Raw genomic sequence first — 218211 nt, forward strand, 5'->3', positions numbered from 1 at the left:
CAAGTCCCCAAAAGTCACTGTCCCTTGACCTGGCTTTCAGCTCAATGTCATTTTGCAAATCAAGCATCTCCATGTCCACTCCACTTGGCAAAGCAAATGCTTTCTCGAATTGGTCTGCAACCTCCTCTGTATTAATAGGCAGGAATGGGTTTGAAAGAAATGCAGCAATATCCTTCATGATTTCTAACTCACCAAAACGTCGACTGAACTCCGCTGCCAGTTTGTCCAGGTGCACACAGTACTGCTCAGGGTGAAAGTCAGAAGAGTCTTTGATGGACTGTGACATTTTTTCCAGGTTTGTAAAGTGTGTCAGCGTCCCTTTCCTCAGATTCGTGGTCCAGACACAGAGTTTGGCCTTGAACGCATTCACTGCGCTGATCATGTGGAGGAGGTGCCGGTCTTTTCCCTGGAGTTCGTGGTTGAGCGAGTTCAGTTTTCCGGTTAGGTCCGTCAGAAACCCCTGGTCCAGTAGCCACGCATCCGTTGAAAGTTCCTCGTGCTCCTCGTTCCTTTTCGACAGAAACGTCTTAATCTCAGGCAGCAAGTCAACAAATCGCTGCAGCACTTTTCCGCGACTCAACCACCTGACATCAGCATGCAGAAGCAGGTCTCCATACGCCGAATTGAGCTCATCCAATAACGCCTTGAATAAGCGATGCTGAAGCGCTTTTGCTCGAATCGAGTTTACCACTTTGACCACCAGTGACATGACATGAGAAAAGTCCACAACTTTCCCAGCCAAGGCTTGCTGATGAATCACACAGTGATACTTCATGAAGTCGGGGAAATCCGGATCATTACGGCACAGTGCTATAAAACCAGCGTGCACACCGCACATTGCCGGTGCCCCATCGGTAGTGATTGCCACCAGTTTCTGAATGGGGATGTTCTTTTCACGGACATAGCTTTTAAAAACGTTTTTATCCTCGTAAATATCCTCACCTCTCGTTCTCTCTTTTAATTGGAGAAGAGTGAGGAAGTCCTCCTTTGTTGTAAAGTCCTGGAAAGCCATTCTGACAAATACAACAAGCTGAGCCGTGTCCATTACATCCAGCGATTCATCAAACTGCAGTGAAAAATATTCACAGAGTGACAAGTCCTCCAACACCTGTTGACCAACGTTATCCGACAGTAACTCGATCCTTCGTGTCACTGTTGTAGGACCAAGAGGCACAGCACGGAATGCAGCTTTTATGTCCTCTTTGTTTTTGAAGGTGCTGCAAACAGTCTCTGCGGTGACGGTCAATAGTTCCTTAAACAAATCCCCATCTGTAAAAGGTCTCTTGTGTTTAGCCAAAATGTGGCTAATACGAAATGACGCCTCAGTTGCAGCCTTACTTTGAGACGTAGGTTGTGAGAATAGCGACTGTTGAGCCTTCAACTCCACTTTCAGCTCCTGAACTTTTTTGGCGCGGATTGCGCTCTTTGGTGGATAGCAGTCTTTGAATTTCGGATGGTTAGTGTTGTGGTGCCGCTCCAAATTCCCTCGCTTAGACAGTGCCTGTGGCTGGTGGCACAACATACACACACTCTTGTCTTTTACCAAGGTAAAGATGAATTCCTCCTCCCATTCATGATGGAAACTGTAGTTTTTCGCCCTCTTTCGTGGTGCCTCTGCCATGCTTGCTAACACTATGTGGACAACACGGCCGGGTAAATAAACAAACCAACGGCAACCACGCCCACAGGTATCCTGGGATAGCAGGTCTCTCAAAGGTCGTCTTCGGGAAAAAACGCCCATTTATTCTGTCGGTGAATTGCTTTGCAACACGCACAGGCCAATATGCAAATCCAGGTACAAGAGAACGCGCGTTCAGTTTAAGAATCCTCCGCGTTCATGAATTAGTCGGAGATCAGTATTTCTGAAATTATTTTGGAGATCGACAGGGAAAGTCTCCGAGATCGACACGTCGATCGCGATCGACAGGTTGGCGACCTCTGGGTTAGTGTGTAAATAAAATATGAGCCAAAATATGTATTGTACAAAGGGTTCATTAACTACCACTAAGTCTTACTGCCTGAAATAAGGGGAATAGAAACATGCAAATATATTGAAATGCCTTTTTTGGGTAGCAGATGTTATGGGATATCAGTGGTAGGCTACATGATCTGATGTAGAGCATGTTGTTGATAAAACAAGTACATAGACCTGAAGCAAGAAAAGTAAAATGTATTGATTTCCAGTCAAAAAATTGTTCTAGAAAAGCATTTATTAGTCTCACAATACCCAAATTCAAATGCATAACAGATATTCGGTTGATGCCTAGGTGTTGACATCGTCGTCATCATCTGAGCTGGTGTCAGAGCTTAAACATTCCTGGCCCTCTTCCAGGAGTTCTTCCAGGTCCAGGTCAGGTTCTGTAAGATCCAGGTGAAGGTGTTGGAGATATGTCTGTCTCACTACAGCCTGGTGAGACTTCATCTCTGTGAGTTTCCTCTGGCGCAAACTTTGGAGTCCCTTCCTCCCTTTTGGTGACAGGTTCCAACAGTCACCTAAATAAATAAATAAGCTTATTTAAACATTTGCACCCTCAACGGAAAACACCAGAGTAACCTAATTGAAACTGCTACTAAATTGCAACAATGTAAAATGAGTTAATGTGTACATGCACACTTTTTTGTTACCAGAGATTGACTGCTCCAAAACCTCGAGACGTCTCTTCAGGTATTCCCAGTGCTGCTTCATCTCTTTGACGAGGACCACTTCTTCCTCCTCCAGCCTCCGGATACCCATGACCTTCTCAAAGACCTTCTTTTTTGTGAGAATGTCAGTATCTGAAGCAAAAAGTTGTTTAACAAAAATAAGTACAAAAGACAATTATGTGGTTACGAACACAAAATAATAGGAATACATTAATACAATGATAACATTTTGTAAAACTATTTTATCTCATAAGTATTAAGTGTTATTTCCTAATTGCCTTTGCCTCTAAAGTATCGAAAGTAGCTATTACTACCCACAAACCTTTTTCGCCAATTTCTATTCATTTTATCTAAAAGCAGTTAGGAAATAACTTACTGCTCAGGTGGAGTCAGGTGACTGAGCGGTTAGGGAATCGGCTAGTAATCGGAAGGTTGCCAGTTTGATTTCCCGCCGTGCCAAAGGACGTTGTGTCCTTGGGCAAGGCACTTCACCCTACTTGCCTCGGGGGAATGTCCCTGTACTTACTGTAAGTCGCTCTGGATAAGAGCGTCTGCTAAATGACTAAATGTTATATAAATGCACTCAGGAAAATCACAATAAACAAACAAAAAAAATGTTACACAGTGTTTAACGGTCAGCACAGTTCATCGCAAAAACATCATGAAATATATTACAATTTGAAGGAAACTTTAATTCAAGTAACCATAAGGAGCATGAGCGAAAAGTGCTGGACAACATAAAAAGCACTACTTTAATTTGTTCACTTTTATGACAGTTATAGGCTACATACCAGATGTTGGAACGTGCCAGGGGAATATGTATTCCGGCTGGAAGATTAACTCCACTGCCTCCACTCTTTCGGATGGCTGGACAAGTGTATTATGTTCCAGGACCAGAGCAGCCAGCTTCCCTTTCTCTTCTCTTATTTTGTCTCTCATCCTGTGGCGACCCTTGTTTGTGTCTGAAAAACATTAACATAGACGTGTGTCCTAGATTGACATTATGGCCATGGCTGGTTTCTTGAGGCAATCTTTTTCTCTAACAAACCATTCTGCCTGTACAGCCGATGAGTCCTCTGCCTGATACTGGCAGACATTTCCTCCATCTTCTTCTGCAACTCCACTGCTACCGCAAGCATTTCGGGAGTGCATGGAGGGCAGACAAACAGCTGCTCCTGGCAAATCTTGTCAACCTCATATCTGCAGATGGCCCATTCCATGACACTTTGGTGGAAAGTGTCTCCAGATATTTTACCACTCTGTTTCAATAAAAAATATATATCAGTGAATAGTCTGATACTATGTAGGTTATTTCTTATCTCATTTGTCCAAACATATACAATGTGTATAGTTTACCAGGCAGTGATGAATATATCCACTATTAGTGCCACACACGGTACTCACTCTTCCAAAGCGGCTGTTTTTTTTGTCTAGCATTGTGGTAAATGCCAGACGGGACAGTCCAGGTGCTGACATTTTTAACTCAAGGTATGACTGGAAAACGTCAACATGAAACAAGGCTATTGAAGTTGACCGTCCCTGGTCAGTACCCACTTGGCACAACGTCTTCCAGCGCAGGTGTCCAGTGAGAGGCACAACATTGACAATGTGCTTCAGGGAGGACAAGATCATAGCGACCCAAAGTGGTAATAATGTCACAGGACATAATTTAATGGCAATATATATGTGTTTGTTGATATTCACTGCTACCTGCAAGAGTAGGCGTGTTCACATGTGAGATTAATAAAATGATTGTTATCCTTAAATGAAAATGTGTAAAACTCACCATTCATGGTCACTAAAACAATGGACCTCCCCACACTAACAGTCATGGGGAGCTGGCAGGTTTGGCAGGCTGATACCTCTAAAGGTAGAAGTTGAGCTACAAAGATATTTAAAAGACACAGCATGGGGATTGGGTATTAGTAATCTTGCGTCTAATGTCCTAATAGTCATTGCATAAGTGCCTCAAGCCATATCCAACATTTTACAGTATTGACGTTAGATTACATTAATTGACATTTAGGAGGTTTCATGACCAAACACCTTACCTTGGTGGGTTAGGGAATATTGCCCGTCAGCATCCTGGCTGACAAATGAGGTGGGAGGCACAGGGTGGAGGTAGCCTGAGATCAGGGATCTCTGGTTGTGCAGAACATGTCTGGTGTGTTGCTCTTTGTCACAGGCCATGCACAGATACTGCTGAGGTAAGCACTCACTACACCTCATCACAGCCACTCCTTGCATACACCACTGGCAGGTGGTGGGCAACACTGCCTCATCTGACAGCATGCTGTTGATGAGATGCGGGCGGGACACTTTCCACCTCTCTGCAGAACAGGCATTTCGAATTCCCCAATCTTCTGCCTCTGTGTGTTTCTCACACTCAGGGGCTGCTGGCTGACCATCGAGTAACATTTCTTTGACCGCTTGAAGAAGGAAATCTGTAGATGAAAGAAATTGGTAGAACAGAACATTAACTGGAGAGGTATTTTTGAGTTTGGCATTACCTGTTCAAACTAAAAAAAAACATTTGTTACTCACAAAGAACTGATTGATGATGATCCCTGTCCTCAACAAGGTCCTGTGTGTCACTGACAGTGTCCTTGCTTTTCTTCGTTCCAGCCCTGGGTGCTGAGAGAACAATTATTCAGAAGAAATGCATCCTATAATGCTGCATTACTCCAAAACCTTTAAATATTCAATTTACCAGTTGAAGATCGACATTTGGTTGTTTGTGGGACTAATACTCCCCGCACATCTCTCTTTCTCCAACTAATCCTGAACCTGTTTTTTGGGGTCCTTTTTTTGTTCTTAGCCTACAAAAAGATATATGTAATTAACTGGAATAATGACCAAGTTAAGGTACTAGTGTACCGTTCACACAGTTTTAGTTTCATCATCATTATTACCGGTTCAGGATTAAGGTCCTTGGCATAAGCTTGACCTTGTTTCAGAAGCTCCCTAAGATGAGCATCCTCAGCATTTTCCTTTGAAGCCATACTATGGAAAAGTAAATTACAGGCCAGCATATTACAATCTTAACTGATATCTTAGATAGTTGTAATATTTGTGTCAAAAAATAATTTCCAAAAATGTAGGTCACTACACATATCAGGGGACTTCTATTGTATATGTATTACATATTGGTAGCATAAAGGACGGTCATATTATGGTACCTACTATTGTTTAAACTTACTTGACAGCAGAACTTTGGTTCTTAAAAGAACCGTTGGGGCGGGCCAGAAATGGCGGGCACAGAGAAGGACAAAAGGACAAGGCAGACAGACAATAAATATACAGTACAGGAAGACAGACAGACAGATGGACAACAGGCAATGAGACGAGAGGCAGACAAGTAGACAAATAGACTATGGAGGTCAATGTTAGAGAGAGATGACAGAGGAATCTGAGGAGACAGGTGTGTGTGTGTTGGGGGGGGGGGGGGGGGCAAAGACAGGTGAGGATATTGGGAAGGAGCAAAACGTACAATTAAAGAAGGGGAAGGTGCACACACACAGGGGAAGGACAGGGGAGACATAAATAGATATTATTAGTACTTTAAATGAAATAACTGAATGCCTTCATGAATACTCTGACTGACCACGCTAGCGTACCGCTAATTAGCCTTTTTACTAACGTTGCATGGCTAACAAGCATTTATTACCATGCACTTTCACAAAATTAAGCTAGAACTCCACTTTGGAGCATCCCCATGGTTACCTTGAGTTTACTTGCTTAACTATTACATAAAATTACAAATTTTCGGCCTGAAAGGCTGCATTTACAATAAATAAAAAATAATCTGAACATCTTTTAGCTGGTTACTTACGGCCAACTTCTAAAACAATGGACGTCACTTGTCAGCGCCGTAACCAAGGATGTCACATTTTGATTGACAGGCGATTGATGAAGGTCAAGGCATAATTCCATACTGAAAATACTGACGATCCGTCCCGTTAAAATGCCATAAACGGGTGCTCGCAAAACACTTCAGAATTGATCTTTAAAGCAGAGAGCAATATGTAAATAGTGTACAGTAATATATATTTCATATTTGTATAATTTCTATTGTGGATATGAAGCCAGAATTTGAATTTGAATTTACTATAAGCTACACACATTTTAGGTGACATTTCGGGTGAAGCGCCACCTTGTGGTTCGGTTTTTCGTAACATAGTATACGAAATCGAGGGACACAAAAAGACGTACACTATGTTACGAATAGACTGTGAGGTCAGGTTGACTCATTAAGGACAGTCCGTTCTATACTTTCTCCAAGTTTCATGTCTCCCATTAGACCACTCTAGCGCCACCAACGGGTCAAAGTTGGACTTGTGTTTACACACGCAACTTTTGAACCGTATGAACAATTTTCACAAATGAGGTACTATTGGATTCCCTGGACTAGGCCGAGTTCAATGCACCCCATGGCGTCAATTTCCGGTTATATAGATTTTCCGCTATTTCCTTTGAAAGCCTACTCCTCCTACAATCTTTTACCAATCTTCACCAGAATTTGCACACATCATCATCAGAGCAACCCTCACTCAGGCATTACTTTTATATTTGATTTTCAAAACCGTTTGTCCGGTACAGCCAATCAAAATCGGCAACAAAGCAACCAAAAAGAAATTGAATCTCAGCAAATCTTTGAGATGTCAACACCAAACTTGGTATGATGACTCGGAACCCTCTTCTGAGGATGTCCACACAATTTGGTGTCATGTGATCACTGAGCATGGCCGCAGGAAGCAAAAATTAGTTTTAAAACAATAACTATAGATTTTTTTGCCTTTATTAAGTGATTCCTTTGTCTCATGATATCTTGGGACATCCCGTGTGTGACTCATAATTTCTGATAATAGCCGAATTGATGCGGCCGCCATTTTGAATTCATTGAAAAACGTTTTTTCTCTACTCCTCCTACACATGTTGTCCAATCTTCACCAAATTTGGCAGAGATTATCTTCAGACCAAGCCTCACGACAGCTATCACATGGTTTTTTGATTTTCAAAACCGTTTGCCCGATACAGGCAATCAAAATGCCAGTAAGCCAGCAAACAGGAAGTTGTGTCGTATTTCAGCAAATCTTTGATGGATTCACACCAAACTTGCTGCGTGTACTTGGTACCCTCTTCTGAGAATGTCTAAAATGTTTTCTGGGTCATTTGACTGCTTGGCCACCTCATTGCTGCTTGCAGCTATATTTGGATTTGGTCAGATTTGGTATCCCATTGGTAAGTCTGCAGCATGGATTTTTCTATACAGTTACAATTTGTCAAGAATATACATTTTTCAATGGTTCGCAATGTTTGGAGGAATCCGCCATTACTGCTTGCAGTTTTATTTATTATTATAACTTTCTTCTCCTTGCGAGACAATAAGTCAACATGCTATTGGTAACTAATTTTCTAATTTGGCACAGTGATACTACATCCGAGTGGGTACCCCCATACCAAATATGGGACATCTTCGACTGTAGGGGGCACCACAGGCCACACCCTAAAGTCCGATTTTCAAAGTGATGGCATTTCCACCTTATTGCTCCAATTCTTCTGAAACTTGGTGTACATGCCTCATTTCTCATGGGGAACAAAAAAGCCTCAAGGACCCGTAAGGTCCGCCATGATGGATTTTCCTGTACAGTGAAAACTTGGAAAATCTTCAAATTTCATCTACTCTTATAAAAAAGGTTAAATTGACTTGAAATGTTGTACAGATGTGTAAAATTGATGTTTGTATATAGGGTGACATGGAATACGAAATTCAATACAAAATGGCTGAAAGGAGTGTATTTATGTAAATGTCCACATGGCCTCATTATCCTTGTGTCAATAAATCAAATATAATTTTGACTGATGGTTTTTCAAACCTAATTGGGTTCAAGAAGACATCACTCTGACGTACTGTAAACAATTTCACCTTGGTATGTCAAAATATGATTGAATTAGAGCTGTTTAAATTTTGGCCGAATTAAACAATCTGTGCTACAGGAGAGTAGTAATTTCAAAAGTCAATGGCCGGGTTTCCCAGATTCGTTAAGAAGCTCTTAACGCTAAGTGCGTCTTAAGAACCTTCTAAGGGCGCTCTTGAACGCTCTTAGAACATTCTTAAGAAGATCTTAGCGTTAAGAGCTTCTTAACAAATCTATGTCTTATATATGTCTTTAGCAAAACAAGGCCAAATTGATATTGCATTGGCTAAAATGTTTGCCACCGATTTCCAGCCATTTTCGATGGTGGAGAACAGAGGTTTTAGAAATGAGTCTCAATCCACGCAATAGTACGCAATTCCAAGCAGTAAGGTCATTTCAAATTCACTTATTTCAGAACTGTATGAGAGCACAAGGGCTTCAGTGCAGGATAGAGTCAAAAAAACTACTGCAGTTTGCCTTACCACTGACTGCTGGACATCTAGGATAACAACTAATTATATGGCGGTTACATGTCACTTCATTGAAGATTTTTCAATGTCTAGCTGTCTTCTAGACTGCTTTGAGTTCAGCGACAGACACACCTCAGAGAACTTGGCAGAGGAACTGTTGCGAGTGGCAAAAGAATGGCAAGTAGATGGAAAAGTGGAATGCTGTGTTAGTGACAATGCAGCTAACATAACCAAAGCTGTGAACATTTTTTAAGTGGACCCATCATCCATGTCTTGCCCACACAATCAACCTGATTGTAAGAAATGCTCTGAAGGTGCTGAAGCCAACTGTGGACAAAGTGAAAGCAGCTGTGGAATATTTCCACAGGAGCACAGTAGCTGCTTAAAAAATAAAGTCTACACAACGCCAGATGGGAATACCTGAGCTAAGGCCTACACAAGACTGCATTACAAGGTGGTATTCAACATTTCATATGCTGAAAAGCGAGTTTCCCGGTCCCATCCAACGTCTATAAAGCCAAACAATGGATTTTGGTGTTTCAAAACCCATTGACACTGTATGACTATGTTTAGCTTGTGTTCTGCTCCTCTCTCTTACCAACCGTCTCTGGAGGAGGGGATCCCTCTCTGAATTGCTCCTCCCAAGGTTTCTTCCATTTTTTCTCCCGGTGGGAGTTTTTCTGGGAGTTTTTCCTTGTCTTCCTTGAGGGTTTAGGTTGGTTGAGGGGCAGTTCTATGGGCGCATGTGAAGCCCTCTGTGACATGCTTGCGTGTAAAAAGGGCTATACAAATAAATTTGATTTGATTTGATTTGATTTGAAAAGGTTTCTTGAATCGAAGAATGCCATCATGTCTACCCTTGCCATTGTCAATGCACCTGTTGACCCTCTGAGCCAAGAGGAATGGGAGGTAGTGGAGGAGGTGACCAGAGTCTTGAAACCCTTTGAGCAGGTTACTGTGAAGATCAGTGGAGAGAGGTACAGTGAGCAGTTATTTCAAAATGTTATCCTGTATTTTATATTATATTGTATATATATATATATATATATATATAATCTGTTCTCTCTTTTTAGCTATGTGACAGCCTCAAAAATGATACTCCTATGTAAGGGTCTGCAGCGAATCACAGCCAACCGCCAGAGAGAAGCATATGTAACCACAAGACAAGTGACAGAGTTGATGGCAGGGGCGGTTCTACACGGGGGCCTACAGGGGCCAAGGCCCCTGTAAAAAGTTCACTGGCCCCCCCTGTGGCCCCCCTGAGCTGACTGAAAAAATAAATAAATAAATCTTCTTCTAGTAGTCATCATGAAATGAGGAAGGGACATTGCAGCCTTTTTTTCCCCAGTAAATACAAAAGTTAGAGAAACATATCAAGGTATTGAGAGAGCTGAAAAGCTAGAAGAGGGAGAGCCAGAGCCGTTTGTAGGATTTTAATGTAAAGCTAAATTAAAGTATTTAATGTTTAAATATCATTTGTTTGTTTTTAACGTGCCCCCCTGATTAAACACTGGCCCCCCCTTGGCCCCCCCAGTTAAATTTGTCTAGAACTGCCACTGGTTGATGGACATCCTGTGTTCATCTATGGACAGAAAGTTCCATAGAATGGAATATAATCACGTGCTATAAGAAACCGCTGCACTTGACCCCAGGTTTAAGAAGTTAGCCTTCAGTGATGCCAGAGCGATTGATGAGGCCCTTCAAAGAATCACCTCAGCAGCAGGGAGGAACAGCCCCAGCAGTCAGCTGGCTCAGACACCAGAACAACAGGAAGCGGAGCGATAAGAAGGAGCAGAAGCACCACCAGTAGTGCCACAAACGTCTGCTGTTTGGATTCTGTTTGATGAGAGAGCAACTGGGGATGTAGCACAAAGGAATCCCTCAGCAGATGCCATAATGGAGGTCCGATCCTACTTGGAGCAGCCCCTCCTCCAAAGATCTGCAGATCCTCTGAGCTGGTGGAAGAACAAGGCCTCTATCTACCCACGGCTTACTGAAGTCACGACAGGGAGACTTCATAGTGGCCACATCCGTTCCCTCTGAGAGGATCTTCTCAAAAACAGGACAAATAATTACTGAGAGAAGAAACCGTATCAGCCCCTTGAAAGTGAGGCAGCGTGCATTTCTGAATGCAAATCTCTCCTAAAATAAAAAATATGGTCATCATTGTGTGTGTGTGCTGGTTATAGCATGGCAATAAAGAAAAGAAAAAAATAGGGACGGGTTTAATACTTTCAGTTATTTATAATATGGGTTCTATTATGTTGTTCAGTTTCAGATTGTATTTGTTTTGAATGTTGTTTCAATACATTAAAAAGTTATATTTTAAATGTTTAATAGTATTCTTTTTCATAACAAAAATCAATGCATTTTTAAAGACATTGGCCGGGTTTCACAGATTCTTAAGAACGTTCTAAGGGCGCTCTAGAATGCTCTCAGAACGTTCTTAAGAAGATCTTACATTTACATTTAGTAATTTAGCAGATGCTCTTATCCAGACTTACAGTAAGTACAGGGACATTCCCCCCGAGGCAACTCGGGTGAAGTGCCTTGCCCAAGGACACAACGTCATCGATGAATCGGGAATCATTCTGGCAACCTTTAGATTACTTGCCCGATTCCCTCACCGTTCAGCCACCTGAACTTAGCGTTAAGAGCTTTTTAACGAATCTGGGAAACCCGGCCATTGTGGTTAAGGTAGAGTATGATTTCATTTAGGGAGTCAGTAGGGAGTCAGGTGGCTGAGCGGTTAGGGAAGCGGGCTAGTAATCAGAAGGTTGCCAGCTCGATTCTCGGCCGTGCAAAAATTACGTTGTGTCTTTGGCAAGGCACTTCACCCTACTAGCCTCAGGGAGAATATTCCTGTACTTACTGTAAGTCGCTCTTGATAAGAGCGTTTGCTAAATGTAAATGTAATTTAATTATTGAATTCAAATTGTTTTCACACCTATCATAGTCAAATTCATAATTAAAACATTTACAGTTTTTCACAATTGTTAACACACGTTTCTCAAAACAATAACGTCTTTCTAAAAACTGCACACACAAAACTGAAAACCTCACACGCAAAATGCTAAACCTGACACTCCCTTTGCAAGATGACTCTTTGCCATCAAATCTCTCACCTGTTTACAAAATGGAACTTGTGTTCTCATTTGGTACACACAGCCATATTTTCAAATGACACACACATACCATTCATAACAGTACACACAATAAGCATTTGCTGCACATTACCAAGCATTCACAGCACACAGTAGTGTTTGAAAACACAATTCTCGAAATGGAGCACACCATATGAATTACAATGACTCTGGAGAATGAGCCATTTCAACTTTTGTAAAATGTCTCAGTGTAGGCCAAATTTTTTCATAGTCAAACATAAAACAGCACACATATGCAACAAAAAAAGTTATATTTTTTAAATAGTACAGTACTGTCAACTGCTCAACCCATTGCAGCACACAAAGTGATGTTACCACCACGCTTGGCGGGGACCTCAACAATAGTGCGCTGGCCACTGACATTTCTGCCCCGGCGCCTCCTCTTCACCGGGTTGAATCCAACCTCATCAATGAATGTGTATTCATATAGATCATTAGCTGTGTCATGCTCCTGGATCTGCTGGAACAGACAGCATGATAATGCAAGTTACTGTATAGTATGGACACAGATGGGTCAACACAGTGGGGTAGAGTGAGACACATTACAGGTGCAATACATGCATGTGTCAGTGCTGAATGTATGGGACTTACAAACTCTTGCCGTAAATCCTTGATGTAGTCTGTGTTCCGGTCGAATAGGACCCTGTACACGTGTTTCATCCGCATGGCATTCCTGCAGAGAACACGGTACAGTGTAGAGAGGCTGATGGTCTGGATCTTTCTGAATGTGGCATGGTCACCCAGGATCCTGGTTTGTATCTGTCGGAGTGTGATAGTGCTGTTTTCACGAACCATTTTCACAATGTCAGTCTCCTGTTCGGCTGTGAAAGTGCATGTTCTTCCTCCACGTCGTGGTTCTCTTTCGTCCTGCAAAATGCAAATACAGTGAGCACACTGTATTTTATTGATATGCAATATTTCAGTACACAAGGCAAATATAATTCATACCTGTTCTCCATTCTAAAGTTTCTAATGATGGCCGCAACTGTGAAGCGGCTGAGATTTGGTTGGACCAGCCTTCCTCATGCTCAAACCATGGTTGAGCACATGGGCTACCACGGTGGCCCGAATCTCATTAGAGATCCCCGTTCTCCTTCTTCTTTATCCTCCACCTCCTTCTTTTTCTCCTCTTCCTCCTTCTCCTCCTCCTTGTCATCCTCTTCCTTGTCCTTTTCCTTGTCCTCTTCCTTATCCTCTTCCTTGTCCTCCTCTCACTCTTAAGGCTGATATATGCTTCTGCGTTTATCAAAAAATGGACACATGGGAACGCCCTCATCTCCGTGAATCGCCCTCTACGAGCTCTCCGTCGTAATTTCGGAGAGCTACGGAGAGCTATGGAGAGCTACGGAGAGCTACGGAGACCCCCTTGGCTGTGATTGGTCAGTATTAAGAACCGCTTGCGTCAGGGGCGGGGTTGCCGTGAAAAACATAAACGCAGTCTATCCGTCCGTATACGTGCGTATCCGTGCTCCCGCCCATCCGTAAACGGAGACGCAGAAGCATATTTCGGCCTTTACCCCTCTCCTTCTCTGGTTGTTGATATGTTCTAAAAGTCATCCATTGTTCACCAAACAAAACAGAGGCTCAAGGCCCTTTTTATGCTGCAGTCCTGATCGCAAATTGCTCACCAGACCTGAGTGTTTCGAGATTTGAAAATAGTTGTGTGTTGTAGATTGATGTTTTGAGACTTTACTTGAGAAGTGTGTGCAACAACTGAACATTGTGTGTCGTGTTTTGACAACAAGGTGATGTGTAATTGACATCAGTGTGTAAACAAGGAAGGTTAGAGTCTAATGCAGATAAGGGAGTGTAAAGTAGTGATAAATTGGGTTGAGAAATTAGTACATGACGTTAAGGTTGTGAAAATTGTGCCAAAGTTTTGCTCTTTGTGTGTTAACAATTGTGAAAAACTGTATTTTTTTAAGAGCCGTTCGAGAGCCAAAAGAGCCGGCTCTTTTCAGTGAGCTGAGCCATATGAGCCGACTTACGAAAAAGAGCCGGAATGCCCATCTCTAACGTTAAGGAAGAGTGCCCGGCAGAACTAGCATTATCCTTGTGCCGTTGCGTAGCGCAGGCATGCCGCTCTAAAGGCCTTTTCCCCTACTACTCACGTCTATATCAATGCAGAGCTTACAGAAGGCAAGATATTGATCTTTGCTGCAATTATGGCAAAGTGGAGTTCTGAACTCCACGTAGGTTTGAAGCAGTGGCGGCTGGTGAAAATTATTCTGGGTGGGGCTGTGAAATATTCAGTTAATTCGGTAACTATCCTAATACAATTTAACAAAAACTGCATGATACGAGTTCTCTGTGAAATAGTAATTATGTAATTAATGCACAAAGCTATAGGCAAATGTGCACATTTGTGGACTATAAATATCATTACACTCAGCTCAGTTCAGAAATATTGAAAATCAAGGACATCTGGGCACTTGAGCCACTCTCCCTGGTATTATTAGGAAACACAACACAATTATTACTGTAAAACTAAATATTAAGGATTTATAAATGACTTTAACACGATCAATTATCTTTGATAGAACGTTCCTGTTCTTATCCACTTCTTCGTTGTTTCTCCTCACCTCAATCCGGTGACCTTCGTCCAATAGCAATTGTCTCTGCCTAGCATGGCTAGCTTGATTGTATTCTCCATGTGTGCGTTTGTGCACTTGTTTTGTTTTCTCAGATAAATGTTTAATGTCCTTAACTCCTGTAACAGTCCATGCTGTATCTGTTCCGAATGTTATAAAAAGCAAGCACGGGAAGCAAAATAAGGCATTGACATGACTGCATCCATCTAGCCAGGCCTTTCTGTTGTAGTTTACCAATCGTGGGAGAAACCTCTGTGTATGATTTACCTCTACCCTTTTCGCTCGCCTGTTGTGTAATTTTGATGTCAGGTTGGGCCAAACTCTTTTATTTTTATTTTCTCCACTAAAGTTCTCCTCTCAAAAGGTTTTTGGAGAGGATATCTGACAGAATTTGAGAAATGAGAACGTCTGAAGTCCGGTCCGGAGTCATTCATTTTTAATAACGTTAAGTAGGCCCTACATTTGCAAAATCACTTCTATACTCTAACTCTGCTTGGGGCACTAATTCCAGCGCCCTTTAGGCATAATTTTTGAGGACTCTGATTGGCTAAATATGTGTTTCTTGTTAGCAACGGTCAGCAATTCACCTATCGCCAGCAGGTTGGTATGCGTTTCGATGGGCGCTTTTTCTAGCGCACCAGATGTCCAGCATGAAATAAATGTATCCCAAAACTGAATTTTTGTATATATATACACAACACTTTATTGTGTATTTTTAACACAGTCGTGCTTAAAAGGAGTAGTTATTGTTTAGAAAATATATATGAAATGAAAAACAAAAATCTAAAACACTTTTAACCAGGGAGGGCGGCGCCCTAGCGCCCTCTTGACCAGCCGCCACTGGTTTGAAGGAGGTCTTTCTTTTTAGCATCTGAAAGCCTAAGCGAGTGGTAGCCTAAATTGCGACGGTGGGCAGGAAGGGTCTAAAAGGAGGACAAAAGGGCGAAAAGGAGGACACGCAACAGCGGTTCGCACAAAGGGCTGGAAAACCGGACTGTCCGGACGAAATCCGGACGTCTGGTCACCCTACTTGCAAATCATTTTGCAAATACGATTAACGTCATGTAATCATCTTGTATAAAAGAGCACCATTAGGCCTACTTTATAAAATAATACCACAGCGGCACAACCGGAAATTAAGGAGCAATTTTATGGAGAAAGCGGAAAAAGTTGTGCAGGGAGCCCATTGCCCTGAGCAGGCGAGCTTAACGAGTGGTTCCCATAGAGTTAATATAACTAGAGTAAGCTACTTTTGTCTTCCAAGATGGTGTCCCCATTCATTTCTATGAAAAGTGGTCAGTGGCGCAGTGAGGCAAGCGAGATTGCGAGACTGGACGCGGCCATCTTTCCACTTCCGTGTCTTCCTGTCTAACTTTAAACAGTGGCTCTTTTTTTCCCTAGCTCCGAGAGCTCATGTAAATCGGCTATCGGCCAACGTGAACTTTTGTGCTCGTGCCCTGTTAGTATCCGCCAGCACATTTGCTGACAACTTTCATTGACTAAGCAAATGAATGGGTTGCTAGTTTACCCATTTCGGATTGGTTTCAAACTTAGCAAAAATCGGGAAAAATTATTCTATGAAAAAGCTAGTAGTATGAGCCAGGTTCGAGAATCAAACAAAAATTATTGGGGGAGATAGTTTTGTAAATGTTGAATGGAGTTAATAGAATAAAAACGACCGGAAGAGTCGGAAACCGAACCGTACATGCAATACCACCTACATCCACCGGGGCCGTTGCTTCAAGCCGAGGGGCGAGGGGTGGGGGCTTGGTGGTTCCTTTAATTACGAAAATCCCTCCCTGTTTTGCCACGTCACGAAGAACAACAACAATGGTGGATGTAGATTCAGCCATGCCTTTACTAGCAGGTTCATTGATAGTTGCAGGATTGGTGACAGGATATTATTTTATTAGATCGAATGGAATATGGTTACTACTCTTGGTTAGTGTGACAGTGGTACTCATATTCTGGCTGATACAAACGTTACGGAAGGGCAATGGACTCTCGGAACGGCGCGTATGTGTTTTGGTATTGGGAGATATTGGACGCAGCCCTCGCATGCAATATCATGCTATTTCACTTAGTAAACACGGCTACAGTGTTACTTTTGTTGGATTCCTTGGTAAAACCATAATCTATATTTAATGCACTTGATTACAGTAAATTGTAATATAAATATTTACTAGCAGACGGTCTTGGTTTCACAATAAGATCCATCCATCCATTTCAGGCACCAAGCCACACCAGGACATTCTTAGAGATGACAACATTCAAATTATCGCCATTGACGAAGTGAAAGGTCTCCAAGGTATTTTCAATAAACACTAGAGCTACTATAGGTACATTGGGCTGTGCTTGTCAGTTTAATATTTATCTCTCTGGTCGTGTTTCCGTCTTTGGTCAGTCGGTCCAAGGATCCTGACATATGCTACCAAAGTGATTAGGCAGTCTCTGCAACTGCTGTTTGTTCTTATGAAGATGGATGTCCAGTCTTATGTTCTTATGCAGGTATGGATAAACACAAATATGTATCTGTATGAATATGTTTGTGTGTGTGTGTTAGAGAAAGAGAGAACATGCCTCTGACATTCAAGCATTGTTTTTCATTCCCTAATTTCCATGTGTGGAATCAGAACCCCCCCGGCCTACCCAGCATAGCGGTGACCAGTCTAGTGTGCAGTCTGCGAAGCACAAAGTTCATCATCGACTGGCACAACTATGGCTACACCATCATGGCCCTCACCCATGGCCAGGAGCACCCAATTGTCAGGGTGGCAAAGTGGTCAGTCAAATCAAATGTACCATGTCATAGCGAGACACAACTAATATTTCCTTTGTTTGATTTGAACCTCTGCTGCTCTCTTGACCTCAGGTATGAGCGGTTCTTTGGACGCTTCGCCTGTTACAACCTGTGTGTTACCAATGCTATGAAGAAGGACCTGGAGAAGAATTGGGGCATCAAGTAATGTCTCATTAAGTGCCCTCTATCTGTAGTAGAATCTGGAACTTTCAGTTGATAAGTAGCCCCATTGCATGTCAGTGCAATGGGGCTAAAACAAAAATAATAAAATGGGGGTAAAACATTTGGGGGTAAAACAAAAAGAATGCTACAGCACATCACTGCATTGTCATCATCCTCTCTAATATGCAGGGCAACTACGTTGTATGACAAGCCTCCTTTAATATTCAAAGAGACGCCAGTGAAGCTCCAGCATGAGCTGTTTATGAGACTGGCCAAGACGTACCCTCAGTTCCAGTCAGGGTGAGTGGGCTCTCCCATTCAAACTGTAGAAAAAAAGCATTATCTCTGTAGACAAAAAATGGGCCTTGTCACTTTGGCAACAACATGTCCTTAAGGAGGGAAGAAACTTTGTGAAGAAAATTTTTCTGGATTTTAATTAAATTGAACATCACCATTTATAGACTTGCTAGGTCGTTTATACTTTTCTAATGAACCTAACCCTTAATAACAGTTTTGTCTATCTCTTTAGGAACAGTGTGACTGTTCAGTTGAGTTCTGGGTTTATAAGTATTAAACAATCTGCAGATTGGAGAGAGAGTTTAACAAACACCTTGATGTAAAAATTACCAGTTTAGACACACAGCGATACTAGTCTCTCTGAGGCATGAAACTCTGAAGACGGTGTTTATAGTGAATAGAGAAAAACAAAGATGACACATTAGGTGCTCTTTATTATAGGCAGGCGGATACTACATCCTACACCTGTGACAGTCATCAGGACACTATAGGTTAATGTAGGAACATATATGCATGAATGGATAAGAAAATATGAAAGGATGATAAGGCAGCAGCTTATGTACTGATTGTGATGCACATAGGAAATCCCATTTATTCCACAAGGGTTTGGATGTGATGTCACTCACTGGATGTGTGTCTCCTGGAAGGGATGGGAACGTCTGGTGTGAGACGGAGAGAACAGCCTACACAGGTCACAACCCCACAGACGGCACCGTGACCCGGACCCCGGGGCGACCGGTGCTGCTACTTAGCAGTACCAGCTGGACTGGTCAGTACACCCATAGATAGGTAGAACCTACAAAGCCTGTCAAGAGACTGTGGTCTTATGACACGGACACTCAGTAGCCTTTGCTTTTTTCTTCTTTTTTTAACCACCTTTAGTTCTGAACCCACATGCATAATTTGATGGTTGTATTTCCTGTGTCCTTTATTTCTGGAGTGACCAATAGCTCTAAAGTTCTTACATTAGATGCAGTAAAGCTCTGAGGGTGTTTCAGCACTGCAGTACAAGGGATTTCATGTTATTTTAGGAGTAGCAATGTTTGGGGGACAGAACTGCTATCATTTTGGTGTGATACAACTGTTTTCATGACTCATGCATGGGTGATGGTCTGCACTCCGTGTTGGCTTAAGAGCTGTTCAAATATCTGAAATGTCCTATCTGTTTTTACAGAGGATGAAGATTTCTCCATTCTTTTGAAGGCACTTGAGGGTAAGGCACAGATATTTTGCTCTTTATTGTTGTACCTTTAATTTGATTCAATTAAGACCATTTTACCAACTCTCCATTGAGCTTGTACTTCCTGTTCACCTAAACAGTTGAAATATGGACAATGTCTGGATAATGCTGACGTTAAACTTCTATACCTTCTCTCGGCATTAAAGAATATGAAGGATTTATAAAAAGAGGAGAGACTCTGCCAACTTTGGTCTGTGTCATTACAGGTAACTGGATCCTAAATAATCTCACCACTTAGCAAAACAGCACTGCAATTGCTAGCGACCTAGCAGAAGTGTACAGACTGTTACATATATGAATGATATCTAAGTTACATCAGTTAATAAACCTCCTACTGTGAAACTCTAGTATACAACTCAACAGTTCATAGAGAACAAATTCAGTTTTAAACATCATAGTTCCTATAGAACAAATGTTACACAAGTCTTGAGTATATAACCTGACACTTACAGTATTAAATATGGTTCCAATCCTCTGATTCAAGGTAAGGGTCCCCAGAAGGACTACTACAGGAAGCTGATAGACGCTCTGGAGTTTGAACACGTGAAGATCTGCACCCCTTGGCTTGATGCAGAGGACTACCCTGTGTTGCTGGGTACGTATGTTGACCTTTTCCCGGAAAGTTTCTGTATTGAGTGCTATGTAATTTAGTAAATTGTGTTGTTCATCCATTTAAGTGCAGTTATGTGCGTCAATGCCAAGGTTCCCACTCTAATGACATCATGAAATCCCTTTCTTAAAATGATTCTAGAAAATTGGGCCCATGGGACCCATGGGAACCCTGCAGTGTGTATTACCTCCTTCCCATAGTTACGTAGCAGTGATGGGGTCTACCTCTCTCCTCAGGCTCTGCTGACCTAGGTGTGTGTCTCCACAAGTCCTCCAGCGGTCTGGATTTGCCCATGAAAGTAGTGGACATGTTTGGCTGCTGCCTGCCTGTCTGTGCCATCCACTTCAGCTGGTAAGTCGCTAATAGTAAGAGGCACTTGCTCAAACGTAAGCTTCATATTCCCACATTCCCACAACATAGTGTTGAATATTGTGATACCCTATTATCTTATTATTAGTTGGGTGTTCCCTGTGTATGCTTGCAGGCCCTTTGTGTAGTTTCCTGATAGTGAATGGAATTCACTGAATGAATGGAAATTGTCATTACAATTTAATTGTAAGATAATCCATGTGTGTAATTGCAGTGCCAATCTTTTCATCTCCAACCTTTAGTTTACACGAGCTGGTAAAGCATGAAGAGAACGGCCTGATCTTCAAAAACTCCTGGGAACTTGCCCAACAGCTCAAGGTAAGATATTCAAATAAGCTACATTGAATTCTGTCATAGTACCAACTGAGGATAGAACAGTGAACAGTTCTTACAGTTCACTGCTCCTAACCTCACTATAGGCACTAGAAAATCTCCTATAAAGTTCACTAACATAAATCTGTGTCCTTGACCTTTCCTGTAAATCTCATCAATATAATGTTTCCTTGTTTTTTCTTGTAAACCTCAACAACATAAACCTATGTGTCCTTGTTAGTCTCTGTTGTCAGACTTCCCCGGTACCAAGAGCAGGCTGGGCTTTTTCAGGAAGAACTTGCGGGCCAGCGGAGGGACTCGTTGGGATGAAAACTGGGACAAGAACGTCCTCCCCTTGCTCACAGCACCCTGGTAGCACTGTGGACTGTTTGATCAATGGTGGAGTGATTTTAGAAGGACCAAAAGTGGTTGAGCAAGCACATGTCTAGATGTTTTGGTTGTAGGTGTCAGATGGGTTAGAGGTTGGAAATATACAACCCATGACTTCCGAGTGACCATGACAAATGTTCAGGATCACTTAACAAGATGGAACTTTTGTAAACCTGGCATTTTGTTGGTATCAAATACATGTTATAAGATTACTTTTTGTCATGGTATCAGCTTTCAAATGAAACCACACAAGCATGTAGTTTGGGTTTTTGTATTGCTTGCTAACCACTCTCCAACAAATATCTCCTGAAAATGACACATAATAATTACTTTTCACAATGTACACTTTATGTAAATAAAACTTATCATACAGTTTTAAAAGGCAGTAGATTTGTCATGTGTACAGTTTAATCAACTCAATGGTGGAGAGTCGGTTGTATTGAAAAACAGGGGTCACAGGTCCTCTGATGACCTCATGTTGGATTCCAGCAGATTCTACATGGAGAAAAAAAAGGTTTGGCAGCTGGACCAGTGCATAGTGCCTGTAATGCAGTCGGTGATGTTGGTGAGACACACAGATTCCTGAGGACTGTTCCATGAAGCGAGCCAGATTTGTCAGTCTGACTAATTTCCAGTTGATTAGGTTCCAAAAAGCCAGTTCCAAAGCCAGTCCCATTAGTTCAAGCTCAGTTACTATGGCAACTTATGCTGCAAAACTAACCTAGTCCAGAGCAGGCTAACCCTCAGGATGACCTATAAAACATTCTTTAATATCTAAAAAATGATAGCAGCACAAACGAAAATGTTTACGGCACAAACGGAACACAAACAATTGAGACGTTTTGCGTTGGAAGAGGGGCCAACTTCACGCAGGTCCCTTTTTTGCATGGACGGACGGCCGACAGCAGGGATGTTGAGGGCCTCACTTTACGTAAATAAAACTGCCACTGTCACTTTGCATCGCCTTGTGTTTTGCATTTGTCTCCGCTCAAATTCGCCGTCTATGCTCCCCCTAGCGACGGACGTCCCTATGGACGTCCATGACGCTCTGAGGGATTTAGCTGCCTTTCTGATTTCGGGAGCATATGCAATCAAAATGGTGGCAATTTCAAGCCTGTTGTAGTTAATAACCTTCCAGCTATACTGAAATATATTAAATTTGAGCTATATTTAATAATATTTTAACATATTGTCTTTCGGTTACTTAGCTAGCCAGCATTTCATCCATAAAGAAAACGCTTTGAAAGAAGATGATTCAGTGTTATGCCAGCAGTCAGCACAGATAACCTGGTCGTGTCCGCACTCTCGCAGAGTCCACTTTCACAAACCACTCATCAGAGAAATACACAGCATTTCAACTTTACACAGTGTCGAGTGAGATTAGTGGCTCAAGCGCTTAGTGTAGCTCAGTTGCAAAATTACAACTTTGCACAGTTCTCGAGATAATCATCGGACACTCGCTGCCCTAAAACCCCTCTATAAAACCACAGACACACAGAGATTCCTTGCATTATTGTATTGATGCGCTATTGGGGACAGAACTATAATTTGTTTATTATCAATGTAATGTGTATGTTAATCTGATGTTTTTTTTCTAAAACCTATAAATTCAGATAGGTCAGCATAGGGTCAGTTGAAAAAACAAAATAAATGAGAACATATCAGCTTACCAAGTTTATCCATGAAGCACTTGTATGTGTCTGGGTTTCTGATGGTTGAGGAGATGATGACCTCTGGAGGGCTACCAGGGGACATGCACCTCAAGACCTTGGTAAGGAGCTTCACCAGGCAAGAAATGATATCAGGGTCGTAAACCACATCTGTTCCACAGTGTGTAGTAGATATAGAAAGAAACAGAATTGGGTTGTACATTTTTGGATTGTAAATTTAATATACATATAAATTAGTGCTGTCAAACGATTCAAATATTTAATCGCATTAATGTCATAGTTAACTCGCGATTAATCAATTAATCGCACATTTTTATCTATTCTAAATGTCCCTTGATTTCTTTTTGTCCCATTCTTTTTTCAATTTTAAAGCTCTTATCAACATGGAAAAGTGGTTTGGATTGCTTTGTGCAAATATTTTTTTATTGAAAACAACATTGCAATCGCCTGGCTTTGACGAGGGAGTGGAGAATTCGCATGAATCGCATCAGCTGTGTGCTTGGCCATCAAGTGGTATTTCAGACTGGACGTGCTGCGATGATCAGTTTACAACGACAAAACACACAGATCACTTTGGTCTTGTCAATGGAACCATTTGGCAACTTTTTAAAAGTAAACTTTCCATTCAGAATCTTATTGGCATACATTTCGGTGTCTCGCGCTCGACATCCGCTCAAAACGTAACGTTAGCCTACTACCAGAGAATGTCTAATAGTCGTAAACGGGCTCTGCTACTACTCTTTAGCCGGCTCGCAAGCCAAACAAGTGTGTGTGTGGCGTGCCTGTTGTTTTATTTCCGGTCTAGCTAGATCCGGTGTGGTGTTGTAGTCTTTCTAACGTCGGTAATTGTTGCAACAGCATGTGAAAAAAACTACAAAGTTTGCTAGGCCAAAAAGAGCGTTAATCACGCAATAAAAAAATTGACGCCGTTAATTTGGGTTTGCGTTAACGCCGTTAATAACGCGTTAAACTGACAGCACTAATATAAATATATATATATATAACATGAAACTGTACAGTAGGTATGGCCTATCACTAGGCAATTGTAATAATGTACTACTGAATAAACCTGTGATTTCCAGATTAGGCTTCAATCTTTAATTGTATGACGTATGCCATTTTGTTTACAGGATAATACTTTGAGTAAAATTGTCACAAGTTCTCAACCCACATTAAATCCTATTAGTTTGGATTAATTACCTGTAGCAATGACAGTGTTGGCACCTATCTCCCTCAGCTGCTCCGTTGTCACTGCCGCCCAGTCCAATTCTTCCACGGAAACTCTGGGAGGATTTTGCTTAGACAGTCCATTTAGCTGAACATTTTCCTGCAGTTTGTGCAGTACACTGCTGTGACAGTCACTGAACACATATCTGAAGGGCCTACAGGAGCGACACACTGCAATTCCTGTCAACCCCACTCCACTGCCAAGTTCAAGGATAGTCCTAGACAGAGGGAATTAATGGTTAACAAACCAACAAATGTATGGGCCATGAATACACATCTTTCTGCCTCCATGTGAACACATGGAAAATGTTCATTCACACAGAGGCACAAACACCATTACCTGCCCATAAAGATGTGGGGGTTGTCCAGTGCCCACTCTGCCAGGTAGAGGGCAGCCTCCCACGTGACCAGCCCAGTGGTGCCTTCTGAGATCACCGCCACACTCTCTAACAGGCTTAGAGCTTCACCACATGGCTGGTAAGATAAAGATAAGTGAGTCTGTCTGGCTTGTATTCCCATGATGGGGATTAATTTCTTTGAATGACCGGAAGGTTAATTGTACCAGTAAATAGCTTTTGAAGCACTCAGATCTCTCCTCAGCACCAAGGACTTCACCCAAGGCGTCGTAGAGCTCATCCAAACGTTCTGACTCAGTAGCTTCATGCTTTAGAACAGTGGAAGGTGGTTTAGTACGGTATACATCTACAGTAGAGCAATGCAGTTATTCACTAATGGGATTCCTTTCGAAAATGCAGATCAGATCCCATTTTTAAACTGATTACGTAAGCCATATAACTATGTCCAATAATGTACCAATAACACTGAACATGATGTAACACGACTTAAATATACTTGCCGGGTTTGAACATTTTGGATACCTACCCTTTTGATCAGTTCGGTAAGGAATAGTCTTCTGTATTTGACTGATGGTGGGTGTTTGATACACAGCGAATGAAGGCATGTCTATGAGACAGAGATTTATGACAGGTGTCCAGTGTTAGAAGTAGAATTCTTCAGAAATAATGAATAAATAGGCATTTAGGCATAGGCTACCTGCTTTAAAATATCTGAAATCAACTCGGATGATTTGTCCTTCTTAAGTTCGGTTTGAAGGAGCTGTTAATAAAAAAAAATATATATATATATATGACATGTAGACTAAATTGGAAGTGGAATTCCGCAACAGTGATTTCGTGTTACTCACGTTCCAAGGGAAAGTAGGAAAACGGCTCATGGCAAAAAACGACAATTTAAAGGCTTGTAATAGATCTGTCCTGTTCCTTGCAACAACTTTACAGTCATTTTCAAAGTAATCTTTTGAATGGTGCATATCATTCATTTCAAATAAAGTAAGATAAACAGCAATAGTAGGCCAAAAGCGTTTCACGTAAAAAGTGTCAGACCTTTTTGGACGGCTCTTCGTTTTTACTTCCGTTTTACCGATTTAGCGTGCGTAGGTAGGAATAACGTGGTAGGCCGAGGCTGATGGTCAATGTAGTTCCGAAAGAAAAATTCATATCGACAGGTATAAATATAAAAAATCATTAAGTTATAAGCAACCCCATTTATGTAATCTTATGTGTCGATCTCCCACAACTGTCAGCCAAAAATTATTTAACAATTAACCATTCAAAACCTTTGCTTTGAAATAGCCGACATGTGTTCAGTTTTTATTTGATATTATGTTATCATTATCAATATTCGTATAAGTAGCTTAGGCCTAGTCTCCCACATCAGGTGAATATAGCTATAACCTACAAATCCCGGGTAGGCCTATCAATTGGCCCGCTCATTTCTTGCTGTGTCATTGCGTGAAGAAGATAGGCCAAATGACCGTTAGTTTAAGTTCACTCAGTTGAAAAACTCCTACAGCAACAACACAGTGTTTAACGTTTTAGGTGAGTGTTTAATTGTATTCCATGTCTATTATTTAAAACCTGTATAGGCTACACATTTAGCATACGTTTAGCCATTTAGCATACTTTTAAACTGTTTTTCATTGACCTAGAGGTGAATTTAAGGAGAGTAGAGCATAACAAATAAACTTGATTTGGTAACAATTCTAACATATAGAGCTAATTAACTTAAATTGTACCTATAGATCATTCGCTACCCTCTACACCAGCTCGTGAAACACTGTGATTATAGTTCACAGTTTTTCTCCCTTTGGCTCATTTCACGAATCAGAAATGACATTATCAAAACAACATGGTTGCAAATGACAGGTACCATTGCCTACAGTTGTCACAAATTTCAAATGATTTTGCACAACTTTGCAAATGGTTAAGTACAATACCCTTCAGTTAGGCCAAATGCCAATTGAATATATCTTGCAGGTCTAAACTGACTGTTGCTTCTCAGTCAAGTGGTTATTCTCTGCAAAACATATTGGCATAATTTCCTTGTGTACATCATCACCTGGCCAATAGTTTACTCCACTGTCAAAATATTTCAGGGACATAATACCATGAAAAACATTATGGTATACTGTAATATACTGTCACCATGCGTGCCTCCACATACAGTGTATGTCATACAATGGGCCAAGACTGCACTCTTCTTATCCCTCTACATGAGAGGGGTTTGGTAGGGCCTCACTTGCTTACATTTGTCGGTGTGTGGGACAATGTAAGCTTCCACCGTGGCCCACTCATCAGGGTTCACTGCCCATCCAAGAATGCTGATGGTGCTCTTATCACCTTACTCCCCATTCCTCAATCCTATCGAGGAGTTTTTTTCTGCATGGAGGTGGAGGATCTATGAGCATCGGGCTCAAACCAGAGGTCCCTGCTCCAGGCAATGGATGCTGCTTGTGATGATGTCACAGCAGATCAGTGTAGGGGATGGTTGCGGCATGCACAACGATTCATCCCCTGTTGCATCGCAAGGGAGAACATCAGATGTGACGTCGATGAAATCTGTGGCCAGACCGACAGGAGCGCGAGGATGAGCAGGAGAGTGAGGACGACAACTAGTGAAACTCCAGCTTTGCTTTACTTTCTTACTGTATGTGTTGTTAGTGTAGGTTATACATAATGGCCGGGTTTCCCAGATTCGTTAAGAAACTCTTAACACTAAGAGCGTCTTAAGAAACGTTCTAAGGGCACTCTAGAATGCTCTTAGAACGTTCTTAAGAAGATCTTAACGTTAAGAGCTTCTTAACGAATCTGGGAAACCCGGCCAACGTTAGTTTTGATGTGCTTATTGTATAACAGTATATTGTGCTGTACACATTTCCTGTTACAGTAACCATGATGTGTGGCAATTACAGTAACAATTTCCATGGCAGTGTGAGTGCAATATGATGTGAAACCTTGTAGGCTACTCTTGAATTACGTCTTCTTTTTTCAGTTTGATACACATTTACATTTTTTTATTTAGCAGACGCTTTTATCCAAAGCGACTTCCAAGAGAGAGCTTTACAAAAGTCCATAGGTCACTGATTATAACAACAAGATAGCCCCGAAGCATTGCGGGTAGCCAAAACAAGATGCACACATTGTAAACAACCAAAAATAACCAAAGGGAAGAACCATAAGAGCATGTAGTTAAGCAAGTTACGATTAAACAACATGAATCGCTAAGTGCAAGTGTACCTCTAGAAAAGCAAGCAACAGTAAAAATTGAATAAAATAGAATATTTTGCAGCAAATACAAAAGTTTAAATCAGTTACCACTAACCAACAACAGCAACAAGTATCTAAGTAACAGTGTTTCCCACAGATTAGAAATCTAATTGTGGCGGGTAGGGGTGGGAGTTGTCAGACGGGGGGGGGACGGGTCGTAATAATTCCTTCGTTAATAATTCGTTACACAGTTAATTTGTTAATAATTTGTTACATTACATATTAATCCAAAATGATTCACACCTTCACAAAATTAACAACAACTAACATATCATTTCTGAATTATGCATGTAGCAACGCTAGTGCTAAACAACTATTTAACTGGTCGGCTCCATGACGCCGGGTAAGTAGCTAGCTCTTGAGACTTCTCACCAAAAGAACGAAGGGGAAACTTCGAAAAGTTTACTGACAAAACATCTTAACATTTTGACCTGCAGTGTTTACACAATGCCAAAGGGACTTTTCATTTTGGGGGCACTGACTATTGCTGAACCATCTAGGTTATTTTGTCAACTGTATTTAAAGCTTTGAGAATGTCCTTTTTTTCGAGAGAGATGAGCCACACCAATCGAGAAGGAACTTTTCATTTTGGGGGCACTGACTATTTATATGAGAAAATTATTTGGTTTTGAAGCATGAGTTAATTGTTTTGGATGAGATATGACCTTTTGAAGGAGATCTATGTAGTTGTGCGGAACCATATAGGCTATTCAGCCAAATGCACTTAGAGCTTTGAGAATGTAATTTCTGTTTCAAGAATTGAGCCAAAGCAATGGAGACAAACTGTAATAACAATAGGTACGTTCGACTTCATGCAGCGCCGGCGGCGCTGATAGCCGTCTGCCGCCGGCTGACCTGAAGCAGCCAATGGCATTCACTGCTTCAAGTCAGCCAGCTGCAAGCCGACTGTAGGCGGCGCCGTCGCAGCATTTAGTCGAATTCACCTAATGTCTGGGTATAGACCAATTTTCACCCTACGTCACACGACTGTCAAGCTGGCTCAACTGCGCATGTCGGTTGCAAAAGACGAACTTCTCCCGGGTGTAATACACTTGGTCTGTGTCTACTACCGCACACTTTACGAAGTACACTGCAATAAAGTGCACTGCAAAACAGTGCACTTACATATTCAGTGCACTCCGTCGCTGCTAAGTGCTGTCTGAAATGGAACACTTACGTTAAACACTTGGCGGAAGTGACGGACGCAAATTTGCTCGCGACACTCGCGAAACCTGCCAAAATGAACGTGCTTCTCCACCCCAAGTGAAAAAAGCTGCTGAAAGGGATCCTCCTCTTACGCTACATAGCCAAGATGGCGCCTGTTTAGGGCGAGTAGTGTCCATCGTTGTACACTGTTTTTTGGACCATTTGCAGTGCGCCATCCGGGTACTTTCAGTGCACTGAATTCTGCAGTTTTTGTGAGTGAAGCGCCCTAAGCACTGAAAGTCAGTGCTCGAAGTGCACAAGTGCGCGGTAGTAGACACAGCTTTGGAATGTCGATCAGGTCATCATATATCTTTGTCCACTGGATTACAGGGCTTGACATTAACAGGGCTCTAGAGTGCGACCAATTTGGTCACAAAAGCGACCAAAATTTGTACGGGTGCGACAAGGAACGAAGCGGTTGTTTCTTCTTTGACGGAACTCACATTCATGGTTGGATCATATTGTGGTCTAAACGAATCAGAGACAGAGATGAGGCGGGTCTTTGCCTCTGATTGGCTGTGGTCCAGATATTCCTGTAGGCCTACACTGCTCCGTGCTACGTGATTGAAATCACGACCTGAGCACCAGAAAATCAGTTATGGCAGACCTGGGCATTGTACGGCCCGCGGGCCACAACCGGCCCACCAGCTGTCCCAATCTGTGTGAGGTAAATCAAAAATCAGAAATAAATAAATGTGTTGAGCTGTAGTAAATATGTAGTCCTGAAAGACTAGTGATCAGGCGATTTACAAATATGCGCTTGCGCAACCTCAACGACAGGAGAGTTAGCCCTCGAAAATGAAAATCGAAAGGTTGATACAGAATGTAGAGTTTTTAACAAGACAGGGACTTCTAAGTATCTGTTTAGTCAGTGCCAGTCCTAGCACATTGGGCGTCCCGGGCGAATTTAAAACTGGCACCCCCCCAGACGAAAAAATTATGTGCTGTCCCCTACCCCGCCGGCCGCCCCCCGAGAGTGCACGGAACGAGGACCGCTACTACCTGGCGGTAGCCTGACGTTGTCGTACTCATAATTCTAGTCAGAATATGAGTCTGATAACTCTCCGTTGGGCTGTGACTATGGGGCGTGTTTCAATCAAACTCGTAAAACAAATGCCTCTTTGCTCAATTGGATAGACCTACAACCAATCAGAGCAACGTAATATGTTGTTTGTTGAAAGCAAATTCAACCCAAGCGCTCTTTGGTGACGTTGTTGATTACGTTACTGTTGATCATCTGACCATCATCATATAAAGCCTGCCCTGACAATTTGATTGGTCCGAACAGCTCCTGTACGGATGTCGTTTTTCCGCAAACAAGCTACTCCAGACCCAACTTCCCAACCACATTTGTTTGTGGGCAGGGATAAGGTGGGCTGGCAGCCAGGCTAACCTGGCGGCACAAACGACGGAAAATGCAGCACGACACCGTCACAGCAAGCAGGGGTGCCTGCAGCTGCCTGAAGGGGGCGCCAATATGCCAATTCCCCACAAAGTGAACTGATAGATAAGAGAAAACCGCTTCGCAGCGCAGAGATTTTTTCGTAAAACGCTTGTGCCCCCCCCACGTAACATGATAAAATGCCGCCCCGGGCAGCTGCCCGGTCCCCCCGTGCCTAAAACCGTCCCTGTGTTTAGTGAGGTCAAAGTCAAAGCTGTGTTTTTTGGAGAACAGGTCGCTGTGTTGAAGGATTACAATTTGAATCGGCACTAAGCGACTAAAGAAAAAAAATAACACGGACAGAATAAGAACTTGACTGATTCAGTGGGCGCGGGCTGATGGTTAGTGGTTTGCTAGTTAAACTGCAGGTCCCTGATCATCACCTGTCAGCTGTCCTTCGCATATCCACATCAGACATTTAGCCAGATTTCAAAGCACTTGCCCACTGGATTCCTCTCACAGAACAAAATTAACTGGAAAAAAAGTATTGTTTTTTGTATAAAGTTGATCAAATGCATATCTTTAACATACTGCAAAACAACTTTTCATGGTTTGTGAAGATTAACTAGTTACAAATCAATTGAAACACTGATGTCATGATTATTTTAGTTTTTACTGTTACTTCGATAGTCTTTTCCTAGTTGACCAACAGGTAAAATATTTATATATAAATGTACAGAATATCCTTATTCTTCTGATAACCAGTAGCAGCTAATCAAAATATATACTTCACTGCTTTTTACAATGGGGGGAAATGAATAGTGAGCAGAATTAAGTTCAAGTTATTGTTGATGCGGCCCTCCAACACATTTCAAGTTTCTTATGTGGCACCTTGTCAAAATTAATTGTCCACCCCTGAGTTACGGAGCTGGGCCATGGAGCTAAGCCATGGAGCTGGGTTTTGATGCTAGGGAGAGTGTGGCAAGCTGGTTTTGCCAAGGCCAAGGGGCAAGAAAGCCAAATTACAGGTTTTGGCCATCTGAAGGGCATGCGACAGCAAGAGGGGACCCGCTATAAGACTTTGAGCCATAGGCGTAACCATTGTTTAGACATTGGGGTGTTCCAAATGAATAGGCTACCCTTCCACATAAGTGCATTGCCTACAACCCTTCCCCATAAGTGCATTGCCTACAATTCTATGAACATTTGCTCATTTAGCACATAGTTTTGAGGATTACATTGACCATTTGAAGTCACATCTAAAGGAATAGTGTAATTTCTGAGAGACAGTGACTGCCTGCATTGTGACCACGTCATTTTATCCGAAAAACAGCGACTCATGTTTTTATGTGGCTACTAGTTTTATTTGCGCACATTTAGCTCGGTATCAAGTTAACCTACTTAGTATTGTCTGAAAAAAACACGTATGCTTGGCTGCTGGTGCAGTTTTCTCCGCTTTTTAGGTAACCTCAAATCCTCCATTAGCCTACTCTACCTCCTCTCCAACAAATTAAGCTAACTAGCTCTAACATTACTTTCTTTGCGCTGAAGTGACAGGTAACCAAGACAACGCAGAACGACTCAAGGTGGATTCAAACAAAATCAAACAAGTGTACAATTAAGAGGGGGGGTTTTAAACACTTGCGTTTTTCTTAACAAATGGAACTAAATTGAAAATAAATAAGAAATAACAAGAGACCGATCCATTGACAGGGTTCATAAAAGGAGAATGTTTATTTTACATATTTTCTCGTTATTTTACCGTTGATAGGTATTTTCTCAATATTGGGGGGGACACGACCCCCCCCCAAATAATGCGTGGTTACGCCCATGCTTTGAGCCATGAAATGTTAGGTCAGTAGTAGGGATGGGCATTCCATTAAATTGTCTTAATTGATCGTCGGGAGAATTAACGATCGATTTTCGATTAATCATTAACATTTTTATATTAAAATTCACTATTTATAGGCTATATTAAAATGCAGTGAAAATAGAAAAAACACAGCGTGTTTCCGCATTTTGATCTGTAGCTATTACAAGAAGAACAATATTTCTGTAACTCCTAGAAGCGGAGCCGACTGCTAGAAGCCTGTGCTCAAACACAACTGACCCTTGTTTTTTTTCCGGCTAATTAACAAAGCTTCATAAAAACCTTTGTCCTCAACAATACTTAAGGGTAGCATATCCATCTCGATGGACTTGCAGATCGGTTGGGTAATTTTCTCTGCTCGTTGTGCATCGCAACTCCGTGCTAACACTGAGAGCAGGATGCACCGCCACTAACCAGGGTTGGATGTACGTTCTTCAAGTGGTACATCATTTGAGTCGTGGAGGAGTTGTATTTATACTCAACTTTGCAGTGCAAAGTTAGGCGCACCAGTGCAACCAAGGGAAAAAGTTAGTCTGGAGCCCTCCAAGTACATTTACGTTTCACTTGTCAATGCACAAAAGTCACTGACCCCGAAACCTTTAATTAACCATGACCAAACGATCGGGCAAAACTAGGCTGGCTAACGGAGGTCGCTTTCTCAGGCAAATGATTAATGAAACAGGCTTTGTTAAAGAAATCCGAGAAGCTGGCTATCTTCAGCAGGTTCGTATCTGAAAGGCAGTGCTCCCTGACGTGTCTGGTGTAGAATGGAGTGAAGTACAACATTGTGCACACTGCCAGTGAGCGACGAGTCTGACAGAGGCTAACGTCAAAACCAGGCCCGGTGTTTTGTCCTTACTAGTGATGTGTCGTTCGTGAACGATTCATTCATTTTGAACAAATCCTTACAAGGACTCGGGAGTAACGAGTAGCACTGTTTGCTGGTGGGGGGGGGGGGGGGGGGGGGGCAGGTTAAACCGGATTTTGAACATTAAACAGCAGTTCTTGAATGTGATCATGCTGTCCCAACTTAAAAGTCTGTATTTATGGAGGACTGAACAGTGATGGTGTGATTTTGTTTTTTTGTCAAGTATCTTAAGAGCCCGTTTGTAAAGAGACATTACTGGTTTAAGGGTAGTGGAGTTGGCAGTAGACCAGGTGGGTAAGCAGTAGTTAATATGAGATAAAATCAACGAGAACATGTACATTTTAGCAGCCTTGGTGATGTGAATTCTGAGATGCCTAAAGTTGGCTAAAGTGTATTTTAAATTTTGGCATATTTTTTTAACATGTTTTTTAAAAGTAAGTTGATTATCAATCAAGATACCAAGATATTTGTATTCCTTCAAAATCTTGATTCTTTGATCAGAAATAAACACATTGGGTTCAGTGTGAAATTTGCTGGTTTTAGAAAAAAACATAGCAACTGTTTTGGAATTGTTTACCTGAAGACAAAATGTGTTTAACCAGTCAGACACATTAACCATGACCTTTGTAAGCCTAGCAGCAACCTTTACATTAATCTTACCCCACCCAAAGATCACAGTCTCGTCTGCGTGAATCAGAACCTCACAGTCTTGGCAAACTGATGGTAAATCGTTAATATAAATACTGAAAAGAAGTGGACCCAATATTGAACCTTGGGGAACACCTGTAGACGGATTTTTGAAGTTGGATAATACATTGTTTATTTTAACACACTGAGTTCGAGTTGATAAATATGATTTGAACCAGCTGGATGTAGAAGAAGAAAAGTTAAACTGATCAAACTTAGACTGAAGTATGTTGTGGTTGACCGTGTCAAACGCTTTCCGAAGATCCAGAAATACTACACCCACAACTCCTCCTCTATCCATAAGGGACTTGACCCTTTCAATAAAATAGACCGTTGCAGTCTCGGTGGAGTGATTCGATCTAAAATCATCCTGCATGGGTGTAAAAGCTGATTAGAGTTAAGATGATAAATGAGTTGCTCTACTGCTAATTTTTCAAAAACTTTGGACATTATGGGAAGTATGCCAATAGGTCTGTAATTGGCTGCTGAGTGAGGATCACCATTTTTAAAGATAGGAACTACAACTGCAGGTTTCCAGTGATCCGGAAAACACCCATGTTGAGAGAAAGACAGGTTAGCAATATGGGTAGTAGGCTTTTTTTAACAACACGCAAAGGTCTTTAACCATGGCAGAGTCCATTTCAAAGATGTCCTTTGACTCTTTGGGTTTAAATGATTCGATGATGTTCTCTACTTGTTTTTCAGATACCCTTTCAAGGTTAAAGGTTAAATGTATGCCTTAGTGTAAAGTTAGGCCTATTGTTTTTCAGAAAATGTTGTAAAACTATGTAATATGGCACTTAAATGCACTTAATATGTTTTGTTTTTGAAAAGGAAAGAACAAACACACACTTTCTTTGGAGGGTGTTTTATTTTCAAAGCTGCAAGCCACGGGACCTGTACTACAAATCAAGATTTGGCGTTAGCGAGGTAACTTCAGGTTCAACCCAGGGTTTTCTGTACGATGGTGGATCACTTGTTACCGGGGTAGATCGCCATGGTAACACATGCTGAACGGCTAACCTGGGGTCTCATTTATAAAGCTTGCGTACGCACAATACGGGGCTGAAAATGTGCGTACGCCACTTTCCACGCAAAGGTTGTGATTTATAAAAAACAAACTTGACGGTAGAATGTGCGGTCCTCCACGCAAACTCTGACCCTCCCGTAGGCCTACGCACATTTTCGAAACTGTTGGAATTGGCGATGCAGATGACCATACTGTTGTCAGACAGACTGCATAAAGTAAATGTGGGAAGAACGATTCTACTCGTAATATTTATATATTTTGTTTGCGTCAAACTAGTTTTTTTCACTCGATTTCATCATTATCATGAAGATTAAATCCAGCAGTGTTATTTGCGCTTGTAGTGAGTGATAATTGTTCCATAAAAACCTTGTACAATCCAACTAAAATTTGAAATCAAAATTCAGCGCTGTTTACCATCAGATTGTCCACTACGGGAGTGCAGGAGGGGGAGATTCCCCGACTGCATGGAATACAGGATAACATCACATATCCTACCTTTAGATAACTGCAGAACACAGTGTATAACTAAATACATTTTTTTAATATTGTGCATTTATCATCATATGTCAAAAACTGGAAATAAAGTCGTTAAGCTCCCTGCGCAATCGCTACTCTACGTCCTTGTTATCAGTCCATAATTACTGTTCATAACAAAACGCTTTTGTTTCCAATGTTTATCCCGACTCGCGGTATCACTGGCACAGTTGAAGCCACTCGCAGTCTTTTTTATTGGTGATCCACCGGCAACCAAATAATGTGGTTTTCGGGCCTCCGCCAATAGGTTTACAGTGTCTGAAGGTTGTCATGCGCCATGATTCACCATAAAAAACAATCGCATGCCAGGATCATTAACATACTGGATTAGCATTCAAGAGGTGCTTTGCACTGACCATTTTTGGTTGAAAATGGGCGTGTTCAGGGCGGGGTAAAATGCAGATTCACGTACGCACACTTGTGGGTAATCTGTGATTTATAAAGGTAACATTGCGTACAGGTGTGCGTACACACAGTTTAATAAATCTGAATTTTTTGGTGCGTACGCCATTTTAGGCTTTTGGGCGTACGTACACTTTTAGTAAGAATCCTACGCACAGTTTTATAAATGAGACCCCTGGTCGGGAGCAGGTTAAGTTGGAGATCAGAGATCAACCGGTATAAAAACCCCGCCCACTAACTAATTCTTGACGATCATGTCATCACCGTTCATAGAAGATCCTGACGCTGTTTTGCGTTCCTCATTTCTTGGCATTGAGTGTAGTGATGGGAAGTTCAGATAATTTTACTGATTCGTTTTTTTGAATCTCATTCAGTAAAATGAACAAATCTTTTTTCGAGTCATTCGTTCATTTCAACGGGGGGGGGGGGGGGGGGGGCTATACGTGGGCTATGATTTAAGGGTTGAATCTAACTTTACGCAACCTACCTTATCTCCCTTAAATACTAGTGCCTCCCACATAAAGTAGGCTAACACCTGTTTGATGTGCCAGTCCATCAGTGACATGCATCCCACAAAACAATTCATTAACTACAGCAAGTTTAGACTTTTTTAGTCAGGTAACTAATTGAGTATAACCATCGACTCTTTCTGGCATTATTTGCATACGGTACTGAGAGAGTGTTTCATTCAATTTATTCTCAGTAGGCTACTTGCTCTATCGCCTACCAAATTAATAATTTAAAAACAAATCTTGTCTGAGAGCCCTCCCCTATCGTCCTCTACACCGTGTTGACTAGGCACCATTTCAAAAATTGTGTCGAAAATGCAATGAGCAGAGCCGGATGCTTGCTCTCTGCTTGACCTAACTGTAGCCTAGTCCCATCAGAAAAACAAACCAATCAGCGGTTCCGAATTTGTAGCCTAGTTTACTAGCTAGTACCATAAGAGTGGTCTTCGTCTATAAACCTACTACTGCTGCAAGGATACATGTCTCGCCTCTAGTGTTACATTTTTACAGTGACACGCTAGGTAAACGCTCTGTTTCTAGTCCTGACATATTTTTTTAAACGCAATGTATTACTTCCGTTGCTTTGTTCATACTTACCCGTAATACCGAAGTCAGCTCGGCCTGCCTAGTTTTATCAATAAGTACACGTCCATCTAACGTTGAGACTAACGCGCTTCTGGTCTGATCTTCAGATTTAGGATCAATTTAGGATCCTGCCAGTAGGCAGGGCCGCCAATATATGGGAAAACTTTCTGGGGCCCAGCCGTGGTGGGGCCCAGCCGCGATGCCAGCAATAATCATGTTCGTCCTAAATATTTTAAGAAATTATAACTGTAACCCTAGTTTTCAGGCCGCTAAGCCCCAGCAAAGTTTCTGCGTTGTGTTGTGTGGTTTGTGCCAGGGTACGTGGAAAGAACAGGGAAATCGGAGTCCAGATGGCGGTTGAGGCAGAGCATACCTTTCCTCCTTTAATTCTCTTTTTGACATGAAAACAAAGTATCTGTCGTCAGTTTCACAAAATATCCCCCAAATCAAATATAGAGAAGATAAACAAACTTTATCTGCCTCTCTTGCCGGTAACCTCTAGCTACTTGCAGAGTTAAACTAGCTAGTCACACGTTCGGCTGCTAGCACTGACAGCACATTCATCAAACATCAAGTCGCGCTGCTACACATTCAGCTCAACCCTTTACACAACATTGTTAACAAGTGAACTAAACATATTCGTGGTACAAACCAACACATTTACAATCAAATAATAGTTCTAGTGTTACAGCGCTCTGAGATTCAGCCTACCTTTTTGACATGAAAACAAAGTATGATTTCCAATACGGCGGAGGGTCAAAAAGGCGGTTCACTACGGCAAGCCCAAAAGGCCAAAGAGAAAAGAGCACCCTCTGCGGGCCATTATACAACACTCCCTTACATAACCAATTTTATTTTGAACTGAAATACTCACAATTACTTAGAAAAAGCAAACATAAACATTGTATTGTTGGCTTAACCGGTGAAGACCTCACCCTTGGTAGCGAGTGGTGCGAACGCAGGGTTGGACCAAGTGTTGGTTATTAAACAGAGTTAGGGTACAGGACAGACTACACAACATATCAACAACGGTGACAATGCTAGACAATGGTTGTTGTTGCTTAGCCTGGCTGCCAGCCCAACTTCTCCCCATCCACAAAAGAATTTGGTCGGGAAGTTGGGTATGGAGGGTCTCGTATTGGGGACAACTACAGAAAACCAGAATCGGGACGGACCAATGAAATTGCCAGGGCGGGCTTTATACGATGATGGACAGATGATCAACAGTAACGTAATCAACAACGTCACGAAAGAGCGCTTGGGTTGAATTCGTTTTCAACAAACAACATATTACGTTGCTCTGATTGGTTGTAGGTCTATCCAATTGAGCAAAGAGGCATTTGTTTTACGAGTTCGGTTGAAATACGCCCCGTAGTCACAGCCCAACGGAAAGTTTTCAGACTCATATTCTGACTAGAATTATGAGTATGACAACGTCAGGCTCCAAAGAACTGCCCATAATTCGAAAACGAAAATGCATTCTGAGCGGCGCAGCAGAGTGACGTCAGTAGCCGCTCATCTTCAGCTCCCTGCTGACCGAGCTACCCATCTTGTTTGGTAGGGGGCGGTGTGCACATACGCATTGCATTACATGGCAAATGTGCCGGGAAATTGATTGAATTGCCGGGTCTTTAGAGGACGCATCACAGATCATGGCGCTCCCTCAAATTGTGCAGACACTGATAGAATTAGCTGAGCTGGTAGAAACTAATAATATATCTGAGTCTGATGCCCGTGACCGAGTAGAACAAGTCACAGAGAGCTTGGCTGCATACTCTGCCGTGACAGACGTACACATTAATGAGGTTGCCATAGTAAACCTCTCTTCAGTCCTGGAACAGCTGGATGCTGTGGAGCCTCAAATGGGAAGGGGATCGACCAACCATCCACATTCCTTTCGAGTCCATCGAAAACTATTTATTAAATGGTTTAAAAATAAAGGACATAGCGGAGCTGTTCGGCGTGAGCCACCAGACGATCCGTCGGAGGATGCAAAGCAACGGATTTATGGAGCTAGAAAGCTGACAAAAGTATCTAAATTTGACAATTAAATATCTGAAATATTTGTGTGTCGAATTTAATAAAACGGAATTATTTTGATCCAAAAATACACATTTCTAAAATTCAGATTGCAGGCATTCAGATTCTTAAAATTCAGATTGCAGGAATTCAGATTCTTGAAATTTAGATTTCTGAAATTCAGACTGCGGAAATTCAAATTTTGTCTGAACTCGGCCAAAGGTGAAACAGCTTGCTTTCACAGGGAAAAGTAGACGATTTCAGAACGACCAAACTTTACCTCAGAACAAAAGCTAAGTTGCTCGTTGGAGGAACAGTATGGAGCAAGTGCTTATGAAACTTGTAATAACATGAGTCTTCTCCTTTGCCAAGATCGGCAGTTACTGTTACCAAGTGAGTCGAGACAGACTCGGAGGGCGGCGGAGAACGATGGAAGACGTGGAACAACTGGCAAACCTATAGCCAATATATTTATGTTCCGTTGTTCTCTTTTCTTTGTTGGAGTTCCTTTAAGAGCTTGATGGCATCCACATAGCCTGATATAAAATCATGAACTTCAATTGTGTCTCTTAATTATAATACCCACACAGAAAATCCAGGTTGAATCAAGTCTCGCTATATTGCTAATAGCCAATTTTGGATGGTCAAGCATATTTTTCATTGTCTCCTTATTCCTATCAAAGTCAATGTTCAGCCTATAGGCTATGTTAATTTGCTAAGTGACATTTCATATCGGTTATGGATAGTGAAATATTTGCTTTCTGAGAGATCGGACATAGTATTTAACAGCATATAAGGAGTTATCTATCAGAATATATCTGTAGTGCCGCCGGGTGTGATTTGATTCATCGTAAACACATCGTCTGGAAGTCAGTTTCGATCAAATACGATCTCCATACTACATATTGCCGACGTATCTTCTACACATCGGGCCGACGTCGGCAAGACGTATGTGTGCTATCCCAGATGATCTGGGTCTTCCTCAAACTAGCAACTCAGTTTGTTCTAGGCTACTCAGTCACGGGCATCAGACTCAGATATTTACATTTACATTTATTCATTTAGCAGACGCTTTTATCCAAAGCGACTTCCAAGAGAGAGCTTCACAAAGTGCATAGGTCACTGATAATAACAACAAGATAGCCCCACAGCATTGCGGGTAGTCAAAAAAACAAGAAGTACATATTGTGAACAACCAAAAAATAGTGTTAAAGGGAAGAAACCATAAGAGCATGTAGTTAAACAAGTTAAAATTACACAACATTAATCTCTAAGTGCAGGTGTACCTGTAGGAAAGCAATAAAAATAGGATTAACTAAAAAAGAAGAATACAACAGTTTAAATCAGCTACCACTAACCAACAAGAGCAACAGTCTAGGCAAGAGTCATTGTGAACCTTGAGGGAACTAGCGTTGGATTCAGCAAACCATTCCTAAGTACCATTGTACTCCTGGAACAAGTGCGTCTTGAGCCTTCTCTTGAAGGTGGAGAGACAGTCCGTGTCTCTGATGGAGGTGGGGAGTTGATTCCACCACTGGGGTGCCAGGCAGGAGAAGAGCTTGTGCTGGGACCGGGCGGTCTTGAGAGGTGGGACCACCAGGCGGTTGTCTGAAGAAGACCGTAGGTGGCGGGTGGGGGTGTAAGGCTGCAGGAGAGACTTGATGTAGTCGGGCGCAGTCCCGTTCACTGCTCGGAAGGTCAGTACCAGGGTCTTGAATCTGATGCGGGCCGTTATGGGTAGCCAGTGGAGGGAGATGAGGAGCGGGATAACGTGGGAGCGTCTGGGTAGATTGTAGACCAGACGGGCCGCTGCATTCTGAATTCTCTGAAGAGGGCGGGTTGCGCATGATGGGAGACCGGCGAGCAGCGAGTTGCAGTAGTCCAACTTGGAGAGGACAAGTGCTTGGACAAGCAGCTGGGTGGAGTGCTCAGACAGGTATCTCCTGATCTTCCGGATGTTGTAGAGGGTGAATCTACACGACCGGGAGACCGCAGCAATGTGGGCCGTGAGGGAGAGCTCGTCATCCATGGTAACCCCAAGGTTCCTGGCAGAGGATGAGGGGGTCACCGTCGCAGATCCCAGGGTGATTGAGAAGTCATGGGTAATGGAGGGTTTGGCCGGGATGATGAGAAGTTCTGTTTTGGCAAGGTTCAGCTGGAGATGGTGCTCAGTCATCCAGGCGGAGATGTCTGCGAGGCAGGCCTCAATCCTGGCTGAGATCCCCGGATCGGTCGGAGGGAATGACAGGTACAGCTGCGTGTCGTCAGCGTAGCAGTGGTAGGAGAAGCCATGGGAGGTGATGATTGGTCCAAGTGAGGTGGTGTACAGAGAGAAGAGGAGGGGACCAAGGACGGAGCCCTGTGGGACACCAGTGGAGAGCTGGCGTGGGCCTGACAGTTTGCCTCCCCAGGAGACCTGGTAGGATCTTCCCGACAGGTAGGATGAGATCCACTGGAGTGCAGTGCCAGTGATGCCCATCTCAGAAAGTCTGGAGAGCAGGATCTGGTGGTTAACCGTATCAAACGCCGCAGAAAGGTCCAGCAGAATGATGACGGATGACCTGGAAGCCGCTCTGGCAGACTGGAGGGCAGTGGTGACTGAAAGGAGGGCAGTCTCTGTGGAGTGGCCGGTCTTGAAGCCCGATTGGTTGGGGTCGAGCAGTTTGTTCTGAGAAAGGAAGTTAGACAGTTGGTTAGATACAGCACGTTCAATTGTTTTAGAAAAGAAGGGCAACAATGATACCGGTCTGTAGTTCTGGAGGACGGCAGGGTTAAGGGAGGGTTTTTTGAGTAAAGGGGTAACTCTGGCCTGTTTGAAGGCAGAGGGGAAGGTGCCAGAGGTAAGAGAGGAGTTTAGAACATGGAGCAGAAAAGTTATGATAGAGGGGGAGATGGTTTGAAAGAGAGGGGAGGGGACAGGATCAAGGGGACAGGAGATATATTATTAGTTTCTACCAGCTCAGCTAATTCTATCAGTGTCTGCACAATTTGAGGGAGCGCCATGATCTGTGATGCGTCCTCTAAAGACCCGGCAATTCAGTCAATTTCCCGGCACATTTGCCATGTAATGCAATGCGTATGTGCACACCGCCCCCTACCGAACAAGATGGGTAGCTCGGTCAGCAGGGAGCTCAAGAAGAGCGGCTACTGACGTCACTCTGCTGCGCCGCTCAGAATGCATTTTTCGTTTTCGAATTATGGGCAGTTCTTTGCGGGCAGAACATGAAAATGAAAATGCAATGTCCGCTCTGTTTTCTTTTTGATTATGGCATAACATGTGCAGTCTTGAAGAAGAAAATGCAAATGCAAATAGGATGATTGATTACTAACTTCATTTATGAGTCAAATAATGCACCTACATTCTTAAAATGAAAATACATTTTCTGGAAATGCATTTGAATTTGAATTGTGGTCACGATTTTGCAGCCACGTTCCTTAAATGAAAATGCATTTCTGGAAATGCATTTGAATTTGAATTGTGGTCACGATTTTGCAGCCACGTTCTTGAAAATGAAGATGCATTTCTGGAAATTCATTTTTATTTTCAAATTTTACATTTCAAATTGAATTTTGGTATCTATCTGCTGGGGCATATTTTGAAAATTAAATTTCAAATGTCTTTTTTGTTTTCATTTTAATTAAGTGAAAGAATGAGCAGTCTTAAAGAAGAAAATTAAAATGCAAAAAGGATGATTGATTACTAATTTCATTTATGAGTCAAATAATGCAGCCACATTCTTAAGATGAAAATGCATTTCTGGAAATGCATTTTAATTTTGGTCACGATTTGCTTCCATAGTCTACATGTTAACTGGCATGTTTGTTTTTCAATATCTCGCTAGTAGTCGCTAGTTGTAGAGCTCATAAAAGGACGTGGACCTTAAAATTCCCGGCGTTCCACAGTATGTGACATTTGGTTAGCCTTGGCCAAAAATGCGTTCTATTGACCTCCCTAATGGAGTGCATAGCATAGGACACGGACAATTTCTTCGAAGTTGTCGATGTTCGAAGCAAAACGTTTCCGACAAAATCTTCAATTTTCATGAATTGTTATGGCAACCAACAACGGCACAAGTTGAACCTGAGCTCATGTTAACAACATTTATTAAACACAACTTATTATTATCAATGTAATGTTGCCTTCTCTGTCGATCTCATGGTACGCTAGTAGAGGTTAGCCGCTGAACAGGAAACACAATACCGGAAAGCGGAAGTAGGTCAGCACCCATTGGTTGCTGGAGAAACAGGCGGATAGCTCTAACAACTACGGTGGCAGCTTTCTTAAGCTTGCACTAACTGGAAAAGTGGAACGTATTACCATGTGGCCAGGATGATCCTTCACTGTTGAATTGTTTCGATGTGTAATCAATGCTGTGTGAAAGTACAAGTAACGGTAATATATTCAGGCTATTGTTTTGGTTTTTTTAATCGAATGATCATTTAATTCGCCGTGTTCTTCGTATTTGCCAGACTAGTACCCACCTACAGTACCTACTGTACTGTACAGTAGTCTTAGTTTGCGGTGAGCGGTGGACCTCTGACTAAACTATCGGCAAATTAGCTAGCTCTAGCTGTTCGTATGTATGTACTTTTGATCTTATGACATCAAAATTACAGATTGGTCTACGACAAGGCTGTTTTTAATACGTGTGAAAGTAGGTAATGTCGCTAGCGTGCTACAATGTATTGTGGTAACCCCCAGTCTAATCAATGACAGTTATGCCTCAGGCTTGTTTGCCTTAGAAACCTCTACAAGGCTCAATATTTGAAGGACAAAAGAGGGCAGTGTACTTTAGTAGTCGATACACATTTTAACGAGAAACCTTTCTGGACTAAAATGCATTTAAAAGTATCCACCATTTCATTTGTTTGGCCAACAACATCTCTTATGCAAGAAATAGTGTCTGATTCACACTTGTTTAACACAAATCTGTACCATTTATCTACATTCTCTATCCCTGCAGAAATCTGACCTCCAAGCCATTCCTCCGAGGAGAGTCCAGTCCCTCAGGGAGTATTGGTCTTTAACTGACTACTCTGAACTGTGGCCATGGTGCTCAAAATATTCTTCCCTCAATGCTGTAACCGGGCAGACAGTGGGCTGCTGGTGGGGCAATGGATCCCGGGTCACAATTCAGCTGTGGTCCTAGCAGTCATCCACTACCCCTTCATCCCCTGGCAGGTGAAGCAGTACATCAACGAGGTCAGTAGATCAAAGGGTGACCGAGTTGAATCATCTCTCTCCTCAGTATAGGGCAATTCCACGTTATGGATGTGACATTTGTACTCAAAATGACAAGAAAAATGTCTCAGTAAAACAAAAGTTCTTACAATATTTAAATTAGTCATGCATATTCTGAAAGCACTCAATGGGTAGGATAGAGGAGGAAAATATTTTTTTGCAAAAATATTTTACAGACACAAAATTTACAAAAACATTATTATGTGTAACATTATGCGTTATGGATGTGACGAGAAATTACAGTCATTTTCTGGAGACTATACTTTTTTCTGTAACTCTGAACCATTAAGTCTAATGTAGAAAGTTTGATATTGACATGATCATTAGGGCTGTCCCCGACTAAGATTTTCTTTGGTCGACCAAGACTCAACTAAAATGTCTGAAAATCGACGAATCGAACTTTGAAACGCGAAAAAAAAAACGTACAAACATTTTCGCGATCTGACTCAATGGCTGCTGGACATTGCAGATTCAGCCGCTAATAGCCTACTAATAATAAGACTCGTATCACCAGTCCTGTTGTAACCGAATGCCGATGGTATTTAGTATGTCTTACAATGTACTACAAATTAAAAAATATTGTTTGTTTAACATGCAAATCATCAGAGTGCTTATCAGTGCCTGAAAACTTGCTGCATGCGAACTTGCGTAGTAGCTGAGTGGGGAACGTTGCAACAGAGAAAGATTTTGTTGTCTTGGCCGGAGAAGATAATGTCATCCGATTTGGATGTGATTCTTCTAATAGGCATATTCATTCTTCAACCCAGCACGTTAGTATGAGCGAAGTAGGGCTAGACCAACTTATGTTTTTCAGGTGGTAGGCTACATCATATTCGACGTCGAACTATGAAAAATAAACCGTTGTTGGCAGAGTTTGCATTTAACGTTTTTCGAGTGACCCGGTACTTTGTAAATGTAAATGTACTTTAATGAAATGCTGCCATACCACAGATTTCTTTGCAATTTTTACTAATAACACCGACAAAGTAGGCTATGGCAGAGTTTATTGTTCTGCAGCCAATTGTGCTTGTGCCGTGTGCCAAATACCAAACCAAAACAAAGCGCAAGTTAACGAAAGGGAAAACAGAAACACCTTTTCTTTAAAATTATATATTTTTAGAGTTGGTTTATTTGTCTTAAATAATATAATCTACAATTTCTGTTGAACATTTCGTCCATTCAACAATGATGACACAAGCGGGAATCAGATCTCACACTGCCATATGGCAGCTCGACTAAAAAAATCTTAGTCGACCAAGAGCATATCGACCAGAAAATCGACTAGGCGATTAAGTGGGGACAGCCCTAATGATCATGGAGTCTTAGGTGAACATAAAAATTGCAATTTTTAAAACATTTAGTCTTTTATGTTGAATTTTATGAGGAAAAACCAGCGTTATGGATGTGACATTATTCTGTTATGGATGTGACGTGTCTGAAATACACACAGAATCTGTTTCGAAAATCAACAATAAAACCTACACAGCACTTTTGTCAACATCAAACATTACTCTGAATGGTAGTTTTGACATTAATAAAACCATGCAAAATGGCTCTGAAGATTTTCAAGATGGCCGCCAAAAATAGCATAGATTGTTTTAGTGTAACACATTATGTAATGTATGAAGAAAGTAGAAATTGAAGAAAGTAATTTATTATTAAACACTATTATACTTATCATTATACTGCATGTTGAACACATTGTTTTTAACTTTCAGGTACCTTTCGCTCTCCCTTATTCTGCCTGTACAGCGTCTTAGAAATGGTACCTTGCCCCTATTATCTACAAAAGGATTGAGACACTGGATAACTTGTCCTGTCACTACCCACGACTTGTCCTCCTTTGTTGGCAGGATATAGACCAAGCCCAGTTCATCATTTCTTCTCAGAAACTGGACCTCCAGTCCCTCTGAATCGGTATCGGTTACAAGCCCGACAAACTCCCTGCTGGACGTCTTACCCTTGTATGTAATGAGCAGGCAATCCCCAGTTTTGATCTCTTCTGATGGCTCACATTGGTGGGCTTGGAGCTCATGCTCATCACTTGAGTCTGAGGAATCAGGGCTCTGGACCAACTCCGTTGCAGAGGAGTATGCTCTGTATTGCACCTGGCCCCATGATAGTGGAGCAACATGGTGCAAGTTTAGTGTACCTGGGAGAGGTGCCACCATCTCCCAGTGCTTCTCAATGGCATGCTCTCTATAGAACTTTAAGATGTCTTCTTTGTTGATGAGACACACTTTCAGTTTTGGGCAGATCCCTTTGGCTGTCTCAGCAAATTCCTTTGCATTTACTTGCACCACTTGTCTGCTAAGCACGGCAGTGCTGACAGCTCTTTTCACCGTGCCCCCCGCTCCATCCACTGCACCTTTGCAATGGCTGGCGGCAAAAAATGCCATTGAACACTCACTTCTGGGATCATCTGTTTTAAAGGTAGTTGAGAGGAAGAACCAGATACATTTATTTTTGAATTGTGATGCTGCCCCATTACTGAAAATGTGAGCTAGTTTAGTGCTGGATGTTTCTTCTTCACTATTTTTTTGAGGAATTGACAGCCTTTTTTCCATGGTGCGGTCATCACTTATTCTGACGTAGGACTGTGCTTCTTCTTTGATCCAGATACAGCCGTGAAAATGGTAATCTGGTTCTGATTCCAGTGAGCAGCCTGGATTTAATCTTGGTAACCTGCTGTGTAATTTTCAGTGAAGTCCACCGGAAGGACAGCACACATTTCCCCCCCTCTTGTTCTCCTGAAAAAAGGCACTCTGCTGTTGTTTTATGAACTCATGTCGAGTGAACTTGGGGGCAGTTTCGAACAGATTGTTCAGGACATCTCTGAGCAGTCCAGTCTTCTGGCTCGTCACCTGCACTCCTCCTGCAGTCTCCCAGGTGTACCAACTGGTGGCAATCTCTTTCTCCTCCTTTGGGATGTTGGAAGTAAGCTGCAGGAACTTGCGTACATTTATACGTGCGGGGTGCAACATTTAATATTGTGTGTGATTGAAATTCATGTAGACTATGGCTACATTACAAAAGTGTAAGAACTGAGCGCGGTCCAGTGTGATCTCTCCATCTCTGGATAAACCACTATATTGCACTCGAGATCCGTTGTCCTGCGACCAAAGAGTGACTTAACGGCAACTTAACCCATGGTACCGAAATTTATGTTTTCAGCCGATTAAGGTACAACGTCACGGCAACGTTGTCCACAGGACCAAAAATAACGTATCCAACTGACCAAGGTACGACGTTGCGGTAACGTTGTCCACGGGACCAAAAATCGTGTAGCCAGCCGACCAAGGTACAACGTCGCGGCAACGTTGTCCACGGGACCAAAAATAACGTAACCAGCCGACCAAGGTACAACGTCGCGGCAATATTGTCCATGGGACCAAAAAATAACATAACCAGGCGACCAAGGGACGACGTCGCGGCAACATTGTCCACTGGTCTAAAAATAAGGTAACCAGCCGACCAAGGTACAACGTCGCGGCAACGTTGTCCATGGGACCAAAATATAACGTAACCAGCCGACCAAGGTACAACGTTGCGGCCCCGTTGCCCACGGGTCTATAAATAACGTAATTAGCCGGCCAAGGTACGACGTTGTGGCAATGTTGCCCACGGGTCTAAAAATAACGTAACCAGCCGACCAAGGTACGACGTCGTGGCAACGTTGTCCATGGGACCAACTAGCAACATTCCCTTTATAACGTTGCTACGTTGCACTGGGAAGAGGCCCCGGGGAAGACCCAGGACACGCTGGAGGGACTATGTCTCTCGGCTGGCCTGGGAACGCCTCGGGGTCCCCCAGGAAGAGCTGGCGGAAGTGGCCGGGGGGAGGGAAGTCTGGGCCTCCCTGCTTAGGTCGCTGCCCCCGCGACCCGATCCCCGGACAAGCGGCAGATGACGGACGGACGGACGTTGCTACGACGTTACTTACTGGCAACGTTGCCGCAATGTCATGTGTTAGCTGGGAAGCCGGTGTTGTTTTTCTGCCGCATAACGAGACTGTAGCCAGTAGCATGTTTCGTATGTAGGACACAGTCAGGCGATTGTAACCTGCGTGCTACTAGTTATGCTTGATGAATATTATCTACACTTCGGTCAGCTGGAGTTTCTCTGACGCATTTTTCCATTGGTATTCGTGGTTCTGTAGTTTTATAGTAACGTCCGTAACGCGGAAAAATGACACCAAAGAAATAGAACGACCATTCGATTATCACACACAACCTCAACAAGGTTTTAACAGCTGATAAAGTCGAATGACATAAATGATGTACATATTGCTACACCTGTCCCTCCTCCTCACAAGGTAGGCTGTGGGATCGCGTGAACGAAAAATTAAGCCCTCATGTGCCCCTTCAAAACATTATGTAATTAAAAGCTAGCTTTTCTCTGGCATAGCTGACTAAAGTGGTGTTAATGAAAGATGATTGTTGTGGACATGAGTCTGGAGTACCCCAAGTTCAAACTAGGGGTGCACCGATCCGATACTTAGATCGTATATCGGCCCCGATATTGGCAAAATAGCTGGATCGGAAGATTTCGCCGATCCAGTGGCCGATCCATGCAACCTTTAGATGCGTGAGTTCTAAATATTTCCGACGGTGCCCACAGCAAGCATAATACTCGAAGCAATGCTACTAGCATGCTAGTGTTGCCTGTTAGCCTTCTCATTAGTACATATTGAAGCCATACAGAGTTTGTCGCATAGTTTTTGTCTATCGGAAAATATTCAGTTGGAATTTTCAAAATCGCATATGCAACGTTATGCTGTGAGACCCGCATTCGAACAATCACATGTGCGACTACTCGTTTTACACTGTAGATTCTACAGTATAGGAGAGTCGTTGAGCTGCAGGAATTCGACGTGCTCCTAGCATTGTGCTTTTGGATGTGCTTGATTAAATTGGTACTATTGTACTTTGCAGTACTACCACCACCCCTCAAAACTTTTACTTTGCAGACATTGCAAACAGCCGACGAACTAGTTGGCGTTGCAAGCATGAAATATCTCCACACAGCCAACTCTTTGGCTCGCTCTATGTTGCTTTTGAATTTCTGTCCACTGGTTGGACACGAGTTGTACACCGCACGGTGCTATGCTTCAAGCTAAAAACGTCCATGGTTTACATACCAGCGACAGCAAATAAATAAGAATTCAAATATTTTTACAAGTTTACAATTTTTGGGTGCTGTTTGATGACTATTGTATGTTTGACCAATACACTATTTTGTTTCTACTGCTACATTTTATTTATTTCAATAGGCCCTACGTTTGATTACATTCTATTTTCGCATTTTGAATGCACAATAGTTTTTTAAAAACTGAAAAAACTGATCGGTGGATCCCTAGTTCAAACCCCGGTGTGCGTAAGTGATTAAGAAAGTGTTTTGTCCGTCTTTTCATTAACGGAGTGACTAAATTAATTTGAGTTCTGGATTATCAAGTATTATCAATCTGCAGTTTGGGAGAGAAAACCAGACCTCTGACAATAAATCACAACACCAGGCTTAGGTTTCAATCAGGGGCCCGTTCTCCGTACGTCGCTTATTACATCCGAGGTCAAATGACACATCCAAGACAACATCATCTTGATAATCATGATCTGGCTGATTTGGTTCTTCGAACACCCATGTTGTTTATAATTAGTATAGACCTTTTTTGATGAACATTCTAGAATTTTCATTTGTCAAGTTTGGCCCTTGAAAGCTTCCGGTTTCAGACACGTGAATGATTGTTTTTATCTAAGTCAGCTAGTTTAGAAGCATAAGTGAGCAAGTTACATTGGCAAAAACATTTCTTTAAACAATGTCAATTCTTACTGTGTTTGGCTGTTCGTCAAGATTGGGGAAGAACAAGTTGTCAACAAGTTAAAATTTAATATAAAAACAGGACAACGAGATGACTGGGTTGCTGCTGTAAATAATAGCTTGTTGATCTTTCAATGTTGTTTCAATAGTAATATTTGTGGAAATACCGTTAGAATCGCGTTGGTTTTCATCGTTGTTTCAATATTAAATAAGGGTGCCAAAGGATGATGGGTCAACATAGTCTGACGTTGGTTCAATGAAATTAGCGTTGAAAGCGGAATGTTGATTCACTATAGTTTCAATGAAGTTTGCTATCTGGGTTATTGCTTTAAAAAGGTGGTTTAGGGTGCCATAACTTGTCATGGAAGGGAATTTCCAATCATGCCTAGCATCAGTGGCGATGTGTCCTGGCTTAGGTTACTGAAATGAATTTGGGCAACAGGCAAGGGATCCACCTGAACAATAAATATACTTCAGTAGATATAACTCGGTTTTGAATCTGACACTGCTTGTGTAGTCCTAGGCTATGGCTAACTCTCATATCCACCTGTTTTTTAACCCTCGTACATACACTGGGTTCAGAAATGAAAGGTGGGTGATGTAAAAACAGCAGATCATATTGAACAATTATCGGTGCGTTTATTAATTACTACAATTTCACAGCAGTTATTCAACAAGTAACCAGCAGATATAGCCTACCCGCTGCACACCTCCCCGACCTTTTAAGCCGTCTCTTTCTTAAAATGTACATTGTTTGTTGACTCCCATAAAAAAAATAGTTGTAGAAATCAGCCTTTTATAGGCTCCAATAACCTCTTTACCGACAGTAAACACACTCTACCAAATACTAATTGGAAGGCTAATGTAGCTACTATTTGAAATAGTGGTAGACTTTGGGATAGATTAGCTTTAGCTCTACCTTAGGTAGGCTATCAATTTCAGATCAGCCTAAAATGAATTATAGCCTTGAAAATCGGTCATACGGTTCAAAAGTTACGTGTGTAAACATGTCTAAATTTGACCAGTTGGTGGCGCTAGAGTACTCAAATGGGAGACATGAAACTTGGTGATTATAAAGAGGGACTGTGCTTAATGAGTGTGCCAAATTTCACAACTTTTTACCATATGGTTCTACAGGCTGCCATAGACTCCAATGATAGAACAAGTGTAATAATAGCTAGAGAGGGTACAATTTCTGGGGAAATTGTAGGGTGTGCTTGCTTGCATCGGTTGCAGGTGGGTCCGTTTTCCCATCTAGTGATATTTTCAAGCATTTAGCCTACTCATATTGTATAATTCATTAAGAACACCCTTTGAAACAAGAAACCCCCTTGAAACAAGCTACTGTAACAACGTTGTCACTGGCAGTATTTTAGATGGAATTGCGATTCAAATAGTACCGTCTGCTAACTGAAAATAAGCCCCCCAAAACGTCAATAAGTTCGATATTAATTTAGGGGGACATGGCTAATTCAAAAGCAGTTTGCTAGAGGCAAGCCAGCTGCTGTTGCTATCCACACTTCACTGATTGTTTGAAAGCGCCGGAAATGAGAATGTTTCTTTTGCAAGGGATAATTACATGCAAACACGCTACAAATAGACAAAGTACAAGCAAATTAAGAAAACATGTATCTGACCACACATAAGCAGCATTCAGCAAACGCGCTGCAAATATAGAAACGCGCTGCAAATACACACAACACAACCAAATACATAAACACGCTGCAAATATAGAAACGCGCTGCAAAAAGGAAAACACGCAAACCCCGAAAACAAATGCAAACAGAAAAACGCTTTATCCAAATAACACAATGGAAGTGCTCCAGGCCAGTGGGAACGCTAAGTAGAAGAGCGTGATTTTAGAACCAGACAGGGCAGATGAGAAGTTTGTTTTTAATAGGACCAAAATCGAAGTAAAGAGGCGACATAAAAAGATTAGTATTCATTTTTACATGTGCCCCTCCTCTTTGACAGTTTTTCAAAAGACTTACTTCGTTGTTGGTCCAAACTTTTCATATGCTGTCTCTTTCTCTCTCGCTCCATGGGGCCGAAAATCAAGATGTTCCACTTGGCTCTCCCCCTAGAGGCCTGGAAAACTTCTGTTTTGAAAACTGGATGCAGCATTTTGCGTGCTTTCGTTTTTGCAACGCGTTTATGTACTGCAGCGTTTTTGGTTTGCGTGCTTTCGTTTTTGCAACGCGTATTTGCAGCGTGTTTATGTATTTGGTTGTGTTGTGTGTATTTGCAGCGTGTTTGCTGAATGCTGCACATGTGTTGTCAAATTTATGAAGATGTTTTCTTAATTTGCTTGTGTTTTGTCTATGCATATGTTTTCTTAGTTTGCAGCGCGTTTGCACATGCTAGCCACCGTAGATAATGTCTAGAATGCCGGGGCCTGTTCCATTAAGGCCGCTCAAAAAAGCTAGGCTTAAAGTCCTAAACCAGACTTGAATAAGTTTAATTAGTCAAGCGGGGCTAAAGCGGTTCCATAAAGGCCAATTTCAGCTCACGCAGTCCTACTAATTCAAGTCAGATTTAAGTAGTCAAGCTAATTGCGCGTGCACCCTATTCTTAAGCAGCCCGAGAGGTAAAACATGGATCATACAATCCACCACGGCAAAAGCAATGCACACAGCCACGTCCAGAAAGAACGTTCCCTTTAAATCGTGTACAATGACAGCTCCCTCATCCACCGCTTCAATAGAAAAAATGACACGCCATGATTGACGTTGTGAACGATAGGCTACGTAGGTCGTATAGTATCGTAGCCTATCGTTTTTAGACCTTTTAAACCTTTACTTTGTTGATTAAAAAATACCCTCTAAACTCATCTAAATTTGCTTTTTTGACATAGTTAAAAAAGAAATAGCCTACTATTAATCAATACATCCAGTAGCCTAACTTTTTAAAATGGTTTTTGTGTCGGGGAAATGGAGGGCGGATTTAGGTTCGTTTTGCAATTGTAGGCTACTGTAAACAATTATATTGCTATGATAATTATACTCAGATAATTTAGATTGAGATATAGGCCTATGCCTGATGCCTAAACATTTGAAATCACAAAGTAACATCCATACATTAACGGCTATGGTGTATAGCCTATCAAAGCATTGTTCATCATTGTTTAATGCATTAGGCTAAATGTTGTAGCCTATGTAGGCATGGACGGATTAAGAAACCATGGGCCCGGATGTGTCAAGGGCCCCCCCTTCACCGCAAAAAAAAACAAACATTTCTCTTGGCAAAACAATTTCATTTTTTTTATCCGGAATAATATTGATATTGTTGTTTAAAAACGCAAAAGTACTCGAGTAATCAACAAAATAAACAACGTTTATATTACAAAAATATTTGATAGTTGTAACTATAGACTAGTGTACATTTGTAGCCCACACAACCCTCTCTCTTTCTTGAAAAATTACCATCATAGGCTTAACAATAATATATCTTCAATAAATAGTGTGTTGGGGGTGCTTAGACACAGCTCTAATGCTATTGTTTTGCACTTGCTTTTTGGATTTCTCCCTACAAAGTTGAAGGGCCCATATTGCATGGAGTACTCAGCCCCTCTAAAGTCCTATAGATAAACTGAGGGGATAAACACTCACTTGAAAGGTATCATGAAGGTTTCTTTCTTGTGATATCTTCAAAGTGAATGTTTAGGCTATTTTTAATTTTAATCAGTAGGACTTTTGGGGCCCTGTTAAAGCCATTAATGACTTAAGCCTAGCACATACCGGCTATGGCGCATGTCATCATATCAATACCCTAGTACATCAAGTTAATAATAGCGACGATACGCCAAGGCTCTGGGTTATGGGCCCCCTGAGCTCATGGGCCCCTGGGCCTGGGCCCGGTAGGCCCGTTGGTTAATCCATCCCTGTATGTAGGCTATTTAAGTAGATTTTCTATCAATGTTGAACAGATTGAACTGATGAGAATAGGAAAATGAGAATATATAGAGCGAGCGGGGCGTCGACGCTCGCGTAGAGCATTGTGGGAAGGCGAGCGGGGCGGCGAAAGTTGGATTTTCTCAACTTTATGTAAATAAGGAGCGTGAAAACGCCAGCGATGGCCAATCGGGTGGGTTTCTTGTTTCTTGTAACGTAGCAACTGTTGGTCATGGTACACATTTCTAGGTTTGACATTTTCAAGATGGAAGAGCAACTCATCGTATGTGTCTTCATAGCCAGTATTGTATGATACGTCTGTGTTCGATTACAGAGACGTAAACAAAAAAAATTATGCCTGGCGCAGGGTTGCTGAGGTTGTCGGTGTCCCTGGTGTGTTGTATTTTGTACTTTAATTCAGTTTCTTCACATTACGTAACTTTTTTCTGTGCTAGCTGCATAGTCTAGCTAGCTCACCCGGCACACGATTGACATTCAACGCTGAAATGCTGGCTGGCAGCCACTCGCTATACATACAGTGAATGTGTAGTGGCAAGTCATAATCTACATTTACATTTAGTCATTTAGCAGACGCTCTTATCCAGAGCGACTTACAGTAAGTACAGGGACATTCCCCCCAAGGCAAGTAGGGTGAAGTGCCTTGCCCAAGGACACAATGTCATTTGGCACGGCGGGGAATCGATCCGGCAACCTTTTGATTACCAGCCCGACTCTCTCACCGCTCAGCCATCTGACTCCCTAATCTAGCGATTGATTTGCAGAGATTTCGAGTAATATAATAAAAGGTTACACATGTCAACGTTTATGTCTGATGCATCTTTTTTTCTAGCCGGAACAAGACCCGTTCCATAGAGTGCGGGTGGCATTTAATCTTTCACTCAGCCTAAAAAAGTGTGGAAAAAGAACCTATTGTGTGCTGTAGATAAGATCATGTCAGATCTAGAAAACGTGTCGGATTTTTGCTTAATGTGTGTAAAAGTTGTATTTTGTCTGAACATTTGCCATGACATTATACGAACTACAACAGTTTTTAAGAGAACTACAGCTCTGAATGAATCTGTCTGACACGCCCCCGAGCGTGGTGCATTGTGGAAAGGCCGGCGGTGCAGAGCGGTAAAAAAGGCTGCAGTGTGAATGCACCGTTAGTCTGACAGTTAGTAGTTTTGCAGCCTAAGTTGCCATAGTAACCAAGTTCGAACTACATTGAGCTGGCTTTATGTAACCGAATGAACTAGAAATGAGTCTGACTAACTGACATAAGTCTGGCTTATTCGGTAAACTCGCTTTATGGAACAGGCCTCCGGTCATTATCGGGAAAATAAGCCCCGACAGGGCGAACAGCACCCCGACGCGAAGGGGTGCTGTAGGAAACATTCTACAGCAAATCAGCTGACGTCGCTAAGCAACAGAGTACGCTGGGGTTGAAAAGTTTCCGGACTACTTGCGGAGTGCTACGAAAGACGTGAATCCGAGGCAAAAAGGCCACTTCCCTTGACAGCGGTCAAATATGCATAGCAACGGTCAAATATGAGAAAATTGTTCACCGCAGAACGTTGGGAAGCCCCATTCAAGTGAATGGAGCATTCTACAGCATTAAGAACAGCCGTGTAATAAGACATAATAAATTCTGCCACAGCTGTGGCATTGAAGACAGTACTGTAACCTACTACACACTGCCAGTGGGCGAGCAGAGTCTGTGACTCAGAGGCTAACGTCAAAACAAGATGCGGTCTCACTCAAATTCCAAGTTTTACACAAATCACAAAAATATCCTGACCCGCTGGCTGTCTTCACAATCGCCATATCTTTAAAACACTGCTCTCCATTTGGATGTAGAATTGACCCTGGTACGAAATTAAGAAAAAATACTCATCAGACGCAGATCGTCAACACTCGTTGACAACACGCGGCTTGGCCACCAACTAGAGAGCAAACTATTCTGGGGAAATTGTGAGGGTGTGCTTGCGGCTGCCCATAGTCTCCTGGTGTTTACATATTTCAAAAAGCATTTAAATGTATGACTGCAGTTTTGATCATTATGTTCCTGTAAAGGAAGAATTCGAGTGGCACTGTGTCGATCTGAATAGTCAAGGGATATGGTTTTAATACAATTTATTAGACTATACAATTACATATGATTTAAACAAAGTACTTTGTGATCCGTCTTGGCGAAGGGTGTGATAGCCACAAATCGTTCGCAAGAGTGATGATCAGCCAGCACACATGCACTGCCTTATATAAACTTCAGATCAAATGGCATTCTATATGGTCAATCAATCAATGAAACAAACTCTGTGATTGGCCAACTCAACTTGGTGACAGTTTGAAACAATACATCTCCCTAGCAATTGCTTCACTGTTCTTTGATGGGGCATATCTCCCCAAACCAATAGATAATAAAGCAGCAGGAGTTGACCAGCCAAATGGTCAACTGTCCTTTGTGTGACCATCTTCAAACAAGAATTTAATTAACATCACCTATGAAGCAGGAAGGGTCAGAGCAGCTTGATCCATTTATCTACCTTCCCCCAGGTCACAAGAACAATACTTTTAATTAACACAAACAATGAAACAGGACACAGTCCTTCTAGCCAAAGTTCAGAGCAACTGTCTCATTGACCCCTTACAGTAACCAGAGGACAGAAGGCCACATAAAATGCTTCACCCATCCCCCAGGGCAAGCTGCCCACAGAGCCATCAGCACCTCACATTCCTTTGAACTCAACTTAATTATTTTCCCTTCCTGTCTCTTACCAATGAACATAGAAGATTATAGATTTCATACACATACATCTATGCATATGACCAACATTTCCACTACATTCCCTTGATAATAATTTTGTAAAAATTACATGTATCACTAAGATGGAAGGGTGATGTTACTAGTTGGTTGAAAGAGGAGGCCAAATGTAGCTCATGAAGATGCAGCGCTCAGGAGGAAACTTAGAAAGTAAATTTTAATCAGATATAAACAACATGTTGGTTGCCCAACAAGAGGAAGACACAGCATCTGCTTCTTCTACTCCTTAATCCTCTCGGGGGCACCTGTTGCACTTGGTTATTGTTATAAGACTATGCCTGTAACGGAGGGAACCTGACCCCTGCCACCGCTCGGGGACTCTCAAAGGCCAGTGAAGGGTGTGCAGAGCAAGGAGTGCGAACGAGGACACAAACAAATGGTACCAATGGAATACTAAGGCTTTATTTTTGACACCACGGTATAGTAAATAAAAATGGTAATGGGGAAAATAATAAACAGGGACAAGGGGAGGGCTGGACTGGACCAAAGAAAAGAAATCAACATAAAGTTCCCAAAGCTAAACACAAAGCAACTGACACACAAATGAGGTGTCCTAACCAAAAATATAGCGGTGGTCTGCCCAGGTCTAGCTGGTGTATATAGACAGTAAGTAATTCCTACGGGTGATGTATACCCCGGGGCAGCTCTAAACTACTTCCCAGCCCCTGAAAAAAATAACAAGAAAGCGTTCTGGACAACACTTAACACTACAAACAAAGCAACTCAACACAACAGGACAAACAAAACAAGTCAAAAGGACAATGGTCAGCACAGAGAGGAATCCAAAAAACTAAACACAAAAGTAGGCCTTACCCACACACAATACGGCTACAGTAAGCCAGCGACTTATTCCCCCCCAAACAAACAGAGTGGCACAATATATACTGGTGGAGGGTTGGTTGATGACAGGAACCAGGTGAACCGGATTATGGAGCGGAGGAGTCATGCGTGGGTGTTGATGGTTTGATTCGCGCCACCTATGGGGAACAGACAGCACAGCAGGGAACACACACAAATACAACACAGAACACTACAGACTGGGGGTCGTAACAGTTATGAACACCCATCTTTGCTATATTTAAAGGGTCAATTGTAGGCTATGGGACGTCTAATATTGCATTTGTCTAATGATTTTGTGTAGGACCGTGTTTCTCAAGTGGTAGGACATATTGATTCATAAAACAGGGCTCCAGACTAACTTTTTCCCTTGGTTGCACTGGTGCGCCTAACTATTAGGTGCACCAGCACAAAATATTGGTGCACCCAAATTTTTCCTTGCGTCGCCACAATTTCAAGGTCGCCTTTTTATCAAGCTCCATATACATTTATATAAATATTATGTAAATGATCTTAAACAAGAATAAGGTGTAGGTAAATATTGGTTTTATTTGAAGCACAATTAAACTGTATATAAAAATACAAATCTTGTGATCAGTGTTTCACTGAGCTGCCAAACTAAAACATTGCAAGCAAAATAAAACATTTCAAAATAGAAAGTGCTACTGACCTAACATTTCATGGCTCAAAGTCTAATAGCGGGTTCCCCCTTGCTGTCGCATGCCCTTCAGATGGCCAACATCTGTAATTTGGCTTTGTTGCCCTTTGGCCTTGGCTAAACCAGCTTGCCACACTCTCCCTAGCATCAAAATCCCAGCTCCATGGGTTAGCTCCATGGCCCAGCTCCGTAACTCACGGGTAGACAATTAAGGTGCCACATGAGAAACTTGAAATGTGTTGGAGGGCCGCATCAACAATAACTTGAACTTATTTCGCTCACTATTCATTTCCCCCCACTGTAAAAAGCAGTAAAGTATATATTTTGATTAGCTGCTACTGGTTAATTTTTATATAAATATTTTACATGTTGGTTAACTAGGAAAAGACTATTGAAGTAACAGTAAAAACTATAATAATCATGACATCAGTGTTTCATTTTATTTGTATCTAGTAAATCTTCCAAACAATGAAAAGTTGTTTGGCAGTATGTTAAAGATATGCAATTGATCAACTTAATACAAAAAGCAATACTTTTTTCCCCAATTAATTTTGTTCTGTGAGAGGAATCCAGTGGGCAAGTGCATCGAAATCTGTCTGAATGTCTGACGTGGATATGTAAAGCACAGCTGACAGGTGATGATCAGGGACCTGCAATTTAACTAGGAAACCATTAACCATCAGCCCGCGCACACTGAATCAGTCAAGTTCTTATTATGTCCGCGTTAGTTTTTTTCTTTAGTCGCTTAGTGCTGATTCAAATTATAATCCTTCAACAAAGTGACCTGTTTTCCAAAACTAAGAACACAGCTTTCACTTTGACCTCAGTAAACAGATACTTAGAAGTCCATGTCTTGTTAAAAACTCTACATTCTGTATCAACTTTTCGTTTTTCATTTTCAAGGGCTAACTCTCCTGTCGGTGGGGTTGCGCCAGCGCACATTTGTAAATCGCCTGATCACTAGTCTTTCAGGACTACATATTTACTACAGCTCAACACATTTATTGATTTTTGATTTACCTCACGCGGGCCGGATTGGGACAGCCTGTGGGCCGGTTGTGGCCCACGGGCCGTACAATGCCCAGGTCTGCCATAACTGATTCTTTGGTGCTCAGGTCGTAATTTCAATCACGCAGCACAGAGCAGTGTAGGCCTAAAGGAATATCAGAGGCAAAAACCCGCCCCATCTCTGTCTCTGATTAGTTTAGACCACGATATGACCCAACCATGAGTGTGAGTTCTGTCAGAGAAGAAACAAACGCTTCGTTCCTGGAGAGGCGGCGGAGGTAAGGTGCACCGGTGCGACCTCAGATTTTTTTTTTATCGCACCGTACACATTTTGGTGGCTTATGGTCGCACTCTAGAGCCCTGTAAAAGCATGTAAATGTATCAACGTCAATATATTAATGTTTTCTGATATTTTAAAGCAAGCTCAGAGACGTATGAATGTAGAGTTGCTCGCTATATAGAGTAGCCTAACGGACACCGTGAGCTGAGCTCGCAATGTAGCCTACGTGACGCTGCTTTTTATGACACACTACAAAGATGTAAAGATGGTACCATTTAACCCTGTAACACCCCATGGTTGTAAAATTACAACGGCACTTTTAACGGTCTAATAGCTCTTTTTTTTAACATTTGCATTACTCTTAAAAGAGCCGTTGTTGTGTGTGCTGTGGCTAGCACAGGAGTTGTCGGAGACCGTCTTGGATATTTCCCAAGAACACATTGTTTCCAACGTGATTAAGGTGGACACCGTTGGGTCGGTACATCCACACGAAACGTGTCGTATATGGGGGTGTTAAATGCTCCCCATCCCATGGTCGGCCAGGAAGCTAGACACCGCTGCGTTGACTCGACGTCTTGCCCTGTCGATACCAGAAGCGCTGGTGGTCCTCTGATACCTCCAAACGCAGCGTTCCAGGATATCCGAAAACACCAGCTGTGTTTGGGAACATCTCCATGATGGCCCCCAGGTCTCGCTTCATCCGCCTCGTCAGGTCTAGCCCGGTCAGGTTGTTTCCCCCGACGTGGAGCAGCACCATTATGTTCGGGCTGGGAAGCATGCCACGCTTCTCACGGAGCTTAGGCACAAGGTCTGCCCACCTCATGCCCTTCACCGCTACCCATTCAATATGGCACTCCAGTGCAAGGTTGGGGTACAGGCCGACCTCCTCCGCGTGCCGCGCAAGCCAGTCGACCAACGAGCTGCCAACAATCCAGAAGTGGGGACAACTTTGGTTTTCCATGGTGTGATATGATCCAACATCCAACATCTGCCTCTTATATACAGTGCCCTCCAAAAGTATTGGAACAGTGAGGCCAATTCCTTTATTTTTGCTGTAGACTGAAAACATTTGGGCTTGACATCAAACGATGAATGTGAAACCAGAGATCAACGTTTCAGCTTTTATTTCCAGGTATTTACATCAGGATCTGATGCACAAATTAGAAAATATCACCTTTTTGTTCGAACCCACCCATTTGTCACGTGAGCAAAAGTATTGGAACATGTGACTGACAGGTGTGTTTTGTTGCCCAGGTGTGTCCTATTACATACATTATTCAATCAATAAATACCACTGAATGTCTACACTCAGGTTCAGATTGGGTAAGATAGGTTTTGTCTATGCAGACTGTATTCAGAGGTGAAAACAACATGAAAACCAGAGCGCTGTCTTAGGGTGAAAAACAAGCAATTGTGAGTCTTAGAGAAGATGGAAAATCAATCAGAGCCATTGCAGAAACATTGGCCATAGCCAGTACAACCATTTGGAATGTCCTGAAGAAGAAGAAAACTACTGGTGTACTAAGTAACAGACGTCGAACAGGTAGACCAAGGAAAACATCAGCAGTTGATGACAGAAACATTGTGAGAGCTGTAAAGAAAGACCCTAAAACAACTGTTAGTGAGATCAGCAACAACCTCCAGATGGCAGGAGTGAAGGTATCACTATCTACTGTTCGCAGAAGACTTCATGAACAAAAGTACAAGGGCTACACCAGAAGATGCAAACCACTCATTAGCAAGAAGAATAGGAAGGCCAGGCTGGAATTTGCCAAAAAGTACAGAGATGAACCTCAAAAATTCTGGGACAAAGTTTTATGGACTGATGAGACAAAGATTAACTTTTACCAAAGTGATGGAAAGGCTAAAGTTTGGAGAAAGAAAGGAACTGCTCATGATCCCAAACACACGAGCTCATCTGTGAAACACGGTGGAGGTAATGTCATGGCTTGGGCTTGCATGGCTTCTTCTGGGACGGGCTCATTAATCTTCATTGAGGATGTAACACATGATGGCAGCAGCAAAATGAACTCGGAAGTCTACAGAAACATTTTGTCTGCCAATTTAAGGAAAGATGCAACCAAACTGATTGGCAGAGCCTTCATCATGCAGCAAGATAACGACCCAAAACACACTGCCAAAACAACAAAGGAGTTCATCAGGGGCAAGAAATGGAAGGTATTAGACTGGCCAAGTCAATCTCCAGACTTAAACCCTATAGAGCATGCATTTTACCTGCTTAAGAGGAGACTGAAGGGAGGAACCCCACAAAACAAACAACAACTGAAAGAGGCTGCAGTGAAAGCCTGGGAAAGCATCAAAAAGGAAGAATGCAAAAGTTTGGTGACGTCAATGGGTCACAGACTTGCTGCAGTTATTGAAAGCAAAGGATTTGCAACTAAATATTAAGTCTTATTCACTTAAATATGTTTTAAGTATATCTGTTCCAATACTTTTGATCACATGACAAATGGGTGGATTCAAACAAAATGTGATATTTTCTTAGTTGTGCATCAGATCCTGATGTAAATACCTGGAAATAAAAGCTGAAACGTTGATCTCTGGTCTCACGTTCATTATTTGATGTCAAGCCCAAATGTTTTCAGTCTACAGCAAAAATAAAGGAATTCGCCTCACTGTTCCAATACTTTTGGAGGGCACTGTACTAGGGCTTCCCGCTTCTTTTTCAAACAATGCAAGGCTAACATCTGCCTGTTTATTTGCCGCTTGTTTCTGTGTTTTTATTCACACTATTCTCATTGGTTGGCCTTGAAGACAAATAGCTCTATAATATTTCTGAGACACTCGCGTCCTATTTTGTAATTTTACCGCCTGATTGGCATTATTTGAATGATGAGGGCAAGCGCAGGCTTATTGATTACTTAAAAAACGTTATGTTTAATTATGCAAGATAGAGGAGCCTAGTTAGAGAAGGATTTTGGAGTTTTATTATTACATTATCCTATTTAATTAATAATTTTCAGAGTAACTTCAAACCTTTCTTTTGTTTCTTTGACCTTACTTTTTATTTTATTTTAGGGCTTAGTGGTCTTGGTTTAACATCATGATTTATAGCGAAGACGCCTACTGGACACTGTTAGCTTGCAATGTACAAAGAATGTTCTTGCAAAAAAGTTGTTACTTAGTGACAATAAGCCAGCTAGACCAAATGCTAGACGCCCAGCAGAAGTTTGTAGACAACAAAGAATGCTCATGCAACAAAGTTGTTACATAGTAACAAGTAGCCAGCTAGATGCCGAGCAGAAGTTTGTAGCCATATATAAAGGCCTTTATATATAATTGATTTGGCTAAATATGATATGATGTATTCTGATCTGTATCAACAGTCTAGCCATGTACAGGGCTCGACACTAAGGTTTGTCCGGGACGAGTGGATTTTTTTAACATTAAGATAAAAAAACAAACACCAATCTTTGCTATAGGGTTAAAGGGTCAATTGTAGGCTATGGGACGTCTAATATTCCAGTTTGTCTAATAATGTGTAGGACCGTGTTTCTCAAGTGGTGGGTCGATGACTCCCGACCGAAAAGTGGATCGCAAGCTGGTGTAGCCTCGGACATATTGATTCATAAAAGCATCAAAAAAAGCGGTTTAAGACTTGGCTACAAGGTTGCAAGTTACCTCTAACTCTAAATATAGCTGCAAGCAGCAATGCCGGATTCCTCCAAAACATTGTGAACCATTGAAAAATGTATATTCTTCACAAATTGTCACTGTATAGAAAAATCCATGCTGCAGACTTACTAATGGGACACCAAATCTGAAATGCAATACCATCAAGATCCACAAGGGCCTTGGCTTCAAATCCAACTTTGGTGGGGAGGAGGGGAGGAGGGGGGGAGGAGGGGGGGCGGACAGACCTGCCCCCACTGCGAAAAAAAATCCTAGGGGAAACACTGGACTGTGCTTAATGTGTGCCAAATTTCACAACTTTTTACCATATGGTTCTAGGGGCTGCCATAGACTCCAATGGGAGGAAAAGAATAATAATAAGAAGAACATTTAAGTGGCTTGGCGGCTTGGCGTGACCACACCAAAAACACCCCTCCACCGCCGCGAACACAACCTGTAATCTGTCAAAGCATTAGGGCTATCCCCACTCAGTCGACTAGTTGATTTTCTGGTCTAAATGCCCCTGGTCTAAATGCCCCACCTGGCTTGAGAAACCCGTTCTCAAAGACTTACTTTTAGTCATTATTTGGGTAGCACACATTCTGAATTCCTTCGGCGGAATTCAAATGAGCCAATTTAATCTAGATTAATGCCAAGATTACAGAAAGATTAATCTAGATGTTTTTTTTTTAATCTATGCCCACCACTAGTTATTAAATAAAATGGCAAAGAAATCTGTGGAATGGCAGCATTTCATTTACAGTACATTTACAAAGTACCAGGTGACTAAAAAAAATGTTGAATGCAAACTCTGCCAACTCTGCTATTTTTCATAGTTCAACGTTTGAATATGATGTAGCCTACCACCTGAAAACCATAAATTGGCCTACTTCGCTCATGCTAACACGTGCTGGGTTGAAAAATGAATATGACTATTATAAGAATCACATCCAAATCGAATGACATTATCTTCTCTGGCCAAGACAACACAATCCTTCTCTGTTGCAACGTTCCCCACTTGGCTTCTACGTAAATTTGCATGCTGCACTTTTTCAGACAGTGAATAGTGCGCTGATTTGCATGTTAAACAAACAATATTTTTAATTTGTAGTACATTGGTGATTATTTATTTTCTATTACAATCAGACATTTTGTATTATATTGGCATTTGGTAACAGGACTGGTGACATGAGGTTTATTATTAGTAATAGTTTAATTCATAGCGACTGAATCTGGAATGTCCAGCAACTACATTGAGTCAGATCGGGAAAATGTTTGTACATATATGTTTGTCTAGTTGTCAATCTCCCTTCTTACGTATACATTTCTTTCATATTATCTCTTAAAACAGTGAGGTAAAACATCACACAAAATGGTTTGATGAAAAACATTGTGACATTTATGGAGAAAAAAAACGCTTCAAATTTTGAGTGACACTGACGCCGATAAAAGTTTGCCATTTTTGCCGACACAAGCCAAGCAGCCACGACTTGACTTTCAACAGCAGGTTACCAAAGCAGAGATAAACGGACTTGTAGCAGCATATATAAGAGGGAATGTTGCCATTTAAAGTTCTAAGCATTATTTTATTTTGAGACATTTTGCTTACTGCCAGTACTGTAGCCTTGTTAGGCTTGACAACTTTTATGTTGATTTAGTTTTTTTTTTATTTTTTAGGTTGATCTTCACAACTTTTTTTGTCAGCTTTGTGGTATTAAAAAGCATAACAGAGAGATCTGTCCTCATTGGGTGTGCTTTGCCTTCGGCAAGGGCATAACCATTGTTATCTCACATATATATATTTATTGTGAGAATGCTGTTAAACATTCTCACTATTGTTTTTCTGTTTCTCTTTATTATTATTATTCCAACTTCTTAGTTCTTCCGTAGGTTTTTTGGCCTTTAACTAGTCCTGCATACTTTCACCGATTCCTAAAATGTTTGTATCAAAACGTTCAGCTCCTTAAGGAGATGATGGCTATGACTTCTGGTATTTCTCACTTTTATGCTTTTTAAAGAATTAAGGTTTTTGTGCAAATTATTCTCCTATTAAAAGTAATGGTAAATCCTTTCAAATCATTAAAATGATTCCTCCTCTTTCAAACTTAACTGCTTCAGCATACTTTCAGCGAGAGACACCATTCAACCTCTAAAATGTTCACAAGACATTCAGCTATTCCCAAATTATTCAGCTTTTTCAAATATTCAGCCAATTTTGAATCTGACAGTTTGAAATACATGAAACATTTTGCTCCTTCTTGATTTTTATGATTGAGCAGCCAGCAGAGTAGCACATTTACAGATTGTCAGCTTTGAGCCTTGAACAAGAGCAGCCTTTCAAATTCTCTCACTAACTTCAATGGAGAGGTGGGTAAAATTCGTCAAGAGAATTTCGAAAATAGATGTGTTTTTAAACTGCCGGTAGAGTCGTATTTCTGACCGCACAGAAACATAAAGGATATCAATGGTTCCGGCAGAGTCTTGGGTCTTGGAAAATATCCTTATTTTTTGGATTGGACGTGCAGTTTTGCGTCTAGGTTAACTTGTTTGAGGTGTGTATTCTAGCTACATTTCTCATAATCGAGCTAGCGTGATGGCTCTCCATAACTAATAACGGTTCGACTTTTTTTCCACAATCGACCAAATTGGCCAAACAAGGTATGTAGCTACATTGAGCTTATTGAGTGTACATAATCTCGCTAGATCGTTTTTATTTTAGCAAGTTTTAGAGAAATTGGCAAAAATCGAGGCGCAACTGTCATAGCTGACTGTCACGACCAGCCAAACCAGGTCTGGGGGTAAGTGTTTGCTGCAGCTGGCGTAAATCCTACGAACAAACGCTTCTTAACTGGAAAGCTTTTACTTTTAATTGACGATATTGAACACAGATGTTAAGTAACTTGTCTTTACTGTAAATATCTTGTCCGTTTTCAATTTGAAGTAGTAGATCTACATACCACTTTGACACACTTGCAAGAAATGATCCGCTGGTTAGATGTAGCATGATCTTGTTATTTACTTATAAAAAGCTCACCAGGGACAACGACAACATCGGCAACCCTGCACTATGAATTATTATTTTGATGTCATCTTAAATTAAGTGTCTGAACAGGACTGGGTATGCAGGCACGCATGATTAGTTTCTCCGTCTTGAACCTGAAACCTAGATTGTAGGTTAGAAATGTTGCCAATGACCAACGGTTGCTACGTTTTTCCAGCAAGTCATTCCAGTGTTGTCCTTTTACCTTCAAATTCGTTCAACCCAGACTTCAGCAACTGGTTTTCTGCTCAATTTTCACATTTTCCTGCAGCTCATCTTTCTGAAATTTTCCCCTTTTTGTTTTGCATTGTTCTTCTTGTTTTCTTCTGTTTTCTGCCTTCATCTTGCAGATCTTCCAGGTCCTTTCAAAAATACCTTTCACAGCAGTACCTTCCAACTGCCAGTACTTTTGCATTTTTCTTCTCTTTTCTGTACTTTTCTGCCTGCATCTTGCTGCAGGTCCTTTATAACATACATTTCAGGCCTTTTGAAACTCCAGCAAATAATCTTCTGCTACATTTTCAAATTTTTATGCATTGTTCCTCTTCTTTCTGATTTCTTTCACTTTTTGTTTTGCATTTTTCTTCTCTTTTCTGTAGTTTTAAGCCTTCGTCTAGCTCCAGCGCCTATTTAAAATACCTTTCGGGCGCTTTGAAGCTTCAGCTTATAACTTTCTACAAAATGTTCAGCTTTTTTAGCATGGTCAGCTATCCCCATTCAGGTTTTCAGCATTCTCACTGCTGTTTCGCAGGAACAGCCTTTTCTAGTTATTATTTATTTTTGCCCCCCTAAGGCTCAGTCAATATTTGGACTACATACACAACGGTGAGGTCAAAAATTTGGTCTTGGTAGCGATTGAGTTGCTTGTATTGGGATTTACGTTCCGTTGCACAGTTTAGGAGGTTACAATGTTTTTGTGGCGACAAAGTGCCTTTAGTTGACGAAGGGTAATCTGTGCTAACTACGTCACCACGTCAACACACGTTAGCAACGACGCATGGATACAACGTGATAGAGACGTTCTAGCAGGCAAATTGTAGCTTGGATTACGAATGAAAAATACCACCCCAAAAAATCCCAACCATTTGGCTTTGTTGAGAAAGCGATTTTGAGTGGAACTGCAATCTCGGATGTTTGATTTAGGTCGTCAAAGTCTTTGTAATTTGAGCGAGTGCGGGTCGCCCCAGTGAGACTGCCTAGTCTTTTAGGCGGCAGCCATGCTAGAAAGCGTCATAGTAGTATTTTTTGTAGCTAATTTTATAGTTCAATTTTACACGAAAAAACAGAAAGAGGGACATTTTATGAGGATATGACTATTGTGAAGACAGCCAGGTGGTGAGATTTTTATGTAGGTTGCTGTAAAAACTTTGATTTGTTTGCTACGTGAGCCCCGTCAGCCTCCATTGACGATTGCGGCAGCAACAATGTTGTCGATCTGCGTCTGATGAGTATTTTCTTAATTTCGTACCAGGGTCAACAACTCATAGATACTACGCTCTGGATAAAAGCGTCTGCTAGACTAAATGCACGTTCTAGTAAGACAGCAATATCAGCGAGCCCTCAGTATTAGTACCGCAGCTAAAAGTCTAGGAAAGTTTAGGCTATTTTTCACTATACTTACACTACGAACATTCATATTTAGCACTAGCGTTGCATAGGCTACGTCTTTAGTGCTGCTGCTGCTAGCTATCTCTGACTCACTCAAGCACAGCTCGGCTACACAGGTGGCGGCGCCAATCAGTTTCAGAGCTAAGGCGTGGCTACAGATTGTCCCTAAAGAACACGAATATCTTACAGTAGTTCCGCATTACATTAATTAATTTGCACATGAGTTTTATTAATTTTTATACCGTGTATTCTCCGTGCAATTTCACGACCCGAACCGTGACGCCCGTACCGTACGGTTCGGTACGAATACATGTACCGTTCCACCCCTATTCCACACACATGTAGACCAAACAAGCAAAGATAGGTTGCTAGGTAACGGAAGCCAACTAAAGCTGGCTAGGTTCAGTTTCGGAAATTTTACTCTGTTGGGAGCGTCGGAAATATTTAGAACTCACGATCTATGCACCATGACCATGTAAATGCATAAATATCACAAATGAAATGACACAAATGACATAGCTAAATGATCATTTTTTTATACCTTAACAAAATAGCAAAATACTAATGTAGTATAATGTACTAATGCTTCTGTGGCTTTCATTTGTTGTTTATGTGGCTTGTCCATATATTAAAGCAATAAATATAACAAATAATACATTATTTATATAGCCACATATTAAAATAAGAAAATAAAGACACATTTACGTTTCAGCATGGCTTGTGCTGTTGTAAACAATGCAACTAGTGGAGGTGGTAAGGTGCTCAGTGTTGCCAGATTGGAAATGCCGAAGTATCGTAGCTACCAAAGGCTCAAAATGATTGTGTTTGTAGGGGTAATGATTGTGCATCTGGCAACACTTCTTGCTCGCGCAAGAAGGTGGAACGTAAGGGAGATACACTTGTCAAAACTTGTAAGGGTGACATTTATAAAACAATCTGGTTTTTTTCGACTTAAATAGCTGTTTCTGATTGGACGAGAGACGTTCCATGAGTTGAATTATCCCACAACAACCCACTCTGACTTTTCACTCCAATAATAAATCCCTCCGCGATGAAACATTCGCATTGATACAAATAAGTAACCATAACAACGGGGACGAGTCAAAGCCTCCATTTACAATTGTGCAAGACTTTAACAAGCTAACATGTATTTACAACAATGAGTGACTTCAATATTTATTATAATGTATTTGAAAAAAAAATATTTTCAGAATTTACTGTGTCAGTGTCACGGAACCGCTCATCTCACATCCCATTCTCTATTCACCTCGCTAGTCAATCTACTTCTATGGGCTGCGGCCGACACGACAGCAGTAGCAGGAACTCTACACATGGCCACATTCTTAAAAATCGTGATTTTATTTGGGGACAATGACATGGCTCGATAGCTGGCTAGTCTTGTCGTTAAACATACTGTCAAATTATAATTACAGTTTGGAGAAAATGTAAACTTTGATGCGGTCATCTCACATTCATTAGCTATTCAACTCGCTCCACAGGCTGCGGCCGTACTGTAGCTTAGTACTAGTATGGCCGATACTTTGTTCGTGAAAGTCTTGATATTGAGTTTGGGATAGTGACATGGCTGGTTAGCTTGCAAATCTTATTGTCAAACATACTGTAAAATTATATTTAATGTTTGTCAACCGTACACAATGTTATTGCCTTTGAATCTTGCTAGCATAACGTTAGCTTTCGGGCTAATAGCTCTGACGTTGACACCGGAACTATTTTTTCGTTGCGGAGGAACAATGGCAAAATATATATATTTTTTCAAATCAATAGCTGTATTTAAATGTTAATTGGTTGCCTATAAAATTGGCCTTCGGCCTCGTGGCTACGGCCGAACACCACCCGTGGTATATTCCTCAACAACCCCACTCGCACTCGTACTATATTGCTTTAGTATATATGTCTATGGTACGGTGCCCAAGACCCAGAGAAACACAAACATCTTTTGGAGTACCTACCCCAACACTGGCTGTGACAGACTTCCTGTATCACCTCTGCTCAAAGTCGCAATCAAATCTTGTTCACATAAAATAAGCCTGCTCCCGAGCAGGTTTAAGCTAAAGGACTTATTGCTATGACAGCAAGTCCAGAATGAGCTTCGAAGAACCGAACAATCCAAAATGTTGACAAATCATCAACAATCAAATCCAGCTATTTGAGTTAGCGACGTACGGAGAACGGGCCCCTGGTCTTCCTTCAAAGGAAGGCTGGAGGACAATATTTTATAGGGCACAAGAATGTAAACATAGATAGTGACAATCAGGCAGTAATGGTGTTACAAGAGTCACAGAGAAAGAGATTCACAGCTCCCAACCCATTACCACTCTCAGGGCATAGAGAGATCATAGGTGGAGCTCTCCTCTCTGCCTGCAAGCCCCTATTCATAGTTTTCACATGACGTCACGTTCCAAGGGGCACGCCCCCTTGGAGGGCAAAAAAGTCTTCCGCTGCCCTCCAACCAGGAAGCAAGTCATACATTTCAGTGTTTCCCACAGATTAGAAATCTAATTGTGGCGGGGAGGGGTGGGGGTTGTCAGACCGGGGGGGGGGGGGGTCGTAATAATTCCTTCGTTAATAATTCGTTACAGTTAATTTGTTAGTAATTTGTTACATTAAATATTAATCCAAAATGATTCACACCTTCACAAAATTAACAACAACTAACAAATCATTTCTGCATTATGCATGTAGCAACGCTAGTGCTAAACAACTATTTAACTGATCGGCTCCATGACGCCGGGTAAGCTAGCTCTTGAGACTTCTCACCAAAAGAACTTAGGGGAAACTTCGAGTACTGTAAGTCGCTCTGAATAAGAGCGTCTGCTAAATGACTAAATGTAAATGTGAGTAAAGTACCTAGCGAAAAGTAGCCTCAACTTTCCTTGACTTTTAGCTACGGCACTAATGCTGAAGGCTCGCTGATATAGCTGTCGGTCTTACTAGAACGGCATATGTATGCATTGTTGCTAACGTGTGCTGACGTTGTGACTGTGCATATGTGAGAAAGACGCATGAGTGACAGAGAGACGGAGGGAGAGCAGGGGAAAGGAAATGCAGCTGAACGATACGCTGCGTGTTTTAACCTAAATAGCGATAAAAACATTTTTTTTACGAAACGCAATGTGTGGCGGCCGGTGTTGATTCTGTGGCGCACCGCCAACTGCCTGTCTATGTGTGGGAAACACTGCATTTACTTTTAGTCTGTTGCTTTTGTGTTGCCAAAATGGCAGATAGTTGTTGGGCTATTGGATGCACTAATCGAAAAGGAGACAAGCCTGGGCTGTGTTACTATAGAATTCCGTCCGATAAAGAAAACCCAGAGAGGAGGAGATTGTGGATTTGTGCCATTAATTCTCTATTAATTATCGTATTTTTAGCCCTAAAACACATCTTTATGTAATCGGTTTTACATAGTTTGTTGTGTATTGAGGCGACCAACTGCAGTGGTCGTAGTGCGTTAAAGTTAGCTAGTTAGCTAAATAGTTGGGTTGTTGTGTTAGACGGAACTAAACTCAAAATACATTTGGAATGAAATTATTTGGAAATCCTTTTTCACCGATATTCAACGGAAAGTAAAAAAAGACAATATGTGAGGCTTGGGTTAAGACTGATAAACTTTGTTTTGTCATACAAATTTTGTCCTTTTGTTTTTATTTACGTTTTTCACAGCATCCTAAGTTTTTGGGAATTTAGGTTGTAATAAGTAAAAATTAAAGGAAAAGATGACTTTCCATTTGAATAGTTAGCAGTTGTTTAAGGGAGAGAGGGGTTAGCTAGTCTACAGTAATGATATCACATATTTAAGTGTAACATATTCCAGACAACGGCTTCATCTGTGCATGCATTGCCACTCAGTTTGTTCACAGCTTCTAGCAAAGTGTAAAGTATGGCAGTGGTTTTAAAACTTTTTTTTCGTTGACCCACATTTTCAAAATGACAAACCATTGCGACCCAAATGACATTAAAAGGGGTGTTTACAAATATACAATTTCCCTATCGTTATTATTTATTTGTTCAAGTTTTAACAGAATAAAAGTGTAGAAGTGCCGGTACTGCGTACCAGTGAGTACCGGCCCACTTTGAGCACTGCCAATGACAAAATTATTATGAAAACATATTTGCCGACCCAATTTTCATCGGTCGCGGAGTATGGCACCTACATGCAGGGCCGCCCATAGAAATGGCTGGGCCCCTGAAAAGGTCCAGTGAATGGGCCCCCCCTAATAGGTCTTCACTTAAGGTGCCAGTATGGTTCTCCGACTCCGTTACGGATGGGCGGGCCGCCGGGTAGGACGGATTAATGAGCATTTCTGTTGCCTTTATGGTTCTCCGAAGGCTGGGGGTGCTGAAAACAATTCACCGCCAGAACAGTAGGTGGAGAAGCGTTTTTTTGTCGAAAACACGTTGCTTTGTTGCGTCTTTGTAAGTTAGAAATCGTCGTTGTTTATCTTCCACTTCTCATCACACGTGTGAAACTCTTACCAGCTGTCACTAGTCAGACGATGAGTGCAGCAGGTGCAGTCACATAATATTATATTAAAGACAAACTCAAGGCCCGCTTAATGGGCTATTGAAATAAGTCTACGCTGCTTTACAGCATGCATTGACCATAAACGACATCTCTCACCATGCATTTCGATTGTGTTACGGCAAAGTGACGACATCCCGCCTCTAGAAAGCAGTGTATGCACATCAGTGTTAAACGCAAAGTTTAACTGGGTGAAGGCGAGCATGGTTTGAATGACAGCACTCCAATGCAGCCGGTTCTGCGAACGTACCCCATGTGCATTTTCAGCCAAGGTCCTCGGGCATTCAACCCAAGTTGGTATCACTCTCGAATTTGGTTAGAGTACTCAGCCAAGTTTCTGCTTCCCTTGTCGACAATTTGGAGCCAGAAATTATGAAGACATCACCTTCATTAGACAAGGTTTTACCAATTGGAAAACGGCAATGTTCATTTTACATAAAGCTCAAAAAGCTATTCTGCGTTCAGATGAAGGGCAAAAAAAGTTTGGCTCTTGCGCTATGCGTTTTGTCGTATTTTGTCCCCAAACACTGAGAAAAATTTGCAAATTTATCCTCCAAGAAAAACAGCAGATTGTCCAAGAATTAAAAGGCAGACTTAAATTGCAGCATAATAGGCCCTATATTCACAAAAGCTACACCAAAAACACCATGTTTTTACATCGTTACTGACGTTACATCGTAGTTACAACTGGCCCTTTGACGGCATCCATAATGCTGATGTGGCCCTCGGTGAAAAGGAGTTTGACACCCCTGCGATATAGACAAGGCTCTGGTTTTGTGAATTCATTTCTCCACCACCAAGTGTATAATCCAATGTGAAAAATTATAAACAAAAAGACTGATATAATTAGAAACAAAAAGATCCATACAAACTATATGTACAGTCAAAACTACAATGTACTACTCTAGGTCACTAAACTGTGGCAGTCAGTGCACAGACAACAAACTCACGTTTCTGATTTCGCTAGAGTAGAGCATAAACTAGCTCACAATAAACTTTCTCTCCAAGAAGTTCTCATCACAGACGTCTTTCAAGAAGACGACCTTATAGAAAACGCCTTTCTGTCGAAGTCGGAAATGATGTCGTTTGGAAATGATTTCGTAGCGGACCAATCACGGCCAAGGGGTATCCGTCGCTGTACAGCACGGCATGACGGATCGACAGGAATTTAAACGGTGCACGGGAGAGCTCTCCGACGGCCCCGCAGACGACGGAGAGGGCGTTCCGGGGCGTTCCATCTATGCGTAGGCCCTTCCCATGTGTCCGTAATCGTGAAGTATGGAGTACCATATAACGGCCTTTATATTAACACATGCACGTGTGTGCTCTCTCTCTCCTACATAAAACATATGTAAACTGAGATAGACTTACTCAGTGATGGGAGGTACATTATAGCAAAACAAATACATCTTTATACATAAAACTTAAACAAAGTTTAATAAATATAACTGAGGCCGGAACAACTTGTGTGGCGCCGGGCCAAATACACACACACACACAAACACACACATGAAAATAACAATTTGACACACTGAGATTTGCTACACTCACACCACATTTTCTAGTATAAAATGCAATTTACCTGCCTTCATTTTTGCCTATTATACAGCCATCTTCCTTGTCCTTCTGGATGCAAAGTCTTTTATAATGTATTTGAAGTCAATTTGTTTAGCCATTTCACACTCAATGGCAAGTATTGTGAGCATTGTGGAGCGCAAATCATTTTTATCTTTTAGAGTTCACTGAAGGACCTTTCTCCTCCTGCCACAGTTAAGTGGTAAGGTAAAATGCAGAATATCCCAAGAGCAATACAAGCAATGCAGAACATGCACTTTCTCAGTGTCACCTTTGCTCAAACTAGCTTTCTCTTGGCTAGCATCGTGGCTACTGCTGCTCGTCTCTGCAGCCTGGTTGGGAGCATTTTTCAAAGCTGATTGGAAAAAAATGTTTATTACTTTTATTTGGGGGCTAGCTCTCTCATTTATTTCTGTTTTCTTTTCTGATATCCCGATATCTAGTTTACTCTGACATTAGTATTAGCTTAACCTTAGATCAATAAATGACATCGCTAAACAAGAAACGACTCATACCATTTTTAGGAGAGACGGGGGGGGGGCTTCAAAACATTTGCACAAAGCAATCCGAACCACTTTTCCACGTTGATAAGAGCATTAAAATTTAAAAAAATGATGTATGAAAAAGAAATCAAGGGACATTTAGAATAGATAAAAATGTGCGATTAATTGCGATTAATCGCGAGTTAACCATGACATTAATGCCATTAATCGCGATTAAATATTTTAATCGTTTGACAGCTCTACTATTTAACTATTCTAGAGATGATAAAATATCATGAATTAACAACAACTTTATTTAGTGGCAGGAAACATGTTTAACATATTCCACTCTCTTTCTTAGAGACCCTTTTTAGAGACGCAACATAAATCATAGCAGCCTATGCTGGGTTATTGATAACCGCTTATGAATAAACAAATGTTACTATCCCGCCTAATAAAAAATTACAAAAACAGAAATAACTGAGTCTTTATACATCTTAACTTTAGACTATAACATCTGCAACATAAAAGGCCATTGTCAAAATATTGTTTCACATTTTTTTCTGCATTTAGGCTTTATAGTGAGTACCGATCTGAGTATCTAAAATGGTTATCGGCCGATATTGATCGGCAACCAATCGATCGGAGCACTCTTGCTGAAAACTATGAATTGTTTACCCTGGTCCACCTTCTCTCCCGGCTCCAGATACGGGGCCAGAGCCACGTGGAGCTGGCGGTGTTGGGTTCCTGGAGCATGCCCAAGGAGGGCCAGGAGGGCATGGAGAGCTTCCTCAGGGACCTGAGCACCATCTTCCCCCAGCAACACTGGCTCCAGCTCAGCCGGCAGATAGGCGAGATAGGTTTCAGGTGTCAGGTGCTCCACCGAGACCAGAGTAAGTCTGACGATCCTTTTCAAATGTGTGAACTTCAATGTGAGTGAATTGTAAAGCCCAGTTTAATCGTATACCCTCTCCAACAGCTTTATGGTGATAGTGAAGCCAAAGCCATTGTTGCAAAGTATTGTAGAGGATAGTAGACAGTCATTATTTTAAAGAATAGGGGCTGTATTCACAGAACATTGTATCTTACCAATAAGAGTTCTCTTAAATAGCAGTAACAGTTCTGAGCTAAAACTTTCCTTCTTAAACATATTCAAAAAAAGCTGCTGAGATCAACTTTTACTAAGGCTATGAGAGAAATCTTAAGCTAAGAGAAAGGGCAGGGTTGATCTTGTCAACAAGTTTACTAACTATGCCCACAGTGAATGGCTAAAAGGGGATGGGTGTCTGTGATTTTGTCCTAGAAATATTTTAGAACGAGGTATCACGTTGCCATATTCAAATACAGATTTTCAATTGTAGGTCAGTGTCCTACAGCAAGTGTTACCAATTAAACAAGTATATATACTTATATCATATAACGTACCGTGTTTTCCGGACTAAAGTCACACCTTTTTTTCATAGTTTGGATGGTCCTGCAATTTATAGTCAGGGCGGCTTATATATCAAAATATATATAACTTAACATGTATTTAAATGTTAATTCATACTGACTGATATGAACCAATGAGATCAACGGATTCAGTGATGTGGAATGAGAGCGGGAGCTTGGTGAACTAGCTTACCGGTAACTTGCTTGTTGGACTCGCTAGCTTGTTATGTTAATTTAGCCTATTCAGCCTCCCAGGTATGTTCTTTATGCTATTGTGTAGCTGAATAACTTGCCTTTCCAGATTAAATATCTGTTGTTGGTTGTGGATTTTGTGAAATACATTTCTAAATAAATGCACTTATATATGTTTTTTTTCCTCTTCATTACGTATTTTTTGACTGATGTGACTTATTGTCCGAAAAATACGGTACATGTTCAGCTAATTGTCAGCATCTTGTAAAAAAATATATGCATAAAGGCATCAGAGAGATCAACTCAAGAAGAGTTTCAATATCCGTGGTTGTCAAGCGTTTTTGGCACCTTTGAAAACAGTGTTGCGGTATAATGTATTGATTGCTGGTGTCATGTTTTTGGGCTACTTTGAAACCTTATGCAGCCGCCGCATTTCTGCCTTGGCATGACCTGTGCTGGGAGAGGAAAACAGCATGGATGGGGACAGTGTGTGGGCAGAGCAAGAAGTAGTAGTTCATAACCTACACACACTTTCTTTAGTAGTGTATCCTCACTTTCATAAAGTTATTGTTGCTCCGTGTCTCTGTTCGATGATAGGAAACCGCATGATTAAATAATTTGTTGTAATGAACCAATGAAACGTGAGGATAGCAGAAAATAAGGAAAATATTAATCCACCAGTAATTTTTACATTTTAACTATGGAGGCATCTACTGGATAAATGTGGTAACTCCTCTGTTGTACACCCAACAAATATTGGGCTACTTTTCAGGCATTTGGGGTTGGTTTTGAGCACTCGTTGGGCTGGACATTTTTGCCGCACCTGGCTACCCTGAATTCAGGTGCAATGTCATTCCCAGTCCTGAGTCGAAGCTTTTAACCTTAAGTTGCGTGAGTTCTAAATATTTCCAACAATTGAGTTATTTTTCCGAAACGAAAGCTAGCCAGCTTTAGTTAGCTTCCGTTACCTAGCAACCTAGCATAATACTCATAGCAATGCGACTACCTGCTAGGGCTACTTGTTAGCTTCCTCCTTGTACATTTTGAAGCCATGCCATAGCGTTTGTCATATAGTTTTTGTCTATCGGAAAATAGTCAGTTGGAATGTTCAAAATCACAAATGTGCAACGCTACGCTGTGGGGCCCAATCTCGAACAATCACATGTGCGATGCTACTCCTTAACGAGTTAAAGAATGGATCTCTGCATGATGGACCTGACCAGAGCACAGGTGGCCTTACAGAACACGCTTCAAAGTTGTCACTTTAAAAAGGGTGGCATTTTGACCCCGTCTGGCCAAGATGTCTGAAAGTTGGTACACATGACTTATTGTTCATGGGGAACAAAAAAGTCTTAAGAACTCATAATGTCAGCAGCATGGATTTGTCTGTACAGTGACAATTTGTGAAAAAAAAGCCTTAAAATCAGCCATTGATCCAATTGTCTTGAAATGTTGTGTACATGCAGGGCATGACATTAACACCCGCCCACCCACCAAATGCAGAATTGGACTGTGGCAGGTAAAGCCGTCACCTTTACTAGCCGCTTTGGCAGGTGGAATTCTACATATCTCTCACTATAAGATTTTTTATTGTAGTCTTCTCAAAACAAAGTAATAAACTAATTGCAGGGTTCTCAAGCCTCATGCATTGACCGTGTGACACGCATTTCAACCAGCACGTATCGTTTACCCCTGTGTTAAACAGTCTCGGCTACTGTACGTTCGTTGCTAAGCAACATAGACGCGCGAACACGCGAAAGCTTGTCTCGTGGGGCTTTTGATAAAACTTGAGGACCCTGCTCAGTGCAAGGCAAGGATGTGGCGGTAGGCTACATAACAGGTGTAGGAAAACCCGGAGGGCAGACAAAAAAGACAAAAACTGGTGATGAAAGTGAAACCGAAAATAAATTGACTAAAATAATCGTGTTTTTATAAATATTTAACTGGACAAAAAAAATTCTGGTTAGTTCATATATTTTCATCTTTACAACCCGTTATATGCAATGAGCTAACGCTACTCTTTTTGTCTTTGTCTTAATCGGTTGCATATTTTCATACAAAAGGAGCTTTGCACACTTATAAGAGCTGAAGATTTGGCGACACATAGCTTACATTTTATGTTCAATCAGGAGAGACCTGGGATGAGTGAAAGATGTTTATTTACAGAATGATAAATGTACTACAGTGTTTGGAGCTTAGACCCCAGGGAATTATAGATCAACGGGCGCCTGCCCAACACCCGAAGAAGAATCCCCCATGGAGTCCAGACACTGGTGGCGGTGGCGGCAGCCGACGACCAACAAGTCGAAGAGCAGACGAGGAACCAGGTGGCGATGGGGAGGTGGAGGGTCGCGCGCATGATAGCATGGACAAACTACACAGGAAGAGACTCGTATTTAAAAGGCACAGGATCATGTGACAGCGTTAATTGATAGACGGGAGGCAACTTGAAATTAACCCTAATGAAAGCCCGACATAGGAACAGAGGAAGTAGAGCGCTCTTAGCGGGAGGAGTGAGTAGTGGACATTATCAAGTATGCCCGAGTGCAGGGATCGGTCTTGCCTGACTGAACTTGCGCTTCATTTGTCTTGATTTTGGGTGTTTACAATGGTAATTTAAATTTGAAAGGAATCCGCCATTGCTGCCTGCAGCTATATTTATTACACTTAAGTGTTTCTACCTTTTCTTTACTATTATTATTATTGGTGGCCAAGCCGTGAAGTGGCAAAGCCACTTAAGTGTTTCTACCTTTTCTTATTATTGGTGGCCAATAGGGCTGCAACAAACGATTATTTTGATGATCGACTAATCCAACGATTATTAGATCGATTAATCGACTAATCATCTATTTTTTCTTTGAATAATCAGAATGCTGTTAACGATTATTCAGCTTTTGCAATTTGTCAAAACATTGAGTTATACTTATTCTAACTAATAAATAAAACCAAGAAATCACTTCAGCTGTTGAAAAAAATATTTGTATTGCACTTTGAGCCAACAGAACAGGCTATTACATCTCTTTTTGTCCAATTGTGTCCAACCTAAATCAAAAATGCTCTCTAAGCATTGTTTCAATCATGTTGCTTTAAAGTATTTAAAAGAGAAATAAACAAAAACAAGTCTGTTGTAGTACAGACAAAAAAAGGAGGAATGTAAACATATCTCTTGTAAGACAACAGTATTTTTTGTTGGATCTTTGGTGAAACTTTCCCACACAAGACTTTATCAGGCCCGTTTGCACCTATGGTTTGCACCCTAAAATGTTTCAGCATTCTCACAATTGTTTTTCAACTTCCGCCGAGTTCTTCCGCCGTTTTTTGGACTTTATTAGTCCTGCAAACTTTCACCGATTCCTACAATTTTGGTATCAAAATGTTCAGCTCCTTCATGAGATGTTGGCTGTGCCCAGGGTGGGAAATTAACTTTTTTGCCCACCTGCCACAGTGGCAGGTGGATGCCAAATTTTACCAGCCACTTTTATTTTTTACCTGCCACCTTTTTCCAGAAATCAAATTTATAAAAGAAAATGCACTAGCATATTTTGAATTGCTCTAATAGGCCTACATTCTTTTTCATTATTAAAATTGGAGATTGGCAAATGGAAATGTACTATATAAGTAAACGTACCTTGCCTTAATGGTGAACAAAACAGACTGCCTCTTGTGTGACCGACTATCTAAAACAAAAGACTGTCTCTAATCAAAATAGAAGTAAACTAGATAAAACATTTGATCAGACAGTTAAAGGTCTACATGTTTAATGTACAAAACAAAAAAAACTTTAAAAAACATCTGTAGTGTGAAATAGTTTCCATCTTTTGACATGTTACATTTCTTTAAATTTACATTTATTTATTTTAAGTGCAAACAGATCGTGTTCAGATATCAATTAATTCATAACTCATCTCTCAGTAAAATAATAAAGTGTCACTTTAGTCTTGTTCAGAGTCATCCTCCTCCTCAGACGTTTCACTGTCATCTTCAAGTTGGGTCTTCCTCTTCTTGGCTCCTCTTTCCATGAAGTCTGGCCTCCTGACGCTGGCCTGATGCCACAGCTGGATGGCTGAGTCTGGATCAAAGTCTTCAATGTTAGGGCTGGTTAGCTGCACTGTGAGCAGGTCAGATAGTGTGTCTGACCTTAAACCTGACCTCCAGTCACTCTTCACTTGTTTAATCAAATTGAAACCCCGCTCACAGTCTGCTGTGGATGATGGAATACAGAGTACTATGTCAACAAGCTGAAGGAAATCAGGGCACTGGCCTCCCAGTCTCTGGTTTATCTCTGGCCAGGTCATCTGCTCCATGTTCTCATGCTGCTGGTACAAACTGCTCTTGAGGAACGTCCACTGGTCTGGAATCAGATCCAAATCGGCCCCAGAGGAAGCCAATTGTGGACCAAAGTGCTTCATAAGACAATCCACATCTGCATCTCCAAAATCTGCAGACACACACAAGGAAAACTTAAGGTAGCACAAACAGTAAAAGGTTTCAACTTAACGATTTAGAATACGTATGTTGAATGTGCTTAAGAATAACCTTCACGTGTGTCTGCTTTCGGCCAGCTTGTGATATCCACCAGTTTGGAAGCATGTAGTACTCCAGAGCTGAAGTCACAAAATCGTGTCGCCATACTGCTGCAAAATGTGTCTATCAGCTTGTCTTTTTTGGAGTTCACACCAGCCAGGGAGAGGTCCTCTCTGGGTACTGCCAAGGTAACACCCTCAAATGTGGCTGGATCTTCTAAGAATGACCTAAGCCTGGGTCCGGGTCTTAGAACACAACAAAGCACAATGTTTTATTCATTATATAAAAAAATATTCTGCCTCACACACATGCACGCACACCTACCTGTTCTTGTGTTTAGTTAAGACAGCCTGTGTGGCGATCAGGCTGCTCTGAACCTCTGCCACTGTTATAGATGGCCGTTGCATGGATGCAGACAGGTTGCTGAGGTGGGTCAGGCTGTCGTGCAAAAAGCAGCTGAACATCACTACACCTGGATCCTTTGCCGTTTGGTAGAAGTTACGTGCCTTGCTTTTCTGCACAGGATTCACCCCCTCCGAATCTGGTGACTGGATCTTCAACACACAATTGCACATTTGAATCAATTTGTTCAACTTTTCAATTATTGATTATAGGCCTAAGTATTATTATGTAAATTATCATTAGCCTTGCCTTAGCCTATACTACTGTACCTGCTCAAAATGCTGGATTAGGCCCCTATAGCCTCTGAGGAAGTGGTCTAATGCCCTGAAGAGATGAGCAAGCCACCTGGTACCTCCTACTCTAGTTGGAATGAGTGGCTTCATTCCTAACACCTTGAAGCTGTTTTTCAGGTTTGCTCTGTTGAGTGGACTCTTGTGATAGAACACATAGAGGGAAGACAAGAGGTCATCCAACTTTTTGCACTGGGGGCTACTCTTCACTGCATCCTTAAATGCCAGCTCCAGCCTATGGGCTATGCAATGGACACCCAGGATGTAGGACTTGTCGCCACGTAGTCTGCTGACCACTCCACTTCTGGACCCTGTCATCACTGCTGCTCCATCTGTTGCACAAGCAACAAGTTTTTTCTGCCAACTCTCATCCTCACACACCTCTCTCATCATCCTTATGATGGCTGCTGTGATGTTCTCTGCATTTGGCTTTTCAACAGCCTGGATTCCGACAAAGTGCACCTCAACGTTCCCTGCTTGGCTCACTCTGGTGTACAGAAGCTCTTCCTCCATAACTGCACTGTCAGTTGATCCATCTGACATAATTGCCAGACACTTTAAATTCTCAATCTTATTTTTAAGATCCCTCCTTGCCACCTCAGCAATGTAGTGCATGAAAACTCTGGCCTGCTTCTTGTTCTGGTAAGTTTTCCCTATCACCAGTCCTTTCTGCTCATCCACTCTGAAAGGAGTTCACAGGACAATTGTGACTTTAATAACACTGACCTTCATTACAAATATGTAATTTGTTTTATCCATTTAACAATGTGCGTTATGCTGCATTATTTGCTCGCTGTTGCTAAAACTAGCTATCTATCTAGCCATCACAAAACACAATTTCAAGTTAGTAATTCACTTACTTGCACATCCAAACATAGTCCCGAAAAGGTCTTCCCTTCTTGCCGATCGCATGTACGTTTCTGAACAGAATTCTCATCCGGTCCAATTGTGCCGATTGCATGGAGCAGATAGTCTTTATTGCCACACTCTGCTCCTGGGGTTCTGTCTTCGCCAACTGTATGGCAGTGCATTTGATGTGAGACTTGGATGACTCGTGGTCTCTTATTGCCTCTAATTTAAGGTTAGTTGTTCCTCTGACGAACGAATTGTTAGCATTTTCTGGCGACGTGTAGGTTCGACAGTAAGTACAATGCATAGACTGCTCGCCGGGAAGGTAGGCTAAGCATTCCCTAGTTTTCCCATTGTCATCAATACGCCACTTATTCAAAAAATACCTTTTCTTTCTCGTTTTTTCTTTGCACTCCACAGCTACTGCTGATTCCGCGCTTCCGGGCTTTTTTACACCGGCGATATGGCGCCACATACTTTGAAAAGTTTTAACTCGATGCCTGGATCCGTTGTTATTGTTAGCTTCATGGATGTATTAAGACGGTTAGCTTCGATTCTCGCGGCAAATGATTTCCCATGATGCTCTGGGAGAGTCTTGGACCAATCAAAGGTTTGGTTGGTTACGTCATACACCTGTACACCAATGGGCGGCTGCCACGAAAACGAATGCTCCGAGGCAAACCCCAAAGCCCGGGAGAGCTTCTATGTTTCTGTACACAGCGCTTGAAACCGTAAACACGTTGTGGTATATTTTGAAAAAATCCACCCGCCAATCCACCCGCCAGACATGGCAAAGTCACCCGCCAATTTGAAAAAATACCCGCCATTGGCGGGTGGCGGGTGCTTATTTCCCACCCTGGCTGTGCCTTTTGGTATTTCTCACTTTTATACTTTTTAAAGAATTAAGGTTTTTGCAAATTATTCTCCCATTAAAAGTAATGGTAAATCCCTTCAAATCATTAAAAAGATTCCTCCTCTTTCAAACTTAACTGCTTCAGCATACTTTCAGCTAGAGACACCATTCAACCTTTAAAATGTTCACAAGACATTCAGCTATTCCCAAATGATTCAGCTTTTTCAAATATTCAGCCAATTTTGAATCGTGACAGTTTAAAATACATGAACAATTTAGCTCCTTCTTGATTTTTATGATTGAGCAGCCAGCAGAGTGGCACACAAACTCATATAGTTTAACTTACAGAAATAAGTTATACCTTAAAACGTGGGAAAATGTGTCCTCTTTCAGCCAATGTAACTACTAAAGAGCTCACATTTACAGATTTTCAGCTTTGAGCCTTGAAGCGAGAGCAGCCTTTCAAATTCTCTCACTAACTTCAATGGAGAGGTGGGTAAAATTCGTCAGAGAAGGCCGAAAGGAAGACGATTTTAAAACTGCCAGTAGAGTCGTATTTCTGACCACACAGACATATAAAGGGCATCTCTGTTTTCGGCAGAGTCTTGGGTCTTGGAAAATATTCTCATTTTTTGGATTGGACGTATAGTTTTGCTTCTAGGTTAACTTGTTTGAGGTGTAGATCACAGCTGCGCCATCACCGTGGCAACCAAACAGACACGCACCATGAAAGCAGAATTGGGTAACGTTTTGGAAACTGTCAAAGGAGTTGTATTTCTGACCGCACAGACACATAAAGGATATCAATGGTTTAGGCTGAGTCTTGGGTCTTGGAAAATATCCATATTTTTGGTATTGGACGTACAGTTTTGCGTCTAGGTTAACTTGTTTGAGGTGTGGATGCTAGGTAAATGTTTGTTATTGTCTTATAATCGAGCTAGCGCGATGGCTCTCCATAACTAAAAATGGTTCGACTTTTCTTCCACTATCGACCAAATTGGCCAAACAAGGTATGTACATTGAGCTTAAACTCTACATAATCTAGCTAGATCGTTTTTATTTTAGCAAGTTTTACAGAAATCTGCAAAGATCGAGGCTCGACTGTCATAGCTGACCGTCACAAACAGCCAAATCAGGGCTGGGGTAATGTTTGCTGCAGCTGGCGTTAATCCTACAAACTAACGCTTCGTAACTGGAAAGTTTTCACTTTTAATTGACGATATTGAACACAGATGTAAAGTAACTTGTCTTCACTCTAAATATCTTCTCCGTTTTCAATTTGAAGTAGTAGATCTACTTATGTAGGAAATCTTCCATTGCATCCTCTCTCTAGCTTCACGCCTTCGGTTATTATTCAAGCCTACGGTGTTAATACATACCACTTTGACACACTTGCAAGAAATGATCCGCTGGTTAGATGTAGCATGATCTTGTTATTTACTATGAAAACTCACCAGGGAAAACGACAACATCGGCAACCCTGCACTATGAATTATTATTTTGATGTAATCTTAAATTAAGTGTCTGAACAGGACTGGGTGTGCAGGCACGCATGATTAGTTTCTCTTCCGTCTTGAACCTGATACCTAGATTCTAGGTTAGAAATGTTGCCAATGACCAACGGTTGCTACGTTTTTCCAGCAAGTTCAAGTCATTCCAGTTTTGTCCCTTTACCTTAAAATTTGTTCAACCCAGACTTCAGCAACTGGTTTTCTGCTAAATGTTCACATTTTCGTGTAGCTCATCTTTCTGAAATGTTCCCCTTTTTGTTTTGCATTGCTCCAGGTCCTTTCAAAATACCTTTCACAGCAGTATCTTCCAACTACCAGTACTTTAGCATTTCCTTTCTTTTTTTTGTACTTTTCTGCCTTCATCTTGCTGCAGGTCCTTTCTAACATACATTGCAGGCCTTTTAAAACTTTTTTTTTTTTTTCTTCACTTTTTGTTTTGCATTTTTCCTCTCTTCTCTGTAGTTTTATGCCTTCGTCCAGCTCCAGCCTTTATTTAAAATACCTTTCCGGTGCTTTATAGCTTCAGCTCAAAATGTTCAGCTTTTTTAGCATGGTCAGCTATCCCCATTCAGGTTTTCAGCATTCTCACTGCTGTTTCGCAGGAACAGCCTTGTCTAGTTATTATTGTTTCTCTTCACACCCCTAAAACTCAGTCAATATTTGGACTACATAGACAACCTAGGTGTCAAAAGTTTTGTCTTGCTAGCGATTGAGTTGCTTGTATTGGGATTTACGTTCCGTTGCACAGTTTAGGAGGTTACAACGTTTTTGTGGCGTCAAAATGCCTTTAGTCGACAAAGGGTAATCTGTGCTAGCTACGTCACCACGTCAACACACGTTAGCAACGACGCATGGATACAACGTGATAGAGACGTTCTAGCACGCAAATTGGAGCTTGGATTACGAGTGAAAAATCCCACCCCCATAAAATCCCAACCATTTGGCTTTGTTGAGAAAGCGATTTCGAGTGGAACTGCAATCTCGGATGTTTGATTTAGGTTGTCAAAGTCTTTGTAAATGAGCGAGTGCGGGTCGCCCGTGAGACCGCCTAGTCTATTAGGCGGCAGCCATGCTAGAAAGCGTCATAGTAGTATTTTCATAGCTAATTTTATAGTAATTTTACACGATAAAACAGAAAGAGGGACATTTTATGACAATATGACTATTGTGAAGACAGCCAGGTGGTGAGATTTTTATGTAGGTTGCTGTAAAAACTTTGATTTGTTTGCAACGTGAGAGCCTCCAGTCAGCCTCCATTGACAATTTGCAGCAGCAACAACAGTGTTGTCAACGAGTGTTGACACTCGTCGACAAACAGTGTTGTCGACCTGCATCTGATGAGTATTTTCTTAATTTCGTACCAGGGTCAATTCTACACCCAAATGGAGAGCAGTGTTTTCAAGATATGGCTATTGTGAAGACAGCCAGCGGGTCAGCATATTTTTGCTATTTGTTTAAAACATGGAATTTGAGTGAGACCGCGTCTTGTTTTGACGTTAGCCTCTGAGTCACAGACTCGGCTAAAATAAGCCCTTTCAGGGCGAATCAAAACCCCTTCGCTTCGCGTCGGGGTGCTGTTCGCCCTGTCGGGGCTTATTTTCCCGATAATGACCGGCGTTCTCTACAGTATCTACGGTGGCCGACATGTGCAAACCTGCTGCAAACTAAGAAAACACATGCAAATTAAGAAAACATCTTCATTAATTTGACAACATTTACATTTAGTCATTTATCAGACACTCTTATCCAGAGCGACTTACAGTAAGTACATGGGACATTCCCCCCGAGGCAAGTAGGGTCAGTGTTTCCCACACATAGACTTATTTGTGGCGGTGCGCCACAGAATCAACACCGGCCGCCACATATTGCGTTTCGTAATTTTTTTTTTTTATCGCTATTTAGGTTAAAACACGCAGCGTATTCGTTCAGCTGCATTTTTCCCCTGCTCTCCCTCCGTCTCTGTCACTCATGCGTCTTTCTCACATATGCACACAGTCACAACGTCAGCACACGTTAGCAACAATCCATACATATGCCGTTCTAGTAAGACCGACAGCTATATCAGCGAGCCTTCAGCATTAGTGCCGTAGCTAAAAGTCGAGGAAAGTTGAGGCTACTTTTCGCTAGGTACCTTACTCACATTTACATTTAGTCATTTAGCAGACGCTCTTATCCAGAGCGACTTACAGTACTCGAAGTTTCCCCTTCGTTCTTTTGGTGAGAAGTCTCAAGAGCTAGCTGCTTACCCGGTGTTAGGGTTAGGGTTAGGGTTAGGGTTAGGGTTAGGGTTAGGGTTAGTTCTCCTCTTCAAGATGGTATAAACAGTTAAGGTGTATGATTTTATATGAAAATCCATAAAATATGAATATTAATATGCATATCATATTTCAACAGCATATGGAATGTTCGGAATTTTGTATTAGGCAGTAAAGGGTTAAAGTGTCCATCAACGCAGGAACAGATATGACTGGATCACTTATGTAAGTCAGGATATCATCTGCATAGAGAGATATCTTATGTTCTCTATTTCCCATGTCTTTTATACCTTTTATTTCCTTATTCTGTCTTATAGCTGCTGCCAAGGGTTCAATATTTATAGCAAAGAGCAAGGGACTGAGGCAGTCTCCCTGTCTCACCCCCCTCTGCAATTCGAAGAACTCAGAACAGCATCAATTAACTCTGACACGCGACTTTGGATTTTTGTATATGGCTCTGACCCAATTTACGAACTCTGGGTGAAATCCCATTACCGATAGTGTTTTGTACAAGAAGTCCCAGTTCACCGTATCGAATGCTTTCTGTGCGTCAAAACTTATGAGCATTGATGTCTGCTTATTTTTCTTAGAACAGGTAATAATGTTAAGGGTTCTTCTTATATTATTAGCACCCTGTCTGCTGGGAATGAATCCTGTTTGATCCGGGTTAATCAGCGTTGTAATATGTTTTTGGACTCTTCGTGCTAAAATACTTTCAATAATTGTCAACTGTCAATAATTTCTGGTCATTGCATATCAGGCTAATGGGTCTATATCCTTCGCAGAGTGTTGGGTCCTTTCCTTCTTTATGAATCACAGATATAATGGCCCGTGACCATGTCTCAGGGGGGTCATTTTTGGAGAGAGCGTATCTAAACACCCTGGTTAGGATCGGCACCAAATCATTTATAAAGCATTTATAGAATTCTCCAGAAAAGCCATCCTCCCCTGGCGAACTATTATTTTTCAATCTTTTTATTGCATCTCTTATTTCTATTTCTGAAATTGGTGTTACCATGCTTAGCGATACTTCTTCTGACAATTCAGGGAGGTTTAAATTAGCTAGGAAGGTGTTAGTATTGTCTGTTGTTGTTTGTAATTTGGGTTCTTTGTACAGATTTTGGTAAAATGATGCAAATGCATCTGCCACCTCCTTGGGATGAGATACTATTCTTGCCACTGTTGGATGAACAACCTTAGAGACAGTTCGGTTGGCCTGAGCCTTGCGAAGTTGGAAAGCTAGGAGGCGGCTGGCTCTGTTGCCCATCTCATAGTATCTCTGTCTAGAGAATCGTAGAGCTCCCTCTGCTTTATATGATAAAAGCTTATCCAAAGATTTTCTGGCCTCCTTAAGTTCAGTGGCAGTATTAGATGATCTATTATTTTTGTGTTGTATTTCTAGGAGCTTTATCTTGTTTTCTAGGCTCAACTGTTCCTCCAGTCTCCTCCTCTTCAGTTGTGATGATATCTGTATGATTTTCCCTCTTATAACTGCTTTTGCTCCCTCCCATAAAATTGACGGGTTAACTTCTCCATTATCATTTATCTCAAAGTATTCTTTTAATTGTTGTCTCGAATCCTCTACTATTTCTGTGTTGTTCAGTAGAGATACATTCAACCTCCAATATCTGAAAAAAGAGTACCTGCCCAGGTCTATTTTCAATATGATTGGGGCATGATCACTCAGAGTTATAGGTTCAATCTGACATTCTATTACTTTGTACATGTATTGTTGAGGAAGGCAGAAGAAATCAATCCTTGAATAACTGTTGTGAACATTAGAGAAAAAACTGAAGTCCTTCCCTTTAGGGTTTTTAGTTCTCCATGGGTCTACAAGTCCCAGTTCAGAGATGAAATTATTCAGTGTATGTGTTTTCGGACTTTGGGGGCCTTTTTCTATTGGGTTCCTGTCTTTTTTCCCATCTTGAACTGCATTGAAGTCCCCTCCAATTACTAGCATACCTTTAGAATTTTCTGCAATGATGTTCGCAATTTCTTTGAAAAAACCTGGATCGTATTCGTTTGGAGCATATAGATTCAAAATGGAAATCTCAGTTCCTCCAACACTTCCAACCACCATGACATATCTTCCTGATTTATCCTGCACCACCTTCTCTGCACTAGGCAAGGCCAGAGTTTTACTTATTAAAATCGCCACCCCTCTTTTTTTCCCATTTGAGGCACTATACACTAAATTTACCCATTCCCTCTTTAATTTTATGTGTTCTTTCTCAGATAAGTGAGTTTCTTGTAGCAATGCAATTGAGCATTGCATTTTCTTTAACTGATAGAATATTTTTTTCCTTTTTATAGGATGGTTTAGTCCATGGACATTGTAACTCACTACGGTCAGTTTATCCATGTGGATAACAGTACCCCTTCATTCTGTCTTTAAAAGTTAACATATATTTTCCAGAGATATACCCGTATTCAAAAAAAATCTTATGTGACTGCATAGTTATAAAATACACATGTAATATCCACCATTGTGGAAAACAAGAACACACAATCAGAACAAGGAAGAAGCAGACTTCCAAAAACCCGACTGATCTAACAAACAAAATCAGTCTCAACAAGGACGGAGAGTTGTGACAGGTCTCTCCGGGGGTGTGCACTCAGTGCGTCTAGGCTACACGCAAGTCCGAAGTCTTTGCTATGGCCTGTGGTGCTCGTGGAAGTGGAGCGTAAAGAAACAAAAAAAAAGAAAAGCTCCTCGGTTGAGGAGAACCTGTTTTTTTTTTTTTTTTACATAATATTAATAAATCAAATCAAATCAAATTTATTTGTATAGCCCTTTTTACACGCAAGCATGTCACAGAGGGCTTCACATGCGCCCATAGAACTGCCCCTCAACCAACCTAAACCCTCAAGGAAGACAAGGAAAAACTCCCAGAAAAACTCCCACCGGGAGAAAAAATGGAAGAAACCTTGGGAGGAGCAATTCAGAGAGGGATCCCCTCCTCCAGAGACGGTTGGTAAGAGAGAGGAGCAGAACACAAGCTAAACATAGTCATACAGTGTCAATGGGTTTTGAAACACCAAAATCCATTGTTCGGCTTTATAGACGTTGGATGGGACCGGGAAACTCGCTGTTGGCCGTCATGGAGACTGGATTCCGGGTGACGACCTGGTTCAGCGTTGGCAGACCGACGACCAAGCAGGTCCTGACAGCTCAAACCCCCCACACCACAGGGAATGTGTGGGGGGGGGACAGAGAGGAGAGCAGGGATTAGAGAATGCCAGGAGCAGCTAACAGTTACAGTCAAAATAGAATGAGATCCCCACCGGTCAAGTGTGGACTAGTGCAGCAATTTAACAGAGCAAAAAGGGTATTTGATGCAGCCCCACACACCAAAACAACGACAGCCCCCCTCAGTTGGAACATGAAATCTGTTCCAGGGGAAAGAACTCTAAAGTAGGTTATACTTATACGAATAAGGATGAAAACAGCCAGTCCCCCGTTGTCTCCAACTAGTAATAAAAACTATAACAGTAACAATATACAGCAACGGAACTATAATAATAATAATACTAACAATATACAGTAACAGGTTTACTTTATTTGTAACATCTAGCTGGGCAATGTGAACATAAGCTATAATTAAAATTTAAAAGTTACATGTGATACACACATAGGCAAGCACACATCCCAGGTTTACATAGAAAGTACACACATACTTCCCTTTAACAATCATAGAATTGACTAAACAAGAACGTTTTTAATCTAGTTTTAAATGTCGAGACAGTATCAGCTTCCTTAATTGAGATGGGTAATTTGTTCCAAAGAAGAGGTGGACTATATGAGAACGCCCTACCTCCAGCAGTTTTTTTCTTAACTTTGGGTATTACCAGATAGCCGGCATTTTGAGATCTTAGAGACCTTGCGGGGCAATAGGGTGCAAGGAGACCGGAGAGGTACAGTGGTGCCAATCCATGCAGAGATTTGTAAGTTAGTAGTAGAACTTTGAAATCAGCTCTGGCTTGGATAGGGAGCCAGTGTAAAGAGATAAGAGTCGATGTTATATGATCAAACTTTCTAGTTTTAGTCAATAGTCTAGCAGCAGCATTTTGCACCCGCTGTAAGTTTTTTAGGTAGGTAATTGGGAGGCCAGAGAACAACACATTGCAGTAGTCCAATCGGGACGTAACAAAAGCATGTATTAGTTTTTCAGCATCATCCTTTGAGAGGAATTTTCGTATTTTGGCAATATTACGTAGATGGAAAAATGCTGTTCTGGTGATTTGCTTAATATGGTACTCAAATGAAAGGTCTGGGTCCATTGTGACTCCCAGATTTTTTACCAGCTGGCTTTGAGATACTTTGACGCCGTCTAAGTCTAAGGTTAGATGGGATAAATTATTTCGGTGTTTTTTCGGACCAAAAATTTGAACCTCGGTTTTATCCGAATTAAGAAGAAGGAAATTTGCAGTCATCCAAGTTTTCAACCCGGAAACACAGGTTTCCATAGCATGTGGAAATTCTCCCGGCTTTATAGACATGTATAGCTGAGTATCATCTGCATAGCAGTGAAAATCTACCCCAAAACTTCTAATTATGTTTCCTAAAGGCAACATATAGAGTGAAAATAACAGAGGGCCTAAAACTGAACCCTGTGGTACTCCGTATTTTACAATGGAGCTCCTGGATGAGCAACCATCATAGTGGACATATTGTGATCTATCAGATAGATACGATCTGAACCACTGAAGTGAAGTACCAGAAATCCCAACATAGTTCTCCATACGTTCCAGGAGAATCTCATGATCTACAGTGTCAAAAGCTGCACTTAGGTCTAGAAGAACAAGGACAGAGCTAAAGCCCGCGTCAGAGGCTAATAATAGATCATTGACTACCTTGGCTAATGCAGTTTCAGTGCTGTGGTGAAGACGAAATCCAGACTGGAGAGGTTCATAGAGCTGATTTGAGGAGAGGTGCTCAGTGAGCTGTTTTGCCACAGCTTTTTCCAAAATTTTGGAGAGAGATGGCAAATTTGAAATGGGCCTGTAATTGCTAAGACAACCTGGATCCAGGTTTGGTTTTTTAAGAAGGGGCTTGATAATAGCTTGTTTGAAATCGTCAGGGACTTGTCCAGTTACAAGAGATTCATTAATAATACTAAGCATGGGCGGTCCAATAATATGGAGAAGTTCCCTACAAAGTTTGGCAGGGAGGGGATCGAGAAGGCAGCTAGTGGGTTTCGAGGAATCTATCAGCTTGATGAATGCTTCCATAGAAATAGGGTTAAAGTGAGTGAGAGTCTCAACATGCAGAATGCTGGGTACAGAGGGAAAATCAGTGTTGATGGCCACTCCTCCAGGACTAGTCTGTAGTTTGTCCCTTATTGCATAGATTTTTTGGTCAAAGAAATCTAAGAAATCATTGGGAGAGAGATCTGAACTAACACAGAGTGTACTTTTCTTAGTGAGTTTTGCAACAGTATCAAATAGGAACTTAGTGTTGTGTTTGTTCTTACTAATCAACTTAGAGAAATATTCTGATCTGGACCTGATGAGGACTTGCTTGTACTCTATTTGGCTGTCCTTCCAGGCCAGGCGGAAAACCTCCAATTTAGTGGTACGCCACTTACGCTCTAATTTTCTAGTGGACCTCTTGAGAGTGCGGGTTTCCTCTGAATACCATGGAGCCAGTTTCTTGTCTATTCTTTTCCTTGGTTTGAGTGGAGCAACAGAATCTAGGGATTGCTGAAGAACCAAATTCAGATCCCTTGTTTTAGCATTTAATGATTTATTCGGGACATCAAGTGCTTCTAGTGCAGCGGGTAGAATACTAGCCAGTTCCAGAGCTGTATTTGGGGTTAAGCAGCGGCTAATAGAAGCGGCTAATAGATAGATAAACTTTCTATGATCAAACTAGCCAGAAAATATTAATCTTACCAATAAACTGAATCCTCATTTCCCTCAAAGTCTACTCACAGCCCAGTGTTTTTACTTGTTCCTTCGTTATCGCCGTGAAGGAAGCTTTTCAGGTCTGCATTGGACATCACGTTCGCTCTGTTTGATGTTGAAGTCTCAGTCCAGCTATTCCGTAAAAGTTCCGCCCTGAGCGTCTCACATTCTTCCAGGTGTACATGGATACCGATCGCATGAAGTGTTGGTGCCGCATCCGACAGTGTCATGAAGGTCTCAGGTTAATTTTCAGCTTGGCAGGGAACGGCGATTGAGCTTTTATGTTCTTTTCTTTAAGTTGCTTTATCACCTCCCTAACTTGCTTGCGTTTCTTCTGGATGTCAGACGTGTAGTCTTGGTCAAAGAAGATCTCCTGCCCTTTATACATCACTCCTCCTCGGTGTTTCCATGCTTCTTGAATTACCAATTCCTTAGTTCTGAAGTCGAGGAATCTGACGATGATCGACCTCGGAGGGCTCCCTGGGTCTGTCGGTTTCATGGTCAGAGATCGGTGTGCTCTCACTATATTTAAATTCAGGTCTTCTGGTAATGTCAGTGATGTTCGGATGAGATTGCTTATGTAGCTCAGCATATCATTGTTTTCGTTATCTTCTGTTACTCCGTATACACGGAGATTGTTGCGTCTAGCTCTGGACTCTAGATCCACACATTTTGCCGTTAGGCTGGCATCTCGTTGTAGCAGATAGCGAAGGGCTCTTTCATGTCTTTGTGTCTTATCTTCGGCAGCCCCTAGCCTCTGCTCGTACTCTGTTACTCGTTGTTCAAGTTGTGTCGTCCTTTCAGCTACCTCACTGAGCGCAGTTTCTACTCTTGCTAACGAGTTTTTGGTGTCTGCAGAGGCTTCAGAATGTTCATTCCTGAATGTGCGCAACTCGGCTAGCACAGCCGCCATGTTCTCGTCCTTGCCTGAGTCACTTTGACTTTGTTGGTCTTTGTAGGGTTTTGGAGTTTTGTTGTTCTTCTTTTAGTTCTCTTTTCAAACACTAGTCATCACGGATAATTATTGTGAGTGGCTTAGATGGGAAACAAAAGTGTAATTAAATTTTGGCCAGTTTTTAAAAGTTCTCCTCCAGGAGCTTCTGAATCAGGCTGTTGCCTCGGTCATGACGTCACAGGAAGTGGGGACCTGGCAGTCTTGAGCGGTGGGACCACCAGGCGGTTGTCTGAAGAAGACCGTAGGTGACGGGTGGGGGTGTAAGGTTGCAGGAGAGACTTGATGTAGTCGGGTGCAGTCCCGTTCACCGCTCGGAAGGTCAGTACCAGGGTCTTGAATCTGATACGGGCGTTGATGGGTAGCCAGTGGACATAGATGAGGAGCGGGGTAACATGGGAGCGTCTGGGTAGATTGTAGACCAGGCGGGTCGCTGCGTTCTGAATCCTCTGAATAGGGCGTGTTGCACATGCTGGGAGACCAGCGAGCAGCGAGTCGCAGTAGTCCAACTTGGAGAGGACCATTGCTTGGACTAGCAGCTGGGTGGAGTGCTCAGACAGGTATCACCTGATCTTCCGGATGTTGTAGAGGGTGAATCTACAAGACCGGGAGCCTGCAGCAATGTGGGCTGTGAGGGAGAGCTCGTCATCCATGGTAACCCCAAGGTTCCTGGCAGAGGATGAAGGGGTCACCGTCGCAGATCCCAGGGTGATTGACATATCATGGGAGATGGAGGGTTTAGCCGGGATGATGAGAAGTTCTGTTTTGGCGAGGTTCAGCTGGAGGTGGTGCTCGGTCATCCAGACGGAGATGTCTGTGAGGCAGGCCTCAATCCTAGCTGAGATCCCCGGATCAGTCGGGGGGAACGACAGGTACAGCTGCGTGTCGTCAGCGTAGCAGTGGTAGGAGAAGCCATGGGAGGTGATGAGGTTGTGTATAGAGAAAAGAGGAGGGGGCCAAGGACGGAGCCCTGTGGGACACCAGTGGAGAGCTGGCCAGGGCCTGACAGTTTGCCTCCCCAGGAGACTTGGTAGGATCTTCCCGACAGGTAGGATGAGATCCACTGGAGTGCAGTGTCAGTGATGCCCATCTCAGAAAGTCTGGAGAGCAGGATCTGGTGGTTAACCGTGTCAAACGCTGCAGAAAGGTCCAGCAGAATGATGACGGATGACCTGGAAGCCGCTCTGGCAGACTGGAGGGCAGTGGTGACTGAAAGAAGGGCAGTCTCTGTGGAGTGGCCAGTCTTGAAGCCCGATTGGTTGGGGTTTAGCAGGTTGTTCTGAGAGAGAAAGTTAGACAGTTGGTTAGATACAGCATGTTCAATTGTTTTTGAGAAGAAGGGTAGCAGTGATACCGGTCTGTAGTTCTGGAGGACAGCAGGGTTAAGGGAGGGTTTTTTCAGTAGAGGGGTAACTCTGGCCTGTTTGAAGGCAGAGGGAAAGGTGCCGGAGGTAAGGGAGGAGTTTAGGACATGGAGAAGAAAAGTTATGATGGAGGGGGAGATGGTTTGAAAGAGAGGGGAGGGGATAGGATCAAGGGGACAGGAAGTGGGGCGATGAGAGAGAATGAGGTTAGAGATCTCTGCCTCGGACAGAGGAGAGAAAGAGTTTAGACATTTAGTTGGGTCAGTCGTGGAGGGTGAGAGGGTAGGAAAGGTGGGTTTAGGGAACTGACTGCTAATGTCGGCGACTTTTTTCTCAAAGAAGGAGGAGAAGTCGTCTGCTGTCAGGGTGGAGGGGGGGGGGGGGGGAGGTGGTTTAAGAAGCGTGGAGAAGGTAGAAAAAAGCTTGTGGGGGTTTGAAGCAGAGTTAATTTTATTCAGAAAGTAGATGGTTTTAGCACCAGTTATGTGAGAAGAGAAAGATTTAAGGAGGGAGTGATACTTATCAAGGTCCACACCGTCTTTGGACTTGCGCCATCTCCTCTCAGCTGTCCTAACGGTGGACCACTCTTCACGAATAACATCCGTAAGCCACGGGCAGGAGGGAGAAAATCGCGCAGGCCTGGTTGACAGGGGACAGAGAGAGTCAAGTGATGCAGTTAGAGTGGTTAACAAGGAGTCGGTGGCAGTGTTAGTGGGGTGGGACGAGAACTCGTCAATGGGAGGGAGGGAGGATGTTACAAAAGAGGAGAAATGTGAGGGGGATAGGGAGCGGAGGTTGCGGCACAAAGGGGAGGGGAGGAGGAGGGGTTGGAGAGAGAAAGACAGAGAATTGGATAAAGTAGTGATCAGAAGTGTGCAGTGGGGTTACAGAGGTTAAGTCAGTGATACAGTTACGTGTCAGGACGAGGTCTAGCTGTTTGCCTGCCTTGTGGGTCGCCGGTGTGCTAGCGTCAGGTCAAAGGAAGTCAGGAGAGACAAGAAGTCGACGGCCTGTGTTCCTTGGAGGTGGATGTTGAAGTCCCCAAGGACTATCAGGGGGGTTCCATCATCCGGGAAGACGCTGAGGAGCATGTCCAGCTCCTCCACAAAGTCGGCTAGCGGTCCTGGTGGGCGGTAAAGAACAATTAAGCATGCTTTGATAGGATCAGTTAGCATAAAATAATGAGGTTCAAATGATTTGGCAGTAACAGGGAGTGATGTGGATGTGCATTTTATATGTGGGGATAGAAGCAACCCTGTCCCACCACCCTGCCCGGTTGAGCGGGGTGAGTAAGTGAAGGAGGGGTTGACGGAGAGAGCAGCTGGAGTTGCAGTGTTCTCTGGGCGGATCCATGTCTCAGTCAGCGCAAGGGCATGAAGAGAAGCATGAGATGCAAACGCTGGGATGAAGTCTGCCTTGTTCACAGCAGACTGGCAGTTCCAGAGCCTTAAAGAAAGAGAGAGGGCAGGTGGAGAAGATCTGGATATGTAGTGAAGGTTAGAAGTAGGCCGTATATACTTTGTGACATATCTACGTCTACGGGTAGTGTAATGAACAGGAATGATAAAGAAACACATGCTAGCTATGAAAATGTTCTAGGTAAGATATAATATAAATATAAATACGAATAGGTTGATACTTATCAGAAGAGGTGATCCGGCCCCGTCGGCCTTCCTCGGTGGACTCCCGCCGGTAGACTCCCTGTCTTTGTTCGACTGAGTCTTCGTGCACCGAGGCTGCCAGGCGAGGCTGCCTCTAGATTGCCAGTAGGGGTGGGCGATATGGCCAAAATCTTCTATCACGGTATGAGTAATTTTATATCACGGTTACGGTATATATCACGGTATAGTAATTGTTCTCTAAATTCAATTAAGAAATGGTACAAAATAACCATACCGTACATCATCACACTCTATTATTTATTTATTACAAACAAAAACAACTGCCACACATGAGACAACACTTAAGTTAAAAACAAAAGACTCAAACTGCACTGTAGCTACAATATCCAACTTATCAATTAAAGATTTTCTGGACTGCGCAAGCTTTCTAGCTATCTGTCTACCTGAACACAATAATTTGCGTTCGGGGGTTAATAAAGTACCTATCTATCTTATCGACTGGAAACTTAATCATGTGGCTTCAAATTGTTCAATGAGGAAGCTAACAAGTAACACCAGCAGGAAGTAGCATTGCTACGAGTGTTATGCTAGGTTGTTAGGTAACGGAAGCTAGCTAGCTTTTTTAATGAATGCTCATTATATATTTGTAGCCTACTTATCATTTTGATAATAGGCTAATATAGCTAATATAGACACTTAGAGCATCTGTTGCCTTCATTATAAGGCTTATATTAGGCTTTTAATTTGTTTGCGGCTCCAGACAGAATAGTTTTTAGTTGTTTTGGTCCAATATGGCTCTTTCAACATTTTGGGTTGCCGTCCGACCCCTGTCCTAGATCAAGAATGCTAGCAACGCCACCAGTGTAATTTTACAACAATAATTTTACAACTCGAGACATAAAACTTGAACAACAAATCGAATTGGTTACCTGCAGAATGGGACATCAAATATATAAGTAATTAGCATCGGCATGAATGTGGTCCGCTTAGACAAAATACACTCCACATCGAAAATTCCGTCAGACCAACGCAAATGTGCTTCAGGTCAAACGAAAATAGCAAATCAAATAGAAGTGAAACAACAATTCTAAATATCACAAGAATGCGATTGATATGATGGCTTACATACAATACAACAACCATTTAATTGACACGTGTAATACAAAAATATAGTATAAAGTATACCGCGGTTGAAACGGTATAGCCAAATCTCTCCCGGTAGACACATTTCTACCGTCGCACGGTATATACCGTCATACTGCCCAGCCCTAATTGCCAGACGCCTTAAATATGCAAGGCGCAGCTGACAATGACCCTAATTATGTAAACAAAGGCCAGGGTCTCACGCAGCGGCAAGTACCCTGAAACTCGATTTCTAGCTCTCTGGATAACTGCTGTCTATCAGCCCTGCCCAGACAAAAGATTTAGCAAAAACACCACACTCCTTTTAGATCTCAGTGCAGCATTTGATACCATTGATCACAACATCCTAATCAATAGACTAGAAAAGCTTATTGGGTTCACGGATAGTGTATTGAACTGGATGAAATCATATATCACAGGAAGAAAGTTTTATGTTAGTTTAGGAGACCATAGGTCTAAGAAACATGAGAAATGCTACGGGGTTGCTCAAGGAAGCTGCCTAGGTCTATTACTTTTTTCTCTTTATATGTTACCACTCGGTGACATAATCAGAGAACATGCATGAATTTCCATAGCTATGCGGACGACACACAACTATATATATCCACTGAACCCAACAATGCAATGCCATCAATTCCATTACCAGCTGCCTGTTGGCAATAAACAAATGGATGAATGATAACTTTCTTAAATTAAATGAAGACAAAACTGAAGTCCTACTATGTGGCCCCAAATCCAAAAGAGAGATGCTTACTAAGAATCTAGGAAGTTTAACCCTCTGGCATAAACCAGAGGTGACAAGTCTCAGTGTAATCCTGGACTCAGATTTGAATTTCAACTCCCACATTAATAAAGTGACCAAAACTGCTTTCTTTCACCTGAGGAATATAGCAAAGGTACGACCATTCATAAACCAAAATGATGCAGAGAAGTTAATTCATGCTTGCATATCCAGCCGGCTGGACTACTGTAACGCACTTTTCGCTGGTCTTCCCAAAAAAAACACTGAAAGACTACAGCTCATTCAAAATTCTGCAGCTAGATTATTAACCAAAACTAAAAGGAGAGAACACATTAGTCCTGTCCTAGCTACTTTACACTGGCTCCGTTACCTTCAGAATAGACTTTAAGGTCCTATTCCTCACATACAAAGCTTTACACGGACAAGGACCTAGCTACATTGCTAACTCTCTTATAAACTACACACCAGCTAGAACACTGCGATCATCAAATGCAGGCCTATTAGAGGTCGCCGGAAGCAGCCATAAGAAGATTGGTGATGCTGCCTTTGCCAATTACGCCCCAAAACTATGGAACAAATTACCCATAAATATCAGAGAAGCAAATACGCTAGACATTTTTTAAAGAAAGCTTAAAACCTACCTTTTTACCAAAGCATTTAACTATTTTTTTTTTTATCTCAGAAGGGCCTTACAACTAGTAGTAGTTATATTATTGTTTTTATAGATTTGCTTTGTATTCCCGCAAAGATTGCGGCTTGTGTTTGACTTGCACTATTGCCTATGTGTTACATTTGATCAATTTTGTTGAGTTATTGTATTTTGTTTTTCTGTAGTTTTTATTATTATAATTTTACTTAATTTTACTTTTTTAATTTTATTTTAATTGAGAAACCACAAAGACTGTGCAAGAGTGCATGTGTTTTGTTATATGGTTGGAAACTGCAAGTGCAGTTCGGATCTAAGACGGATTCGAGAGACTGCAGATAGAGTGCGGCTTGTCTGGGTTGTTATATGTGTGGAAACTGCAAGTGGCAGCTCGGATCTAAGATGGATTCGAGAGACCGCAGATAGAGTGCGGCTTGTCTGGGTTGTTATATGTTTGGAAACTGCAAGTGGCAACTCGGATCCAAGACGGATTCGAGAGACCGCAGATAGAGTGCGGCTTGTCTGGTTTGTTATATGTTTGGAAACTGCATGAGGCAGCTCGGATCCAAGACGGATTCGAGAGACCGCAGATAGAGTGCGGCTTGTCTGGTTTGTTATGTGTTTGGAAACTGCATGAGGCAGCTCGGATCCAAGACGGATTTGAGAGACCGCAGAAAGAGTGCGGCTTGTCTGGGTTGTTATATGTTTGGAAACTGCACGAGGCAGCTCGGATCCAAGACCGATTCGAGAGACCGCAGATAGAGTGCGGCTAGTCTGGTTTGTTATAAGTTTTAGATCTATTACTTTTGTCATTTGTATTATTGTTTTTGTTGATTTTATGTAAAGCACCTTGAGCTGCAATTCCTGTATGAAATGTGCCATATAAATAAAGTCTTACATACTTACAATACTACAAGTTGAAGTCACTTACTTAGTCAGGAGACAGTCACGATGTACACTCAGTAAGACACTATTCGCTCTGAGTCTGGTTACAGAAGTCAGGGCTATTTAGCTACTTTCTACAATGACCCTTATTATGTAAACAAAGGCCAGGGTCTCACGCAGCGGCAAGTACCCTGAAACTCGATCTCTAGCCAGCTACTTTACTTAACGGCCTGGATAACTGCTGTCTATCAGCCCTGCCCAGACACAAGATTTAGCAAAAACACCACACAATACTACAAGTTGAAGTCACTTACTTAGTCAGGAGACAGTCACGATGTACATTCAGTAAGACACTATTCGCTCTGAATCTGGTTACAGAAGTCAGGGCTATTTAGCTACTTTCTACAATGACCCTAATTATGTAAACAAAGGCCAGGGTCTCACGCAGCGGCAAGTAACCTGAAACTCGATCTCTAGCTAGCTACTTTACTTAACGGCCTGGATAATTGCTGTCTGTCAGCCCTGCCCAGACACAAGATTACATAAACGCGTTGCAAAAACGAAAGCACGCAAACCAAAAATGCTGCATCCAGTTTTCACAACGGAAGTTTTCCAGGCCTTTAGGGGGAGAGCCAAGTGGAACATCTTGATTTTCGGCCCATGGAGCGAGAGAGAAAGAGAAAGCATATGAAAAGTTTGGACCAACATCGAAGTAAGTCTTTTGAAAAACTGTCAAAGAGGAGGGGCACATGTAAAAATTATCTTTTTATGTTGCCTCTTTACTTCGATTTTGGTCCTAATCAAAACAAACTTCTCATCTGCCCTCTCTGGTTCTAAAATCAGGCTCTTCTACTTTGCGCTCCCACTGGCCTGGAGCACTTCCGTTGTGTTATCTGGATGCAGCGTTTTTCTGTTTGCATTTGTTTTCGGGGTTTGCACGTTTTCCTTTTTGCAACGCGTTTCTATATTTGCAGCGTGTTTATGTATTTGGCTGTGTTGTGTGTATTTGCAGGGCGTTTCTATATTTGCAGCGCGTTTGCTGAATGCTGCGCATGTGTGGTCAAATACATGTTTTCTTAATTTGCTTGTGTATTGTCAATTTGCCTGTACTTTTTCTATTTGTAGCGTGTTTGCACATGTCGGCCACTGTAATTATCCCTTACAAAAGAAATTTCCAGCGCTTTCAAACAATCAGTAAAGTGTGGATAACAACAGCAGGTAGCTTGCCTCTAGCAAACTGCTTTTGAATTAGCCATGTCCCCCTAAATTAAAATCGAACTTATTGACGTTTTGGGGGGCTTATTTTCAGTTAGCAGACGGTACTATTTGAATCGCAATTCCATCTGAAATACTGCCAGTGACGACGTTGTTACAGTAGCTTGTTTCAAGGGGCTTTCTTGTTTCAAAGGGTGTTCTTAATGAATTATACAATATGAGTAGACTACATGCTTGAAAATATCACTAGATGGGAAAACGGACCCACCTGCAACCGACGCAAACAAGCACACCCTACAATTTCCCCAGAAATTGTACCCTCTCTAGTTGGGGTGTGCTTGCCTTCGGCGAGCACAAACCATTGTTATCTCACATATATATTTATTATTTATTATTTTTTATTTTCGCGCCCTTAAGGCTCAGTCAATATTTGGACTACATAGACAACGTCAATGTCAAAAGGTTTGTCTTGGTCGCGATTGCGTTGGTTCTATTGGGATTTATGTTCCGCTGCACTGTTTAGGTTTTAATTAAGTTTTTGTGGCAAAAGTGAAGCTAACGGTGGCTAACTTGCTAGCCACAGTCACTGACGCTACTGACGTCACTAACGTCACGAAATATCGCGTGACTACCTCTAGCAGAACATTAGTTTAGCAGCTCGTTAACTTCTGGGAGATAGCTAGGCTAACTGCTTTACTGCAAGGGAGCTGCAGAAACGCCACAAGCAAATAGGCCAGGGTGATAACCATTTACTCATTTTACTTTGGGATATGAAAAACAATATAAGCTGATATAAGGAAGTAGTTACATCTACTTTCGAAAAAATTAGTCTACTATTTCAATGAAGCATTAGCATCGTGACATTAGCCTCTGTTGCCCGGGCAACACATACTACAGCGGTCTATGATGCATCTGTTTTCAATCGTTAAACAATAAACATTCCTCACAAATAAATTTTTGTTGTAGGATTTATTATGACATTAGATTACAAGTAAACGATTTGTGGGTGAAATTATACCTGTGGTTTCAAACCAGTGTAGCTCACTGCATCGCTGTAGCCTAGTCTAGTAGCTAACACATTAGTTTAGCAGCTCGTTAACTTCTGGGAGATAGCTAGGCTAACAGCTTTACTGCAAGGGAGCTGCAGAAACGCCACAAGCAAATAGGCCAGGGTAATAACCATTTACTCATTTTACTTTGTGATATGAAAAACAATATAAGCTGATATAAGGAAGTAGTTACATCTACTTTCGAAAACATTAGTCTACTATTTCACTGAAGCATTAGCATCGTGACATTAGCCTCTTTTGCCCGGGCAACACATACTACAGCGGTCTATGATGCATCTGTTTTCAATCGTTAAATAATAAACATTCCTCACAAATAAATTTTCGTTGTAGGATTTATTATGACATTAGATTACAAGTAAACGATTTGTGGGTGAAATTATACCTGCGGTTTCAAACCAGTGTAGCTCACTGCATTGCTGTAGCCTAATCAAGTAGCTAACAAAAACATCTCCACAGCTGTTTACAGTACTAGGAAGTCAAACGGCGGCACATGTTCGGCACTACTGTACCCTTACTTAAATCAAAAGTCTTTCAATAGGTTAAACTATCTGACTAGTGACTATTAACCTGAACTCCATTGCCACAGCCTAAACTTGAATCTGTTCATGAAAATAATTCATTTCAGCCTAGACCGTACAACAGAAGTAACGTTAAATCGAATTCAACCAACGCAATCGCTACCAAGACAGTCTAGTAGTAGTTGAAGCCTACAATATACCGGGGCAGCTTCTCCACACAGCAGGGCTATATCGCATTTTGCCTTGTTACTGACAATGATCGTTACCACTGACATATTTATGAATGAGTGATTTTCCCCTAAATAAATGTCAATCTTATTTACGTTTTTGGGGGCATATTTTCAGTTAGCAGATGATACTATTTGAATCGCGATTCCATCTGAGATAGCTACTTGTTAAAATACATTTCAAAGGGGGTTCTTTATTAATGAATGAATGCAAAATGAGTAGGCTAAATGCCTGAAAATATCACAAGAAGGGAAAAACTTACAATGATGTTTAAATCATAGAGATTAGGTACATTTTTACACCGGTCTGCCAAATATATTCGTTTTGATTCAACTATGAAGTTGCTGATCACCATTCCCTCTTGCAGGGGAAATGACAAGACTATTTCATTCTACTCTTTACTCTTAGTATTTTGAGTTGTAAATGAGCAGAAAAAAATATGCTTTTAAATCTATGTAATCTTAATAAATAATAAGTAGGCTATGCATTTTAATATAAAATATACAGAAATATCAGTTGTAAAATGTCATTTAAATACGGACCCCTGCAAGTAAGCAAGCACACCCAACAATTTCCCCAGAAATTGTACCCCCTCTAGTTACAATTCTTCTGCCATTGGAGTCTATGGCAGCCCGTAGAACCGTATGGTAAAAAGTTGTGAAATTTGGCACACTCATTAAGCACAGTCCCCTCTTTATATCCACCAAGTTTCATGTCTCCCATTGGAGCACTCTAGCGCCACCAACGGGTCAAAGTTGGACTTGTGTTTACACACGTAACTTTTGAACCGTATTACCAATTTTCAAAAACGAGGTACCGTTGGATTCCCTGGGTCAGGTCGAGTTCAACACACCCTATGACGTCAATTTCCGGTTATATAGATTTTCTGCCATTTTTACTTTTGCTTCTCCTCCTTAAATTTTTGTCAAATTTTCCCCAGATTTGGCACACATCATCATCAGAGCAACCATCACAGAATTTTTCAAACGATTTTTGATTTTCAAAACCGTTTGTCTGGTACAGCCAATCAAAATCGGCAAACAAACAGGAAGTTGGATCACATTTTAGCTAATCTTTGAGAAATCAACACCAAACTTGGTGTGATTACTTGGAACCCTCTTCTGAGGCTGTCCAATTAATTTGGTGTCGTGATCACTGGACGTGGCCGCAAGAAGCAAAAATGTGTTTTGGCCAATAACTGTTGATTTGTTTGCCTTTATTAAGTGATTCCTTGTCTCATGATATCTTGGGAAATCCCGTGTGTGACTCATAATTTGTGATAATAGCCGAATTGATGCGGCCGCCATTTTGAATTCATTGAAAAACTTTTTCTCTACTCCTCCTACACATGTTGTCCAATCTTTAGCAAATTTGGTAGAGATTATCTTCAGACCAAGCCTCACAAACGCTATCACATGGTGTTTTGATTTTCACAACCGTTTGCCCGGTACAGGCAATCAAAATGTGCAATTAAGCCATCAAACAGGAAGTTGGGTCGTATCTCAGCAAATCTTTGATGAATTCACACCAAACTTGCTGCATGCACTCGGAACCCTGTTCTGAGGATTTCTAAAGAGTTTTATGGGTCATTTGACTGCTTGGCCAACACATTGCTGCTTGCAGCTATATTTGGTGGCCAAGCCGCGAAGCGGCGAAGCCACATAAGTGATTCTACCTTTTCTTATTATTATTATTATTGGTGGCCAAGCCGCGAAGCGGCGAAGCCACATAAGTGATTCTACCTTTTCTTATTATTATTGGTGGCCAAGCCGCGAAGCGGCGAAGCCACATAAGTGATTCTACCTTTTCTTATTATTATTATTATTACACTTCTTCTGTCATTGGAGTCTATGGCAGCCCCTAGAACCGTATGGTAAAAAGTTGTGAAATTTGGCACACTCATTAAGCACAGTCCCTTCTTTATATTCACCAAGTTTCATGTCTCCCATTGGAGCACTCTAGCGCCACCAACTGGTCAAAGTTGGACTTGTGTTTACACACGTAACTTTTGAACCGTATGACCGATTTTCAAAAATGAGGTACCGTTGGATTCCCTGGATCGAGACGAGTTCAACGCACACCATGGCGTCAATTTCCGGTTATATAGATTTTCTGCCATTTTGAATTTTGTGAAAAAACGTTTTTTTTGCTTCTCCTCCCTCAATTTTTGTCAAATCTTCCCCAGAATTGGCACACATCATCATCAGACCAACCCTCACAGAAGTTATCAAAGGATATTTGATTTTCAAAACCGTTTGTCCGGTACAGCCAATCAAAATTGGCAACAAAGCAGCCAAACAGGAAGTGGAATTATACCTCAGCTAATCTTTGAGAAATCAACACCAAACTTGGTATGATGACTTGGAACCCTCTTTTGATGCTCTCCAATGAATTTTGTGTCATTTCATTACTGGGCGTGGCCACAGGAAGCAGAAATGTGTTTAGGCCATAACTGTTGATTTGTTTGCCTTTATTAAGTGATTCCTTTGTCTCATGGTATCTTGGGACGTCCCGTGTGTGACCCATCATCATTTGTGATAATAGCCGAATTAATGCGGCCGCCATTTTGAATTAATTGAAAAACGTTTTTTCTTTACTCCTCCTACACATGTTGTCCAATCTTCACCAAATTTGACAGATATTATCTTCAGACCAAGCCTCACAAAGGCCTTCACATGATTGTTTGATTTTCACAACCGTTTGCCCGGTACAGGCAATCAAAATGTGCAATTAAGCCATCAAACAGGAAGTTGGGTCGTATCTCAGCAAATCTTTGATGGATTCACACCAAACTTGCTGCATGCACTCGGAACCCTGTTCTGAGGATTTCTAAAGTGTTTTATGGGTCATTTGACTGCTTGGCCACCTCATTGCTGCTTGCAGCTATATTTATTATTATTACGCTTCTTCTGTCATTGGAGTCTATGGCAGCCCCTAGAACCGTATGGTAAAAAGTTGTGAAATTTGGCACACTCATTAAACACAGTCCCTTCTTTATACTCACCAAGTTTCATGTCTCCCATTGGAGCACTCTAGCGCCACCAACTGGTCAAAGTTGGACTTGTGTTTACACACGTAACTTTTGAACCGTATGACCGATTTTCAAAAATGAGGTACCGTTGGATTCCCTGGATCGAGACGAGTTCAACGCACACCATGGCGTCAATTTCCGGTTATATAGATTTTCTGCCATTTTGAATTTTGTGAAAAAACGTTTTTTTTGCTTCTCCTCCCTCAATTGTTGTCAAATCTTCCCCAGAATTGGCACACATCATCATCAGACCAACCCTCACAGAAGTTATCAAAGGATATTTGATTTTCAAAACCGTTTGTCCGGTACAGCCAATCAAAATTGGCAACAAAGCAACCAAACAGGAAGTTGGATCATATCTCAGCTAATCTTTAAGAAATCGACCCCAAACCTGGTGTGATGACTCGGAACCCTCTTCTGAGGCTGTCCAATTAATTTGGTGTCCTGTCATTACTGGGCGTGGCCGCAGGAAGCAAAAATGTGTTTTGGCCAATAACTGTTGATTTGTTTGCCTTTATTAATTGATTCCTTTGTTTCATGATATCTTGGACGTCCCGTGTGTGACCCATCATCATTTGTGATAATAACCGAATTGATGCGGCAGCCATTTTGAATTCATTGAAAAATGTTTTTTCTCTACTCCTCCTTCACATGTTGTCCAATCTTCACCAAATGTCGCAGAGATTATCTTCAGACCAAGCCTCACAAAGGCCATCACATGATTGTTTGATTTTCACAACCGTTTGCCCGGTACAGGCAATCAAAATGTGCAATTAAGCCATCAAACAGGAAGTTGGGTCGTATCTCAGCAAATCTTTGATGGATTCACACCAAACTTGCTGCATGCACTCGGAACCCTGTTCTGAGGATTTCTAAAGTGTTTTATGGGTCATTTGACTGCTTGGCCACCACGTTGCTGCTTGCAGCTATATTTGGTGGCCAAGCCGCGAAGCGGCGAAGCCACATAAGTGATTCTACCTTTTCTTATTATTATTAGGGGCCAAGCAGCGAAGCTGCGAGGCACCTATTGTAATTGGTAGTATTATTATTATTATTATTATTATTCTTAAGACTGGGTGTCTATGGCAGCCCCTAGAAGCGCTTGGTCGAAAGTTGTGAAATTTGGTACACTCATTAGGGACAGTCCCCTGGTTCAAGTCACAAAGTTTCATGTCCCATACTTTGGCACTCTAGCGCCACCAACGGGTCAAAGTTGGAGTTGTGTTTACACACGCAACTTTTGAACCGTATGTCCCATTTTCAAAAGTGAGGTACCATTGGACTCCCTGGATCAAGCCGAGTGTAATGCACACCATGGCGTCAATTTCCGGTTATATAGATTTTCCGCTATTTCCGGTTTTATCAAAAACCTTTAAAAGCCTACTCCTCCTACAAATTTTGTCAAATGTTCTTCACAATTACCAGATATGATCTTCAGACCAAGCCTCACAAAAGTTATCGAAGGATATTTGATTTTCAAAACCGTTTGTCCGGTACAGCCAATCAAATTCTGCAGAAAAGCCGCCAAACAGGAAGTGAAGCCATATCTCAGCAGTTCTTTGAAGCAGTGACACCAAAGTTGGTACGCCTACTCGGAACCTTATTCTAAGGATGTCCTCCAAAAATGGTGTCATGTGACTAAAAGGGGGCGTGGCCGGAAGCATAAACGTGTTTTGGCTAATAACCGTTGAAGTGTTTAACTTAATAAAGTAATTTCTTTGTCTGTTGATGTCTTGTGAGATATCAAGCCTGGCCATTGATAACTTTTCATAATAACCGAATTGATGCGGCCGCCATTTTGGATTTCATGGAAAAGTGTAAAAACCTTTTACACGCCCCAAATGTTGTCCAATGTTTACAAAATTTGGCACAGATGATCTTCAGACCAAGCTTCACAAAGGTGTCGGGATGGATTTTACATTTTCAAAACCGTTTGTTCGGTAGAGACGATCAAAGGCGGCGGCGAAGCCGCAAAAGACACGTGAGAGCGTAACTCAGCAACCATTTGTGCGATTGTCACCAAACTTGGGTTCCATTGTTCCCACGAGGAGCAGAGGAGGCCTGCGGTGTTATACCAGAAAAAAACACTGTAAACAATCACTACTTTGGAACGCAAACAGATATTTCAACCAAACTTGGCGTGTTGCATGACTGCAACAGGTTGTTGTGACTTAATTGTTGCGCAAGTGCTATGGAGGCCTTGTCCTGCTCTGGACTGCTTGGCCCCTCCATTGCTGCTTGCAGCTATATTTATTATTATTATTCTTAAGACTGGGTGTCTATGGCAGCCCCTAGAAGCGCTTGGTCGAAAGTTGTGAAATTTGGTACACTCATTAGGGACAGTCCCCTGGTTCAAGTCACAAAGTTTCATGTCCCATACTTTGGCACTCTAGCGCCACCAACGGGTCAAAGTTGGAGTTGTGTTTACACACGCAACTTTTGAACCGTATGTCCCATTTTCAAAAGTGAGGTACCATTGGACTCCCTGGATCAAGCCGAGTGCAATGCACACCATGGCGTCAATTTCCGGTTATATAGATTTTCCGCTATTTCCGGTTTTATCAAAAACCTTTAAAAGCCTACTCCTCCTACAAATTTTGTCAAATGTTCTTCACAATTACCAGATATGATCTTCAGACCAAGCCTCACAAAAGTTATCGAAGGATATTTGATTTTCAAAACCGTTTGTCCGGTACAGCCAATCAAATTCTGCAGAAAAGCCGCCAAACAGGAAGTGAAGCCATATCTCAGCAGTTCTTTGAAGCAGTGACACCAAAGTTGGTACGCCTACTCGGAACCTTATTCTAAGGATGTCCTCCAAAAATGGTGTCATGTGACTAAAAGGGGGCGTGGCCGGAAGCATAAACGTGTTTTGGCTAATAACCGTTGAAGTGTTTAACTTAATAAAGTAATTTCTTTGTCTGTTGATGTCTTGTGAGATATCAAGCCTGGCCATTGATAACTTTTCATAATAACCGAATTGATGCGGCCGCCATTTTGGATTTCATGGAAAAGTGTAAAAACCTTTTACACGCCCCAAATGTTGTCCAATGTTTACAAAATTTGGCACAGATGATCTTCAGACCAAGCTTCACAAAGGTGTCAGGATGGATTTTACATTTTCAAAACCGTTTGTTCGGTAGAGACGATCAAAGGCGGCGGCGAAGCCGCAAAAGACACGTGAGAGCGTAACTCAGCAACCATTTGTGCGATTGTCACCAAACTTGGGTTCCATTGTTCCCACGAGGAGCAGAGGAGGCCTGCGGTGTTATACCAGAAAAAATCACTGTAAACAATCACTACTTTGGAACGCAAACAGATATTTCAACCAAACTTGGCGTGTTGCATGAGTGCAACAGGTTGTTGTGACTTAATTGTTGCGCAAGTGCTATGGAGGCCTTGTCCTGCTCTGGACTGCTTGGCCCCTCCATTGCTGCTTGCAGCTATATTTATTATTATTATTCTTAAGACTGGGTGTCTATGGCAGCCCCTAGAAGCGCTTGGTCGAAAGTTGTGAAATTTGGTACACTCATTAGGGACAGTCCCCTGGTTCAAGTCACAAAGTTTCATGTCCCATACTTTGGCACTCTAGCGCCACCAACGGGTCAAAGTTGGAGTTGTGTTTACACACGCAACTTTTGAACCGTATGTCCCATTTTCAAAAGTGAGGTACCATTGGACTCCCTGGATCAAGCCGAGTGCAATGCACACCATGGCGTCAATTTCCGGTTATATAGATTTTCCGCTATTTCCGGTTTTATCAAAAACCTTTAAAAGCCTACTCCTCCTACAAATTTTGTCAAATGTTCTTCACAATTACCAGATATGATCTTCAGACCAAGCCTCACAAAAGTTATCGAAGGATATTTGATTTTCAAAACCGTTTGTCCGGTACAGCCAATCAAATTCTGCAGAAAAGCCGCCAAACAGGAAGTGAAGCCATATCTCAGCAGTTCTTTGAAGCAGTGACACCAAAGTTGGTACGCCTACTCGGAACCTTATTCTAAGGATGTCCTCCAAAAATGGTGTCATGTGACTAAAAGGGGGCGTGGCCGGAAGCATAAACGTGTTTTGGCTAATAACCGTTGAAGTGTTTAACTTAATAAAGTAATTTCTTTGTCTGTTGATGTCTTGTGAGATATCAAGCCTGGCCATTGATAACTTTTCATAATAACCGAATTGATGCGGCCGCCATTTTGGATTTCATGGAAAAGTGTAAAAACCTTTTACACGCCCCAAATGTTGTCCAATGTTTACAAAATTTGGCACAGATGATCTTCAGACCAAGCTTCACAAAGGTGTCGGGATGGATTTTACATTTTCAAAACCGTTTGTTCGGTAGAGACGATCAAAGGCGGCGGCGAAGCCGCAAAAGACACGTGAGAGCGTAACTCAGCAACCATTTGTGCGATTGTCACCAAACTTGGGTTCCATTGTTCCCACGAGGAGCAGAGGAGGCCTGCGGTGTTATACCAGAAAAAAACACTGTAAACAATCACTACTTTGGAACGCAAACAGATATTTCAACCAAACTTGGCGTGTTGCATGAGTGCAACAGGTTGTTGTGACTTAATTGTTGCGCAAGTGCTATGGAGGCCTTGTCCTGCTCTGGACTGCTTGGCCCCTCCATTGCTGCTTGCAGCTATATTTATTATTATTACGTCTTCTTCTGTCATTGGAGTCTATGGCAGCCCCTAGAACCGTATGGTAAAAAGTTGTGAAATTTGGCACACTCATTAAGCACAGTCCCTTCTTTATATTCACCAAGTTTCATGTCTCCCATTGGAGTAATCTAGCGCCACCAACTGGTCAAAGTTGGACTTGTGTTTACACACGTAACTTTTGAACCGTATGACCGATTTTCAAAAATGAGGTACCGTTGGATTCCCTGGATCGAGACGAGTTCAACGCACACCATGGCGTCAATTTCCGGTTATATAGATTTTCTGCCGTTTTTTTGCTTCTCCTCCCTCAATTTTCGTCAAATCTTCCCCAGAATTGGCACACATCATCATCAGACCAACCCTCACAGAATTTATCAAAGGATATTTGATTTTCAAAACCGTTTGTCCGGTACAGCCAATCAAAATTGGCAACAAAGCAACCAAACAGGAAGTTGGATCATATCTCAGCAAATCTTTAAGAAATCAACCCCAAACCTGGTGTGATGACTCGGAACCCTCTTCTGAGGCTGTCCAATGAATTTGGTGTCATGTCATTACTGGGCGTGCTCGCGGGAAGCAAAAATGTGTTTTGGCCAATAACTGTTGATTTGTTTGCCTTTATTAAGTGATTCCTTTGTTTCATGATATCTTGGGACGTCCCGTGTGTGACCCATCATCATTTGTGATAATAGCCGAATTGATAAGGCCGCCATTTTTAATTCATTGAAAAACGTTTTATCTCTACTCCTCCTACACATGTTGTCCAATCTTCACCAAATTTCGCAAAGATTATCTTCAGACCAAGCCTCACAAAGGCCATCACATGATTGTTTGATTTTCACAACCGTTTGCCCGGTACAGGCAATCAAAATGTGCAATTAAGCCATCAAACAGGAAGTTGGGTCGTATCTCAGCAAATCTTTAATGGATTCACACCAAACTTGCTGCATGCACTCGGAACCCTGTTCTGAGGATTTCTAAAGTGTTTTATGGGTCATTTGACAGCTTGGCCACCACATTGCTGCTTGCAGCTATATTTATTATTACGTTTCTTCTGTCATTGGAGTCTATGGCAGCCCCTAGAACCGTATGGTAAAAAGTTGTGAAATTTGGCACACTCATTAAGCACAGTCCCCTCTTTATATTCACCAAGTTTCATGTCACCCATTGGAGCACTCTAGCGCCACCAACTGGTCAAAGTTGGACTTGTGTTTACACACGTAACTTTTGAACCGTATGACCGATATTCAAACATGAGGTACCGTTGGATTCCCTGGATCGAGACGAGTTCCACACACCCTATGACGTCAATTTCCGGTTATACAGATTTCCCGCCATTTTACATTTTGTGTAAAAAGGTTTTTTCTCTTCTCCTCCTTCAATTTTTGTCAAATCATCCCCAGAATTGGCGAACATCATCATCAGACCAACCCTCACAGAAGTTATCAAAGGATATTTGATTATCAAAACCGTTTGTCCGGTACAGCCAATCAAAATCGGCAACAAAGCAACCAAACAGGAAGTTGGGTCATATCTCAGCTAATCTAGAAATCAACACCAAACTTAATATGATGACTCAGAACCTTCTTCTGAGGCTGGCCAATTAATTTGGTGTCATGTGATCACTGGGCGTGGCCGCAAGAAGCAAAAATGTGTTTTGGCCAATAACTGTTGATTTGTTTGCCTTTATTAACTGATTCCTTTGTCTGATTCCTTTGTCTTTGTTTCATGATATCTTTGGTTGTTGGGTCGTATCTCAGCAAATGTTTGATGGATTAACACCAAACTTGCTGCATGCACTCGGAACCCTGTTCTGAGGATTTCTAAAGTGTTTTGAGGGTCATTTGACTGCTTGGCCACCACATTGCTGCTTGCAGCTATATTTATTAATCATCTTCCGCCATTGGAGTCTATGGCAGCACCTAGAACCGTATGGTAAAAAGTTGTGACATTTTGCACACTCATTAAGGACAGGCCCCTCTTTATTTACACCAAATTTCATGTGCCCCATTGGGGCGCTCTAGCAATCAATGGTCAAAGTTGGACATGTGTTTACACAAATGTAACTTTTTAACCGTATGACCAAATTTCAGAAGTACCGTTTGATTCCCTGGATCAAGACGAGTTTAACACACCCTTTTTAGTCAATTTCCGGTTATATAGATTTTCCGCCATTTTGAATTTTAAGAAAACACGTTTTATCGCTACTCCTCCTTAAATGTTTGTCCAATCTTCCCCAGATTTGGCACAAATCATCGTCAGAGCAACCCTCACTGAAGTTATCCAAAGATTTGATTTTCAAACCGTTTGTCCAGTATAGCCAATCAAAATCGGCAACAAAGTGTGTTGGAGCTAGCCTGGCTCTGCCGACCTTCGTACTTCCGCTCAATTCGGATTTTGCTTCTGTACTCGGTCTGGCCGTTCAGTAGGTAAGTCAGATTTTGCAGGTTACTTTTTAACCGGCCATTCAGCGAACAGAGGGAGTGGCTGAGAACGATGACGTTGATGTCGTGCGCTAGTTTTTGTTGTAGTTCCGTAATGGCGGCGGAGAAAGATCTGAGCCAAGCCATTCAGTCCGTTGTGGCAACGCTGCCGAATATCCAACAGCTTAAGCCGATGCAAGAACAAGTTTTGCTGAGTTATGTTGGTGGCCATGATGTTGTGGCCCTCCTCCCAACGGGGTTCGGGAAAAGTTTGATTTTCCAGCTACGGCAACTAGCTCTGTTACAGTAGTGGTGAAGGAATTGGCTAAGGCGAACGCTAGCGGTTGGTTATGGCAGATCAGAGTGGCTCTGGGCAGATCCAATAGTTTTAAACTTCAACAGAATACCCGCCTACAAGGAAGCCAACGCTTGTCAATGGAGCGAGGCCAGACTCTGTACAAAGGAAATGTACGAGAGTCTGTTTAAGACCAGGCTATGTTGGAGCAGTGAAGCATCTAAAACATGCAGGACAGGGGGTCTCTGAGGACCAGGGTTGGGAACCCCTGCTTTAATGCATTGACACCAAACCTGGTGTATGGACTCAATACCCTCTTATTAAGAGGTCTGTAACAGGTAGTGTCATTTGCCCTCTAGGGGGCATTGCCATAGGCAGAATTGTGTGTTGACACAAGCTGATTTGTTTGTCCTTTGTCTCTTATGTCTTAGTACAGTGGTGGCCAACCAGTCAAAGACTGAAGAGCCATTTTTTTTACTGTGTTACTGCAAAGAGCCACATCCTACACACGGGCACACGTGAATATCGGCCCACTTTTTTTTGTATACCAAACAAGGCTGGATGCAGCCTGCTTTGACTGGGGGTGCAGTGAATTTTTCTGAGGGGTATCATGGTTACAGAAAGGGATCGTATTATTTTTTATATTGATACAATTTTTAAGACTGCTTAACGATCCGAGATCAGACGTTGTAAACATTCTAGGCTTAGCCCCAACCTAGGACGTATGGGTTTGATGTGTTGCAAGATAGGGACTTCCACACTTAATGGGAGTGTGCGCAGCGCGCAAGCGATTTCTTTTGGCCATTATCAAAGTGATTACCATGTTCTTGCGAAATTTAGTCACTTTTGGAAATTCCTGTTCGATGTTAGCATGCACTGAGGTAAAGATTTGCCTTTAAATGCAATAATGACGCCTGGCATAAGGCACAAGGCAAAATGGCTTGCCATTACGTTCAACAAAAAAATATAAACTCACACTGTTTAAAAACGTCCTGTGTACATCTTTATATTTTCGTTTTGCTGAGCATTTTTTCCCTGCCATTTTTTCCCAGCGAACTTGACACCAATTGTTTACTCAACAATAAGGTTTTCCCTCCCTCCAAGCTGAGCGTGGAGTTTTATGTTGGTCCACACTTGTGAAAGAGTGATCCCGAGTGGTCGTTTCGGTCAGAGATGAAGAATGCACGCGAGCACCGCAGGACTTCCATAAACTAAATAGGCTTTTATTGTGCATAACAATTCCTCTCATAGAACGTGCTCCTGCCAACCAGCCTCCTAACTGAGCTGTGTGGCACACCCAGGGTAGGAAATTTACACATTTTTGGGGGGGCAATTTTTGCCCCAACTGACTGAAATCCAGGGGCATTTAAAAAAAATTGGGGGCACTTTTTGAAAATTGTCACAGGCAGCAGCACGGCTGGTCACAGTCCTTGGTGACAGGGCCTGACAGCCCTAGGCTATGACAGGGCCCGACAAATCAATGATGAAATGAATGAAGTTATCACTCACCAAAGGCGATTGCGTGTTGTTTGGTCGCCTGGTGACGAAAGGCCACGTATTTCTTGATATTTTCACTCCCCTTGATGAAATCAGCGGAAGAATTTGCCTGTGCTGGATTGACGACTTTGGCAGCATCTCGTTGAGCACAAGATCGACAGGCTTTACAAAAAATGTGTGTCTTTTTCTCGTCATTTACCTACACCCCAAGCCAGTCTAGCTTCCATTTTTCTATGGTCGCTGGGTGAGTTAATTTAGTCCTTAGAACCAGAGATGGTAACGGAGACTGTGTTTGATTAACCTCAGGTGTCCTCACACTCGCAGGTCTGATCAAGAAGCGCTCCATTTTTTCTTTCTTTTTTTAGAACGTTTGATAATATACGCGCATGCAACATAGGTCAAGGCGCGAATCCAAAACATTCTATGGCAGGGGTGTCAAACTCATTTTAGGTAAGGGGCCACATATGGCGCACTTTGATCTCAAGTGGGCCAGAGCAGTAATCATAGCATAATAACGCATACATAACGACAATATTTTACATTTAGTCATTTTTAGAAGACGCTCTTATCCAGAGCGTCTTGATGGTTTTTGATGATAAACCCTATTTTAAGGTATTTCTACAACTTTCCCCGTGAGCACGCTTCTATTTTGAGTAAACAACACTAGAAGTGTTCTAATTTCTCAATCAGAAATGTATTTTCTTTTTTTTAAACCATGGCTTGTTTTGAAGGGAGATAGGCAGTGCGCTTTGGATAGGCTCTTAAATGGGTTGCTTGGCAACGATAGACGCTTTCGCATTTTCAACAAGGACGTGCATCTTAAAACCAGGCGTAGCTACTACGACCGTGGTCTGTCAAGCTTGGTGCACTTGATGTAAATTCAAATCACAAAGTCGGACGTACCTAAGACCGACGTAGGAGTTAAAACCAACTTTTTTACGCCCAGCTGGTGCACTCGGCTTATCTGCCTGGGCTCTCCTCTGCTGAATCCCTTGCTTTGTGACGCGTTTGACGTCAAATGCGTCACAAAGCTAGCAGCGAGTGCTGCTGCCTGTGGCAATGAGCGCTTCTGCCTCCGGAGCAAAATCGCATTTAAGTTGGTTTTGAAGCAAATACTGGATCGATAAAAAAAAAATCAAAACGTTTGTTTTGGGGGCAATTTTTGCCCCTCTCCTAGTGATATCAGGGGCAAAATGATATTTCTTAGGGGCATTTTTGCCCTTTGCCCTCGTGTATTTCCGACGCTGGGCACACCTTTATTCACCTGGGCGATACCATCTTACGTGCGTCACAATCAATTAACACTCAGTCAATCAATTAACAATCAATCAACATGATTGGTTTTCCCCCTTTAACACCATATTGACATGACACATTTCACACATACATTATGTCTTATCCTGGACTGCCATAAAATCACTGCATACATTACTTTCTTTACAGTGCGCACCCCTGCCGAAACTGGTCAGTTTCATGGATTTGGCCGAGAGCCACCGCTTTACGTGGCAGACGCCTTGCGTTCTGTCACAACACTAAACATGATTCGCGTTTTTTTGCTACCTCTCCTATAAAGTTGTCCAATCTTCACCAAATTTGGCACAGATCATCTTCAGACCAAGCATCACAAAAGACATCAAATGTTTTTTTGATTTTCTAAACCTTTTGACTTGAACAGTCAATCAAAGTCGTCAACCAAGCCACCATAAAAGAAGTGAGGTCATAGCTCAGCACCTCTTTACTGCATTGAGTAAAGAGGTGCATTGGGTCGTATCTCGGCAAATATTTGATGGATTCACACCAAAATTGCTGCATTCACTCGGAATGCTGTTCTGAGTCTCTCATGTCTAAAATGTTTTTTGTTCATTTTACCTGCTTGGCCACCTCATTGCTGCTTGCAGCTATATTTTTTAAGAGTTTCTCCTTCAGATGTTTTGTGAATACGGCCCCAGGAAGACGAGCAGAAGTTTGATTGATTTGACCAGGCGTCCCTATGATGCATATCCTAGGATGGAATTAAATCTTACTCAATGTGAATGTTGCAGAGTTCTTTAGTCTCCAAATACAATATAAAAATCATCATAGCCCCTTTGTAAATAAATGCATAAATGTTATACATGCCGAATATCAGTTTCAATATATTCATTCTTGAGAAAGTGTTTCACAAAAATTACCTATGATCTATCTCCCTACAACAGACGGTGAGGAGCATATGGAACTGACAAAGGAGGGTGATGGTGAGGTAGGGGATGGAGACAAAGGCAGGGTTATCTTTGTCCACTATGAGCAGAGGAAGGTCATGCTGTCCCAGCTGCACCCTGTAGAGAATGGCCATTGTGACCCAAAGGCCAACCACACCTCAGAACTCCGCCTGGTAACAAACTAAAGAACGTCTTCAGGCCATTTTATCTGTTCCAGGTCCCCATTACTTAAAACTTACTATATTTAGTAGTTGGGTTAGCAACCTTTTTAGTTATTTGTGTAGTTTTTCTTAAATCTTTATTTTATTAATTATTATTGTATCTCTTTTGTTTCTGAATTACAGTATGCCATGTAGATTATACACATCTTGTCAAGTAAAATATATGACTGCTCCATATGGCTGTCTTTGGCTCTGCCTCAATATTAATGTAGAAGATTGTAAATTATTCTGGCTCTATTTTATTGCAAATAGATGTATGTGGTGCTGGCTTTAGATAAATAAGCACAATAAGGCTGTGTTCACACTTGACTTCTTTTTTTAGAAAAAAGCACTGCCTTCAGCGCCTTTTTACATGCAACCCTATGGGACAAGGAAAAGTTGTAAAAAAAACTTCATAAAAAGCGCAACACCTGACGCCTTTTTGAGTTAAATTTTCTCAACTTTTTAAAAAAGCGCTGGGGGACATCAAGCGCCTTCTGACAGCTGACCAATCAGGACGAGGAGAGTAGGTACGAATGTACCTTCCCTAGTAACCTTCTACCTTAGTTACCAGGCTATGTTTCCTCAAACGCCAAAGCTAAAGCAAGTAATTGCATTTTATTCACCATAGTAGCTAGCTGTCAATAAGTAACCAACCGAAAATAATGTAGCGCTAGAATGTATGATTCCCGTTCAGGTTACAGAATTCTCGTCAGACAGGCGCTTGACGTCACCCAGCACTTTTCTAAAAAGGCAAAAGGCACTCAAAAGGCGCTAAAGGCAGTGCTTAAAAAAAGAAAAAAGAATATCAGTGCAGTGCCTCGTCATGAGGATCATGCGAGTAAGGACCTGAAGCCTGGTTCAGTCCAACCCCCGCCCCCCTCCTGTGGCAGGTGTTCCAGACGGTGGCCCAGGGAAAGCTGCTGTTCTCCCAGGACAAATACGATGACGGGCCACTAAAGCTGACCCACTGGCAGTCGGAGGGCCGCGAAGCCAGCATCATTGTGGAGCTGATGAAACAAGCCTCGGTGCCCCTCTGTGTGCTTCTCACCAAGATGCTGGCCCTCTGGGCCTGGCTCTGCAGCCTGAGGTGAGGCACACACACACATACACAAATTTGAATACAGATACATGCCCACCAATGCGCACACACATACCCAGATCACAGACACATGCATGCCAACATACAGTACACACATACAACACTCCTGCACTATGATGCAAATTAACCTACAGTGGGCTCCATAATTACTGGTACCCCTTGGTAATTTGTATGTATGAATGTTATATAAAAAGTCACCTTTTTAGTAATTCAGCTTAATGTCACATTGGAAAGAATGAAAACAATCCAACCTTTAGTTGAAGTACCTTTATTTTGTGAAAAACAAAATCTGGCCTTAAGAAATAATAATTTTTTTATGAAACCATGTGTGCCACAATTATTGGCACCCCTATTATGGCCAATTATGTGGCCATATTCCCATATTCATACATCAACATGGGAAAGATAGTGGGGGAAATAAGTTGCGTAAATCTTCTGTATATGTATATATAATTTATAGATTTCCAATTAGGTTATTCACATGACATTTTCACCAGACTTTGGTATTAACTCAAGAAATCCACACATATAAAGAAATCTAAACATTAGTTTGTCCATAAAGTCCATAAATGAATCTGTAATTCTGTATTGAACAAGCTAACTGAATTGTATTTAATTCTTAGCGGAGAAGCCTTTGTTTGTAATGACAGCTTCGGGACACTTCCTGTATAAAGAATTTAAATCGGCCACAGTGTTCAGGTGTGATTTTGGCCTATTCTTCTTAACATATTGTCTTTAAATCTTGAATTTTCTGGGGGGCCCTCTTGTGAACCTTGATCATTAGCTCATTTCCATAAATGTTCAATTGGATTCAAGTCAGGTAATTGACTTGGATGTTCTTGCTGGATGCTTTGGATCGTTGTTCTGCTGGAAGGTCCACCCACGTCTCATCTTCATCATCCTGGTGGATGGCAGCAGATTCTTCTTGAGAAGCTCCCGTTAAAGAGTGCTGTTCATCGTTCCTTCAACTGTATGAAGTCTGCCAGTACCATGCAATTAAAAACAGCCCCACACCATGATGCTTCCGCCTCCAAACTTCACTGTTGGTATAGTGTTTTCAGGGTGATGTGCAGTGCCATATCTTATCCAAACATGGTGTGTAGTATGACATAAAAGTAAATTTTTTCTCTCGTCTGACCAGACTACACTCCCAGTATTTCATAGGCTTGTCCAAATGAGTTGTATCAAACTTTAAACAAGCTTCGATATGCCTCTTCCTTAGTAATGGAGTCTTGCGGGGTGAGCGTGCATAGAGACTAGGGATGGGCATAATTAATCGACGATCGATTATCGATCATTAAGAATTTAGTCGATGACATTATTTGTTCATCGATAAAACGAATGCGTGTTCTGTTGTGTAGTGTGAGTCTTGAAGGAATGCAATGGATTTCACTATGTGGCAGCAATTAAACATTTTACTAAATGAAGCCAATGTTTGGAAAAAAACGCCACAGAACTAGCGTTAATCAGTTACCGGCGAGTTTCCATGTATTTCAAAAGTAAACATGAAGAGGTCACAGCGAAGTGTAGCGTGAGACCATTTTGACTTAAAAATTACTTTGTTCACTGCCAACAATGCAAAGAGTATAAATACAACTCCTCCACGACTCAAATGATGTACCACTTGAAGAACGTACATCCGACCCTGGTTAGTGGCGGTGCATCCTGCTCTCGGTGTTAGCACGGAGGAGCTGCAATGCTGCAATGCACAACGAGCAGAGAAAATTACCCAACGGATCTGGAAGTCCATTGAGATGGATATGCTACCCTTAAGTATTGTTGAGGACGAAGGTTTTTATGAAGCTTTGTTAATTAACCGTAAAAAAACGAGGGTCAGTTGTGTTTGAGCACAGGCTTCTCAGTGTTTCCCACAGATTAGAAATCTAGTTGTGGCGGGGAGGGGTGGGGTTTGTCAGACGGGGGGGGCGGGGGGGGAGTCGTAATAGTTCCTTCGTTAATAATTCGTTACACAGTTAATTTGTTACATTAAATATTAATCCAAAATGATTCACACCTTCACAAATGAACAACAACCAACATATCATTTCTGCATTATGCATGTAGCCACGCTAGTGCTAAACAACTATTTAACTGGTCGGCTCCATGACGCCGAGTAAGTAGCTAGCTCTTGAGAACAAAGGGGAAACTTCGAGTACTGTAAGTCGCTCTGGATAAGAGCGTCTGCTAAATGACTAAATGTAAATGTGAGTAAGGTACCTAGTGAAAAGTAGCCTAAACTTTCCTCGACTTTTAGCTATGGCACTAATGCTGAAGGCTCGCTGATATAGCTGTCGGTCTTACTAGAACGGCATATGTATGCATTGTTGCTAACGTGTGCTGACGTTGTGACTGTGTGCATATGTGGGAAAGACGCATGAGTGAGAGAGACGGAGGGAAAGCAGGGGAAAGGAAATGCAGCTGAACGAATACACTGCGTGTTTTAACCTAAATAGCGATATAACATTTTTTTTTACGAAACGCAATGTGTGGCGGCCGGTGTTGATTCTGTGGTGCACCGCCACAAATTAGTCTATGTGTGGGAAACACTGGGCTTCTAGCTGTCGGCTCCGCTTCTAGGAGTTACAGAAATAACTGTTTTTCTTGTAATAGCTACAGATCTCAATGCGGAAACACGCTGTGTTTTTTCTATTTTCACTGCATTTTAATGTAGCCTATAAATAGTGAATTTTTATATAACTTTTTTAATGATTAATCGAAAATCGATCGTTAATTCTCCCGACGATCGATTAAGACAATTTAGTCGAATGCCCATCCCTAATAGAGACCATGGCGGTGGAGAGCCATGCCTATTGTTTTCTCTGTGACGATGGCACCTGCTGTCTCCAAGTGTTTCTGTAACTCTTTCCAAGTGGTCCTTGGCTCTTTGGCTAAGCTTCTGACTATTCTTCTGACACTCTGGTCAGAAATCTTGCGAGGAGCTCCTGTGCGTGGCCGGTTGATGACGGAGTGATGTCTCTTCCATTTGTGGATAACTGCCCCAATGGGGCTTACTGGAAGATTCAGAAGTACTGAAATATGTCTGCATCAGATTCCATCAATATGTTTCACGACAATAAGAGCTCTATGCTTTTACCCATCATGAGATGTTTCTTGTGTGGCACCACGGTAACAAAAAAACTTTTTACAGGCCATACATTTACTAACCTAATACTTTTTTGCATGATTTCTTGAGTTAATACCAAAGTCTGGTGAAAATGGGAAAAGTCAAATTTGTACATATTATTTTTTAAGCAGTCAATACGTATTTCCCCCATTGTAAGAGAACACACAAATCAAATGAGGAAAAAGTGTGTTGAACTTCATAAGTGAGCAAATGGCTATACAAATAAATAGCTACTTACCTGTAAATGTTTGTTTTTCTTCAATTGCAAACTTGCATTGTTCAAAACTGAAGTAATATTGTCAAAACTCTCCACACAGTCAGCAAAACAGTGTACGTGGACCAAAATCATTTTGAATCATTCAGACTCCACCACCTGTAAAACACAGTATATTTTCAACACATTTTTCAAATGCTAACACGCAGTTTCCAAAACTGTTAAAAACTTATTAAAAACCGATTGATGGTAAATTATGAGATATGGGCCCCAATTATGGCCAAATGCAGGAGAGGGGGAGAACTAGAATCCTCACAGTACCATACAGCATGAGTGATTACACTATACATTTCGTTTTTTGTAATTAACCTATTGCTTAGTTCCGCCCCTCTTAGTTACTGTTGCTATGTTGGACAAGTGTTCACTGACGTCATATTGAAAGTAATGGCAGAAATACACATCTGAATAGCCACAGCAGGTAATAGACCTGTTTATTTATTTTTTTATTTCCACAAGAAGCGGGCAGAAGGTTTTATTGTACGCCGATGAGTGGTATGTTCATGGGGTAAAATTATCCAAAAAGAAAAATATAAGAATTGAGGCCAATGTCTAGCTACCACTCGCAATGGAAAAATGAGAAACCTCACAAGCTCAGCATCGATGTTGCTGATGACAATATCATCAAAGACCACTGTTGTTTGTGCACCGCAGTGTAAAATATTCCGCTACATTACAACATTAAATCCCAAAAGAGAGTGATGCAACGTGATAAGCAGCTGTCCAGTTGCCAGCCTTGAACTAGCCTACGGAGTATCTAACTAGCTTGCTATAATTGACTTTGTTGAACTAGGATAGGATCACATCAGATATATGTGATTTATATATCATATATATAAATATAGACATCTTTTATAGAAAAAGGTCAAAACATCTACCAAGCTGGCATATACCGTTACAGTGGATGAAACTACGTCCATTGATAGACAAATAAAGTAACTACTGTAGCTAATAGTAGTAGGCTAACACGTATACACGTAAAAAAGTAATTTATTTACAAATCAGGAATTACCATATCTTTGAGCAAACATAAATGTCCTTGGTAATAGTCTGGGCGTTCAGTTGGACCACAGAATCTTGTCCATCGCTTACATTGGTCTAGTTTTATTTTCGGCTTTGGAAAAGGAACAAAAACGACTCCTCCCTCCAGTATTTTAGGGTACCTAGTTCCTGTATTACAGGTACCCCATGCACAGTGGTTCTCCATCCTGTATTACAATTTTTTTAACTTTTATTAAGATTTTAATTTAGATCTCCTGCAACTTTTACAAAGCGTTTCAATGCGCCTGACAAAATGGGTTGTCCGAGGTGCCTTCGGCAAGCACAAACCATTGTTATCTCACATATATATTATTATTAATATTATTCTTTTCCCACCACTAAGGATCTGTCAATTTTTGGACTACATAGACAACGTAGGTGTCAAAAGTTTCGTCTTGCTAGCGATTGAGTTGCTTGTATTGGGATTTACGTTCCGTTGCACACTTTAGAAGGTTACATCGTTTTTGTGGGGAAAAGTGCCTTTAGTCGACGAAGGGTACTCTGTGCTAGCTACGTCACCACGTCAACACACGTTAGCAACGACATATGGATACAACGTGATAGCACGCAAGTTGGAGCTTGGATTATGAGTGAAAAATACCACCCCCCAGAATTTCCAACCATTGGACTTTGTTGAGAAAGCGATTTCAAGTGAAACTGCCATCTCGGAATTTTGATTTAGGCCAATTTATTTGGGTCCCCAAACTACAGCCCGCAGGCCGGATACGGCCCACCAACACATTTGGACCGGCCCTCTGAACATAAAAATATATATATTTTTACGCACACCCATTTTAACGACGTAATTAGTTTTTCACGCGATTAACGTTCTTTTTGGCCCAGCAATTGTTGTAGTCTTTTTCACATGCTATTGCACCAACTACTGATGTTAGAAAAACCACAACACCACACCGGATCCAGCTACACCGGAAACAAAACAACAGGCACGCACTTGTTTGGGCTTGCGAGCCGGCTAAAGAGTATTGGCTAACTTTACCCTTTGAGTAGATGGCGAGCGCGAGACGCCAAAATGGATGCCAATAAGATTTTGAATGCAAAGTTTACTATTAAAAATTTGCCAAATGGTCCCATTGACAAGAGCAAAGTGATCTGTGTGTTTTGTCGTTGTGAACTGAGCTATCATCGCAGCACGTCCAGTCTGAAATACCACTTGATGGCAAAGCACACAGCTGATGCGAATTCTCCGCCCCCTTGTCAAAGCCAGGCGATTGCAAAGTTATTTTCAATTTAAAAAAAACATTTGCACCGAGCAATCCGATCCACTTTTCCATGTTGATAAAAGCATTAAAATGAGGAAAAATAATTGGACAAAAAGAAATCAAGAGACATTTAGAATAGACAAAAATGTGCGATTAATTGTGATTAATCGCGAGTTAACAATGACATTAATGTGATTAATCGTGAATAAATATTTGAATAGTTTGAAAGCACTAATAAATACATTTAAAATCATAATAAAATCTCCACAATAATACTGGTAGTTACTCCGGCCCAAGTAGTTTTCTGTTCCGACCCGGCCCCACATTAAAGAAAGGAAAATTATCTGGCCCTCGCAGACAAAAGTTTGGGGACCCCTGATTTAGGCCGTAAAAGTCTTTTTAGTTTGAGCGAGTGCGGGTCGCCCGTGAGACTGCCTAGTTTTTAAGGTGGAAGCCATGCTAGAAAGCGTCATAGTAGCATTTTCGTAATTTTAAAGTTTAATTTTACACAAAAAACCTGAAAGAGGGAAATGTTAGGGCGATATGACTATTGTGAAGACAGCCAGGTGGTGAGATTTTAATGTAGGTTGCTGTAAAAACTTTGATTTGTTTGCTACGTGAGAGCCCCGTCAGCCTCCATTGACGATTGCGGCTGCTGTTGTCGATCTGCGTCTGATGAGTATTTTCTTAATTTCGTAGTGCTACCAGGCTCAATTCTACATCAAAATGGAGAGCAGTGTTATGATATAAAGATATGGCGATTGCGAAGACAGCCAGCGGGTCAGCAATTTTTTTAGATTTGTGTAAAACTTGAAATTTGAGTGAGACCTCGTCTTGTTTTGACGTTAGCCTCAGTCAGACTCGGCTCGCCCACTGGCAGTGTGTAGTAGTAGGCTACTGCCTTCAATGCCACAGCTATGGCAAAACTTTATTATGTCAAAAGAAACATTCTCATTTCCAGCACTTTCAAACAATCAGTGAAGTGTGGCTAGCAACTGCAGCTAGCTTGCCTCTAGTCTCTTGCCTTTATTGAATTAGCCATGGCCCCTTAAATTAATTTCAAACGTATTTACGTTTTGGGGGCCATATTTTCAGTTAGCATACGGTACTGTTTGAATCGCCCTGCCCATCTGAAATACTGCCAGTGACAACATCAATGTTGTTACAGTAGCTTGTTCCAAACGGGGTTGGCTTGTTTCAAAGGGGGTTCACTTTTTTAAAAGGGTGTTCTTAATGAATTATGCAATATGAGTAGGCTAAATGCTTGAAAATATCACTAGAAGGGAAAACGGACCCACCTGCAACCGAAGAAAGCACACCCTATAATTTCCCCAGAAATGGTACCCTCTCTAGTTATGGTATGATTTGACAATATTTTTTAGGGAGTGGTCAATTGGGGGTCAAGCAGTGAAGCTACCTATTGTGTTTCTACCTTTTCTTAATTGGGGCTAAGCAGCAAAGCTGTAAAGGTTTTTGTTCCTGCATCTAGTTGTCCTGTTTTAATTTTAGTTTTTGTCTTCGTGTCAGGCTGTTATTTTAGTTTTTATTAGTTTTTGTCACGTTCATTCTCTTTTTTGTCTTGTCAAGTTTCAGTCGACTAAAAGTCTGAGCATTTTAGTCTTATTTTGGTCAGACTTATCCATGACTATTTTTGTCTAGTTTTAGTCTACAAAAACTGTTGACGTTTTAGTCTAGTTTTCGTCAATCTAGTCTAGTTTAAGTCAATACATTTTTTATTTTAGTCTCTTTTTAATAAAAACAGAAGTAGTCTAAGCAGTAGTCTCGGGAGGCATGTTAATGCCAAAACCATTTGTTTAAATGTATGTCTATAATAAGGTATTCAAAGTCATGTGTTTAAATTCAGTTCAGTGTGATTGCTATGTGAATGACAACTAGCTACAGTATTTGGCCAACAAGGGATGCTTAGGCCGAATCAAATCAAATCAAATCAAATTTATTTGTATAGCCCTTTTTACACGCAAGCATGTCACAGAGGGCTTCACATGCGCCCATAGAACTGCCCCTCAACCAACCTAAACCCTCAAGGAAGACAAGGAAAAACTCCCAGAAAAACTCCCACCGGGAGAAAAAATGGAAGAAACCTTGGGAGGAGCAATTCAGAGAGGGATCCCCTCCTCCAGAGACGGTTGGTAAGAGAGAGGAGCAGAACACAAGCTAAACATAGTCATACAGTGTCAATGGGTTTTGAAACACCAAAATCCATTGTTCGGCTTGTTCGGCCGAATCCCAATACTCCCCCTTAACCCTTCCCCTTACCCCTTCCCCATTAGTTTTGCGCGTTCCCGTGAGAGCTAGTGGTGTCCCAATACTCTTTTGGAGCTAGGGGTAGGGTTAAGACTAAGGGGTATACACCTTAAAACCAAGTAAGATCGGGAGCTTACTTGAAACCTAGGGCTATGTGAATCCTGCGCGACCGGCAACAATGGCGGCCAGATCATCCAGAGAGTCCGATAAATGTAATATTTTCGGCTTAATGAATTGATAAAAAAATTATGGCAGTCTTGTTTTGTGTTATACACAGTCCTGAACATATATATTTGCAACCATTTTCCAAATCGAAACATTTCTAAAAATCGCTAGTTTGGTACGCTAATGCGACAGTGTTGAATTGCACAACAGTCCCGCATTTCTCTGACAAGCATGTCTACCGTTTTAAGTAAACTCCATTAGCAGCAAATTTAGTTTAATATCAGTGCATAACACTACTTGCTTTGGAGATATCGATACGTGCTAGACGACGTACCTGTAACCAAGTGGCGTCCCATTTCCTAGGGCTATGTAGCCCTTACCCCTTACTTTCGAGGGCCAAGGGCTAGCGGTAAATTAAGGGGAAGGGGTAAGGGGGAGTATTGGGATTCGGCCTTAGTACACATGCAGTCAGTCAGGTAGGAACTAAGAACCCACTTTACACTCTCTCATAAATACACACACACACACAGTACACACACTAGTCACACATTTTAACCCACTTTACACTCTCACAAGCTCACACGCTAGTCACACACATTTGTCTCAGACTCTCAGTCGCTCCAGTGGCTAACGTTTAAAGCTAACATTTAAAGCTAACGTTAAAATGAGTCACATTAACCACAGCCTCAGGAGCTGGCTAATAATAATAACCCAACTAAACTAGACAAAATAATGTTATAACATTTTGTCTCTTTTTTATTTTGTGAACTACTTTTCGTCTAATTTTCATTCGTCAGCAATTGTTGTGGAGACTATGTTCTCTGGTCAGTAATACAACTAGGTAGTCCAACATTGCAAGCAGCCAAAACATGAAGCATACATTGTGAAAAACTAGACAAGTGCCAACGGGAAGACCCATAAGAGCAAGCAGTTATACAAGTTACAAATTAAAACAACATGAACCTCAAAAAGTGCAAGACTGTACCTGTAGAAGAACAATCAACAGTAAAATATTTCACTGCGAGTACAAGAGTTAACTTCATTATAACTAACCTACAAGAGCAACAAGTCTCTCAATAAGAGTCATTGTGATCCTGGAGGAAACTACAGGTCCAGCCAAGCATTCCTAAGTGCCGTTGTACTCCGAGAACAAGTGCGTCTTGAGCCTTTTCTTGAAGGTGGGGAGACAGTCAGTGTCCCTGATGGAGGTGGGGAGCTGGATGCACCATTGGGGGGCCAGGCAGGAGAAGAGCTTGTGTTGGGATCGGGCGGTCTTGAGTGGTGGGACCACCAGACGGTTGTCTGAAAAAGATAGATATAATAATTATAATAATTAACCTTGCTTAGTGTGCACACTGTTAGATCCAGTGGAGAACAATTCCACTGCTCATCTTACTGGTATGATGTTGCACCGATGCACCTGTGCACCGGTTGCTTTTTGCTTGGACATAACTTGCGTTCCTGTTACTTTCCTAATTGTGTAGATTCTGAGTGCACACGTCACTGCTGTTGCGTGCCTTTATAAGGAGCTGTCGGGGCGTGTATGTATGCAAATTCAGGAGCACGAGGACGCACTTTCAACTTAAGAAAACTCTTCCCGAGCAAAGCTCATGAATTTGGCCGATGTCTTTTTCTTATGTTGTTTTTCCGAAGCCAGTAAGAAAAATTTCAGAAGAAACTTCTGAAAATGTTCGAGAATGAGGCCCAATGTTCTTAGCTAGTTTGAACAGTATGGTCTTATTAACGCTGATTTGCAAGGAATGCAAGAACAGTTAGATAGCGAAAACATCTAGACAGTAGCCATGTAAACTAGTTTAGCTTGCTAATGCAAGAGCACCTGCCTCTCTCCAGTTCTTTCAATAGATAATCTAGACAGGCGTTAGCAATATGCTAGACTGCTATTCGTTTTATGGCAATTTTTTCGTAAGATTCCCTTCTAATGCCGACTAACAGCTAGTAACTAGTCATTTGCGAAGTAAGGTATGTTAATATGTATTTGAAACATATTTAGCATTCTACTCATGCTAGATACAGTAGACTTTAGCATTGCTATTAACTGTTAGCGACAAAATCATACTTAAAGCTTGCGTTTGTGATGAGCATACGGTCGGAACAGCACCTCTTTTCAGCAACAGCGGCTTAGCAAATCCTTCTTTAAATTGTCCATTGTGTTTAAATCCTTCTTTTAAACCTTCAAACTTTCTTTGAAGTTCTCGTGGAAGTACACAGAGCAGCGCGCAGCTAAACTAGTGTCTGAGATCTACATTTTGGGGCATGACAAAGGTACAGACCAGAGCCAAAAAAGGTGGAACCACCGACGTCAGTACAGTGGCTTTTTGGAAACCGACCGTTATACAGCTACATTTTTTCAATTGCGAGGTGTTTATAGGAAAGAGGTGTCAATGGGACTTGAGGATTACTGTATGTCCATTTTACCCACGAACTGTCGTTATTCAACTATGACAAGGTAAACTCGGTTTTGCAGTCAATGACTCCTTCAAGCCTTCAAGAACGATCGGTTACACTATTGGGAATCCAATTATCATAACAGCCCCTGCCCATGCCATTGTTTCCTTTTATTAGAACTACATTATTATATTCTTAAATAGTTAAGCCTACCATTTTCTAAATAGTTACAAACTATAAAAGTCATATAATATGATTTGTTTCGCTCATGTGTAAATATGCAAAATGCATTTATTAGTTATGTTAATCCGTATTTTACAATTAGACTCATTGTTCTCGCTATATCATAACATGAAACTGTACTTACCACACACAAGCGCCCATAAGAAGCACTTCATAGAATTCACTTACATTTTTGTCACCAATTTGCACATAATTATAGACTTTAAATAAACTTCAGATATTTTTCTCTCTTATTTAGGCTATATAGGCTAAACTTTGTCTGTATGAGACTTGTGCAAGGGAACTTTTGTAATATCTGCTGATTAAGGCAAATTGCAGCCTTGAAAGGCAGGGGAAAAATTGCCAAATGCGCAATTAAACCAAAACATGAGACAAATTGCCTTAAATTCCCCGGTGTGATTTTGAGGTATTTTGTGGGTATGTCCTTTATAGTTATTAAGAACATACACATAAATACGTTAAGGCAAGAACCTGCTATTGTTGCCTACTTTGTGAATTCTCTATTGTAAGTTTGTAAGTTTCCAACTTTTGTGACTGCCATTGTTACTACTAGAGCCCGACCAATAAAGGATTTTTAAGGCTAATAGCGATACGAATATTTGCTGATTTCAAAACCTGATATATCGGCCGATATCTATAAAAAATAAAAAATACAGAAACGCATACCAAAACATTACTCTTCCCAACTGGCTGGATCAGCTGGTTGTAGTTTTGTGGCATCATAAACATGAGTGTTGCCAACAGGGACTAAGTAGGTTGCCCTCTGGTGGACAAACCATGCAAGGCCAACACTCATAACATGATTGAAGGGTGTTTTGTCCGTTTTTTTAAATTTTTTATATTAATTTATCAACCATTATGAGCCTTGATTTTATACCTTGTTTGTTTGTTTGTATTGTGAAGGCATATTACAACATTTTATAATTATTATTTAAAAAAATACAGCACATTATAAAAGCCGCCGATACTGATAGTTTGGAAAATGCCTAAAATCGGCCAATAATATTGTCCCCCGATAAATTGGCTGGGCTCTACTGTATAACCAAAGTTATATAAATACACACATTGTTTTCAAAATTCACATATACACACAACTCTCTAACGTGTCACAGGAAAAAAAAGATACAAGCGATGAGTGTGTATGCTTTTCCTACCCCATGAAAACACACATTGGCTCTAAACCAACATGTTTCTGCAGGCTCCTGAACACGCGTCCGGTGAGTTTCGTCTCCAGTAAGCTGTCCACCTGCGTCCAGCTAAGCTACAGGACCGAGCACCTGCAGAAGCTCAGCTCCACAAAGAGAGCCGACACGCACGCACACTTCATGAGGTGTGTGTGTGTAGAGGGCCAGGGAAGGGAGAATGTGTTATCATACATTGCATGTTACTCAGTGTTTCCCACAGATTAGAAAGCTATTTGGGGGGGGGGGGGGGGGGGGGGGGGGGGGGGGGGTTAACATAATTCCTTCGTTAATAATTCGTTACACAGAACTTATTTTGTTTTTATTAAATATGTATGTATTATGTTGGATGCTGTCCTCCTCTCCTACTATTTCTTCAATGCCAGACGAATCTCTTTCTCTCCCTGACCCCGTCTTTTTGTTTGAGCAGCACTGGTTGAAGCCTAAAAATATTGTAAACAATTTCTGCATATATGCATGTAGCAACGCTAGTGCTAAATAACTATTTACCTGGTCGGCTCCATGACTCCCGGTAAGTAGGGCTCGTGAGACAGCTCACCAAAAGAACGATGGGGAACCCACTTGTCTAGCAGATTAAGACATCTTCGTAGGTACCTAGCGAAAAATAACCTACGATGGGGAACCCACTTGTCTAGCAGATTAAGACATGTTCGTAGGTACCTAGCGAAAAATAACCTAAACTTTCCTAGACTTTTAGCTACGGCACTAATGCTGAAGGCTCGCTGATATCGCATAGCGTCGTTGCTAACTTGTGGTGACGTTTTGACTCTCTCTGTGTGTGTGTGTGTGTGTGTGTGTGTGTGTGCGTGCGTGCGTGCGTGTGTGTAGGTGAGAGACGCGTGAGTGACAGAGACAACTAAACTAAAGCAGAGCTGAACTAAACTAACTAAATACGCTGCATGTTTTAAACAGCGTTAAAACATTTTTTATAACGAAACGCAATATGTGGCGGCCTGTGTTGATTCTGTGGCGCACCGCCACAAATTAGTCTATGTGTGGGAAACACTGATGTTACTGCAGCAGGTGTAAACAAACTGAGCCTGGATTGCTCTTGTATGTATTCCAACTGTGTCAAACACACTCTCATACATACCCTCACATTCCATATAGGTCCCTCTCTTGTTCTGTGTCTCTCCAACTCACCTGCATGGACACACTCACTTTCTCACACTGACAAACACACACTTACTACATTCATATTCATATCCACTCTCTCACACACACACTTCCAACTCACTCCCCTTCTCTAGGAAAGCCAACACGTTTGTGTCGTTCCTGGTGGACGTCGCCCTGGGCCTGCTGCTCGTGTCCTGGCTCTACAGAGAAAACCGAATCGGCCAACTGGCCAATGCGCTGGTGCCAGTTGCAGATGTGAGTTTAGTTGAGTATATCTCAAACTGTCCAATAAAGCATAAAACACCAATTTTATATGTAAAAAAAACTACTGCATAAAAAAACATTCTCCATGTATTTAGAACTTTCTTAAATACTCTCCAACCCTATTTTTGAGAGCAATGTACCATCCTGTAGGTTTACTCTCTAACCGTAGTTGTAACTAACCAGGGGTCTCATTTATAAAACTGCGTAGAATTCTTACTAAAAGTGTACGTACGCCCAAAAGTCTAAAATGGCGTACACCAAAATAAAATCTGATTTATAAAACCGTGCGTACGAACACCTGGAAGAAATGTTCTCTTTATAAATCACAGACTACCCACAAGTGTGCGTACGTGAATCTGCATTTTACCTCGTCCTTAACACGCCCATTTTTAACCATAAATGCAAAGCACCTCGTGAATGCTAATCCAGTATATTAATGACCCTGGCATGCGATTGTTTTTTACGGTGAATCATGGCGCATGACAACTTCTCAGACACTGTTAGCCTATTGGCGGAGGCCCAAAAACCACATTATTTGGTGGACGGTGGTCACCAATAAAAAAAAAACTGTGCGAGTGGCGTCAACTGTGCCAGTGATACCGCAAAACTAGATACAATTTGAAAACAAAAGCGTTTTCTTATTTAACATTAGTCTATTGAAGCTTGGACTGATAACAAGGACGTAAAGTGTACATTTACATTTATTCATTTAGCAGACACTTTAATCCAAAACAACTTCCAAGAGAGAGCTTTCCAAAGTGCACAGGTCACTGATAATAACAAAAAGATAGCCCCAAAACATTGCGAGTAGCCAAAACATGAAGCACATTTTGTGAACAACCAAATTAAGTGCCAAAAGGAAGAATTATAAGAGCATGTAGTTAAACAAATTACAATTAAACAACATGAACCGCTATAAGTGCAAGTGTACCGTTGTACTCCCGGAACAAGTGCGTCTCGAGCCTTTTCTTGAAGGTGGAAAGACAGTCAGTGTCTCTGATGGAGGTGGGGAGTTGATTCCACCACTGGGGGGCCAGACAGCAGAAAAGCTTATGTTGAGACCGGGCGGTCTTGAGCGGTGGGACCACCTGGCGGTTGTCTGAAGAAGATCGTAGGTGGCGGGTGGGGGTGTAAGGCTGCAGGAGAGACTTGGTGTAGTCGGGTGCAGTCCCGTTCACTGCTCGGAAGGTCAGTACCAGGGTGTTAAGATAATTTCTCAAGTAATGCACATGAGTCGTCGGATTCAAAGAAAGTACAATAGTTTAATGCTTGCCAGCAAGGAGACAAAGTCTGATCGCATTACAAAGTTTGTCTGCTAGCATCTTGTGCTAGCTTAACTATTTCAACAAACCCGCTCTTGACCGTCATTGGTTAACACAAAGGCATGCAAATGTCCCATGGCTCTTCTTCATTGGCCCTCTTTGCATAGACCTGGCGCGCGTGTGCGTGAGTGTTTACGACATCAACCCTGATGTCGTAAAAGCTCCTTCACATAGGTGTCAACAAATGGACACCAGACCTGGCATCTCCACCTACAGTTCTAGTCACACAGTATCTCCTTAAAACAACCAAAACCCCCAACATCCTCTAGTCCTAACAAATGCTCACCCTTCCCCCAGGGTGATAAGAAAGCATAGAGGTTAACTTAGGGGGCTCTGTTATCTGCTGACAAAGAATGCTAAGCATCTGTGTTGTTCAGTATAAAACATCACATCCTTAATTTCTCCGACATTTCCCCCCTAAATATACTGAAACATACAGATGACAACATTAAACCATGGTCAATAAAAAGTACAACACAGGAAAAAGAAATAATGTCATGCAGAAGAGTAAGAAAATATAAAAAATCACATCATCATATACAGAGAAATATAGAAAACAATAATAATAGAAAACTAAAATTTTTGTACTTCTTCAAGCCTGTCGGCAATATCATGGTTTAACACTTCGCCAGATTTTCGTTAAACAAGTCATTGTGAATTCACTCAACATCTTTGACTTTTATACATAGGCATCATCATAGGTGTCATGATCATTCATTCTGTCATAGTCATCATCAACACGGTCCTGCAATTGCTGATACATGGTCCTGGTGAGGGCTTTGTCTATCAAACGGTCTACTAAGCCTCTAATACATGGTATACAACAACAACCACAAGTAATGAGTATTGCCACCGCTACGGCCAAGGAAATCAGCAGTGACGAGAAGAATGTGCTCCACCGACCGAACCAGCTCTCCATCACACGGGTGAAAGGAACATCAATACCAGAATTCTCTGCCAGCTCCTCTGAAAGAGATGTAAGACCCTCCAGAGCTTTTGTTATGCTCCCATCAGGAGCAGTGTTATTAGGGATAAAAGTACAACAATGTGTGCCAAACATCTTACAGACACCTCCCCTCTCTGCTAACAACATGTCCAGAGCCATTCGGTTCTGCCATGCCATCAGGGTAGTGGGGCCCAGTTGCTCTGCAATACCTTTAACAGCATCTCTACAGAGGATGTACTTCCTGCGGCAGCTGAAGAAATTCAACCTGCCAAAGACAATGATGGTGCACTTCTACACAGCCATCATTGAGTCCATTCTCACCTCCTCCATCACCACCTGGTACGCTGCTGCCACTGCCAAGGACAAGAGCAGGCTGCAGCGTATCATCCGCACTGCAGAGAAGGTGATTGGCTGCAATCTGCCTTCCCTCAAGGACCTGCACACCTCGAGGACCCTGAGACGGGCGAAGAAGATTGTGGCTGACTCCTCCCACCCTGGACATTCCCTGTTTCAGTCACTCCCCTCTGGCAGAAGGCTGCGGTCCATCAGGTCCAAAACCTCACACCATACAAACAGTTTCTTCCCTTCCGCTGTTGGCCTCCTCAACAAGGCCAAAGCTCACACTGACTGAATGTCTTTAAAAAACTTTACATTTTGCACTACACTCAATTCCTGTAATATTTGTATTTTATATTGTATTTTATATTGTAAATTGGCAACTTATATTTTACTTATTGTATATTTTATTTTAATTGTATTACACTTAGTATTGCTAGTTTATGTATCCTTAGTATAGTTAGACCACATATTTAAATTTAAGATTCCTATATGTTTACTGTATGCACCTTCCTGCCAAAGCAAATTCCGTGTCTGTGCAAACTTTCATGGCGAATAAATCCCATTCTGATTTTACTGTAGTTGACAAATCTCTGCTGATTGTAATAAATATAGTTAATCCAATCATCATTTTTATTAACAGTTGACCACCAGAACAGTAGGGATTCAAAACCTCCTGCCACCTGATTTTTTGCCTTATATTCATCAGGAACTCCACGTGGTACCCCTATATCATCTCATGTAAATATGAGGATCAAATGCTCCTCCTGGCACCTGAGAGCGCCTCCTCCTGGTGAGACCCTGCTTTGAGAAATGGTGAGATAAGGACCCAAAATCAATCACCACTTAGTTGGAAGTTGAGGGCGCAGTTTCATGTCCCCACACAGCCACCACAAATCTGCTCTCATTGAGGTGTGGTCAGTGAACCACAATGCCAAGTAGTCACCTTGATTCCTAGTAATATCCATGTTGTTGCTACAATAGTTATGTGGGAGTGTTCCCACATCATAACCTTCTCCTTTTCGTAAGAAACAGGTATAATTTCCCAGATATACTGTCACTGATGTTGGGACATCCATTTTCTTAGCTTGAGGGAACAATAAAGATAGAGTTTTACATTGTGATTGTAATGGTGTATAAAATATATCAAAAAGTTGCAAAACACATTGCAAGCCTGCTGAATCCTTCTCTTTAGTCAGCTTAAAAGGCACGGTGCCCAGTTGTGGTCTTGCTCTTGCACAGGCAAGACAATTAGACTGACCATTTTGATGGGCTGTAAACATCATAAATCAAATCAAATTCATTTGTATAGCCCTTTTTACACGCATGTCACAGAGGGCTTCACATACGCCCATAGAACTGCTCCTCAACCAACCTAAACCCTCAAGGAAGACAAGGAAAAACTCACAGAAAAACTCCCAATGGGAGAAAAAATGGAAGAAACCTTGGGAGGAGCAATTCAGAGAGGGATCCCCTCCTCCAGAGACGGTTGGTAGGAGAGAGGAGCAGAACACAAGCTAAACATAGTCATACAGTGTCAATGGGTTTTGAAACACCAAAACCCATTGTTCGCCTTTGTAGACGTTGGATGGGACCGGGAAACTCGCTGTTGGCCGTCATGGAGACTGGATTCCGGGTGACGACCTGGTCCAACGTTGGCAGACCGACGACCAAGCAGGTCCTGACAGCTCCAACCCCCCACACCACAGGGAATGTGTGGGGGGGGGACAGAGAGAGGAGAGCAGGGATTAGAGAATGCCAGGAGCAGCTAACAGTTACAGTCATGATAGAATGAGATCCCCACCGGTCAAGTGTGGACTAGTGCAGCAATTTAACAGAGCTAAAAAGGGTATTTGATGCAGCCCCACACACCAAAACAGCGACAGCCCCCCTCGGTTGGAACATGAAATCTGTTCCAGGGGAAAGAACTCTAAAATAGGTTATACTTATACGAATAAGGATGAAAACAACCAGTCCAATCATCCACTCTAACCATTCGTTTCTATCTGTCAACCCCGTTTCTAGTGCCAATTTGTCTTCATAAGTCATATTAGTTAAATATTCAACATGGAAGGGATTTCCTAATGGAGGGTTGGATGCTCCTTGATCACGTGTATGCAGCACTTGCACAGGAAGAACTTCAACATGTAGGAATCCAGCTGGATTCCTACCTTGAATGCCACTTACATATGGTGACACGACATACAGTGCCCTCCAAAAGTATTGGAACAGTGAGGCCAATTCCTTTATTTTTGCTGTAGACTGAAAACATTTGGGCTTGACATCAAACGATGAATGTGAAACCAGAGATCAACGTTTCAGCTTTTATTTCCAGGTATTTACATCAGGATCTGATGCACAAATTAGAAAATATCACCTTTTTGTTCGAACCCACCCATTTGTCACGTGAGCAAAAGTATTGGAACATGTGACTGACAGGTGTGTTTTGTTGCCCAGGTGTGTCCTATTACATACATTATTCAATCAATAAATACCACTGAATGTCTACACTCAGGTTCAGATTGGGTAAGATAGGTTTTGTCTATGCAGACTGTATTCAGAGGTGAAAACAACATGAAAACCAGAGCGCTGTCTTTGGGTGAAAAACAAGCAATTGTGAGTCTTAGAGAAGATGGAAAATCAATCAGAGCCATTGCAGAAACATTGGCCATAGCCAGTACAACCATTTGGAATGTCCTGAAGAAGAAGAAAACTACTGGTGTACTAAGTAACAGACGTCGAACAGGTAGACCAAGGAAAACATCAGCAGTTGATGACAGAAACATTGTGAGAGCTGTAAAGAAAGACCCTAAAACAACTGTTAGTGAGATCAGCAACAACCTCCAGATGGCAGGAGTGAAGGTATCACTATCTACTGTTCGCAGAAGACTTCATGAACAAAAGTACAAGAGCTACACCAGAAGATGCAAACCACTCATTAGCAAGAAGAATAGGAAGGCCAGGCTGGAATTTGCCAAAAAGTACAGAGATGAACCTCAAAAATTCTGGGACAAAGTTTTATGGACTGATGAGACAAAGATTAACTTTTACCAAAGTGATGGAAAGGCTAAAGTTTGGAGAAAGAAAGGAACTGCTCATGATCCCAAACACACAAGCTCATCTGTGAAACACGGTGGAGGTAATGTCATGGCTTGGGCTTGCATGGCTTCTTCTGGGACGGGCTCATTAATCTTCATTGAGGATGTAACACATGATGGCAGCAGCAAGATGAACTCGGAAGTCTACAGAAACATTTTGTCTGCCAATTTAAGGAAAGATGCAACCAAACTGATTGGCAGAGCCTTCATCATGCAGCAAGATAACGACCCAAAACACACTGCCAAAACAACAAAGGAGTTCATCAGGGGCAAGAAATGGAAGGTATTAGACTGGCCAAGTCAATCTCCAGACTTAAACCCTATAGAGCATGCATTTTACCTGCTTAAGAGGAGACTGAAGGGAGGAACCCCACAAAACAAACAACAACTGAAAGAGGCTGCAGTGAAAGCCTGGGAAAGCATCAAAAAGGAAGAATGCAAAAGTTTGGTGACGTCAATGGGTCACAGACTTGCTGCAGTTATTGAAAGCAAAGGATTTGCAACTAAATATTAAGTCTTATTCACTTAAATATGTTTTAAGTATATCTGTTCCAATACTTTTGATCACATGACAAATGGGTGGATTCAAACAAAATGTGATATTTTCTTAGTTGTGCATCAGATCCTGATGTAAATACCTGGAAATAAAAGCTGAAACGTTGATCTCTGGTCTCACGTTCATTATTTGATGTCAAGCCCAAATGTTTTCAGTCTACAGCAAAAATAAAGGAATTCGCCTCACTGTTCCAATACTTTTGGAGGGCACTGTAAGTACCATTATCAACTTGCCTGGCCTGCTTTATAGTTATTATAAGAGGATTGCAGTCTTTGACTTTACATGAGGTAGTTGGACTGCCTTTTATAATGGTGGTTCTTCGTGCCAGTGTAGGATTATTAGGAGGACTCGCAGCATACCCCCAATCCATTGTTCCAGTGTTACATATTGTGTCAATTGTCAAATAAAATTCTAGCTGGACTGTGTAGATTTGATTATAGTCAAAGATGGCGGTTTCAATACAATTTATTTAGACCAGGGGTGTCGAACTCCGGTCCTCGAGGGCCGCTGTCCTGCATGTTTTAGATGTTTCCCTGATCCAGCTCACCTGATTCGAATGAATGGTCGTTATAACAACCCTTTTAATTGAATCAGGTGTGTTGGAGCAGGGAAACATCTAAAACATGCAGGACAGCGGCCCTCGAGGACCGGAGTTCGACACCCCTGATTTAGACCATACAATTACATATGATTAAACAAAGCTTTGCTGATCAGTCATTAATGAAGGAGGTGCCATCCACACAGATCATTCGTAAGAGTGATAGAGAACTATCACACATGTACTGCCTAATATAAACTTTAGATCAAATGTCATTCTATAAGGTCAATCAATCAATGTAGCAAACTCTGTGATTGGCTAACTCAACTTAGTGACAGTTTGAAACAATACATTTCCATACCAAGTGTCCCAAAGTTATTTGATGTCACAGCTCTCTCCAGAGCAGTAGATAATAAAGCCACAGGGGTTGGCCAGCCAAATAGTCAACTGTCCTTGGTGTGGTCATCTTCAAACAATACTTTTGATTAACACAAACAATGAAACAGGACACAGTCCTTCTCTAGCCAAAGTTCAGAGCAACTGCCTTATTTACACTGACCAGAGGACAGAAGGCCATAAAAGATGCTTCACCCATCCCCCAGGGCAAGCTGCCCACAGAGCCATCAGCACCTCACATTCCTTTGAACTCAACTTAATTATCCTTCCTGTCTCTTACCAATGAACATAGAAGCTTATAGATTTCATACACATACATCTATGCATATGACCAACATTTCTACCACATAAGCCAGTGGATACATTTGCATTCATACGAAATTAAGCTGGAACACATTGAAATACACATATATTTTTCATAATCTTGCCACTGTTGTTCACCCCCTCCTCCACAATCTATAATATTACAGAGATCAATGGTAAAAGAGCAGTCACTTGATTCATTGCAGTATACAGTAATTCCTGCTGGCTTTCTTATTCCTAAGGTTCGCTGTCCTGTACTACGATAGTGTCTATTTTCACTAGGGGAAACTTCCCTGCAGCAATTCCTCTTGTCCAAGAGTATAGGGACAATATGAATGTTAGCAGCAGCAGTAGGCTACATATAGTACCACGGACACCACAGTATTGTGGACAAGGACCTGGATGCCACATTTTGATTCTACCTTTCCCTGCTTACTGACTCCTATTGTTTTAGCCTATTTAGTATACACCCTATGTCTCTGTTGGCCGTTGGTTTCTTCACTGAGGTTGAGACGGGTCGTTCTATAAGAGACAGACTCCCCTTTGTAGTCAGACTTGTGCCTCAAGACTGTGGTGAGTATCTAATCTGTCCCTGGATCAATATCCCTTCCTTTCTTAAGAAAGTAAGCCGTCAATGACGGCTGAAAATGTGCCTTTCCCAAGTTGTATTCTCCCGTGCCCCGGTGAGCCTGCTGTGCCGTTTAAAACTTGGATTCAAATCTTTCAAAACTACCTGGTCGTTATCGACGCGACCGGAGATGCTTGGCCAGTTGCCAGAAGAAGAGCTGTTCTCCTACACTGCCTCAGTACGGAGGGAAAAATAATCTTCTACAATCTTCCTAACACGGGTACCACTTATGATACAGCCGTTAATGCATTGAAAGCACACTTTAATCCGAAGACTAGTACAGTGGTGGAGCGTCATGCTTTTCGTAAACGTTCTCAAGCTCCCCACGAGTCAATTTTACAGTATGTTGCTGCTCTACGTGATCTGTGTCAACTTGTGATTTTTGTGATCGTGAAAACAAAATGATACGTGACCAATTGATAGAAAATGTGTGCAATTCAAGAATACGTGAAAGACTGTTGCTAGAGCCTGAACTGTCTTTAGAAAGAGCATTAACTTGGCTACTCAAATCGAGTCTGCTGCACATCAAGCTAAGGAAATGGCTGATACGCACGTGGCTCCAGTACAAGCGGTGCAACACACTTCAAACAGAAGGGGGAGAGGGGAAAGGACGAATTTTATTGGCGCCAATGCTCCTGTCAATCAAAGTAGAAAGATAACATGCTATCGATGTGGATCAGATGCTCACTCAGCCAATGTAGCTAACTGCCCAGCTGTAGCAGCAACATGCAAGCAATGCAAAAAGACTGGAAATTTTTCTAAAGTCTGTCGTTCTACACAGCCCCATACTGATGTGCGTGAAGTCGAACTTCCTGAAGTTTTAGCGTTATGCACGGACTTTGCTGCCAGTGGTGCTACAAACATTACATGCACAGTGGAAATTACTGCCCATCACTTACAACCATGTACAGTGGACTTAGTCGTCGGCACTGGGTCTTCTGTTTCCATCCTGTCACAAAGCCTCTACGTGCGCCATTTCAACCACGTTCAGCTGACTCAGTCCAAGGTCAGGCTTGTGTCTTATTCTAAAACGCACATCCCTGTTCTTGGCTGTTTGTCCGCGAATGTTTCACTACATGGCCGCACAGCTCCATGCACATTCTACATTTTGAACACTGGGACTCCACTGCTGGGGAGAGACCTCATGACAGCACTACAGCTTTGCATAGCGCACAACAGGGTCCTGCCTCCTGACGCCTCTACGTCTCCTGCTCCGGTGCTGGAATGCGCCGCTACACCTACACCTGCTTTTGGCTGTGCAAAGAACTTTGTTCACTTGGTGAAAATGGATGACACCGTTACACCAGTACGTCAAAAGCTACGTCGCCTGCCATTGTCTGTTCGAAGTGCAGTGACAGAGGAACTGAATCACCTGCAAGCAGCGGGCATCATTGAGTGCATTGATGCTTCCGCATGGGTGTCACCAATTGTTGTCATTCAGAAAAAGTCAGGAAAATGTGCATGTGTGTTGACCTGCGCGAACCCAATAAAGCAGTCATTGTGGATGCCTTCCCATTGCCCCATATGGATGAACTGCTGTCTAACCTACAAGGTGCCACCGTCTTCTCTACAATTGACCTGACTAGTGCTTACTACCAAATGCCATTGCATGAAGACAGTCGTGACCTCACAGCATTCATTACACCTGATGGCTTGTTTAGCTTTCGTCGTGTGCCATGTGGACTTGCTTCTGTGCCTTCTGCGTTCCAGAAAATGATGAGCATTGTCCTTTCTGGCCTGCCAGGGGTAGACGACTACCTGGACGACATAATTGTACATGCCCATGACATGCCTGCCCACGACAAAGCTCTGGACACCGTTCTACATCGCCTGAAATCTGCTGGCCTACAACTCAACGATGAGAAGTGTCGTTTCCGTCTGCCCAGCTTGCCTTTCCTGGGACATGTCATTTCAGCTGATGGACTGCAGCCTGATCCTAAACGTATACAGGCCATTTCCAATGTGCTTGCCCCTACTGATGCCTCAACTCTGCGCGCCTTCCTTGGACTGCTCTCATGGTACTCCAAGTTCCTGTCCAACCACGCTACTGTGGTGGAACCAATGAGAGCATGCCTGAGATCAACTCACAGTGCTTTTCAGTGGACTGATGAGGCGCAGACTAGTTTCGAGAATGTTAAAAGCATGCTGCTGGATAGCCAGGCCTTGGCTTTGTTTGATCCCACATTGCGCACCATAGTGTCTACAGACGCATCGGACTATGGCCTAGGTGGCGTACTGTCACAAGTGGGCTTAGACAGCATTGAAAGGACTGTAGCGTTTGCGTCTCGAACTCTCTCTGCTGCTGAACGTAAATATGCCACAGTGGAAAAAGAAGCCTTAGCATGCGTTTGGGCTGTCGAGCGGTGACGTACATACCTCTGGGGACGCCGCTTTACCCTATGGACAGACCGACAGGCGCTGACGACGCTGCTGACCACCAAGGGCGTCGGGTGTGCTGGTCTACGTGTGTCAAGATGGTCTTCTCGTCTCATGTCCTTCAACTACGACATAATCTACCACCTAGGCGTTGAAAATGCTCCAGCCGTCTCGCTTACCTTTAGCTGCTGCTCCTTCACCTGATGGCTCCATTGCTCCTGCTAACAGTGACGACTGTGATCCTGAATACGTTGCTCTCCTGACTACTGCCAGTCACACTCTGTCTGCCACTGACCTCAACTCTGCTTGTGCTACATGCCCTGAGCTTACAAAACTCTGCTCACAGATCACGCGTGGATGGCCTCCTTCACCCAAAGGCCTTGACCCTAACCTGTTGCTATATTACAAGCTGCGCTTAGAACTCTCTGTCAAAGAACCTTTCGTTTTTCGTGGCTCTCGACTGATTGTGCCCATAGCTTTGCGCCCTGACCTGATTGCCATCGCACACGAGTCTCATCAAGGGGTGGTACGGACAAAGCAACGACTATGTGAACTCTACTGGTGGCCAAAGATGGATGCTGAGGTGCTCAATGCCATCCGCTCCTTTCAGCTGTGCCAGTTGAATGACAAAACAGCTAAGCCGCGCCCAGTTCCACTGCAACCAGTTCCTCTGCCAGGTGGTCGATGGCAGAAGGTCGCTGTGGACATAGTGGGCCCCTTCGACATTGCTCCTCCAGAATGCAGGTATGCAATTACACTGACCGACTACTATAGCAAATGGCCAGAGGTTGCCTTCACTCGCACTATTACCACTGAAGCTGTGATCGCCTTCTTGTCAACTGTGTTCAGCCGCCATGGCAATCCTCTGAGCATGGTTACAGATAATGGTGTTCAGTTCACCTCTGCTGCTTTTGCTGCTTTTCCTACAAGAAAGAAAAATACGCCATCACCGTTCATCTCTCTACTATCCTGCTGCCAAAGGCCAAATTGAGAGATTTAACAGAGTGCTCAAACAGACTGTACAGTTGGCCATTCAACAACAGCAGCCGTGGAAACCAGCTGTGACTGACTTTCTGCACGTCTACCGTGCCACACCGCACACCACAACTGGGACTTCACCTTTCCAGCTTCTCCATGGACGGCCAATGCGCACAAAGTTGACACTGCTGCCTCCTTCTTCAACACCTCCTGCTCCTACATTGACTGACTTGGACATACGTCACAGGGTCAGCCAACGTCAGCACAAAATGAAGACATACACGGATGCCAGACGTGGTGCTCGTCCTCCTGCCTTTCAAAAAGGGGACAGAGTGCGGGTGACAAACCCACTACATGTTCCTAAAGGACACAGGAAGTTCAGTGATCCTCTGACAATAAGCAAGAAGATTGGTGAGGGTACATACAGACTGAGTAATGGAAATACCTGGAATGCCTCCCACCTTTCTGGCTTTCCCATCACTACACACACACCTCCACTCGAGGACACTAAACCACCCGACGAATCACCTGAGCCTAGGCCCATGCGAGATACTCGTCAGCCTACCTGGCTACAAGACTTTGTTACTTAAGAATGTAATACTATACTGTGATTCTGGTGATGCATACGATTGTTTCACTTGCACTTTGAATCAGTGACCATTGATTGTTGAAATTACTATATGCTCTATTTCTGATACACTGTTACTGTAGTAATTGCACTGGAGTTATTTTAATTGCACAGTAATGTTAGTCAAAAGGGTAAGTTGTTCTGCATACCTGTGTTTTCTATTATACTTGTACGTATTTCAGTAGGGTAGTTACTCCTTTTCTACAAAGGGGAAAATGTTGTGTCATGTACCTTTAATGCAGCACAGGAAGTACTGATACAGGTTGTATAGACATGAAGAAGTGACTTCCGGGGGATGCCATGCTAGTTCTGCCCTGAGTAAAGTACCTGTTGATTAAGCTCTGCCTACTCCGTCATTTTTCATATATTAAAACATTACACATTCCCTTGAGTGTTGTGTCTTGCACAGATAGGGCAGGCTAAACAAAATGTTTTAGAGTAGTTTATGAACCCATAGGCTGTAAATACTTTCGTTATCAATCCTACCATCCCCCCTGTTAAGACATGATTCAATCCATGGCTCAATACAGCTGCATAACGAAACAGATTCTTTGGTAATATAAACTTACTGTCTTGTCATTTATATAACCCATTGGTAACGGTTGCCCCGTTTGTTAACCATTTAGTCTTCTCAGATTAAGGGGACACATCTTGCATATCTTTCAACACTGTCTAAACTACATAGCTTGGCGTATCTGATAGTGTTAACATGTCCAGCATAGCTGCTTCCTTGGCTGCAACGTCGGCTTTAGCATTGCCTATTGAAATTGGGTCTGATTTCCCAGTGTGCGCCGCACATTTGCATATGGCTACTTTCAGAGGTAACTGGATAGCATCAAGTAATGCAAGTATTAGATCTTTGTGGTTTATGTATTTTCTTGTTGACGTAACCATACCTCTATTTTTCCATTGTTGTGCAAACACATGCACAGTTGAGAAGGCGTGCTGGCTATCGGTATAAATAGTCACAACTTTTCCTTTTGCAAGTTTTAATGCTTCTGTGAGAGCGATTAATTCAGCGGCTTGAGCTGAGTAATTTCTAGGAAGTGGTTTAGCCTGTAAAACTTTGGTTTGAGTAACTACAGCATACCCAGTAGCATTTGTTCCATCAGGATTTTTCCTACTGGACCCATCAACATACATTGTGATTTCACTATCATCATAGGGCGTGTCTTTCAAGTCAGCTCTTGGCAGCACCTTCTCAGAAATATCTGCCAGGCAATCATGCAAATCTCCATCTGTGGCCACGGGCACTAGAGTGGAGGGAATAAGTGTGTTATATCTCTCAATTGTCAAATGTGGTTGAGACAATAATACTGTCATACAAGATAAATGTCTAGATGGCGATCGATACGAAATGTTGTTCTGCAATAGGATCACTGACACAGCATGAGGTACTCTTAGAGTGAGTGGATGAAATAGTACTATTGTTGCACAACTTTGAACCGCCATAGAGGCCACCACAACTGCTTGTACACACGGGGGAAGTGCTCTTGCTACAGAATCTAATTTCATAGACTAGTAGGCCAACGGTCTCTCCTTTGTCCCATGTGTCTGAGTCAAGACAGAAGTCATGTGTCCGTCTTTACAATCAACAGTTTGGGTAAATGGTTTTGTATAGTCTGGCAACCCCAATACAGCTGATCCCACTAAAACCCTTTTTATATCAACAAAAGCGTTATCCGCTTCTGGTGTCCATTGTAAAAGGTACGATTTATGAGTCACCGCTGCCATCGGTGACTCATAAATCAGCGCAGTTAGGGGGGCGGTAATAGCTGCGTAATTTGAGATCCAACTTCTACAGAAATGAGTTACCCCTAAAAACGACATCATTTGCTTTTTTGTTCGTGGTTTTGGTGCTTGTAAGATAGCCGTTTTTCGGTTTTCATCCAGACATTGTCCCTCCTGTGTAAGATTGTAACCAAGGTACTTAACGGTCTTCTGCCACAATTGTAACTTGTCCTTGCTTGCACGGTGTCCTTGTTCTGCTAAGAACTTCAACAATGCAAGTGTATCAATTTTGCAATTCTCTTCTGTATTGGAAGCAACCAAATGTCATCTACATAAAGTAAAATCTGACTGTCCTTTGGTGGTGTGAATTTAGCCAAGTTACTAGACATAGCTTGAGAGAAAATAGTAGGAGATTCACAATAACCCTGTGGAATTCTTGTATAGGTATAGCGTTTCTGTTTATAAGTAAACGCGAACCAAAATTGACTATTAGGATGTACAGGTATTGAAAAGAATGCATTACTGATGTCAACCACAGAGAATATTCTACTAGTTGGTCTCAAATCATTCAACAAAGTGTGTGGGTCTGGCACAGTGGGGGCCCTAGGTATCACTGCTTTGTTGACAGCCTGTAAATCCTGTACCATACTCCACCCAGAAGAGGGAGGTGACTTCTTAACAGGAAAGAGCGGGGTATTGAATTATAACACCCGCTTTTAAAAGATCCCTAATGATTGGATCTATGCCTTCCTCTGCGTCTGGTTTCAATGGGTATTGTCTCTGATGTGGTCTAAAGGTGGATTTGGCTGTTATCTCAATTGGTTGAAAAACATTTATTAGCCCCACGTCTGCTTTCCCTTTAGACCAGAGGCTTTCTGGAACCTCCTTTAATGTCTGGTCCTGTTCCTCTGTTAAAGTAAACATATGTCAATCACGCCTAGATTTGTTTGTCCCATCTAAATGTGTTGCTACCTTTGCATGAGTTGTCCAATTCAGAGTTCTCGAGAAAATATCTTGATCAGCGCTGTAACTGTCTCCATTCCCTTGTGACTGCCAGTCAGTTGCTGCACTCCCCCTCAAAACTAATTTGCCTAAATCCTGCCAAGTAGTTTGCCTGTTTTTTGAAGTCCACATATGCGGTGTTCCCCGGCACGAAACAATTTTCGTGCATCAGAAGGCAGCACACAATGGGCTGCGGAGTTGCCCTTGTCGTCCCAGTAAAGAGTTGTAATGTGTACCTGAGACTGTGATAATTTGGATAGTTGTTCCTCATAACGTGGTTCGGATCCTTTAGACATTTTGTAAAATAATGTACAATGTAATTCATCCAAGTTCATTATCTTAGATCCAGGCGGCACTCTCTTTCTGACTGTTTTGATGAGAGATGACGTCACACTCCCGGGACCCGTATTCACTAAATCCAAGCTATACCAGTAATGAGGAACATGTTCTCCCTCGATCACAGTATTATCATATATTCTTAATGCTTTAACACCTCTTTGGGTCGGTACCACTGCGATGTTCAATGCTTGCATCATATCTCTCCCTAACAAATTACATGGGCAAGCATTGGACAGCACAAATTGCCATTGCACACTTTTTCCTGTCTCGGGGTCCTCTAGCTATGTTAATGCAGATAAGCCCTCTTTGTGTATCAGCCTGCTAGCTGACCGCACATAAACACAGGAATTCGTTTTCAAAACACCAGGAGCGTCACTTTGGTGAATTAAACTTCTAGCCGCTCCAGAATCACACAAAAACTTCACCTCTGTCCCTTTTCCAACTAGCATAATTTCTGGTCTCTCTTCCTTTTGTAACATCATATTTACATGTTCAATATTTAAAACCATTTCCTCTCCTTCCTCAACGCTGTCTTCCCAAGTCAGTAGTTCATTTGCTTTTACATTTTTTTACTTCCCCAATCTCTCCATTAATTCATCTTCTTCACTCTCTAGTCATGCTTTTCTGTTGCTGTTCTGGATTTTGCCTTTTTCTTTTGTTTAATATGTTTTTCAGCATGTCGGGCATATTCCTGGGTAGCATTTAAACGAGAAATGCGATGATCTACCATATGCTTAGTAACAAACTCAAGAGATTTGAGGCAGACATCCTTTTAGGAACGCATTATTTAACTGCTGTTCATAAAGCAAGTCATTTTGCATATTTAGAGGGGGTGGTACACCACTATGATTATCAAAAAACTCTTTTAATTGATGATAGTATTGATCTACATCCTCGTCGTCTTTCTGAACACACCTATTAACTTCCGTCCAATCGGGCCTATAACGTCCTTGTATTCGGTCTAAGAGCGCTTGCGTTCGGACGGTTAACTCTCCATTCCCTGGGGCAAGAGCTTGTCCATCATTACCAGTTCCCCTAAAATCACCACAGATCATGCACCAATCTGGACCAAGTATCTGTCTAACTGCTCTCTCTACTTCCAAACCGTTAAGTCGATAGCTTTCAATTAAGCCATTCACCCCGGCTACAAATTCCAGAACTTTCGTATTCGTATATTCGGATTCGTATTTCGCAAGTTCGGGTATAACTCATTTGGTGGGGCAGTTGGGATGTTCCCTTCCGTCCCTTGGTCATACGCCGGGGGTTCTGGTAATCTGTAAAAGTCTGGAGGCATTTCAAGGTCTGCTCCGAGCCTATTTGCATCTTGTCTACATGTTCCTGCATTTATATCCTCAGAATCCTCTAAAGCCAATGTATTTATATATTTCTTCGGCTTTCTGTTATGTGCTTCCTGTAACCAAACCTTGCACGATCGAAGCCATGTTTTTTATCTGTTTTCTGATTACCTCCTCCTTTTGCTCCGATATCTCTTACTAATGCGGAACAGCTGTCCACATTTAATTTACCATTAAATCCGAATTTGGTTCTCCATATTTTCAAATATTTCAAATTTTCCTGTCCTCGAAATTGCAAAATTCAGCATCTTCAGTAGTCTCAAAATACTCACAACGTGTACAACAATTACCCATGGTTAAATTCACAATAAGACCGCAGTTTTAACAATTATATAATTAGTCCTCGTCGACTAATGTAGTACTATCTTTTACGTGCACACAGAGTCATTTAATCCTGTAGTCTTCTCACAACGACTGTGGACCGGCCCATTTATCTCAACGGCTTTCTACAGAACTTATCTCAACGGCTTTTTACAGAATACAACAATTACCCATGGTTAAATTCACAATAAGACCGCGGTTTTAACAATTATATAATTAGTCCTCGTCGACTAATGTAGTACTATCTTTTACATGCACACAGAGTCATTTAATCCTGTAGTCTTCTCACAACGACTGTGGACCGGCCCATTTATCTCAACGGCTTTCTACAGAACTTAGCAAAATAGCCTGCTACGCTGTTCCCGGTACCCCCGGCGCCATATGTTAGTAAACGTGACTTCTGTGATTAGTCTTCACTATCTCACAACTGGATCTGAATTAAGCAAATGTATGTGATAGAACTGCACGTTTAATTTAACTTAAACTTGAAAATCGAGAGTTCGAATTCTGCATCCTATCTTATGTTCACACATATATCTGAGTCCTGGTCGCTCAGGCCTTATCAACCTGTTTGTTTGGCTAGGATTTAATAACACATGTTTGTAAGGCACGTGTCTACCACCAGACCCAGATCTATCAAACAAACACATCTCAGCATCAATAAACGCACAAATGCAGAACTCTACCCTCCAATGGCATTCAAACCTTTTTAACATGTAAATTACAATTCCCAATTCATCAGCAAATAACAATCAGTTATCATGTCAATTTCAACCAACATACATTTACAGGTCATAATCCATTGTGAGTTCGGTGCACAACTTCACAGCTGAGTTTTTCTTCCGACTATATTTTAACCAGTGATTAGTCTTAAGCGACCACACTGCACAAGTTTTTCTCGATTTAGAACATATTATTAAAAATAAAACACAAATCTTGTTCTTACCTTGAAATCCAACAAGACTGTGCTTTATGCTATTCTTTAATCTCGTCACTTCCCGACCCTGGACGGCGGAAAAAGTTATTGAGATCCGGCTCGCAAAGACCAATTTGTTAATATAATTTCTCAAGTAATCCACAGAGTCGTCGGAATCAAAGAAAGTACAATAGTTTAATGCTTGCCAGCAAGGAGACAAAGTCTGATCACAATACAAAGTTTGTCTGTTATCATGTTGTGCTAGCTTAACTATTTCAACAAACCCGCTCTTGACCGTCATTGGTTAACACAAAGGCATGCAAATGTCACATGGCTCTTCTCCATTGGCCCTGTTTGTATAGACCTGGCGCGCGTGTGCGTGAGTGTTTACAACATCAACCCTGATTGAAACACAACAACAGAATCTCCGGTCCTGGGGTCGTAACAGCTCCTTCACATAGGTGTCAACAAATGGACACCAGACCTGGCGTCTCCACCTACAGTTCTAGTCACACAGTATCTCCTAAAACAACCAAAACCCCCAACATCCTCTAGTCCTAACAAATGCTCACCCTTCCCCCAGGGTGATAAGAAAGCATAGAGGTTAACTTAGAGGGCTCTGTTATCTGCTGACAAAGAATGCTGTGTTGTTCAGTATAAAACATCACATCCTTAATTTCTCCTTGAATCTGATACGAGCCGTGATGGGTAGCCAGTGGAGAGAGATGAGGAGAGGGGTAACATGGGAGCGTCTGGGTAGATTGTAGACCAGGCGGGTCGCTGCGTTTTGAATCCTCTGAAGAGGGCGGGTTGCGCATGCTGGGAGACCAGCGAGCAACGAGTTGCAGTAGTCCAACTAGGAGAGGACAAGTGCTTGGACTATCAGCTGGATGGAGTGCTCAGACAGGTATCTCCTGATCTTCCGGATGTTCTAGAGGGTGAATCTACACGACCGGGAGACTGCAGCAATGTGGGCCGTGAGGGAGAGCTCGTCATCCATGGTGACCCCGAGGTTCCTGGCAGAGGATGAAGGGGTTACCGTCGCAGATCCCAGGGTGATTGAGAGATTGTGGGAGATGCCGGGATGATGAGAAGTTCTGTTTTGGCGAGGTTCAGCTGGAGGTGGTGCTCGGTCATCCAGGCGGAGATGTCTGTGAGGCAGGCCTCAATCCTAGCTGATATCCCTGAATCGGTCGGGGGGAACTTTCTCTGACAATAAGGGATCCCTTTGAGTTAACTTAGTTGGTCTTAGAAAGGAAAATACAACAGTATTAGGCTACACTGTATGTATCAAAGATGATAAAACAACTGCTGTTATGCTTAAATATGAACTTGGAACCTCTCCGGTTTACCTTGAAGGTTGTGTACATTTGTGATCTAACTGTCATGTTGTGCTGTACTCACCAGTTCTAAAGTCCTGATTTGCTCTGAACATAATTGTGCACCACAGAACCATGGCTTGAGAAACATCTGTGTGTTTTCTTTAAAGCGTTTCTTGTATGTTATGTGTGTTCTATCCCTCTTTCTGCGCTTCTTTTGTCATTTAAATACCGTCCGATGGCCTTTTGTACCAGCCATATTGGTGTTTAAAAGTGGGCTTTGTGAAAGACAGTGACTGACGTGATGTTCCGCCCCCACGCTTTAGCACGTAGCTGAAGAACTGGAACAGCTTCTGCAGTGGCTGATGGGAGCGCCGGCTGGCCTGAAGATGAACCGGGCTCTGGACCAGGTCCTTGGGCGTTTCTTCCTCTACCACATCCACCTGTGGATCAGTGAGTAGGATTGACACACACACACTATGCACTCACCCTTTTGCCATACAGTATCTACCTTGGATTAAGGAGTAGGACACACTTGTGTACGCACACACAGACAGACACACTCACAGATTACAGACTTCTTCTAGTGGCAAATGCACACACACATGATGTTTCCTTTTTGTACTTTTTATACTACACACACACACCCCAGGCTACATCCACCTGATGTCTCCGTTCATTGAGATGATTCTGTGGTACGTGGGCCTGTCTGCCTGCCTGGGCCTGACCTTCGCCATCTCCCTGCTGTCTGACATGGTGGCGCTGCTCACCTTCCATATCTACTGCTTTTACGTCTACGGGGCAAGGTGAGGGGGGGGGGGGGGGGGGGTGTCCTCAATGTGCTACCAAGTTGAATCCACTTTCTTCCTCTCTTCCTCTTACTTAATTTAGTTTCCCCAATGTATTCTCTCTTTATCCCACTCACACTTCTAGTTGGGCCTGCTGCTAAAGGCAATTTGGTGTCCTACCAGGAGATGACAGTAAATAATGGAAAATACAGCAGTGTGTTGACATAATTTTTTTATTAACCTATTTTCAAACACATTTGTCTCCTGTACTGTACTGTACAGATAATATACTCCTCAGTCTCATACTCAGACAAATAGTTTGGGATCCAGTTCGCCACTTTGGATGAACATTTGTGGATGCAACATAAAAAATATTGATGGTCCATTATAATGTTATTGTTAAGGGCCTAATTGCTATATTCTAAAAGTACAAAAAGAAGAGAAGGTGAGGAACCATTTTCTCTGGTTTTTTCCCCTTCACTGAATGGATGAGATATCCCTTCTCCTATATGGAACTTCTCATCATCCCGGCAAAACCCTCCATCTCCCACGACCTCTCAATCACCCTGGGATCTGCAACGGTGACCCCCTCATCCTCTGCCAGGAACCTTGGGATTACCATGGATGACAAGCTCTCCCTCACGGCCCACATTGCTGCGGTCTCCCGGTCGTGTAGATTCACCCTCTACAACATCCGGAAGATCAGGAGATACCTGTCTGAGCACTCCACCCAGCTGCTTGTCCAAGCAATGGTCGTCTCCAAGTTGGACTACTGCAACTCGCTGCTCGCCGGTCTCCCAGCATGCACAACCCGCCCTCTTCAGAGGATTCAGAACGCAGCGGCCCGTCTGGTCTACAATCTACCCAGACGCTCCCACGTTACCCCGCTCCTCATCTCCCTCCACTGGCTACCCATAACGGCCCGCATCAGATTCAAGACCCTGGTACTGACCTTCCGAGCAGTGAACTGGACTGCACCCGACTACATCAAGTGTCTCCTGCAGCCTTACACCCCCACCCGCCACCTATGGTCTTCTTCAGACAACCGCCTGGTGGTCCCACCGCTCAAGACTGCCCGGTCCCAACACAAGCTCTTCTCCTGCCTGGCCCCCCAGTGGTGGAATCACCTCCCCACCTCCATCAGAGACACAGACTGTCTCTCCACCTTCAAGAGAAGGCTCAAGATTCACTTGTTCCGGAAGTACAACGGTACTTAGGAATGGTTTGTTGAACCCAACGCTAGTTTCCTCAAGGATCACAATGACTCTTGCTTAGACTGTTGCTCTTGTTGGTTAGTGGTAGCTGATTTAAACTGTTGTATTATATTTAATCCTATTGTTATTGCTTTCCTACAGGTACACTTGCACTTAGAGATTCATGTTGTGTAATTGTAATTTGCTTAACTACATGCTCTTATGGTTTCTTCCCTTTAGCACTTATTTTTGGTTGTTCACAATGTGTACTTCTGTTTTGGCTACCTGCAATGCTTTGGGGCTATCTTGTTATTATCAGTGACCTATGCACTTTGTAAAGCTCTCTCTTGGAAGTCGCTTTGGATAAAAGCGTCTGCTAAATGAATAAATGTAATGTAAATGTATCCAAAGTTTTCCATGCTGTGATAACCCATTGGCGTTATTATCATCAGACATGAAAATCCCTCACCTTTCGGCGAAATTTGCCATTTTGAAACCAAAATAGGTGACCTACGTGAATATGTAGATTCGATGAGAAATTGTTTGGTGGGGGGGGCTGGTATTCCTCTTCAGTGAACTGCGAACAGGTGCGCTTGTCATAAGGGAGCGCGAGTGAATGGAAATATTAACGCCAAGGGCCTTAATAAATCACCAGTGCAGACCATCATCAGAAGCTGAAAGCACTCCTGGCCTCAGCTATTTACCTGACTGAATTTTGTGAAAGATGGTTTCAAATTTTTTATAATTACTGGTATATCTAAGTTAAATTACCCAGGAGCTCTGTTGACATAGATTTAGCTAACGTTACCTACAGCTTGATGAATTGAGTCACAGCATGAGAGAATGCAACGTTAGCCAGCTAGCTAGCTAAAGCTCCGGTGGAAAATTCCAAATGAACGTATGCAGCCCTTACGGTGCGTTCACACTGCAGCGTTTTTTAACGCTCTGCACCGCTGGCCTTCCCACAGTGCACCACGCTCGGGGGCGTGTTAGAAAAGTTAGTACAGAGTTGTAGTTCTCTAAGGTCACTGTTGTAGTTTTGTGCAAAACGGTGTCATGGACAAGTGTTCAGACTTGGGTTCATGTACTTACAATATCGATCATTGTTGATATAAATATAGGTGCTCCTGTCTCGATCAAAATACAGCTTTTACACGGCATGATGCAAGGAATCAGATACGCTGACTAGATGTTGCATGATCTTGTCAACTAGGCTATAGTACAACACTTCATACATTTTTCCAGTAACATTCGCTAGGTTATGGCCACTACACATTTACTGTATGGCTAGCAAGTGACTGCCAACCAGCATTTCAACGTTGAATGTCAATCTCGTGCCGGGTGAACTAGACTAGCTAGACTACTGTAGTATGCAGCTAGCACAGACAAAAGTTAGAGCTACGTAAGTAGCTAATATGACGAGACTGAATTTAACACACCAGGGACACCGACAACCTCGGCAACCCTGTGCCAGGTATATATTTTTTGTTAACGTCTCTTTAATCGTACAGAGGCGTATAAAACAAGACTGGGTGTGTAGACACATATACGATAAGTTTCTCCAACATCTTGAAACCTAGAAAATGTTTACCATTACCAACGGTTGCTATGTTACAAGAAACAAGAAACCAATCCGATTGGCCATTGCTAGCGTTGTCACGTTCCTCATTTACATGAAGTTGAGAAAATCCAACTTGCAACGCTCGGCTCGCCTTCCCACAATGCCCTACGCGAGCGTCAATGCCTGGTTTCATTGAAAATGAATTGGAAGCCGACGCCCCGCTACGCTGCAGTGTGATTGCACCGTTAATGCCGCTTACACACAACAGTGACACTAACAGATCGAAAGCTAATTTGAGACAATATAAAGATGGAAAACCAGGCTAAGAAACGTAAACGTAACTACTTTCACTAGACAACGTTTTACCAATTGGACAAACGGCTATGTTTGTTTGTTTCAAGCTCCAATTTTTTTTTCCGCTCAAATCAGCCCAAAATATTTGCGCGCTTGCATTAACCATGGAAGTTCCTAACTAGCATCACAACGGGCACAGAATTTGCATGCATTAGCAAGGCGCTCGCTGTGGTGGCGTATGCGGGACCGGGTCTGGTGGGCCGGTCTGGATCAAAGTCCAGGGCCTATTTTACTCCCAGTCCGTCCCTGCCGTTCTATCAATAGGCAGACCTGCCAACCTGTACGCAATTTGTGTAGCGGATACGCATTTTGACTTCAAAGTATGCTGGTACTTGTATTGGCTGTCAATCATGATGGAAGAGCAGACAAGTTAAGTTACAGCATGTCCATCATCTCTTGTGGGGGTTACGCATTAAGCCATTTGTGGTGCCCCTACCACATTGTGCCTCATATTCTGTAAATGTTAGACCCAGTGACAGGCTGGTATGAAATGGCTTGCATAATACTTAGTAAGGAGGCAATAATAATGTTTGACTCATGGCTTAAGTTACGTTTCTCCAGCTCTCCCAAGGTTGGCAAAAAAGTATCTCAAAATGCATCAGATTTATGCTTTAAAATATGGAATATTAAAAAATTTCTTATGGGGGAGCATGCTGCTGGACCGGAGGGGTAATATCCTTCTCACCTTTTTCACCCCTGACCCGTTTTCGTTCCTGATCATAGTGTAGTGAAAAACATCTTCAACCAATTTTTAAAGTTAAGAACAGCACTGGAACTCAGCAAAGTTTGATGCAAAATGTTTATTGAGCTTCAAGGTGACACAAGCGCCAAGAAACACGTGAGCAAGATCCCGGGATCAGACAAAAATTATTCTCCGGACATTTCACTTATATATTTTCTCCCTTATTTTATGATAGTCTGCCATTGGTACAATACTTGTTGGTCACAGATGCATTATGCATTCTTACTCAGCTGGTCCCTCGTCATAGGGGACTCAGATTACAGGTGCTTTTTTGCATAGAAAACCATTTTGAAGCCTGGTCTGACCTTGAAGGCCAGCTGCACTAGGTTTCGGGGCATTGGGCCATAAATATGCCTCATGAGATACACAAAAAAAAATGCCATTCCAAAAAGAGGTAAACAAAAAAATGAAAACAAGATGTTTTTTGCTTGTAGTAAGTTTTTTTAATCTGCCAATGGAACAAACCCAAATTAGCTTGATAAGATTATTAAAATAAGACCATCATTTCAATATAAGAGACTGCTTGAAATTAGCTTGGAAAACTCATTCTTAGATATATTTTGCTAGTATTGTGAAGTTTTATGTCTCATAACAAGCTCATGATGCTCAAAATAGTTTTTAAATTAGCTTGAAAAACTCATTCTTAGATATACTTTGCTAGTATTGTGAAGTTTTGTGTCTCATTATAATCTCATGATGCTCAAAAATAGTATTTAAATTAGCCTGGGAAACTCATTCAGAGATATATTTAGCTAGTATTGTGAAGTTTTGTGTCTCATAATAAGCTCATGATGCTCAAAACTAGTATTTTCACCCAGTTCAATTGCAAGCATTTTGAGTATTCCTGACTATACTGCAAAAAGCCACCTTAGAAAAAAGTACAACAATTAGGTGAATATTACTTAAAATAAGCAAAATGATCTAGGATATTTTTTTTTTATTTAGCATTTACTTATTTACTAAATTCTTGAAATAAGGCCAAATCCCTTAAATTTACATATCATATTAATGCTTAAAAATCAGTAATCCTGACAGTAATAGAAAATGTGAAAGGCTTGCAATTTTTTTTTGTTGATATGAGTCCAAATTTCTTATGACCTTTTTATTATTTTTTTAAGTGCACACCCACAGAGCATACATGAAAACCACTGGTCAAGGTTGAAAAGCTGAGGCAAAATTAAACAATAAGCATCTGACAGAGCAACTTGAAAGCAACATACTTTGTAAGAGTCTGAAAAAACAACAGCTTAACATAACATTCTTTAACATTCCATATTACTGCGCATCAAATATTTCAAATAAAAAAGATGACAAAGGTGTCCATCTGGCTGTTGCGTGGCAACTATTTATGTAGGAGACTATACTTTGTAGTGGTGGAAGAATGACGGTTTATTATTAAACTATTTTGTTTTTAATTGTTTTTATTTATGAAACCATATCAAATATTTGTAATAACAGTTTTAGAAAAACAATAAGCCCCGCGAGTCCGTGTTTATAAACTCCGCTTCGCGGCGTGCCTAACAACTCCCCTTTCCTGTTCTAAAATCAGCGCAAGACACGGCCTCTTGGGGCTTATTGTATTGTAGGGCTCCAGACTGCGACCAGTTTTTGAGACAGTGCGAGCATTTTTTACAAGCACTCGCGCATGTGCAACCTACACATTTTGAATTCGTTGGGTGGTGTGCACAATGTCAGCACACGTTAGCAACGACGCATAGATACGACCAGTGGCGTAACATAGTGACGACGGGCCCAGGTGCAAGATATTATGACGGCCCCCCACCCCTTAGTGAACGCAAAAAAAAACATTGGAATAGATGGGGAAACACTTTGTTACATTTGGCTCCCCTCCCCCTCCTGGGAATAGCCTCCCTAGCACCCTGCTAGGCTATTGGCTATCTTAACATAATCATTTGCTATCCAGCAATACTGATCCCAGCTGAACTGCTGCACTGCTGCTAGCAGGGTGGACGTCCGTGTCTGGGTCGTCCGTGGGGGGTCGTCCGTGGCGGACTTCGTGGGCTGGCATCTAGTTGATGGTCTAGTTAAAAAATAATCTAATTTCGGAAGCTTCTCATCTTGATATTTATTCTCTTGCTTTTTCCTGCTTCCACTCTCATGCTTAAAAGGCATTGCTACACGTTCAGTTGTGCTGTGTTCAATGAACTGCGTTGTTGTGACCTTCGAATTGGTGTAACTATAGCGTATTTTATCGTCACATGATCAAATAGAGACTTGACATTGGACAACAACATGCATATTACCCAGCAATCATCATTGCCAATCACAAAAATACAAAATAAAAATATTCATTTCTTTGAATAGTTTTTTGATCGTTTCTGTATTACATGTAGGATAAGCATTAGCCTGATGTTGTCATACTAATAATTTTCTGGTCAGAATATGAGTCTGAGAAACCTCCGTTGGGCTGTGAGTATGGGGCGTGTTTCAACCGAACTCGTAAAACAAATGCCTCTTCGCTCAATTGGATAGACCTACAACCAATCAGAGCAACGTAATATGTTGTTTGTTGAAAACAAATTCGACCCAAGCGCTCTTTGGTGACATGGTTGATTAAGTTACTGTTGATTATCTGTCCATCATTGTATAAAGCCCGCCCTGACAATTTGATTGGTCCGAACAGCTCCTGTTCGGACGTAGTTTTCCCCCAACCGAGGTTCTCCAGACCCAACTTCCCGACCCAATTTTTTTTGTAGTGGGCGGGGGCTAAGTTGGGCTGGCAGCCAGGCTAGATAAGCATATGATTTTGGTATAAATTGCTACTTTTCCCCAAAAAACTTTGTTTGCCTTTTTAGGTGTATAAATAGCATTTGACACTACCGGTAGATTATTAACAGCACGTATTTGAACATAAGTATATCCAGGGAGTACAGCGCTGTACTGAGGGAGGGCCCGTTGCGCGACGGTACTTGGACGGAGGGCCCGTCGAGTGACACGTGTATGTTTTTGGGCCCGGCTACGGGCCCCGACACCCCATGGGCCCAGGTGCAGCCTTACCTGCTGCACCCCGCTATATTAACGCCCCTGGATACGAGATTCTTGTAAGTCAGCGATATCAGCGTTCCTTCTGCATTAGTACCGTAGCTAAAAGTCTAGGAAAGTTGAGGCTATTTTTCGCTAGGTACCTATAAATCTAGCTAACAGTCTTGGAAAGTTTAGGCTATTTTTTGCTAGGTTCCTACGAACATGTCTTAATCTGCCAGACAAGTGGGTTCCCCTTCGTTCTTTTGGTGAGCAGTTTCTCGAGCCCTTCTTACCCGGCGTCATGGAGCCTAGCAGCTAAATACTGATCGAAAAGCGCATCATACATTTAAGTCATTTAGCTAAGACTTGCATGTACAGTACGTAATGTCACCTTAAATAATGTATTTAAACTCAAGCTTATATGGTGCGTTGCTGTATATCAGTTGTAAACATGACAGTAAAAAAAACGGACCCATCTGCAACCGACGCAGGCACACCCCACAACTTCCCCAGCAATTGTCCCAGGGACGATTCTAGGATCAGACCTTTAGGGGTGCTCAGCCCCCAATGAGAATGTGACATGAATACAGTGCCTTGCAAAAGTGCTAAACACAAACCCCCTTGCTAATATAAATCCCTAATTTCACTGGATAACAATTAATACATTTATGTATTACTATGCAAAATATTGAATAAAAAAACTAAGGATGTCCCTTTCTTTATGAACTACCAGCATCAAATGATAATAAACAATATATTTAAAAAAAATATTATAATTTTTAGGGGTGTTGAGATTAAATTCAGGTGTGCTTGAGCACTCCTAAAAAGGTTCTAAAATTGTCACTGAATTTTAGCCTCTCTAGTTACATTAATAAATGCATTGCAGGTCAATATAAGGTGTGCCCCTACATTTTCTGCTTGCGCTCCAAAAAGGGGCTACTGTGCTCCTAGTAAAAAAAAAATTATTGAATATATATTATATAATATTATATATTAATATTGAATGAAATGAATGAAAACCTTTATTACAATTAAGCTACTTAATTGGCCACTTCAAAAGAGCTGCAGTTCCTGTGCAGAAACAGGAGAACCTAGCAGAACAACCATCTCTCTAGCTCTCCATCGTAGCCAAAGCCCACCTGAGAGGTCACAACAGCTAGTCAGACTCGTAAGATCAAAGAGGTATATTAACATCGCATTGTTTGAGTATCGTAAAAGTCGAGACTTCAGGACCCCGGGTTCTGGACTGGATGGAGTGCTACAGAGATGGCGTTCTGTCTCTGAGTCTCCCATGTATGCAGAGGAACACTGAAGCTATGTAAGAGTGTCTCTTTTTATTACAGGTTTACTGTGCAAAACTTGTACTCTCTAATGTAAAAAAACTTTGTTTATACAGAATACACCATCGTAATTAAGAACTCATGATTACCGAGATCGGATTGTTTTCTCCACCGCCGTAGGTTTTGAAATACATGCAAGTGAATGTCTGTGACAGAAAGAATCTCCATCAACGGTCTTGATGTAAACAGTCCAAACAACAACAAGGGCAATCGCAACTACATGCAATACTCACCACAAAAACTTGAGCCCACGGTTACAGAGTTGACTCCAAGTGACAATGTAGAGAGTGATAAAATGTAAATCTGCAGCATCAGAAAAACACTTGTATCATGCATTCAATTAATAACTTGTATAAGTTATAGAGCAGGGTTTCACAAAATACACTAAATGTATTTAGTGGAACGGCCTTAGCCTCCAACCACTTTGAGGCGACTTCACAAATGTTTTACTCAAAACGTTTATTTAATAAAACCAGGAAATGTTTGGTAATAACAATGTACCTTCATTTGTAACATTTGCAAGCATCATTTAAGTTTAAAAATGGGTTGCTAACTTTGACAATAGCGCTGTAATTCCCCCCTCAACGGGACTGCGTGAGTCTCCGACCATCTGATTGATTTTACAGTTGATCAAACTCTTATCATCATATAAGGCATTGCCTAGCAATCATTTCAGTCTTGTTGCTGATTTGAGGTCGTTTTTATACAACTAAATAAGCACATAAAAAGCAGAACATTTTGATTTACACTGTATGGAATGTATTTGTAGGAGTCAGTTAGCTCTACCTTTTCGTGGCAGTTCGTGGCAGAATTTTGGGTCGAATAGTCGATTTTCTGGTCGATATGCTCTTGGTCGACTAAGATTTTTTTAGTCGAGTTGCGGTATGGCAGTGTGAGATCTGATTCCCGCTTGTGTCACCATTGCTGAATTAAAGAAATGTTGTACAGAAATTGTAGATTATATTATTTAAGACAAATAAAGCAACTCAAAATATATATATTTAAAAGAAAAGGTGTTACTGTTTCCCCTTAATCTGTGCTGTTTTGTTAATATTTTGCACAAGCACAATTGTCTGCCGAACCACAAACTCTGCCATAGCCTACTTTGTCTGTGTTATTAGGCAAAATGGCAAAAAAAATCTGTGGTATGGCAGCATTTCATTTACAGTACATTTACAAAGTACCGGGTGACTCAAAAAACGTTGAATGCAAACTCTGCCAACAACGGTTTATTTTTCATAGTTCGACGTTGAATGTGATGTAGCCTACCACCTGAAAACCATAAGTTGGCCTACTTCGCTCATGCTAACACGCACTGGGTTGAAAAATGAATATGCCTATTATAAGAATCACATCCAAATCGAATTACATTATCTTTTCCGGCCAAGACAACACAATCTTTCTCTGTTGCACCGTTCCACACTCGGCTTCTGCATAAGTTCGCATGCTGCACTTTTTTAGCCAGTGAATAGGGCGCTGATTTCCATGTTAAACAAAAAATAATAATAATTTGTAGTACATTGTAATAGATAATAAATAAAAACCAATCAGGCATTTTGTATTATATCGGCATTCGGTAACAACAGGACTGGTGACATGAGGCTTATTATTTGTAATAGCTTATTTTATAGCGGCTGAATCTGGAATATCCAGATATCAGTCAGATCGGGAAAATGTTTGTACATTTATGTTTGTCGAGTTGTCAATCTCCCCTTCTTTCGTATATATTTATTTCATATTATCTCTTAAAACAGTGAGGTAAAACATCACACAAAATGGTTTAATGAAAAACTTTGTGACATTTAAAGAAAGAAAGAAAAAGCTTCAAATTTCCATTAGTCAATTTTCAGAAGTGCTAGTCGAAATCTTAGTCGGGGACAGCCCTAGTCACTAGCATGTCAATTATAGCAAGCTAGTCTCATGGTGTGTAAGCCATCTTAGATGGTGGACGAAGGTTCATACTTGCCTGGCATGTGATAGCCAAAGCTAATCCTAATGCTAACATTAACTTATTTTTTCTTTCAAAACGGTGAAAGTCATGCCATGTAGTTACTTTAAATCCCAAATAATTTAAATACCAGGTAGCTATTGTTATTCATGCATACTTACATAGTTGAGATGGGTGATGGCTGGAAACACATGGATAAACGACAAACTTCTTCCGCTGAGCCGTAGTCGTGAGTGATGATGACTGAGCCGCTGGGTGAGTGATTTGCGCGCAATGCGAGATTACACGGTTATCGCGAGACATAATTTGAAAGCTGATAGTACGGTGGCCGACATGTGCAAACACCCTGAAACTTGAGGAAACACATGCAAATAGACAAAACACAAGAAACGGGACCAAAAGTGAAGTCAAGAGGCGACATAAAGGTTAATAGTCATTTTTATATTTGGCCCTCCTCTTTTACAGTATTTTAAAAGAGCGTTTCCAAAACACACCTCTCATCTCCTCTCTCTCGCACCGTGGGGTCGAAAATGTAGCTGTTCGTTTGCTGAATGCTGCGCTTGTTGTCAAATTAATGAAGATGTTTTCTTAATTAGCTTGTTTTGTCTTTTTGTATGTGTTTTCTTAAGTTGCAGGGCATTTGCACATGTCGGCCACCGTATGATAGGCTACATTTACTCGATTGATTCACTTTATTCCAACATGACTAAAATAATTCCATGTACACTTTCTGCATTCTACACAATACGCTGACATTTTGCTAAAGAACATAAAGCAATTGTGTAAAATACACAATTGATGCTTAGTTTGATCCAACAGATGGCCAGTCTCCTTTTTTCAGTGTAAAAGTACAATAGTCAAACTAATTCTAAGAACTGAACAATTAAAATATAACCATAAAAAATATATATATATATAAGAACAAGAATTTGAATGAGCAGCATGAGTGGGCAACTTAATGCAATGAGAAAACTGCTCTGCCTTTCCCATACAATGTCACTTCTCTATCTTTTACGGCCCTGACGAGAACGTCGGTCACCTCGGCTGTGAATCGCTCCTTGCGTGCGCCTGGCAAATCCGCCGTTATCAATCCGTCTTGTAACAAGCGTGCCTGTTCTTAAAGGGAATGTGAGATGACGCTCTGATTGGTTTATTGCATGTTACACCCAAACCACACCTATGAGTAATGTAGCTACTTCAGACCAACCCATTTTAGATTTGCGCCAGACGCAGAGTCATTTATCCCGCTGGTATGATAGCAACAGGGCCAGAGTCCCGCCCACAGAGTTACTTGCGTTTTGCGTTTTTACACTTGCGTTTCAGATCGTTAAAATAGGGCCCATAGTCTTCTCTCGCACTCAGACCCTAATTATCCAGATCTTCACATTTTGGGCTTAATATCTTCTACGTTTTAGTGGCAATAATAATCAGTCAACAGCTTTGCATCTGGTTTTAGTAATATAGCATATGCTAAAAAGGTGATTAAAAGTTTCATTTTAAATCATATAAATCCATAATCATTACCCATCTTCATAATCACAACAGTGTGATTTTTAATACACAAATGCTCCAGAAAGATCCTGGCCTGTTTCAGTCAGGGTTCAAGTAATTATGAATGTCTTGGTCTAAAGATAGCTATCCTCCCTCACACTTTCAGCGGAACTAATAACCCTATATGAAGGTGTTTGTGTACCTGTGAGAGACTACTCTATGAAGGTGTGTATCTCTGTGTCAAGTTGTACTGGATGATGGTGTGTATCTGTGAGGTTGTAATGAATGATGATGTGTATCTCTGTCAGGTTGTACTGTATGAAGGTCTACGGCTTGTCTTCTCTCTGGAGACTGTTCAGAGGCAAAAAGTGGAACGTGCTCCGACAGAGAGTCGACTCCTGCTGCTACGACCTGGACCAGGTACGATACATAGCTCTCACAAACACGGGCATGGGCGGTAACCGTGCCAGCGTAACTGCACAAAGTGCATTCACCGCGTACCTGCTACGGGTGAAGTATGTGTACTTTGGTAAGTTTTAGCAAAAGCCATATGAACACTACATCTTACAGTTTGATAGCCGTGCGTATAAGCAGTCGTAATTAGTGCTGCGCATAGCTGACATGCCAGGGCAGCACAGCAACCCCTGCAAACACTTGCATGCCTAGATGCATTACCTCTTTAAGCTACATCAAGGGATCGCTGGTCCGAAATGTATTTAATGCCATTACATGTTCCCAATCGCTACAATGAACAGCCATAAAGGGGTCATTTACTGATTTCATAGGTTATTTCACACTTCCTTAAGGTCTCCGAATAGGGTATGTAACATTGGTTGGGCTGAAAATGGCCCGGGTGCTGTTGTATGCGCCCTAATGCACCCTGTAAAAAGACAAGAGGTTTCCTCCTTTTTATGGTATGCTCATGAATATATTGATGAGAGGCGCGCTGATTGGTTGGTTTACAACGAGTGAAACTGCGGAGAAAAGATGCAACACGGCCAACAGCACTCACTGAAACATCGAAGGTGGAGACTTGAAATAAAAACTTACAAGTAAAACTATTGTGTCTACACAACCCTGTTTTCAACAGATTGACTAGATATAATTTGAAATCATGAAATTAGTTGTTTCCACATCTGTTGTCGAAGCAAACAGGATCGACTTAGGTGGGTAACGTTAGCACCACAGCTTAGCAAACAAACTATCGTGATTCAACTCAGCTTCAGTAAGCTCTAGCTATCTTGTTGAAAAATAGATCTGGACAAACATGCATCTTGAATTGTAGATTAACATGACAACACGCGTTATTTTTAGAATTAAAAACAGTCAGGAACATGAAATAACGTTAGCCCCATTGCCAATAAACTAAATCATCACACATTCTACTGATGCTAGATACAGGCAAGATACGTTAGCATTGCAAATAACTGTTAGTGACAACATCATACTACAGCTTGCGGTTCTGATGAACATAAGGTCGGAACAGCACCTCTTTTTAGCAACAGCTTCATAGCAAATCCTGCTTTACATGGTCCCAGGTCTTCAAAACTGTCCTCGGTGAAATGGTTCAAGCAAATGTGTAATTGAGGGTCGAACTGCACGGGGATCTTCTCATAGACAAACATCACAGTCTGTCGAGTGTTTGGCTCCTTAGGAAGACTCTGAAAAGTGTCTGCATTCCCTGTACAGCCTGGAACACTGCATTTACCACCGTAGTCCGTTTTCAATATCCTTGAAAAACGTTCTTCTTTGTAATTCTGTGTAAGTACACAAAGCAGCGCGCAGCTAATTTTGGGGCATGACAAAGGTACAGACCAGAACCAAAAGAGGTGGTGCTACATTTGTGACGTCACAAATGTAGCTTTTTTGAAATCGATCGTTTTACAGCTGCAGTTTCAAATTGTGAGATTTAGATAGGAAAGAGGTGTCAATGGACTTTGAGGTTCACTGTATGTCCATTTTACCCACTGAACTGTTGTTATTCAACTATGACAAGGTTAACTCGGTTTTGCAAACAATGACCCCTTTGAATAAACAAGCCATGGCTGGACTCTCATCCACCATGTTATTATTGTCTTGTATCTTTCAGTTTTGGCCAACCGTGGGTAACCTAGACTGTAGACTATATAAGTTTTGTTATTATATTGTAAGATGTGGGTTTGTGCTGTGTTCTTTAGTAAGTAAGTAAGTAAGACTTTATTTATATAGCACATTTCATACAAGAATTGTAGCTCAAGGTGCTTTACATAATATCAATAAAAACAATAATACAAGTGACAAAAGTAATAATTAAAATAGCTAATCTATAAGAACAATAATATAACTAATAAAAATAGTAAAACCCTTTTGAGATAAAATTACTTAAATGCTTTGGTAAAAAGGTAGGTTTTAAGCTGTCTTTAAAAAATGTCAAGCATGTTTGCTTCCCTAATATTTACTGGTAATGTGTTCCATAGTTTTCGGGCGTAATTGACAAAGGCCGAATCACCAATCTTCTTATGACTGCTTCTGGTGACCTCTAATAGGCCTGCATTTGATGATCGCAGTGTTCTAGCTGGTGTGTAGTTTATAAGGGAGTTAGCTCGGTCCTTGTCCGTCTAGAGCTTTGTATGTGAGGAAAAGGACCTTAAAGTCAATTCTGAAGGTAACAGGGAGCCAGTAAAGTGGCTAGGACAGGACTAATGTTTTCTCTCCTTCAAGTTTTTGTTAATAATCTAGCTGCAGAATTTTGAATGAGCTGTAGTCTTTCAGTGGTTTTCTTGGGAAGACCAGTGAAAAGTGCGTTACAATAGTCCAGCCGGCTGGATATAAAAGCATGAATTAACTTCTCTGCATCATTTTGGTTTATGAATGGTCGTACCTTTGCTATATTCCTCAGGTGAAAGAAAGCCGTTTAGGTCTTTTATCAATGTGAGAGTTGAAATTCAAATGTGAGTCCAGGATTACACCGAGACTCGTCACCTCTGGTTTAAGACAGGGGGTTAAGCCTCCTAGATTCTTAGTAAGCATCTCTCTTTTGGATTTTGGGCCACATAGTAGGACTTCGGTTTTGTCTTCATTTAATTTAAAATATCATTCATCCGTTTGTTTATGGCAACAGGCAGTTGGTAAAGGAATTGATGGCCGCTCAATCATTGGGTTCAGTGGATATATATAGTTGTGTGTCATCCACATAGCTATGGAAATCTATGTTATGTTCTCTGATTATGTCGTCGAGTGGTAACATATAAAGACAAAAAATAAATGGACCTACGCAGCTTGCTTGAGCAACCCCGTAGCTTGTTTCTTGGTTTCATGTTTTCTTGGACCTATGGTCTCCTAAACTAACATAAAACTTCCTCCCTGTGATATATGATTTCATCCAGTTCAATACACTATCCGTGAACCCAATAAGCTTTTCCAGTCTATTGATTAGGATGTCGTGATCAATGGTATCAAATGCTGCACTGAGATCTAACAGGATAATGATAGAGACTTTATTTGCATCAGAGTTTAATCTGAGGTCGTTAATTATTTTGGTGAGAGCAGTTTCAGTACTGTGATATTTCCTGAAACCTGACTGCGAGACTTCCAGGATGTACATTTCTTCAAGAAAATAATTTAATTGGACTAAAACTATCTTTTCCAGTACTTTACTGATAAATGGAAGGTTTGATATTGGTTTGTAATTTGCAAATAGACTGTTATCCAATTTGGGTTTCTTTAATATGGGCTTTAAAACAGCTGTTTTGAAGGCATCTGGGTTCTAAGGGATGTGTTTATAATCTCTAGCACCGGACCTGAGACACTATCAAGCTTAAAGAATGTTGTGGGTATAGGATCAATATCTGAGGTTGTGGAGTTAGATTTGCTGACAATTTTGGAAAGTTCACCAAGTGTGATACAGGTAAATGTGCTCATGGTTATGTTGCAGAATCTACTGATGTCAGTTTCGACCCCACTATTAAAAATACTAACTCTGATCAAAGTTATTTTGTTCTTGAAGAACAAAGCAAGCTCTTCACATTTAACTGCTGAGTATGGAGGAGGGGGCAGGGAAAGTGTTTAGCAGCTGGTCAATGGTGGAAAAATAACTCTAGAATTTCTGGCATTTTCTGTAATAATGTTGGAGAAATATTCTCTCCTTGCTAGACGGATGCTTTTGTTATAGGTGGTTAGTGTATCTTTGTAGATATTGTAGTGGATAGTGATCTTTGTTTTCCTCCATTTTCTCTCTGCTGCACGGCATTTTCTTTTCGTTTCACTAACATTTGTATTTCTCAACCATGGGGAGGTTCTGCTTGTGCACTTCTTTTTGGTTTTCAGTGGTGCAACAGAGTCAAACACAGATAATAGTGCATCATTGAGGTTCTCTACCATTTCATTCAGAGAGCAGTCATGATTAGTTGGCTCATATAGAGCAAATTGTTCAGAAAATATCATAGCTGAAAATATCATATCATAATAATCATAGCTGTATCGTCTAAATATCTTCTTTGGACTAAGAATTCTTTTGTGGTTTTTGTTAGGATAATTTTCACATTAAAAAGTATACAATGATGGTCTCAGAGGGGTAGATCAGTTATTGAAATATTATTAGGTTGTCAAGCGATTAAAATGTTGAATCGTGTTTAATCGCATTATTTCATATGATCAATCGCAAAAGTATTCAATCTATTTAATCTGTTCAAATCTTACCCCAATAAATGATTTTCTGTTGTTGAAATAACATTAAAAGGGTGTACTTAATTTCAAATAGGCCTAACTGGACGATAATGTCCATATAACAAGTTCAGATGGAACACAGTTTAAATTTTGTTTTATGTTTGTTTTATTCACTCACAAACTATACTGCTGTATAATAAACATCCACCTGGAATATAAAATACATTTAAGACATATTGTCTCATAGCCTACTACAATATCCTGCTCCCAGTGGCGGCTGCTGGTCTTTCAAATAGGGGAAGCTCATTTTCGGCTTACATCATATACATTTTCAGTTTACTGGCTAGTTCACCCCTATGACACTAGCCTAGCCTACTGTATGAATGAATGAACTAAAGAAAAAATATTAAACCTGAAGGAAATGTGGGAATTAGGTTAAACTAAAACAAGGAATGTGATATGAAATGTATGATGAAAATTGGCTAGCTATTTCGCCAAGCAAATACCAAGAAATAGGTTGCCGCAGTTTGTCTTTCAATTACAGTATCACAAAATCCGTGATGAGACTGAGCTTGACTAGCTTCGGCGAGTTTTATTGTACAAAATCGCTGTCAATCAGAAGGAGATGCAGTCTTTCGACAGACCCTCCAATCATCACGCCCCATTGAAGTCCATTGAAGCTGAGCTTCCACAGGGAAATGCACTGTGGCGCTACAGGAATGTATGAGACGAAAATCGGTCAGTCGACCTGCTAATATATGTAGCTGATAGGGAGGTTATCTGAAGAAGGCAGGCCGGAAGGAGTCACGACAAAGTAAAGAAGTTTGATTCTTTGGTTTATTAGTCGAATACCCGGATCAAACAATCAGTTCAAGACAAACTGTTGGCTGAGTCCAAATTCTGTCTCTCAGCAATGCTTAAATACATGAGTTGGACAGTACAGATAAAGAATGCACAGAATTGCTTCCTTAACAGGTCTTCAGTGGTCAGCACACTGATACACTAGAGCATTCAGCAGCTGAGGTGGTCGTTGATTACATTCAAGTCCCAGTTCATACATTATTTGCCTCACACTCTCCTTACTGTCTGGGTGGTGTGCTATATTCTGCTCAGAGAGAGGCCTCGCTGCAGGACCTCTTGACCCTACAGATACTCACAGTACCCGGATCAAACAATCAGTTCAAGACAAACTGATGGCATGAGTCCAAATTCTGTCTCTCAGCCATGCTTAAATACATGAGTTGGGCAGTACAGATATAGAATGCACAGAATTGCTTCCTTAACGGGTCTTCAGTGGTCAGCACACAGATACACTAGAGCATTCAGCAGCTGAGGTGGTCGTTAATTACGTTCAAGTCCCAGTTCGTACATGATTTGCCTCACAGTCTCCTATCTGTCTGGGTGGTGTGCTATATTCTGCTCAGAGAGAGGCCTCGCTGCAGGACCTTTTGACCTTACAGATACTAAGGCTGTACATGTACCCAGAAATCAGTCAGTCAACCTGCTAATATATTGTAGCGACCTGCACAAACATTGTTAGGACCAGGTTTAACCTTTTAGCTCTCTCTCTTACGCCTGTGTTTTCAAGAGAGCTGGTCGTGATTGTTCTGTGTGTGCTAGTACCATTCTGTTAGTTGATTTGGCGTAGGCTACGGCCAAACAGTAGCCTGTGTTACTGTGAATAAACTATTCAGATTCTGTTACGTCATCGCATGCCTGTTGCTTTCGGACCAAGCCTGGTCATTACAATATGTAGCTGATTCTGAACAAACTCGTCTTCAATATGAACGTGTTCTAACGCAGTTAAAATGTTAACACAATAGTAAATATTTGACCATTAATATTTGTAAATGTTACAGGAAACTGAGCTTGAATAGCTTCGGTGACTTTTTATAGTACAAAATCGCTGTAAATCAAAAGGAGATGCAGTCTTTCGACAGACCCTTCAATCATCACGCGGAAGCCCAGCGTCCAGGCCAGCCCACTCCTCCATTCACCCCCAGAGACACTAGCTGCCAGGGCGGGACATAATTGCAGCATTTATCCAATGACCATATAGTTTTGAGGCACTGAAAACAACTGTTCACAGCAGCCCCATTGCAGTCCATTGAAGCTGAGCTCCCTCAGGGAAATGCACTGTGGTGCTACAGGAATGTATGAGACGGAAATCAGTCAGTCGACCTGCTAATATATGTAGCTGATTCTGAACGAATTCGTCTTCGATATGAACGTGTTCTAACACAGTTAAAATGTTAACACAATAGTAAATATTTGACCATGATTTTTTTTAAATGTTAGGGGAAGCTGAGCTTCCTTTGCAGTCTTAAAGAAATCGCCACTGCCTGCTCCATAATATTAAATTCTCATTCAAACATACTTCAGATACTTAAGCAACCACAGATTGACCTTAATATTGAATAATACAGTTTCTATTTTGTTGAACCCAGTCAGCTGCTCGCTTCTTTTGCGAGTGTTGTCTGCCATATATTACCGGAGCGAACACTGCTGCTGCTGAGGCTAACGCTGCTGCTGCTAACACTGCTGCTAGCTGTGTGCTTTGCTTGCATGATGTGATAGTTTAGGCTGGAAGTACTTCGGTGATAACTAAACTCAGCCTGACAATCAGTACACACAGCTTTAGTTTTGTCAACCAAGCCGTCTCGTAACTTGTTTAAAATGGAACTTCCCATCCAAAAGCCCTCTCTCCATCATTCAGCAACCGTCGGCAGTCTAAGTCATGTGACGACAGGTGATTCCAGGGTCAAAAAGAAACCTGAGTTAACAGCACTTTTTTTGGGGTCGCGTTAAAGTGAGAGTGCGTTAACGCGTTAACTTTGACAGCCCTAAATATTATTAATATTTAGTCCAGTTGTTATCACTTGATCTAGTGTGTTTCCGTGCCGGTGTGTTGGGTCTGTTATGTGTTGAGTTAGATTAAAACTGTCAAGGAGATTTAAGAGCTCAAAAGTTCTTGGGTCTGCTTTTTTATTTACTTGGATATTTAAGTCTCCGTTTAAAACTACTTTGTCATATCTAGTGACAAATAGTGATAATAGAGTGCTTGGGTGGCCGATATGTATAACAAAAAGTATTGATTCGGTTTTGAGCTCTATAGCAACATATTCATATGATGTGAATTCACCTAGCTCAGTGATTTTGAACAACAGTTCAGAGGAGAAAATAGCTGGGACTCCTCCACCTTTTTTTGATTTCCTAGAAACTTGGTGAAAGCTGTAATCGGGCTGACACGCTTCTATCAAAGTTGCTGTTGCGGTTTCATTGTTTAGCCAGGTTTCTGTTAGACAGATGCAGTCTAAGTGGTTTTCTTTGACCAGATCATTAACTAGAAATGTTTTGTTATTTAGTGATCTAACATTTAAAAGGGCCAGTTTCATCTGTGGGGTATTAACAGATAAAACAGGGGTTGATAAATCTGTTGGGAGAATATGGATAGTTCTGTGACTTCCAACACTAGGTTCAGGTTTGTAACCATGCATTGTACCATGCCATTTTCTGTTTGTGATGATGACCGGTATGTCTAATGAAATAGCATGGTGGCTGTCCTAGCGTAGCTTTTCTTTGGGAAGGTCTATGTCACTGAGCTGTTCCATCACAAGGGAATTCATCCGGGGGGTGCAGATCTGTGCAGGGCCCATGTCCTTGCAGGAGGCTGTTTGAATGTTCTGTTCTGTTCGATGGGAGGTTGTTTGGGATGCGTCAGTCAGCTTAGACACAACAGGATAGGGAGAGATACTTGATTTGTGGTCAGGAGCATGTGACTGATGTTTGCTGTTAGCAGTCGAGATCCTGTACGGTTTGGGTGGAGTCCGTCAGCTTGAAAACGGTCTGCACAGTTCCAGAACACATTGAAATTATCGATAAATCTCAGTTTGTGTGCCAGACAGACAGATGCCAACCATGTGTTGAAAGATAATAGTCGACTGAAGGCTTCTTTTCCTCTGCGAAAGCATGCAATTGGTCCACTGATGAATACATCTTGATATCTGTTGAGTGTGTTCAGTAGCTGGGTGAAATGTTTTTTAAGTATCTCATTGCCAGTTTTCTTGTGTAGGACACCAAACGAGCCAGTGTGGATGATAATCTTAGGGTTGTTTGGTTTATTGTTGAGGATTGTTTGTACCTCTGACGACAGTTCCTCGACAGATGTGTTGCTAAGACAAATATTTTCTGTCTTTGCCAGTTTAACATGTGCTGTCATGGCATCTCCAATTAAGATAGTCGCCATATCTGGTGGTGTGTTTGCATTTCTAACGTTTGCCTTATCAGTAGCTGCGGAGCCAGTTCTTATCTTATTGGGGTTAGCAATGATCTTGTGAGGACCTTGTGCTAGACCAAGGTTAGCTACTGTGTCAGTGCTAGCAGTAGATTCTATAGTGCTAGCAGCGTTAGCTCCTCTAAGTGCTGATGGGCTGTGGGTAGTCTTAGCATACCTTGGATCTTGATAATCCTGTGATATTGTTGTCTGATTAGGCTTAATAGGGGGTCGAACAGTCCCCCGAGTGGTCAGAGAGGGGCTTGGAGTGAAATGGGGTACTCCCGGTCGCAGCAGACGATGATGTGTTGGATTTGCATGTGTGTAGTAGCTACCATCATGGTGTGTTGGCGATCTGGGCCCTTCATGTTTGTTAGCTGCGTGGCTAGCACTCCTGTGCCCCTTCGCCTTGGATTCCACACACAAAGGAGAGAGAGTTCCCAGTGGTTCGAATCTGTTTCTGAGTGGGACAGGAGGAGAGGTGATGCGGGAAGAGTTTCTGCCTCACTTTTGTCGCTTTTTATCCTTGGTGCCAGTCCCATCTCTGATGAAGGTAGAAGCGGCCCTAGGCCTCTTTGGTTTAGCGCCGAGATCAGGCCATGACTCATCCGGTCCACGGGCCGGTGGAAAGAAAGCTGGTTCCAAGGGTGGCTCATTAGCCGGTAGCTTAGCCTCCAGGCTAGGTAGCATGGAATCTAAAGTCTTCGGTGTCTCTGATATCTAAGAGGGTTGTGACTCTTAGCTTCAGTTCGACTATCCTTTGAGTAAGTTGTTTGTAGTCGTTGCAAGCCATAGTTCTACTGGGAACAAGCTTTAGCTTGCTTGCCTGTGGTCAGTCTGGGAGAGCAGCCCAAAATACTTCTGTTCTCCTTGGGCTTCAGTCCCCCAGGTTGTCCCTTTTTGTGGTTGTAGTCGATCCACTTGATTTTGAGTAATATCATCAAAAACTATCCAAATGATTGAAAAATCAGAGCATTTCTCCGTGAATGACTAGACAATATGATAGAAGCCAAGCATGGAAGCAAGCAGGGAAGGTCAGGGGGAGGAGAGGGTTGGCAACACCAGACAAGGAAACCGACTGAGGACTAGCCAACTCACTTTCTTTTCCTTTATTCTTTCAACTGGATCTAACTGAAAGCATTTGGTTAAGATAATAACATGTATTTTCAGTAGCATGGTGACCGAAAGGTAGAGTTCTATGGCATGTAATTGGTCTATAGCATACCTGGGCATGGGCCGGGCTGTCCCAGTCCAGCCTCTTACTCACTGAGTAAGAAAAACTGAACTGAACTGGAAAGCACTTCTTGCTATTGTATGAAGTTAATCAATTGCTGGTCTTTAACATACATCTTATGTATTTTTGGTTTCAAGGTATTTCAAAAGACTCTTTTTACATATTTTCATAGCCTTGTTGTAACATGGACTACTACCAGTAGCAATTCAAAACCATATAATTTACAGTTTTTTTATAAAGTAATCAAATTAAAGGTCACATGAAATGCTGTTTTTGGATGCTTTTATATAGGCCTTAGTGGTCCCCTAATACTGTATCTGAAGTCTCGTTCCCGAAATTCAGCCTTGGTGCAGAATTAAAGCCACCTCGATTAGTCCCAGAATGAGCTTTGCTCAGAATGCGCTGTTTCTGTGTCTGTAGCTTTAAATGCTAAATGAGGAGGAGAGAGGCAGCACCACCGCTAATGTTTACAGTGGATGTATCGCAATGGCTCGTAGACCCGTTGCTGTAACATGCCTCGAATTTGCCCATTCTCATCTGATAACCCTTGTTTGCAGAGCTGCACACTCAGTCATTTCAATGTGGGAAAAGGCGGATATCACGTGCGCAATAACACCAACAGCAGAACGTTATCCACATAACAACGAAGCGTACAACACTGCGTTACAGAATGTGTATTCACACACATACTTGATGCTATCTACCTTTACATTAGCGACAGTACCTCAGCTGATAGCTGCAGAGCTAATGTTACAGCCAGATTCTAAGGGTAGCAAGCTAGGTAACCATATAGTAAGCAACAAAATGATTTAGCGTTAGTTGACTTACTTGTCCGAGGTTTGTAGCTGGACCAAGGAGTACTGGTCCAGAATTTAATTTCAGACGGTCAGCAAGGCCAACTTTGTATTGGCTCAAGTTAAGGAAACAGTGGTGGCTGAAATGTTTGGCGCTTGTGACGTCACAAGGAGCCGATTTACAAACAGAGTGTTTGAGCCTTCATTTTCTCAAAGGCAGAGAAGAACACCCAGGACTTGGTTTGCACCTATCGAAAATTCGAGCCACTGGGGGACCAAAGGCAGGCTAGGGGAACTCATATTAATGTTAAATAACGTCCTAAAGTGAAGTTTTCATGTCATGTGACCTTTAGTATTGAGCATAATTAAGTTCAGCCTATTGGTTTGGCCCGTCACAACGACCCCAATTTCTCATGTGGCCCTTCGGGAAAATGAATTGCCCACCCCTGGTCTATAGGGACCGTGAGTTCGACTCTCAGCTGAGGCGGCTTTTGCTAAACTACATTTTGTTGTCTCAGTACATCAATGACAATAAAGTTTAATCTATTATGATTCTTAGTAGTGCCCGATTATAATTATATTGTTGATAGCAGATTCACTGGCGAGAGAAACGCCTAGTTATCTATCAAACTGTAAGATGTAGTGTTCATGTGACATAGGTGACGCGTATTTGTGACGTATGTCTGGGGTGTTCATTACATGCACGTGCTGTGCACACGTCTTCGCAATACGCGTGCACATAGCCAGCGTGACGTGTGCATCGCACACATGTGTGTCCATTGTGAGTCTATTTAAATTGCTGGCGTGCGTTCAGATCGCATTCAGATCAGAGTTATGATCGTGAGATCGTAAGAAAGGCGCTAGTAAGGCGCTTTCATATAATTCAGGGCAGTGGCACAGACTTCCCTCAAACACACAACCACACATTAAGCACTCACACTGACCTGAATGAATAATAACAGATAAACTTCACACACTCTCACATACACCACATGTAATGCACATGCAATGCAAACCTCACACACACACTCCTGGGCCAGGTACTGGAACCTTGTCACACACACATCCTGTGCTTACACTTGCTACCTGTGTTGAATGTCTCGTCCGCATGTTGTCTTGTGTTTCAGCTGTTCATTGGGACACTACTCTTCACCATCCTGCTGTTCCTCCTACCCACCACCGCTCTCTACTACCTAGTCTTCACTCTGGTGAGTCTCAGGACGTGTTTACACAGAGGAAAAACGCATATATTTTCATGCGGTTTGGCCTTTCATTTACACGAAAACTGAGGTTTTATTACGGAAAACGATAAAAACTTTCTAAAAACTACGGCCAAAGTGGAGCTTTCTGAAAAGTCTGTTTTTGTGTTTGCATGTGTACTAGGTTAAATGAGTCACAGTATGCTACTAAAAATGCATTACGTCATGTGAGCGTCCTATGTTTACAGTTAGTTTGCTTACTGATCATGGATGCTATGAAGGTAGTGCTCATTTATGCGTTAATGCAAACCCTTTGGCCTGTTTGTATTTACAAACAAAACTGATTTTTATATCGAGGAGCAGAGGTGAAGATTTTGATAATTCCGATTGGTTTGCATGGCTTTATCGTTCTCGTTACACTGCCGCTTACGTGTTTGGCATAGTTATGATGGCGCTCGGGGTCGTATTAATGCGGGTTCATGTAAACAGAAACAATCTTGCGTGTACAACTTTATTTTTGAAAACGGAGGGCAGAAATATTAGTTTCTGTAAATACCCGGCTATGTGTAAACGTGGCCTCAGCCCACATACCAACCTGTAACTAGTTAAACCCCCCCCCCCGATACTCATCCATTAAGTACATTGCCATCTACACTTCCCAAAGCCATGCATACAATATATCATGCTAATCTCGCTAATGCGATGGATTGAACAGCTTCTCTTTTACTTAAGAGAGGCATCTGATGTCAGATGGTAGATTTGTGAGGCTACTCGCAGCTGGCTTTCCTTGAGTCCCCACAAATTAGGCACACTGGCTGTTTACTTAATTTTTTTTAATCATTTGTCCATTTCCCTTTGAAAGCACAAAATCCCGCATCTGCATTTATTTTTTTGACAGTCGCCATAATGCTACGTGTTTGTTGCGATCACCCTGACCCAGGGGTGCAGATGGAATGTTTGAACTGGGGGGGACCAAGCTGTCAGCAATTTATTCCATCTCCATTAGTTATTTTGTGTAATATATATGTATATATATATGCAATGTTTATTGCAGCTTCAATATAGGCCTACTAAAGTGCAATATATATATATTGAGGTAACAAAAGTGAGAACGAAAAGGCGAACCCCCGACCCTGTAGGGGGGTCCGGGGACATGCTCCGCTGGAAGAAAAATTTCCCCCCCGTCCCCAGTGCCATCTGCGCGCATGCCCTGATCGTGACCTAAACACCTGATAACATGAACTCTACCCAACACTGTCTCTCAGCTCCGCCTGGTGGTGGTGCTGTTCCAGGGCATTCTCCACCTCAGTGTGGATTTCATCAACTCCTTCCCTCTCTTCGCCATTGGCCTGAAGGTAGCCAGGCCCTATCGTTTAGCAGGTGAGGGAGCGAGGATGGGTGGATGGATGAGAGTGAGGGGATGGGTGGATGGATGAATGGGGGTAGACGAATAGATGAAGAAATAAGAAAGATTTTATGGAACAGCAGAATTAAATGAGGAAGGAACACCTAGCAATATGTTTGGATGAAAATATGATGTTGGTGAAATATACACACTTATCTGTGTGTGTGTGCGTGTGTGACCGACTCTGGAACTATGTCTTGCAGCGGGGGTAAAGTTCCGGGTGCTCTGTGAGGAACCAGGCACACCGCTTCATCTGATGATGGAGGTACGACTTCTCTCTTTTTATTCCTCTAATCCCCCCCTTTTCCTATCTGTCTCTTTTTCACACACACACAAAGACACACTGTGAACCACAGTATCCACAGTTTTGCTTTTGACGTCCCTACTCTTACATACTTGACATGCTCTCTCCGTTTTTCACTCATTTCTCTATCTCTTATCTTTATCTGTTGCTTTCTTCTTTTTTTCCTTTATCTTACTCTCTCTTTCTATGTGTCTCTCTCACACCTTCTCCTGCTCTCCTTATTTCCTTCTCTCTTTGTCTCTCACTTTCTAATCCCTACCCATTCCATCTCTCTCTCTCCAACCTCCCCATCCAGATAAACCCTATCAGCTGCAGCACTGTGGTGCAGACCTACCGGATGCCCACCTACAGCTGTTACCCCAAAGACTCCTGGGGAGCACTGGTTAAGAAGCTGTTTCTAGGGGAGCTCGTCTACCCGTGGAGACACAAGGGAACCAAGATTGACTGAAGAACACTAGTGAGGAGATGAATATGATGCAGAGAGGGTGAGGAAGGAGATGTGGGAGATAAATGGACTTGAGAAGTAATACTCAGGTTAGGTGAAGACTCGTGAGCAGGAGAGAGGGAGTGTAGGAGCACGATAGAAAGCAGAGGGAAGTGTGTATGTGTGTGGGGGGGGAGTTAATGAACAGGGTTTCGTTTTACAAATGAACAAACGTGTGTTGATGTTACAGAAAAGGGGGACGGTGATCGCTGACTAACAATCAGGTATTTAAAGCATTCACTGCACACAGTTTCCCGCAGAAAATGTGTTAGTTGAGGTGGTAGGGTGGGGTTTGCCGTCAGACCTGTGGGGGCCGGGGGGGGATAGTTTGTGCGATAGACTAATTTGTTCCGCAGAGAAGGGAGACTGGCGTTTTGGTATGGATGGAAAGGAGAAAACAGGACAGAGTAATACGGCGGATGTCGCTATAAAAAAAAATATATATAAATTGTTACGACGTAGTTGGGGCGGCAGGCGTGTGTTGCTTAGGCGGCCGCCTTAACTGAAAAGTGCTGCGGGAAACCCTGCTGCACAGACACACAAACATTTCATAATTAGACAAAACCAGTTTAATGATATGCCATTACGAATGTGTAGAGAAAGGGTTTCATGTTAGAGGCTTTGTCAACAAAAAAGTTTATTGAATAAATATTTGTGTATTCATTTTTTGCGTTTTCCTATGCATTTGCCAGTTGTCATGACTTCCTGTTGTGTTCATCAGTAAGAATCAACAATCCAATTGTTCCAGTTGTTTGTGTGAAATGCATAGAAGATAATCCTCGTTTTATCTCTCCTAACTTTCTAGGGGTAAGCCCTCCTGTACCCTTCCCTAGGTGTTCTATATATAATACTTTCACCAACACTCCAATCGGCAGCTGGCGCTATCCCTAGGAGAACTTAGGATTTTAGGAGTGATTTATGGTTGTGATTCACCTCTGTGTTAGAAACCCATAGATCAATATACTTGGCATGGGCAGGGCAGATGGTACAGGTTTGTCCCATCAGGTGGCTGCTCACTTTGTCCTGGCCTCAGAGTGTGTCAAGTTGCCCTGGAATCCAATCATAATAATAGCAAACCTTAAGTGATAGTACACTTGTATGCTGTGTATTTCAATTTTTACTTCTAATTTGTCCTTTCCATTAAAATGTAGTTTTCTCCTGTGCCAAAGTGTGTTTACTTATCTTATTTTTAAAACAGATGTTCAATCATTTAGGCTTGAAACAGAACCATTATCTTTTTTTTTTGGCATTGTTGTTTCACTTGATTTTGTATTGTTGACTATCAGTCTTATCAGTGTTTGTTTCCACTACCATTTGAATAAACTATGGATTATTTACAAAACTACATTGTTTTTCCTTATGTTGTCATATAATCTGACAACATGGATCATAAAGGGAACTGTGCAGTTTGTGTTGGTATATGAGATTACTATCAGTTTGCTTTTGCATTGTAAGTATCATTAACTATTGGTATACTAATAACAGTCTTTCACTATCTCATGCTCTCTCCTTGCTCTCTTTTTTGACTAATCAGTGTATGTATATATTTCAGTACTGGAACCCAAAAAAATACAGGGCTATGTCAAAGTACTGACAGTAGTCTAGAGTTTTCAGTAGTAGTAGAATTGTGAAGGGGAGGTATGGTTATGGTTATGAGCTGGTGAGCAAAACTGGATGACTAATGATATGGAGCAACACACTAAAACACTAGTGTTTTATCAATGAATAAGCCAGCAGGGATTTAGCAGTATGGCTCTAAAATAGCTTATAGACTGCATTTATTATATGAACAAACCATCGGTTTACCCTATACACTAAGAATAATCGTTTTCATATTGGAAAATTGGGTTACATTAAAGCAAGCTAACGACACAAGTTTGAGTGGTAGTTAAGGTTAGAGGAACTTCAGATTTGCTTTTTAATAAGTGAAAAAAGTATTTTACCCCCTCTTAATCAGAAAGATTTCTGGCTCCCAGGTGTCTTTTATACAAGTAACAAACTGAGATTAGGAGCACTCCTTTTAAGAGTGTGCGCTTAATCTCAGTTTGTTACCTATATAAAGACACCTGTCCACACCTGAAGCAATCAATCAGATTCCAAACTCCACCATGGCCAAGACCAAAGAGCTGTCCAAGGATGTCAGGGACAAGATTGTAGACCTACACAAAGCAGGAATGGGCTATTATTGCCACGCAGCCTGGTGAGAATGGGACAGTTGGTGCGATTATTTGCAAATAGAATAAAACACAAAAGAACTGTCAATCTCCCTCGGTCTGGGGCTCAATGCAAGATCTCACCTTGTGAAGTTGCAACGATCATGAGAACGGTGAGGAATCAGCCCAGAACTACACAAGAGGATCTTGTCAATGATCTCAAGGCAGCTGGGACCAAGGTCACCAAGAAAATAATTGGTAACACACTACACTCAGGGAGTCAGATGGCTGAGCGGTGAGGGAGTCGGGCTAGTAATCAGAAGGTTGCCGGATCGATTCCCCGCCGTGCCAAATGACGATGTGTCCTTGGGCAAGGCACTTCACCCTACTTGCCTCGGGGGGAATGTCCCTGTACTTACTGTAAGTCGCTCTGGATAAGAGCGTCTGCTAAATGACTAAATGTAAATGTACACTGTGAAGGACTGAAATTCTGCAGTGCCGCAAGGTCCCCCTGCTCAGACAGCACATACTCAGGCCCGTATGAAGTTTGACAATCAACATCTGAATGATTCAGAGGAGAAATGGGTGAAAGTGTTGTGGTCAGATGACACAAAAATCAAGCTCTTTGGCATCAACTAAACTCGCCGTGTTTGGAGGAGGAGGAATGCTGCCTATGACCCCAAGAACACCATCCCCACTGTCAAAGACGGAGGTGGAAACCAAATGCTTTGGGGGTGTTTTTCTGTTAAGGGGACAGGACAACTTCACTGCATCAAAGGGACGATGGACAGGGCCATGTACCGTCAAATCTTGGGTGAGAACCTCCTTCCCTCAGCCAGGGCATAAAAATGGGTTGAGGCTTGGTATTCCAGCATGACAATGACCCAAAACACATGGCCAAGGCAACAAAGGAGTGGCTCAAGAAGAAGCACATTACGGTCCTGGAGTGGCCTAGCCAGTCTCCAGACCTTAATCCCATCGAAAATCTGTGGAGGGAGCTGAAGGTTCGAATCGCCAAACGTCAGCCTTGAAACCTTAATGACTTTGAGAAGATCTGCAAAGAGGAGTGGGAGGAAAATTCCTCCTGTGATGTGGGCAACCTGGTGGCCAACTACAAAAAGTGTCTAACCTTTGATTGCCAATAAGGGTTTTGCCACCAAGTACTAAGTTTTGCACAGGGGTCAAATAGTTATTTCACTCATTAAAATATCAATTTATAACAATTTTGACATGCATTTTTCTGGATTTTGTTGTTGTTATTCTGTCTCTAACTGTTCAAATAAACCTACCATTAGAATTATGGACTGATCATTTCTTTGTCAGTGGGCTAACGTACAAAAAAGATCCCCTCGCTGTATTTAGTGTTCACTATATATATACTATTTTCAGTATATTACTTTGGATAGACTCTTAACGGAGCTGAACCATTGGCTCTAAACCAAGGACAATTTTATGTATTTAGTGCCGGAGTGTGGGGTGTTTTTCCTCTGGAAACAGCATTGCAAAGGGAGATACAGTGCATCCGTAAAGTATTCACAGCCCTTTTTTCCCCATGTTATATTACAGCTGTATTCCATAATGGATTAAATGCATTTTTTCCTAAAAAATGCGAGAAAAAAATATATTGGCAAATCTATTACAGATAAAAAACGAAAAATCACTAAATTCACAGTCTTTGCTATGAAACTCAAGATTGAGCTCAGTTGCATCCTGTTTCCACTGATCATTCATGAGATCTTCTACAACAGTGGTTCTCAACCCTGTCCTCAGGGACCCCCTGTCCTGCTTGTTTTAGATGTTTCCCTGCTCCAACACACCTGATTCAAATAAAAGATTCTAAAACATGCAGGACAGGGGGTCCCTGAGGACAGGGTTGAGAACCACTGTTTTACAACTTGCTTTGAGTCCACCTGTGGTATATTTAGTTGATTGGACATGATTTAGAAAAGCACACACCTGTCAATATAAGGTCCCACAGTTGACCGTGCATGTCAGAGCACAAACCAAGCCATGGAGTCCAAGGAATTGTCTGTAGACCTCCGAGACAGGATTGTATCGAGGGACAGATCTGAGGAAGCGTACAGTAGTGGTAGGGGAAACAAAGCTTTCCGAAGCAACAAGCTATTTGACACAATTGTGTCAAAAAAGTATTGCTTTTTCGAAGCATTCGACACATCTTCTCCATAGGGACATCTGCTGGTCAGTTATGGTATATGGCGACTGTATCGAGCGATGGAAGGAATCAAGTGACGTCAAGTCCTCGAGACGTCAGTCTCACATTCGTCACTGACAACTTGATAAATAAAGGTTATGTGACAAATGTTTCAATTTTCAAGTGTCAAAAATATGTTATCATATATCTTCTTGCATTATAAACAACGTAACGTCTTTGCTACTTTACCTTCATAACATTTATTTTTAGGTTCTTATAATACAAATTACACGAATAGGTCAACTGAGTATGGCCTAGTGGTAAGAACGCTGCCCCTCACCCAGACATAGTGAGATCGCATACAAGTACCATGTTTTAGTGGAAGTATATGCTAAATGAATAAATTATATGATAATGTAGGCTAGCGGTTAAAGTTTTGGAACATGCTTTTAAAACCGGGAAAGGGATGGCCACATTTGAAGGCTGGTAAAACTAGAGAAAGATGTAGGCTATGTGCTTGTGTACACCTACTATCTCACATCTGTATCTATATCTTGTGTTGGGCAAGGCACTTCACCCTACTTGCCTCGAGGGGAATGTCCCTGCATTTACTGTAAGTCGCTCTACTAAATGTAAATGTAATTAAAGCGTGTCACATGCAACATGTAGTTCCAAACTTTAGGTGCGTTCGACATGGACAGACTTCATGCAGCGCTGCTTGAAACAGTGAATTCTGGTTAGACTTTTTGTCCAACTTGAGACGGCGCCGAGGATAGGTCACTGTGACGTCGCCAACAAAGTACCGTGAGATCGATTCGAGAACTGCCGGCTGTGTAGCCGAGCGCATTTTCTCAAGAGCAACTGTACGGGTTCTAGTGACGACACAGCTATTTCATGATTGGCCAGACTCACACACGACAACTTTGACACGTGTTTTGTAATCATTCTGACACCTTCAGTTTTGCCAATGCTCAAATCCGGACAAAACTGTTTAATTGAATTAAAAATATATTGAAGAAAGGGTTTTACTCCGCCTCTTCACTAACAGAAAGACTATGTTTAATTATAAGTAAAGTAAAGTAAGCAAACAGCGCTTAATCGGCCGTGACTGACGTCAACGCAGCAAACCACGAGAAGCTGAAATGTCCGACTTCACCGATCCGTTTTCAACTCCTCCCCGACTGCAAGCGGCTACTCTCGCCGGTCGTTTCATGCAGCCGCAGTCCATGTTGAATGTACCTATTGTATTTTCCCCCGTCCCACCCCATTCATTTTCAGTGTCTCCGAAGCAAGTTTGCTGGTAAATTGATGAAAATCCAGCATTTTTTCACATTTCTACCACCACATATTACTTGTTTTTAGTAGTAATTCATTCATTTAGTAGACGCTTTTATCCAAAGCGACTTCCAAAAGAGAGCTTTACAAAGTTCATAGGTCACTGATAACAAGATAGCCCCAAAAACATTGCGGGTAGCTAAAACAAAAAGCACGTATTGTAAACAACCAAAATAAGTGCCAAAGGGAAGAACCATAAGCGAGCATGTAGTTAAACAAGTTACAATTAAACAATAGTAATCGCTTTAAGTGCAGGTGTACCTGAATAAAAGCAAGTAACAGTTAAAAAAATATATTTCACAGCGAGTACAACAATTTAAATCAGTTACCACTAACCAACAACAACAACAAATCTCTAAGCAAGAGTCATTGTGTTCCTTGAAACTAACATTGGGACCAGCAAACCATTTCCAAGTGTCGTTGTACTCCCGGAACCAGTGCGTCTTAAGCCTTTTCTTAAAGGTGGGGAGACAGTCAGTGTCTCTGATGGAGGTGGGGAGTTGATTCCACCACTGGGGGGCCAGACAGAAGAAGAGCTTGTGTTGGGACCGGGCGGTCTTGAGCGGTGGGACCACCAGGCGGTTGTCTGAAGAAGACTGTAGGTGGCGGGTGGGGTTGTAAGGCTGCAGGAGAGACTTGATGTAGTCGGGTGCAGTCCCGTTCACTAGTAGAGCTAGCAACAATGAATTGCAGATTAAGGGGTCCGAAGCTAGTTAGCTGGTAAATTGATGAAAATCCTGCAGTTTTTCATATTTCAACCACCACATATCAATTGTTATTAGTAGTATTTTATATAGCCAGCTTTGGTTAAAGTTTATCGTAAGATATAGGCCTAGCTTGTTAAATTCTAAATGCAGTTAGAGCTAAACTGTAGGTCTAGTATCTAACGTAAGCAACACTTTTACTGTAGCTAGCTAGAGTGTACGTGTAGCATAGCCAGAAGATCATAGCCATAGTATCATAGCCAGAAGATCACCGGATCACTACAAACAAAATCTTGCCCTACTTATTCCTTTTTATTGAATTATCAATAACTGACAGCACACAAGGTGATATAAATGATAGAAATAGAAAACAGTTTAATGACATTTTATGCATGTGTAGTGCACAATGATTAACCCTCAAGGACTTGGGTTTGCGAAAGGCTACAGTTCTGCACAAAGTCAATATGACCAGTCAAATATTATCCAGAAATCTCTCATACAGTGGTCCCCCTTCCAGCTCTCTCTCATCCAGTGTTTGTATTTACAAACAAAACTTTTTTTATATTGAGGAGCAGAGGTGAAGATTTTGAGAATTCCGATTGGTTTGCATGGCTTTATCCTTCTCGCTACACTGCCGCTTACGTGTTTAGCATAGTTATGATGGCGCTCGGTGTCGTATTAATGCGGGTTCATGTAAACAGAAACTTTTTTGAAAACGATCTTGTGTGTCCAACGTTATTTTTGAAAACGGAGGGTAGAAATATTAGTTTCTGTAAATACCGGGCTATGTGTAAATGTGGCCTCAGCCCACATACCAATGTCTCAGAATCTAAAGACCTACCTTTATGTTACAGTAGCCGCCTGAGGAGGACTTCTCTTTAGGATATGAATATAAACATTGATGTTCTCTTTTCAAAAACAATTTGCATCCTGCATTTATGTTGCGATAAGCGCAAAATCAAATCTTCCAGATTACAATGTTTGTTAGAATATCACTAGTGCCTCACAGAAATGTATGCCTGTACCGTATGTGTCAAATATAAAATTAGACTCATTATAGGTCTACTACTTGTGAAAACCAGTACAACTCTTCGCTAATTACTCAAGCGTTACCTTGTCATCCTGCAGGACCTACTTGTGATGTGGACCATTATTTTAAAGTGACAAACATGTTAATTCCTCACTAATTACTCAAGTGTTACATAGTCATCCTGCAGGAACTACTTGTGATGTGGACCATTATTTTAAAGTGACAAACATGTTAACTCCTCAATAATTACTCAAGAGTTACCTTATCATCTCGCAGTAACTGTAATCTGGACCATTATTTCAAAGTGAAAAACATGTTAACACCTCACTAACATGTCACCTCACAAGATATACAACATAAAACAACTGCAGTGATTGGATAACATTTCTTTTAATTATATCCACTGGAAGATTTCCATGAAGTCGTAAAAGAAAATCCTACATAATGCAAAAATGCACATGGGCATGCAATAATAAAGCATTTTGTAAAATATGTCTGAATTCAACATTATTTTCTTTTATTCGTTTTGCACAATGATGAAACCTAGCATTTAAACAAAAATTCTGTATTTTGGAATGACACATTCAACACACTCAACAAAATGTGATGATAAACTGAGTCAAACATAATGGCTAAATAATTTATAAGTAAGTACATGGCTAACCCTAACCCAAATCAACGTATAGGCCTATCCACTACAACAGCAACGCTCCCAAAGGAATAAACATGATTAAGGAAGAAAGAACAAATGGCAGGACTGTAAAATAACTTGCTAGATAACCCAATTCAGAGAACAGGAACATGGCCCAAAACGCTAGCTACAGTTGTTGCTAGCTGTAAAGCCAGACTATAGCTGTCGGCTAGCTTGTAAAAAGTCCCTCATACAAACTGTATAGTATTGCAATCGAAATTTGCACTAATTCTACAATTCCAAATTTGCACTACTTCTACAATTCCAAATTCTAGTGAAATTCACCTAGTCGTTGTTGTTGTATGTTAGCCAAATACTGGATATTTACAATCCATAAAAATGTGCCACTGCCAAATGATTTCGCGCTCCTAACTCACTCGTTGACGTTGCACCAGTATAGGTTTAGGGGAAAACATGACATGGATTCAGGACAAATAGGTTTTGGTAAGCCAAGTCGACTGGATTTGGAAATCGGACCGGCCGTGATTTGATATTTTCTGAGCTGCAGAAAGACCTAATAGCAGACACATCGAAATTGCCCGCATAATCATACAGTATGATCAAATATTGGGGAGGACGTGTCCCATAATCATACAGTATGAACAAATATTGGGGGGACCTGTCCCATAATCATACAGGGACGTGTTATAACGTATATATTTATAAACTGGTTTCCACAAAGAACTCATTGCAGGCACAAGCTTTTGAAATGTCATGACCCTGTTAAGAGTAAAAAAAAAACTATTGTTCACTTTGTAGACGTTACTTTTGTGATTAGTAATTCATTGGTTATTCTTTCTTAATTGGTCATAGTTCACAAGCAGTTCTCAATGAGGATTTATTTAGTAATAATCAAATACCTACCAAGGAACTACCTTTGTACTAAATTCGCTATTACTTACTGCTTAGTTAATCTTGGTTCCATATTAGTTAATAGTATTAAATTCAGTGTTAATGTAGAACTACCTATTACTTCCTGCATAGCTACTCATTAACAACGGACCATTATTCTAAAGTGTTACCGAGGCATCTGATGTCAGATGGTAGATTTGATGAGGTTACTCGCAGCTGGCTTTCCTTGAGTCCCCACAAATTAGGCACACTGGCTTTTTACTTAATTTAAAAAAATAATTTGTCCATTTCCCTTTGAAAGCACAAAATCCCGCATCTGCGTTTCTTTTTTTGACAGTCGCCATAATGCTACGTGTTTGTTGCGATCACCCCCAGGGGTGCAGATGGAATTTTTGAACTGGGGGGGACCAAGCTGTCAGCAAATGATTCCAACTCCATTAGTTATTTTGTGTAATAAATATGTATATAAATTAGGGATGCACGATAATATCTGCACGTCATCGCTATCGGAGATAAAAGCTTCAAAACGTAATTATCGGCATCTGCAGATGTGAAACTTTCTGCCGATGTACCTGGCCGATAAGGTGACGTGCAAATTATGCGCACGCAAAGCAAATGTTTAATTAAGCAACAAGCCCGTCGCGTTGTGCATAACAACTCCCCTTACCTGTTCTAAAATCAGCGCAAAACACGGACTTGCGGGCCTTATTGCTTTTCTAAAACTGTTACTACAAATATTTAATATGGTTTCATAAATAAAGACAATCAAATTTAAGAAACAAAATAGTTTAACCCTCACGCTCTCCTCATTGTCTATGCAGCTTGCATTTATCCCTCGCGCTGTCTCCGGGTCGTTGTGACCCACAGCTCCGTCTATTACGCCACCTTCGCGCTGTCTCGGGGTCATTGTGACCCACACTGGGGGAATATAAAGGTTTCACTTTATTTTTATTTTTTTTTGTATTATGAGAAGTTGTCAGAAGACCGCTGTGGGTCACAAGGAACCGGAGACAGTGCGGGGTCGCGTAATAGACGACACAGACGTTGCAGTGTAAAAGAAAAATATATATATATATAAAGAGGCAGAGACAGCACAAAGAACAAGCAACTCCCCTTGTGGTCTAGTGGCAAGGCTGCGAGGCTGTCAACTCCACAGCCCTGGATTGCTCCCCGGCCAGGGAAAGTATGAATAATTTTTTTATGTAGACAGATAACGTTTCACTTTTATTTTTGTATTACGAAAGGTCGTCAACACGAGTGTGGCGTAACAGACTAGGTATGGTGAGTCACAGCGCAGACTAGGATACAGCGCGAGAGTGTAATAATAGGCATGTAGACAAGGCTAGAAATAAAAAGTTTCACTTTATTTATTTATTTTTGGCTGTGAAAAAGTTGTCACAATGTCAGTTTGACTCACCACGACCCCGAAACGGCACGAGAGTGGCGTCATAGACTAGGCAGACAACGCGAGGAATAAAATCAAATGTTTCACTTTATTTATTTTTGTACCATGAAAAGTTGTCACACCGTGCATGACACCGTGCATCACAATGACCCTCAGACAGCACTATGGATAGACCTCCAGCCTGCCGTCCTGATACATCATCTATTCATCCCATGCATGCATGTAGTGGTGGTGGTGGTGGTGGTGCCGCTGGTGGTTGTGGTGGTGGTGGCGGCGGCAGCGGCAGCGGCAGCGGCAGCAGCAGCAGCAGCAGCAGCAGCGGCACTGTGCTTTGACTTGAGCAAAGCCCATCTTCTGCACTCGACTGAGTTGTTCAGTCTCCTGCACACACTCCCGCAGGTCGTCCGGGGTCAACGGGAACCTCTCCTTGGCCGAAGCCCAGCTCGGTGGGGCATGTGGGGCAGTATACACGCGAACAGGATTTGCAGACATGCCTCTTACAACCGCGACAAACAGTGAACGTTTTACGGTCCTTCTTCACCGGGCAGACTTGACATCTCTTCCTCTTACTGGCAGGGACCGGCGAGGTCGGTCCTGCCGATGAGGAGGCGGCGGCTGCTGCTGCGCCATCCTCTTCGGGTTGTCGTCGAGGAGGTGGATCGCGACAGCTGGCCATCCGTAGATCTTTCACAACCGCGGCAGCAGCTTCCGCGCGGGGCAGACATCGTCTCCTCTCGATCAGCGGAGTCACGAGGGCCCTTCCGAGCTGCTCGAGGAAAAACCTCCTCTTGTTGCGCTTACGCGGCATCCAGTTGGGGTTGACCTCTCTCCATATCACAAAGGCGTTGTAGGAGGAAACGTCAACGATGTTGCTGAAGATGACGAGGGGCCACCGGGCCGTCTTCCTTTTACAGCTGTAGGCCGCGATGACCTTGTCCAGATTGTCTACACCTCCTTTGTTGCGGTTGTAGTCTAAGACGACGGTCGGTTTGCCGTCGTTTCTGTCGCTGATTTCGTCGTTTGTGTGGCGTGTGCTCATGAGTAAAACGTTCTTATTTTTCTTTGCGAGGTAGGAAACCAGAGTGGTGGTGGGAGTGAAGGCGAACAGCGACGACAGCACCCGTCGCCTGTTCGTCGTCGTCAGCAGCTCGGACGGGAGCTCGGACCTGTTCTTTCGCACGGTGCCAACCATGGTCATGTTTCTCGTCGCCATGAGCTCTCGTCCGAGGTCGTAGGATGTGAAGAAATTGTCACACGTGACATTGCGATCCTTCAGGCCGTCTGTCATATCGAGCACGACGCGCATCCCCTGGCTCCTCTCCGGGGCTCCGTCGCTCGACTTCCCGGTGTAAACTTGCATCTTCCAAGCGTAGCTGGATTTTGCGTCGCACGTGACCCACGACTTGATCCCATACTTTGCCGGTTTGCTCGGCATGTACTGCCTGAAAGGACACCGTCCTCTGAACGCGATCAGTTGTTCATCCACGGTCACTTCGGGCCCTGGGTCGTAGAGGCGGGGTAATCTCTCTACCCACATATCCCAGACCTCTCGTATCGCCGCCAACTTGTCCGTGGCGCGTCTCGCCGCTCGCGTCCCACGGTCGTCAAATCGTATCGACGTCGAATAGGTGTAGAAGACTTTCAGCTGCATGGTAGCGCGGAAAATCGCTCTGCCGCTCTGCGCGTCCCACAGACTGGCGGCCGCTTCGCCTCGGGACTTGTACACCCCTGCCAGGATTAGCAGCCCTATGTAGGCACGTAGGTCAGAGGCGTCCATTGCTTTCCACTCCTCTCCGCGTTTCAGATAGCCTTCCCGATTTGTCTCGTCCAAGATCACTGTTTCGATTTGTGGCGTGACAAAGAGTAAAAACGCAGAGACGATGTCGAGAGCGTGGGAAACGGCGTACGCTGTGGGTCCTCTGGGGGTCCTCTCACGGCTGTCACGTTGCGACAGCAGCCTCGGATTCCTCAGATACGCAACCGAACGCCATTCAATTTTGCCATCTTTCGACAAGAAAGTATCTCTGTCGATTTCAGGGGCTCGGGCGGCGGCGGCCGCTGCTGAGTTGTCGTCGACCGCATTATACTCTTGCCCGTCTGCTTGTTCCGACACATGCTCCGCGTACTCTTGCCCGTCGTCTTTTTCTTCTTCTTCTTCTTCTTCTTCTTCTTCCTGCTCTTCTGCCACATGCTCCACGCACTCTTCGCCGTCTTCTATTTCTGACACATCCTCTGTCTCCTCTTCGGACTCACTTTGCTCGATGTTTGCAAACATCTGTTGTAGAACTTGCAGGGCACTGAAATCCCGAGCCATAGCTGCGTGACCCTAGACAACGGCTGTCCTGACCCCCAACGAATGTGTGTTAGTAGCACTTGCCTACAGCTCACGTGATTACATGGACAAATGATTGATGATATGATCGACGATCGTAAAGGCCGTGGTTGGACTAAATGGGGTGGGATGTTTATATATTTATATAAAGGTATATAAAGGCAGGCATAAAAGTATGAAATTATAAAAGTGACAAACTTTTGGTCGCTCGACCTGACCTCACAGGCCTAACGCGCCTCCGGGCCGGCCGGCTGGCGGACCAGCGGGCGGGCGGGCAGGCATGTCCCGTCGCGGTTTCCCCTGACGCTCGACCTGACCTCACAGGCCTAACGCGCCTCCGGGCGGGCCGGCCGGCGTCCGGGCAGGCAGGCATGTCCCGCCCCGGCCTCGAATTCCGAGGGGTGAAACGCCTCTGGGCGAGCGAGCGTGCGTGCGGGCGGGAGGGACGGACGGACACCCGGCCAATTCTCTCGCCTAGAGGGATCGACGATCGTGAAGGCCGTGGTTGGACTAAATGGAGTGGGAGAGTGGGATGTTTATGTATTTACGTAAAAGTATGAAATTATAAAAGCGACCAACAGGTAAGTTCGTCTATCACGTGACCCACGATCGTTCTTCATGATCACAATAGCGTGATATTATTCCACTCCACGAGGCCTGCCAGGCCAGGTCAGGCCATGCCAGGCGCGCGTGCGGGCAAGCATGTCCCGCCTCCCCGCCTAGAGGGATCGACGATCGTGAAGGCCGTGGTTGGACTAAATGGAGTTGGAGGGTGGGATGTTTATATATTTATATAAAGGTATATAAAGGCAGGCTTAAAAGTATGAAATTATAAAAGTGACCAACAGGTAAGTTCGTCTATCACGTGACCCACGATCGTTCTTCATAATCACAATAGCGTGATATTATTCCCACTCCGTGAGGACTGCCATGCCAGGCCAGGCCAGGTCAGGCCATGCCAGGCGCGCGTGCGGGCAGGCATGTCCCGCCTCCCCGCCTAGAGGGATCGACGATCGTGAAGGCCGTGGTTGGACTAAATGGAGTTGGAGGGTGGGATGTTTATATATTTATATAAAGGTATATAAAGGCAGGCTTAAAAGTATGAAATTATAAAAGTGACCAACAGGTAAGTTCGTCTATCACGTGACCCACGATCGTTCTTCATAATCACAATAGCGTGATATTATTCCACTCGGCGAGGCCTGCCAGGCCAGGCCATGCCAGGCGCGCGTGCGGGCAGGCATGTCCCGCCGCGGTTTCCCCTGACGCTCGACCTGACCTCACAGGCCTGAAGCGCCTCCGGGCCGGCCGGCCGGCCGGCGGACCAGCGCGCGGGCGGGCGGGCAGGCATGTCCCGTCGCGGTTTCCCCTGACGCTCGACCTGACGTCACAGGCCTAAAACGCCTCCGGGCGCGCGGGCCGGCGGATGGGCGGGCAGGCATGTCCCGCCCCGGCCTCGAATTCCGAGGGGTGACACGCCTCTGGGCGAGCGAGCGGGCGGGAGGGACGCCCGGCCAATTCTCCCACCCAGAGGGATCGACGATCGTGAAGGCCGTGGTTGGACTTGGTCAGGCCATGCCAGGCGCGCGTGCGGGCAGGCATGTCCCGCCTACAGGGATCGACGATCGTGAAGGCCGTGGTTGGACTAAATGGAGTGGGAGAGTTGGATGTTTATGTATTTATATAAATGTATATAAAGGCAGGCGTAAGAGTATGAAATTATAAAAGTGACCAACAGGTAAGTTCGTCTATCACGTGACCCACGATCGTTCTTCATAATCACAATAGCGTGATATTATTCCACTCGGCGAGGCCTGCCAGGCCAGGCCATGCCAGGCGCGCGTGCGGACAGGCATGTCCCGCCGCGGTTTCCCCTGACGCTCGACCTGACCTCACAGGCCTGAAGCGCCTCCGGGCCGGCCGGCCGGCCGGCGGACCAGCGCGCGGGCGGGCGGGCAGGCATGTCCCGTCGCGGTTTCCCCTGAGGCTCGACCTGACCTCACGGGCCTGACGCGCCTCCGGGCCGGCCGGCGTCCGGGCGGGCAGGCATGTCCCGCCGCGGTTTCCCCTGACGCTCGACCTGACGCCTCACAGGCCTCGAATTCCGAGGGGTGACACGCCTCTGGGCGAGCGAGCGAGCGTGCGGGCGGGACGGACGCCCGGCCAATTCTCCCGCCCAGAGGGATCGACGATCGTGAAGGCCGTGGTTGGACTAAATGGAGTGGGAGTGGGATGTTTATGTATTTATATAAATGTATATAAAGGCAGGCGTAAGAGTATGAAATTATAAAAGTGACCAACAGGTAAGTTCGTCTATCACGTGACCCACGATCGTTCTTCATAATCACAATAGCGTGATATTATTCCACTCCGCGAGGCCTGCCATGCCAGGCCAGGCCAGGTCAGGCCACGCCAGGCTGGCGTGCGGGCAGGCATGTCCCGTCGCGGTTTCCCCTGACGCTCGACCTGACCTCACAGGCCTAAAGCGCCTCCGGACCGGAAGGCCGGCGGACCAGCGCGCGGGCGGGCGGGCAGGCATGTCCCGTCGCGGTTTCCCCTGACGCTCGACCTGACGTCACAGGCCTAAAGCGCCTCCGGACCGGAAGGCCGGCGGACCAGCGCGCGGGCGGGCAGGCATGTCCCGTCGCGGTTTCCCCTGACGCTCGACCTGACGTCACAGGCCTAAAGCGCCTCCGGACCGGAAGGCCGGCGGACCAGCGCGCGGGCGGGCAGGCATGTCCCGTCGCGGTTTCCCCTGACGCTCGACCTGACCTCACGGGCCTGACGCGCCTCCGGGCCGGCCGGCGTCCGGGCGGGCAGGCATGTCCCGCCGCGGTTTCCCCTGACGCTCGACCTGACGCCTCACAGGCCTCGAATTCCGAGGGGTGACACGCCTCTGGGCGAGCGAGCGAGCGTGCGGGCGGGACGGACGCCCGGCCAATTCTCCCGCCCAGAGGGATCGACGATCGTGAAGGCCGTGGTTGGACTAAATGGAGTGGGAGAGTGGGATGTTTATGTATTTATATAAATGTATATAAAGGCAGGCGTAAGAGTATGAAATTATAAAAGTGACCAACAGGTAAGTTCGTCTATCACGTGACCCACGATCGTTCTTCATAATCACAATAGCGTGATATTATTCCACTCCGCGAGGCCTGCCATGCCATGCCAGGCCAGGCCAGGTCAGGCCACGCCAGGCTCGCGTGCGGGCAGGCATGTCCCGTCGCGGTTTCCCCTGACGCTCGACCTGACGTCACAGGCCTAAAGCGCCTCCGGACCGGAAGGCCGGCGGACCAGCGCGCGGGCGGGCAGGCATGTCCCGTCGCGGTTTCCCCTGACGCTCGACCTGACCTCACGGGCCTGACGCGCCTCCGGGCCGGCCGGCGTCCGGGCGGGCAGGCATGTCCCGCCGCGGTTTCCCCTGACGCTCGACCTGACGCCTCACAGGCCTCGAATTCCGAGGGGTGACACGCCTCTGGGCGAGCGTGCGGGCGGGACGGACGCCCGGCCAATTCTCCCGCCCAGAGGGATCGACGATCGTGAAGGCCGTGGTTGGACTAAATGGAGTGGGAGTGGGATGTTTATGTATTTATATAAATGTATATAAAGGCAGGCGTAAGAGTATGAAATTATAAAAGTGACCAACAGGTAAGTTCGTCTATCACGTGACCCACGATCGTTCTTCATAATCACAATAGCGTGATATTATTCCACTCCGCGAGGCCTGCCATGCCAGGCCAGGCCAGGTCAGGCCACGCCAGGCTCGCGTGCGGGCAGGCATGTCCCGTCGCGGTTTCCCCTGACGCTCGACCTGACGTCACAGGCCTAAAGCGCCTCCGGACCGGAAGGCCGGCGGACCAGCGCGCGGGCGGGCAGGCATGTCCCGTCGCGGTTTCCCCTGACGCTCGACCTGACCTCACGGGCCTGACGCGCCTCCGGGCCGGCCGGCGTCCGGGCGGGCAGGCATGTCCCGCCGCGGTTTCCCCTGACGCTCGACCTGACGCCTCACAGGCCTCGAATTCCGAGGGGTGACACGCCTCTGGGCGAGCGAGCGAGCGTGCGGGCGGGACGGACGCCCGGCCAATTCTCCCGCCCAGAGGGATCGACGATCGTGAAGGCCGTGGTTGGACTAAATGGAGTGGGAGAGTGGGATGTTTATGTATTTACGTAAAAGTATGAAATTATAAAAGTGACCAACAGGTAAGTTCGTCTATCACGTGACCCATGATCGTTCTTCATAATCACAATAGCGTGACATTATTCCCACTCCGCGAGGCCTGCCATGCCAGGCCAGGTCAGGCCATGCCATGCCATGCCAGGCGCGCGTGCGGGCAGGCATGTCCCGCCGCGGTTTCCCCCTGACGACGCTCGACCTGACGTCACAGGCCTAAAACGCCTCCGGGCGGGCCGGCGTCCGGGCGGGCAGGCATGTCCCGTCGCGGTTTCCCCTGACGCTCGACCTGACCTCACGGGCCTGACGCGCCTCCGGGCCGGCCGGCGGACGGGCGGGCAGGCATGTCCCGTCGCGGTTTCCCCTGACGCTCGACCTGACCTCACAGGCCTGACGCGCCTCCGGGCCGGCCGGAGGGACGCCCAGACAATTCTCCCGCCTAGAGGGATCGACGATCGTGAAGGCCGTGGTTGGACTAAATGGAGTGGGAGAGAGGGATGTTTATATATATTTATATATATATTCTCCGGCCGAGAGTAACGATGCAAAGTGTTTCATTCGAATCCAAGAAAGCAATTCATTTGACTCAACTTTTCATGATAAAATAAATAAATAAATTGAAACATTTTCTTTACACTCCGCGTGGTCTCTCTCTCTCTCTCTCTCTCTCTCTCTCTCTCTCTCTCTCTCTCTCTCTCTCTCTCTCTCTCTCTCTCTCTCTCTCTCTCTCTCTCTCTCTCTCTCTCTCTCTCTCTCTCTCTCTAGCCACCTAGTGTTAACTAGTGATATAACGTGGTATATTCACTTTGGGGGTCACAATGACCCGAAGGTAGCACAAGGGTTAGGTAAAATTATTAACCTACACGACGGTGGGTCACAATGACCCGAAGGTAGCACAAGGGTTAGGTAAAATTATTTACCTACACGACGGTGGGTCACAATGACCCGAAGGTAGCACAAGGGTTAGGTAAAATTATTTACCTACACGACGGTGGGTCACAATGACCCGAAGGTAGCACAAGGGTTAATGAACACCCCTCCTCTAGTGCTAGAATGTTCACTCTGAAATGGCTTCATTAAGCCCACCATTGGAATTTACACTGGCTGTAATCCGGGGAAATAGTCCGTCCTCACAAAAAACAGACCACACACACCTCAGGACTTAACATTTTCGTTTTGAATCACAGGGGGGGGGGTTGTTTTTAAATCGACTGTCGTAATTCAAACAGGCACTAAGCCTAGTACCAGGTCCATCCTCACAAAAACACAACAACCACACCTCAGGAATAAAAATATTCGCACACCCACCACACACCTGGAATGTGATATAAAATGCAGCCAACTGCTAATTGTAGAACAAGGAGACATATGTAGACATAATATAGACACAAACATTCTCATCGAAATGGGATGAGTGTTAAATTGACTGCGCAATGGGTCTTCCGTAGCACATTTGTGACTTGTATAACAACAGCCCAGAGGTAGCAACACAGATATGTACACATACACAATGAAATTAGATACAACAATGTGTTAAATGTAGGGTTGATTCATACGTTTTATTCACTCCATTGGTATAATACATAATGTGGAAAATACAGGGATGGGATGATATCTGACACTGCTATTGTTATGTAAGCCTGAAAGTGCCATATTACAAAGTTTCAATCCCTGGAATTGCCAGCTGATCATAACGATTGGACTCCCTATGATGCTACACGTCTCACTGGATAGTCATGTAGACTTTTCACTCCTGGACCTGGAATGTAAGACGCAACCATGGCTAATATTGCGTCAAGATAATAGTAGTGTGTCAACTGTATGTACATGGGTCTGAAGAAGTGACTGCCTGTAGGTCCTATCATGGTGTCAGCATCATCGACGATAGAGAAAGTTATGTTGACACTTTGTAAGGTTTCTTTCTCAAATTTTGTCAGGATCCTGTTCTCCAAGAGGAGACAATCATAAAACTGCTCCATTATGCCCGTTGATAATATTTCACGGCGAGTTGACAAAAGCTTTTCGGGAGACGGAGAGGTCGCGATGTCAACTCCAATTGTGTAAATGACTTGGGATTTTAATTCTGTGATGACTCCATGGTTAATATGTTGGTAGGTAGTGACAGGAGGGTTAGGTATGTCTGATTTATTCTTACTTTCTGGGTGAGATGGAATCTTCAACTCTTTTTATGTTGTACATTATGTAGTTTCTGTAGTGTTAAAATTGTTATTGTGAAAGTGATACAAACCCCTATGTCATTCACTAGGTGTCTGATCGGCTGCCACGTCTATCCGTTCTTCAAGAATGAACATCTTGATGCAGTCTACCGCTGCCCAATCTGCAAAGTTTCCCAGTTTGTGATAAAACAAAAAGTGAATGTTGGTTGCGTGTGAATAAAACGAAATTTGATGTGGTACAATGTTCAATGCTTCTTTATTCACACTAACACAGACAATCCTCTATGTCGAGAGAAATAATGACAATAACAAAGCATGTATTACATAACAATTTCTGCAAGCATCTGGCCTATAAGGTCCGACCGCTTTCTCTGTTGCTGTTTGGCTATACTGACAGAGAGGCAGTGAGAACAAGACAATCAAGGTTATTTTGAAAAGGATAATAATAGCAATATCAGCAACCAGGTTCTGGAGGTCAGCAGACTGTTGACGTGTAGAGTGTTATAGTTCTAAGGTCGTTTCCCAACGTAGACTGTGAAGACTTCGGAGGTGCTGGGTTTGTTACATGAAGCTGGATTGTGAATTGTAAGGGTTGCCACCCCTGCTCATGTAGTCTCGGGTTAAGAGTGGCATGTTCACAACATCGGACGGGTCTCTATGAAGATCAATTGCTACTCTTTCACAATTCCCCTTTAGAACGGTGGAAGTCAACACCATGGTCACCACGTACATGATGTAGATTATGATATTGAACACGGCTATAGCGCACTCCATATTATGCAATCTCTGAGCACCAGTGATCAAAGGTCGGTACAGTAGCTCCGTGCAGCCCGTGATCACAGACATGAACAACTCAATGTTCATCATGATGAGACATGCCATCACTGTCCCGGTAGTCTTGGTAGCCTCCGAACCCTTGTAAGAAGCCTCATAATCATCGATTTTCCGTTTGGTTTTGGAGGCGAAATAACTAAGCACTATGCTCACGACCATGGCCAGACATCCGAGTGTGATGAGTGCTATTCCAGCGTGTATATAAGCATACTCATAGTCAGGTCTACCCTCCGATGGAAACTGATGAGCGGAGTCAGCATCTAACCTGTCCTTGATCCTTATATTATAGTTGTTGTTGATGAAGTAGAGAATGTTGTTAGGGATGGTCAGAAATCCAACGATCAGAGAGGTGATGACAGCGATGGTGGCTCCCAACTTGCCCTTGAACTTGGCCACATTGACAATGACGCTGTTCGGCACCGTTGACATTCTACTGTTAAACAGATCCTTACTCGTGGATATCAGAGACTCGAAGCCTCCAATGTTTGTTTTCCTGCGATTCATGTCACTCAACAGGTCTGAATCACCTGCAAATTCTGCAAACTACAACCTTGCGTTCTAGCAAAAGAATATGGTAATCGAAGGCAACCCAGAACATTTAATACAATGAAGCTCCAAAGCCCCGCGATTGACTTTCGAAGAAAACACGGTGTGATGTATGCTAAGTCAACAGCCGATCAACGTTGGTACAAGGTCAATGGTATCACCAAACCTCTGAATAGACTCAAGTGGAACAAAAAGGATTCGATTGGTCACAACATGATAAACATGGATATTTACACGAGACTTGTCAAGGACGTTAATGACAACCCGGATAGCTCCATTGAGTGGGTTCCTGATTATCTAAGAAATCTAAACGTTCCAGAATCGAAGGTTTCAAAATTCAAGGAAGCGCTGCTGCGACTCGTTAAGTCTAAATCCCTGACTCTGTCTAACTCTAGACTCCTATGGGACAATAGTCGTATGTCGATCGGAATAGGCGTTGCTGTAGACATGGAGTGTAAGGATGTGTTCAATGGAAAAAAAAACGTCTGTGACGTGGGCCTTGTGTCACGTCTCATACTCACACAGCTGAAGGCTCTGCGTCTTACTCCAATTTGTGCAGGCCTTAAGGTCGCCGGTGTACCTAGACCGGATAGGTTCAGCGAACCCAAATCATACACGTATCATAACAGGTGTACTAGGGGTTGTAAGTCGCTTTGTGACACGTGGGGATTATACACAGAGGTGGACCTGGTGGCACATGACACTGTTAAGGATAATGTAGCGTTGTTGGAAGTCAAGACTAGGAACCGTGACATTCTAGACGCTGTCACCTTGAAACGATACAACACTCAGCTGTGGCTGACATGGGTGATGTTTTCTCTCACTTACCCCAGCATGGCAGAGCGGTCAGCTGCCTACTTGGTAATAATCAGACCGGGAACCAACCAGGTTAGTGTAAGAAGTTGTTCAAGGCCAATGATATCGGAGACTATCCGCAAGACGTTCCCGTTGCTGACGTGTTTTTGTTCTCAGGTGCTCAACTGTCTGGCTCCTTTGTGTGTGAACATGAGAGTAGAGACTAAGCTGGCCTCCTCACTGGAAAGCACAATCTCCTGGTTAGACCCTACCGATTTGTGTTACAGAAACACACTTTTCAACCAGGAGAAAAGGATGAAAGTTGTTGGGAAGTCAGTGGTCTTCCCCCCATGTTGAAAATGCAGACGGTGACAAATCGAGATGAATGGTAATACTATACGCACATGTACTGTCCTAATGTAAATGCGATGTAATGTACCATGCGCATTGGTAGTTGCGAGCATCCAACCCTACATTAGCCATCCAACTGTACTTACAATAAAGCACACTGACGGGAGGATGTTAGACACTGACTAGACTCTGTACAGACGACATAGCCGGTTTATTAAGTTTAATTTCATTTTATCGGATAACATCATTTTTCCAGAAGGCGAAATGGGGTTGAGACACAAAGCTATCCACGCAATGCTAGCTAACCCTCACCTGGCACCATTTGAATTGGACAACAAACCTTGTGGACAACAGACTTGGACTCTGATAGACCATCTCATGGTAATCCACAAAGTCACAGCCGATGACTACATTGAGGGTGATTCACAGATGTCGATTTTGAATATGGCCAGGAGGCTGGCGTCGCATTACAAATTGGAATATTTAGACGGTCGGTGTGTAGTGCTTGTAAAGGATGGAGCAGCAGCTCCGAAGCCGGCTGTGGAAGGGGCCAGACAGAAGCAAAAGATACCAATTCATATAAAGTTCTGCCGGCGTAATCTGTGCGCCATTGAATACACCATGATGAAAATGTTGGCTGACATGGGTATGAAAAACAAGCTGTTTCTAGTAACCGGGTCAAACGGAGACTCAGACGAGGATGATATCATCGAGCGAAACATGACCGATAAACTGGTGTCATTTCACCAGAAGTACTTGGACTGGCAGGACTGTAAGGACAAAAGCGTAATTGTGACGACACCTGAAGACTGTGAAACACCCGACGGTTGCCATACCGGCTCCACAGACAGACCTGCTGGATTCAAGGATGTATTCGTATCGACTTTTGCGAACCCTGAGACTATAGACGTTTCTACATTGAGGGACGCCTGTCTGCAATGTAAGAATGTAGAAGCTGACATGTTACTCGTGCAGTTGGCAAACCTTCTGGAAGGTAGTGTGACAGTTTGTTCCGGAGACTCAGACGTTGTGGCAGTGCTGACGGCTAGTGGACGCGAAGGTATCACTTTGAGACTAGAAAACAAGAGCTACCAAGAAGATCAAGACATGCACACGTCGACATTCGGGGATCTTGTGTTCGATATTCCTGACAATCGCTCGTCCGAGTTTCTATTTAAGGAGATGACTTCAACTGACGGTAGGTTCAGAATGATGTGCAACATCACAGCTGAGGACGAACATCTGCTGCAGACGGCTCGAAAGCAACACGACTCATTCGAGGTCATTTTGGATAAACACGCCAATGTCGACTTTAAAAAGATGGCAATTAGGTTCTTATACCTAAGCGGGATCAGAGGCTCTGTGTATTCAACCTTCCTAGCTAAGTTCTTCAAGTCGAATGTCAGGCATATATTGGAGGATTTGGGAGTCATCGAAGGTTGTGTCAGTGGCAATACGGTTTGTCAAATATTCAAAAGACTAGACCTCGCATCTGACGAGAGTGTGCTTTCAGGGTATGATTCGAATGAACCTCTGTCCACTGGTACGAAGAGGAAGATGTCATGTCTAGAGGAGAACACCGCCACTCAGTTTAACGTAGACAACAGCACAGAACATGGGGTTGTCAACAACAAGAAGAGGAAGATGTCATGTCTGGAGGAGAAGGCCGCCACTGAGTTTAACCGAGACAACAGTGCCGAAAATGGGGTTGTCAACAACAAAAAAGACAACAATGTCATGGATGGCCTCAAACGGTTAAGTACTGCATACAGGAAGGGGATGGTGCCACGGGGTAGTTATGGACGCTTTTTGAAGTTGAAACAAGCCGGACGGCATTTTTTCATGCAAATAAAAGGAATTATAACACAAAATGAGATGGAACGAATGGAAAGAGTGTTTTTCATGGCACTCTGTGGGACGGATTATAACTATATTCCGAAGATGCTGGGGATTAAAACATTGATGACCGGAGTGGTAACCAACTACAAGCGCTTTTCGTCATGGTGTAAAGAGATGGAGAGTGTTCTCTGGAATGTGAGCGGTTGCTCCTGTGCGAAATGCATCGATTATCACAAAATTGGCCTGGAGTTGGCAGATTTGACAAATGTCTCATTGAAGAGCCAAGCTAAACACTGGACTGCTGCGAAGTGTGAATTGATGGTCAGGACAATGAAGTACACCTGTCAAGTGTGGAGGCTGAAGTGTCCGAGACCGGGAGTAGAATATGGGTTATGTGTTAGTGACGGCGTTGTAAGATTCATCAACGAGTCCTCACTCGGCGACTCGTCGGTGACGTGTGATGTAATCTAACGTGCAATGTGGATATGGTAGCATGACATACTATACCATGTTCACATTTTTCTATATGCAAGATTATGAAACACCAATTCTCTAGAAGTGTGATTTTTTTAAAGTGTGTTGTCTATAATAAAGTTTCTAACCACAACTGTCTGATAATTTGTCATATACCACGTTTACAAACTTTCAACTTGGCATCCATCCTGTCTTGTTACCTCCCACGGAGCCTCATTTAAAAAAAAATGCTGATTTCATAAGCATCATGAATGAACAGTCTGGGTTTTTATTAATTGGTAGATACCCATAATATCACTTTACCCTGAAATGAATCTCAACCCTTGTAGTAATAAGGCAAGAACGACATACTTGTTGTCACCCCACCGTGTTAATTGCATTTACAATACACAACTGTGAACAATTCAAATGTATTACACAAAGAAAAATACATCTTTCATTGACATGTATTCAGGTACATCAAAGACATGCATGTTACAGGAAGCGACTACCAAAGAGATAAAGCGTCTGGAAGATGATGAAATTGTTATGTCACTACACAGTTTCCTCAATAGTCTAATCATAGCATTGTTATCAAATTGGTATGTCATGAAGTCGTCATATTCTTCGGGAAGTAGTTGTCCTCGCTCCCTCAGTATGTTGAACGCGAACATTTTCCATTTGATTTTACGGTTGTAAGCCGGGAGCAGGGGCATTATGTACAGATCTTCGACATTTTTACCAAGTGCAACGCGCACCCTGAATGACAATCTTACTGCGGGAGGGTGCTTCCTCTCTGAAACAAACACACAATTACTTTAATGTGGGGTAAGTTGTTGTGATAACATGCCTTATGTTCACTAGAAAAAGGTTTCTTCTCACCGAACTTTCCACGCGGTCCTGTTTCTTCCAGATCTTTAAAAAGATAACCATTCAGCTGTCGGGCAACCGTGAGGAATGTATTTGCTCGCTCGTTTGTCTTGAGGCTGTGTTCAATTAACTTATACATCATTCGAACCGAATTAGTTTTACTGCCATAAGACGCGAGAAGATTGTCTTCGTCACAGTCGTTTGCCAGGACCATTTCCAATAATTGTCTGGAGCACACATGCCGCTCGGCTATGTCGTCCTTGTAGAGGTTCAACATTCTTTGTGAAGACATCCCGACTACGGTTGTGAATATTTGAGTATACTGGTGTAGGTGTGTTGAGTCGTGATATATATATGTGTGTGCGACCCACGGTTGGATACATTTTAGTAGTCGCAACACAACAGGTCAACGGTTGGATGGATTTTAGCAATCACAATTTCACATATTCACTTTACCAAGATATTCACAGTGGTAGACTACAGGTTTATATAAAGAATCTGTATAAAAATATGTCTCCCCTGAACCAGGTTTCTTGATGTGCAATTCTATGAAATGTTTGTAGGTTTCGACGACACGGTCTGATTTCCAGTAAAGCATACGGACAGAGTCGTGTTCCTTCAGTAAAAACATTTTTTGACACGAGCCGTTGACTTTGATCCAGGTTAACACCAATTCCATTGGCGCTGAAACCTCCAAATTCACACAGGCTGTGTCAGCTGCAAGCTCAATGATAACGGATGTAGACATGGTTTTATATGTTGAACGATGAGCCTCAACCACGGTTAGCTTACATTTCAAATCGTGAGGAGCAGAGCTGATGTAAGAAAGTGTTACGATAAAGTTATAAGTAAGGCAAACGGTCATCTGCACTTCCAACTGTGGAATATGCCAACTTCTAGTGTTTCATGGCTAACCAAATGAAGCTGAGTGAAGTTTCCATGGTTGGAGAAATGTATCCAACGGTTTATAGTTTGATACATCAGCCATGGTTAGACACGCAAGCTGGGGTTGGGTGATGTGCAGATAGTTTCTTGTCCAAGTGGCCATGCAGAAGTAGAACTGTAGAAAAACTATGAATTTGCCATACTTTGTGTCCTTTATTGTATTTTTTTATTTTTTTATCACACTGGTATTCCATCAAACAGTTTGTCCAACAGAATGAAATTCGACATGAAACGTCTTCTGTCACAAAGTAAGAGTTATAAAACGTTACAGCTATGTTATTGGCAAAGACCTGGAAACCATTAATGCTGACCTAGACAATTGTCAAAGGTTTGTGGCAAAATAAAAATTGTTCCTGGGAAACCTCGATCACTCGTGGACGCCTCACAACTTTCCCTGTAATCTTATCCCTGAAACAAAAGTATGGAAACACAAAATCACATCTCTAAACCGGTTGTGTCATTCTAAATGTCTTTGTTTGTGTACAGGTTACAAAACCCTGTGCTGTTTATGAAACTCAATAAAGTGTTTACAATTCACCTACGAGTTAACCCTATCACCTTAAGACTTGGATCTTTTTTTTTGTTCTTCAGAATAATGCCTCTCACACGTAGTACTGCATCTGTATGCAGGAAGAGAACGCTAGAAGAATCATCCGACCAATGTGATGACTGTTCCCACATAAAAATGATAGCAAACTTGAAACGTGAAATCCTGGAACTTAATAAATTGATCGACATGGACCGTGAGGCAAGGACTGAGGCTCTCCATGAAAGAGACATAGGACCTTTGAAATGGGAAGGTAACAACATAACATCAAAGGGAGATATAACTATGGTAGACACCACATCCAAGCCCACATCTATAAAAGCTGAAATGGACAGGCTGAGCGATACACACAATCAGACTTTATACGAACTGGAGTTGTGTAAAAATGAATTGGAGGACACAAGAGAGGCTCTCCGGGAAGTGTCTGCAGAGGGAGAGACTTTGAGGGCTACGCTGTCAGAGATCCGGACGACTCCGGACGTCACCAATATCAAGGAAACAGCTGGTGAAACTAACAAGACCGAAGATGTACACCCTCACTTAGACTGGGTAGGGAGACACTATCTGGCGGTGTCAATCCCGGACGATCGCATGTTCAAACCTGGACAGTCTGTCACTCCGGTCGGGGTATTGCAGAAACTGTTTGAGATGAGGGTTTCTGATAAACTCGCGACAGGTTTCAGCGTGCTGTTGGAGAATATAAACATCATGCTATCTCACCTCGAACCCGAGTGGTACGCGAAACATTTTGGTTTCTGTCGACCCTACGTGCATGGCAACAAGTATATAGCTACAGACAGGGTTGACACAGAGGAGTTCGCTTGGATGTTGTTTGAATACAGGGCACACGCTCCCTTGATCGAAGTGTTAGCGGCGCTTCAAAATTTTCAAAACAGCACAGGAAAGAGTGGGGTGACGAACGCATCTCTACACATAAGCAGGACCGTTTACAGCTCATTTGTGGCTCTGTTCAGAGACACAGTGTCAAGGGCTCACAAGACGTTCATGCACGTACGAGAGAGAGCCCTGACGACGAGGAAGTCTCAGGGTCTAGTGTACGTGCCTCTCACGGCAGGCTTGTGTGTGGATCAGAATGAATCTCAAGAAACTTCCAACTCTGTCAAGACTAGAGTCTTGCAGTCTGTACTGGAAGGCATTGACTCTCCCCCTCACATCAACCTCGATTTGGCGAGAGCTGACGTTTCTCACAAAGATCCCCTTGGTTTGCAGCATTCCCTCTCGGCCTTCAAGAAACGTAGAGGGTTGGAGGGTCATGGAAAAAATAGGAGGGACTCTGGCATGGTGAGAGAATCCCTCCCTTATAAGATTGCAACGGCAAGTGTGGACACAACAGCAGCCACCCTTGAAAGACGGGTACTCTTCGAAAGACCGTGGTCAAATGCTCAACCTGCTCTGTAGACATTTGTACAATTACATTTTAGTTTTTAGCAGACGCCCTTATCCAGAACGACTTACAGTAAGTACGGGGACATTCCCCAGAGGCAAGTAGGGTGAAGTGCCTTGCCCAAGGACACAACTTCATTTGGCACGGTGGGGAATCAAGCCGGCGACCTTCTTATTACTAGCCCGATTCCTTAACCGCTCAGCCACGCAGAAGGACGAGTAGTTATTTGTAGTAAAAACTAGATATAGTCAACTATACAAATATGAGTGGTCCATCAGAGCGACTTGGATATGGGCTAAAGCTAGGGGAGTCTGAAAATAAGAGACAATGTTTCAACGAAGAAGACGTGAAAAGGAAATCTATGTTGGCGATGTCTGATTATTGTCAGGTCGAATGGGTCAGGAAAATGGTAAATTTGCACATGTCCCGAGGTGAGAATATGAAACTGTCTCTGATGAGTGGAGACGCCGGATGTGGTAAATCCTACGCCATATCATTGCTAGAGAAAAAGCTAAGACAGCTGGACATCAGTGTGGCTGTGAGCGCCATGACAAACAAGGCAGCGGGTACTCTGATGGAGTCCTGTTCACTGGACCAAGTCTACACATTTCACAAGATGATGGGCTTGAAAAAAGAATTGATAGACGAGAAGCTTTCATTAGAAGACTTCACGCGACATTACTGCAAAGTATACTGGAATATAATTTCCCGTTTCAAAACTCTGAAAGCGGCAAACCTGTCACCTGAGCAGAACGGCGTTAGTGTACGACATTCATGTAGCCAACTGCGACCTGAATCATGTTCAGTGTGCAGTAAAATGTTCAAGCAGATGAGGGTGCCTAGGAACCTCGCGGATGTTGCCGTTATGGCAGACGCCCCTCCCTTCCTGGGAGTAAACGTGTTGATCATAGACGAATACGGTCTGATAAACGTGGAGTTATTTGAGAGGATGCTGTCCTGCCTTTCTCTATTCTACGGACCCGATAAGGGTCCTTTGATAGTATTTTCAGGGAGCGTCTCACAATTGCAACCAGTTAGTTCTGCACTGCGCATTTGGGAAACAGACCGCTTTGAACGACTGCTCTCTTCGTCGACTCCACTATTTGTCAACAGGCGACAATTCGAGGACCCTGGTTACGCAGAAGCCTTGACGTATCTTCAGTTCAACACCGTCACGGAAGAGTCTCAACGCATTTTCAGGAGCCAGGTCTCCGTCAGCGATGTCGATGTTATGGACCCAGACTATGAAGCTGAGAAACTGCGTATCTTCCACCAAGACAAACAGCAGATTACATATACTACAGCCTACATGAAGAAGGTTAGCCAAACCACTCGTGTCGGGGAAAAGTTTCTAGCCGTCAGTCGGCAACCAACTTCTTTCAAGGGTCCAAGTGGTTGGTACGACGTGCTGAAGCAGGCTGTTCAGGCGTTACCAAAGTTGTTTTCCTTGCCCAAATACCGTCCAGGGATACGCAATACGGAAAGGGACTATCTGAAGGTAGACAAGCTTTGGGTAGGTTGCAAAGTGCGAATGATTTGGCATATGGACTTCAATGGTATAGAGGTTGCGAACAAAAAGGCGTCAATGTCCCTGTCTGGCTTTCTCGACACACAAAAGGGGGGAGGGTGCCACATAGTAGACACTGAAGGTGTCGTGGAAGGCATGTCTTTCAAGCGAGAGAAGCTGTATAACGAGTTTTATGTCAGGGGGGATCAGACCGGAACCCTCTACAAGGTTGCGCCGTCCAATTGGAACTATATGAACTGGACAGTGACAACACACCCGCTAGCCTGTCTATTGGCAATGAACACATACGACTGTCAGGGTTGCACGGTGCAAGGACAAGTGCTCTACCACCCGCCTATGTGTTTCTCAAGGTCACCGATAAAACCATCGGTCTACGTAGTTCTCAGCAGGGTGGTGAGAAGAGAGAATCTGCAAATGACAAACTGTAACTTTGCTGAGACACTTGGAGATGTCGATTTTTACAATGACAAACTGGTGGATTATCGGAAAAGGGTGGAGATGAACTATTCAGCTTGACACGCCTCCATACTCATACCCTTTAGTCAGTGAGACTTAAGAAATTTGTCAGCACATACACCACAAACACCCACGGGAAGAAAAAAAAAAAGAAGATGAACCAGAGTTCTAGGTGGCACAAGTTAACACTGGAAGAGTTGCTATGTTTGACACCACCCACGGCTCTTGTAGAATTTACTGAAAAACATGAGGATAAACTTGATGATTTGCAACTGTTGATCAGCGAGGGTAACCCTACACTCTCAGCGGAGAAGATTACCACGCCACCCCAGGCCGGTGGACAAGACAATCTCAATTCGTATGTCATTCTAAAGTGGTGTCCTTGGTTTTCGCGGACGTTTGGCGTGTTGTCTGATGGCAATCTTAACATGCTTACGCTGAGGTTGCTGAGGATCAACAGTGAAAAATCCCCCATCCTCCTGGAACTACTTGCGGCTGTCTCCCTCGTCCTCAAGCAGCCCAACATACCTTTCCTCCCACTCTGTCAAGATGCATCTCGAGCAGAAAGCTTCCTTTTTGACAGTTGAACGACATTTCGTTTTACTAGCGCATCATATGCCGAAATCAAGTGAAACCTAACCCTTGTCTCCACATACACGTTGACTATGTCGTCCACCAGAATATACCAACCGATTCGTAGTTACACGCACAATCTCAGTGAACGTCGAATCAGTACCATTGACGTTCCTTATGGATGCTACAAATATGAGTCGGCCAACAACTATCTACCCGGGGGTCTCTTCCATTTTGTAAAAGACGCGTTTTCGTACGTGCCGACACTACATGGACTGAGCGCTGACCTCATTAGGAATCTAAAAGAAGTGGCGGTCTGTGCCGCTGGCAGCGCCATTGCAAACAGACCCTTTTTGAACACCCCGCACCTGTACGAAGTGGAGCTGATTAACACGGGACATGAGTATCTAAGGCAGGGAGACCGTTTCACAGTGCAACTCCCTGACCGAGAAGATGTGACTGCCCAATGGGAGGTGGAAGGTGATCCAGGTTACAACATCTCCGTTAACAAGGGCATCTGGGGAGGAATGTTGGCTACCAGGAGAGTGAACTGTGAGTTTGGCGGAGATGCTGTTGAAGAGGTGATACAGGCTATTAGGCAGGATGAAGACTTCAACGTTTTTCAACTGATTTCACCGTACACACCCCAAAGTATACTTTCAATGATGACACTGGTAGCCAATGGGGCTGGGCATCACATAATCTCCGATGTTATAAGGAACAGCGCAGCTTCGGCCGTCAATGACAAATTTAACGCGGCATTCGTCAGCGCCATCGTTGAGGACGACGATGTGAAAAGGTTTCTAAGGACCGTGATACAACATGCGATGAATATCGTGGAAGGTGTTCAAGGTTTCGCATCAGGACAGGTAGTGCGAGCCTGCAACGGGTATAATTTCAATACAATTAAGACTGGTGATAGATTCATGGCCCAGCTTAATATGAACAGATGGCTTTTGTGATTTTCCACACTGTAAATTATATGACTATGCTGTATTACACTGCACGTAGGAGTGGTCAACTGTAATGTGAACTACCATTGTGTGTGGTACATGGGTTAATAAAAAGTTTTAAAAATAAATAAACTTCACGAGATTTAAATGACTGTTTATTTTCACAAGGTAAGACGACACAGTAAAGAATGACCTCTCTGACGTGAGAGTTGACTATCGTAGTATCTGAAACGTTGCCTATGAGACCACAGGGGGGGTGGATGTTTCGAGTTGACGCTCCGGCTTCCCAAACGTCAGTTTATTCCACCTTCGGATAGCCTTTTGGGTTGCCTTATCCTGTATGGAGCTGTGACTGTGTTCAGTTACTTTTTGATAGAACGTATCTACTTCGGCAGACTGAACTCCTCTGGATGTAATAGCGGAGTAAGAGTCACCGGGGGGTCGATTAGTGCCAGTCTGCTCCTTCGCGATCTCGACACTCTCTGCTTTTCTTAAGAACATTGTCAGCCACCACAGATTAGACCCAGGCTCGCTAGTTGGCTCGTTGAGGTTCCCATCTTCCATGGGGGTGGGGCAGTTAACAGAGTGCTTAAATTCAAAGGTATCTTCACAGTGTCCTCCATTGGGCTTTGCGTTCAAAAGGTTCATCCACCAACCCTCCTCAGTGCGATCCATCTTTAGCTGTGGTGTCGAGTCGTCACACTTGTCAGTCAACTATGACACTGGTATGAAAACGGAGTCTGGTGAACCACAGGCAGATATTTAATACCACAACAGTAGAAAGGATTACAGTAATACACTGATCCAAACTTTTCTCCACTAAAACTGATGAAAATTGACCCGAGTTGACTTTGAACCCCCCCCTTGTATCCAGACGCACCATGTCTTTAACACCTACTGATACGGTTGGCAACCTTCGTTAATAAACAAAAACAATATTCAGTCTAACAGCATCTGGGCCGTTCTAATTGCCCCCCAATATAAGACATACATTGGTGTACCAAATAAAAGTGGGGATGTGTATGATAGGGGAACCATAGCAAGATGAGCGGTGTTATAGATGAGCAAGACTGTTATCATACTGCACCAAAATACTGGGCCTCTGTTATAGTTGTCATGAGGTGTTAAGGCATTGTCGACGTGCAAAGGTGTCCCCTCTCCGTAGCTAAGAGCGTCCGGGTCATAGAGTCTCTCCTCCCTGTACAGAGAGAGCACCTCGGCCCTAGTAGTGGTCGAGAGGGCGGAACACTGTAGCTGTCTGGTCTTCTCAAGTAGAGTGTTCATTTCCAGGTCTATGTGTGTAATGACAGATCTGATTCCCGCGACCAAAAATATCACCTTGTACCCGGTGTGCCAGAAAGAGGTGCTTGGCGTCAACCCCCGCCCCAATAGATCACATGAAAAGTAGAAAATAGAAAATGATATAAAATGTAAACCACGTCCTTGGTAAAAAGACATGATTTCATTGGACTGTAACCAATCTGATGAAGCCGATCGTGTTAATCCAGGCAAACGCAAACGTTGTCCATTGCAGAATCGGCAAAGTGGACAATAGTCGTTTTCCGGAGCAGTCCATTCGTGAGCCAACAAGCTCCGTGTCACTGCAAATCTTGTAACATATCCAGGTATAAATGTAAGTGGCTAGTAAAAAGCTGAAAAATATACGTTTCTGGCAGACTGATACGCCAGCCATCGAGTCAATCGCCACGCTGGTGTCACGGTGACTGCTTCGTTTATCCGAGCTCAGGATAGTAAGACTGAAACCGCCTATTAATGCGGCACATACCATCAGAGACCATATGATTCCTAATAAACTCAAAGTCAGCAAGTTACACAATCTCATCATGTGCAGAAAAATGGTGGTGAAAAGTATCACGGTGGAGATAACCTTCAGCACATTAAAACAAACACGCTTGGCACGCTGCACTTGCACACAGGTCCGATTGAGCCAGCATACAATGGGGGGTAGGTAGAGAGGGTGAACATTTGTGGTCATCATGGTCCTATTCAGATATGCACACAGTATCAAGTCGTGATCCGATAAAAATGTTCTTGGTAACATGTTCCACGGATATTGGAATGCGATATACAGTGAAAAGGTGGCGTCTTTTTAACTTGCTGTAATGTTTGCCAAAGAAACAGTGGTTAGACGCGGTTTACCACTCTGGCAGAGTCTCCTGTATTACCAGCTAGCATGGTACTGTTAAATTTCGACACCAACTCCTGTCCGAATGTAGTCATCTTATTGAAGACTGTATAGTTGTAATATCTCCATTCACAGAAAGCGCTGCATCGGAAGGTATTACCACTCTCCGTGCCTATATGCAAATAGTAGCAATTCTGAATGTTTCGCAAGTGGTCATACAATTCCTCCTCGTCAGCAACCCAAATGAGGCCTAGCGTTACACCAGCTTTGTCTTGCAGAATGGTCACATTGTGCCCTGTAGTGGGCACAGGTTTCGCTATCAGATACAATCTCACAGAGTTCACAGCATGGCCCCCTGGAACCGTCGTCTTGACAACTTCACTTGCATGGTATATTGCACCGGAGGTGGAGGCAATTGAGCCTACCAGTTGCAGGACTTCTTTGACCAGGGGGGGTCGCGACACGATGGAGTGTATCAAGAACCACAAATGGTCACTGAGAATTGGTACGTTTTTGAGAGCGATTTCTGTTACATTTGAAATCACAGTCAATCGACGCTGTCGTTCGGTCTGGTTGTCACCTAAACCGTCAGATCTTATCATATCAAGAAATTGGTGAAGCGATTTGTTCCACTCGGAGACGAAGGTGTGTATAGGAATCGCAGGGATGCACAGCTCCTCGGTGCCGCTGTAGCGGTTTATACACGTCTTGGCTATCAAGGAAGTCCCCTTTGCGATATAAGTGTTGTAAATGTCAACGATCGATGAACATTCCTCCGATTTGCTGACGATGGGCATGAGTCTGACACACACATCTCCGACTCGAAGGCTTTGTTTGGTAGTTGAGGTGATTAGCTGAGAGGGTAGGTGTTTGAAGTCAAGAGTACCCAGTGCTAAATTATTCCACCCCCCCCTTATACCCATTTGCCCCCGATCTAATCACGTCGCTATCATTGTAGTCGTCGTCAGATACAAGACTTCGAATGGCACTTCCGTCTGACAGGGCCACTATCAAGGGTTGTGCATTAAGCATGGAGGAGATTGAAGTCCGTGGTAACATAATAAGCTGTAGAGTCTCGGCTGTTGAATCGTGTGTCGTTAGGGTCTGTCCTCAAACAGTTGACGCTTCATTCGCTTTGACCGAATATAGTGAATATTTCTTAAAAGAAGTAATGACATTTAGACTGAGATGTGGTGAAATACTTTAATTTGTGTAACTATCAACTGTAGACAACTGTAATACACCAATGCACAGAGGTTTAGGCGAGTTGTGAGGCCACAAACGTTACAACACACTACGTCGACCCGTGTCTCCTTAAGGCCACCGCTGATATAAAATCTGCCAAGGCACTCGATGTCTCTGGAGGGCTGTCTTCAGATGATGGTAACGTGTAGCCAGCTTGTTGTTTCTTCATCACGACAGTGCTTGACTGTTGATCATTGGACGGTGAGGGTATAATCTCTCCTACGATATCAGTGTCCATTCTGACAGCTTCCAAGTCTTCCACACTCGAACCGTCTCTGTCGCGGCTTGAGATACTTTTCGTCATATCGCGTAGTTCGTTCATCAATCTAGATATGTCACGGGAATCCAGATCGTCCTTGGGGTTGCTTGCGTACCCGTTTATACGGGGTGTCTCTCGCCAAACTGCGTAAAGTCTCCATGTCGGATTGGGCAGAGGAGAAGTCTTGTGACACCGAGCTTCCCTGTTGTTCTAGCAGGACATCTCTTATGCTGGATTTGATCGAATCGATCATCATTTCTTGCTCTTTCTTGGAAACTGCCTGTCTCTCAGATTCCTGCTTGTTGTACTCCATCGCTATCAATCTCTTTTGCTCCTCGCTTAGAGTTCCGTGGTGAAACGAAGTGTCAGATGTGTTCACCACGCTATTGGGGTTATATTTAGCCTGCCCCCCGCGTGTTCCTTCTCCTAAATACAGTTGATTGTTCCACGGATGATGTGGCTGTGTTAACTGTTGAAGCGTTGGAATTAACGACATGAAGCTCTGGAGAGCTTGTAGTTGCGCTTGCGACTGTTGCTGCGGTAGAACTGACTGTGGAGACGGCACCTGTTGCTGTTGCAGTTGCTGTTGCAGAAGCTTGATCAGGTTGTCTATTTGAGTTGGGTTAACATCCATTGTATCTTCCATCTGTTTGCGTTTAGGTGATGACGTATTGGCTGTAGGATATGTTGGTCCGCCGTTAGTATCTTCATCGGTATGGTAACACCGGCGCAGAGTTTAGTTTTCACCCCAGTCCGTCTGGTAAAATCCTTAGCACCTTTCACTGTAAACAATGTGTCCGGCTCATCGGGACAATTCAGTCTCTGGGTTAATACACTATTTTGAACCTTGAACGCCTCTATTACATCCTTTAGTACTTGCAACTCGGCAGCTTGGTCTAGAATGGCAACCCTCAGGGATTTTAGTGTTTCCGTGATACTCCGACTCTCATAGCTGTCATCTAATGCATCAGAAATCGTTTCCATCTGGGCAGTTGGGACACTGTCGCCAGCCGTTAAATCAATGCCGGCGTCCAGGACAGAGTCCTTTATGGCGGAAAATCCCATCCTGGTCATTGTCCGTCTCACGTCCTCACTCGTCACCAGGGTGCAGAAACATCCCGGTCTCATGGGCACCGGGACCAAACTACACTCCTCCGTCATGGGGCCAATCTTGTTGTTTCCCACTGTGCCTAAGCTGAAGCCGTTGCTAATTTCGGACACTGTGACACCGTTGGTATAGTCATTGTCGGCGCATGCAACACAACAATATAAGAACGTCTTGTCAACCGACCTACTGTGGACATGCCAGTAGCACTTGACACGGCCTATATCCTTCTTGGCTTTGTGTAAGAACACAGCTTTGCCAGGTTGAGGATGACACGCTCCACAGTATGATATGTCGTTGTCAACAATAAACTCTTTTCTGGACTCCGGGTAGACCTCATCCGGTGAGACCCCGAATACGCCACACACGCCAACGAGATACTTGTCGCTTCCATCCAAAACTATAGAAGCCAGTGCCTCTGTGTAATCGTCCTCGATTGTACCGTAGCATTCTTTACAAAAGATTGGTACAAATAAAGACTGATCCGAACACAGAGGTCCTTCTGGATACTCGTCTCTGTCAACGTAGTCAACTAGAGTCATGCTGGTCATGTTTACCACTGCTCTCTTCTTGTCATCGTTCGAAACTTTCACAAACGCACACTGATCTTTTGTGGAGAACACGGGGTCCTAATCTCGATCCCTGTTTTACCAAGGGAGACACGTCGCCTGAGGACATAGCAAGTCTATTTTTATTCATAAACCGCATAAGAATCTAATTAGGGCTATGTCACATAATCGTCAACAAGGACTTGGGTAACTTACTGGGTAAGTTCAATATTGGTGTTGAATATCAGATTGTCTCCCCAGACAAAGTCCTTGTCAAACTCAAACAGTTATTGCAGTGCAAGAACAGAGATGTGAGTCACGTTGTCCACCGTACAATATGGAGGGGTGCAGGTGAACTGAAGACTGTGACTTTCCGTGTTTGGAGTATACGTGAGATATTGTACCAATTCAGATAGCTTCATCGAGTCCATCGAATTGAGTTGGAAGATCCCCTGTAAGTATACTCTAGTTCTGACATGATCGAATTCCCTCTCTTTGACAGATGTGAACAAAGCACCTTTGCACCATTTACAATGCTCACTGTTTACTATAGCAATTATGTGTTTACGGCTTGTACGGAATACACAATAGCTAACCAAGTTGCAGCACGACGACGCAATAAATTCTCCACAAACCGTGAATGTGTCACTCTCAATAAAACCAGCCACAGCTTTTGGAAAGTCTTCACCTACAGATGTCTGAGCATCCGCCTTCTTTGTCTTCTTTGGCATCACGCGAACTTGTCCAAGTTAGAGGACTTATAGGAAAAATAGGCTAAGAAATGAGCAGGCCAGCAGCTACGAACAACCCCCCCAGCAAGATACGAAGTGGTGTCAACTATTGTGTTTCGCATGGAAATCTACAAGAAGCTGTTTATATGAATAATCCCAGCACATCTCAGAATTCCCCCCAGGGCACTGCAAATTGTCACCCCCCCCGACTCGCGAGCTCAGGACTTACAAGCTGTAACAGATCAAGGCTTTTCCTCTGAAATGGCAACAGACCCTATATTTCACGTGTTTCCTGACCCCGCGGAGCAGCAGGATCGAGAAGTGTGCGAGATCAGCGATAATCACCGGTTTATTCAAAGAAGGTATCCTATGCTGTACATGAACCTAACTGCGAACGAACATCCGTCCATAGTCGACGTGCAGTACGAGTATGACAGTACCGGTTGTCCTTTATGTGAACTGGACAAAAACACTTTAGACTCTATCAAAGTGCTAAAATCACACGAGGTGAAGGATTTTCTAGACTCATACAACCACCGATTCACAGAACAGCAAGTCAACATCCATCTCGGTCACACCATGAGGGACGAAAATGCCATCGGAGTGATACAGAACATGTCCGTCGACCTCATCTGTAAATCGTACTCGTTGGCGAATGCAACTTCTCTTTGTATTGTGAATCGCGTCAAAACTCACATGGGTAGACAACTACTGGTCCCGGATCATGATGTTGCTAAGGTTCACAATGACGCTGTTAAACAATTCATCGGTCTTGCAGCGACATGTCAAGCGTTGATGAAATACAAACACAACGACAGTGAAAGGCTGCCTGCTATTAATCCCTCTGGAATAACCCTGTCCCTGATGACAAGATACTATCTACTTTTACGTATTAAACCATGGTATGTGTTGTTATGCCTATCACGTTAAGCTCTAAATAGTTAACAATGTGTATAGTTTGGATTAGTTCATCAAATCCACATCCATCCATGAGGGTTCTCATTATCATCTCACTCTTGTTACTGCCATACATCACCGCCTCTCCTATCAGCAATGCCGACCCCTACGGCTACTCTCCTTACGTTTGGATCACTGTTAGCGAATGCAATGCTCATGATGGCTGGTGTCGGGGCAGGAGTCTCAGCGGGTTTGCTTTGACCGTTGATAGCTACGACCGCACTATTGACATGTGCACTCACTATTGCCCTGGCAGGATCTACGCCCACTGGAGACCCTTCCGAGAGTCAGTAGGCAATCTCAGCCAGCAAGATGGCTACATACTCGGAGCCTACGTTAGAAAGTTGGACAGAGCGTCTTGTCTCGTCGTCCCGGGAGGGTTCAAGTGTTCGGACCGCGTTATCACAAATACACCCTTAAACAAGATATCGATATTTCTCCACGCCAGCCCTCTTAACAAAGACTATTACTTTGGCGAGGACCGGACGGCCGAATGTGAACCCAATCCACAATGCGCAGCTTTCAAGCTCTTGAGAAGAACCTTACACCCACCAGCTGCAAGTAGAGAGTGGCCTGAATCGGATGACGTTCTAACCATCCGAAACTCCCCGTACGCATGTGTTCTCACTTATGTAGGGCCTTGGGGATGCTGAGTCCATTGACACTTGTTATACCCAACTAGGGGACAACTGTTTTGTGTCCGAAGGTAACAGGTTTTGTATAGGGAATTCTAGAACCCCTCGGGCTGGCATAACCAATGCCGACAGTGCAGCGTCTGCCCCTATTGCGATATGCGAGGTATCGAGCGTTGCGCGTCTAAAGGATCGTAACCCTGTCTACAAGCCGACCGCCGAGGAAATTCGGGACTTTATCACACCCTCAGCGCTCAACGTAACCACTTTCTTCACAGTGGCACAAGCCGGTCATGTGATCATGAGGGTTTCCTTTGACGAATGCCTTCTTCCCATCACATCAGCAACCCCTGACTTCCAGACTGTCGTCAATATGGTGGCCGAAACGCTAGCCAGGGTCAGAGTGTCGACTCATTCGACCGCTATAAATGTTGGACGCTACTGACTGGGGTGGGACGGAATGTTCTCGTACAAACTGGCAGAGTATGGACTTTACAAGGGCTACAGCGGATCTCGCCTCGGCTCTAATCCGAGAGGGTGTGTCAAAACTCTTCCTCAGACTGCCGAGATCTCAGAAGCTCTTGAGTGCCATAGATTTCTCCCAGCTGGAAGCGTTCGACGCTTTCGTCACACCCCAGGGGTCTGTTGACATGAGTCGAGTTGGACACTGTCAGAACATATGGACATCTGGAACGGGAGAAGACACCTCCGATGGTGTCATGTCTTACCTCTTGACTCTACTAAGGCACGGAGTCAGGGCTAACAAGGTCATCTTCACACTGTCTCTTACAGGGGGGGTGACGATCAGGTCGCTGGAACGTACAGATTCTCAGCAAGTTGATCTCTCAGGTGACTTATCACTGGCTGACATGGAAACAAACACTGTGTTGAACTGCGTAGATGACGCCAACACCAAGTGCTGCTCGGGGTCCAGTGTCACTGTTTGGGCTAGGAAGGTCATGGTTAACGTCACCTTAACAACGACGTCATTCGAGACACTCAAGCGTTTTCCTGAGTTGGTGGCGGTTGCATTCGGGATCAACCAATTTGTCATATCTCCGATTGATTCAGATTTTAAACGAGGTGTTAGATCAGACACCCCCGCTATACTGGGTATCACATCAGCCGTGCATAGGCTGAGGGACTGGAAAAGGCAACAGTTAGCGGCAGGCATATCGACTACCAGATCGATGCCACACGACAGATCTAGACGTTCAGCTTCGGATTTCACCAACCGGCGGGTTGTAAAGTTGGACGACGGGTTTGTTGACATCGCCGAAAATCATTACAAGGACCCGGCTTCAGGTTCCAAAAACTGTCTGGATCCTCAGTATAACATAGGTTTAACTAACACCGTCGTGTGTCCCGGGTTGATAGCTGCTCATGGGGCACTAGGTATATTCAAGGAACCTCACAAAGAACTTTATAGCACCAGTTACGACCAAATCTACATAGCCGATTTGTATAAGCTTGAATCTTGCACACCCGGAGAACCTAGTAAAAAGGCTACCGTCTCCAGGCGGCCTCCTCAGGTCGCTGTTAACATCAACACGTTCATTCCCACAATAGATAGCAGTCACTACATGGTAGGTATCCTGGATTCTGAGCATGTTGTCGAGTACGTACCTCCCGTCAACAAAGTGTGTACGACATACAACACCGGGGAGATAACACACAACATGAACGTCGTCTGGGTAGACGATGGTTATACGCTCGATAAACCGGTGGTTGAGGTCGAACATGGGGCAATAGTGAAACCCGTGGAACTTTTATATTTCGTCTCTAATTTCACCCCGGGCATAGACTATGTAAACCTTAATGTCAGCTGTGTCAATTACCACGTGAGTGCCTTACGTCCCTGTCTGATTGCAATATGCGGAGGTGACAACAGTTGCAGGAGAGACTACGGGAAGCTATGCAATTCAGCACACGAGATCATAAACGACGCTCACAGGGCCGGAGAGTTGATGAGGGAAGGTCTTGAGGAGTTGGCTGTGCAGAGAAGAAGGCTAGGATGTACGAGATCCCTGACAATGCACCCTTCCCCTGGCTCAGTAAACCGCAAGGTCACAACACTCGCCATAAAAGATTTCTTGGGATGGTGACAGGAGCAGCAGCCTTGGGGCTGGCATGGCACGTATCTAATAGAGTGTCGGACTTAGGTGAGCAAATGGACTCCCTTAAGAACTCCTATGTTTCGGTCTCAAATAAGTTGGTCGAAGTAAGCGGCAAGCTCAATACCAACATAGCCCTGGTGAGCGGTAGGATCGATGACCAAGAAAAAAAGATACAGAAGAACAACGACATCGTCAACAGCAACTTTGTCA

At 42.7% G+C, this 218211-nt stretch overlaps 5 protein-coding genes across 15 annotated transcripts; 2 read left to right on the forward strand and 3 right to left on the reverse strand.

Moving 5' to 3' along the window:
- Positions 1–2221: 2221 nt before the first annotated feature.
- LOC124479116 lies at positions 2222–5457 on the reverse strand. Of its 3 annotated transcripts, XM_047037665.1 has the most exons (9): positions 5354–5457; positions 5188–5277; positions 4695–5087; positions 4430–4525; positions 4000–4254; positions 3692–3902; positions 3435–3605; positions 2626–2775; positions 2222–2493 (listed from the first exon to the last, which is right to left on the reverse strand). In XM_047037665.1, exons 4-9 carry the CDS (start codon positions 4430–4432, stop codon positions 2264–2266), a joined length of 1020 nt encoding a protein of 339 aa, XP_046893621.1. In that variant the 5' UTR covers positions 4433–4525; positions 4695–5087; positions 5188–5277; positions 5354–5457; the 3' UTR covers positions 2222–2263. The 3 variants fall into 3 exon arrangements, with proteins under 3 accessions (XP_046893621.1, XP_046893622.1, XP_046893620.1); XM_047037666.1 differs by having other exon boundaries at positions 4048–4525; XM_047037664.1 differs by having other exon boundaries at positions 4000–4525.
- Positions 5458–6621: 1164 nt separating this feature from the next.
- eef2kmt (eukaryotic elongation factor 2 lysine methyltransferase) lies at positions 6622–25310 on the reverse strand. Of its 6 annotated transcripts, XR_006957361.1 has the most exons (10): positions 25068–25310; positions 24917–24979; positions 24746–24826; positions 24426–24527; positions 24204–24337; positions 23837–24081; positions 22637–22786; positions 12988–13062; positions 12787–12868; positions 12447–12652 (listed from the first exon to the last, which is right to left on the reverse strand). XR_006957361.1 is itself a non-coding variant. In XM_047037670.1 (8 exons), the coding sequence occupies exons 1-8, from the start codon at positions 25200–25202 to the stop codon at positions 6637–6639; spliced, it is 921 nt and encodes a 306-aa protein (XP_046893626.1). In that variant the 5' UTR covers positions 25203–25310; the 3' UTR covers positions 6622–6636. The 6 variants fall into 6 exon arrangements, 3 of the variants coding, with proteins under 3 accessions (XP_046893626.1, XP_046893623.1, XP_046893624.1); XR_006957359.1 differs by having other exon boundaries at positions 12787–13062; XR_006957360.1 differs by having other exon boundaries at positions 12447–12655; positions 12787–13062.
- On the forward strand, positions 16592–21244 carry alg1 (ALG1 chitobiosyldiphosphodolichol beta-mannosyltransferase). Of its 2 annotated transcripts, XM_047037662.1 has the most exons (13): positions 16594–16908; positions 17017–17094; positions 17191–17294; positions 17420–17568; positions 17659–17748; positions 17938–18048; positions 18693–18814; positions 19220–19258; positions 19432–19491; positions 19770–19880; positions 20132–20246; positions 20507–20582; positions 20818–21244. In XM_047037662.1, the coding sequence occupies exons 1-13, from the start codon at positions 16617–16619 to the stop codon at positions 20950–20952; spliced, it is 1482 nt and encodes a 493-aa protein (XP_046893618.1). In that variant the 5' UTR covers positions 16594–16616; the 3' UTR covers positions 20953–21244. The 2 variants fall into 2 exon arrangements, with proteins under 2 accessions (XP_046893619.1, XP_046893618.1); XM_047037663.1 differs by lacking the exon at positions 19432–19491 and having other exon boundaries at positions 16592–16908.
- A 368-nt stretch (positions 25311–25678) lies between the features above and the next one.
- pigq (phosphatidylinositol glycan anchor biosynthesis, class Q) lies at positions 25679–178506 on the forward strand. 3 transcript variants are annotated; one of them, XM_047038805.1, is made up of 14 exons: positions 25679–25761; positions 43545–43783; positions 74718–74904; positions 116716–116891; positions 117812–118008; positions 129954–130085; positions 131208–131328; positions 150752–150878; positions 151078–151231; positions 163136–163247; positions 174900–174980; positions 176237–176351; positions 176580–176641; positions 176976–178506. In XM_047038805.1, the coding sequence occupies exons 2-14, from the start codon at positions 43631–43633 to the stop codon at positions 177126–177128; spliced, it is 1770 nt and encodes a 589-aa protein (XP_046894761.1). In that variant the 5' UTR covers positions 25679–25761; positions 43545–43630; the 3' UTR covers positions 177129–178506. The 3 variants fall into 3 exon arrangements, with proteins under 3 accessions (XP_046894761.1, XP_046894760.1, XP_046894763.1); XM_047038804.1 differs by lacking the exon at positions 25679–25761 and adding an exon at positions 42804–42973; XM_047038807.1 differs by lacking the exons at positions 25679–25761; positions 74718–74904 and adding an exon at positions 42804–42973.
- On the reverse strand, positions 78696–80759 carry LOC124479870 (zinc finger protein 862-like). The gene is made up of 3 exons (XM_047038808.1): positions 80483–80759; positions 80171–80403; positions 78696–80072 (listed from the first exon to the last, which is right to left on the reverse strand). The coding sequence occupies exons 1-3, from the start codon at positions 80731–80733 to the stop codon at positions 79567–79569; spliced, it is 990 nt and encodes a 329-aa protein (XP_046894764.1). The 5' UTR covers positions 80734–80759; the 3' UTR covers positions 78696–79566.
- Positions 178507–218211: the final 39705 nt, after the last annotated feature.

This window comes from Hypomesus transpacificus, chromosome 17 (genome assembly GCF_021917145.1).
Source record: "Hypomesus transpacificus isolate Combined female chromosome 17, fHypTra1, whole genome shotgun sequence".
Classification (NCBI taxonomy): Eukaryota; Metazoa; Chordata; class Actinopteri; order Osmeriformes; family Osmeridae; genus Hypomesus; species Hypomesus transpacificus.

What these genes read in the sequence shown, in the direction of transcription:
- LOC124479116 (XM_047037664.1), bottom strand. Translation starts at nt 4,275, where the DNA reads ATGATCTTGTCCTCCCTGAAGCACATTGTCAATGTTGTGCCTCTCACT. An exon ending in TCGGCTGTACAGGCAGAATG is followed by an intron (nt 3,606 to 3,691) that starts GTTTGTTAGAGA and finishes AATGTTTTTCAG; the next exon opens with ACACAAACAAGGGTCGCCAC. An exon ending in CTGGCACGTTCCAACATCTG is followed by an intron (nt 2,776 to 3,434) that starts GTATGTAGCCTA and finishes TTTTTGCTTCAG; the next exon opens with ATACTGACATTCTCACAAAA.
- alg1 (XM_047037662.1), top strand. Translation starts at nt 16,617, where the DNA reads ATGGTGGATGTAGATTCAGCCATGCCTTTACTAGCAGGTTCATTGATA. An exon ending in ATTGTCAGGGTGGCAAAGTG is followed by an intron (nt 17,569 to 17,658) that starts GTCAGTCAAATC and finishes TCTTGACCTCAG; the next exon opens with GTATGAGCGGTTCTTTGGAC. An exon ending in TCTTTTGAAGGCACTTGAGG is followed by an intron (nt 19,259 to 19,431) that starts GTAAGGCACAGA and finishes TCGGCATTAAAG; the next exon opens with AATATGAAGGATTTATAAAA.
- eef2kmt (XM_047037667.1), bottom strand. Translation starts at nt 25,202, where the DNA reads ATGAATGATATGCACCATTCAAAAGATTACTTTGAAAATGACTGTAAA. An exon ending in TTTCAGATATTTTAAAGCAG is followed by an intron (nt 24,827 to 24,916) that starts GTAGCCTATGCC and finishes TCTGTCTCATAG; the next exon opens with ACATGCCTTCATTCGCTGTG. An exon ending in TTACCGAACTGATCAAAAGG is followed by an intron (nt 24,528 to 24,745) that starts GTAGGTATCCAA and finishes ACTGTTCTAAAG; the next exon opens with CATGAAGCTACTGAGTCAGA.
- pigq (XM_047038805.1), top strand. Translation starts at nt 43,631, where the DNA reads ATGGTGCTCAAAATATTCTTCCCTCAATGCTGTAACCGGGCAGACAGT. An exon ending in ACGCACGCACACTTCATGAG is followed by an intron (nt 130,086 to 131,207) that starts GTGTGTGTGTGT and finishes CCCCTTCTCTAG; the next exon opens with GAAAGCCAACACGTTTGTGT. An exon ending in CGCTTCATCTGATGATGGAG is followed by an intron (nt 176,642 to 176,975) that starts GTACGACTTCTC and finishes CTCCCCATCCAG; the next exon opens with ATAAACCCTATCAGCTGCAG.
- LOC124479870 (XM_047038808.1), bottom strand. Translation starts at nt 80,733, where the DNA reads ATGTGCAATTGTGTGTTGAAGATCCAGTCACCAGATTCGGAGGGGGTG. An exon ending in TTAACTAAACACAAGAACAG is followed by an intron (nt 80,404 to 80,482) that starts GTAGGTGTGCGT and finishes TTGTGTTCTAAG; the next exon opens with ACCCGGACCCAGGCTTAGGT. An exon ending in GAAAGCAGACACACGTGAAG is followed by an intron (nt 80,073 to 80,170) that starts GTTATTCTTAAG and finishes GTGTGTCTGCAG; the next exon opens with ATTTTGGAGATGCAGATGTG.